The following is a 252,368-nucleotide window of genomic DNA, read 5'->3' as shown; positions in this document are numbered from 1 at the left end:
TGGAGAATATAGCAACAAAAGTTCAAACCTGTCCCTCTAAATCCGTCCTCCAAAGCAAAACGGTAATTTAACACCCAACCCACCTAAAGGCAGGGATGAACCCACATATTATGACAGATTTTAGGTAATCAGATAGTTAGTTTCAGAGGACGAGGAACGGAACAGAGGAAGTGAAACCACACAGATACAGTTACTTCATCAGATCATCAGACCACCACCTCCAGTTCTGTCAGTCAACTCTTTTCATATTGAAGTGTTACTGACCATATCTTCTCACTGTGTTCCAGAGACTTAACATACTGCCTGCTACAACTAGACCAGTGTCTTTCTATCATTGTTATTAATAACATTAATACATTTGACCAGCTTGTTTATAGAGGAATACACAGCTGTGGGTCATCCACATATAAATCATATGACATTACTGTATGTTTCATTATAATGCTGCCAATAGAGCTGTTGTAGTAGAGGTAGTGTAACCAAGTGCATTTACTCATGTATTATACTAACATGTTATATTTGACTTAAGTTTTTATGTACTTGTACTACATTCACCTGACATTTATTGTTAGTTATTAGCAGTGTTGGAGACTTAAACTACATGTAGTTGAACTACATAGCTTAACTACAATTTGCTGTAACTTGCTGCTAGTTAAACTACATTCCTATTTTGTGCTGCGTCAAATATTTCAACTACTTTTTGGGTCATTTTTTGTAGTTTAACTACTGAATTTACAAACTGCAATTTTGGCCAATAACATGAAATATTTTTTATAATAATATGAATTTTATTTTACCATTCTTGTGTTCCAGAACTCTCTTTGAAAAAAGGCATGAATCATGTCATGACATGCCAACATTGTTGTTCAAGACACACCGATCTACAATATGTTTTCCTTTTTGTGTTCTTTATGACATTTTTTGTTGACTGATTTACTAGTGGGTATTGGGTTAGGATTTTCATTTCCTCCAACATGTTTATAGATTACCCAACATGTCTATGGTGAACCTACAGTATGTTGACCAAAAATGTTTAGTTTCATATACACCACATGTTGATTTATTTAACACTGATTAAAATGAGTATAATGAGTATAAGTAGTTGCTAAAGCTACTTTTTTTTAGCTGTAGTTCTACAAACTACATTTCTCCAGGAGTAGAAATGTAGTTTTACAAACTACTGCCAGGCTGAACTACACATAGTTTTACAAGCTACGCTTACGAAGTAGCTTCCCCAACACTGGTTATTAGTATCTACTAGTTAGATTCATGATTATTTGCAAAACATATGATTAGCTTATAACATATTGTACATTGTTATATGCATAAAACCCAACTGTGTAAGAAGTCATTAAAATAAGCTTTTTACATTATGCTATCTGAGTACATACTCCACCACTGCTTGCTACACAGAAGCATGTATGAATTGAAATGAAATCACACATGTATTTTCATTTATTATCCTTATCATAAATCTTCATCCTACCTTATCTTATACCTTATCTTACAGTCGGTTGGAATTTCCCTCAATATACCATTGGTCTTCCTGTTTTCGTTGTTTCTTTGTAGTTATGATTGCATACTCTTATTTCTTCTTGAGCTCAAAGTCACTTGTGGCATGTAAATAAAGCTAACTGAATGACATTGTGTAAAAGATTTGTTTTATTTACATTATTTGGAATGTGCTCATGAGGCCTGCCCATTTGATATTGCAGTCTGTCTGAGGACCTGAAAGGATGGGTTTAAAATTCAGTCAGAAGCCCAAATTAACACGGAAACCTGTTTTCTTGCTGTAATGATTCCTCCTGTTCATACTGACCATTAGAAGATCCCTTCATAATGTACTTCTGTGTAAACATGGACTTAAAAGTAGATGTGAAGCTAATATGAAGCTTCAGCGTCTGAATGAGTCAAATCTTCATCTTCTATATTTCAATGTTAGTGTTTTTAGTGTCAAAGTCTTTTTGTTACTATACTTCCACCACAGCTCAACAGAAAACACTAAGCGGGAATCTGATGCTAAAAAGACTGTAAATGTGTCAGATATCACTTTATATGACATTAGAGGATTTTAACATATCAGTACATTGTAGATATACTTCTATAATGTTTGTACAGTTAATATGCACAAAATATTAAGGTTCTTGAAATTCAGTTCATATATAAGTTTACAATAATTGATTTAATTCATGATTGTAACCATTTCATGTCTCACACCACAGTTGTACAGGATTTTGTAACGTGTGAACAAGCAAAAAGCAGGAGAGGCTCTGCTTCTCCCTATTACTGCTAGGTTTCATATCCTGCAGGCGTTTCCACAACCACAGCATATGTGCTTAGGAAAATAATCATTCTGAATTTAGAGAACAGAAATTTGATAGATGAAATAGGGCTGTGCAATGACAGGATGTACTTGGGCTGTTTTTATGTATAGTATTTTTTGATTATCTTTTTTTTTCATTTTTATTTATTTCTATTTATTTTTTTTACTTTTATTTTTTATTTTTTATTATGAATGAATGATGCACTGACTGCTGAGCACTTTCAAATTTCATAGTACTTGTGACAATGACAATAAAGATCTATTCTATTCTTTGAATGTGTTTGCTGAGTCACTCAGTGAGTTGCAGGACCACAGGTAAGTTCCATGGTTCCTTCTTCTTCTTCATTACTTTCCTTTTTGTAAATTTTCCTAATGTAAATAACATTTCCCACATCAACACATCATAATCTGATCTCATGCTGGAATGAGGCCAGATCATTGCCATAGCAAAGAAGTCAATTTCAAAACTGTGAAAACTTGCCTTAAAGACTGTGTAAAGTGAATTCAGACATTTCCTTCTAAACACATTAAATAGGTCATAAATGTATTTCTAAAAAAGGTTTAAAAAGCATTTCAACCATTTAGATTTGAATTGTGGAGCTAGGTTTCACAAACTGTGTTTCAAGATTTCTGTGTTCAGGATTTAGTGGGTGGATCTGAAAATCACCACCGCGTTAACCTGCCCCTGCTGCTGTAGAGGTTGTTCTGGCAGTATTTTGTATCAAGAAGCACAAAGTCGTTTGTTTTCTTTCTCTAGTTTATTCAGTCGCCTGCAGACAGACTCCATGCTGTCTCCAACTGAGATGGCACGAGTGAGCCCAGAGCAGAGGAAATAGTCAGATTATATACAATACATTATCTTGTGAAAGGATGACCTTGTTCTACCATCAGAACACTGTAAGCACAATAGTCACGTCATAATGTGTGTACAAATAGGATAATGGTTAGTCAGTAGATTATAACATACATGATGTTCACTTAATCAGCATTTCATGTAACATAAGTGGTGTCATGGTCAGCAGATTATGACACCTAATCATATGACATAGTTACTCATTTGTATCAGAGAAGATGAATAATAAGAATTCCCATTACATTCCCCCATTTGAGCGTATTACGCTCACAAATTAACATTAATCATTGAAATTCAAAACTGATGATCAAAAAAAATATATAAACATATATTCCCAGGAAGTGCTCTTGATCAAGAAGCATTTCACAGTTAAATAAACAGTTCCTTGTTGTTGGGTGGGGTTTGTTGTCATGACAGATAGGTGAAGTCTCCTGTGTCATGTTCCAGAATCTAGCCGTTGATGCTGCACGTTGTAAATACATTCAGCACACTACTACTACTACAGTCTACGGTTAGCCAGTTAGCTGAGTTAGCAGCTGAGGTAGCCGCCGAGCTAGCAGTCGAGTTAGCCGCCGAGCTAACACTGAGTTAAAGCAGAGACATTATAATAAGAGGAGACATATCACTCCCATTGAAATGCATAGGGAAACTACGTAACGCCAAGATGGCCGGTGTTTGCACATGTCCCGCCTCTTCTGGTGCCGTTGCTCCAATCATTTTGCTGGTCCAACGCGGTCACGTTTTTGCGACACTTGGAAGTCATTTTCAACAGCGACATTTTAAAACACATGATCAGCAGTTTATACTACTTTGTGTACATATATTTTGTAATGCTTTATCCAAAATTGTGGCATGATCTGGGAAAGTTGACTGTGAGCAAACTCCTGTCTCTGCTGTGAGCGTAAGATGACGTCTTGCTGTCAGTGCCTGCTGTAAATGAAGACTGTCGTGAAGTATTGCGCATGCGCAGTTCAAGATGCCTGTAAGGAAAAAGGCTTCTAAAACGTTAATTTGATACCAAACCATCAAACCCTTTCAGCGATTATAGTTTGATTTTCATCGTGATTTCAAAACATATGTTTTTTATGTCCCTTAGACCTCGGAAAATGGAGATACAGCTCTCTCCCTATTCATTTAGATAGCCGGTTGGTCTTCCTATGGCCAAATAGCTGCCCGGAGGCGTGGCCAATTTTGCCGCCGAGTGAGATGACTTGCCTTAGAAGGACTTTGGTTAAAGCTCTCAGAAGTAGTCTCCATGTTTCTGGTAGAGGTGGTGACTTTGATTGACAGGTGACACTTGGTAGGGGGCGGGGTTTCAGCGAACTCGGCGGCCACGCCCACAGTGTTTGATAGCAGAGAAAAAGGCTGAATTTTACACAACTTTGAAGCCTAATTTCATATATTTGGCGATTTTTTTAATCATTCAAATTTCGCAGGGTGGTTAACAACACACTTTTCTGTGGTATGTCAAACTCAGAACACATATTTATTCTTACTTTACACAGACTTTAATGAATCTCAAAAATCACCTAATTTACCAAATAGCGTCATACAAAATGTTGCATATGGAATGGCAGTAACAGCTTGGCTATAGCAATAAACAGGGAAACAACATACTGTAGGCTAATGTAAGAATACATTTCTGTAAGACTCTGTACTCATGATGTTACTTCATTCAAAATCATGTTCAGGGGAGAATGTTCATCCACTGCTTGCTAATGTTGAATATTTTGGTGCCTTGCTTGGAGGCAGAGAGACAACAAATATCAATAATGTTTCCATATTGTATTTGTATAGTGATGCCATCAAATGAGTATGAGAAAAAGAAAAATTACAAGTATGGGTACAAAGTTAAGAGAAAGTACAACAAAAGTCTTGTAATCATAAACTACATACAATTAAATGTAGAAGAGAATACACAATATTGCCTGTGCAAATGTTCATAGCAGAAACATCATATTTCTGGATGAATAATTACTGTATATTCTGCTACTAACATGCATGGTTCTAAGAAAAAAAAAACAATGGTGTGTATGTGAAGGTGGGGTAGATCAGGAGACTAAACACGTCACTGCAGGACATTTCCGGGGCAGGGTGTGTCAAAGGCTGGGAGGATATATATGCAACATCAAACCTGGAGACTTTAACTTGAAGACAGTTTAAGTTTACTTGTAGAAAATCCAATGGATGATCATTTCCCACAGATGAAATACTTTTTTATCATCCACATAGCTTGCCTGCATTTCCAATTTGCAGACTCAGGTATGACACGTGAGCATGGCCAGACCAGCATCCCTCAAATTTCTCCTCTGACTGCAGGCACTGGGAGACAGATGTCCACCGTGCATGAGGACAGACAGGAGGATTCCTTTGATGCTGGAGCAACACAGGAAAGAGATATGGCTCCATTGCATGGAGGTTTTAAAGGGTTCCACAGAGGAAAAAGCATCAAAAGAGGGCGTGTGATGCATTTTGGCCAGTTTAACTCGGACACGGTGAGTGCTGATGATCACTGATCACTTTGAAAAACACATTTTAATATACAGTGAAGCACCAGGGGGAGTAATAACAATAAAAGCTCTGTTCATCCACATTACAAACACTAGACCTGTGATCAGAGTGCAAGCATTTGACATGATTTAGATTGTATTGGCAGCAATTTTGATAACTGATCAAATTTTTTAAAGCAAAAATGCTAAAAATGTGAATATTTGCCATCATATATTTGGGTTTTTGGGTGCTGGTCATTTGATATATTAACTTGGGCTAAATACATTGAAAAATCTATCAATTATTAATGAAAATAAGTGAGACACCTGGAGGATGAAACTGTGGTTTACTGGCCAGCTCTATGTGTGAATATGTGTAACTGTGAATGAATCAGCTTGTTCCAGTGAAAAATTAGATTTATATAACACTTTATGTTGTTTATTGCTGCATCATTTCATCACATGTTGTGAATCACTCTGTACACATTCCCCCACAATTCAATGTGACATTGAATTTGTACATTTGGAAACATTGTCATCCCTTCTGAAATTGAAATGAATGTTGATTGAGTTTGAACAAAGTTAGGCAGCAGAGCATCAATCTGCACTCACTGACTAACCTACTGTCCTACTTCCTGCTGAGTAACAACAGTTATTGCTGTACATTGTCAATCAGTAGCATTTATAACTTAACACTAAATTCCAAGCTTTCATATGAAGTTATTGTTCCCATTTCTAAGACAGTTTCATATGCCAATAAAACTTTATTAATGTGTTTTTTTTTTATCAGCATGGCTGTAGTGGAATCCAGAGCAGGAGCTGCAGCTCTCCTCTACACTGCTCTGGATGTTTAGGACTGTACACGTGCAACCAGACCCTGAGAAAGTGCCAGATGAAGGGCCTGTCACATCAAACAGGTATGTGTCTCTGTGGCCCATCACTGTCTTTGCATGTGTCACATTTACGGTGATGTAGTTGTAAATGAAATGAATCATCTTAATTAAAGTTATAATGTCATTTAAACTAAATTTGGAGTGCTACATAGCAAAAATATTTGACACAAACCTGAACTGATGAAATGTAGTTAAACCAAAATCCTAATTTAATCCTAAACTGAATAATAATTTTGATGGTATTTGACCCAAATAGAGAATGTATATGGTGTAAGACCATCAATTTGTATTTGCTGTGATGTAGATACAAAAACCTAGGTTTTCAGTATGTAAAAATGGTAATAATGACTATAACAGCATATGCACTACACAAACAGTATATTCGAAAGAACAAAAACAGTTTCTGAAATGTTTATGGTTTAAAGATAGTAAATCCTATAACCAAGCCTCTATAACCACTACAATAGAAAGTGAAGTGAAACGGGGACATGTTGGATTGGATTGTTCTATAAGATTTTTTTCTGTTGTCATTGCAGATAAATTCCATCAGAGCCTGCAGGATTTCTAATGAGCACCCAGCCCTCCTGCCTGCTCCACACATCCACCTTCATTTATAGTATTAATTACCACACCATGCTTATTTTTTATCAGTACATAGACAATTTCATGTGACTTTGATTTAGATAATACCTTCATTTGGATCACCTGCAGTACATTATGGGGCTATACGGTGCATAATTCTGCTTTAATCATTATTTTTATTCATTGTATATTTAACAACTTTCATTGTGCTTAATGACCGATTTTAGAATTATTTCTTCACATCACATCTGATGAATTCTCATGAAAGTGAATTTCCATGGAGTAATATATCTTTATTTCATCTGACAAATAAAAAGGTGAATAAATCAATTAAGGATTGTCGTGCAATTCCGTTATTTGTACTGTTTCGTCATATGCTTCTCTGTGTCAAAACCTCTTTCAATTATTGTCTTCACTTGTCCACATCCATCCAAAACCTGAGATGGAGAGATGATAAAATGATTATACTATCTGTTATCTGCTATATTACCTACTGCATATTTTTCTACAACAAAGAATGTATTTTCAGTTTTTCACTACAACTCCTCACAATATTCACCCCTTTAAATGTATTACACATGTCTTAGTTGTAATCCTCAATCAAAACATCCCTTGTCACAATCTAAGCAGAAAGTCATGTAAGGTCATGTGAAGCCAAAGAAAACCCAGAAATGAAACCCTTAAGAGAAAAAAGAGGAACAGAGGTTTATTGGTTGATGTATTGTACTTCAGTACACAGAGGATAAAAGTGTGAATGCAGAGCACACAGCTCAGACCTGAGCTCCAGACTCTCACTGTTGAATTTGTATACTTTGGAAGCCATGTTCACTGAAAGGTAAAGTCTGACTATTTTCGTTTTGGTATTTTTTGGTACACTGATTCTATAATGTTTGGTACATATTCAAAATGTTAATCAATGTATAGCTACCAAAGCAGTTAACTTTAACTCATTTATTTCATTTATTTTGGCATTTCAGCACAATTGCAGCCTTGCTGATTTGGTCTATTGCCGTCATCTCCATACTGACACCTGACTGCATGGCTGTGAAGGTATATGATGAGGGATTTGAGCTGTGTGTCTCATCGAGGCATAGAATGAAAGACCTTTCCCATCAAAATCTAACAGATGTGCCCTTCAATCTTCCAAACAACACGGAGTATTTAGATATTTCTTACAACTCCATCCAAAGACTGAACAAAGCTTCATTTTCCAGACTGATTCAGCTCTGTTTCCTGAAGATAACTCACTGTGGCCTGCAGGAAATTTCTCCCCACATATTTAATAACACACCGGCACTCAAAGTTCTCAATATATCTCACAATGAACTGTCTATCATCCCTGACATTTCATTGAAAAAACTGAAAATCTTTGATTTGGCCAACAACCTCTACAAGAGCTATCAATTACCAGTGTCATTTCAGAACCTACAAAATCTGGATGTCCTTTCATTAGGAAGTAGAACTGCTCTGTCAGTCAACTTTAATGACTTTGACCCCCTGAGGAACATTTCTTTGCAACATCTGTCTTTAGGAGCAGGGATTCACTGGCAAAAATACGATTCTGGTGCACTTGGAAAAATTGAGTCTCTCCAGAAATTGTCCCTCTTTGCATCTTTTTGTGGATGTTTCAGTATGTTCGAGAACCTCCTTGGGGACTTGAATGTAACAGGAACAACAGCGCTGAGATTCATCAGCATATTTCCCGATGACTGCAATGTAAAGGAGGACCCTTTTAAGAACCTGAGAACAATGCCATATATAAAGAATCTCACCATAGAGAACACATGGATAAACAGCTCATTTATGGAGAAATTTCTAAAAAATGTGTGGCTTTCATCCCTTCATGACCTCTCATTTGTCAATATCACTTATAATGAAGATACACCTGAAGGGTTTCAGTTTCGCACCATTAATCATACAATCAATCTTCACTCAATTACTTTTGATTCCGTGAAACATTTTCAATACAGGTACCCCACAATTAACATGAGCGTTGAGGCTATCTCAGATCTCACCTACCTAAAGTTCTCTGGGACCGGAATGAACATTTTACCTTGTCAACTCATATCAGCCTTGCCATCACTGGAGACCCTGGATCTGTCAGATAACCTCTTGACGGATTCGGGTTTCTGGTGGTACACATGTTCGTATACCTCCGTCTTCCCCAAACTGAAGCGGCTGTCTTTAAGTAAGAACCGCTTCCAGAGATTATCTTTTATCTCAGAAAAGACACATCAGATGAAGACGCTGGAGTCTCTCGACCTCAGCTTCAACTCCATCTCCTTGGACGGGTCCTGCTCTTGGCCTGCTCAGCTGATCGAGCTCAGCCTGGGGAATAACAACCTGGGCAACAGTGTTTTTAAATACCTGTCGTCAAATTTTGAGAGGATAGACTTGTCAAAGACAGGAATAACAGCCATAACGCAAGAAGATCTGTCTCGGTTTCCCAGGCTGACACACCTTCAACTCAGCTCCAATGGCATTAAGGTTATCCCTGAGTTTCTCAACCTGGCTCTGAACAGTCTCTATGTAGACCAGAACGCTATCACATCTTTGTCCAGGGAGGTTTTGGAAGGACTTCCTAGGCTTCGTACCCTCAAGGCGGGAAACAATCCATTTGTCTGCTCATGCGACTCATACTGGTTCCTCACTGCTCTCAACAAGTCTTTGCTCCAGGACTGGCCCTTGGATTATACATGCAGTACCCCGCCATCAGTTGCAGGTGTGCCACTGTCAGAGTACAAAACCAGTGAGCTCTCATGTGAGATGTGGCTCCAAGTTGCAGTTGTTTTGCCTGTGCTAATAGCCATTTCTGCAGCCATAGGTCTGCTTTTCTATAAATATGACGGAGTGTGGTACACAAAGATGTTATGGGTGTGGATTAGGATGAAGAAGAGAGGTAAGAAACGGTCCAACCTGTTGCAGAATGTATCGTTTTCTTATCATGCATTCATCTCCTACAGTCACCAGGACTCTGGCTGGGTGGACAGCCAGCTGGTGTCCTCTTTGGAAGGAGCTGGGTTTTCACTCTGTGTTCATGAGCGTGACTTTGTTCCTGGTGACTGGATCATAGACAACATTATCAACTGCGTGGAGTCTAGCTACAAGACGCTGTTTGTCCTCTCCAATAATTTTGTCCAGAGTGAATGGTGTAACTATGAGCTCTTCTTTGCTCAGCATAGAGCCATCAGTGTCCAGCAGGACTCTTTAGTTTTCATCTTATTAGAACCCATTCCAACTGACAGTCTGCCCAAGAAATTCTTAAGACTTAGAACTTTGCTGAGGCAACAGACGTACCTTGAGTGGCCGAAGGATGAACGAAAGCAACAGGTTTTCTGGGCAAGTCTTAAATCAATGCTGCACATGGCTGACAAGTCTATAGTTCTGAAGGATGTGGCTGTGGCAATTTCAGATACAGCACCTCTAGTTACACAGTTTTAGTGATCCATGATAATGCAATATTATCGTCCACAAATGAGGAGCTTACTCTGCATGATCTTACTTGGTTATCTATAATTACTGTACATTTTATATTATGTATATATTACTGTATATATTATATTTTGAGGAGATATAAATGCTCAGTTCAACTTCAGTGAATGATAATACAGCAGCATCTTGCCATAGAGCTTGAGCTGAAAACATCAGTTCACTGTAAACTCAATCATTCTCTAAAGGCTCAAGCTCTGCAAAATAAAACTACAATTTTCCAACAATATAAATATACAGATTCAGTAAAACAAAATATGATTTTCTTTTGAGAGAAATATATAATCTGATCTGCTTAATTACCTTGTGTTTGTGCCCTATGATTGGAACCTGATTGTAATTAAAGCAAATGTCTCCATCTGGTGTTTGAAATGATGCTTTACACCAAGCACCACGATATATGAATTAGAAAGAAACCGTGTGGTGTATTTGTTTTGTTTTTTAATATGAAATACATTAAAGTTTAAATTCATGATAAATTTACCTTTTAAAAATAATTATCTATCCTTATTTTCTATTCCAAAATAAACAAATAACCTCCATACATTGTTTCATATATTTGCTCTAATTCTTATACTGAATTACATGTGGATTAGGGTCGCGTCACTAATATGAAAACAAATATGTACACACATTTAACATCATGTAGAAATAAATGAATGTGTATAAATCTTGTGTTTTTCCAAAATCTTACATACATTGTAGACATACATTGTTGTAACCAGCATGTTTCTCCCCTCCATGACTGTTTCATTGTAAATGTATTCAAATATTTGTTTTTCGGTTTTAATGTGTTAAATCATTTCATTCATCTTTTTTAAAGATGTGCTGCTTTTGCTTCTCTAATTCTGTTGTGGATTTGAATGATTTACAAGTTGTTTGTGTTATTCAGTATTCTTCGTGTGGATTTAACCAAGATGATTAAAAATTAATTCATGCATTTTTCCAAGATAAGCAGTGGGTAATAATTGTAGACCTGGGTTCATTATTTCATATGATTATATGAATTAATGATATGAATATCAATATATAGAAAATCCTGCATCTGAATTTTCTAGGTTATTTGTATGGAGAAGTTCATCCTTGTGTATAATGTACGTGTATATGACATTAAATAAATTGCATTGTTGCCAGCTCTGCCATTGTCTATGGTATTAATATTAATACTGTGTAAGCTTATGGTATTGATCTGAAGTTGTTAATAATACTTTTGCTATTATTAATAAATATTACTTCAAAGTCCCCCTCCATTCAGGAATGTGTTTTATTTATTGTTACTTCACATGTATGTTTGAGCTTCACTCTTCAGAATGATATATGTGCAGATATTGATGTGGAATAGAAAACAGTTTTTAGATGCATCTGCTAAAAATGGAAAGTTTCTCTATGCTGATTAAAAATCTGATTTGGAGTGGTGAGCCAAAGCAGGAAGTGTGACCTCACAAGTAGCATGGAAGCCAATGCTGGTCTAATTTTCAGCTTATACAAGAGTGATGTGGAAACTTGAAGCCTCCAGTGCTGAGAATGGACCTTACAGTGAGAGACATCTTGTGTTCAGCAGTTAAACTTTTCAAATGAATTATTGTTTACATATTCATAGATTCAGTTTTTTTAATGAAGGAGAAGAAGTAGATGTAGCCTAATTGTAAAGATTTTAACAATAATATATATATTTACACGCGCGCGCGCGCGCACACACACACACACACACACGCACATTAACAGTAACATTCTCAAATATTATGGGGATATATTGCGTGAGCATTTTTCTTTGAAAGACTATGGATTGAATATATATATATATAGATTAAATATATATATAAATTGAATATATATTCAATATATATATTCAATCCATACATAAATATCGTGTATATAAATATAATGGTTTGCAGCTACTTCGCCGGTAGAAACTACATTACCCATAATTCCATACGTGCAACACCAAGAGGATTTGCGCCGACTCACTGAGTTGTACAGTTGCCCCTGTTCTCTCCTCCTTTCAATGTAAGATGGTGGTTTGTGGTGTAAGTAGGTAGCCACTAGCCAGCATATAAGCTGACTGAAAAGGCCGACAGTCTCTACAAGACAACTGCTACACACGGCAGCTCTCTGTGACGGAGTTACTGTCCCAAACAGGCAGACATCCTGGAGAGGAATCCCCAATAACACATAGGCAGGGTGAGTATCCTGACCATCCCAATACACCAACGCCGCAAAAAGGCTACCCACTAAACCATTTTCAAACGTAGACATAGGTGACAAAGTTCAGCCAAAGCCTTAATACAGCTGTCTAACGGCTGTGCAGCTGTCAGAGGCTGTGCTCGGAGGAGGAGAGCCGAAGCAGCTTCACTCACGTTGGGTTGGTGTTTGAGTTATGTTCGGGTGTACCGGCGGAGGGCAGGCCGCGTAAACTCCTCTTCCTGACAGCCTTTAGCGAGGCACACAACTTATAAACAACACACTTGTGTGAGTGGGAGCGGCGCTGTGTTTAGACAACTTTGGCGGGTTGTTTTTCAACACTCTGAGCCTTGTTTTTCATGTCACAGCCGAGCACAGAAAAAGCCTATCTACCACAGCCAACGTCATACAAGACAGACAACAGCATTCCGGGCTGGTAGCCAAGCCGGTTAGCATAGCTGGTTACCTTAGCTGGTTAGCCTAGCATAGTCCGTCAGCAGCCCCCCGGGCACCCCGCAGAAGTGTCACTTCACCCGGCTTATGAATAACAACAAAGCTGCTGGTTCTAAACCTCAAACCCGTTCTACTTGTAATTTCACACCTTTGTATAACAGTGTGCTAATTGAATGTTACGTGCGCTACTTTATGTATTAGCTAATAGCTCATATCAGTTACTAAACATTCACTTACACATTTTGCACTTATTTGGAAAATGTAGTCGTTTTAAGGCTCAGAGCTAATAGTTAGTCCTGTGCATGTAACTAAGGAAGGAAAGCAGACTGTGACTGGTAGTCTGTGGTAGGAATCAGTGATAGTTGGTAATGCTTTGCTTCCAGGAAGGTTGACACAGAAGTTAGTTAATTGCTGGGATAAGGTGTAAAACAAATGCCACTGCTCCTTAATGACTGGGTTTTGATTGAGTTGTCAGAATGTGCTTGTCAGTATTCTCACCTTGACTGTGTTGTTTTCTGACTTTTCTCATTGGATTCATCCTAAACATAGTGGCATCACAGTGTTGCTGCTTTGGCTTTACACAGCCTACTTTGTCCACCATGTATCATCATAATTAAACGTTTTAATGATGCTGATTTTAGATATTTGGGTTGTTACTTGTGGGACATAATGTGCATGTGTTGTCAGACGGCTGTAGCGGTGGCAGAATCAGGCCCTGTTGTTTTTTACACACCACACTTTGCCCTGAGGTGATTAAAACCTGCGTGCTGAAGAGGAGGAGGAGGAGGAGGAGGAGGAGGAGGAGCAGCTTGTAGAGAAGTGTTTTGACTTTGACAGAACTGTGTCTGCCTTCAAACCCATCTGTCAGAGAGCAACTGTGCCCAGAGGCAAAGCTTCTCTATCACATGCTAATACAGTATGTTGGTACGAGATGTCTCGTACTCCTTTTGAAAGATGAGTTTTGCAGATTGGAGAAGACGTAGTTTAGAAGTTGTTATGGTGTTGGATGTGGAATATAAATGTTGATGTTGCTTGTTCATTGCCTCAAAACACTGGTCCAGGTCAAAATGTCTCCAGATAAATACCATGTTGGTATAAAATCAGCTGTGGGGTATGCAGGTGAAATCTTCTACATTTAAAGCTGCATTATAAAATCTATTTTGTAAACAATGGATCAAATGACAGCGTGTAATGTGAAAGGTCAGTGTTTTGATTTTTTAGGCCACAAACTCTGCTCTCACCTACCAGGTTTCCAGCAACAGCAGGCAGTTGTTTACAGAGAAAACACTCTGATAAACCTGCTGTACACTACCTGCCCAGAACCAGACAGCACACAGACACAGTTAGAGACCAGCTGGTAAACACAGTGGAGCATTTAGCAGCTAAAAAAGCAGAGATTTTTCTTAGGGATCAGTGGAGACCAAAACCAAGTCAGTACTGGACTAGGAGGTGATTTAGCTGTGTATTCTGTCACCTGTCTTGTGTCACAACACATCCTATATATTGACAGCCTTGTTTCCCATTAGTCCTGCAAAATAATCATCTACGGCCCAGAAGCATCTTACCCATAGATGAAAATTATAAAAAAAGACGTAAAACTGTTGACACTCTGAACTTCAAACAAGATCAATTACAACTCTTTCTCTTATAATATTTTAATCTATGAAGGTTTTATATTTTTAAAACGTTCTCAGAGGCTCAAAGAGTGATTTATTATGTTGATGACATGTTCCCATTGTAAAGTCTATGGGCTGAGCGGGACATGTGGTAAATACACTGCTGTTAAATGGGCCATAAACCTGGATGCTAGAAAACTTTTTTGGCTTGACACCAGGTGAGATGTTTTAATTCATTGAATGATCACCATGTTTGGATCCAGTATCCAGTTCCTGCTGTTCATCCTTATTGAGACTGAAGCTGCTGCTCTGCTACTGTAACATGCAGGCTGTGTGCATACTGTGGAATTGAGTAAAAATATTCCGATATCGATATATTGGCTGATAATCTTACATATACTGTACAGAATATGTATGTTTAACAGTAAACTATGTCAGTGCACTGACATAGTAAACTTCACTGGGAATTTAATAATTATAAATAACTACAAATAAAAAACAACCAAAACACATCTGTGTTTATAAATTAACTTATGTAAATGTAAGTATATAACTCGAATTAGGAAAAAGGAGGGAACACACAGAAAATGCTGGAGTCGATCTCAGCTGCCATTGAGCGAGTGGCAGGGTACACTGTGGACAGGTCACCAGTGGTCACAGGGCTAACATATAGAGACACACAACCATTCACACTCACATTCATCAGGCAATTTAGAGTTTCTAATTAACCTAAGCTTCATGTTTTGGTCTGTATGAAGATACCAGACCTGGAGAAAACCCACACAAGCACCAGGAGAACATGCAAACTCCACACAGGGCCCTAGCACCCTACAGAAAGTTTTTCTGTTTTATTTAGTGTTTTTTAAGCCTACATAAACTTCGGCCGGGCTCTAGGGGTATCAATCTTCAATACTTTTTGGCATGTTTGGTTCTAAATGAAATGTGTCCAGAACAGGACAGCTGGTACTACATGTTAACATTTTTTTATTGAGCTCTTATATACAGTTGGTTTTGTTAATAGTTGATAGAAGTGTTTATAACATGGTGATAGTGATCTAGTGTTATAGAGTGGTTTGATTGGACTGGGGACCGTACATTAATACACAGTTTTTAATCAATATTTGTGATGATCACATACAGTTTAATGAATGTAGGTTTTTCACACACTTCAACTAAAATGGTCATCTTAAAACTAGGAAGTAATGTTTGTCATGTTGTGGTCACAGAAGACTGCAGTGTCATATGTATGTATTAGAGAAGTTGATTCAGGAAGAGTGGCGCACTTTGAAGCTAATTTGACAAAGTGGCCAAACTGTACTGTAATAACATCATGTTATGCAGTCGGGCCCAAAAAGACTTTTTTTCCACTGACTCATTGTGAATTAGATGTCTGTAAATCAGTGGATAAATTTTTTTTGAGCATCACAACCTGCAAAGTGACTCATCTTACTATCAGAATGTGATGCACTGGGTCTGATCAGGTTTCAAAAGTCAAAAGTTGAAGGTTTTTATCCCCATTCAAGTTAGCTGAAGGGCTGAACCAGAAGTTAGCCATCTCAGCTGGAGGAAGTCTTTAGTGAGCATGCTCCATAGAGCGTGTGCAGTATGTTTTCAGGAAGTCTTTTTTGGCTTCATGCGTCACTGAGCAACTTTCATACAGTATATGAATGGGGCCCTGCCTCCCAGGCTGTATCCACTTATCTTTCCACTTTGTTCTGGACTCAAAAATATGTATTACATCTATACTGACAATACTTTTTTAGAAGCAGTCTGTCTGTTTACTGTATAGGTTTGAAGCCGTGCGTGTCGACAGCGGCCAGGTTGTGTTTGTGTAAATTTTTCCTTCCTGTTTCCTCCAGCATAATCATGCCTTGCTGTCCGATAAGGCCCTCTTCTAAGGAACTAGGCCTTCATGTTCCTTTATGAGTGTACAGACGGTGCAGGTTAGTTGATCATTAATGGAAAAAGCCATAATGTGATAATAGGCCAGTCTGAGTGAGTGTTTCTACTTCCTTGTATGTGTGTTGTTTCTTCTTGTGTAGTGTTTGAGTTTGTGGTGATCAGTGAGGGATTTCAGCTGATTATCTGCCAACACAACCTGGGTGGGGAAGCTGTGTCAGTGTTCTCTGAAGTAACAACACTGTAAATACAGACATTTCAGACTCTGCCCTCATCTTATAAGTCACCACAATGCATAATTGAATGTTTTCTCAGTGAACATGTACAGTATGGGGATAGGACGCAGTGAGGTGGGCTCATCCTCTCCTAGCTGAAGCTCTGCTGTCACACAAAAGAGGAAAATCATGTACTGTCATCTTGTGTCGATGACATCATTTTATTGATGACATTAGGTCACCGATTTGTTAATAACCTGGCTCAGGCTCTATGGATGAAAATGAGCTCATTAGCTAACTGTGGTACATTACATTCATGTGGAAACTATCTCTGCTAAATAGATAATTCAATAAATAATGTGTTTGCTCAACCGAGGAGCATGCAGGAAAGCAGAGGAAAACACAAGTCAAATTTCTAACCTTGAAAAATCAGTGTCATAAAAATCTGTATCAAAATCCTTCACTTCTTCCACCACCAACGTCAATGTTTCTTCAGACAAACTTTAATTTAGGTCTTATTTTAATTACCAGAAAATGGTGAAATGTGGATTGCTGTTTCCCAAAGCCCAAGATGATGCCCTGCAATGTCTTGTTTTGTTCCAACCAACAGCCCACAACACAAACATATTGACTATCTGATTATAACTGAAAGCCACAGGCCTGATGTGAAATTATAATTCCTGCCTTTGTCTCTTACAGTTGCTCTGCCTTTTCTGTTTGCTTTGACTAAACTGAGTGTGTTCATCAAGTCTGATACCTGATACCTAATACATTTATGAGAGGGAGAGTTTGTCTGATAACTTTGATTGTCTGTGCTTCCATCATTGTTGAGCTGTGAGTCAGAGTAGTGTCTGTCCTGTTTGAGCAGGTTCATCTGTGAGGATGATGATGTATTGCTGAGTAAAAGGTTTCTGGATTAACAGGTGGATGTGAAAGATGTGGAGGGAAATGAGTTATAGTGCACCACAGAGTCCATTAGGGAGAGTGATCAGACATACTGCAAGAGGTGGTAACCATCTGCCTGTTTTTAGCTATAGTGTGCTAAGGTTTCATATCATAACACTTCTAATAATGTCTTTTTATTTTTTATGATGTTAGCATAGTGTTAGCAGAGGCAGTCTACATGTATTAGGAGAAACAGCTCTGACACGATGAAGGCCAGCACCTTATATTATAAATCCACCTCTGCTGGTGGAAATGTCCTACAGGGATGAGAATTTCAGATCAAAATGAGCTCACAGCAGTGCAAACTATCTGCAGGGTTCACATTAGGAGCTCAAGCTGTTTGTTTTTAATAGTAAATAGCTATGAAAACAACCATGTGGAGATTTAACTGCTTTCCTACATTCAGATCTTTATCAGAATGCACACACACAATGTCTACTTGGCTGAGAGTTCAGGCAGGCTGTGGCACTACAGACAAAAACAAGGTCTTCCTTTACAAGTTGTCACTGAAGCTGTCAGCAGGTGTGATTGCTGTCAGGTGACTGGAGTCACACTGCTCATGGATTAGGCCTCATGGCTTTTAGCTCCATCTTGAAAATAGTTCACCAGTTGCCCCAGCAGCTCTGAGTCCAGTCTCCTGCCTTCTTTTTGCTTGATCACAAAGCAGTGGTGTGTATTAAGGTACGAGGTGGTGGTGGGACATTAGTTCTGTGTTGAATGACTCAGTGTGGATCTCATGAGCCAAGCAGTAATAATGCTGGCCTCACTGAAAACACTGTTACTAATTTAACACAGAGTGCCAGTCAGTGCCTTCGCCTGCAGAGCGGCTCCCTGCGCTGAGCTGCAGGAGGAATCGCTGATGACCATACATGTCCAGCAGGGAGGAGAGGACAGGCAGCAGGAGCACCGCTGCTCCCCATCTGCACTTCCCCTTAAAAGAGAGAAGCCCCCAACTGTCTCCACCCCTCCACAATCAGGACAGGCCACCTATTTTTAGCCGTTTCACCACTTGCTCTCCACCTCGCTGCCTGGGATAGACCCACATGGAAATCCTGTGTACTTCTTCAAGTGGGTAGCGGTACAAGCAAACTGTATGTGTCACCCAGCCAGAATTTCACATTAAAGTTAGAGCTGTAGTAGGAAAGCTGACTGTTGTTGATGAGCTAACTCACAAACAAGATGCAGCATCTGCTACATCAGCATGTTTCAGATGGGGGGTTGTAAGCTTGGATTTGGACTCACCACTCACCAGCATCTCTCATAAATATTGTCAGTTGAAGTAGTTCATTTTATTAAGACTGGCCTCATATGGTGACAGCTGCTTGTGCTAAACAGGAGAAACCAAATATGTATTTCTGGAAGATATCAATAATGGGTGTTAATTAATGAATAATTAAAGTTGTGTGACGTTTTTTTTAAAACATAAGTGGATTTGAAGAGAGCGGTTAAGCCTACATAAATGAAAGTAATAACTCAGGTCATACACAGAGCCAGACAGAATGATAGTCTATTGCTCGAGGTCTCCTATTATGTAGGGGTTCTGGTTGGTTGGTTGCTCAGATTCAAATAGTGTTGTGTGTTCAGAGGAGGTCACAAGTGGGAGCCAATCAGCTGATAGCACCTGGAAAGAACAAGTGAGGGTGGGTTAGGGTTAGAGAGGGAAAACAAAAACAAAGCCCTCTGCCAGGCACATAGCATTCATAGAGGACTGTGACAACAGACTAGCTGGAGCTGTGCTGGGTTATCACTATTCATTGTTGTCTCTCATTGTCATTTGAACCAGTCTGCAGCTTTAAAGTCAAGTCTATAAACACAACTCCAGTAGATAGGTATTGTATGTCTGTGAAGGTTCCATGGTTGCATGCTGTTTTGATGAGAGTCTTTGAAGAACGTGTAAAGTGAATTCAGACATTTTCTTCTAAACACATTAAATAGGTCATAAATGTAGCACATAAACTGTACATAAGAAGAGTTAGCAGCAGAAAGCTCTCAGACGTAGCGTCCTTGTTTCTGGTAGAGGTGGTGACTTTGATTGACAGGTGACACTTGGTAGGGGGCGGAGTTTCAGCAGACTCGGCGGACACTCCCACAGCGTTTGGTAGCAGAGAAAGAGGCTGAGTTTTACACAACTTTGAAGCCTAATTTCATATATTTGGCGATCTTTTTAATCATTCAAATTTGGCAGGGTAGTTGACAACACACTTTTCTGTGGTATGTCAAACTCCGAACTCATATTTATTCTTACTTACAGACCACCAAATACGCTGAAACCCCGCCCCCTACCAAGTGTCACCTGTCAATCAAAGTCACCACCTCTACCAGAAACATGGACGCTGAGAGCTTTCTGCTGCTAGCTCAGTTGCTAACTCGGTGGCTAACTCGCTTAACTGTAGACTGTAGTAGTAGTAGTGTGTGCTGAATGTATTTATACCTCTACAGCAGCAGTGGCGGGTTTTTCAGACCCGCCCACTAAATCCTGAATACAGAAATTTTGTCTTCTTACCGCAGATTGTATTTTGGCACTTTCCTTCAATTTAAGGAACTATATTATATAGTAATTAGTTATTTAGTAAACACTTTAGTAGTTTTATTCTCTGAACTACAGTCACCTGCAACTTCATTAGGAACACATGTGCAATATAATTCAATCCAATACAACAGCTCTGCTATAAATTCTGCTTTGTTTGGAGTTTATATATTTTCAGTTTTTGTTGACATTGTCAAAAAAATGATAATTCTACTTTGATTATTACTGAGTGGTGGTGTGACTCCTCATGTATGTTAATGGAGTGGACACAGTATTAGGAACACCTTTCAGTATAATTCACCCTAATACACCACAATCACTCAATAATGAACATAAAGCAGAATTGTCACCTTCTTGTCAAAAAATGTATAAACTTCATAAATGTAGAATTTATAGCAGAGCTGCTGTATTGGATTAAATTAGATTGGAAGCCAGTGAGTCTATCTTATGTAGTTAATTTATTATCTGAACTATATTTTATAGTAGCCTAATTACAAGTTATATAGGTAGTATTATAGTTAAGTAGTTATATTCAGCTTCAGTAGCATCACGTTTTTGTTGAATCTGCCTCACTCTCTCTCTTCAGGTCTGTTGAATGAGAAACATCTGAATGACTTAAAGTTGACGTTTTGTAACATCAGCTGATAAAACGCGCAGCACCGCAACATTTTACACATAGCGCCGTTAATATCACCTGTTTAGTTGGAGCCGTTCATTTACTCTGAGCCGGTTAGCCTGAATCTTGTTACTATAGTAACGTCACAGTTACCTGTCTGGGGATTAACGTTGTTAATGTTGACATCACATGGCGCTGTTTTCATTAGTTTTTGTCTGAGCAGGTTCTGCCTCAGATGATGTAGATTTATGTTTTAACCAGCGGTCTGTGTTTGTTTCCTTAAACTTAATATCACTGTTAGCTTCTCTGTGTTATGCTAGCGGGAGGTGCAGACATAGATATATCTATGAGGTGCAGAGAGCTACAGGTGTGTTCAGGGTTGAAGTCAGACAGTCGGACACAGCGGTTCCGGCCAGTAGTCCTGCAGTAAGCACCGCTACAGACGTTGGTTGAACATTAATATTCATCGCTGTAAATGTGTGCGGGAATTTCCTGCATTGTAAGTGTTGGATTTGCGGGAATCAATTAAATTGTGTGCAATACCCGCAATCCTGCGCTGAAATTCAGGCCCTGATATGTCTTGGAATCACCCTGTTTCTTCCCAATTTCTTCCCAACCAGCTGTGTCTGTCTGCAGATGTTTTTACAACAGTTTAATTGGTCATCTCCTCTGTCCTTCTGTGACACTGCGACATAATGTCAGCTTCATTAGCTCTCATGGTGGTGAGCCTACTCACACTGGATCCACAGTTCATTGGCTGGAAAGCAGACCTGTCAGCATCTGTACTAGTCATCATTCAACCTGAGCACAGTGAATCATTTTTTCGATGAGTTTTGTCAACCTACCTACGCTGTACCAGCAATTGTTGGTTCACTCATTTGCATCCCAGCATGCAAAGCACACCTGGCTATGGGAGAAATTTAGGCCAGACTACAGATCAGATTGCCACCACAAACAAGCAGCTGCAGAGTTACTGTGTCCAGATCTACCTAAAGGAGTTCATTCAATGCAGTTTTGAAAATAGCTGGAGTCAATGACCAAGAAGTTTCCCTCAAATTAACAAGGAGTAAACTAATGCACATGCAGATAATGAACAGACGTAGTCAAATCTATACACAGTCATCATACACACATTGTTACAATCAGCAGGATTCATATGAAAGGTCTTTTTTACTTCAGATGTTGCCTCATGATCATCAGATGCAGACTTTTCTTTTGCATGAAAGTAATCCAGGTGATTGTTGTATGTACAGTGTGAACAGGAACTGCTAGTAGTCAAAGCAGTTTGACTTCACAAGAAGATGTGCAAGAATGTCAACAAAGCAGAAAACAGATGTAGGTGTTCATCAAGGTTAATTCCCAATAATTTATATAATAGTTGCATGAACAGGATACAGCTGTTCCTTTGACCTCATGATCAGGTGTTGAAGCCTGCAGCACATGTAAATGGACCAAATGGGCTTTCTAATTTTTTTATCATCAACTTTTCAGACTGGAACCTCCAATATACAACAGTACCCAGTACCACTTTAATTACAGTACAACGTCCTGCTCCATTTTCATCATTTAACTCCACTCATACCATTAACAGACATTACATTACACATTATGTAGCATAATTGCTATGAAAGCATAAACACAGCTTCTACTCAGACTCCTGTCTTTTTAATTATGTTTTATTAGATTCAGTTTAAAGCTGTTTATTTTGTTTGCAAGTGTTTGATTCTAGCCCAAGTTGTTTTCCAGATAGTTGCAAAAAGTAAACTTGATTATTACAGGGCCCCCTTGAGATCAATAAATGTCATTTTATATGCCTAAGTAGTAGGTGGAATTTGCAACCCACCTGCCACATTAGGTTTTTTTTGTGGAGAAAAATAAGAAAGAATAATGAGAACAAAAACATTCCGGCTTCAGCTTTACTGAAAAAGTATGTATCCTGATGTGTCCTGTCCATGAACTTAACTCCACACCCACAGGCCAAAATGTCAACAATGCACTAGAGCAAGTCTGAGGCTATGGGTCTCCCCTCAGACAAAGCTAAGAAAAAGACCCACCTTAGCTTAATGACTTTGTTTGGCTTGATTCCTGCATAACTATGAGATCATGATTATATTATTTGATCCTATAGACAACAGCTGTGCCAAGATAGCCTGATATTGCTGTTTCACATAACTTTAGATTACACCAAATACATAAAGAAGTCTGTCTGAAAGCATTTATTAGGCTTTGACTCTGTTAAAGAAGGAAAAACAGTAAGATTCCATACAGTAATATTTTTTCCCCTCCATTCACCAAGCCTCTTGAAACAGTTTGCAGCCCCCTGAGGAGGCCCGCCTCTCACTTTGAAAACCTCTGTTACATTTCTCTTCATGATGTAGCTAAAGTTGTGGTTGACCTTTGTTGCAGTGTGTGCAGCTCCTCCTGTCCCTGTCCTGTGACAGCAGTGAAGTCCAGCAGTGTGGAATCGTAGGATGTCCCGGAGCCCCGAGGTGAAGGACGACTCGATGGAGTGCCCGCTGTGTATGGAACCACTGGAGATCGATGACGTCAACTTTTTCCCCTGCACCTGTGGATACCAGATCTGCCGCTTCTGCTGGCATCGAATCAGGACAGATGAGAACGGTCTCTGTCCCGCCTGCAGAAAGGTAGGCCTCAGTTTTTCTGAAGCCTGGTCAGGCTGGCAGAGTGAGCATCATGACTGGAATTCATTCTATTATTCTTTCCTGAATAATGCTCAATCCTCATTTACTCGTTTTTCAGAGCATCACAAAATCCACCAATCCACCAAAATGTTGTTTTACTGCATATTTTTGTTCGACCAACAGCCAAAAAACCCAACAGTATTGAGTATACAGTGATATGAAACAAACCTTTTTATTGTTTAACATACTTAACCCTTACATACTGTTCATACTCTACACCCTTGCAGTATGTTCCAGTCTAAGAATCTCCTCATAAAAAGTGTCAATAGCAAATGTTGAAGCACAGATGTATTTAGAAAGCATCAATAGTTGATCTGACTGATCAATAAATGTGATTAAACCTTGATTCATGTTTCAGAGAGCAGAGAGAGTGTATTTTTTTCATTTATGGAGAAAAAACAGCTCCTATCACACAATATCATGTCCTATTTGACCTAAGACATGAAAATATAACATAGCAATAATGATGTAAATGTATTTAATGTAAAGGTAAAATGATCAGAACTTTATGGAAGTGTGGGGTTTATTGTAGAACCATTAGAGCCATCAGTCTTCACTGCTACATCATAAAAAGAATGATTAAAACTATTAACTATTCATTTCACTAAAACACAATTTGATGTGTCTTATCTGATACGTTTAGAATATGTCTGAGTTTGTGATTGTGCTTTTGTGTGTGTGTGTGTGTGTGTGTGTGTGTGTGTTGCAGCCCTATCCAGAAGACCCTGCCGTGTACAAGCCGCTGTCACAGGAGGAACTGCAGAAGATCAAGAACGAGAAGAAGCAGAAACAGAACGAGAAGAAGCAGAAGATCACAGAGAACCGCAAACATCTGGCCAGCGTCCGAGTGGTGCAGAGGAACCTGGTGTTTGTAGTGGGGCTGTCCCAAAGGCTGGCTGACCCTGAGGTGACACACACACACACACACACACACGCACACACACACACACACACACAGAGACACTATGTTTTTGATATCTGGTGTGATTTTTGGTATGTCATGTACTAGAATAAATGCTACATGAATGGAACAGGATGTGTTCAGTCTGCCAGTATCTCCCACACTAAGTGTCTGATGGCGTCTGTGATGATATCATGTGCCATAAATATCTTTGAACATATTAATCATCTTTCAAAGCAGTGCCCCCTCACTTTTCCACTTTTGCTTTATTTCATAAAAATCTAAACATCATCATTTCACTGTCAAGCCACTAAAATCCAGACGATATAGCTCTGAGTTTGTAACCAAAATGTTAACAGGTTAATCTGAGTCATCCCCACTTAAAACCGTGTCCTTACAACAATTAATCTTTAGAGCTGCAGGAAGTGACTACAGCTTTGTTTTGCCCTGAGTTTTCCCTGGCAGGCGGCATACACACTGTGCTGTACTCTCAGTGACAGTTTTTGGAGCTGTGTTGTGCCTGTGAGGAGGCCTGCAGATGCTGTGCAGGGCAGGAAAAAGTCTCTCTTCATGCATTTTTGGGTCAAGAAATTAAAGTAATTTAAAAATGATTATTTACAGAGAATTCTCATTAAAAACGCTTGAACATCAGTTAAAGATAATACAGTAAAAGGCAGCAGTTTTTGTTGTACAGATGGAAGTATAGAATAATTTATTTGAAATAATAGATTCAGTGTTTTTTCAATATATATGTCATTCATCATATATTTATAATTTATATGAATTATAATTATTATGGGAAGCATTATTTTCTTCATCAGTGAATGGAGTATGCTCAGCATTGTCATGGAGATGCCAATCTTACAGTACTCCACCATTATACTAATTATAATAATGATAATAATAATTATAATGATGATTAACTTTATTTATATAGCACCTTTCATACATAAAAGTGCTTTATGTTTAAAGCAATAAAACGAGCAAACAAGTACAGCAAGTGTAAAAAAAAAAAAAAAAGAAAAAGTAAAATAAAACTAAAAACATTTGAAACATATAAGAAGAGATGAAAGTAAAAAATACATTTTAAAGGGGCCACTGAATAAACAACAGGTGTAAAATACCAGATAATGGATTTTTGGAAGAGGTGGATGCAGCAGAGAATCTTGATGGGGTTTATTACATTGCAAAAATCAGTATTTTTGATGTAAACTTTCAGATTCTCACAGAGGAGGAAGTGAACACAACATTCCCACCTTTTTTCACACTGTGATACCAGATAAGATGAGAGCCAAGAGAAAACTGTCTGTTTCTCTGCATGGCTTTTTGTGTTTTTGGAGGAAGAGGGTGGGTGGCTGAGCAGGCAGGACAGCTTCAGTCACACAAAGGCCACAAAGAAATGTTCCCCCTCCACTGTCAGCTCACTGCCAACACTGAGCAAAATGTTCAAACCCAGTGTCCTGCACTGACACCAACACACACACACTTCCTCTGGATTCTAACTGTTGTTTTGCATTCAGTAGATGATTTTTGTTTTTGAAGGAATCATGTATAAGTACCTTGTTGTCTTCTTAACTGTACTGTTTGCACATTTCCAACAGAAAAGCTTTTCCTAGAAGCCCTGTTTGTCTCATATCACTGTGTGAGGTTTAGCAACAGGGAAGCAAATAAACTGCTGCAGTAAATCAGAGAGGTGTTGATTACAGCTAAGGGCATGTTTATATCAGTGTAGGATGGATGGTAGGCAAAGTAAAGATTTTAGTTGTATGAATACATGGTTGGTCATGCAAAGATTAAATCACTGACAAAATAACAGCATATATATTAAAATTGGTTTTAATTACACTGAATGATAGTGTGTGATTTGGCCGATGAGTCATTATTTGCTTTGTTTTCAAGCACTTCTGTATTATTAGTGCCAAGCTGGATATCTGAGCTTTCAAAAACTACTCGTTAGTTGTAATTACCACTTAGATGTTGATCATGAATGCTGTTAATAGGTTTCTGAAAGTACACATCAAATATTAAACCGGATCCCTGAAGTAATAATAGTAATAATAAAGACAATTATGCCGTTGACCTCTGTCTCTTCTGTGTCTCGCAGGTTTTAAAGAGGCCAGAATATTTTGGGAAGTTTGGGAAGATTCACAAAGTAGTGATCAACAACAGCACATCATATGCTGGTTCACAGGTGAGACCCTCCACTGCTAACAGCAGCTCAGGAGTCACACTGGATATTCTTACATGTGATGTAATGGTGATATTACATACAGCCACAGAGATGGATAGATCTGCTGTTAAACTGAAGCTTAGGTCCATTGTCTTTGTTTTTTCCAGGGGCCTAGTGCCAGTGCCTATGTCACATATATTCGCTCTGAAGATGCTCTCAGAGCGATCCAGTGTGTCAACAATGTAGTGGTAGATGGCAGAACACTGAAGGTATGTTGAAGCACTACATTTAGTGTCTGCAGATAAAATCCACAGAAGGTTCACTAGCTTCAGTCTGAATACTGAGGTCATTTTCTTTTGTTTTACAGGCTTCTTTAGGAACAACAAAATACTGCAGTTACTTTTTAAAGAGCATGCAATGCCCCAAACCAGACTGCATGTATCTACACGAGCTCGGGGATGAAGCTGCTAGTTTTACAAAAGAGGAGATGCAGGTAAGATGAGGCAGCACTACTGAATTAGAAGATACTATTAGCTTGATTGATGTAATTAATGTCAAAAATCACAGATATCATCCATGGGACAGGGACAGTGCACACAAGTCAACACCACTGTAAATATGTTCATGTTAGCCAACATCTGTATAATATATAAATATATGTATACATATTTATACATATGAAAATCTATTGACATACAAGAAAAAAATCCAAATGACTTCTGCTTTTCTGAGCTTTGCTGGAAAACTCAACATATACAGTACTACTGCATTACTATCATAATAAACCTTTCTGTTGGTGTGTGCATGCATGTAAATGAAAACCATACTTCAATCAGTTTGTCCCTCTCTCACTTTCATTTTCAGGCAGGAAAGCATCAAGAGTATGAACAGAAACTGCTACAAGATCTTTACAAAATGAACCCGGCATACCTAGCTGTGTCAGGAGACAAACCAAAGGGCAAAGCCAATTCTTTACAGAGGTATTGTAACTGTGCCTGTGTGTTTGTGTGTGTGTGTGCGTGCTGTGTTACAATAACGCCCTTCCTCATTTCACTGCAGTGGTAGATGCAGACAAGAGACATATGCTAGGTACACTTGAATAAATGAGTGAAGAAACTTAATGGAAATGCTTCCATACAGAACATACAGGCTTGTTTTTGAAGTTTTCTGTTGTACTGTTTTTAAACAAAAAAAAAGAGTTGAATAGATTTTCACCTGTCATGTAATCCTGCATTGAAAAGTTGTGGTATTGTATCTTTTTCCAGCAAGAAGATACTGTTCACTGAAGTAAATAAAGGAAAAGTTCACTATTTTTAACAATTAGGTCATTAGGCTAGTAGGAGTATGTGTGTGTAACGTCACCTAAGTCTGCTGTTAAACTTATGGTTTAAAGGAAGGAATGGTTTGAAATATGCACTGGAATTGACAAGTAGCTAACAGATGCCTTTTTGAATAGGGAAAGTTGAATGACATGTAGTCTATTTTTCGCTCAGACCACAAGTGATAGGTATGTCCAAGGGACGCCTTGAACTGAAGGCATATATTTTCTCTTCATTCTTCTGAATACCGTCGGAAAGGAAACTTTTTGTGTGCGTGAAGCTTTTATAGACCTTTGTATGCACATTATCCGCTAATCAGACACACTTAAATGACCAATGAAAAAGCCCTTTTTTGGTTCCCCCCAATGTCAGAAACGTTCCTACGCCTCTGTTCATATGAACAGTAAAGAGGTTTTCCTCTCTGTAATCATTCCTTCTGTTCATACTGAATATTAGTATAATATCCATCACTTTACATTGTGCTTTCAATGTAAAGTGATGGATGCCAAATCCACAGTGTGTCCACACAGTCATTTAAAAGTAGATGTGAAGCTTATGTGAGACATTCACATTGTAAGTGTATTATGATGGGATCTTCTAATCGTCAGTGTGAATAGGAAGAATGATTAGAGCAAGAAACTTTTTTTTCAGTATTAATTTGGGCTTCTGACTGTCTTTTATGTTTTTTGACAGACTTGAAAAATTGGGAACCTTGCCTTTAAGGTTCTCAGAACAACTCTGAGTATTCCAATAACAAGCTAACGATTATCTATTGATTATCCAAAGCAGCCTCTGAAAGGAACAAAACATTTACATTCATTTACACTGTGACATTTCAGCTAATTGTTTTTCTTTCTTGGTTCTCTCTCTGTGTGCTCTCCCAGATCCAACAGCTCCAGTAAAGATGGCTGGCTGTCGTCAAGTCAGATGACCAATGGTCTGTCATCAGACCACAGGAAGAGTCCACCCCTAGACGGGTCTGACTCTGAACACTTGACCCCTGAGGGGCCCGAACCTGACCTTAGCCTTGGCCCTGTACGGACCCTCTCCCCATTCTCTTCAAACTGTGACCTTGCTAGGTAAACCACAATAGTTTTTAATTTTTACACCTCCACACATATTAGATCACAGCCATTTCAGTGCTTCTCTCCTGATCCAAAGGCTGCTTTAACTTCATGTGCACTGATGTTCATCCAGGTTTACAAGTCTGATCAATCCAAATGACATCTGTCATGTTCACAAATAAAAGTTCCTACCTAGACCTGCACCATTATACACATTACAGTTTTAGGGAGAGTAGTTGCTGCTACCTGCACATGTGTAGGACATGTGACTGGAACGATTCACAGACTGCATAAAGTCAGTCTTACAATAAGATCTGCACAAAACTTACAGGGACAGAACAGAGACTTCATGCATATAAACACTTTCACATCATTATTATTAGATCATTTATAATAAAAGTAAACATTGACTTTAGACTATACTATATATACTGTACAACTCTGTCATGGCATTGAAGCTTTATTATATGATTATTTAATTATTATAGCTGTCTTATTCACATTTTGTAAAACTAGCCTTAATGCTACCAGCTTGAAGCATCTTTGTAAAAAAAGGAAACCAAATTTTCATTTTTTCCCTCTCATTGTCTTGTGAAATGTTTTTACGTCTGATGTGTAACACTTAAAATCGAGCGTGTGAAGAACTAACGTGATGATTGTGCATTGATGTTCACACTGGATGGGACACTCCTCAAGTCTTCTGGTAGATAACTCTAATTACAGTTTTTTGTTTGTTTGTTTTTTTTACAGCCCCAGCGACAAACTGCCAGACATCATCAGTATAGGTGACGGTGAAACCTCTCAACTGGTAAGAAATGTAATGTGAATGTGTCCTAATACAAGGTTGCTGTATATTCTAATTTTGATGCATCTTCTCCAAGAAACAGACACATATCTGCATCATAAATGTTTTGATCCTACATATGTGTAGTTCTAATGAGACTAGAATCTCCATGAGACCAGCTGACAAAATTCAGGATCAATGTGTGAGCTATCCTGTGTTGTTTGTGTCCTGTAGCTCCCAGGCAGTGACTCTCCATCACCCCCTCCTGGCCTCAGTAAGCCAAACCTGGTGGTTCCCATCAGTGTCACTTGTCACACAGCTCGCTCTCTTTTTGAGGGAGTTGCCACAGAGTCCCAGTCACTGTTCTCAGACAACAGTAACTTCAGGCATCCTAACCCCCTCCCCAGTGGACTGAGCGGCTTCCCCACATCCTCACACAGCAACGCCGACTGGCCCACAGCACCAGAACCACAGAGCCTCTTCACCTCAGGTGGGCCTGACAGATGAAAAACTAGAACCACAGATTATAAAATGTTTCTTTATATTTGCCACATTGACCAGTTTTAATGGTGGAAAAGTATTGAAACTACCATAATGTGTAGAATTCAGTTCACTATTATGAACAGTATATTCCAAATGCTCATATATTTGCTGTTGTTCATCCTTCATTCAGTGCCTGAAATGAGCCAGAGGCAGGTTTGTGAGATGAGCTAATGAGTGAGCCAGGATGAGTGGTTCTAATTCACACGACTGCTCACAAGCCCAATAAACTCCAGCTCCAGGAAAGAGTTTCTGTATTTTATTGGCAAATACTTGTCTGTTTGTTAATGGAACAAAATGAGACTACTGTGGCTTTTTGCCTTTGGAATGATTTCCTGCTTAGATTACAGCAGCTCATATACAGAATAGACAACCAGGGTTGAACTGAAGAAGCTTGGCAAAGATTTTGTAATGAGTAGTTTAATTTCTTTTTCCTTCTGGTTCAATTTCACTGTCTTCTGTGAAAGCTTTGTATATACATCTTCTATGTATTCATAGTGCAGGTGACAATACAAAACACAATCTGGTCATACATTTCCAACTGTGATCACATTCATACTGTGTGTGAATATGGTCAATGTATACTGGTCAGTTACTATGTCAGTCTTCATATCAGAAGATGCACAACAATTATCACACGTAAATTTCTATTAGATTGTTTTTGAACATGTGAACATGTGACAATGTGATGTGCAGTGTATAAATGTAGAACACAGACCAGACAAGACATTTATAGTTCATGTAATTTAAAAAATAAATAAAAACAATCGGAGAATTATTCTACAGATGTTAAATAATCATAATCATAGTGAGAGACTTGAAACAATGTGTGTTTACCTGATTTTCAGAATGGAAATGCATCTATTATATAGCTGTATGAACAGCATCCAGCCAGTTTACAGTGAAGGACTAATATTAGTAAAAAAATATTTTCAGTATTGATTAATCTGTTGATTATTTCCTCTATAAATTAATCAGTTGTTTTGTCTATAAAATGTCAGAAAATTTAGAAAAATGTTGAAAAGCTCAAGGTGATGTGCTCAAATCAATTGTCCACAACTGAAAGATATTCAGTTTACTGTCATACAGGATTAAAGAATCCAGAAAATAGTCACGTTTGAGAAATTGGCATCAGATAATTTTAGTATTTCCTCTTAAAACATGGCTAAAAATGATTATATCATTATCAAAATAGTTGGCGATTAATTTAATAGTTGTCAACTAATAAACCACATTCAGAACAAGGTCATCCCAATGAACTGAAATACAATTTTCAATTCAAATGATAAACTCAAATAACACATCAAAACAAAATACGATAATAACCAATTAGTTTTGGACTGATTTCATTTTTAAATTAGTATTTTATTTGTTAATAATTATTTTGTGTGTGTGTGTGTGTGTGTGTCTGTGTGTCTGTGTGTGTGCGCGTGTGCGTGTGTGTGTGTGTGTGCAGATACCATCCCAGTGTCGTCGTCCACAGACTGGCAGGCAGCATTTGGCTTCGGCTCGTCCAAACAGCAGCAGGACGATGACCTGGGCTTCGACCCCTTCGACATCACCCGTAAAGCTCTGGCTGATCTCATCGAGAAGGAGCTCTCTGTGGATGACAGCTTCACCTCGCCTCTGTCCCCTGGCTCCTTCCCCCACAGGGCCCGTGGACCCCTGTTAAACTCCTTACCTAATAAAGGCTTTGGCCCCCCAGGAGGGCTCCCACTCCCCAACCACCCCCCACCCAACAGCGGCCTCTCTCATCACTACTCCCATCTTCAGCACCCTCAACGTGGAGGCTACAGCTCCTTCAACTTTCCCTCTCAACCTCCATCATCTTGTTCATCCTCCTGCTCTTCCACCTCCACTTCCTACCCCTCAGCATCTCGTCAGCCCTGGATGGGTTCCGGCTCCGCATCCTCACACAGTAACTTTGTGAATTTGAACCACACAGTTAGTCCAGCAGTCTCCTCACACAGCAGCTTCTTGGACTTGACGGTACTGCCAGGACCTCACAATACTGGGCTAGGAGGAATCCCCATCACAGGTAAGATTTCTTGTTAAGCAGAAGATCGGAGATTCAAACACCAGCTCTTCCAGGGGCAAGATACTGAGTCCTTTTTGTTCCCGATGTCTGCTGTGTCTGTGAATGAGGTTGGCAACTTGCATGGCAGCCTGCCATCAGCGTATAAATGTGTGTGAATGGGTGAATGTGACATGTAGTGTAAAAGCACTGGAGTGGTCAGAGGACTAGAAAGGCACTATAGTATAGTACTATAAGTACAGACCATTTAACTGGTAATATGGATTATAGGTGAGCATAAATATATGTAAGAATATATAATGTAATGTATTGAAACAAGTTTTCGCTCCATAATTATTCCTCTTCATACCAATCAGAATACACTTATAGTGTAAGTCCACAGTCTTTCTTCTATTTAAAGTAGATGTGAAGCTAATATGAAGCTTCAGCGTCTGAATGAGTCAAATCTTCATCTTCTATATTTCAATGTTACAGTGTTTTTAGTGTCAAAGTCTTTTTGTTACTATACTTCCACCACAGCTCAACAGAAAACACTAAGCGGGAATCTGATGCTAAAAAGACTGTTAATGTGTCAGATATCACTTTATATGACTAACTCACACTGCTGAAGCTCAATACAAACTACACATCTACTTTAAATGACTGTGTAGACACACTGTGGATACAGTCCTCCATCACTTTTATTGAAAGCACATTTGAAGAGCATCTTTTAATATTCAGTATGAACAGGAGGAATGATTACAGAGAGGACAACTTCTCTACTGTTCATATATGGACACCTGACTGTTACCAAGAAACAATTTCAGAAACTTTAAAATATTTATTGTATTGTGGGACCACCAGACTGCTTTTAAAGTAGGGAGACTCATATGTTCAGCCACGTAGAATATTAATAGTATTAATAATATAACTGGGTGATATCTTGATACATCTGGTATACTGGTATTAATTTCCCATACAATATGGATTTTTTATATACCGTCATATAGCTGAAATAATTTCTGTAACCCTTCAATAGGCAGAAAAATACATAATTGCCATGTTGAACTCTCCAGTCAGGGTAGTGTGTGTATGGCTGTGTAGAGAATATTGAGAGGGGTCCTCTATTAACCATGCAGCGGTTTCTCTGAGGTAACTCTTACTGGACATTGACTTTCCTGACGGTCCTGTCGTCTGTCTGCTTCCATTCTTCATTTTTCCTCTTTCAGCTGTTTTATCTCCTTACTGTTCACTCCAGCAGTTGGCCATTCAAAGTGAAATGACACATGGTCGTCCTCATAATAGTCTATAGGATAATCCATCATTGTACTTTTTTTTTTTTTAGTTTGCTTACAGTCAAGGCAGTGGAAGCCTTATACATGTACACAAAGCAGCATGCACTGAATATGTGGATGATTAGCCAGCAAACTGCCCTGTGTGTAGATTCCATGCAGTTAGTCTTTATCCTGCGACAGGCGGCTAGTTCCTGTGTTAACTTTCATTCAGATAGATAGATAGATAGATAGATAGATAGATAGACAGATAGATAGATAGATAGATAGACTCAGAAATACATTTTTGTAGAGACTCATGCAAACTCTGTGTACTCCTGACAGTAGAATAAATCACTATAAACTCATATAAAGGCCCGGTCATGCAAAAATAAAATAATTTAAAAAATAGTGTGATACTGTGATGCTGTGAAACTGTGCAAATCTTAACAAATATTGGTTGTAATTAATCATATTACCACACCTAGCCCAGCAATGTACACCAGTGTATAACTCCACTGCATGATCAGACATTATAACATGTTACTACCCTGAAACTAGAAAGTGTAGTCAGTGCCACAAACCTCTGTGGAGTGATGACTAAACAGCACTGACTGTGTACATCAGCTCAGCTCACACACAGAATGTAGTGTATTGTGCTCTTTGTGGCCATGCAGTATTCAGCTCTCCACACTGATTGTTTCTGTGGAGCAGGTAAAGATCTGGGAGCTTCCAGAAACAACTAATACATGACATAATGTTACTGCATTGCATTGTGGGTAAACATATGCTCATATACTGACCACTTGGTGGCAGCACACCATTTACTAAAGTGTTATGGCTGTAACACAGGAGGCATAATAGAGTCGTAATGAGAAAGCAGCCAGTGTGTTTCTGAGCATCTTTTCACACCACTGACAGTCTCATGTACTACTGCTTCATGTTTAAGTTCAGCTCTGACATATACTCTGTCTGCTGTCTGCCAGCTCTTACTCCTGGCACCTGATTTTCGAGTTTAGTTTCATTCTTGATATTTTGATAAAAGATACATTCATTTTTAGTCACATGTGATTATTATTGATTATTATTGACTATTTAATGTCAGTGTCCATTTACTTGCTTCAGTCTTCAACAACATCTCATAGCAGCAATTCCAACCACCAATGAAGACTGAAATGTGGTTGAAAGCTCTGTAAAAAAAAAGCTAGTACTGTATCTGAACCTTGAGTCAAGTTTTGGCAGCAAACGCTGGATCTGAGAGAGAGAGAGAAATATTAGAGTCTTGAATTGTTTGATGAAATTTGAGATGTGGGTGGTGATTCTGATGTGTGTGGATGGAAACAAGTGTGTTATCAGTACAAAGTGTAGATTGAGCTTCAACTTCGTTCACCTCTTTCCATCCAGCTGTAGAATGGCAGTCTCTGTAGGACACACCTACACATAGTGTCACTACAATATGTCCCACAGGGGATGAAGAGGAGGAAGATAAGAGACTATGCAGCTATTTATAAAGACTGCAAATGAAGTGCACACATTGTCATTTCAGTGCTTGTTTTTTCATGTGGGAATTGAAAAAGGGTGCAATAATTTCCAGTAGTTTCTGTGATATGAAGTATGCTTAAAGCTATGTGAAGTTGTATTGATTCTATAATAGCACAATTTCCCTAAGTGCCACTTTATTACCTGTTTTGTTTTCTTTTGAAAAACACAACTCTTTAAACAGCAATCCAACTTTTTCAGAAAGCCCACCATAAAGTTGAATATTTTTGCCAGCATCTACCCTCTGAATCACAACCCCCCTTTGTGTGAGTACCTCATATATGTATGTCTATACATGTATAATATACTAGTTTGATACTTTTCTGTCTGCCTCAGCAGAGATATATGCTAATTTAATTTAGCACAGTCTTTATTCTAGCCCCCTCTCACCTCTAGCAGTTCATCAGGAGAAGGGCAGACAGGCAGCCATGTCTTGCCTGAGATACGGAAACGGATAAATGAGCAAAAAATGTTGGATTTTGTCGGATTAACATAATGACTCAGCAGTCCCTGTCTGGCTTTGCTGTGGTGTATTTTTGACGAGTTTGGGATAAATTATATTCTCAACATGGCTAAAAGTTTGTGAGCAAATCATGTTGACACCTGAACAGTGCGGCCACATGTGATAGCTGAACATGTGATCCTCAAACCACATGCATTCATGTGCTGCTGTAGCCGCCTCATTCTTTCCAGCAGATGTTGGAACCTGGCTGGAGGGATTTGCTCCCATTCAGCCACAAGAGCATCAATGAGGTCTAACACTGATGTTGATGATAAGCTCTGGCTTTTCACCAAACATTGGCATTTCAGTCCATCCCTAAGGTGTTTAACGGGGTTGAAGTCAGGGCTCTCTGCAGGCCAGTTTAGTTCTTCCACATTAAACTGGGAAAAGCATTCCTGTGTGGAGCAGACTGTGAAGGAGGCATTGTCAACACCAGCGTATTATAACATACTGTATGATGGAGCATTCAACAGTTCCCTTGATTGGAATTAAAGAGCTCTGTATGCAAACTGTCTGCAGCCATGACTGTGTACATTCTCACACTCACACTCTTCTTGTTTCAATATGGACAAACCTGTAGTAAACACACAGGAAGGTTAACTCTTTTAGTTGACAAAAGCAGGCTTCATGATGCACATTATATCTTTGTTAAAACTTTCACAGCAGCTACTTGCTTCTCGTTTTTAAAACTGGCTGGCTCTCTGGTAGCTGGGTTGCTTTTGGGTAACATAGACCAACAATGATGATGATGATGATGATGATGATGATGAAGAGAAACTGCATATTTTGGGAGACATGTGCTTTGTTTGTGTGATAGCCACAGGTACACACAGGAGAGTGTGAAGAGCAGAAGAAGAACATCATCTGACCTTAAAGGGCTCAGTCTAAACCATGAAAAACAGTTAGAGTGTGGATAGTGTGTCTATATACTTTTGGCTACGTATTGTATCATATTGTAGCCTCTATTCTCTGGTTGAAATTTGGAGCTGCAATGATCTGATTAGTTGTTCATCTTCAATGAAGCTAACAATGTGGAATCATGAGATAATGGTTATGTCATGGAAGCAGTTGGCATTGGCAGGCAACATTGCTTTGATAGAAGTCATAAAAGACATCAGCTAATTCAGTGGTAAATAATTCCACCCACTGAAGGGAGTGGCTTTGGATAACTTGGTTCAAATTGATTTTGAAGGCAGCTTTCCGTCTCATGAATTAAACATGGCGGCACTTGTTTATCTGGGGATGCAAATGGCAACATAGGTGATGATGTTAATGGCAGCCATGCTTCCCTGCCTGGCAGCCTGATTAAAATGAAAAAAGGGGCACAGAGAGGGTGAAGCACAGATCACAGGGGAATACTGAGGGAGGATTGTTTCTTCTTAATCAGTCATGTTTTTTGGGGGGGTGTTAATGCTTGACAGTGATTAATTCAAAGCTTAATATAATTAATGTATCTTTCTCAGACTTGGCTATGGTAACAACATCTCAACATTACACATGTAATAAATAATACTTCATAGCATTCCCGTTGTTTTTTTCCCACCACTGGGCCAGCTTTTAGGAAGCTAGATGTGGGGATTAATTAATGAATAAGTCGACCAACAATCATCCTGTCAATTATTATTTATTATTCATAGAGCCATGGTAACTGGAAAGACAGTCTTCCTCGTGAGGCCTGCTGTCTGCAGTGTCTCATTAGACGGAGCTCTAAATGGTTATAGCTCACAGCACAGCCACACTGCTTTTGGGCTGCAAGAGAAAACTAGCAGCTAAATAATTAGCCCACTTCTGCAGCTTCTCCATTGTGACAACTTAAACCAGCACTTTGACAGACCTGGCTGCAATTCTGACCACAGCTACAGAGTAAAAGTCTGTGATAATAGATTGTGTCAGCACATACAATATATTCAAATGAGTGTTTAGTTATGTAAAAGCACTAATGCATGCAATACTTTTCCACGGCTGATGTGACATGTAGTAAGTAGCAACACTAAATGTCAACAGACAGTTGGAGTTTTTTCCTCACAGTTAGGAAACCAGTTCTGGGCTGCACTTTGTATACTGTTAACATAGCAACAGTCAAATTGTCAGATATTTTATAGTGGCTCCTATGACTTCCTATTGAACATCAGATTTTTGTACGTCTGCTATATTTAGACAACACTTAACAGAGAAATGTAGTTTTTTGGGAAATTAAAAAAAAAAAAAAAAAACATCTCTAATGGTAAAACATCACAAGTGTTAGTATTGATAGTGTATTGGTGTTGTTATTAACAATTTGAAACAATACAAACACAAGTAGCTTGAGTCCTTTGGTAACCCTCATTAGTTAAAGCTGTCTCACAGGTCACATGTTATCCTATGACAGAGTGACACCCACAGGCCTCTGTTCTTACCCCCAGCCCTGAGCTTTTACATCTTTAGCATTTAAAGTAAAACTACAAATCCTGCTCTCCAGTAAAGAACAACAACCTATAATTTTTGTCTTCGTTAGGATAGTATTATAAATGTCCATGATGAGCCTTTGGTCTTTGGTTACCAGCTCTTTGACAAGTTAACAGATCCCGAAACTGGGTTTTCTGGGCTGATACGATCTGATATGATCGGTGTCTTGGTCGTGGACTATTTTTTTTCTAAGAGTTTCATCTCTCCCTGTCTCCATGCAGAAAACAGCAGTAGTGTAGAGAATCTAAATGTGAAAGAGTGGCAGGATGGCCTCAGAGCACTCTTACCCAACATCAACATCAACTTTGGAGGACTGCCCAACTCCTCATCTTCCTCATCGTCATCCTCTTCCTCATCCAGCATCAACCACACAGGGGCACCGGGGGGTTCTGGGAGTGTTTCTCACAGCCTGTGTTGGGAAGGCAGAGCCAGCTGGATGGACCCTGCCATCATCACAGGTAGGAGCTAGCACATGTTCAGGGACAGTTATCTAGACATACAACAACATTGAGCCTTTAAAAAAGCTAGTAGCTGATGAGAGTCATTTAACAGAGGTAGAGCAGGTACCGTACTTCAAACACCTTGCCAACAATTCAAAAACTCAAAATCAAAGTTTACATAACTCTACCTAACTTCAGTCAGTTATGCAGTGCTGAGGAACTTGAACTTCATAACTTGTCCTGTGTGAGCAGGATTGTCCATCAAACCACAAACCCAACCTACATTAAAGTCCGTGTAAAGTAAGAATATGTGTTCTGAGTTTGACATACCACATAAAAGTGTGTTGTTAACCACCCTGCCAAATTTGAATGATTAAAAAAATCGCCAAATATATGAAATTAGGCTAACACTGTGGGAGTGCCCGCCGAGTCCGCTGAAACCCCGCCCCCTACCAAGTGTCACCTGTCAATCAAAGTCACCACCTCTACCAGAAACATGGATGCTGAGAGCTTTCTGCTGCTAACTCGGCTGCTAGCTCGGCAGCTAACTCAGCTGCTAGCTCGGTGGCTAACTCTGCTGACTGTAGACTGTAGTAGTAGTAGTGTGTGGCTGTGACTACCACTGCATCTTCTTAGGGGAATGCTGGTGGCAGCAAGGTTAAAGGGGACCTATTGCGCTAATTTCCACCTCTTTATTTTTATTCTGGGACTCCATTAGAGTAGCTAGCCTCTTTGGGCTCGGCACCTGAGAGAATAAACTTGAATGCATATAAATGCTTTGTGCCTTCTTGGGACTTGCCCACTGTTCAGAGGAGGCACTTTCAGGGTTGCCTCTCAAGATTGAATAACTTTATTGTACCCAGAGGGTGCCACAGTAGTACAACACATCAACAAACAGAATGTATAAAATCATGTATGCAAGTCAAACACTTCAAATGCAAGAAGTTCATGTAAAGGTACTAGGATGACCCTGTCCTCTAAATTTACTAGAGTAATAGCAGAGGGTGTAAACAGTGTTTGTATCTGTTGGTTCTGATTAGTGGTATTCTGAAAAGGGAGCTTACTCAAAGGCACTCTCTCACAAAACTATCCTGTTGTTATCACTGACTTCACCCAAACTGGTTACTTAATTACATACATTGTCTGTGCCTTCATCTTACTTGCAGACTGCCCTTCGTTTATAAGCCTGCTTTTGTGCCAAGGCTATTGAGTCTTATAGCTGCACAGTGCTGGAGCTGCTTGCCTTTCACCCCCAACTTTTACAGAGAGCCAGTTTAATTCACTCTGTCCCATAAAAGCCATATACATGTATTTGAATAGGACTCAAGGATGTATCCCCTCTCACAGATTGAAGGCTCTCACCAGGGGTCACACTGTGTGGTGGAGACTATGAGAGGCTTCTTATGAGAGTCATGGACCACAGCCCCTAGAAAGCGTGGGTGCTCATTCCACCAGTGGTTTGGGCTATCTCATGAGCCTTGTTCATGGCCGTTTCTGTGAGTGTGCTGCTGTTAGTGAAGCATCCCCATGCACATTTATTCAGTTTTAGTGTCTGGATGTGACTTGTGTTTTTTTGTAAAGATTTATTTTTGGGCATCTTTTCGCCTTTATTTGACAGTAGATGGCACAGGAAACAGGGAGACAGAGAGAGATGACTTGCAGCAGAAGTCCCTTGCCGGAATCAAACAAGGTACACTGCCATTATGTAGCATGCATGGTATCCACTTGACTACCAAAGTGCTCCAGTATGGGTTCATTTTAATGGTGTTCTAGCCCATGGGGAGGGCTTGTGTTGTTGACCTTCCTGGGCCAAGGTGTTATGGGCTTCAGGGTATGCAGTTCAGGTGTGGGCTATGTCTGACATAGTGAGATAGCAAGCAAAGTTTTAACGAGATCTGAGTGATGTCTCACAGTGATGCCCTTCTTGTATGTGAAAGAAATACACTTGCTGTGCATGGGGCTATGGGTGGTTATAAAATGGGAAATGGCTGGTCTGTCCATCTCAGATGTCTCTTGGCAGATGTACTAGCAGAGGAACTGGGATTGCCCTGGTATCCCGTTTACACTGGATAATAGTCAATAAATAATTATAAATAAAAGATTTAAAAAAAAAAAAAGAAGAGCATGTAGCTTCCTTATAGACTTAGAGATCATTGCTCTCTCTGAGATTGATGAAATAAAGATGATAATGGAGCACTTGGCATGGGTCCATTTGTCATGTGACCACTGCCTCGCACATTGCAACTGTTCCTCAACATACACTGCATCACTTCACTTGACCTGAGATGCACCATGCTTGTTGACAAGTCTGCCAGCTCTGCCTCCCTAATTATCATATTGACATGTGACTATGTGAGCAGAAATTGAGATCACAAGAACAATTAATAACAGGTGTTAAAAAAAGGCCTGTGATCAGATGTCATTATCAATATAATGTATCCTGATACCCAGCATAGGTAAAAGTAGGGGCTGAGATATTGTTGAGACATATACAGTACCAGTAAAATGTTTTGACACACTTTCTCATTCAAATGAGAGGGAAGGTGTGTCCAAACTTTTGACTAGTACAGTATATGTGTGCATTTTAGTACTCACTGTTTTTTACTGTCACACTTGTGTTGCTCGTCAGTATATAAAGTTATAATGGGGAACTGACTGAACACTTCCACAGACCTTCATTAGGTTTCTTTATGAAACTGGTGTTAGCTGATATGAACCATTATCTTCTTTACCTGGCATGATGGTTCTCATATCTCTACCCAGCACTATGTCCCCAGTCATTTTTGTCTTATGCAGAAGCTCATTCTGTTTTAGTCTACTCTCAATTCACAGTGGGAAACACACAGAAGTGGTAGGTGGTTGGATGTCTGAATGGAGCCTGGACATGTGTCAGACCACTGACATGGTGTATGACTCCTGTAGGACATGAGTTAAACCTGCTTCTCACCCATTTATATATTTATATCAGTCTGCTGTTGCTATTCCCATGACATCACTGCTCAGAGACCAGGCTGCAAATGTAGTTCCATAAAATACCCACTAAATCACAAACTCGCATAGAGCTACACAGGACTACATTTGTAAAAGAAAAAAAAAGTCTAAGTGATGTTAAGTAAAACTCCTGCCTAATAGAAGCATAATAGTAGTTCACCAAAGCTCAATAGTATCTGCTTCACATTTAATCCTTTTGAGGATTATCATGAATCATTTAGTGCATACAGTTGGTGACCTTGTTTTCATATGTGAGTGATGACATTAGCTTATTTCTCCTATGTGTACAGCTGTTTTGTTTTGGTTGAGCAGCATATTTGTCTCAACATTGAATGAGTATACTCCACCTGTGCAGCATGGACGTAATGTTCTGTAGCAGCATCGTCCACTATTCCCACTATTCCCTGCTGTCCACACCCCCTCTGTCCCAAGGCACAGCACTTCCCACTGGGAAGAAGTGATGCTTAACTCTCGCCTTCAGGCCATGCAGGCTCAAGCTGACAATCTCATCCCACTCTTGGTGTGTGTGTGTGTGTGTGTGTGTGTGTGTGTGTGTGTGTGTGTGTGTGTGTGTGTGTGTGTGTGTGTGTGTGTGTGTGTGTGTGTGTGTGTGTGTGTGTGTGTGTGTGTGTGTGTGTGTGTGTGTGTGTGTGTGTGTAATGATGATGGTGATAATCTAAATCCTTTCTGGTTTTTGGTGAGGATTTCTGGCCCATCTTGTGTTCCACTTTTCAGTGATCCTCAATTTTAAATGATGATGGATGTTCCAAACCAGAGATTTGAGAAGCATAACATGTAAGATTTTGATCAAATATCTGTCAGTTGAAGATTCTCGTACCGATGTTATTGTTTTGGTTTGGCAGAAAAATGCCCCTCATCATAATGAGCTGATGAGATGATTGATTTACATATTAGAGAATCATATCACAGTGGCAAATACAGTCATCATGTTGGGAGACACAGCCTGATGTTGCTTTAGAACATGTATTGAGTTCTCTCTTCAGTCAGTCTTCATGAGAGAAGCTGTTTCTCCTGAAACCTCTGAGCAAAGTAACACAGCTGTAAAATGTGCTCTCGTCATGTCATCATAAGGATGTGATGTTGGGACATGATGAGATGTTAAAAGCACGGTACACTTCCTGTTCAGCAGCTAACATCAGGCACACACAGTTAGAGCTGCTGAACATAGTGGAGCTTTCAACAGATAAAGAGACAAATGTTTGTTAACACATTTAAATCAACTAATGAAGGTTTGAATTAATTTCATATTAAACTGTTTCAAATTGAAGAAAAGTTAATTGATTGTGTATGCATTAAAAAATATGAAAGTTCTGTTCACAAATTTTAGTTTTTAAATGACAAAATCTTATCAAAGTATGATAATGTACTGGTGTGTTTTGCATCTGGTTCTGTTGGTTCTTTGGTTCCATTGCATCTTTTTTTTTTTTTTTGGTTGCTAAAAGTGTCCCAAACTAAATTTCAGTCTGTCTCTTTTCAATCTTTATTTGTATAGTGCCAAATCACAACAAAGGTATCTCAAGGCACTTTACACATAGAGCAGGTTCTAAACCGAACTGTTCAAACTCTCCAAACTCTTCTTTTAAATGTAAACGGTTTTGTTTTGCTATGTTTTATTAGCTATTGCTAAAACTAATCTTTACTCATATCAATTCGTAATTTCAGCAACATTTCTCAACATGACTTGAAGGCAATGTTTCACCTTGAAGAGTTTTTTATCCAGCTCACAGTTTGACAGTTTGGGGCTTATAACTTCAATCTGACAAACAGCCCCAGATAAGGTTTAAGATAGTTTTGAACTGAATAAAAAAAAACATTACATTGAGCAGAAAGGCAAGTAGTGTATTTAGGTAGAACAATGTATTTTATTAGTATATTTGAATGAAAAAAGCTTTATGTGTGTCCATGTGCTCTGTAGGAATCCCAGCCTCCAGTGGGAACAGTCTGGACTTTCTTCAGGATGACAACCCTCCACATTGGCTCAAGTCCTTACAGTCGCTCACAGAGATGGACACCCCCGCCTCACACAGTGGCCCCTACGGTAGCCAGCAGCCCCCCCACAGACCCAGCTGGGCCCACTACCCGGCCCCCACCAGCCAGTTCCACTCCCCACCACCAGGCTTCCAGACGGCCTTCAGACCCCCAACACAGACCCAGACAGATCTGTTACAAAGCGCCGCCATCAACCGCCACTAGGGACTGTCAACACACACACACACACACATACACACACATACACACACATACACACACATACACACACATCTGCACCCACATACAAACACAGACACACACACACACACACACACACACTGCAAACCACACCAAAGCAGAAATACAAAACTATTAACAACTAATAAGATAATATACTGTTTAAATTTCATCCTCCCAGATATTCTGAGCGCTTGTGTTTCTTGTCCTGGTTTTTGATTGTTTGTTGGAGTTGGTCTAAGCAAGCTACCCCAGCCACACACCTCCTAACAGATTGTGACAGCGTCATGATCACCCGGCAGAGACTCTGATTACACAAGAATCATGAGCAGTTTCCAAGTTTGAGGACGTTTGAGTTTGAAGATATTAGAGAATCGTATCATCAGGGCAAATCCAGTCATCATGTTGTGAGACTGAGAGATGCAGAACAATCATGTCGCCTTATGTTTCAGAACATGATTGAACTATTGAGTCATCTCTTTAGTCAGTCTTAATAAGAGAAGCTGTGTGCTCTGAAGCTCTTGAGCAGAGTCATGTAGAGAGAATCAGACCCTCTGTTGTCTGATAGTGTGGCTCTAAAAACATTTGCATTCTCAATCCCTGAAGTTAGAATTGAGTCTTCAAGATGGCAAAACAGTCAGAGACTCATCAGCTGAGTTGTGAATAATGATGACACCCAGAAGCACAAATCCAGTACAACAGATTCATGCTGCTGCAGTAGTTTTACTTACTGTAATCATGACAGTGCAGCTCATGGAGCACAATATCTTGAAATGAGCTTTGTGTATCTCAAAGCTTTGGCTTGTAGGATGTTTGGGTATGCTTTAGGCCTCAGTGGTAGATCACACCAGAAGATGGCATGCAGAAATTAATTAATTAATTCTTACATGCTTGTGGAATGAATCCAAAGAAAGGGTATTTGTACCAGACTGTCTAGACTGTGTGTTTATACTCCAGCAAAGTAGTTTCAATAAAGTAGTAACTGAATCAGGAAATAAAGTATAATTAAAGTCTCTTTTGCACTTTCCTGTTGCAGCATATCTGAAGTACTGTGATTACGGGAAGTACTGTCCAGTAACATGAAAAGAAACATTGGGAAACAGCATTTAGACTTTTACATGAAACCCTCTGTGCAAATCACAGGAAAGGCTCAAGAGTTTCTGCACCACTGAAAACATTCTGCAGTAGAAGTGGATTAAAAGTGAAATTAAGTTAAACTCTTATAATAATACAATATCATTAAGGAAGCACTTCTACCACGACTATTTCTGTGACTAGTTCATTTCTATCAGTCACAAATGAGAGTGAGCCTCTAGTCTTCATATTTCACAAGCTCAAAGGAATTATGTAGAGGAATGAAAAACAAAGCTCAGTGTTTTTCACCATGACTACAGATATGCACAACTTGTTTTCAGACAAGAGCAGTTATCCAATCAGCAGCTGGAGAAACAGCAGACAGTTGTGTTAGTTGTTCTACTGTCTGCAAACATGGATGTGTTTACATTTGTTGATGTGTATGTTCCATACAATGGTACATTTTGTGGCCACACAAACTGTGTTTCATGGCACTATGCAGACAGTATAGAACTAGTGTTGAAGGAGCCTGATGCTTGTCATGCTGCTAGAAAAGAGTGTGGGTCTTGTGAAATCAAGACAGGATGTCTTGTATCTTGCCAAACCTCTGTATCAGAGGGTCCAAGGTAGACAGACAGCCACAATATGTCTCAGTATGTCAGCTCAGGGTAGGTTTAGCACAGTCAGTGCCACTGTGTGGCGCTAATTGTCAGCTGATGTCAGAGACCTCGCCCATGCTCTCAGATTAGCTGACAGCTTTAAGCCTCAGCTCTCAGTGATGCTGCTGTGTTTGTTCAGACAGGAAAGCTTTCAGTCTTCATTTATTCAATTGTTCCCCTGTCACTTCTTAGACATTTAAATCAACATAAAGAGTCATATTTCATTTTTTTCCTAAATATTATAAAAATGTAACTCTCTTGAATGAAACAGTTCCATAAAGTTCTGAAGTAGGATTAGTTACATTTATTGTCTTCTTTTTATTTCAGGAGGTCAGTCGCTTCTCTAGGCTGTGTGTGTGTGTGTGTGTGTGTGTGTGTGTGTGTGTGTGTGTGTGTGTGTGTGTGTATGTGTGTGTGTGTGTGTGTGTGTGTGTGTGTGTGTGTGCTGGGATAGCAGAGCTACAGAACAACTCAAATAATCAATAACTTGAGGTGTACGTCATCAACACCTTCAGTCTCCTCCAGCATTTAAACGCTCCTAAGTTATATGTTCTTTCATCAGGTCCTGACAACTTTCATCATCCAACAGTATTCTTGAGGATTAAAACACTGATGCAGTCTAACACATTTCCACAGTGCTAAAACATGTCTTAAATGAAGAGCAGGTCTGGAACATAAAATAATGAATAAAAGAGGAAATATGATATGTGTTGAGTTTGATCTTTATTTCTCCTTCTTCTCTGCTGTCTAACAAAGCGTACTATTTATTGTATTCTGTGCTTAATCCATGAAGACAGCTGAACTACTTATACAGATCCAGTTTTGACCAGTTGACCCCTTCAGTCTAAAGAAGTTGTCGTCATCCATCTAGGAACTGGTTTTTTGAGTTCATTTAGTCTCATGTTGGCTGTCAGAAGCAACTAGTGAGAGGCTCCACTCAGGCCTCTGCCTTAGACACCAGCCACATTCTGAAAGGACAAACCTCAAATGCTTTCAGTGTGAGCCAATTAACTTTATCTTGCTGAGGAGGCAGCGGCTCGCAGATAATGTCAAGAGCGAGTGAAGCGCTCAAACTGTGCCTGGCAAAGTGACACTGACACACTTTCAACAGCAAAAATGGAAATGATTCCTCTTTGCTGACAAGATCCAGCAGTGTTCATAGATGATGTTTGAACCTAAACAGGCAGACTGGATTAACATGCCTGTTCTGTTTGAAGCTCTTGATTCAAGGTATTGCATAGGGAAGCACCATGTGTTATCATGTAGAAACACTCTTGGATAATTGGTGGTTTGCTTCTGTGAAGGACATTCTTGCTGAAGAATGATTTAATTCCCATCCTCACTATATTATCACTGGCATTGGCCCATGACATGAAATTACAGTTTCTGGAAAGATTATGGTTTATTAAAACATGGGTCTTATTTTCATAGGTTTGTCCTTCATTTCTATCAGGAGTAACATCATATTCTAAGTTGAAAATTTAGATTGAGAATACAGAACCTCACTGAAAACCAGTCTGACAGGTCAACAAACCAATCAATCATTTCATCTAAACCACTTTATTTTGAAGGTCAATCTGAAAGTGAAAATGACCGATAATCAGCTTTTTTTCCACTTACAGTAAGAACAGTAGGTCAAAGTTGTTTTTCTGTTAAGGTGGAGTTTTATACCTTTATTAGATATTCAGTTGAGAGCTAGAGAGGTGACAGGAAATGAGCAGAAAGAGATGAGGTATGACAATAACGCAGATCCACCGTCTGATGAGATCCTGGGAAGTCGAAGCAAGTCTGGATCATGCTCACCTTTGTTTTTCTTCAAAGTAAGTTTGCCTAGCTTGTTTCTTCACTTGTCGGACCTCCCTGATCTCAGCATTTACTATGGTGTCTATAATGTAAGTATAACTGATGGGCATGATGGCTAAAACTACTGTATGAAAATAATATGTGGTTCTTGTTGGAAAAGATTAATTCTTTTAGTGATGCAGATTTTTCTTATTATCAACATATCTCATGTGCAGACACAAGCCAACATTGATCCTCTAACAAATATCGTGTGTATCAAAGTCTGATATACAGTACCAGTCACAAGTTTGGACACACTTTCTCATTGATGTGAATGGGAAAGTGTGTCCAAACTTTTGACTGGTACTGTATGTTATTCATTGGTGACACAGAGCTCCATTGTTGGCCCAAAATTATTAAAAACGTAAATGAGTCACACTGATGCACTGGGTGACATGTTCCTTCATTACCATGAACACACACACACATATACACTCTAATCAACTGTGATTCAATCCCCCACACACACCCTCCTGCTGCCAGAAATATTCTCTATAACACCAAATGTGGATTAATGCGCTACTGAAAATAGTCCCCACCAAATACACTATTTCCTCCTGTTTGAATAATGTTTGCTCAAATCTACAGCACCCAGCTATTTCCCCCAGCCAGCATGTCCATGTAGCCCCCATATGGGTTAAATGTGGGCTACGTGGGTACAGAGTGGGCATGGGCTTGAACTGGGCAAATTTTGCAGGTCCCATATGGTTTCAGTAACATGGACCCCACATGTGAAGCCCACATGGGCTGATTGTATGAACCCCATAAGGGATGCAAGTGGGCTAAGTGGCCATGGGCATAAACAGGGTCAATTGCATGGGCCCCATTTAAGGTCCTCTGATCCCACTAAGGGTGCTTTCACACCAATAGTTATATTATTTGGTCGGCACCAGGCAGTAAAATAGTTACTATGTAGCATACAGGCTGTGGTGTGGTCCGCGTTCACACCTGCAAACCAATCAAGATTGGTCCGATTGACGTTCGCTCATCTTCCGGTAGGTCGGTATTTGGTGCGGAGTCAAGCGGATTGAGACCACCTCTTTTTGGAGGTCTTGGTCTGCTTGACTCTGCATTTAGTGTGCACCCGAGTGCAATTGATGCTTTCTCACCAACGAAAACGAACCGAACTAAGAGCTTTTGGTCCGAATGGACTGTTTAGTGCGCACCAACTGCTGTTGGTGTGAAAGCACCCTTAGACCCCATATGGGCAAACATATGGGGCCTACATGGGTCTCACTCAGTTGGCCCCACCTGAAACCCAGTCAGAACCCATTTGGGGCCCATATTTGCAGACCAATTTAACCCTTATGGGACCCATATGGACATTCTGGCTTGGGGCAATATGTATGTATGTGTGAGGTGAGGGTTCCCTCAGGAGGACAGAGTGAGTTTGGGGCTGAGAGCCACACACAGGGTCAGGGCAGAGATGAACTGACACAGTGTTAGTTTGGGTCTGCACATGGGATTTGTTGACAAGTTCCAAATTAAGGTCACTTAAGCTTTGATGTGACAGTGAGGTGCATACTTCACCCTGCTGAACGGTATACAATCACACTATTAGCACTGGCCAGGAAATAATTCAAGAAAGGTGAAGACACCTCAGCAACATCCATGCTGAGGAAGGCCAGGAAGATATGAACACTCTCAAAACAGCAATCAATTGAACATTTGAGTTTGGAATGTTTAATCAGATATTGAGGAATGTAGAGGCTAAATCTGCAGACATATTTAGAGATAGTAAGTAGCTAACACTGCAGTGTTTTTTACAGTTAGCAGACACTATGTTGGCTGACAGTAGACGGCTAATCCAAAGTTTAAAAATAACTCTGATCTCTTTACATCAGATGAGTCACCTGTGAAGATGATATGCATATAAATGTATGAATTTACAGCTCATATACACTGACAGAAGTCATCTGTATTTGTAAGTGTTTGGATGGAGGACTTGTTTGAACACCACACAGTGACATGACTGATTTCCTTCATGGATAAAGTGACCAACAGAACAGCTTTATTCTCCTGTTCTCTCTCAAACGTCACACATTCCATTCACCAACATGCATGACAACCAACAGCATTAGTAAACACACCTATGAGATTTATTTTGTTGTGATTTTACATTCCACAGTTGAACATTTCCATTTTTTTCCTCGTATTTTATGTTTACTCAACAGACATATTACTGATGTTAAAGGTTGATAAATCATTGTCCTTTTTAACATCGGTCCAGAATGGAAGTTGCAGTATCTCTGTTGTAAAAACCCTTTGAGCTCCAGTCCGAGTCCCTTCCACAGTTCACTCAAACGATGAGGCTTCCTGTCAGCTCGGGCGGTGCAGCTGGGTTGATGAGATGTTATGTAGCTGGGAGTGAGTCACTGTTCATTCTGCTAAATTGAGCTATTTCTGGACTGTCCATATTCTGACATACTGTACGTCTGCCTCCATGCCTGTGTGCTTTCCTGCTAACTCAGCCTTTTTTTTTGCTCTGACTTTGAATTTTTCTGCATATGTGACATGAAAATATTTAAATATAACTGTCAACAAGGTCATATTGCAGATGTATTCAAATATCAATTTATAAGTGCTTTGACCTCTGGCAATGTTTGACTTGAATATGGAAGTTTAGAGTTGCACCTGACGTGCTTTGACAAAGTATCAAGTTTTTAGTCTTGTAAAGCTTCAGTTCTGGTTCAGGTTAAGATATTGTTCTTTTCAAATATATTTTTTTATTCTTTCTTTCCCTGTCTGACTGTGACAGTCTTCTGTGTACATGCATATCATGTGTGAAAAGTCAAAGTCAAAGCAGTGCATTAACATAGCATAGAGTTTCTCACAACTTAGGTCTTATTATTGTAGTTTCATCATCATTTTATGATTAAATCGTACTCTTCAAGTTAATTGCTGAAATCTGGAAACATGGATTGTAAGTTTGATGAATATTAATTTTGGGTAGGTGCCAGCCTCAGTTTGATCTCCATATTGTGCAGGTCAGACAAAAATTATATCAAATATTTTTTTACCTGAACCTCTGTCACCCTCCAAAGCTTCATGTCTCAGATCAGGTTTAGGCCACAAATCAGTCAGTTTAGTCTGGTATTAAAGGGGTTCAGGTCTCAGTTTCAGGCCCATGCAGAACTCTATGCCAGACTATGTGAAGGAGGCAGATTGTAGTTTTCCCTTCCTGTATGCCTTATGTGCTGGATTCCTCCTTACAGTATATTGTCACTGTGTGTGTGTATATGTGTGTGTCTGTGTGTGCTGTTCCCTGTTGAGGAGGGTTTAAGCAGCACAGCTCTTGAAGTCCAGTAGAGTTAAAGTAATTTCATGCTCAATTGCATTATCAGCTTGTGTCCAAGGGAACGTCTCTTATTGAAAAAATATTCCCTGACTGCAAAGAAAAACTTGGGCCTCATTTAACTTGAATAGTTCAAACAAATCATGGCTCGTATGGACGGCAATAAGAGATATGTAATACAGATGTAAAATTAAATTGTGTTGAAATTAATGAACACAATGATGGTTGGGTTCAGACAGCAGCCATTGTTGCTGATATTTTTCTTTTTTGGTCCATTATGTTACAAACGAATTCTTTTATTTTATTGAGATCCTTTGTGTTGCTCAGCTTTACTTCTCAGACCGATGAGAGATAATGGTTTTTATCTTAGCTTTGGCCTATTAAACAGTTAATTAATGATGATGACTTCATTATGCCAGGATAACAAATGGTGGGCATTAATATACAATTATGTGTTGGACTACCTACACAGTTTATGATTATGTCTGCTCTGGTCTCTAGAGGTCTCTTCCAAGGCTCATAGAACTGACTCTGTGATGAATCAGATTTTGAATGGATCATGATTTACTCGAGATAAGCTCACCTGAAAATGGATGTCTCTAGATAACATAATGCCATTGTTCTAAATTCAAATTATGGTTCAGCTGAGTAAAGAAAGCTAAGTGGTATTGAGTGTGTGTACTAAATGAATACGTGATTATGATTTTAACCCTAAAGTTTCTGTTTCGGCCGTGCAGAAGACAGGACTGTCACTGTAAACTCAATCAGAAGACAAAACCATATTAGTTTTTATCTATAAAATGGACTTAGATTTAGAGAATCCAGCTTGTCTAGCCTGTCTCTCAAATGTTTGTGCCCTATTTCCATAAAACTGATTCTACAGTGAACCACCTGCACAGAGAGAGTCAGTATGTGATGTACAGTAACTGCATCCAGGGCACCAGAATGTGTTGCATGAGATCAGCTAATAGATGTGTGCTTCAGTTATTAAAGGTTCATACTAATTGTTTTTTCACAACTTAGGTCTTATTTTTGTAGTTTCATCATCATGTAATGATTAAATCATCCTCATCAAGTTAACTGCTGAAATCTGGAAACACCAAGATGTTTATCAGAGTACTCCAGGTAGCATATGCAGGTTTTAAAAAATTGGGATAAAGACTCATCCAGGTTTCTGAAACCAGGATATGAAGATAAAAATAGGTCTAAGTTGTAATGAACTAGATCAATGTGATCCTTGGGAAATTGAATTTATGCTCTAATGTGCATAGCAGTATTCAAGCTTGTGTGTATTTTGATTTCTGACTCATGACTGGTGGCTGTGGTCTTGAGGAATCTTGCAGATGCAGAACACTTCAATCTAGATGTATGTAGACTATAAAGTGATGCCTTTTTAACCTTGTACTTTGATACTGTAGTGTTTACACTCTGCTCAGAGAGAGGAGGGTAACAGAAATCATTGTCAGGCCTCGGCTGTTGGTGAAAGACAAATAAAAGCTGTTTGCTCAGAGAAACAGAGGAGCTTCATAGATTCTCCAGGAAGAGAAGCTGGAGTGAGCCTTCATCAGATGCAGTTACTTTAACCTTCCAAGTACAAGGTTGAACATGCTGCCCATTTTGTGAAACTGCTCTTCATTATCAACTACATCTGGTGGCAATTCCTAGAAAAGATGACAAGGCAGAAGTCATTTGGGTTAAACTGGATACTGCATCTCTCCATCATGTCTTTCTGCTCATCAAAGCTCCTGCCTTCACACATCTAAAAGGCAGAGCTCCACCTCGTCATTATGATAATTTTTACACCTTTTTTTCTATAGAGACTGCAACCCCTCCCCACACACACATACACGCATCACACACACACACACACACACACACATTTACCTCTATGACTAGAATGGAAAAAAATCAAACAAACACGACATTTGCTCTGAATGTACGCTCGGTTGACAGTTCGTTCACAACATGAAGGGCGTTTCTTCAGTAAAAAGGAAAACACACTTTGAATAAAAGAGGAATGCATGTATAAAATGCTAGACATGGGATCATCATATGGAATGGAATGCACCTACACAAAAATGAAAATGGTTTGACATGACAGTTCCTGGTTGTCACTTCTCTGGAATATTCTGTACAGTATAATGTACAACAGTGGAGGTCCAGGATCTTCTTGCAGCAGTGTGTCCTAAGTAACTGGAGAGACCTCAGAAGTCAACATGATTCCAGCCTAACAAGTCAAATGGTTTCATGTCTGGTCCAGTCCCTGGTGAATTATCCCACAGGGGATCCAAGAGGTCCATGAGAAACTTCCACAAGATCTTGTCTTGATCCTAACAGTCAAACCTTTTACCCTTTGATACTGCTGCTTCACTTACAGTCATAGTTCATAGAAGCAGTTTCCAGGCTGAAGACCATTGTACATCACTTATAGAGGTTTAGAGCCACTCTTCTGCTTCGACTGCTCACTATCCCAAATGTAGTCTATAATTGTCTCCACTTATTTGCTTTGCCATCTGTCTTCGTCATGTCCAGTTCAGTGTCTGCTTCACAACAACAAAACAAGCACAACTTCATATTTTTGATAATATTTCTTTAGTTCTTCAGTTTTTTTCTGTTATTTTCAATATAGCAGATCATCAAGACACCCATTTTTAAACACACACAAATAAAAAAAAAAGAATCTGTAACCAGGAGAAAGTGGAGATGAGTATCGGATGAACACATGGAGCAGTTATTCTGTTTGTTGGTTGTTGTTTAGTTGGCTGTAAGTTGGTCTTCTCACAGCTACCACCTTTAGCAGACGGTGCCATTCTCCTGTCGGGACTTGGGGCAGGTGGATCGGGGTATCGGTTGGACAGAGGGAGCCAGGGTGCAGAAGAAGCCAGCAATAAGGGTGAGGCCGAGACCACCCCAGGCGCAGAACATGGACCAGCCGTAGCCGTGGCCGATGTCGTCAGGCAGGCTGTACAGGTGACGTGGGTAACGAGAAAGCTCAAAATTGATGCCAGCAACGCAGGTACAGAGGGAAATGATGCAGAAGGTTCCTGTAATGAAGAACACATGATGTTAAAGGAGAAAGAACCTCAGTCAACACCTCACAGTGAAAGAAAAAACATACCCTGCATGTGTGATAACCCTGACATCTACTGGTGGAAAAGAGGTACTGAACTGAACAGCTGTTACCAACATTGGTACAGGTGAGATTTTACCAAACCCTGACTTCTACAAATAATGTTTGAATGCTAATCATGTGCAATTCTTACCTGGGTTATGTTTACTTTAGTACAGTAATAATATAGTAAAGGATGACATTACTGTATCACAAAGTATTCATAAAGAGTTGTGGTTGGATGGCTGGACTGTGACACTGGTGACATGAATTGGTTGAGGCTACTTAAAAGACTATTTTGAGCAGGTCAATGTGTCCCTTCACAAGTTTCAAGTCTGCACTGCTTTAATCCATATTTAAGAGACCATCATGTTTCTCCAACCTTAATGAACGCATTTGTAGCGTCACCTGATTGAATGTCTATTTCACTCAATGTCAAATCCTAATGATCTACAGTATTAGATGCAACTTTTAGAAGTGAATGCTCTGCCTTTGTTGCCCTCAGTAGTTGAGGTTCATGCTCAGTCACTTGTCTCTCATCTTAAAAGAGCTTTCCAAACTGTACAATACATCACATCACAGCTGGGTGTGGTCACAACTACACTACACCACACCTGTATACTAACTTGTGATGATAGGTGTGGTCAGAAGTGCAACAAATTCATTTTTTCAGCCCATAGAGGTCAGTGCAACAACGCTTTTCCTCCAGAGAGGATTTCATCTCCACACAGGTTGTGAAAGAGATGCTTTCAAAATGTAGTGAGTTAGATTATTAGTCAATAAATATGTGACATCATAGCCACACACAATATAAAACATAATACTCTGTGACTTCCATCCAACTTCAGCCTGCCAGAAGTGCTATGGCAACACAATTTGAAGCTTGCTGATTCCTTACAGCAATGCTCTGTAGGACTCATAGCTGTTTTATTTAACAAGGCTGCAGTTTTCTAATCATTTCCCAGTTGTTTCCTGGAAAGAATGACATGCAAGCATACAGTTAAACATATAGGGGACAATAACATTTCCAGTACTTAATGAATAATGAAAAAATATTTGCTTTGTTTAATATGTAGCAGTTCTTTCAAATACCTTCTTTCCCTATACTTGGTTGCCAATTACATTTATATGACTTTTTTCAGGAAACTTCCAGGAGATTATAAATGTGTAATTCATGATTAAATAAAGAGGTTACTGGCTTTTCTCCCACAGTTATTATGATGCAGTCTTCTTTGACTTTTTTCCCATTGTCTTGCTGTTCGTGTGGATGATTCATCCAGGAGAGTTTCATATCCATTCAAGTCTTTAAAATGATCTGGCAGTCACTGCATGACATTAATAGGGCTTTAATTTTAGAGCTCTGGCTACCTGATATAACTCTCACCCACTTTATCATTCTACTGTGTCTACCTTGCACTGTGTTGTTGGAGGAGGAACGTATCTGTGTCTCTGAGATGATGTTGCAAGCTCTTTAATTCACCACCAAAACATTATGTGCACATCATTATTATTATTATTATTATTATTATTATTATTATTATTATTGTTATTATTATTATTATTATTATTATTATTATTATTATTATTATTATTATTATGCTGAATTGGCTTAAATTACTGTTAAGTGGAATGAGCTAAAACCATGAAACTTGACACAGGACTGGCCTCCCAAGAAATAAACGGACATACAGTATAAGTGTGATGTAATTAAGGCCCAAATGATTAATTGTGGAAAGGCCACGCCCCTCACACTGTAAGTCCAATAGACTTGAAATTTCACACACAAGCTCAGCTGAATGTGCTCTACAGTAAAGTCACTTAAATGTCTGTCATGATGGATTGTTTTTGCTAATTTGCATAATTTGAAAAACAGTAATGTGACATTTGCGTTTTAGATTTTCCTTTGGTACACATCATTGGGTATTTGTCTTTTAAATGAGCAACATTAGTGGAAAAAATGTCCAGAAACAGGCATAAATGATGGTATATAACTTCAGTCCTTGATATAGGTCTGTCAAAGCATTTTGAGTCTGACCCATAGGGGGCGCCAAAAATGCCACAAACATGTATCTGCAAACCTAGTGGACATCATTTCACAAATCTTGGTGTGCATGCTTTGAGGGGATGTATTAAGCAAAACCTGATGTGCCATGTTGATCGGTGTAATTGGGTGTGTCCTATCAAATATTTGCTCATAACTCAAGATGCCTCTGGGCAATCCTGCACTATCTCCTGAACATACACACCAAGTTTTAACATCTGATGAAGGGGGGATGAATAGTGGATGAATGGAACTTTAAGTGCACAATTATTGAATGCTGTAGGCTTCGTGATGATGATGCGTATGATTAGTCACACTCCTGTAAACAGAATTAAACTTGCTGAAATGACTTTGCTCACCTTTGTGAAGCCTGGGACCCGATCACTGTTGCTCAGATTGAATTTTGGCTGATTGAGCTTCTTCCTTTCATTGAGTGTAAAAGATATGAACCCACCAATTGCAGCTTGTGGCTATATTTCTAAATATAGTTTGCTATATATTTTGAATCATTTGTCCCCTCTTATTCATCTAAATTAATCTTTTACTATGGACTGTGTTCACTAGAAACAGCTCCAGATGCATGCTCTAAATGTGCCCTCGTTTTGGGCATTGTATGACCCTGCAGGGTGCTTTGCTGTGATTTGGCAGCTGCAGTCTGACCCAGCCCATTTCTTGTGCCTTTATTACCAAGCAGCATAATTGACTTTTTAATTGCCTGTTCATTATACAACTGTAGGGCACAGCACTAATCCAAGGCCCATCATAATTGAGTGTGCAGTTGCCTTCTGCCAAGCCAGAGCCATGCAGAACATCAGTGTGTGTGTGTGTGTGTGTGTGTGTGTGTGTGTGTGTGTGTGTGTGTGTGTGTGTGTGTGTGTGTGTGTGTGTGTGTGTATGTGTGTGTATGTGGCTGGATATGCATGCTCATATACAGTACATCCATCAGTCTGAATCAGCACTATAATCACTAATGACAACACAAAAACCCAGATTGCTGCTCAGTGTTTTCTATCTGTTGACTGATAGTGATCATAATAGTTGGAAGTATTTAAGATGAATTCACATTTGGATAATGTTTTAGCTATAAAATGACTGTTTTGTTATTTTGAGGCATAGTTAAAAGAATAGTTCCACGTTTGGGAAACTATACAGTTATATTCCCTTTTTGTCTGACACTATGGTAAATGGACTTTACATAGAGCTTTCCTGACCACTGGAAGCACTTTACAACATTTTTATTGCAGTGGTGGGAAGCGCCTCCATGTTTGCTTTGAGCTGTTTATTGTGAGACAATAGTGTGCATTATAACCCTGCATTCTGACTGTCAAGACTTAGTTTTAACATTTAACTCCCTCATGAAACCAATTTTAATATTTCTATTTGTGTATTGATTAAAGACATGTGATATATTGTGTCTTTGAACTCTGTACAGAGACAAGCTAGCTGTCTGCCTCTGGTTCTATAGTCTTTATGCTGAGCTTGGCTAATCACTCCTGAAGCTCTGTACTGAACACACAGACATGAGACAGATAAAACTCTTGGCACTATTTATTTCAAATCAATTCACATAAAACTATTTAAATGTCTTCTAACATGCCATGGTGATGTAATAAGAGTTCTTTTAACTGATATGTATATACTGTATACAGAAGTAAGATGCTTGAAGGGTTGATTTATGGAAGCACATTACCACCATCAATCCAAAGCTACTGGATGACTGATAAAAATTGTAATTCTACAAGATAGAAACTTATTTAACTTACTTTAAAAAGTACAGCATAGGATGACTGATAAGATGATGATATAAAAATCAACTCTGTGTGTGTGTGTGTGTGTGTGTGTGTGTGTGTGTGTGTGTGAGCCTCACCTCCCATGAGGAAGAGAAGGCCGGCCACATACTGCATGAGGCCTCGGTCCCAGCAGCAGCCGAGCACACCGATGATCCAACCAAACAGGATGATGGCCACCGCCATGCCCATGAAACCAGCCGTCATTCGCCGCAAGTCTGAGGAAACAGCAGCAGAGAGGTTACACATAAACAGGACAACAAGTACACCACCTGATATATATATATATATATATATATATATATATATATATATATATTCAGTGTGTTCAGCAAAGGTCATTTTACACATTTCTGCAGCCTGTATCCAACTTACACTAAACCATGCTCTTACAAGTGAGGAAAAGTATGTTCTGATGAGAATTAAAGTGTAAAGTGAATTCAGACATTTTCTTCTAAACACATTAAATAGGTCATAAATGTATTTCTAAAAAATGTGTAAAAAGCATTTCAACCATTTAGATTTGAATTGTGGAGCTAGGCTTCACAAACTGTGTTTCAACATTTCTGTGTTCAGGATTTAGTGGGCGGGTCTGAAAATCATAAACCCGCCCCTGCTGCTGTAGAGGTATAAATACATTCAGCACACACAACTACTACTACAGTCTACTGTTAGCCAGTTAGCCACCGAGCTAGCGGCAGAAAGCTCTCAGACGTAGCATCCATGTTTCTGGTAGAGGTGGTGACTTTGATTGACAGGTGACACTTGGTAGGGGGCGGGGTTTTAGCGAACTCAGCAGGCACTCCCACAGCGTTTGCTAACAGAGAAAGAGGCTGAGTTTTACACAACTTTGAAGCCTAATTTCATATTTTTGGCGATTTTTTTAATCATTCAAATTTGGCAGGGTGGTTAACTACACACTTTTCTGTGGTATGTCAAACTCAGAACACATATTTATTCTTACTTTACACAGACTTTAATGACAATCAGTCAATGATTAAGTCTGAAAAGTTGTTTAAATGGACTGGAGACACTGGAGACGTTAACATTCGTTCAGTGCTGAACTGATTCTGCTCTGACTTGGGAGAGCTTTTTCTTGGCCACTTGGGGGCAGCACAAAAAGCTGAAAACAAACATCTTCCATATTAAGATAATATTTAAATAGAGATATTTGAAAAAATTGGTAGAGGGCTCTATTCTTACCGCACTGAATTATTTATCAGCTGTTGTAAGTTAGTCCATGTTACATCTTTCTCTCAGCACTCTCAATTTCACTTGTCTCCCTGTGTTCCATGTAGTTGGTGACAATGCTCTGAGGGTTTATCACTATGAGCGACACTTTACACATTACACATAGACATCTGATGAATTATTCATGCAAAAAACATTAATCACAGTAGCTGTAAAAAGCTTTAACTGCTCTGCATCTCATTTCATTAGTCTGCTGGAATACATTCTGATACAGAATCACTTTGTTTTTTCATCTGAGAGATGTATTCATGAACATCACCTGCAAGCTCTAATCCCACTACTCAGTATGACCTGTCTTTGATTTACTGTTGCTCTTCACAACATTGCATTAGGAGTCTAATTGTTACACAAGGATTATCACACACACACACACACACACACACACACACACACACACAGAGAGAGAGGTTCTTACATTCAAAACAACACTTTCTGCTTAGCTGCAAACTGCAAAGCACATAACTGATGCTACTTCAGCTACAATACTTTATGTGTGTATATCTCTATTGAGTCTGGTGGTATTATTCAAAATGTGAACATAAATTAAACAGAAACATCCAGAATAGCACTGAGTGGATTCCAGAATACAATCTTTTTGTGATTAGTTGAATTGACCATCTGTTTTAGTTTAGTTAGGATCTCATCAGGATGAAAGACACAGCTGGATAACAGGTAGAAGTCTGAGGTAATCTTATATGCATTTTAAAGAAAAGTCTTATTCTACTGTGCCTCAAGCTGCTAGTTTAAAAACTCAATTTCCTGTCTTATACTTTTGGCATATACAGTTTTGGAAGGAAAACTACACACTAATGGAGGGCAGTGTACTTAGTGTATCCTTTGTGTTAAATATTAACTCCAACAGCAGTTTCATAAATGTGGTCCATTTCGCAGAGACGTCACTGTGAGGGCAAACAGAGAAGAGAGAGAATAAGGCCAGGCTCTGCCACAAGGACAGCAGTGTGCTCTGCAGGAGGGTAATGACAGTGACAGCGGCTGGCTGCAGACACACGCAGAAATATGAGGAGGAGGAGGAGGAGGAGGAAGAGGAAGAGGAGGAGGAAGTGCTCCAAGCAAACCTCCAACCCCAAGTAGATTAGAATGTCATGGGTGAGCTGCTCTGCCGGGGGGGGTGGGGGGTGGGGGGGGTGGGGGGGTGGGAGGCCAGAGGCGGGAATAGGGCTTGGGTGGAGGACACCATGTGGTGGGGCGAGAAAGGTCAAAACATTTGGCCTGAGAGCATAAATGATGACAGAGCTTGACATTAAGGCTTGTCTGCTTTTCTCAGACAAGTGAATATATTGTAGGGCAAGACGAAGAGAAATGTACTTCCCCCACTGGACAAATTAAAGTAATAAACGGACAAAAGCTACTGTGTGTTCATATTCTGTGCCATTCTTTCCTCGGTTATTTAGCTCGTTTTCTGTGGTATTAGTTCAACCCAGGACTCCTGCTTGTTGTTTTTCCTGCTTCCAGCTGAGATTTGAGGTTGTTATTTTCCTTATTTGTTGTCAGTTTCCCTCCTGACAGTTAGCCTGTCAGAGTCTGAGTTTGTTACAGTGTGTTTGGCTCATTTGGGGAACTTGGTGTCGTCGTTTCTTTACTTGGAGCAGTGGCAGCTGGGCTTTAACTGACGGAATAATCAATACAGTCCTGTGTGTAGGAGTGTATGTGGCCTCACTGACCCACACTGTGCTGTTTACAGATTGATTGATCAACTTTCAGCATCATTCAATAATCTGTTATATAATATAATACTATAATAATACTAATACTAATATCTGACTATTACAGCAGTGCCTCAGAGTAGAGGCAGCCTACTTCTACAACAAACACCACCTTCACTAACTTTTATTTTCTAAAATGTTATTCACTTTCATGAAGCCTCCAGATAAAAAAGAGCGGGTTATTTTTTAGGCTTAACGATCTCAAGATTATCTGTGTAAAGGTCTGAGTGGCTTCTCGTCTCCACTAAACAATTTCTTGCACTGACCACTTGTTTATTTTTTCAGGGTTTCTGCTGATTCTTTCAACGTCTTTAATTCAACTCATTAAAGTCAATTGTCTGAGACTTGCCTCAAATTCACAATGTCTTTAATTCAACGTGGACATTTTGTCTTGCCTGTCGTTACTCTGGGGTTGTCACAATTAGTCCAAATCCTCTGCTGCTAAATCAGAAGTTTAGATGAACCGTAAACCTGAAGCTGACCTGCTGCAGGGCGTGATTTCACACATTTATGATGGCTATCCAGTTTAAAGCTCCTTTATGTAGACTTATGTGCATTGCCTAGTGTTATATAAATATTGCATACAGCCGCTAAATTTCATGATTCATGATTTGTATTGTTTATATTTTGACACAGTTTGGATCCTTTTAGTAGTTAGTTCATCTGAATTATAAGATAAAGTAACAAAGATGAGTGCAGCAGAGTTATCTGCTGTCTGTGACACAGTGTGAGAGCACCAGCTGCCACATGTAACCAGAACTTTTCATTTTACAAACATATTACATAATAGAAGCTATTCTCTGTTAATAAAATAATAAATGTAAACAGTAAAGTAAGCTACTGTAGAGACTGAGCCTCCTGCATGTGTCACACTAATATTCTTTGTTTATGACAAATGCAGATTCTCATATTAGTGCAGGAGGAAGGAGCTCATGTGGAACTCCCTGTCAGGAGGCCTGTCAATCACATACTGTAACCATAGTGACCTGTGACCTACACAGTGAAGCACGAGAAGGAACTTGATGGAAGCTGTCTGACAGCCAGTGACACTGTAGGAATCATGATTCACACTCACTGTTTCCTCACATATCATATGGCTGTTCTTTATTTTCAGCTTGCTTCTATCATCTCTCATGTTCTTTGCATTACAAATATCATAGTTTTACATTTCCACCTTAAATTCTGCACTTTTCTTCATTTCCTCAGCTGCTGATCAACACACACTTTTAAATGAAATTGAGGTCCTAAAGGAGTTATATACTTGACTAATCTAATTTATTTATTCAACCTTGACTGTGTCCAATGAGAGTTAAGAATAAGATAGATGTGTATTTACTTCATATGTTTGAAGAAAAGGCTAAAGGCTAAGTGACAGTGATGTAGGTCAGGGTGTGTGGTTGCTCTTGATATTCTCCACTCACTCTGCACCCTGACAGTCCTTCTGTCAGGTCAGATCAGCATTCAGCATGTTCTCTGTGAAAAGCTGATCCTGCAGGTCAACCATGGGACTCCAGGGATCACATGCATAAAACTCTGTAGATTCATGACTAAAACTGTGTGTGCACGTAAAGCCAGAAATATGGATATACATTCTTCTCATCAGATTTAGGAATGGTTGTGTTTTATAAATCTGAGAACTCATTGCCACTCCCACAATTATCCATAAATGGATGAAGAGTCACTGTTAACCAACTGTTTTCATATCAACATGCTGCCTGCTTCACCAGTCTGTACACCTGTCAGTGAAACTAAAAGTAAACAAGTGCTGATTCAATAAACAGCTGTCATTACATGTGGCCATGCAGCACTTTTTAAGTGATCACATGGACCGTAAACCATCGTCAGCTGCGATATCTGTGAAATGTAATCAATAAAGTGACTTTACAAGCTGTGACACAACTAAGGACAAAATAAAAATAACATTAATCACATAAAAATGATTCATCAACATTGATCTCAGTGTAAACACGACAAATCAGTGCATTTGGCAGCTGGTACAACAGAAAGGTAACTGTATTTTGAAACAGTTACAGAAAAAAAGACGTGTTCAGATTGCCGTTACATTTGGCTTGCTAAACAAATTGCCAACCAGCTGTGACGGTGGGTAAGAAACTTACGCCTGCTCAGGGAGACTGTGCTCTCCCATCAGCAGCCCTGAAGCTTTGGAATAGTCTCCTAATAAGCTTGAGGTGCTTGGATACTGTGGACTTGTTTATAAAGCAGCTAGAAAGCCATCTGTTCAGACAGGAATCTGGTTAGCATGTATTATTTTATGTTTGTAGCTCTGGTGTCTTTGTTTTATTTAATTGATTTGATCTAATTGTATTAGATTTGATTTATCTGACTGTGAAGCACTTTGTGACTGATGTCTGTGAAATGTGCTGAATAAATCAACTGTGCTTGCTTGCAGCCATTTCTCTCTGTCACCATGAAAGCTGCAGTGTGCAGTCAGCATGCAGTGTAGGGGACTTCTGCAACCCTTCAACCCTTCAACCCTCTATCTTCATCCCTTCATCCCTTCATCCCTCCACCACTAACCCTTCTACCCATGTAGCCATAAATCTTTGAACTCATATTTGAGTTGGTGTGGTCATGGTTAGTGAATAGATGTTAGAGTAACAGCACGAGAACTTGTAATCAGCACTCCCTTCAATTTGTCTTTGGACCTGAATTCATACTGACTGATTGTTCTGTTGTCTTACAGAATTAAGTAAAAGTCATCTTTCTTTTGTTTTGTCTTTATTTAAGTATTTGGTACTGAAATAATCTATAGTTGATGGAAAGTAATCAAGTTATGCTACTTCAATATTGTAATACTTGGATTAGGTTACAGATTACATTGGCGTATAGATAGATATAGATATATACTTTATTGTCCCCGAAGGGAAATTTGTCTTGGGCTCTAAGTGCTGAGACCACTGCCGCCATAGTTAAGAACAAAGAAAGAAAATAAAAGTAAAGTTGCACATTTGCACAACAATAATACATGACTGAATTGCACATTTGCACACAATATGCATGGTGTTTGTGTGTATGCATTGTTTGTGCATCTGGCCTCAGGAGTTTAAGCACTGAAGATGACAAACATAGAGCTAAATCCTTCTTGGCTTACTCTAGAAGAAGTGCCTCCTGGGTAACAATGTTCTTCTCCTATAAAATACACGTACCATCCTATCCAGCCTGCAGTCCAGACCAACAAGTCTACTTCCTACAACCTGAGGACTATCTCCAGACCCTCACCCATGCGTGTGTTTCATCTCATCTGGATTACTGTACTGGAATCCTAACTGGGCTGCGTAATAAATCCCTGGACAGACTCCTGAATGTCCAGAACTCTGCTGTCAGGGTTGACTGCAGGATCTCCACTGGCTCCTTGTCAACTTTCATGTGATATTTTAAGTTCTCCTCGTCACCTGCAAATGTTTTCATAACTTAACCTAAACACCTAACACCTAAATACCTCTGTGATCTTCTCCACACCAACACCCCCTCTCACACTCTCCACTCCTCACACCAGGCTGTGCTCCCTGGGCTTCATAGCCTTCAGTGTATCACATGACATGACAACACAGGTGCCTTAACCTTCAAAGTAATAGTAGTCATTTTAACACAAACCATTTTAACCTAAACCTAACCAGACTTTAACCACAGTGTTGTCACATAATGTTTTTCAGTGATTTGTAATTATTTGTAATAGTTTTGGACATCACCAGAAAAATAATGTCATCCTGTTATTAGATCATATAACTGCACCCCCACATCGCCCTCAAACACAATCATAAAAAATCACAGATTACAAAGCAGTAGTGGGATTGATCTCAGTCTGCAAACTGCCTTACATGGTACTCCAATAATAATCCACCTCTGAACATAAAAAAACGATGACAGAATTCACAAGACACTTCGAGGACCACTCAAGAGAGGAGATGGAGGGTTTCCAGCTTTAAGGTTTGGAGAAACAACATTTAGACCTCACATGGACAATCAACTCCACTGCTCTGATCAAGAAGTCTTTCAAACACTGCTCTTGACAGTGTCTTGACATCCTGTGCCAACTGTTAAGTAGCAGACAGGAAAGCTCTCAACAGTCCTCAACACATTACAGAAAATAATCGGACTCAATGGAAGATGTACTCAGATCCCGCTGCCTCCACAGGGTCAACAGCATAAGACGTAAGACGTTACACACCTGTTTCTTTCTCTGCTTTCATCTGGAAGGTGCTACAGGACCTTAAAGACCAGCACCAGGCTCAAATACAGTTGTTGTTTTTATCCCCAGGAGCATCAATAAACTAACCCCCCCCCCCCCCCCCTTTTAAGAAAAAGATTTTGTCTCCTTTGTTGCCACTTGCCTGCATGTACAGGTATGTGTATGAATGGAGGAATGTGTGAACCTTTTTTTCCAGGAGCTGCACAGACTATAGGCAATGACAATAAACATATTGTCTTCTATTCTAAAAAGCTTTATGTGGCGTTCTGAAGTCCATGGACCCACTGTGTATTTAGTCATTAAATTTAGAGAACTTGGTAAAACTACACTGTGGCTAAAAGACCAGTATGAATGAAAAAATGACACAAATGCAAAATGCAAAGAAGACGTTTTTGTTTTGTTTTTACATAGGCCGATTTTGTTCTATATGTACAGACATGGCAATAATGCTGATCTTTTCATCTGATTGTGGATAAGATAACATACTGTATATTGTGCCTGTTGTGTGTTGTCTCAAGTTTTGTAATCACTCTGCTGAATTTGATGCAGGCATGCTGTAGCATGAAATGTGATATACATGCTAAACTCTGCTGTGGGTAGCTGCAGGTATACAATGAGGAGATGGAAAGGAAGGATTTTAGCACCACATATTTCCAGGGACTGATGTCAGCACTTATCTGACACACAGACTCACAGATACACTCATAGAGGAAAGACTATATGACAGACACTCTGACTGGGCTGACAGTCAGTGACTGGGAGGCAATCCAGCAAAGGACTTTAACTGAATCTACCTTTTCTGGTCAGAATGAGTGGATACATATGCTAAGTGGCAGCCATATTTAAACAAATGATAACAATATTGGCATGGACTAAATTAATGAGATATTTATTTTTTTGAGACACCTGACAATATGAAGCAAGTCATGCCATTAGAAAAAAATACATGTAAGTATCTAGAATAGCTTGCATATAATCCACATACAAAGTAAAGTAGACTATGCTGGTATAGTCAGGAGTAAAGCAGATCTGAGGTTCTTTACTTTGGAAAAAACAGTTTAATATTACACACCAACTACAGCAGGAGCAGCTTCTAATTCCCTCTTTAATTGCACGTTCCAAGTTTTTCAGAGATAATTCTGTTGATTGTTTAACTCATAATCAACATCACCTACTTTCACTTGGTGACTAAAATAAACCTGTGAGTCAGAGTTAATACAAGCACTTTTTTTCTTATTGTGCAAACTCATTCAGATTTCTTTTTTTTTGGGAACCCTTTATTTGTACGTAATTTTACAATTATCATATAAAACAATCATATTTCCTGTTTTACAAATAACCATAGAAAAAACAATCCCAACAAAAAACAAAAAAAACAAATACAGACCAAACCCAAAATCACTCATTCAGATTTCTAATCTGTTATACAGAGAAAACAATCTCATGTGCTATCTGACCAAGTCACATCTACTGGCAGCTTCTAAATGAACTAGATTCCTTTCTGGCCTCTCCTCTTAGCTGTCCTTAATGGGTTTAATTCACTCTTCAATCTCAAACCACAATGCAGCTCAGAGGCCTGGTCTCCCACTGCAAGAACCCAATTTTGCAATCATTGTGCTCTATTAGGGTATGATAACACCAAGCATGTTTGGAGAAGTTAAACATATGATTCATTGGGAGACGGGCAGACAACTTAGATATTATCACCAGTTACTTTATTTAACAAGAGTAATTAGAACCTTTCCTGATGCTCTGCACCATTTTTTAACCAGAGCTCTGTCTTCTGCATAGATGTTGAGAAACATAGGCCTGTAAATTGGGCTACAGAATTTGCAATTTTAGCAGATATGGACTTGTGTTTTAATAGTGGAGATAGGAGTTGGAGGATGGAAGAAGTGCCTGTTGGCAGAGCTGGTGACTCGGACTTCCGACTCGTACTCGAGTCGCACTTAAGTCGCACTACACATTGACTTCAGACTCGACTCGGACTCGACCTCAAAAGACTTCAGACTTGACTCGGACTCGAGGCTGGAGACTCGCAAATTACCATTATTTTCATGTTATCATTTATATTCTCATTATTTATTATCTGTCATTCGTCTTCTCTGTTTGCATTTGGGAAGTGATCTCTGGCTGTGACTGAGGATGACAATAAACACCAACATCAAGCACGCGCCGTGTGTGTATGCGCGTATTTCGAGCAGAGCCCGTCTACTACTGTATACTGTATTAGAAACTCTCTGATTTCAAGACAATGGCGAGTGAAAGAAGCCCAACAGGAGTCCCTTGGATCGTTACATTTGGCTACAATGCCTTCACGCACTCAGCCAACAAACGGACAGCAGTGTGCAAAGTGTGCAACAAGAAGATTCAAGATTTTGGTTCAACCACTTCAAACTTCATCCGGCATCTGAAAACGCACCCAGACCGGTCAGTCACTTGCTAATGTGAAAGACGTTAAAATTAGCAATTAGCTCTCAAACGAATATTAACGCTACATTCTTGCTGCTGGCCATATGATGTGACAGGCTGAGTTAACATTTCATAACGGTGTGCCAGAAGATTATTCTGTGACATTGTCTTAAGTTAAGTTACAGTACAGTCACCCAGTGGAGCACCTACACATTTAATGCTTTATAAGAGTCATACCCAAGCAGCCTATTCTAGATATCAAGAAGGATATTTGTCACATATCGAGAGAGAGAGAGAGAGAGAGAGAGAGAGAGAGAGAGAGAGAGAGAGACAGAGGGAAGGAGGGAGGGAGAGAGAGAGAGAGAGAGAGAGAGAGAGGAGTCATACGGTAATAACCATAACGGTTATTTATGTTATTGTATTTTACAGCATTGTTAAAAAAAAACTCTTGTTAAAGAAAAATACAGTTATGAAATAGAAACAATCCTTTGTATTTTTTCCACATCACATTGCTGTAGATTCTAGTGAAACAATCATCAATACTGTCTTATAGAGAGGATTTTACAGAGCTTATAGAATTTGAATTTGATTTAGTGTTTGCGAGAGACTTGAAACTTGACTTGGACTCTTAACCAGAGACTTGAGACTTGACTTGGACTTGACCCTCAAAGACTTGAGACTTGACTTGGACTCTCACTCAAAGACTTGAGACTTGACTTGGACTTGCAAAAAATGACTTGTGAACACCTCTGCCTGTTGGACATTTCAATGACAGATACACAACCTGTCTTCACAGATGTGGCAAAAGAGTGTGAGAGCGAAAACATTTGGCAGAATGATAATTCCTCCAATTTCATCGAGAGGAGTTGTGCAAACCCACAAACAGAAGTACAGGTGATCCATCATACACATGCAAAGTAGTTTCAGATAGTTTCATGTACATCTGTGTACCACTTTGGCCTGACTTGACTGACTTACAGTAGTATAGTGCTTGAGACACTTTGGTGGTGCATTGGGAAAGTACTTGCCCACTACAGAGACCTAGCTCCAATGTCCAGCAGCAGTGCTTCTGGCTTGGCACACCATTAAATATATTTGGCAGCTTCTTGGTGGGAAGACAGTGAATGATTATGTCCTGGATGCAGCAGTAACAGCACTTACTAGTTGTTCTGTCTACACTATCTGATTGTATCAAATACATAAAAAAACAACAACAAAAAAACAATACAAGAATGTAGCACTAATGACGTCAGTGTATCTTTTTGTGACTTTGGGTATAAACCTGTGCTATGCCTTCTGAGTCTAATAAAACATCTGACTTGTTGCATCTACGTACAGTTTAACTCCTGTTTATGGGTGACTGAGCATTGTCAGGTTTGACGTGGATTCCTCATTGAGAGATCAGTTGAGATACATTTTGATGCATGTCTCAGTAGCTGTCAGACTGTCTGTCTTGGTCTGTGGATCCTAGAGTCTTCCTTGCAGCCGTCAGAATTCAGACAGGGCACACACGCCTGTGAGTTGGCTTGAGCTGGGAGCTGTCAGATGTCATCCATGCCCTTGCATTAGACTACATTTCACCTCTTCTGGAAGTTCGAAAAGTATGAGTGATGGATATAGCCTACCCAAGGTTATACTGTGTGTTATTTTAGTATTCTCTGTAGAGAGGATTCAGTGAGAGTCACAGAGCAGTCAGTATCAGTATATCATGCCTTCTGCTGTCCTTCTCATGTCAATCATTTTTCATGTTAGTTTTGCATTAAATGTGGCTGAAACTATGTCTTGTTATTTTGTTATTTTTCATGTTGATAAAAAGATATTAATTATTTAGCCTGTTTTATTGAAGGCTGCATCCTGCTTTAGCATGGCACACACAGCCTAGCGTTCCTAGAAATACTTGTTGGATGATTCCACACCTCACAAGGTATGGAATCTTAAAGTTTAGTATCTTAAAGTGCAATGCCACCAACAGCTGCTACATAATGGCTCCAACTCACTCCCATTCACAAAGACTCAACTTCTCTCTAGAAAGTCTAAGTCAATCATCAATCAGGTGCGCTGGTGGTCATTTGGGAAATTATTATCAGTTGATACAATTTGAAGTCTGCTGTGTGAGTGTTGGTCGATAGCTGTGATCAACAGTTGGTTCACCTGCTGCTCTCCCTGGCTCCAGACTACTGTCACAGTATTACACTTAGTTTAATGTTTGGCCCGAGGTGGAACACTCCTTATTCGGAAGGTCCTGGTTCTAAACAGAAAAGATGGCAACGACAATAAGCTGAAACTCTGGGCTTCAAATTGGTGCCAATGCAAACCAAAGGGTGACATCACACCTTACTACGTTCATTGCATATACATACTACAGTATGTTCCAGTGTCAGTGTACAGTACAGTATGAATGAATGAAGCAGCAGAGATGAGACTGTTGAACGCATCACATCTGACTGTCATACAGGTTGACATTTTGTCTGCTCACACCCCTGCAGCTAACACTCACATTTATATTAACTACAATCTTAGCCAAACCTTAACCATACAGTATTTATCATGTGCGGTATAGAACACTATAGAATACAACACATCTTAAATTTTGAATGTAATGCCAATGTCATATTGGCTTAAATCAGATATTACTCACCCTATAACTTTTATTTGCAGTAGTAAAAAATGAAACCGCACTGAACTGTGAACTGGTCAAAGCAAATTTGGAGAAATGCTCATACGCATGGCTTTCCTCTAGTTGTATGATTGTCATTTCAATAACTTTGACTGTTGGTTAAACAAAACAAGATATTTTAAGACATCATCTGTCATACACACCTTATGGTCATTTCTCATTATTTTATTGCACTTTTAAGACTAAAAAGACTTTAATTCAGAACAAAAATACTGAAGCCTACCAAACTGTGAGTAGATTGTATTGTTATGCCGTGAGTTGAGTTCAGGTATGTTTTCAGTTAGAGACTCAGTCAGTACTGAATGTACAAAATGGCATCTCTAAAGCTAGCACAAAAGCTGGCGGGTTCACTGAGAGGAAAACAAGCCTTAGTGAAAAGCTACTTTCAGATCGTCCTTCAGTGTGAAAAACTTAATTTGCTCCTTCACGCCTTAGGAATGTTGTTTACCAGACAGTTAGGTAGGTACAACTCGATTGCTCTGTTGTCAAGTGGTGGTTTGTTCTTAAGGCTGACTTTAAAATAACATAACACGTATTTATGCACAGATGCTTTGAGCTAACCTCACTATCCTCTGCATCAACTGGATAGTACTGTATGTGAGATGAGCTGCTATTTCTTAGGCTCACATTCAATCTATACATTCTATATACTATAAACATGTACAGTACATCTGGGGAGGTTTTTTTTTTTTTACAATTATGATTAAAAAGATTAAGAGTCTACATCCAGCAATGCTAGCAGCTCTGTGGGGTTTAACTGAGGCTCTTAGCTTAATGCCAACACTGACATGCTAACAATGATAACATGTTAACATTTGCTAATTAGTACCAAATACAAAGTACGCTTGAGATTCACGGGAATGTCAAATTGCAGGTAGTGTATGTGGTTACAAATAGTAATACATCTAGCTATATTAGTATAGCTAGATGTAGTATGGAGCAGTGGTGGGTTAAAGGTTTGAGATGAGAGCTAGTGACCAGATAGTTGCTACATCACAGGTGCCATTGAGTCAATCACTTCAATCACATCCAGGTGTGAATGTGCAAACCTGTGTATGCAATGAAAAAACAGCAATCCTCTCTGCAAAACTCACCTAAATACAAAGGTTAAAACCTCAACTTTAGTTACATAGTAGCATTTAAATACTTTTAACTTATTTACTCAAAGTGTCAAATACACCTGTACACATTTTACAGTGTACATGTACAGTGGACAATGTAAGCAACACAAGGACAACCTTTGCAACCAAAACCATGGAACCAGAGCAAACAGAGCGTTCAGGGCAGGTTGAAGCCCTGACCTTTGACCTGCAGGGAAAATAATAAACATCTGGTGGCTCTGTTATGTTGTGGGAGGACATTTTGCTGGTACACTTTGGGTCCGCTTGTCCCTTTGTAGGGAAGAGTCACTTCAAATCAATACAAAGTTGTTATGAGTAATCATCTTTATCTTATGATGAAACATTTCTATCCTGATGGGAGTGGTCTCTACCAAAATGACAAAGCCCCCATCTGTAGGGCATGGGGGGGGGGGGGGGGGGGGGGGTCACTAAATGCTTTCATGAGTATGAAAATGTGAATCATATGCTATACCCTTCACAGTCACAACATCTCAACCCAACTGAACACCTAAAGGAGATGCTAGACAGCACTGTCTACCACCATCAACAAAACACCAAATGAGGAAATATCTTTAAGAAGAATGCCATTCATCCCTCCAGTACAGTACAGACACTAAGGCACATTGAAGCTGTTCTGGTGGCACATTGTGGCCCAACACATTACTAAGACTTAATGTTTTTTACTTTAATCTGTTTGTATGTTAACCTCAGTTTTTGGAACTTTGATTATGTTTAACATAGATAACTGACAAAAGCAAGCAAGCTTTAATCAATTAGTGACCAACGATTAAAATGATATTAAAATAAATTTATATTATTAAATATTATAATATATTATAATATTTTAAAATTTGATCAATTACTTTGAGTCTTTTTAGTCCTCTATGACACTAAACTCAACTGGGTAATGGATGAAACAAATCAAGACATCTTATATAGCATCTTGGGTTTTGGGAAACAGTGAAGATTTTTCACAATTTTCTGCAATTTTATGGCCCAAACAACTAATCAGTTATTGCAAAACAATGAAAATGATCATTACTTGCAGCCCTTGTTTTGCCTATAAATACAGTATGGGGTTGATTTACTGAGATCCAAAATAAAGGGTCCTAAATTGTGTGCACAGTGCATTAGATTGAAAACCAGTGGAACAGGTGAAGACAGCAGTATTTAAATGAGGGTTTGTGTCTTAATGGAAAGTTTGGACGAGCAGAAAGCTGCAAGAACAAAATGAAATATATAATATAATATATTGAGTTAAAACAAAAACAAATATAACCAAAAAAGCGACATATGGGAGAGCATTAGTGACAAAGTCAATGTTGTATATATATAAATATTCCAATCCAAAAATATTAACACGGGTGGAAAACATCGATCCTGTGTGTATTCTGTGATTGTGCCTCCTTCTCCTCTCTACAGTAACAGCAGTCATCTCTTTTAGTGAAACCAGCTGCCATTCTTTTACTCTTGCATTAAAATTATAAGCTGTTGCCATTTTGTGCATCAATAAGAAAAAGTGGAACTAGACAGAAATGACTGAAATAATAAAATAAAAAAATAAAAAGGACAATAAACCTAACTGTACAAATGGAAAAAAGAATGATTAACTACTGTCTTCAAAGATGCACGCAAAGCTCACACTGAATTCTCCTGATTGCTGATGGTGAGCTATGAATAGCTGTGGATAATAACTGTGTTCATTTGTTTACTGTATCAGCATATGACAGGCTGCTGTCTGTCTGCCTTTCTCTACTGCTTAATAGGTTCCATTGTTCAGCTCTGTGCTGCAATTCCCTTTTAATTATGTCTTCTGCTCCAGGACCAATGGCCCAATGAAACGTTATTTCATAAAAGGGAAATGGCTTTTGGTGCCTGTGTGAAAATTGTATTTCCTCAGTCAGATAGATAGAAAGGAAAATGTCCTGTCTGCTACAGCTCAAACATTGTCTCTTATTCAGCAGAAGCTGTCTTGGATCGTCCTCCACACTGACAGGAAACACAGCAGAGGAGCACAGTTTTGTAACTATGAACTGTATTGTAGCCAGGCCTGGACTGGGACAAAAATTCAGCCCTGGACTTTTTGGTCCAGACCGGCCCACTACTATCCACACGCAGATACTGTGCCAACTCACGTTGATGTACATTTAAACACACAAGCCCTTAATAACAGTAGTATACTGAACAATATCCCTTATATTCTGGAGACTTGAATAGGCTTGAATTAGTTTTAACTGTATAATGTGAAACTGTTGAACGAGCAATAAACCATAAACACTGACTGAAAAAAATATGTAAAGCATCATAGGCTACATATGTGTTATGTTGTTAGATCAATGTCCTTCATGAACAAATTGGACTGTGGGCACGAAGAAAGGTGAATGTTGACATTTAAAACACTTAAACTCTGGTGACCTGATTTGGGGGAAGTCATTATAGGTAGAAATGATCAAAAATTGTGAAAATAGCAGATCTATATGCTCACACCACATCACATTGCAACATGTGAGTTGGAAACTTGCAGATTTGCAATTATGTGGCATCCTTTGATGAAAATAGTGGTTAATAAAAGAAACTAATCAATGAATCAGGATAGTATATGAATATGATTGTTTTCCAATAATTTATATAACTAGATTTAGGCCTACTTGTAACACACCACACTATGCAGAGTTTGCTATTTATTATGTCAAGTAAAGGTCAAAGACAGTTAAGTAACCGTTCTGAACATTTAATGAGTGTTAATACACACCATGCTGGCAGGATCACACCTGCTGAAGACTGTATCACCTCTGTAGCCTATCATAGGGCCATTGGGCCAGGTATTCTTTAGACAGACAAGCCAATGGGCCTCTGCTGTGTCTGCAGGCTGCAGCAGAGCTCTGTGGGCCGGTGCATGTCTCTGCTCTGGGCCGGGAGAGTTACAAGGTGCAGCAAAAACTAAATGAGCAAATAAAAAATAAAAAACGGGCAGCCATCGGCCCATTATTGATCGGCCCACCGGGAAAAATCCCGGTACTCCCAATGGCCAATCCACCCCTGATTGTAATTGATCTTCAGTCAGTGACTTGGGTCAATTTTCTTTTTGGCTTACTCACATCTACTACTACTACTTTAATTAGTGATGAGTGAATTCCTACATTGCCCAGACTGTGATGTTCAACATATCAGATATTAACTTGGTGGTTGACAGGAATTACTTTTTACTTTGCTCTAGAAAAGATATGCTACACCTTAAAGGACAAGCTGTATGTATGTGTATTATACATATGAATAGGTATGTGTATGCTAAGATGATATCATTTTATACCTAATGCTAACTCTTTGTTTTTACCTACATGTGCATTATTGTTTTGTTTGTGAAATTAATAAAATATTGCATGGAGTCTGTCTGCAGACGACTGAATAAACTAGAGAAAGAAAACAAACCACTTTGTGCTTCTCGATACAAAATACTGCCAGAACAATATTCAATAAATAAACGTTTTTTAAAAAGATATTAACTTGGTGATAGAAATGATGGACAAAACTACTAAAACAAATGGTACCCTGACAGACTGGTGAATTCTGGCATTGTTGAATCAGAAGGCTTCAAATGGACTTTGTGGGCCAAGCCTCAAGTGCAAAACTAATCACAATGGTGCCAAGGATCCACTTTCACACATGTGGGTGTATTTATTGGGATCAGAGAGTGACTAAGCTTTATGATGTGAGGTGTTGGAAGGAAAAACATTTCAGTGAGATTTGCTGAGTTTTTGCTTTTATAAGCATGTGGCCCTGTCACACAGGCTGCCTGAAGCCACAGCTCATTGGGGAGGAGGACTAGAGCTTAATTTCATTACCCCATGTCAACTGCCACTGAGGAGAAAACAATAGAGTGGGAAAATCAAATTATGCAAGATAGCAGGGTGGAGAGAGATGGTGGGTGTGATGGGGATGAGTTGGCAGCAGCGTGAGCAGAGTTGATGTCCTTAAACATATGTGCAATTTGCTGAGAAATCCCTCACAACATGCCCTGTGGCTTCTGTGGAAGCCTTGTGCCTTCCTATGGGGTGGGGGCCATATGGGTGATTTCATGGTGTGTCAGTCAGCAGCAGTATGAGCACCCCTGCAGGTTGAGTCAGAGGCCCTAGGGAGTCAGCTGAGCGCATACAGAAGGAGGCGTCCAAGAACCAGGGACAGGGTATTATCACTGACAGCCGTCTCCTGGAGAACATCGGACACATCGGTCCCTGCGGTGCTGCCAGTCGGGGTTGGATGCTGAAACGATGGGAGACGAGATGACACCCTTGGTCTCCAGGTCCAAACCGAGACCCAGGGTGGGGCCATCAGCTGTCAATCACCTCTCCCTGGGAGGCCTGTACTGAGCATAGATTTTGACAGGATGACTGGTATATGGGAGTGTTACTACAATAGCATAGCATGCTCTTATCAGCTGTCCATCATTGTCCCCACCACAAGGAGAGATGAGATTCTAATACACCTTTAATATAACACATTAACATGAAAGCAGGGTTATATTAAAGGCCTGACACAATGTTCATTACACCTCACAATCTAAAAGTGTTAACAAGATGAAGACGTTTTTAAAGTTCAATAATAATGTGAAATCATCCAGCCACTGCATTGAGTGCATATTGTGTGGTCATTAAAATCCAGGAGGTTTATCCTCTTGTGCTTAGCAAATTTCATTTACTTTTTTAAATACTCGTTGACATTGTGGCACCTAATTCATTCATTAGAGAAGTATAAATGCCATCTTAGGTAGGAAGTGGCAATAACATGGTGATGGTAGGATCAGACCAAAATTCGCTCTACATTCATTTCAGTGAGATAAAGGGCGAGCCATGTTTGATCTTGTTTTGTTTGTGCAGAGTTCATCTTGATTAATTTGTACCTGATTTTCTTTGTCACAGAAGGAGGACTGTGGATTTAGTCCTCCATCACTTCCATTGTAAGTGCATTATGAAAGGATCTTCTAATGGTCAGTATGAACAGGAGGAATCATTACAGGAAGAAAAACTGTAAATTGGTCAATGCACAATATTTCAGACTTCGTCCCCTGACCAATAATTGTCCAGATATCGGGAGCAAATATTAGCATGGGCAGATTGATCCACATCGTCGCCCTAACTCTCCACTGAATATGATGAATCTGCCTCGAATCAGAAGAGGATCTTTATCACAGTCATTTAGCTCTCCTAAGCTATTCTACCAGCTGTAATAGGTGACAGAAAGTCTATGAGCAGGGTAATGATTTCTATTAATCAAGGTCATGAACCCCAGTGGAGGGATAAAAATCAGCAGCATCTGCAAAATGAATTCACATCTCAATGAATTTAATCATCAAACAGGGAAAGAAACCTTTTGGCAAATAAAATAAGGAAATTGTGCAATATGTTTCCTCAGGAAAGTGTTTCCTCCCCTGCCAAGCAGCATGACATATTTCTCTACTAATATACAATATGATGTCGTTTCTAAAAGGCTCTGAAGCTCAGAGAGGCCTGTATGCTGCAGATGGAGCAGAAGCTCTGACAGCCAATCACTGTACAAACATCATTAAAGCATTGGTTTTGTATGGCACTGTCTTAATGGCTGTTGTGCCTCCCTCTGATGGGACACTCCACTGGCACTGATAAAACACTACTTGTGTGACTCAGCATTCTTTTTTGAAAGAGAATTTCTTAAATCTTTCCAGGACAGACGCCAAGTTGTTGAGCAGGCAGCACTCCAGTCTGGACCCTGAAAGCTGCTTGAATGATTCAAAGACATAATAAGGAGTAGAAGTGAGGGGAGGCAGTGGACTTAGTGAAAGGTAGAGCTGGAGGAGAGAGAGACACTCAAACTCTTTTTGCCATTAAAATCTGCAGTTCTAGATGCTCTGAGCATGGAAATAAGAGTGTCACTCAGTTAGAAGAGACATGCAGAGCTGAGACTGCCCTCTAAGATGGCCCCACAGTACGATGGACTGCCCTCTAAGATGCCCCCACTGTACGATGGACTACCCTCTAAGATGCCCCCACAGCACCATGGACTTCCCTCAAAGATGCCCCCACAGCAACATGGACTACCCTCTAAGATGCCCACACAGTACCATGGACTACCCTCTAAGATGCCCCCACAGCACCATGGACTTCCCTCTAAGATGCCCACACAGTACCATGGACTACCCTCTAAGATGCCCACACAGCACCACGGACTTCCCTCAAAGATGCCCCCACAGCAACATGGACTACCCTCTAAGATGCCCCCACAGTACCATGGACTTCCCTCTAAGATACCCCCACAGTACCATGGACTTCCCTCTAAGATGCCCCCACAGTACCATGGACTACCCTCTAAGATGCCCCCACAGCACCATGGACTTCCCTCAAAGATGCCCCCACAGCAACATGGACTACCCTCTAAGATGCCCACACAGTACCATGGACTACCCTCTAAGATGCCCCCACAGCACCATGGACTTCCCTCTAAGATGCCCACACAGTACCATGGACTACCCTCTAAGATGCCCACACAGCACCACGGACTTCCCTCAAAGATGCCCCCACAGCAACATGGACTACCCTCTAAGATGCCCCCACAGTACCATGGACTTCCCTCTAAGATACCCCCACAGTACCATGGACTTCCCTCTAAGATGCCCCCACAGTACCATGGACTGCCCTCTAAGATACCCCCACAGTACCATGGACTGCCCTCTAAGATACCCCCACAGTACCATGGACTTCCCTCTAAGATGCCCCCACAGTACCATGGACTGCCCTCTAAGATACCCCCACAGTACCATGGACTGCCCTCTAAGATACCCCCACAGTACCATGGACTGCCCTCTAAGATACCCCCACAGTACCATGGACTGCCCTCTAAGATGCCCCCACAGTACCATGGACCCTCTAAGATGCCCCCACAGTATAATAAAGTGTCCTCCAAGGTGCCCCCACAGTATAACAAATGACCCTCTAAGGTACCCCCACAGTAAAAAATAAGGTGCCTTCACTAGCCATTGTTAATTAGAGGGATGCCCATTAAAACTTAAACCTGTGGCTAGTCATGTTTAAAAGTTGGCATTAATCTATCCTGAACCTGAAGGCCTGAAGTGCCTCCACTTGCACTGCTCATCATGTCACTGAAGGACATCTGGAATACTCAGTGATTTTATCTTAATAGGCGGCTGGCTGGAACTAAGAGGAGTGAGGAGAAAGGAGAAACAGCGGCCGGATGGGCAGAGCAGTGGAAGATGGTGGAAGTAATTACTTCCTCAATTGTGAGAGTTAGATTAAGGAGACAGAGGGCAAAGAAAGACTCTCTCCCTCTCAGCTACGGGGGAGATGAACTGTATTATTTCAATTTAGGATGTGTATACATTGTGCATATTGCTGAGCAAATGTTTGCTTAGTCAAATTACTACAAACTCATTTCTAATTACTCTTTGCATACACAATACAGAGAGGGAGGGAGAAATGGAGGGGTCAGAGCTCCCTTTTGCCCTGGGGTCTACTTGCATGTTAATCCATGTTAATATATTCATATTCTAACTCAAAATGAGTTCAGTTTACAAAGACAGTGCAGATTTCTTATAGTGGCAACTGTATGGTCACTTAATTCCAGTCTGTCATCAGTATTTGTAGTTCTGGATGATTTCAACTGCTCCTCCTTATGTGCATATGATGCTGACTCTTACTACTGCTGAGTTTTCTCCAGGATTTACTGTCTGGAGGCTTTAAGCTCGAAGTCTGACTGCAACCACTTAAATTTCAAAAAAGGGAAGTTGTCTCTTTCCAAAAGCCGAGAAGCAGAGCAGATAAGAACCAGAGTAAAAATGTAGGAGGAGAAGGCAGACGGAGAGAGTTGATATGAGTGGGATGGACATGAACAAACAGACAGAGAAAAAGACTCTGCTTCTGATGGAGACTCCCACCCATTCGCCACTTCTCATTTGAAGTCAATTCAACAGACGGAGAATTGACTCTCCTCTTTTAACAGTAATCATGCAGTGCCATACAGAAACAACTTGTGATATGGTTTGGTAGCAGAGAGTATATAAGCATCTGCTGCTGCCCATGCTGTTTGTTTACACTGTGTGATAGAGCTGTATGGCAGGTAAGTGAGAGGTGGAGCTGTGGGTAGCAGCAGGGTGACAGACATGCCATGTGTTGACTGCCCACCATTTCTCACAGTGCTGAAACTTTCATCAGGTGATCTGCAGCCCTGTGTGACTGGATGGATGACAACAATCTGTGTGTTTGGCACCTGCTGCTCTGTTCTGCAGGTTCCACAGTGTGACAGCTGTGGTGAGAAACATACAGTAGGTGTGTTGAAAAAAGTGCAGATAGGGGGAACTCCAGTAGTCCACTAGTTAAGACTGTAGACAATGATGGATGTAGCAAGGTGTGATTTCATCAATTGGTTTGCATTGGGACTTTTTGGAAGCCCAGACTTGCAGATTATGGTTGGTGCCATCTTTTACATTTGGAGCCAGGACCTTCCATGTAAGGAATATGTGGTGTTGCCTTTCATGTTCTGGAAACACGGCCCAGTTTACTGGGAACAATGAGCACTGCACACTTGGGCAAACATCAGCTACCTTAGCTAAACTGTGCTGACAGGGTAGGTACCATAATCAAGTAACATTCAACTTAAAATATTGCAGCAATAGAGCAGAAAATGACCCAGCAATCAATCACAGCTGTCAATCAACACCCACAGAGCAGACATCAACGCTACTATAAGTCTTCAAATCTTATTAATGGAGCAATAATTCCAAATGACCACCAGCACACTTATTAAAGAGCCTGAATGTAGAGATTAACAAAAGGTAAAGTGAGATTCCCTTAACCTCACCTAGGTAACAGAGCTGCATATGTGGAGGAGGTGGAAGGGATGGTAACCCCTTTTTTTGTTCAAAGATGGCGTGGATGGGAATTCCCTGTAATCATTTAGGTCATGTGATGACACCTTAAAAGGACCAGTGTAGGATTTAGAAGCATCTAGCAGTGAGGTTGCAGATTTGCAACCTGCAATTTCTGCCAACTCTGCTCCCTTAGATACTATTAAATTCTACACACTGCACCTTCAACAATCTTAAAAACAAATGAGCATCTGCTAATGAAGCCCAAGACATGTGGCTGAAAGCTCCAGAAAAACCAAGTAAGAGGAATTATTTTATCAAACTGCTTCCTACAAATGTAGTTAATTATTTACTTATGTGTGGTCACATAGTCAATATTCTTAATCAATCAATCAGTCTTTATTTATATAGCTCCAAATCACAACAAAAGTTATCTCAAGGCACTTTCCACATAGAGCAGGTCTAGACTGTACTCTTTAAGTTTAATTAAAATAAAGTTGTGTTTAATTAATAAGCAAAACCAAACTGATGAAAAACAGCCTTGGGGAAGGGAGGATTATTTGGTGCTAATGCTTCGTGTTCTATTCTTGATGGGAACATAGAGGTCACAGGCTAAACATAATGCACAAAAGTCCAATCAGGGTCCAACCACAAATGTTTTACTCCAGGGCCCTGATATTGTTAAGATACTGATGTAGTTAAGACTGGTGAATTACTGCTGCATACACAGGAGGCATGTCAGAGAGGGTTATGTGGGTATCAGTGTCATAGGTGTCACATGAATAAATACATGAAGATCAATGTGAAGTGGGGTTTGGGTGGAAATGTTGACTTCTCCTGGAGGGATCAAAACTAAAAACTCTATATGTAAATAAATAAATCAAACACAAAGGGCCTGATTGACTAAAGGTGTGCGTGTGTAAAAACGTCCAAACTTGACATCACCTGCAAAAAATATGCAAGTTGAACTACTAACACAGCGCACTGAGGTTTGTGTCTTTCAAATGTGTACGAAAATACACACTGTCAATGAATATGTAATATGAGGCGTTTTAACCCCAGTGTGTAAAATACAGTGTCTATTTATCACACACATTGTGATTTAACAAACTCAGAGGTAATTTTTCTGACAGTAAGTGTGTGTATAAATAAAACCTTTGAAGGACAGGTATTAACCTGCTGCACACTGCACACAGATGAGTACACAGTTATTCTTATTAGATCACCTGCAAAACAAACAATAAATAAACACTCATTCTATTGCACTGTGCATGCAGTTTAGTATGCACTATTTGGGATCTTAGCAAATCAGGCCCATACTGAGTTGAACTGAGGTAAGAAGGGAAGCCTTGATGTCTAACAACACTTTCTTTCTTCTTTTTTTCTGAGCATTCAGCAGCGTGTCCTTTCTCAGCAGCACATGCCTCAGTATCTGAGGAGGACTGTGTTTCTATTCTCACAAGCCAGAGAGAGAGACAGAGAGAGACAGAGAAAGAGAGAGAGAAGAGAGATGACCTTGGTTTCTCAGACTGTAGAGCGGCCTTGCTGCCTGCATGCACTGAGGAGATAAGCAGAAGTGCTGAGGAGCCAACGTGACAAACCCTGATGCCACATAGTGCTAAAGCTGGACACACAGTCTCTCCAGCACTGATAGGCTGTACATATACAGGAACACTGTGGGACTGGCTTATGTGATGCTTCCATTCAACATCTGTACACATACACACCACCCCCTCTTATCTGCCCCATATACTGACTCATTTTTCAACCAACTTTAATTACAGTTGCATGCTGGTGAATAATGGAGCCTAAAAAGAGATGGTGACAGCAAATGTACTGAAACTATTGTAGGCCTTCCTGGGAGTGTTATATTGACATGACCCTTACTGAAATATGCAGGTAAGCAAATGCAGTTTCCAGGAAGCAATGTAAAGCTTAATGTGGACATATTCCATACAATCAGGAAACTTTCCTCCACCACATTTGGATACGCTTGTGTACGGCTTGTGCTCATATGTCATGGTAATCATTTACATCCATCCAGAGGTAATCTGATTACAATGTGAAATGGAAGGATTTATGAAACCATGGTCTTTGGTACATGTGTTCTCAGAGGCCTAAAACAGACTGTTCAAATGTGTAATCCTTGTTTGCTATCCTGCTGCTGAAGGTGAGTAAACAATATCTATAGCAACCATATCATGCAGATACTGTAATAGGATTTGGACATCCTTTGGGGTGTGTGTGTTTGTACAAAAAACATTGGAAAGGCAAGTCAAAGCCTCACCCTGGAGCGTTGCCTACAAATGTAAAGAAATCCATTGTGACTGAACAAGGTCTTAAATGGAAAACTGCTCTATAGGTCCTCACCATATATGAGCACTTGTCTTCTTAGCTTAATGCCACACAGTCCCAAACCTCAGCTAACATGTTGTTCTGCAAAAGCTGTTTTCCCCATACATACGGATTTATACAGATTTATACTCTGTACACTGTTTGGGAAAAGCTCTGTTTTCAGGTGAGAAAAAATGTTTAGTCTGCATGGAGCACTGAAACTGAAATAAAGAGATGCAAAAATTCAACAGTCTCAGCATGAGTGTGCTCTGAAAGTAAGTGCACCTGCGATGTTGCTGATAATCAATCACATCTTCGTTCTCTCTTTGATAGCCTGTTTGATTGTCTGACTGCTCCAAATTAAATGAGAAAATGTTGTTTCTCATTGTCTTTAATAATGTTTCTGATCTGACAACCCGTTTCACATGACAGCATTGTTTGTCACTGCTTTGCTTGTCTGACTTTTGTTTAGTGATGAAGTGACTTTGGCTCAGGAGGTTGAATGGTCGTCCATTACTCAGATTCAAGATTCAAGATTCATAATGTTTAATGTCATATACATAGTAAAAACACAGAGGTTCAGACAATGCAATGAAATTCTTACTTTGCTGCTGCTCTCCTTACAACAGTAACACACAACAATAATGTAGAGGACTGGCGGTTCGATTCCCAGCTCCTCCAGTCCACATGTCCATGTGTCTTTGGGCAAGACATTTAACACCAAATTGTCCCAGCACCAATGATGTGTGAATGTGTATGAATGGTTAGTTCCTCCTGATGAGCAGGTTGGCACTCTGTGTGGTAGCTCCTGTCATCAGTATATGAATGTGTGTGAATGTGACATGTAATGTAATAGACTAGAAAAGTGCTGTATAAGTACAGTTTATTTACCATGATGTCATTGTAGGGACTGCGACTTATGATTATTTGATTTATCCTGGATAGTTTTCTCAATTAGTCTATTAGTTGTTTGGTCCATAAAATATCAATCAGTGTTTCCCAAAGGCACAAGATGCAACTTCAAATGGCTTGGTTTGTCCAAACAGTCCAAAAGCCAGATGTTCAGTTTATTGTCATATAAGACTCAAGAAACCAGAAAATATTCACATTTTGAGATGCTGGAATCAGAAAAGTTGTTTTTTTCTTAGAAAATTATTAATCAAAAATAGTTGGTGATTTGCTATCAAAATAGTTGCTGATTAATTAAATACCTGGCAACTAATCAGCTAATTGTTGCAGGTCCAGTTGCAATGTTATTGGTAAAAGGAATAAATAGAATAAAAAGGAATTATTCTTAAAAAAAAGTGTTTCATGTGTTTTTCTGTTTTCCCTGCAAGGATTTAATCCCTCTGCTGCTGTGAAAGAGTCTACTCAATAAAAGAGTGTATTTACCGGGTAAATGCATTCTCACCAGCACATACTGTACTGTAACATATGATGGAGGGAGAGAGAGAACAGCTCTTTAGGTGACTAACTTTGAGTTAATTACAGTAAACTATGGGAACAGCAGTGCACTGTGAAATCGTATGTGGCAGTTGGTCAAAGTAAGCTAAGCTTTCTCTCTCCTTTTTCTTCTTTTTTTTAGTCAGGGTAAATGACTTGAAGATTTCTGAGCTGGTGGATACAGAAGCTCTGTGATGTAACTAACCGGATTAACGGTTAGCTAGGACTTCATGGGAGGAAAATGCAGTGTGGACTCATCCTCTGCCGCAGTGGCAACACATAGAGCATTAAATGTATAGAAGATACATTTACACACACACACCGGAATTATACACACACACCTTTACTGTCTATGAAAAACTGAGGATTAAGAAAGACTGGATAATGTATTAGCTTGTATAACTATTATGGCGCTTTTCCACTATACAGTTCTAGCACTACTCGACTCGGCACTACTTGACACGGTTCCAGGAACGACTTTTTCCATTACAAAAAGGTACCTACTCAACGTGGGCGGGGTCGTCATAGCACGGCTCCGCGATACTGCTGTGACTTTGTTTTATACGCGACTCAAACACGTAAACAACGGGGGACATGAAAGCAATGGTGTACTTGCTGCTGTATGTGGCTTTATGTCACACACAAAGCAAGAAAATTGAGCCGTATGGCTGTAACGCTGTTGTTGGTATTTAAAAATGGTTTGATTCTTGTGTGGGACGGCTCAAGACTCTTCCATTGACAACTCTTCTGACCGATCAGTGGTCGGCAGTCTGTTGACGTCACATTTAGTATCGGCTCGGCTCGCTTGGTACCTCAGCAGAGCAGGTACTAAAAAAGTACCAGGTACCAGGTACTATCTCTAGTGGAAACGCAAAAAGAAAAGCGCAATTATTGTGACCACATGATCAACAAACAAATGTTCATGCAACCTAATGATGGTGCAGCTGACCATTGTTTGAGGCAAAGGACACCAGAATGACTAAAACCATTTCTGCCCAATGGACAATGACATCTTCATCCTAACTATCCAAACATCTTACCAGTTACCATTCATTTATATGACTGTTTCTGATCTGCCACTGCTTGTTAGGTTTAGGTGTGACACCTCTGTATGTTGTATGTTTGTGCCCATTTACTTCAACCTCTTCCTTACAAGGTATTGAGGCTCTGTAGAACATCATACTGTTGTTAAAAAGCTCTTGACAGATGAGTCACAACTCACTTGGACATTAGAGATCCTTGTTAGTGGGATGCTACCATATTCCGTATTTTCTCTGAGGTTTTAGTAAAATGGGAATCATTCAATTGACATTGAAGTCATTTCAGTCTGAACGCAGCCTTAAAATCATATTATCTTAACATAAAAATTTAAATAATGTTAAATGATTATATTGATCTCTTATTGAATTCCCTCACAATATACATGACTAGTGCCAACGATTATTTCCTTTTCCTCAAACAAATGTTGGTGTATTATCTTAAGAAGCTGTCTGCATTAGAGTGCCCTACTTTGGAAAAATCATTAAAACTTACCAAGGCATTTAATGACAATTTTATGGTTTTTGTGAGTTACTGCTTGCAGACTGCAGACTCCTGTCCTACAGACTGTAATACACCCATGCAGATACTACAAGCATAAAAGATAGGGCCAGATGATTTGAGCGATTGCAATGTTTAGCCTATCATGAATATGCAGCTTTGTGCAGTACAGTCAGTCTGGTGGTGGTGGTGGTGGTGGTGGAGGTGGTGTGGGCGGGTGGTGGTTGTCTGTCCTGTGTAGTAGACAGGGAGGAGGGTTTTCTCTGTGAGGAGATTTGGTGAGGTGTAGCGTGGCACTGCTTTGAAGTCTGTGAATTGCTGTTTTAGACAACCATGAGATAGGACTTTCAGTTTCCAATTACTCATGGCTCTGTGCAAAAGATGAGGAAACTAACTTCACTCAGCTGGCAAGATATGTCAGACCCATGCTGAAAATGAGAAGCTGCCGGCCAAGTTTCTCTGCATGTTATATAACATGTTTTATGTCATATTTTACATGTTGTACTTCCATTTACTATGTGAGCGTGCTGTTTCTGTGGCATTTCTACCATGACAAGAATAAAATCCAGAGCTGTTCCTTCCATTATTCAAAGCTAGGCAACTGTCCCGGCCTCCAGCTGCCAGAGGGCCCACTGAAAAGGAATATCATGTAATAGATGCTTTTTGCATTCATTTTTAGACTTATTGACAAGACTTTTGTTACATGAAAACGTATTGGCTGGAAAAAACTAAAAGGCACATTTGAACCCTCTCATTCAGGCTCAGACACTGCGTAGGGCTTTTCAGCTCATGATAAGTCAAGGTTGACATGCTTAACTTAACCCATGAAAATAAATAAACCAGGTACAATTACATAGAACAAAGCTGCCTGCACACTACTGATTAGTGCTGCTGTATGCTCTGTTCACACACAGTATCTGTTAGCTTCTGAATCTCTTTGCCAGTTTACTTTTGATATTTAGCCAGGCTACTACTGAAGTTAGATTACAGTTTTAATCACACTGAGCTGTACACATGGTGATTTGCACAGCCTTTTCATCAACGTGACTCACAGGCATCTATATTGTTGAAGGGATTATTCCTTCCTTGTATGATGCATCACAGATAGACTGCCACAGCACTTAAAGTCAAGATTCTCTGTTGTACAAGAGAAAGGAAAGCATAAAGAAAAGACTGTTACACACTGTTCAAATGAATTACACATTGAAAAATACTGTGGATTCTCCACTGTACTGTTTCTGTAAAAGATAGAGTGAGACGATCTGGAGCTGGACACTACAGTGCAGTAAAATGAACCTCACTTGGCAGGAGCAGAGCTGTTGATACACTGTACTCATACTGTGGTTGGAGAGAAAGCAACATGAGCTGGCTCTGCTCTCAACCTCCTATACTACTGCTAATCCTGGAAGACACCTCCACTGTTATAGATTGTTGTTTATGAACCATTTAATAGCTAGGGAAATAAATGGGGACATATGCACATCATCCAGTCCACATGTCAATGTGTCCTTGAGCAAGATACTTAACCCCAAATTGCTCCCGATGGCTGCACCAACAGTGTATGAATGAGTGATTGAATGTTAGTTTCCTCCTGATAAGCAGGTTGGCACCCTGCATGGTAGCTCCTGCCATCAATAGACGAATGTGACAGGTAGTGTAAAAGCTCTATGAGTGGTCAAAAGACCAGAGAAAAACGCTATATAAGTACAGATCATTTACCATTACCACATCCATATCTTTATTCTCTATTCTATTCTCTTTACTCAAGATAGCCACTTCTCATATAAACCCAAACATGTTGGAAACTGAATCGGATCTGGAATATGAGAGTGGACAATGTGGACAACACATGGAAAAACCTTGGCAACAATCTCAGCAACAAAGATTACAGAATGGATACTGTTTACAGACATGTGACAAGCTCATCTCAGTGTTCAGAGCAGACTGAAACCTGTGCTTTGTGTTATGGCACCTACACACTTAGGTTTCAGCAGCTTTATGTTTATTGCAAGCCACACTGTGCCACATGGATAATAAGCTCGGGTACTACATCTAATTTGATGTATGTTGACTGTACTATGATCACACCAACTAAATTGTGGGCTATGGTGCAAGTCAATATACACTGGTAAACAATGAAGCTAAAATGTCCTTCTTGGGGAGGTCATGATAACAGATGGAGGGCACATCACACAAATGAGGCTTCTGCTGCCACAACTTGATAAGCCCAAACATTGTGCTTGTCTTACAGTGCGACATAGGACTACTGTATTAGGACCATATATCACCACATTTCTTTCACATTGGACATCTTTGTCTGGGGCAGCCCAAAAGCACACAGTGTATACCCTGAGTGTTTTAACATACTCTCACCTCACCTTTGACCATGTTTAATATCTGCCATCATAACAGTTAGGGCTGGGCGATATGGACCAAAAGTCATATCTCAATATTTTTAGCTGAATGGCGATATACAATATATATATCGATATTTTAATTATAAGGGTTTCCTTTTCAACGTATATATAAGGTATATATATAAGGAATAAAGTAGTAGTATTCCTGTACTGAACAGTGAGGAGCAATAAAGTAGTAGTATTCCTGTACTGAACAGAGAGGAGGAATAAAGTAGTAGTATTCCTGTACTGAACAGTGAGGAGGAATAAAGTAGTAGTATTCCTGTACTGAACAGAGAGGAGGAATAAAGTAGTAGTATTCCTGTACTGAACAGAGAGGAGGAATAAAGTAGTAGTATTCCTGTACTGAGCAGACTCTCTGAGAGCAGAGGAGAGCAATGCGATGAGAAGTGAAAGCAAATTATAGCAGAAGCTAACGTTAGCTACTCCTATGCTCTGTCTCAGAGGGGCGGAGCTGAACCAACAGACAGAGAGGAGGAGAGTTGTCACAACTCAACTCAGTAATTTAACGATGTAATCAGCACAAAAGACGACATATCAAAAATATTACTGTAAAGAGTGTGAATAAACTATATCGATATATATATACGATAAGGTCTTGTCTTATATCACGTTCAATATATTTTAAAAGATTGGTATATCGCCCAGCCCTAACAACAGTATATACATAGCATAAAATCACCAAAAGCATCATTTGTTCATTTTGAGATTGACTGAGATAAACATTTACACTGTGCTGTTGCTACCCATTCACTACAAAGAATATAGACAATGGACAGTTCTACAAAAGCCCGATTACGCTCAGAGCCAACTTTTTTAAAATCATGCATTTATACAATTTCTGAAAATGGTTAAAGAAACATGCTTATGTTTAGATGAGAAGAATGATGCCACTCTCAAGATCCACTTGTATAACCTTCATTCAGTTTTTCCGTGTTGTTACTTTGTGGTATGTCCTCAAGGAAGCTGATTTATAAAGTTAATATTTTCACTTACTTTCTGTGCTTTTTTTCCTCAGTACCAAATTAGGCAATCCCTGTGCCTGCATCACAGACTCATGGTGTAACACAATGCAGATGAAAAACAGCTACACACACATTAAAGTGTGTAAATCCTAAATTGTGTTCTGATTCAGAGCCCAGTTCACTCTCCAAACACACATCTGGCTCTCAGACCTGCTGTCTGCCTGCCATGACCCCCAGCACAGCGATAAGGTCTACACTCAACCCTGTGTCCAGCCTAAAAATAACACAAAGCTGCTGACTGCAGAGCCCGTCAATATGAGTCTGCAAAGGAAAGCTCCTTTTCAGCTCAAAGTTAACCAAATTCCTGCCAAAATCTGCAGTCTGTTTGTGTATGTGTGAGTATGTGTGTGTGTGTATGTGTGTGTCTAAAGTGAAGACAATTGGTGGTTATGTCCCAGTGAATCACTCTCAATACATTCCAAATGACTTCCCTCTCATTTCATTAAGTCCAGTCCAAATAGAAATGCTATGTTCTGAAACTAATCTGCTCTGCCTCTTCATTTGCTAGTCAGTGTACAGAAATGCTTCTATGTACAGTACATTAAAGTCAATGTACATTTGAACATTATGAACAATGGATAAATGTGTAAATGCAATATATTGTACACTGTGTGCATACATGTTTAAATCCTATATAATACAACAAAGAGTTAAAGTCTGTGTAAAGTAAGAATAAATGTGTCCTGAGTTTGACATAGCACAGAAAAGAGTGTTGTTAACCACCCTGCCAAATTTGAATGATAAAAAAAATCACCAAATATATGAATTTAGGCTTCAAAGTTGTGTAAAAATCAACCTCTTTCTCTGCTCCCAAACACTGTGCGAGTACGCGGAGTCCGCTGAAACCCCGCTCCCTACCAAGTGTCACCTGTCAGTCAAAGTCACCACCTCTAACCGAAACATGGACGCTATGTCTGAGAGCTTTCTGCTGCTAACTCCGCTGCTAGCTCGGCGGCTAACTCGGCTGCTAGCTTGGCGGCTAACTCAGCGGTTAGCTCGGCGGCTGGCTAACTGTAGACTGTAGTAGTAGTAGTGTGTGCTGAATGTATTTATACCTCTACAGCAGCAAGGGCAGGTTTATGCTAATCACTAAATCCTGAACACAGAAATGTTGAAACACAGTTTGTGAAGCCTAGCTCCACAATTCAAATCTAAATGGTTGAAATGCTTTTTACACCTTTTTTAGAAATACATTTATGACCTATTTAATGTGTTTAGAAGAAAATGTCTGAATTCACTTTACACTGTCTTTAAAGGTTTGCTCCCAATTGTCTCGTAATTCTTTTCATTACAGCTTTGTGTTATCAAATGCGAAAGATAATGACACCCAAATTAAAAGGCTAATAAAAAATATAGAATATAGATGTATTATCATGACATAAATGACTTCAGTTAAATCAAACAGTCAGTAACAGTGCTGTTCATTTCCCCTCCTCCCACTGAGCTTTGGTGAGCAGGCAAGGTTATCACAGAGTAAGACTGACTTTTACAGATGAATCGTCTAACCCCAAAGCTCTGCCAGATTGATTCACGGGCTACAATGACTCACGCACTTGACTGCATGTGCCGAAGATGTGGCACAATTCTTCCGCCATCCATTTTGAATGGAAGTGGGGAGAAGGGGATGCAAGTGCTATTTTCAGCAGCTGAGGCAAAAGCTCACATGCAAAAAAGGATTATCTACATGGACAAATATAGAGCAGCAAAGAGTGGATTAACACAACCATTATATTCTAAATGCACCACCTAAGATACCACAAGAATTCTCTATGAAATTACTTTTTTATTTCAATTCAAACTCAGCCTTTTTAATCAACTCAGTTTAAATTACTATTTCAGTTGTCCTCATATACCATTCTTGTTCATTACCAAGGATTTTTCCCCAAGTCATTTTTATTTAACTGATACTATCAACTTGAAATGAATATTTGAAAATCACACCTCATTAATTTTATTTTACAGTTAGCATATAAAAGAATCCATAGTGTCTGTGTGACAGAGGAGATGAACAATAACAGGAAGGTCATGGATGTCACAACCTGCTCTTCATATCTCTCTGCACTGCCATCTGAGTCTGCTTCCAGTCTCTGCTCACATCCCCCAGGCCAGGTAATTTCATCCTTTTTTCCAAGACCTGCCATCCTCAAATGGTCCACCAGATGCCCTCCAACTTCCCCTCCTCACCCCATCCACACACCTGTTCCCACTTCTCATCAGTCTTACAGCTACCTGGCTCACTCCTCAATTCATTCCTTCATCAGAGATACTATACCAGTACATTTTCCTTTGCTCTTTGCTTCCTTGGGCTCTCACATTGTAGCCAACCTGACCCTGATCCTGACCCTGATTCTGTCTGATCCTGTTCTTCTACCTCTGCCAGCAGTTTTGGCATTTGGACTGAGTTTGATGTGCCTGTTATGCACCGTTTGACTTGTAAGTCTGTTTTTTCCCCCCCTGAGTTTTGGGCATTAAGACTCACTTCATTTAAACCTGTCAGTCAAGTCTGCATTTGGGTCCTCCACCTGTTTAATGCATTCTCATTTGTGACGATGCATTATTGATTATTGCAAAATCTTGTCAACTTAATCACTGAAATAAATAATGTGATACTTAAAAAATTTAAGTGCTCATGGTGGTTTATTCAACAGCCAAACATAAAATATGAGTTGTGCTTAAGGTTTTTTTTTTTAAAAATCTGAAATATCTTTTGCAATGAAATAAACCTGTGGCTATAATATTAGTAATCCTCAAACAAACGTCTTGACTTCAACACTGCCTGCTGAAAGGTAAATGATATTCTATTAAATTGGCTCTCTCAATATGTTTTGCAGAAAGCGTATTTGCTGTCAAAATAACCTTGAATTGTATTTCAAGTTAATATTATTATTGAAAAAAGGTTGTAATCTTAAGACTGCAAAATGAGCATTGCAATAACAAGATCATCCAGACATCTGAAGGTTAATGTTAGTTAATACCATGTGGAAATGGGCTCTACATTGGGTTGTCCTAAGAATTTCAATGTTTTGACAGACAGTGACATTTTTATGATGTACTGAATTGCTTTTTCACAATCAAAACATAAGTATGCCTGAGATGTTACTTTAGTTCTCTCACTCTCATGGTTTCCTGTTTCCCTCACATTAATCCAACAGAGCTGTTAGGCAGACCACTATTATCCCCCACTGGAGCGCTAAATGAACTTAGAAAGCTAAGACTGCAGAAGAGCAAGTTCCATAATCCACAGCTGTCTTAAAGGATGTGGTTGCTTGTGGCAACCAGGGCACTTTCCCTTCTGTGATAGGTTGGATGTCAGCCTACTGTCCTCATCACATCATCTACTTTCAGAGAGGGACAGCTCTCTGCCAGAGGTGGAAGCAGCTGTAGGCTGTTTCCATATGACACATTTGTCAGCATAAGAATCCTGCTTGCCACTTAAATCCTTCCTCTCCTGCACTGATCACAGTCATGTGTTGATCTGAGGATAATCATGTTTTCTTAAGGCCTAGACTGTCCAAATTTGAATTCGTTCACATTTCCATTGAATATTAATGAGCCACAACTCAGCATCCAGCATTTCAACTGGGCTTCAATCTCTCACTTCCTCATCATCATCATAAGAAAATTGACCTCCAACACAAATAAAATCAGCAGTTTATGACCAAAGAGTACAGTCTAGACCTGCACTATGTGAAAAGTGCTTTGATAACTTTTGTTGTGAGTTGGCGCAATAAATATAAAGTGTGGCCATTGGTCACTGTATAAAAAACTGCAGTTAGAAGAAGTGATTGTCACTTCTGATAGAATTATATGAAAATGAGTGTTTCTGTAGATTATAAACACTACTCACACATAAACATAAAAGCTTTACTTATTTTATCTAAGAAAACAAACCCTTAAACTGTGTACATACTGCTAAACACATAAATAAAAGCTTGGTGTCTGACTTCCCTCTTCAGGAGATCATTCCCCAAAATGTTTTCATGTCAAATGATAGATAACTACATGGTGTTGTTCTATAGTTGCTTGGGTTGAGTAGGAATCTATTTTGGAAGAAGCTATTTGTCTTACAGTCTTTAGAATCCATGGGAATATGTTGACACATGTCTGCATTAAATGGACGGCACTTTGCTTTTACACTACATGTCACACTCACCTATTGACACACACATTTATATGCTGATGGCAGTCTGCCATGTAGGGTGCTCATCAGGAGGAACTAATCATTCACACACACACTCACACACTGCTGGCACAACCATTGGGAGCAATTTGGGTCCAGCGTCTTGGCTCAAGGGCACTTTGACATTCAGACTGGAGGAACTGGGAATGGAACCGATTAGTGGATGACCAGCTCAACCACATGAGCCACACCTCATGAGTCCAAATGTGTCAATGGCGTTAATGCCCATTTTAAAATGACTCACATTTTAAAGGCTCAGCTATATGTGTTTAGTGTCTTTGTACAGGAGAGTGTACAGCTGGGAGGCTGTCACAGTGCATTTCATCCACATTCCCCTGATGTTCATCCTCAACTTCATCTCATCAGTAAACATGAGCGCAGCACAGCTCAGTGACTCAGGAAGGCACCACAGACACCTGAGGGGCTGCATGATAGTGGCCACAGTGAACTAACGTAGCAGAGTACACACCTCGCTGTGAACTATGGAGTGTGACGGGAGTCATGCAGCTCTATCCCCTGCTGACAAGTTTATGAAATGAATGTCAATTCTGGAATATTAAACTTTAATAATGCACCTTTAAATCGTCATCAAGTTAACCAGAGAAGTTAACTGAGAATGAATTACTATAATGGCTAACTACATACAGTGGAAATTGAGAAACAAAACGTATATTTTGCTAGCTTTAATAAGACTTGTTTATTTTGGTCTGACTCCAAAAACATAGAGGATAATCTCCAAATTCAAAACAGCAGGTACAGAACAATTAGAGGTTGGTGGTTTAAGGGCTAGAGTAGCAAAATGTATGCAGAGTATGTGCATTATATGGAAACTCAATGCAATTCAACATACCAAAATAGAATACACCCCAAAACCAATCATCCATAGCAGTTAGGTCTTCATTAAGAACAGCTCTGACAGTTAGTGAACTCTGTTATCTTATGCAACAATGGCTTCCACAAATAAGGTTATTTGCAACAAAAAGTCATTTTTGAAGTAAATGTTATGCTTCCCAGATTTTGTTTCCTATTAACATTATTGTTAATTAATGTATTGTCTTATTAATGTAATGTCACAAAATGTTGGTAGTGACATTTAACTGATAAAGTATTGTATTTGTTTTTAACTAAAATGTCCAATCTGGCTATATAATATCCAGTCAAAGTAACTACAGCCTTATCAATCTTCTGGTTGTGTTAAAGCATGCATAGCTCTTGGGTAAGGTTAGGGAATGATCATGGTCTTGGTTTAATACAGAAAAAAAAGTCTTCATTGCCTCGAATCACGAGACACGTTTATTAATATGTATCCAAAAGCACAATTTTTCACTAACCTGAAACAGGCTTTTGTTGTCTAAACCTGAAAATCAGGATGTTAACCAAAGTCCTGTATTACACCCACTATTCACCCCAACCACCTCCTTGCATAATAGGTGTTACGAGAGGTTTGGTGACATAATGACAACTTGCAAGGGCTAGCAAGCAAATTATTGAGCTGGCAAGCTAGGTGCCATTTCATGTTTACCATGTCCATGTATGTATGCATACAGCTGCTGATTTTTACATGGACATTCCAATGATCCTATGTTTATTGTAGTTGGCAGAAAACAAGAAAAAATCAGCTTGATGACAATAGGACCAAGGATTGGGAACACAATGCTAACATACAATACACAAAACAAGTGTTCACATGAGCAATGGTCACGGTTGTAGTGTTTACAGTACACATGGTCACAAAGTGTGGGCTGTAGACTCCCTTGCAGACGTCCATGTGGACATGAGCACATGACAAAATGTATGTCATTGGAACCAACACAGGCCCTCGTGGTCATATAGACCAACACAAAAACCATGAGTTGGCCTTAAATGCTAACATATTAGCCAGCTGTGAACATGCTACTGCTAGTCAATCACAATAACTCTTCCATATGACTTGCTTGGTATCTTGATCGCTATCTGGACAATATATTTATTCACGAGACGTACCATTATCTCCTGTCTAACAAGCATCCACATGGTGTTTGTTTGTGGAACAGTTTATATTGTGACAGAGCACTGTTAAAACTGGTGAAACACACGTAATAGGCAAATATACTGTAGCTTCCCCTGTTTTGGATTGTCTGGCTCTGTTCCTTCAATGGTTAATGGTATGAATTTGCATGTTCACCAAAGTTGAACTTGACTTGAAGTTTTACCTCCTCACTGCTACCTTACTGACTGTCGATGATGGCATTTGGCAGCATCTCAAGTCCCACAGTCAATTCTGAACGATAACACAAGTTAATTTGAATTTGGGGAACCTATTACTGAGATCAGGGGGACACAGTACACTCAACCTGCAGATGGGACAGAGTATTCTTGCTGACATCACCAGATCAGCCAGGCTGCTCGTCAGCATAACTGTCCATACCTGTTAGATGACAAAATAATCTCAACTCAAAGGTTACTTTGTAAGGAGAGCAATTTAGTCATTTCACTCCTGAATACCTGCATTGTCAATTAAAAATCATGGCTTGGTCTGCATGGAAACTATTTATTAAACAGAGTGTGGAGTGAGCAGCTCTGCAGCAGATGACCAGCCAGGCTTTGAGGATTAGGGCTGAGCTGTCAGTCAGGACCAGCCTCTGCACAGACGGGGGGGGGGGGGGGGGGGGGGGGGGGGGCAGGAGGGGGTACACAAATGTGCAGCAGGGATGTAGTTCTGTTCATGCAAATGACACAGAGATCTTAGAGAAAATCAGAGCTTGTTTATGTGACCCACTCTGACCTTCCAGAGAAAGGTTGTTTGTCTCCTCACTGTACCTGCAAGAAAGAGATTATGGCTTGCATTCACAACACCTGCTGGAACACACACACGCACACGCACACATGCGCGCGCACACACACACACACACATACTTTTGTAGACAAACTGAGAGGTATTTGTAATTATTTTTTAAATCATCTCTTATATTGTAGGTCATTACCATTACCTTTCTAAAACAGCAATTATAGTAAAGTAATAAATAAGACAATACAAGTAATAAAAAAACAAGTAGCAGTACCTAAATGTACAAAGTGTACCAAAAAAAGCCCTGCATTTTAAATTGTATACACATAAAAGCTCAGAAGTATTATAAGCAAAACATACTTAAAGTATCCATAAAGGCATCTTTAATAGTATGGTATCATTACATTATTATATTATTAGTACTGATGTATTAGCATGAAAGCATTTCTTTATCTTGACGGAGGTGGTGAAAATTTAAAAGTAGCTTTTATATTTTATACTGGGTAGTCTAATCCACTATAACAATGCAGCATATTCTACAGACAAACATTTTGTCAGAAGCAACTGATGTTCCCAGAAATGGTTGCCATAACAATGCTAAGACCAGACATGGTGCTGGTCTCGGAAGCCTTCAAGCAGGTCATTCTCTAGGAGGTCACTGTTCCCTGAAAGGGCCTCAATGAGGAGGACAATGAGAGGAAGAGGGCAAAGTACTGATACTTGATGAACCCTGCCTTGATGAAGGCATCTGATTGTTGAAAGAGCAGAAACACCCTCTGACCCCAGGTTAAATCACTAATGATGTGTAGGTACATCACAAGATGATATAAGTCACAAGTTTATAATGTTACCAGACACTAATAATAACAATTTGATCACCAAAATCAAGCACTTTTATTGGACGTACATTGAAGGTGTGCAGTTGCCCTGTCTGATTACATTGCAACACATTTCACAGCTGCCATCTTTAGCACTCTCACTCAATGCTACAATTTTAAAAATTGCTGTCCCCATTAGTCACTTACACACTAAAAGACACAAAGATGGAATAATGAGTTCCAGGTTGGAATATATCAAAGTTTCCCTTTAAACATCAGTAGACATAAAAAACTGAGAACATTTAGAAGTCTTTTCAAAACCACTATTGTACATCAATCTCAAAATTAGAGTATATTTCCAGCCAAGACAGGGTACTTGTTCAGACATCTTCTCAAGACCTGACAGTGATGGATGTCATGTAAGACACACTATTAGATGTCCAGCTAAGACAATTTACTATCAACTTTGAATGTTACACAGTGTCAGGATTTAGGTTTTGAATGTCAGTGGACATTCATGACAGGCTTACCATAAGACATCCAGCCAAGACAATTTTGGATATGTTCAGAATTGCATCAGAAATTAAACATGGCTTAAAAGACCACTTTTGATCACCAATGAACAGTTGTGCCTTATATGACATTTCAGTGGATGCTCAAAGCAGAGTGAAAATTTAGACGTCTGATGAAAGCCACCTCTAAACTAAAATAACCCCTTCACAATGTAATATGTCTCAAAAAGCACTTGTATGATGCACATTATTTGTGATTTGACAAATATCCAACTCTGCAAAATGTCCGCTGGCTAGCATTCTATCTCAGCTCCATGGATTATAGACAGAGGTTGTCCTGCTGGACTGAGACTGAGACATCTCTTCCCTCTGGTCTGAAGCTTCATATGGATGAGCAGTGATGAATCATTAGGCCTGGGGTCACATGCCTGGACACAACTGATTTCCTCTGAACTGGAGTGCCTGAAACACGTACGTGTAATGAGGTAATGAGGTGCATCTAGGACTTCTAGCTATGTGTTTCTGCATGTTTCCACCCTGTTAATTATGCTTAATCGTACTTCCCATCAATCATTCACAACAAGAGGGGCTAAATCCACTGGAATGCCTGCTGCTGCTTCATCCATATCCCTCCAGATCCACTTTATGTTTGTGTGTCAGACATTGAGATAGTGTGTGACATAGTGTGTTTGTGAATATTGCTTGTCATGGCTGTTAGTTCAGTAAATTATAATTGTGCATATTAAGACTTTACTGAAACTTCTGCTCAACACTAACAACAATTGCAGCATCTAACATAGAACCCACTCATTTCACACATGTGCAGTGAGTAACAAAGCACTTAACAAACTCCCTTTTAATACAAAAAAAGGACACAGTTAAAAAACCACAAATATTTCTGTATTATTATTTTTATTTTACCTCTAACAGAAAGCTGCAGCTTTAAGGACTTGTAAGTTTAGAGGATCTAGCATCTCATTTTAGCAGGGGATACTTTGGCACTTGCAGATGACATTGACATTGTTAGCTACACTCTACTCTGAGTTTACCACAGTTTGCACCTAACAATTTGCCCATTGTGTGTAGACAGTCACTCTCTTCTTGATGCTGTCAAGTCCACCACATCAGTCATGCAGAAGAGACTCTAGCTTGAAATCAGCAATGTCAAGGACATTCACTCTGGGACAATCCAGAAAATAATGTGGTCAGCTACCAAGGAGCAGTATGCTGACTGCTTGACAAAGAAAGGAACATCTGCACTTGTTCTGATAATGTGTCCACCTTAAGTGCCTCCATCTAGAAGATTTCCCATTGAGGAATTGTTGAGTTGAGTTGTCTGTGGTGAAACATCAAGATCACCTCTTCTAATTTAATTTTTCTGATAAGTTTGTTTGTACAGTGCACAGTCTGAGCAGCAGCAGGATTTGTACTGGATGCCAAGATGGATATGTCACACATGATGTCTACTCTGCCTTGCCACCCACAATATTTGGCCATTCTTTGACTTTAGCATGTCAGTTTTAATGTCTGTCAAAGGAGTCCCTTGCTGTGTGTCTCTGTTGGAGTCCATGGGATTGGGTTGCAGATTATTTATGTACACACTATGTACACCTGTATCTCATCCTCCCAAGAGCACACCTCCATTCCTGTGTAGCTGAAACTATTGTATTCTTCACATTCAACTTAAAAAGCAGTTTTCAAGTGAGGGATGACTGTTGTCACCTCAGATAAAGTCATCAACATGACAAGCAAGGACTCTCATTACATTGCGAGAGTCATTCAGACAGTAGAACACTGCTAGATTGACTTTTGACACAGTAGCTACCAACTGCTGAATAATGGCTTTCACTCTGTTGTACCAATACAGAGAAGCAACTTCTAGGCCATACACACATTTCTTCATCTTCCACAGAGTTCCTTTGCTCTTCTCCCCAAGCTTCTTGGGGAGGTTGGGTGTAGACATTTCAGGTTAACTCTTTACTAAAAAGGCAGATTTAATGTGTATGTAGTTCAGCTGACATTTCTTTTCACATTTAACAACCAGGACAATTTTAGATACTACAAAGCACATGTAGATGAGTCTTTTGGGAATGTTAATTACTTCAAAGCCTCTTGCATTTAATCTAGCTTTAGGCACAATGCCATCAGGTGTCTTCTTGAATGTGCTCACCCACCTTGTAGAGATGTAATTCTGGCCTTCATCTTTCACCTCTTCAAACACACCATTCCTTTTATAGTTTCTGAGTGTGTGGGCCGGCATGAAGGCATCATCATTTACAATAAACATGTAAGCTTCATAGCAGTCTGGAACCACTGGAAGATCATCTACTTGTTCCAGGTCAATTGACCCTGTTGTGCCAGTCATTTCCTCAGCCTCAGTGTACTGTAAAATGTACCAGCTGTTGTGTGTTTCACTGGCCTTTCCTGCCTGGCTGAGGATTTTTTCAGTGCTTAACCATTTCTGCTGTATGTGTATGCAACTGCTTGTCCAGGTTTCTGCCTATGGCTGTCACGAGTCATGACTGAGTATGACTGTGATGCATCAACTTTACCATGATTACACCCTCCAGGCTGTATTGATGCATGAGGGGTCTCGATGTTATTCTCGGCATTATTCTGTAAATGCTGAGATGTGCTGGCCTCTCCAAATACTCACACCAGTACCGTTTAGAGCTGGAAGCTAATCAGTGAGAACTGAATGCAGATTTGGGTTCAACCTGAACAATAGTTGGCAGGGACTGTAGCCATGCACATTATGCATAGAGTTCTTTGCCATCAGGGCCCAGTCTAGGGCATTCTTCCAGTCACATCAGTTGTGTCTTCTCACTTTCAACAGAGTATCACTGAAAGTTTGAATATGTCATTCCAAAGGCCATTACTTCATTAGTTATAAGCTGCAGTTGTCTTCACTTAAATGTTAAAGTTTTCAGTCATGTCTCTCATTTCTTTGTTGTTGAATTCACCTCCATTGTCACTGAACAGTCTGCAGGAAGGACTATGAAGACCTATCCAGCAGTGAATAAAGTGCTTCACTATCTCCCTGGGATTCCTAGAGGTGACAATGCTCCCTGCACTAAACTGTGTGACGTAGTCCATGTCATGCACATATCACAGTCCCAGCTTCAGCCTTTGTTTTTGTTTGCTGTATCTGATGCATGTCTCAGTTTTTAACAATGTCCTTGAGAACTGTGGTGCATGCATAATTATTATTACCTGAGCAGGCCTGTAGTTTTTGCAGTCTTTCAACTGAGGCATGTTCAAATTGTGTAGTTCCAACAGTACTTTCTGTTTTTCCTTTGTTGTCATGTATTCTGTCACTCTGAGAATATCACCTCACTCTGATCTGGGTTTCCCTCATCTCTTGCATCCACAAAATAATGTCCTGAAGGTGTCAGTTCAAGTTTCACTGGTTGCTTGAATATTATGGTTTTGTCATTTTCAATGTTCAAAACTATACCTGCTCTTTTCAGTGAACTTTTGCTTCAAAGCAATGGGATATCTACTGGGATAAGTTCTCTTACAAGTTGAGGTCTTGTCTGTCCCATAATTGCTTAAATGTTCACTATCTTTGCAGAATGAACAACTCTCCCGTTGCCAAACTTGAGTGGTCCTACACTCTTTATGTCAATAACTCACTCTGTGTGTTAGTCCACTTATGGAACAATCAAGCCATTTTTTTCTCCACATACCATTCTAGCGCAAGCTGTGTCACTCACAGCTGACCCTAATGTCTCCACCATGAACATCTTTGTGTTAGACAGTGATTCTTTTGACACCTGTAAACCCTGGCTCATCCAAAAATTGCAGTCAATTAATATTAAGTTATCTGATGCTTCTTGTTTACCATATGATGATGTTGACATGTCTGATTTTTTGAGTGCAATTGACTGCAAGCAGCCTCTGTGACTCAGTGTACAGCATGTGCATTGCATAGAGGAACAGAAGCCTATTTTCTGCTAGCTAGCTGCTTTTAATGTAGGTTAAGATAGAAATCATGGCAAAACAAAAAGATGTGAGGAAGCAGAAGGAAGAAAATTCAGTTCAAGTTCAGCCATCATTATCACACTTCTGTTGCACCAGTTTCTCCTCAATAAGTGCCAAATAGTATCGACAAGTACATGACTGTTATTTTAGCCTTCTAACCATCAGCAGCAGCAACAAGCTGTACTGTTGAAAGGCAGTTTTCAATTGTAATTCGGAAAAAAAACAGGCTAGGCTTACCTGATTTCCTCTATACCCACCCAAACTGTGATTTTATTCCAATGCTACTTTTTGAACAGCCGTTTGAATTTGCAAACTTGGCCTACTTTCTCACTTGCCAGTAAAATGTATGTAGCAGGCAGTGTCAGCAGCATCTCCACTGGCAATCTCTTCAAAGCTTGGACAACCGGTAAGCGCCAACTGTTTGCCTGTAACATTAAGTCCTGCAATACGTAGTAGATCGATTTTGAAGTTATATTGAAGATATTCTGTTGTGCCAATGTTCAAATTCTACAATGTCGTCTACCTTTGAACTACCATTTTCTGTTGTGATCTGGTCAAACTCTGTGTAAACCTTGTACTATTGATCCTTTTCCTCTGTCAAAAGCAAAAAGAGTCCAATCAATTTTGTCAGAAGTGTAGTCATTCACTCATTATCGTTCAAATCCTCAGTGCATTGCCCCTCGTTCTTCACAACAGCAATTAGGCAACTGCCAAGGCTTACTCCTTTTCCAAGTCGATAACCAGTCTCCAGACTTCAATTTCATTTTTCCAACTTCAGTAACACTTCCTGTTTTCAAATTCTGGCAGAATTTTGTAATCCTCTGCTACCAATGTTGGATCAATAACTACAACGACAATTACCCATGTTTAAAATTTACTGAAAGCACTGCTTGACAGCAATGACAAACGGCAGCATCCATCTTCTCTTGTATGGAACCTGCTCCTTTCACACATGAGCAGCGAGTAACATAGAACTTAACAATGCCAATCAGCAGCCTCTTCACCATGTCTAAAAGTGGAAACAAACTGATCGCTCCACTAATTATTATCACCATAATTGCCTGCTGCTTAGCATAATTCTTGAATGCGACATCAGACAGCAGAAGAACATGCAAGAAACGTCCCTGTCAATAACATAAGATGCTTAGTGAAATGTATGGAGTATAATGAGGCTAGAATGACATTGTGGAGATGCTGGCTAGGAGAGAGTATAACTGTGATGATGTTGTCAAGATAGAATATTTCCAACAGACTTGTGATACAGTTCAGTAACTCTGGTGCCTCATAAATAATTGCATGTGTTGACCTTTCTCTTGTCACGTCTGAATATACAGTAAATTGCCTATACATGCGCAAAAGTGTTCGGCATGCAAGGAGGACCTTACACTGTGCAATGAACCCAACTCAGACTGCTAGACTGATGTCATTGGCTTATTTTAGTTTATACAGTTTAAATTGATGTATTTATTGGGTGGAAGGTAACAAGAAATTACAGTAAAGCAGAAATGTCAAAGATCTGAGACAGGAAGTTTTATGGCTACGGAATGTATTTAAATGTACAAGGTGTTATCGGCCAATTCCCCTTTCCTTTCCCTGTGCTACACTATATTATGGCATACTGTAAATAATAGTGTAAAATGAGCACAGGTTTGGGTCTGTATTCATTAAGCTACTCAAAGTAGGAAATCACAACTAAACAGTTGATATTCTTAAAGTGATGCAGAAATCTCTCAGGAAGTGTTCTGACCTGTTTAATGAAAGCTTGATGAGAATAAACATATTGAAAGAACTGTTGTCCATGCAGTATTGATCAATCTTTGATCACACTTATACAGATATTGCACTAAAACGTATTTGAACACAATGATGTGCCCAGCCTGGTTAAGCTGATGAATCTCAACTTCATTACAAGAAGTCAGTGTAGGAAGTGTAGTTAAATGGAAATTGGACAGTGGAAGAGAAGATGCCACACTGTTTATAATATGTGTCTGCAATATATGCATGATACTGCAACATTAAGGGAATTGTAAAATGATGTGTTTGAATAGGGCTGATTTCACACAGCTGAGTCATATTAAAACTACCTACTATTTTAAAATTTTAAAATCTTTTAAAATGTTACCTTTATTTTGAACCCATGTGAGTAGCTTCGTTAACAGTCTAATAGGCTTTGCGGCTCTGAGTCTCATAAAACAGTGACAATACACTCCTTACTGGGAGTAGTCCTACTTCTTACTGAAAGTAAGAGTAAGATACTTCATTGTTAGTCTTAAGTCCAACTCTGAGTATTTTTAGTTGTAAGTTAACTTTCAGTGTAATTCTTAGGAGTGATTCTTGATAAATACAGCCACTGGATACAGTAATTTTGGGACCTCATAGGCAAGATTTTCATTAGTGGAAAAAAACAAAAACAATAACAATAATAATTATTGTTAATTATTATTAAGAATAATAATTAACGGCATGTTGGTTTATAGATACAATAGGGCTTCGCGCTGGTCAGCACTCGGGCCCTAATAATAATTAAAAGTTCTTTTCTATTGTGTTTTCAGGTTTCAGCTTCACACTCTTAGCCCAACTTTCACCTTTTCTTGCTTAGATTATATTATCAAGCTAATTGAAATTGAAACAATATAATAGCTGACTTACAGCAGTGTGGGTTGGGACTGATTATTTTCCCCTTGTGTGCGTGCTGTATAAGCCCTCATTGTAGATACAGCAGTGTATTAGCAGTACATATTATCACATAGCATTTCAAATTCATCATTATTACTGTCTGCTGATTTCCCATTGAACTGGTTGTATAACACCAGGGTACAACAGCAATGGCAACCACTGTGAATACTATAAGGAAAGGTAATTGGCCATTGACTTAAACCACGGAGATCACAGTAACAAGCTTGATCATCCAGATGAAAATCCACTGATCCACTATTAACAGAGTCTGTGTGGAATAGTTTAGAAGTGTAGAATAGGAAGGTCAGTCACTGACATGAGTATAGGCTTCAAAGATTCATTATAGCTTGGCCTCTCAATACTAACAAGGTCTGAGTCCTCATTGTTCTGCTGGTGGTTGTGATGTTCAATAAAGAGATCACTCATCCCAAACCCACATAACTCTTTTCAACTCACTTAATAAATAAAATCATTTTGGGAAATCTCCTTATTTAACCCAGAGTCCGATGAGAAGATCAATATCAATTTCATCTTTACTTCAAGTATGGCAACACTCTAGATCTGGGAGGTGTTTAACTTGACTTAGCTCAAAGGTTTAAAGAGGAAGAAAGGAAAATTGCTAGCCTCTGTCAAAAGCGCAACAATATGCCTTCCAACAACTCTGAACCTGTTTACACTGTATACACACTGATGATCATTCAATCTGCCTCACATCAAAGTGATTCCCTCAAGCAGGACAGTTGAAGATTTTTTACAGAAGTGTGGAAACTAGCCCCTAGCTGCCATTCTCACACACACACACACACACACACACACACACACACACACACACACACACACACACACACACAGACACACACACACACACACACACACACACACACACACACACACACACACACACACACACACACACACACACACACACACACACACACATACACACACACACACACCACACACCACACACACAGAGGATAAAACAGAGGGTGGAACACACATGCAGAGACATTAATAATTGCATCAAAATATAGAACACATACCATCCAAAAGTGACAACCTTAAATGAAAAAAAATGAAAAAAAACAATGCAAAAATGATGTTACACTCTGTTTTTCTCTACTAAACATCCATTTACCCAGAAGATGAAAGACATGGTGTGGGATGGTTGGGGGAGGTGAATGAGTTTGGGGTCTGTGTTTGATAAAGGGAACTCAAAGGGACTGTAGGAGGATGTCAGGGTCTTTAATTAGCACTTCAGTCCTTGTAAAGATTCCTCCAATGTGACATGTAAGGTGTGGTGAAAGCTGATGAGCTGATCTTCACCCACACAGTATTTCTGTGAGGATATTATTGTTAATGGTAAACAGCCTAACACCTACCATGTCCTCCACAATGCTGCAATGGCATAGCAACAGTAAAAATGTCAGCACTCAGTGTTTCTAGGCCCAAAGCAATCTCTACCTCTTCTGTATGAAATCTGTCAATACTAGTGTATTCAAAACCTTTATTATCAATGCCAGGATTGGCAAATTTAACTGTTAATCTATTTATAGATTTTTTTGTAGATTGCCTGGGAGAAGCTTCCCAGCCAGCATGTCCATGTGGGCCCCACATAGGTTAAATGCAGGCTACCTGGGTACTGAATTGGCATGGGTTTGAACTGGGCAAATTTTGCAGGTCCCACATGGTTTCAGTAACATGGGCCCACATGTGAAGCCCATGTGGACTGAATGTATGAGCCCCATAAGAGATGTAAGTGGACTAAGTGGGCATGGGCATAAACACGGCAAACTGTATGGGCCCCATATTGTTTCAGAAACATGGGACCAACATGTGAAGCCCATGTGGGCTGGCTAAATGGACTCCATCTAAGGTCCATTCTGATCCCACTTAGACCCCATATGGGCAAACATATGGGCAAACATATGGGCCTACATTGGTGTCACCCAGTTGGGCCCCATCTGAAACCCAGCAGAACCCACTTGATGCCCATATGGGCAAACACAGGTGGGGCCACCATGGATATCTAGCTGGACAAACCCACTTGGGACCCATATTTGTAGCCCGAATTTAATCCTTATTGGGCCCACATGGACATGCTGGCTGGACTGGAGTGCAAAGCTATACAATGTGTGGAATTGTCAATTCCACAAATTGCTGTTTTAAGTTAGCATCTGAATATTTTTGGTTCTGTGATCAACTATATTTTCCCTTTTTTTTCCTATCTACTATATGTGTATGGGTTGGTTTGGGTGATGGGCTTGAATTGAAGTGAGTTGAATTATAATAATTGAAGTGGGACATTTCAAATATCCATCCTGTACAACATTAAAAAGGCACCAGTTGTCATTTTTATGGTGTGTTTGGTAGGTGAGTGACATTGGAAGGCAGACGGACAATGTAGAAAGTGTAGCTGACACTGATTTTCATTCAGGTTTATGTTGAGTTCAGGGTACTGGTTGATAGTTGGTGGAACAGCGTTCAGTACATTGAACTAAATTTTTTCATTTTTAGTTTTCCCCTGCACTGTTTGGCTATGTGGCTTTGTTTTCCCATTTCTGCCAGACACTGAAAAATCTTCTGGTCCACCTGGTTGGTAGTTAATACAGATGCAGTTGTAAAATTTTGGTAAGAAATAACACCTCATCCATAGGTCTATTTTAATATTCAGCAGCAGCTATGTGCACAGGCTACAAACTAAATTGATCTAAGAGCCTCCAACACTGATTTGGTCTGGCCCTGGTCCATGATTGATGTGCAGCACCAAGCTTGATCTTGCAAGAAATTAGTAATATCCATACAATAATAATTGCCATCTTTCTTTGTCATGACAAAAAGAGTGGAGTGTCTGGACCTAACTAAGGAGATTTTTATCATATAAATTACTCTATAATGTTATAATCATTTAAAGGAGTATTCCAGCAGTCCAGTTTGCATTTCCATAAAATTGGGAGACTTACAAGAGACAGATTTTACAGATTTGTCAAAATCAAACCAGATGATACATTGATACTTTTAGTACCTAATATGTCTCAAACTCAAATAACATTGGGTGCTGCATTTCCCATAATGCAACTCAGTGGGTCATATTACTCAAACACCTTACAACTGAACTTTATTTGTCTATCAATTTATATTCCTCAGATCTAAACTGAGATCACCCTGATGACCTCACTAAGACATCATCAGGGTTATCTTCTCATTGACAAAGCTCCTTTCCTTGGCTTTTACCTCATGCATTTTTATTTCTAATAAGGCAAAAGAAATTCATTAAACAATTCTACCCAAAATCTATCTAGTAAACTATCCAGATATGTGTATATGTTACTATAACAACAGAAAAAATGAGTCGCCGTATTATGTAGTTAACGTTTTTATTTTGAACTATAAACAGATTTTTCTGTGGACATCAATTCAATTGTCAAATCGCTTTCCTTGATAAACATGAGATAAAAGATAGATATATATAGATATAAGATTACAAAAAATATATTTGATGAACTCCCTTGAAACTAGAACTTAACCCTTTTCTTTACTGTAAATTGTTGTATAAGTTATGATAATGCATATGGTATGTTTTCTTTCTCCGTTTTATTTTCATCCCTTGTCTATTTGTTTATTTATTTATAAACATCTATGTGCATATGTGTTTTATATATATATTACTAGATTACTAGTTTATATTTGTACATGTATGAACACAAAAAAGTGCTTCCACAGGCTAGAAAGTACAAATCAGGATGAGTAACAGTTGACTGTTTTAGCCTTTTAACATGTATATTCCAGAGCAGTATTCATCTTAATCTTGAAAGGAAAAGCTGGTGGATTTTTAATATTAAAATTGAGTGATTGTGCTTTGTAGTGTTGGTGAAGTAAGAAAAAAAGTACTTGTGTAGTACTTAACTGTATAATTGAATATGTTGCCACATTCAGTCAGTCACCACCATTACGTAAATGCACTGCCCCCTTTCAAATGATTGTGAGGGCTGTGCACAGTTTTGGTCTAAAATGCAGCGTAAGACACAGAAAGGCCAACCACCACATCACAGTCTGCTTGTTTGGGGCATGTGAAAGATGACGTTGATGTGGTAGAAGGGTGAAGGTTCTAGGAAAACAGTGACCCTACAAAGCTTTTAAATAGCAGTGAATCGATGCTTCTTAATGAGTTAAGTCCCTGTCATCTTCATGCAGGCCTGCTTGTTGCATAATTTACCAACCGCAGCAGCCACATCAGCGTGATAAGATTGAGTAGGAATGGCTGCCTGGTGAACAATTAGCCTGAGCCACAACCTTTAGCTGGTACCTTGGATTATACGCTGTCACTCATTGACAGCTTTTCCCAGCTCACAATTTATGCTTCCTTTTGAAGTAACAAAATCCCTAAGCTGCAGTATGAGAAAACCTCCTTCCATCCTGTCCTCTCTAAAAGCCAGCATCAAAAATGTATGCACCCTCGCTGCTGTCTGCATCTGTGACAGACAATGGGGGTGGGAGAAGGGATATTGCGTACTCTGCTGTTGCTTTGATGTTCAGCAATAATAGAAAAGGGGTTTTCGTTCCCGACTGCACGGGTGCCGCTGCGAGTTGCTGCGGCTTTTTTGACTGACAGAAACAAATGAGTATCGTGTTCATCTCTGAGTCTTTGAAGCGGTGTCAATGTCACCCTACGGTTTCCTCAAATCTATATAATGGGAGTGGGAGAAATTGTCAGGCCTGCCCAAGCTCAATTTCACACACTACATGAAAGTCAAGACTAGGTTGTCATTCTTACTTAATCCATACAAGGCCCAAGGCAGTGTGGGTGGATTTGGTCCAGGACATCAGTGAAGTTGAACAGCAAACTATTAAAAACTCTGTCTTCTGACCAAACAGCCTAAAAGGACTGAGTTGAAGTGGGGTTACTCATCCTTAAAAGCTGTGTCTGGTCTTCCACTTCCAGGAGCTGGTTGCACAGAGAAATGTTAGACTGACCTACACAGTAAGGCCAGCGTTTATAATGTGCCAGATGTTGAAAAGGTCATCTTTTCAAGACACGGACATAATCTTCCTCATCCCAAGTGTTACTACGTCAGTATGATAGACTCTACAGGATCTGTACCTATGATACAAGTTACACTGAAGTTGCAACTGCTACAATTGTTTATTATTTATTGATCATTGACAAGACAATGCATATTTTCTACATGTCTAGGTCTATATTTATATTCTGGGGCTCTACTGAATATGTTTGCATATATTACAGTTGAAAATCCTTATTTATTCTTATTTCCTTATTTTCATCTTCATCTCCTCGGGTTCAGCCTCTGTCTGAAATAGGCCGTTCTAGCTCCTCAAGCCCACTTTGTTCCATGCTATTTACTGTAACAAGATTTCGCTTTTTTTCTCACTCTACTCAAAATAGAAACTGATCAAACACGCCTGTACATATGAGCTGGATTATGTTGTGGAATGTTAGAGTGGACAACACAAACGACACATGGAAAAAAAGGGAAAAACCTTAGTAACAATCTTAGCAACCAAGGCTACAGTACGGAAGGTCATAATCATAGATAATAGATGTCATTTGTCATTCAGATTATACACTATACAGTGCACATCCACATCAGAGAGCATTTCTACGTAAATTAACCCAAAGTTTTCTCTTGATATCAGCCTCTCTCTCCTTAAAATAAACGGAAAATGCTTTTGACACATCATCCTAATGGGTAGTACCATGCATGAACTTTAAACAACAACCAACATATCTCTCCTTCTTTGCAATATGTGGTAACATCATTTACATCCATCCTCTCGTTTGCTTGTGCCTTATGTTTTCAGCCACTTGGTAAAGCATCTCTTTACAGTTCTGGCAGAAACAGGCATTTCTTTGATCCTGTTGGTTGATAGTCTGTTTGGGTAAACCATCAGATATGAAATATGAACTGCTGAGGAAAGCCTTCTTTATACAGTATACGCTCCATCTGAGAATGGCATCCCATGTTTAGCAGAATACTGTGACTTTATAGCTGCCCTCTATAACTTGGTACTTATCCGCAGTGCTTTTGCCCTCCTGATTGATACAGCTTCATCAGCCATATCTTTATCTTATCTTTATCTTATCACAAGTTTTTCTTGTGCCTTGTTTCAAAATGACATTTTGAAGTATGACACACAACATTTTGGCAGCAGGGAGTGTACACAGCTCTGTCATTTACTGAAATAAACTGAAATTAGTTTGTCCGAGACAGCTGAAAGAGGCAAATATTACAACATTTTTTCTTGTAACCTATGGCATGTGTGACATAGGTTGACGAGCCCTGATCTAGGTGCTTGTGTTCTTCTTCTGCCATGTTTATTTGTCAGTTACCAAACAGCTTCAGGAGCATTGTCACCAACCTCTGGACTGCAGTAGAGATGTGTAGCTCTGGAAAACCAAGAGATTCTTAATCAGATGTGTCATGTGGTGACAGAGACACATAGGCCTACTGTGTGGCTAAGTATAACAAGAGAATATAAAATCAGATAGTAGTATCAGTATTCTTTCATTTCCGGTTTAAAACTGTGTTATTGTCTGCTGCTCTCTTCTCAGTTAACTTTATATTATTATATTATTATTATGTTATATTCTTCATTTATGTGGATTATTATCCATTGTGCATTTAAGCATATGCTAGTTCTGTTTAAAGCACCCCTTGTTTTCTCTTTCCTTAAGTGACCTCTCGCTAATTTAACATCTGCTTGCTAGTTTAGACCTTTAGTTAGCTTCAAAGCTAGTTGAATTTAGAGCCTGGTTCTGTCTGAAGTTTCTTCCTGTTAAAAGGGAGTTTTTTCTTGTCACTGACACCAAGTTGCTTGCTCATGTGGGAATGTTGGGTCTCTTTAAATGAAATTAAAGAGTACAGTTAAGACCTGCTCTATGTGTAAAGTGCTTTGAGATGACTTTTGTTGTGATTTGGTGCTATATAAATAAAGATTGATTAATTGATTAACTGATTGACTTGAAATGACAAGTGGGCTTCAGTCTTTTCCATATTCCTAACTCTGTCTGTGGTACAGAACCCCAAGTCTATTGGTATAAATTAAGAATACTATTTTTTCCCCCCAAAAAAGTACTACATGCTCAAATTTGCATTCTTAAACTTGGCGTGTTGAATCTGGAGGATGGGATGAAGCAGTACACTGAATTTGCAACTGGGACAGAAGATTTCGTGCCAACATTAGCGGCTCAGCTGTGCTCAGAGATTTACATTTGGCACACCTGTTATTTGACAAAATAATCTCAACAGAGTAACTTTTCCTGAGCTTTCAACCCGCAGTGACAGTGAGAAAAAAAACATGAGGCTTAACTTTACCTTCAGACAAACCAATGTGGCAGTAAAAAAACATTCCATCTCAACTGTGTTTCTCCAAAAGCGACTGTATCTTCTGTTTAAAACTCTACACAGAGATTAATGCCAGTGGTAAATTATTATATGGCTGTTGAGATCACACTCTTGTCCGCAGTATGATCACGGATGTGGCCAACTTTCCCCACTAGCAGGCCCTAACATCTCTGAAAACTTTGCACTAAATTTTCTTCAACCACATAAAAAAACACTAAATGGTGAAGAAAAACACTGTTACAATTAAGGCTGAAAATAATAGTTATGAATCTGGCTCCTGCCATCACTGCTCGTTGATGTCAAATATGCTGGAATATGCCACTAAGTTCACACACATGTCAGCTCCCTGAACATCTAGGATCAAATGGAAGGAAAAAGAAAACTACAGGGTATTTGCACCGTTCTTTCATGACATAACTGCAATTATTGGACTGCAAGATTAATTCTGCTCTTGCTTTATTCATCACTGAATCTTTCTCTATAATGTAACTCGCAACATGTTTCTCAAGTTCTTTGAGTTTTAAGCGTGGAGTGGTTGTATTATAGAGTGTTAGCTTTATCCAGCTGATAACACAGTCTGTCTGAGGATCCATGGTCAGTCAATCTGCAGTTAGACCCTGGACTCATTAGGCTCACGATCCCTGAAGACCCCCCCAGTTCAAGGCCTACGTGTAATGTCTTATTAGTGGGTCACTCAGAGCTGTGATTTAATTTGTCACTTCTTGGCCTGTTATTGATTTAGTAGTGAGTGCAGATGCTCATTGGAGAGGCCTGGGTTTATTCATCCTTTTGCTATTTCTATTTTTCGTTTTCATACCCATGTTTAGATTGACAGGCCATCGGTTAGAGGAGTGGAGTTATCTCACACTGAGATTGTGTGTGGATAGGCTCGGTAATAAGGACATTAAACATGTCTGACTAGAGGAGGGTGACCTTCCTGCCATAAATATGAGCTATGTGTTTTCATGAGATAACCAAGATAGTGAAGATGAAACACATCCTTTCTATTCCTATATAGAATATGCATATGAACCTATGAACATTTTCACAGCATTTACATTACCAGCAGCAGCTCTCTTATTTAGCCCAATAAATGTGATGTCTTTTGTCCTTGTCTGGAACTAAAAGGCCTATTCATGGGGGACTATTTAGTATCTATGATCTTCTGGTGGGAACTGTACATTTTACTAGAGATGCTGAATGTAATGCCCTAAACTGTCACATCTACCAAATACAGACCGGGTAAAAACCGTGCGCTTTTGACTGCAGAAAGAATGCCTTAATACCAGCCATGTAACAATCAAGCAACCAATCAATCAATCTTTATTTATATAGTGCCAAATCACAACAAAAGTCATCTCAAGGCACTTTAATTTTAAAGAGACCCAACATTCCCAGCCACAGTGATTTTTGTTGTGACATGTCTGTTTCACAGTAGTATGAAAAACATACTAGGGAAAGTATGCATTCCAATCATGGCCATAAAGAAAAAGTATATCAAATATTTAGTTGCAATAAATAATTAGCTTGTAAACAGGACATGCTGCTATATAAAGTCCTATAACCAAAACACTGAGCCTAACACCTGGTTAGGTGTTAAATAGTAATGATGTGTGGGACATATTGTATGTAGGGTTATATGGAGTTGTGTAGAGAGTGTTCTAACCTCTCATGTCCCAGCCTGGTACGGTCTCTAAGATAATAGTCTTAGCCAATAAAATAGTTAGTTCACCTCAAACCTCTTTGAACCAGCTGTTCACTGAGAGGACGAGGAAGAAAGTGAGGAACATTGTCGCTGACAGCTCTCATCTATATACGCACACATGCAGGAACTGATATACACTTATATTTTATACTTTACATATTTGTATGTATTTATGTATTTTAAGATTCTATGGATCTTATGTAATTTATGTCTATGGTATGTCTGTTATTAGTGAGCAATAAAGTTGTATTCTATTCTAGTCTATTCTATATCCTTTTAATTTTCATATAGGGTAAAGATCCCCTCTAGACATGTAGTAAGATATAAAGAATGCTCTGCTTGGAATATAAATATGTGTTTAATACAGTTTTTCCACAACAAGAAAAATCCGATTACCTCATTCATTTTTTTAAATATAGCATCTCCTCCTTCTTCCTCAATGAGAAATTGAGATTGTGAATATGCAAATGTTATCTGGACACAAGTTGTCTCCTTCTTCATTGTAAAGTTTATTCTCAGTGTATGTGCACGGGAGCCTTTAAGTTTCCATTCCAACACTTGTGTACTGTAGGTTGCATACTGGAGCACATTAGCTTCCCATCATGCTTGTGGGCCCTTCCCTTGAACTCAGATGTTTAATGAGTACAGAGAAACTTTCCTCTTTCAGCTGATGCATGTGAAAACAAACTCTGGACATATAACATTCTGCACAGTGGAGCTCAAACATACAAGTGATGCTATAATAAGTGGAGAGGGACTTTAAACTTTGACTAAATATCTCTATATGATACCAAAGTGTGATGCAAACTGATCACATTCAACCAACTATCCTGCCAATCACAGAATAAGAAAACATACTGTTCTGCAAAATGAATGTTGAAAGTAATGACTGTGGCTACAAATAATAGACAGAATAAAGTACACACAACAGTGTTTTTCTGTCTCAGATATTAATGGTCTATGTTATCTTATGCCACCATCAGATCAAAGGTGTTTATCAGTGAAATATTGAAACATCTACTAAATACATATATGAATATCTGGTTGACCATTCTTCTTATGATCATTAAACTTAGTCATGTGTCAGTGATCAATAGAGCTGGTTCAATATGGGGTTGTAACCAGTGTCTGATTTGCCCTCCTATTCCCCTAAGTCTCAGTTCATGACTGCAAATAACTGAAGCGGGCTTAAACATAGTGTATGTCTCATAAACTTTCCATTCTCAGTTATATGTGACTTTATAAACAAGTTACTATTAAAAACACTTATATATTCTTTTTATAATAATTAGTTCAGGTTATGATGCTCTAAGAAGAAGCATAGTGTGCTTAAGTCTCAGGCATGTTATAGTAATCAAACACCATATATAACAATCCTTGCAGCATGTTGTACATGTTTTTCCAGTATTATGGTCTTCTTTTGTTGAATCTTCTATTTTGATCCAAATTCAAACACAGCTCCTCTGCAGAACACCACACTTCATTCATCAAACATTTTAGGGTTATCATGCCTCCTTCAGAGTGGTCTGTGTCTGTGGTTTGTCTCCCTGGAGAGCAGAGGTGAGAGGTGTTTTGAAGGACGACCACTGAAGGTAGTCATTTCATTAAATTACAAAAACACAATTAGATGATTTAGGGTGAAAAAAAAAAAAAAAGGTCCAAATTGAGATATGAATTCATACGTAATACCACCACCTGGGGTTGAGCGTAGCTCAGCGGGTAGAGCACCCGCCCCATGTATTGAAGCTACAGTCCTCGTTGCAGGTGACCCCGGTTCGAGTCCCGAGCCGAGCGGTCTTATCCTGCATGTCGTTCCCCTCTCTCTGCCTCCTGTTTCCTGTCTATCTCCACTGTCCTGTACATTAAAGGCAAAAAAGCCTGAAAAAATATACTAAAAAAAAAAAAAAAATACCATCACCTGCCCTGGATATGCTTTAGAATAGCCTCCAAATAGAAACCTTTTCCTACTATGCTTTGTAGGACAGAGCTGCATGTTGGTAAAAAGACAGAAGAAAACAGACAGCAGAGCAGTCCTCTGCGATTTGGAGCAGAGAGAAGCTTTTCCCAAGCCTGTCACCTGACAGCCAACGACTAGTCAAACTGAGACAGTGACAGTTTGAGGTCAGAGTTTGTTTCCACTCGGCTCAGTGGCCAGGCGACTGGAGATCTACAACATGCCCAGAGGAACAGCTCATGACTGGCAGATATCCTAAAAGTAGATAGACTCCCACTAGATTCCACTGACAGCACTCGTACCCATACTGATATAATCTATCAGGCAAACTGCATTGTGTAGACGAAGCCCTCCAGCTGCTGGCACAGAAATCACTGGACAAATAAAACTATGAGTGTGACTCAAACTGGATGTTCATTACCTCCACATATGAGAGCATTGGTCAGACGTAAACAACATTAGCAGTAGAGTGGTTTGATCTATGGAGGTACTGGAGGAAACGCTATGGTGTCATTAAAATCATGAGGGAGCATGAATGTACAATCTGACAAATAGATTATTTGACAGTTTATTTTAACCTAGTTTGGAGGAAAAAGGAAAGATCACTGAGTATCCAGAGTGGAAAGAATAGATTAATTTTAATGACTGTGGTTCTGACAGAAAGGTCAAAGGGTGAAGCAAAAAAAAACTTGATCTCCAAAAACTCTGATGGAAGGGATAGATCAACACTTTTGGAAATAAGCCTATTTGCTTTCATTCTGAGAGTGAGATTAGTAGATTAAGATCAGTCTCCTCTCTGTGTATTAAGTACAGAGCTGGAGTCAGGACTTAGTTAGCCTAGCTTAGCATAAGAGGGAAAACTGCTATTCTGGCTCAATGTCCACAGCTAAAAAACACACAGCACAGCACCTGTAATGCTTACTTATTAACACAATATATCTTGTTTGCTTTAATAGAAATGTAACAGTTTTAGCACTACAATAAATATTTCTTGACAAACAGGATGTTCTTCTGTTTAACATCACAGGTGAACACAGGTTTTAGTTTTTGTATCTGTGCCTAGATGGAAAATAGTTTCACTCTATACTGCAACTATACTGTATGCATTTTAAATAAAAGAGATACAACATTTTAATCAGTGCAGTTTAGAGGTGTTGATCGATTTTTATGTATTTATGCTAAGCTAGGTTAATCATGTCCTGACTCCAGCTCTGTACTAAACTCACAGACATTAAATGAATATCCAGCTTCCCATCTCACCCTTAGAAACAAAGCTAATAAGAATGAAGCAACATTTTCCAAAATGTAGAGCTGTTCCTTAAAGATATCCTGTCATTGACCAAAGTGCTGACAGAATTAAATTTGACCTGATGAAGAGGCTATAAAGGGGTAAGGGTAAGAGGGGGTCATTAAAATAACTGCAGTGAAGTGTTCTGCTGTGGTGGATGACTTTCCACAGCAAAGGTCAAGGTTGTCTAGTCAGCACTTTTCTCTGGAATAAAGTGTTGGACAGACAGACTGATCAACTAACACCACATCATGTCTTAGTTCCACTGTTCCACATAACAACACCATCAAAGATTATTGATCATTGCTGGGCAGAATGGTTTAGTGGTTCATTTAATGGTGATATACTGGAAATGTTGCTGGTTTGAGTCTCGTAACAAGAACACACACACTCTTACACTCTTACAACACACTGAACCTGCTTAAGAAGAGCAAATCAGAAAAGCAGATTTCTATCTAAAAAAAACAACAAACCAATCAGAGGAAATCTAAGTGAAGATAGTAAAGGTTTAATCAGAATAAAACTTTCTTGAATATCACTACAATAACAATAAAACAGAAGACTGGATAAAGATGTGCTGTGTTTCTATGGATCTCTTTTTTCTTTAAAACATGTTTATGACAGTAATGTAATAGAAATGTTTTAATGTCTTCTTTTCAGAGAAGCTAATGAAATCTATTCTGCCTAAAGCATTTCCACATGGAATTAAATTATTTCCAGATAGTAGCAGACTTACGGAGGGAGTGCCACTCATCCTGCCTTATTGTCTTGGTGATGTTGTAGGAGAGGTTTTTGGGTATTGTAGCCGAGGAGTAATGATACTTGATGTAGGAGCACCTTGCAATGGAACCTGCAGTGGAAAGAAGAAAAGATTTAGAAGAAAAAAAAATACAGGAACAATATTGACTCATGGGTCATTACATAAGATCCACGCTGATGACACACCGAGTAGGACTGAATGGGACGTCAAGATAACATTGTTCCACAGTCAGCCATGTCTGCAGTTATTAATGAAATACCCAGACACAGGCAAATCACTCTTCTCTCCTAAAACAATAGCAATCTGCTGTTGTATGAGATCCTATTGTATTAACATTGAAGGAACACTTTCAACATACATTTTTATGACCTACAACTGTAATACAATAGCTGTCAGAGAAATGATGTGTTCTTCAAAAGCTATTAACTAATCAGTCAAGGGAGTCGTTTAGTGTATAATTATAAATGTCCCCTGGCCTGGTGATGTGTGTGTGGGATTTTTAGATGACATGTTTCACTGACAATGTAGACCTGAGTCAATCTGACAGTCAGAAATGTCTGAATTACTGGAGCTGAGCTGAGCTGTAGAACTACTGAACCACTGTGGAAGATGTTTAATATATTTAAAGAAAGGCTTAGGGTTGGGGTTAGGGTTAGGGTTAGGGGCAGCATTAGTTGACACAATACCTCATACCCCCATGTGATAATGACTATTCTCTTACAGAAGGAAAGACAGAAGTAGTGTGACATTGTTGTGGCATAAAAAAAAGAAAACTAGAAAATTGTATTCAAGTATCTAAAATTGTATTTCTAATTTGTCAGATCAATGTATGTTAGCCTTGGAGTCAACTTACTGTTTGTGGAATGTTGGATAGAAAAACGGGAAATGATCAGAAAATAGAAAAACAGAGGTTTGTATTTCTATTGGTGTGTTGGGCTGCCTGACGTCACGTCTACATTCAAATATTACATCCAGTCATGGTCATGCACAGATCCCTAGGCCCAAACTGCTGCAGCTGTTAATAACTTAAATATGTTGTTGGCCATACTGTTGACTATATTGTGTGGAAGCATGTTGAAATGTTTAAGACGGTTATTATCTCAGATCTACTAACGATCTTCCCAAAATCAGCCTCAGGAGGAACTTTTACTGAAATGGCCATCCAATAATATTTAAATAGAAACTGAAGATATCAGCCTGATGGTAGCACTAGATAAAGGAATCACCAAAGTCAGTAGGATTTAGTATTGAAAGTGACATAGATCCATCACTTCAGCTCTAGTGGCAGGTTTTCCTTAGTCCCTGAAATAACACAAACTAATAAACTCTTTTTTTTTTAAACCACTCCTCTTGCTCAGGGCATCCTTTGAGCCAAGTCAACCATCTGATGATAGTAATATCTTTTTTTTTTAAAGGCTCCCTCATCTTCATCTTTAGTGCTATAGTTCTCATTTAACTGACTTGTGTCTGGTGTGTGTGCATGGGACAGAAGCAGCCCTGTGCCACTGTGATTTCAGTGTGAAAATGGCGACTGTAATTGTGTATGTTCATACCGAGACTGTCATTTTCTGGCTGGTGGAGGAAGAGCTGCTTCTTTTTGACACCATTACTGCGTGTCCGCTCTAATAATCTCTGGCAAGGTGCGTGGCTTACTGAAATTACATTATTGGAGTCCTGGGAGATTTCAACTGCACAAACAGAGACAACCAGGATAACACTGCCCCACCGCCACCGCGCCCTCGCCCCCACCCCCACCCCCCCTGACCTGTCCTGTAGCCATGCACACACACCCTGGCATACACATGTTGAGACTACAACTGCTGACAATGGTGATTACCCATTCATGACTATCTCTTTATCTGCAGCACCTCATCACTCACACAGCCAGACAACATGTTTCTGATGAAACCAGATGATGGTGGATGAGCTGGTACTCCAAACAGAAAAATTACTACTACTACTATTACTACTACTACAAATAATAATACATACATACATACATATATGTATGTACAGCACATGCATATTAACAGATGGGAGCTTACATATTAGTTTCCATAATCCTAGATAATTGCACTTTAAGCATATGATGTCTGTGAACATGCTGTATTATTTTTAGCCCTGTTGAGCAGCAGGTTGGTCAGTAGGACAGTGTGTCCGTCCGTCTGTCAACCACTGTGGTCACATCAGGTGGAGCTGCACAGATTTCATCATACCATTGAGTAGATGAGATGGAGAAAAACTGAACTACTTAAATACATTCATGTAGTTTAATAATCAATCAATCTTGTCTGCATATACAAACTTTGTAATTAAAACAAAAAGGCAGTGAGCAAAAGGCCATAAATACTAACATTTAGTTAAATGTCAAGCTTTTATTTTAAGTACGTTAACATGAGCATCAATTACAAGGTATGGTCAGCAGTGTGTGTGTGTGTGTGTGTGTGTGTGTGTGTGTGTGTGTGTGTGCGTGTGTGTGTGTGTGTGCGTGTGTGTGTGCGTGTGTGTGTGTGCGTGTGTGTGTGTGTGTGTGCGTGTGTGTGTGTGTGTGTGTGTGTGTGTGTGTGTTTGCGCGCATGCAAATCTGTCTGGGTGTAAGGTAGCAGTAAAATGGAGTTTCATTGATTTAAGCATTCTCTCCATAAGCAAGCAGAATGGATTTAATAATGAGGCACTGACACATGGCTATGAAAACAGCACTGAGTGGATAGACTGATGTAGTCATTATCAACATGGGAAAAGTGGCCAATCATTTAAAAAAAGGGATGGGACTTGTTCCTCCCTCATATAATGGCAGCGACGCCCATGTAATCAATACAATCCCGTGTGTCTGTGTTTGATACAATCATCTATTCTAATCTAACTCTCTAACCTGTTACTAAACACAGGTGTGTACTTGTCCTTTATTCTCATTATTTGACTTTTGGAGGATTTGTGTAGTGTAAACATGTTTCATACAGTGTTTCACACAGTGTCTGCTGCTACTGTGTGCTAATAGTCACCACATACAGTGTGGCAATCTTAAAATAAGTCACAAACGTGTCATAAACGACAACAACTAACTGGATAGGCGTTGCCAAGCAACCCTTTTTACCCAGAAAAACGATCAGGGTCCTTTTACAGTCTTACAGCATACATGATGAAGGCTGGAGAGGGAGGACAAAAAGACCTGTCCAATATCCTTTTAGAGTGCATTTCCTAAAATGTATTCATGCCTCAGGTTATCCAGGCTTCCAATTTAAATATTTATAAAGAGATAAGGCGGCACACAATCCTCTAAAAAAAAACCTAAAGTGTTTCAAACGCAGCGTTCAGCAGCCTAGTCTCGATCATTTTCAAATATTTACCTGTGAAGGAGCAATTATGTATTCACTCCAAAACAAAGTCATTTTGTCTGGGTCACTGAAGATGTGAACTAACATGAGTCAACAGCTTTTTTCAGCGATGAACAGCCGTTCCTCCAGCAGCAGCCGCGTGACTCAGCCTGAGCCTGGCAAACACATGGTAACATGTTGAGAGTGAGGGAAACAGCACACAAGAACCATGAAGCCTGTTTCTCTACAACCACACTCCACCTATTCTTACATATGAAACATGTTTAAAAGCTTGATGGTTGTAAAGCTGTGTCTTCATGTTTGTTTGACTCTGAAGAAGCTGGTGAGTAAAATATTATCATAGCAAATAACCAATTACCAAAACTAACAGATAAGCCCTAGTGTTACTTTTAAATAAGCCATATTTCTATGAAACAATAGATTTTTTTGGCCACTTGAGGAAAGTGAAACAGCTTAGAAACAGTTCCCTATCAGCAGATACAGAGCAACACTCATATAGAGATGTCTTGTTTGACCTTATGAGTGCAAGTCCAATATCATTTCCAATGTATGTTCAGCTCTGTTTGCTTTAATACGTTTGGGGACACAGTGACATCACCAAAAAATAAATAAATAAAAAGGAAGAGAAATGGAGAATGCTATTTACATACATTTATATTAACCTCCAAGATTCTCAAATAACACATTATGTAAGTGATCTTTTAGCTTTCCTAACTGGTCTTCATCTCTGAGAATCTCATTTGATAGAAAACTGTTTGTGTATCTTTGACCACAAAGCACAAAATAAGACACAAATTAAGTTCAAATGAACTAAGCATGTAAAGGCTTTAGGATGGAAAAAATCTCTAAATCAATTCTTGTTGTATTTTGCTGCCTTAACCCTCACATACTGGTTTAAGTGTTCCTTTATAATTATAATAATTATAATTACTACAACAAGTGAACCACAAATATATTTTGTGTTCATGTTATCTAGAATGGGAACATAACAGCCATAATTATGCAACATTTGAATGGTGACCTTTAAAAATGTTTAATAATGTATACCAGCTGCACATATTATATTTTAGGTCACTATAGGAAAAGTCATATCATTTCAGGCTTAAATAATGTAATTAATGTGTTTTTTTAATTCCTTTCAAATGTCAAAATGGATCTAATTTGACAAGAACAGCATGTATGTAAGGGTTAACTTACATAGATGTTCAACTGTAGTCTTTTTTAGAATGTTGTATTGTCTCTAGTAACTGAAAGCATAAATCTAAGGATTTGTTTTTTGGTCATTGTTGACAGCTGGACTAATCAGTAGATGGAGATTTTAAATCAAACCAAAGCTCCTACAGACAGAGGGAGACAAACATAGATCCTGTTCTCCACGAGCTTAAAAACTATTTGTTTATCTGCTTGATGTCCAACTTTATTCACCAGCTGTTAACTTGTCTGTGTGCTGTGTTTGATGCTAGAAAGTTAGGGTACATCCAAAGAAAGAGAAAAAATGCTGCAACATCTTTCCCATTACACATCATACATAGTCCTGATCACTCAATGACTGTACACAAAGCCTTCACTGGTAAACTGTTGCCGTCACACCAGTGTACACAATGTGTTAGTATGTAATATAAAATCATTTGGAGATAATATACTTTGGCTAAATCATTCTATTTATTGAGTTCATTCTATCCTCTGATGAGCATTAACACAGGTGTGTACAGTCTTCATGAATGAGGAGGACAATGAGGAGTAATCTGATGCCAGGCTTCTGTGATACATTCAATATCCTTCTGCATCAATCACCATCTGCTCTCCTCTGCCTGAAGCTGCTGCACTTTCACCGTTTGATTTCCCGACTAGTGAGTGCTACATTAACCTCTCCTCTGCTCGTCTCCGTGGACGATGACACTCGAGGAAGCCTAATCCCAAACCTCTGGCTTTTTTTTTTTTGCACCAGAAGACACATTACATTACACAACATTACACCCCTTCACCGAGAAACACTCCTTCCAGCACTGCGATGGGGGAATATTGCTCCCGCTCTCCCAAATGGATTTCTAACTCAGTCATTTTAGCCAAATTGCCCTTCAGCCTTCTGCAAATATCTCCGAGCCAGACACCATTTCCTCTGTTACTGATCGTGACCGGAAATGATTGCACTGAAGGAGTGGATCAGTGTGTGTGTGTGTGTGTGTGTGTGTGTGTGTGTGTGTGTTTGTGTGTTTGTGTATATGTGTTTATGTGTGTTTGTACCTGCCCATGGAAGTGTATCTACTATATACTGCCTGGGAATATGTGCAACAGTGCTCACCACCTTCAGAATGACCAAAAGAGAAGAAGCCAATCTAATCTTATCTGTGAGCAGTGGTGCTTGACCTCTGGTTACAGGTTAATTGTAAATGTGTCTTAAGCTCTCAGTGTTGATGAAGATGAGAGATTGTGATGTGAACAGTGTCCTCCATTTAGCTGAAGGACCACCATGAATTAAACTAATGCTGCATATAAGAATTACACACAACACTTTTAGAGAGTATACATCCAGAATCAGATGAGACAATTGATATTATTTGACATTTTTCATCTATGTTCAGTCAAGACAGAGATTGTGGATGTGGTTAGCCTTTTTAATTCCACTGAGTAGAAGCCCAAAGACTAGCCCAAAACCAAATGAAAAATATACTTTTAAACAACAACTTTAAAAGGGTCCACATAAGACTATTTGTGTTGAGTGCAGGAGGTAGGACATCCTTTAGTATGGTGTAAAGTAAGGGGTGGAAGTCAGGGTGGTGGATGGAGGTTCGAGAGACAGCACTCTGTCAACATCCAACAATGTTTTCTTGCTACTTTTAATCAAGTGCCATACTTTACTTTACTATACCTTCACCATGGTTTATTACATTAACTATACCTTCACTATAGTTTTTATAATAACTATACCTTCACTATAGTTTATTATAATAACTATACCTTCACCATAGTTTATTATATTAACTATACCTTCACTATAGTTTATTATAATAACTATACCTTCACCATAGTTTATTATATTAACTATACCTTCACCATAGTTTATTATCTTAACTATACCTTCACTATAGTTTATTATCTTAACTATACCTTCACCATAGTTTATTATATTAACTATACCTTCACCATAGTTTATTATATTAACTATACCTTCACCATAGTTTATTATATTAACTATACCTTCACCATAGTTTATTATATTAACTATACCTTCACTATAGTTTATTATATTAACTATACCTTCACCATAGTTTATTATATTAACTATACCTTCACTATAGTTTACTATATTAACTATACCTTCACTATAGTTTATTACCTTAACTATACCTTCACTATAGTTTATTACCTTAACTATACCTTCACTATAGTTTATTACCTTAACTATACCTTCACTATAGTTTATTATCTTAACTATACCTTCACCATAGTTTATTATATTAACTATACCTTCACCATAGTTTATTATATTAACCATACCTTCACTATAGTTTATTACCTTAACTATACCTTCACTATAGTTTATTACCTTAACTATACCTTCACTATAGTTTATTACCTTAACTATACCTTCACCATAGTTTATTATATTAACTATACCTTCACTATAGTTTATTATCTGAACTATACCTTCACCATAGTTTATTATCTTAACTATACCTTCACCATAGTTTATTATATTAACTATACCTTCACTATAGTTTATTATATTAACTATACCTTCACTATAGTTTACTATATTAACTATACCTTCACTATAGTTTACTATATTAACTATACCTTCACTATAGTTTATTACCTTAACTATACCTTCACTATAGTTTATAACCTTAACTATACCTTCACTATAGTTTATTACCTTAACTATACCTTCACCATAGTTTATTATCTTAACTATACCTTCACTATAGTTTATTATCTGAACTATACCTTCACCATAGTTTATTATCTTAACTATACCTTCACCATAGTTTATTATATTAACTATACCTTCACTATAGTTTATTACCTTAACTATACCTTCACCATAGTTTATTACCTTAACTATACCTTCACCATAATTTATTATTTTAACTATACCTTCACCATAGTTTATTATATTAACTATACCTTCACTATAGTTTATTATCTTAACTATACCTTCACCATAGTTTATTACCTTAACTATACCTTCACCATAGTTTATCTTAACTATACCTTCACCATAGTTTATTATATTAACTATACCTTCACCATAGTTTATTATATTAACTATACCTTCACTATAGTTTATTATATTAACTATACCTTCACTATAGTTTATTATATTAACTATACCTTCACCATAGTTTATTATATTAACTATACCTTCACCATAGTTTATTATATTAACTATACCTTCACTATAGTTTATTATATTAACTATACCTTCACTATAGTTTATTATATTAACTATACCTTCACTATAGTTTATTACCTTAACTATACCTTCACCATAGTTTATATATTAACTATACCTTCACTATAGTTTATTATCTTAACTATACCTTCACCATAGTTTATTATATTAACTATACCTTCACTATAGTTTATTATATTAACTATACCTTCACTATAGTTTATTATATTAACTATACCTTCACCATAGTTTATTATATTAACTATACCTTCACTATAGTTTATTATATTAACTATACCTTCACTATAGTTTATTATATTAACTATACCTTCACCATAGTTTATTATATTAACTATACCTTCACTATAGTTTATTACCTTAACTATACCTTCACCATAGTTTATTATATTAACTATACCTTCACTATAGTTTATTATATTAACTATACCTTCACTATAGTTTATTATATTAACTATACCTTCACCATAGTTTATTATATTAACTATACCTTCACTATAGTTTATTACCTTAACTATACCTTCACCATAGTTTATCTTAACTATACCTTCACCATAGTTTATCTTAACTATACCTTCACCATAGTTTATTATATTAACTATACCTTCACCATAGTTTATTATATTAACTATACCTTCACTATAGTTTATTACCTTAACTATACCTTCACTATAGTTTATTATATTAACTATACCTTCACCATAGTTTATTATATTAACTATACCTTCACTATAGTTTATTATATTAACTATACCTTCACTATAGTTTACTATATTAACTATACCTTCACTATAGTTTATTACCTTAACTATACCTTCACCATAGTTTATTATATTAACTATACCTTCACTATAGTTTATTACCTTAACTATACCTTCACTATAGTTTATTATCTTAACTATACCTTCACCATAGTTTATTATATTAACTATACCTTCACCATAGTTTATTATATTAACTATACCTTCACTATAGTTTATTACCTTAACTATACCTTCACTATAGTTTATTACCTTAACTATACCTTCACTATAGTTTATTACCTTAACTATACCTTCACCATAGTTTATTATCTTAACTATACCTTCACTATAGTTTATTATCTGAACTATACCTTCACCATAGTTTATTATCTTAACTATACCTTCACCATAGTTTATTATATTAACTATACCTTCACTATAGTTTACTATATTAACTATACCTTCACTATAGTTTATTACCTTAACTATACCTTCACCATAGTTTATTATATTAACTATACCTTCACTATAGTTTATTACCTTAACTATACCTTCAATATAGTTTATTACCTTAACTATACCTTCACTATAGTTTATTATCTTAATTATACCTTCACCATAGTTTATTATATTAACTATACCTTCACTATAGTTTATTACCTTAACTATACCTTCACTATAGTTTATTACCTTAACTATACCTTCACTATAGTTTATTATCTTAACTATACCTTCACTATAGTTTATTATATTAACTATACCTTCACCATAGTTTATTATATTAACTATACCTTCACTATAGTTTATTACCTTAACTATACCTTCACTATAGTTTATTACCTTAACTATACCTTCACTATAGTTTATTACCTTAACTTTACCTTCACCATAGTTTATTATCTTAACTATACCTTCACTATAGTTTATTATCTGAACTATACCTTCACTATAGTTTATTATCTGAACTATACCTTCACCATAGTTTATTATCTTAACTATACCTTCACCATAGTTTATTATATTAACTACACTTTCACTATAGTTTATTACCTTAACTATACCTTCACCATATTTTATTACCTTAACTATACCTTCACCATAGTTTATTATCTTAACTATACCTTCACCATAGTTTATTATATTAACTATACCTTCACCATAGTTTATTACCTTAACTATACCTTCACCATAGTTTATTATCTTAACTATACCTTCACCATAGTTTATTATATTAACTATACCTTCACCATAGTTTATTACCTTAACTATACCTTCACCATAGTTTATTATCTTAACTATACCTTCACCATAGTTTATTATATTAACTATACCTTCACTATAGTTTATTATATTAACTATACCTTCACCATAGTTTATTATCTTAACTATACCTTCACCATAGTTTATTATATTAACTATACCTTCACTATAGTTTATTATATTAACTATACCTTCACCATAGTTTATTATATTAACTATACCTTCACCATAGTTTATTATATTAACTATACCTTCACTATAGTTTATTATATTAACTATACCTTCACCATAGTTTATTACCTTAACTATACCTTCACCATAGTTTATCTTAACTATACCTTCACCATAGTTTATTATATTAACTATACCTTCACCATAGTTTATTATATTAACTATACCTTCACTATAGTTTATTATATTAACTATACCTTCACCATAGTTTATTATATTAACTATACCTTCACTATAGTTTATTATATTAACTATACCTTCACTATAGTTTATTATATTAACTATACCTTCACTATAGTTTATTACCTTAACTATACCTTCACCATAGTTTATATTAACTATACCTTCACTATAGTTTATTATATTAACTATACCTTCACCATAGTGTATTATATTAACTATACCTTCACCATAGTTTATTATATTAACTATACCTTCACTATAGTTTATCTTAACTATACATTCACTGTAGTTTATTATCTTAACTATACCTTCACCATAGTTTATTATATTAACTATACCTTCACTATAGTTTATTACCTTAACTATACCTTCACCATAGTTTATCTTAACTATACCTTCACCATAGTTTATTACCTTAACTATACCTTCACCATAGTTTATTATATTAACTATACCTTCACCATAGTTTATTATATTAACTATACCTTCACTATAGTTTATTACCTTAACTATACCTTCACCATAGTTTATCTTAACTATACCTTCACCATAGTTTATTACCTTAACTATACCTTCACCATAGTTTATTATATTAACTATACCTTCACCATAGTTTATTATATTAACTATACCTTCACTATAGTTTATTACCTTAACTATACCTTCACCATAGTTTATTATCTTAACTATACCTTCACCGTAGTTTATTATATTAACTATACCTTCACCATAGTTTATTATATTAACTATACCTTCACTATAGTTTATTATATTAAGTATACCTTGACTATAGTTTATTATCTTAACTATACCTTCACCATAGTTTATTATATTAACTATACCTTCACTATAGTTTATTACCTTAACTATACCTTCACTATAGGTTATTATATTAACTATACCTTCACTATAGTTTATTTGCCATAACCATGATCATACTCTAATCTGAGACATATATCACCAATAAATAACTAAACTACAAAAATGCATTAAGGACATAAAGGCCTGGATGACCTGCAACTTCCTGTTATTAAACTCAGAAAAAACTGAAGTTATTGTGCTTGGCCCTAAACACCTTAGAAATTCACTATCAAACGATATAATTACTCTGGATGGCATTACTCTGGCCTCCAGCTCCACTGTAAGGAACCTAGGAGTTATCTTTGATCAGGATCTGTCCTTTAATTCCCACATAAAACAAATTTCAAGGACTGCCATCTTTCATCTGCGTAATATTGCAAAAATTAGACATATCCTGTCTCAAAATGATGCTGAAAAACTAGTCCATGCATTTGTTACTTCTAGGCTGGACTACTGTAATTCATTATTATCAGGCTGTCCTAACAAGTCTCTAAAGACTCTCCAGCTGATCCAGAATGCAGCTGCCCGTGTTCTGACAAAAACTAGAAAGAGAGATCATATTACTCCCATCTTGGCTTCACTGCATTGGCTTCCCGTAAAATTCAGAATAGAATTCAAAATCCTCCTCCTCACCTTCAAAGCTCTTAATGGTCATGCTCCATCATATCTTAAAGAACTGGTAGTACCTTATGTACCTACTAGAACACTGCGCTCCCAGCATGCAGGTCTACTTGTGGTTCCTAGTATCTCTAAAAGTAGAACAGGAGGTAGAGCCTTCAGCTATCAGGCTCCTCTCCTGTGCAACCATCTTCCAGATTTGGTCCGGGGGGCAGACACCCTCTCTACATTTAAGAGTAGGCTTAAAACTTTCCTTTTTGATAAAGCTTATAGTTAGGGCTCTTTGAGCTCTTAACTTATGCTGCCATAGGCTTAGACTGCCGGCGGACCCCCATGATGCACTGGGCCTCTCTCTCCTCCTCCCTCTCTCTCTCTCTATCCATCCATCTATATCCATTAACACTCATGTTCTATTAATGCATCAATAAGCTAAACTTCTTCCCCGGAGTTGTCTTTCTGGTTTCTGGTTTCTGGTTCTGCTTTCTGGTCTTACAGGTAATCTGGGCCTGTAGACGTCCGGATGACGGATTCCAGTCCCGGACCATCCAGCTTCATTGTTGATTTTCATTGTGCTTCTCTCCTCTATCCTTCCTTTCTCTCCTCTCAACCCCAACCGGTCGAGGCAGATGGCCGCCCACTTCTGAGTCTGGTTCTGCCTGAGGTTTCTTCATGTTAAAAGGGAGTTTTTTCTCGCCACTGTTGCTCATGTGGGAATGTTGGGTCTCTTTAAAGTTAAAACCTGAAGAGTTGGTTTAGAACCTGCTCTATGTGTAAAGTGCCTTGAGATGACTTTGTTGTGATTTGGCGCTATACAAATAAAGATTGATTGATTGATTGATTGATAAATATCAATATTCTTTCTGGTGATATGGTTAAATACTAAAACTTGGCAGTTCAACTATGAGCTTGAGATGAAGTCCATCTCGATGGTTTAGACTTTCTACATGTTTAATAATGGTAAATGGAGTATCTTAAGTATTTTGCCCAAGGACGACAGGACTGGAGGAGCTTGGAATCACCAATTTTTCAATTGGTGGACGACCGCTCTACCTCCTGAGCCACAGCCGCCCCACAAGGTTCAACATGTAAATTAAACAGTTTGGAGTTTTTAAGGGTATATTTCATTTCTTTCATTGATTTCTTACAAAATAAAAGCATTTTTTCTTTTGGTGAAATGCTTAAAAACACCAAATTACAACTATAGCATAGTTTTTGCATCATGTCCTGCCTTCTGCACCCCTCGCCTACACCAGTATTTCCAGTATGTGAGAACGTGTCTGATGCAGACAATCTCCTGCTGTGACACTGACATGACATTGTCTGGAGTTCATATGTGAAAACGTCTTGATGGATCTCCTCAGTGGACTCTGGGTAAGACAGCAAATAAGAGGATTTCCCAAAAATGTTGTTTTACTTTAAACTTCTTAGGATTAGAGATGTCCCAGCAGCCCAAGAGCATGCTGTGTCTTAAAAGTCAAGTTAAAGGATTAGCCAAGACACAATACATATGGCCACATTACATCAGGTTTGGGATATGAGACAAAATGCACTGTGAAATTTCTAACTGACTGGAATGAGTCAGTGCAGAGACAAAAAAACAAAAAAAATTCAACCCTGCTGCCTTTTATCCATTACAAATGTATTTCCTGCCTATAATGGGAGAATATGTGGATCCAGAGGCGCTTGCCATAGCTGAGGGACATGCAAATCAATCAGTCCTCCTTTCACTCTGGCGAATATGAGCTTCATCCTTTCACAACACAAACAGCAGCCTAATCATACTTTAAAATGCAGAAATACAATGATGAATGGTTTTTGGGAGAGCTTAGTGTACCACTGTTCAGCAGTCATATATCAGATTTCACAGCATCTCATCAGCACATGAACACACCATGAGGACAGAAGCAGACTTTTTTTTAAAAACAATGAATCTAAATATATTCACTGCAATAGGTTACCCAAGCAAGTTTCAGCTCTATGCAAGTGGATGAAATAAATTCCAAACATTTGAATAAAAAGCAGCATTAATTAAATGTGTGTCTTACTGAATACTGTATTCAGATTGGGCAACATCCCCAGTGGAAACCTGAGCCAGCTGCTTTGGTCTGTTTCATTCGTGCCCACAGCAGATAGGTTGGACAGCTCTCTGCCAGATGGGAGGTCCTGCTACAGTTCAAGCCCTGCATGGCCTCATTTTTGCGTGACCCACTTCATCTCTCCCTCCATCCCTCCTCCCGGCTCCCACACCCAGACTCAGGGAATTAGAATGGAAAGCTGGGCAGGGAGTTAGCACAGCCATTCTGATGCTGTGTTTTCCCAGCGGACTGGATGCACAGGGGCAGATGGGGGCTGGAGGCAGTAGGGGGGCCAGAATACATCTATGAGCACCAGCTGTCATTTACCTCTATCAATACCTTCACAATGAAGCCCATCTAATGACTGGATCGTGTGTGTGTGTGTGTGTGTGTGTGTGTGTGTGTGTGTGTGTGTGTGTGTGTGTGTGTGTGTGTGTGTAGTGTGACTCCTCACAGTGGATTTACGTAGCTGTGAATGGGGTAATTACCACCATTTAGAAGATGTCAAATTGATGCACGTCACACACCTAACACTTTGAGAAACCTGATGAGGTGTGATGAATGGGAGGATGAATAATATATCAGCAGCGATGATGAAATACTAAAGTAGTAGTTCACACAAAACTAGGAAAAAAAAAATATATTTTCTCTCTTTCCTCTTGTGCAGTGGTTTTCAACATTTGTGCCTTGTCATCCTTCTAAGGGACACACTGCGCCTCATTCAAGAACATTGTCCTCAGATCGTCTGAGTATGGAAAAATGCGCACCCCCACCCCAGACTTCAAAAAATGGACAAAGACTAGAGATTGTATAGTATCTTTTATTTTCTTCTGTTTTTATTGTTTTCTAGCTTTGAGTTTTTAGTTCTGATATATGTGGGTGTGTACATATCTGTGTAGATGTGCATATGTATAAATGTGTGTGTGTGTATATGTACATATTATTTTTTTTTTTATTTATTTCTTTTCTCCTTTTCTCTCTCTTTCTCTCTTTTGTAATTGATGTGGTATAATGTGTGCATTTGACATGAGCCTGTCATATATAATGAAGAGATTGTAATGATTCTGTCTGTTCAAGTATATCATAATAAATAAAAAACTTTAATTAAAAACAAAGAACATTGCCATTTACAAACTGCACAAAATAAATAATTCATTTCAGCCTTCAGCCAGAATGCCACCTGTTCATGAGCAGTGTGAGATCTGATCATTAACATATACTACACCTCTAATGTCCACAGAGGGCAGCAAACTGTTCTGCTTGTGGGCAACTTTCATTCACAAAAATGTCCCCAAAGAGCAAAAAAGTCCAAGACACATGCATCAGTGTCAGCAGAGTATTTGAGAAGCTAAAACAATACAATCATTAGAAAATATTAAAACAGCTCCAATCAACATCATCATCATCAGAGCAGCTGCACTGTGACAGAAATAAAGAAGGAATGCTTTGATATGAAGTTAGATGCTAAAAATGTATTTCTGAAGCTAAGTGCTCTATGACTAATATGAGAGGTGGTCATGTGACAGTCAGAGATTTTTTTTTTTGTATATTTTTTTGGGGGCTTTTTGCCTTTAATGTACAGGTAAGTAGAGAGAGACAGGAAACTGGAGGCAGAGAGGGGGGAATGACGCACAGAATAGGACCACTTGGTGGAGGATTTGAACCGGGGTCGCCTGCAGTGAGGACTGTAGCCTCAACATATGTGGTGGGTGCTCTACCCACTGGGCTAAACACCACCACGACAGTCAGAGATATTAGAGGAGAATGTTGGAGTGAGCAGTAGGTGAGCTGCAACACAACATGATGCTGGACAGAGAGCTGCAGAGACACAACTAAAATGTATAAGGTGCTGTGCCAAAATAAAAATCATTGAATCTGAGCATTTAGTGTAGTTTATCTAGTTATTTTATTTCAGTTCATATCATAATTAACTCCAAATTTATTCAGATTATGACATTATAATTTAAGGTCAAATGAGTGCTGTCTATGTGAATAAAGGCTTGTGAATTTAGTATGTAAGGAGAAATAAGAGAATTGATTAATCACTCATATAAGCCTTTAAAAAGCTGTTTTAAGTGTGCTTCTTGCATGAGACATATACAGGAAATCAACATGTTAAAATCGCTTTTATTTCCTCAGTCATTAAAGATATCTGTGGGATTTCCCCAGGTTGTCTCATTCATAGTGTCAGTTTGAGATGATCTGAAGGTAGATGAGTCCATCACAGCAGGGTTCTATCAATGTTTAGCCGCTCTAATTCTGCCTCACACAGGGCTGTCAGGCCCATTTCTTCAGTAATAACCAATTAAAGAGGAGAAAACCAAGTGTTTTCTCCTGTGAAGCTCAGTGGGATGTCATCAGACCCACTCTGGATAACAAACCACTTTTCCAGCACCAGTTCTAAGCTTCTGAACACACTTTCACCACAACCAGGCAATGGCTCATACTGTGGTTCTACTTCTATTTGTATTCATTGGTGAATTTACTAATGATAAACAGGAAGAATAGACAGAGATACAAGCAGAGAGGAGATGCCTAACTATTTTTACCTAAGGAATCAGACGTTCCCAGCCAGCATGTCCATGAGGGCCCCATAAGGGTTAAATGTGGGCTGCAAATATGGGTCCCAAGGGGGTTTGTCTACAGTTGCCATGGTGTAGGTTCTGACTGGGTTTCAGGTGGGGCCCAACTGGGTGAGTTACACATGTTTCTGAAACAATATGGGGCCCATACAATGAGCCCTGTTTATGCCCATGCCCACTCAGTACCCATGTAGCCCGCATTTAACCCATGTGGGGCCCACATGGACATGCTGGCTGCATCACTACAGCATTGACTAGTACAGCACAGTCTGGTCAACATCACAATAAAAGCAGTCATGTTTTCTATACTGAGGCTGCAGTAAGCCTGTGTTCCATCTGTAACAATACCAAACAAAGATAAGCAGCAAATCCTCACATAGACAGCCATAGAAGATATTTTGACTGTTATTTCCAAAACTGTAGTGTGTGTGTGTGTGTGTGTGTGTGTGTGTGCGTGTGTGTGTGTGTGTGTGTGTGTGTGTGTGTGTGTGTGTGTGTGTGTGTGTGTGTGTTTGTGGGTCATGTGCACATTAGTTTACAATGAGTTGTTAATCTGCAGAAGCATATTAAAACCTAATCATGGATTATCATCTTCATCAAAGGTTTAGTCTGGAAACAAGGGATGGAGTAGCAGTAAATGGGCCAAGAGCATTCACACCTTCATTTGTGACTGACATACTTACAGTATATCTAATGTAGTTCTAAATAAAGATGCAATAACATTTGGTCTATTTATGCTACATTAAATAATGGCCTTTTACTTTTTTCTCTGTTTGTTGAGGCTTTTAGCAGAGTCACACAACCAGCCGTGCAATATATTGTTATTTTCAGATATACAATCAATTTATCTATAGATGAATATCTATAGATGAATCCAGCAGCTGATTAATGCAGCGGTGTCAGAGTGGAACTGAACACATTTACTCTGACAGTGAAAGCAGACATGATGCTGCAGAGCTTTCACACATTTCTACACATTTTGTCAAATTTTCTAACATGAGTCATGAGTCATTGCTGATCATACATGGAGGTCGATTTTAACACCTTGCACCCACACATCCTGCTTCTGTCCTTCATTTTGAAGGTCTAGGGTCTGCCCCTCCCACCATGACAAATAACAAGCCAGCCATCTGTAACAGGGGGGTCCTAAATCTCTCCCCGAGGCTTTGGTAGGGAGAGTAATGACGGATTGATTGCAGCATTGCAGTACCCCCCCCCCCCCCCCCCCCCACGCCCCCACCCCCCCCCCCCATCCCTCTCTACTCCCCGACTCCTTTTCCTCCCTGACAATGATACAAGCCCACCATGTTCCTCACCTCGCAGAGGAAGACAAGAAGTATTTCCCTGTATGCTATGTTTTGTTTTGGCCCAGCAGGGGGTGAGGGGGGAGTGGGGGGGGGGGGGGGGTTACTGTGATGGAAGACAGTCTGTAAGATGCAGAACTTCGAAAGGACAACGACGATGTCGCTCCGATGCAGAAGTATAAATCAGCCTTAAGTCATCTGTCAGTCTGTCAGGTCCATATCTCCCTCAACAAGCTCATATGTGACACTCTCTCCATTTGTACTGCCTATTGTTCCATGAACTTCACTATTATATCTATGTTTAACTATGATTTTATATTGTTGTGGTAATCCTGATCCATTTTTTCACAACAAATAGCACTCTCTAATAGCCATGACATTTAGTGAGCATGTTTTTTTCCCCAGAGGATGAATCATTCAATTTCAGACACTCCCTCAGCTCACACTGTAAGCATCCTAAGGTTAACTGTCACTTTTATACACAACTCATGAAAAAACAAGCCTCTACAGCTACAGTAGCAGCTCTGTGAGGCTGGAATGCTTTTAGTAAAGGAACTCTAAATGTTAGAGAGATAAATGTGCGTATCTGACAAAATTTGGACTTTTGACAGTTGTGGATTAAATACAAGGAGATCACAAAGTTCACAAAGAACATGGATGTGTGTAACAGATTGACTGGTAATCTATCTCACAGTTGTTCAGACATTTTACTCTAAACTGCAAATATCAGGAACCTGATGATGGCTGCACAGTGGGAGAGCTGAAGTTGGAGGGAGAAATGTGAAGCAGATATAGAGGCTGCTGATTGGCTGCTTATCAACAAGGTCAGAAGTGCCTCTAACGCACACAGCTCATGGAGGCAAACGCTGATCCCTACTAACTATTTCTATTATTTATAACTCAAATCTGCACACACACATGATAAACTTATTTTCAATTTGAGTGGGTCTGATAGGATATTATTATCATTAATATAGAAAAGGAATAACAAACAAATAAAAACTCCTTGTAACTCCAGACAATGAAAATGATCAAATGTTTAAAGTCCATGTAAAGGAAGAATAAATATGTGTTCTGAGTTTGACATACCACAGAAAAGTGTGTTGTTAACCACCCTGCCAAATTTGAATGATTAAAAAAATCACCAAATATATGAAATTAGGCTTCAAAGTTGTGTAAAAATCAGTCTCTTTCTCTGCTACCAAACGCTGTGGGAATGTCCCCCAAGTCCGCTGAAACCCCGCCCCCTACCAAGTGTCACCTGTCAATCAAAGTCACCACCTCTACCAGAAACATAGATGCTAAGTCTGAGAGCTTTCTGCTGCTAACTCAGCAGCTAGCTCGGTGGCTAACTCAGCTAACTGGCTAACAGTAGACTGTAGTAGTAGTAGTAGTGTGTGCTGAATGTATTTATACCTCTACAGCAGCAGGGGCGGGTTTATGATTTTCAGACCCGCCCACTACATCCTGAACACAGAAATGTTGAAACACAGTTTGTGAAGCCTAGTTCCACAATTCAAATCTAAATGGTTGAAATGCTTTTTACACCTTTTTTCGAAATACATTTATGACCTATTTAATGTGTTTAGAAGAAAATGTCTGAATTCACTTTACACAGTCTTTAAGATTTCTTCACTACTGAAGTCATCCAGTGACAGTTGTCTGTACATCTTTGAGTACACAGCAGATACCAACTGCTAAAAGCTGCTTCAGTAAACTTTGAATGGTGCCAGTTTGAAAACATACATAAATGTAAGCTTAAAAATTGAGCTCAAATTGTAATGAAATGCCAGAATATGAACAATGTGTGAGGGTAAAACACACACCTTAAACCAAGTACCCAAACACCAGGGATATATATATACATATATACAGGAATGACACAGTCAGAGTCAGTAGGTTTTTACTTATTGTAGAGGTAATTTGCCAGCAATGGCAGGACCTCAGCAGAATTTCATTTAAATAGACAGAATGTAAAGTGTGACAGTCAGGTGGGACATGTTGCTCCTCCATGTTCCAGCCACAGAAAGCTGGATTCAAACAGAGAAATCCTGCTTAGTTCGGCTTCAAAGTTGAGTCAGCTGAATTTCTTTAGTGTTTGCTTTGTTTTGATTGGTGGTCCTTGAGGAGCTGTGAGGTGCTGACAGATTTTTTTAAAGCCCTTTGTGAAGTTTTGTGAGGCCTGAGAGACTGTTGTCCAATCCTTTATTGTGACTGGCACCTGTGTTACTGTCAGCATGTTCCTCACAGAATCTGCAGCTACTCAGTGCTGCTGTTAACAGTGGCTGTGATTTTAATTTGAGCGTTATATTTATTTGATCTCAATATGAGCTGACAGCAGGAGCTGCTACTTTTATGAAACAAATGACTTGTTAAACACAGAGGGTTTAAATAAACGTGGAGGGGCAGAGATGCTGGTGAGTTTACAGAAGGCAGATCTGCTGTGTAACATATGTTCTGCCTTCATGCTCATATAATTTGATTCCTGTCTCAAAGAATTGTCCATGATTTCTCTGATGATGAGCATGCGTTGATATTTGGCAAAAATGAAAACAACAAAACAAAAACATCAATATTAGGCAGATTAAAAAAAAGGATGACAAGTTAAAGACAATGGTGGAGAAACAGTCACTTTACATTAACCCTGTGTTTACATGATGAAATGTCAGAGCTCGCCCTCAGGTATGACTAACCTTTACGTTTTGGGAAGCATGAAACAGATATACAGATTGTACAAAGCCAACAAAGCACATCCTATTACTGACATCCTGCAAGACCTTTATTGCTTTAGAAAAACAAAAAGTCATATATTAGTAATATCTCTTTGCTTTCGCAAGTACAAGTACTTTAAAAAACATTCTGTTTGTCAGTCTGAATATGAGACATATGACTATAAAAGCCTTATTTTTTATGGAAAATAGCCTTTTAAAGACAGAAAGCAGTTTATCTGGCAGCCCTGTTGGGAGATCACTCCCAGGATAAGATAGTCCTTCAGGCCTTTTCACTCATAAATGTGAAACATGATTTACTTGCACTAAAGAGTAATGTAAGTCTATTTATGGGATTTGACTCTTGAAAACAAGCAGAAATATTTGCTCTGGTAGTATTTTCACTTGTTTTTAGAGCTCATCATCATAGACTGTTCCTGGCTGAATGATAGATGATTCAGTCACTGGTAGTTTCTGCAGACATGCTCAGACATACTTTTCAATGATTTCACTCAAGAGGAATTTATTTAATCTCTGGCAGTGAAACATGTTACAGAAGGAATCAGAAGCTTCCAGAGGTTAAACTGGGCTTACTAAATGTATTTTAAGTCTGCTTTTTATCATTAAGTGAGAACTCACATCAAAAGAGAGATGTGCACTGTGAACGTTGTTCTGTCTGTTCAGTACACAGTGACTATGATCTCCATTCAGCTCCTCTGTCCACAGCAGCAGCTGTCTGTCAGCAGCAGGGACAACAACAGGCTGACTGACAGCTGATATTTACTGAACATAGAAGTTTTCATGTAGGTGTGATGTCTTTTATTTTGATTTTATTTCTGCCTACAGTTAAACCAATGAGCTCATAGCCAGCTGGAGCCTCATTTGAATCAATATAGATACTATTACTAAGTTGAGAACATATAAACAACTTGACCCACTCCACTTGCACAGCATAAGCTATTGTGAGCATGTGAATCTCTAACACTTGAATATAACAGGACTCCACCTATTCAAACATAATATACAGAAAAACATAATACTCCATTATGACACTATATCGTATATTTCCATAGTGATATTATTGGCTGACTTGTTTTAGTTCAACTCTGACATTACAAATTCAGAGATCATATGTGTGTATAAGAAATATGTACTTTTGTAGCATGGGTAAGATTTTTTAAAGTGCATGAGAGTACAGTGCACGAGGCTCACATCCTGTCAGCTGAGTAGAGCTCCAGTTCTAAGCATCATATATATTCCTTATGGTGAATACAGAGCCACATTAATGTTATGTAGGTAAATGTATCATGAACACAATTCAATACCTCAATCAGTAATATATAAGCATGTCTCTGTTTCATTTCTTAGTCATCTATGTCATGGTGTAATAATAATACTAATTACACTTAATATTCAGACTGCTTTGTATGGAATACCATTTGTGACAGATGTCAAATAGTAAAATAACAAATAAATTCCTTGCTGAGTTGTAATATAACAGTTTGGTACAATTACAATGAAAACATCACTCATATAAGTGTGACAAGGAATTTACATACGTGCTACTGAAATCCTGAAAGATATAAACAGTTTTAAATACTACAGTGCCACAGTGCTCACATCTATGTGAGATTCTCTGAACAGTCTCTTTCATGTATGTGATACTGTGTTTGCACAGTGTGAGACAGCTGGAGTCAGGCTCTGAGCAGTGTGCTAGCCTAGGCCAACTTCACAGAGCTGACCCACATGCAGACTGCCTAGGGTTCATTTTACACTCTGCACTTTGTTACTGGTGAGCAGAGAAGCTACCTTCACATGAGCTCTGGCTCAGTTGGTCTACACAGACTTTACAGTAGCAGAGTTAATGTATACAGTGGATCAGTGTGAAGGTCTTCAGGTTAATCTGTCAGCTTGTATGTGATCCTGATTTCTTTGAATTACTGCTTACTCTTAATACAGAGGAAACAAGTGTGGGGTGCAGTCTTAATACTGTAGTGTAGTCATTAAATCAATCAGTGCTTTTGTTGCTATTTGTGAAACACATTGAGTCCTAGTCTAAACTTGTACACAAACTTGACAGAGAAAATATCAAATCTGCAACTTGTGGTGAACCTGCTTTAGGTTGAATCAGTAAACAAGGTATCATTAAACATTTATGTGTTTTATCAAAGCTAAATTACTGGTTTCACTGTAATTAGAACTTCATTTTTGTATATAAATATATCTACTGAGTATTGTAACTGCTAAGTTAGTTAGTTAATAATAACTTTCAATGAACTTTTATTAAAAAAAGAAAAAAAAGCTGAATGGGCAATTCCTTGAACCATTCAGGGGATCAAGCTAACCAGGTTGCAGCTACACTAGCAGAATGTCTGAATGCCAATGTCTAGCAATGTTTACTATGTTCATTCTCTTGCTTTAGCATTTTAGCTAATCAGTACTAAACACAACATACAGCTGAGGCTGATGGAATCTCATTTACTTCTGAAGGTATTTGGTCATAAATGAAATGTCTGATTTATCATCGAGTGCCATCATCAGGTCAGAGGATCACATTTGTTATAATAGTGAGAGGACCATGAATGTCTGAATCTAATTTACTCAAATCAATGAATGCCAAACTCATGTCAATCCACTCAATGGTTGTAGAGATATATCAGTGTGGATGCAGTGGTGGACTGGACCATCCTGAGAACTGCTATCATGGTCAAAAATAACAAAAGGAATCCCTAGAGACTGACATCTTCATTACAGCCAATATTACGGGTCAACAAATGGACATGTTGCTATTCTTTTCCCCAGAAGAGTCACGATAAAAATAATGGTTTGTCCTGAAGGTAACATTATATTCAAGTGTTTTTTCATTCGGCCTCATAGAACTTCTATAAATAGACAAGTTCTGTCTTCTAAGGAGCATGAGTAACTATTCTATAAGTAAGCTAAGTATATTTCAGTAGAGTTGCCTAATTTGATATTTTCTATGTCTACAGGAAAAAAGGTATTTTGATTTGGAATAATCCTCTGAGAAAATACTGAAAACTGTATTAGAATCTTATCTGTGGCTGTCGAGATAACCAAGCAGCCGACACCATTAGGGCTCAGCTAAATACTGCTCATATTGTCACCATCGATTTACTGTAGTTGTTAAAAACTCAGTGGGACATATATTGGGATGAGGATTAATTATTACATAAATATCATACAGAAGATTAACACCACATATGGAAGTCTCACATAGTCCATGCCTACTTGATGGCTGTGCATACATTGTGTGAATCTAGACAGAGGGAAATAGTGGAGTGATGGTGGATAATCTAAACCACACAGAGATGGGAGGGTTATTTCACATATTGATGGAATTGATTTTCAGGCTTGAATGGGCAAGTCCAATTATAGTGCCCTTCGGCATGGGGAGTCGGCATTGCATGAGAAGGGAAAGATGGGAATTGGAAGCAGAAGTGAATTCGTCAGCAAGAAAGGTTTTGGCCCTGTTTCTAAGATAAGGGCCGATCTGTGTCATTGGCTCTGTTTTGATTGGATTCATCCTCTTTTGATGTTTTGCGCTTATTCCCCTCCCTCATATTGTCCCTGCCTTGATTCAAAGTTCCATTTCCAGCAAAATGTGGAATCAGTTGAAAGTATGAAATTTGCATCACATTTGAATAATGATGACAGAATTCCCCCACACACTGCTGCAGGCTAAGCTCTGCCCTCTTCCTCCTTTCTCCCTCTGTCAAGCCTTCCTTGTTTCACTAACTCCTGTCTCCTCTGTGTTACGTCTCTTTTTTTTGTGCCCCTCCTATTTGACTTGTAAAATGAGTGACGGGTCTGAGCCAGCCTTGAGTCTCACCCTGGCACTAATACAGTAAGCTCTGCAATCCCAGCAAGCACCTCTCCAAATGCAGGAGGAGCAAACCCTGAAGGCTGCTGGGGGATTTTGACACAGTATCACAGAGCTGACAGAAGTTTGAACGTTTGAGTGAGCAGATGTGCACATGTTCGTCCTGCAAACATATGTGCACATGAAGCAAAGTGTGTGACCTGAAGTTATCAGATCATAATTACAGGGATAGTGCTCATGTATGGAGACTTTACCACAGTAATGGAGCTAAAATTGGAAACCATCCACACTGATGAGTCCTCTAAGATCATAAACATAACCCTGATGATTATCTGTTTTCACTTGATGTAGTAATATTTTTCTGACTGTGATCATCAGCTGGTTCAATCCATTTTATAATTGTTATTGTTTCACTGTTTAAATATAATTCTGGTGTATTACAACCAAAGAAATGGACGTAACATCCGTGACGTCACCCATTGGTTTGTGGACTGCTGCACGGAAGCCAATAGTTTTGGATCTGGGCAGTGCCATCTTGAAAATGTTCAGGTGCATGCTGGGAAAAAAAACAAAACACGGATTCTACTTATATGGGCATGAGGCGGGGTCATGGGCAGAGCCATGGGCGGAGCAGGGAGGTTGCTATGGTTGCGAGGGCTGGATCTCGAGGACATTAGGCAATCAACCTATCAATCAGGACGTAGCCACGCCCTAATGCATACCCTGCTTTATCGTCACATATAAAATCAGGGAGGTCAAAATGTCCCAAATGAACATCATACTGCATTGAAGAAGGCTTTAAACTAGCGATTGAGACCATAAACACATTTTGAAAACGTTTACTGAGGTTAGAAATCAAGTGAGAAGTTGGTGAATTCTCCATTGACTTGTATAGAGACGGAAGTCCTTTTGACACCAAAACGGTCGCCCCCTGGTGGCCTTTTGATAGAATGCAGTTCTAAGTTACTTCTGTGTTGGCCTCATTTCAGAGGACCGGAACTCCCCACCTGATTACAACCTGACATATTTCTGATTTATATGTCCATTGTGGCTGTATAGGTCAAACTAACTTTACACTCCTAGCTCTGTTATAGAGATTAGGGGAAACATCAGGACAAGCGGCTGAGTCTCCTAAAGCTTTCCAAGTAAACCTGATTCTTCTATGAATCACATCAAAAGTTTGTCTCTGAGTCACAATGAAAGTTAATATAGAAATTAGCTGCCTGGAACAGCCATTATGGTGCATTATCTTTAAGGCATGTTCAGTTGTCTTTCTTCATCTGCCTCCATTCTCTGTTTTCCCTCTTCCTCTACACGTTGGAATAAGTAGAGTTTCCCATCAAAGTGAAATGATGTTCTCATAATAGTCCATGAGATAATCTCTAATTGCACTTAGAAACTCAGTCTCATACATTTAATGGTGAATTGTAAATGGACTGTACTTATATAGTGCTTTTCTAGTCTTTTAGACCACTCAAAGTGCGTTTACACTACATGTCACATTCACCCATTCACACACATTCATATACTAATGACAGGGGCTACCACACACTCATCAGATGGAAACTAACCATTCACACACATTCATTCAACGTTGGCGCAAAAGCAATTTGGGGTTAAGTATTACTGTACTGTAATCAGGTTCATATTTGCTCTAATGCCTCCTCAGCTTGACTCATCCAGCCACAGTAGCCACATTGATGGAGCATATGCCAGATTGAAATAAACATAATCATATTTTAATAATGGGATGTCATATTTCATGACAATCAGCAATGCCCTCGTATTAATGACTTAAAGGCGCGCTCCAGTTGTTTGAGTTGTATCGAGCAAAGCTCCACAAGCACTGGAGCCTACGTATCCCATAATGCAACTCAATAGCATCTGTTCATTAGAACCTTTTTTCTTGGTAAATGCCCACTTGTTTGAAACTCCACACCTCCAGTTTGTAATTCCAGCTTTCTGTTATAAATGTGGAGTATAACATCATCAGGGTTATGTTGTCTAACTTGAGTTTGACAACATCCCCTGGATCAGTTCAGTCAGTAATACTAAGCCTATGAAAGTTGCATATTGGTTATCTCAGTTTGAGCTTAAAGACTGTAAATATATAAAAGGGAGTCATGAGGTCTGAAGTCAATATCATCACTGACAAAAACAACTGTCATAAGAGACACATTTATGACATATTAAACATAAGGACATGATTGTAGTTATGTGTAAAAGAAAGACTGATTGCAGATTGGAGACCCAATATCTGAAGCAACGCATTATGCATGACACGGAAGTCATACGCCCCAACTGTAATCAGCTGACAGCCACTGATCGAATCAGCACACCTTATCAGTCACACACCAATCACAGCCATTCTCACCACTAGGCGTTCCCTTTAAATATGACTCCCATCTACACTGTTCCAGCTTAACCATTGCTCACACTGCTGCTGGCAAAGCTTGCCTCCACCACCCCAGCCTCCACCTTCTGGTTCAGGGTCCCATCATAGCTCTAGGGTCAATCTACAATTCTATACAAGTCTTCTTTCAGCCCACTCCAAGGGGGTCTTGCATTGTGCTACCTGTTTTTAGCTCAGCATGCTGTTGGCTAATCCAGAGAGCATCTTAGAGTGGAGCCTTCAACACCAAGTAAAACTATATCACCATTTGTTGTAATAAATGGTTTAATCTATGACGAGAGTGTTCCTGACTGAACTGAAGATGAGCCAGATATATGGTGGTAAAGTCAGACACATCATTTGTGCCCTTCCAGTGGATCATTATTCACAAATCCATAAAAGGTTGCTTGTCAGAAACTTTAACAGATGTTATTTTAATCTAAAGTTGATCTATGCTATAGTTTTACTGCTAACTAATCATTTGCTAATACAGATGACAGTTGATTTAGTATTCACTAGTGACTGCCAATAGGAAATCAAATGCTCTCACAGTCACAGATGAAGGCTGAATAAGACTGAAACATGACATTGCATCACACTGTCTATAGTCATGTAGGTCTCAGGTCTTTCTACTGGACGATTCAGCACCAGCAGAGTTATGGCAGTGAGTTTAACGTGTGTGTTTGCTCTGTTTATCACATTTCATTTCAGCCAAACATAATGGGTCCATGTTGTCACAGCAGGCCATATTAATGAGAGAGGAGCTGCAGGCAGTCTGAGGCTCCCTGGGGCCACACAGACAGGCAGGAGCTCTGTGAGGGAGAGACGCAGGAAGTAGTGGGTGTGACAGACAGGTGGACCATATTTAATTAGTCACATTACCGTTAGTCATAGGTCTCTGGGGCAAACTAGTTAGAAGAGCTCCTTCCTCTTAAACATACACAAGCTGATCTTAGTACGCCTGTGACGACCTTCTACTGACTACAGTCATCCCCCATCTGCTTAACCCTTAGGAACCATAATATATAAATCAAAATGCCCATGTTGGGGCTCATGCGCAACATAAAAGGTAAACACAGAACAAAAATGTCAAACAAGACAAAAGTTTACTATATAAATTAAAACAATATATACAATAGCAATTGATAGATTTTACATCATATTATTACCAATTCATGCTTTTGTGAGGAAAGCGATTCAACTGGAAGTGCATTCGCGATTTTATTTTGAAACGTATCCCGTGCATTTCCTGTCCTGACAGTGGCGGTGGCTTGAGAGTGGAGCCTGAGGTGGTAGCGGCCTCACAGTGGAGGCCTGCAGCTAGGACCTCTTGACAGCAGCAGGGGTGGGTTTATGATTTTCAGACCCGCCCACTAAATCCTGAACACAGAAATCTTGAAACACAGTTTGTGAAGCCTAGCTCCACAATTCAAATCTAAATGGTTGAAATGCTTTTTACACTTTTTTTAGAAATACATTTATGACCTATTTAATGTGTTTAGAAGAAAATGTCTGAATTCACTTTACACAATCTTTAAAGTCAACTCTTAACTCTATTAGAGCTGCATGCTACACTTTGAATGAGGTGTAATGGTAAGTAGACAGCTTTTGTTCTAATGTGACAGAAATGTATCAACATTTACTCTGCTGCTCGTCTCATTTACAGTTAATAGCAACAAGTTGTGAACATTAATTAGGCTGACACTCAAAACTGTTTGTCTTCTCAGCAAACAACAGGTGATTACAGATCACAATTTTTATAACTTTCTTGCATGAGTTAAAGGCTGAATGTAAAATGATTTGTAATTCTTCTCCTGTCGTCTCCTCTCCAGTCTTTTATCGAGTATTTGCGTTTTTTTATATCATTCTGTAGCTTCAACTTAGTGTTCCATGTATTCAAATCAGTACATTTTGGTCACATTTGTTGTTGCTCTTCTGAATGTTCTAACACACACACACACACACACACACACACACACACACACACACACACACGGACGGAGCGCTCACTCTTGCTGCTGTTCAAAGATTCAAATATAAACTCTATGCTCTCCTCCAGTCAGTAGACGTCTCTGGATCAGAGTAGAAGTGGGTTCTCTCCTCCACAGCTGTCTGTCCCTCCACTCACTCACATTCTGTGTTGTGACATCACTTGTTGCACATCTGGACAATTTAACATACAGTGAGTAAGTAAGGAAGACACTGTCAGCAAACTGTGTGTGTGTGTGTGTGTGTGTGTGCGCGCGCTCTGGCTCACAGGAACACAGGAGGGGTCGTCCTTTAAGCTAGTCTAAGGTTGTTGGACCTGCCAGAGAGAGTGGGACGGTATCACAAATAGTAGGATGTTATTACAAGCAGGAAAACGTGTCAAATGTTATATATCTGTCTTCAGTTGTAAAATAATGAATGTGATATTGTTTTGTCAAATTGTATTGATTTTACATTTGCCCCTAAGAACACATTAATTCAGTTCCTTTCAGTGATCGATCTGTTATATGATGGTTTGCTTTGCTAGAACATCACATTCCTAATGCTATATCACTCATAAAAACAACAATAATGAAGATGGCCTGCTCTGTTTATTTACTTAGAGAGTATTCAATTATGCTCAGGGCTACACAAAGGCTTTGGGTTGCTGTGATGTCTGTACCTTATTCTACACACTCTGCTAACATAAACAACAAGGCATGCCAACAAGGTGGTAATGGTGTTGAACTTCCTTTGTCGCTCTATAATGACATCACCTGTTTCCTCGTTTGCTTCCAGGAGATAAGAGCTGTAATTACTACTACCACTAGTGAGTTTTGTTGCTTTAACTTAAACTAATGATTTTTTTTTTTCAATTTGCTGAAAGAACTGCTGTTGTCATTCTCTATGACGGTCTCATCATCATACTGGTATCCACACATCCATCAATCTTCTGCAATAATAAGGGAAATTGTTCAATAATGACAGCAGCATGTGGAATGACTTGTGTGTGTATTCTGTGTTTCACCTTCTTTTTAGTTTTAGTACTAAATATTTGTTTTGTTAAATAGTTATACTGTCTTTTATGAGCACTTTATTAATGTATGACACCAATAAGAATTGCTTTCAATTTCAGAGTACATTTACAATGACAGTAAAGACTGTTCCATTCTATTCTGTCATCAATGCTTGTGTAGACCTCCTGACCAACTTTTCAAGTTCTAGCTCCAAACACAATCTCCATGCATTTAATTAATAGCACCAACAATAAGCCTGTTACTGTGCTTCCATGTGTACAGGTCCTCTGGAGTGTGAAGGGACGAAGGGAGGGACGAAGGGGGAATTTGTGTTTTTTAATGATATACTTTTTTGCGCCTTTCTAGAGTGTACAGTTTTCATTAATCAACTCACCGTGGCCTCAATTTGTCCCTTTGTTTCCATCAGTGCCGGCTTTTTTTTTTTTTTTTTTTAAAAAAAAGGGCATGAGGCTGCCTGGCATCAGAGTGATGAGCCGAGCCTACAGCGGCAGTCATACATCTCCTGCCATGCTCTGTGATGCCAGCTGCAGCAGTACAGGGGAGGGCTCCTAAAATGGCAGATCACAGCAAACCGCAGAGGGCTGGCTGGCAGTGTGGACTGCTCTACAAAACCACATACTGATCTCATTACCAGATAACTCTAAACCTGTGGTGGACTGTATCACTTTAAATGTGCCTGGAACTCTCCAATACTACTGCAATCAAACTTGAATGCCCAGGGTTAGTGGTAGTCCTGTACTGGTTTGTATTTCAGCAGTGATGATGACAAAACTTTGCATCCATTCAACTCTAACAAGAAGCAACACTAGATTTACTCACTGTTGTTACTCAAAACAGGAAAGCAGGCCATTTGTAAAATGCTTGCTATCTTATTCAACAAAAGTGAGGTACTTGTTTTGTGCCTAAAGGAACCCTGTATGATGAATAGCTAGCACGCATGTCAGAGCCATACATACACTAAATGAATCCATTGTATAATGATTGCTGCATACATCAGCTGCTGTGTACATTCATGTAAAATTCATACAAACTTATTTTTCATACTAAAAAGAAAGAATGATCACCTCATATTATTATATTATATCAGATATATCACATAGCACATCATTATGAACCTGCTAATCTTATAAATGTATAGTCATCTGATTCATGACAGCGTTGCACACATCATGTAAATGGTAAATGGACTGTACTTATATAGCACTTTTCTAGTCTTTATGATCACTTAAAGTGCTTTTACATTACATATCATTCACCCTTTCACACACATTCATACACTGAAGGTACCAACCTGCTCATCAGGAGGAAACTAACCATGTATGAATATACACTGTTGGCATAGGAACTGGAGTAATTTAGGGTTAAGTATCTTGGCCAAGGACACACAGACATGTGGACTGGAGGAGCTGGAAATTGAACCAACGATCTTTCGCCTGGTGAATGACTACTCTACCTCCTGATCCACAGCCTTCCATGTAACTCATACCATCAAATATTCAAAACACATTTGAGAGTGATTTAAAATGTATAGTACACGTAAGAATTTAAAAAAATATTGTACATACAGTACAATTTAATGTATATGCATGTGTGAAGGTACACATACATGCACTCATACAGGGACCCTTCCCTTGACTTAAAATAAAACTGCAATATGTCAGTGCCCATTTATGACAAAATGGGCAAAATACAGAAACTTTCCTTTTGGAATAAAGAGTTGCTAAATAAATAAAGTGTTATTACAGTTAATGAGTGAAGTGGACTCTGTGGCTGCTGGAGGGCTTGAGCATCATTTATTCAGCCCACGCCAGATTCCAAATAATACCCCCAAATAATTATGAATTCAATGATGTTGTAACCTAATATGTAAGAGATTAGATACCCAACTGTATCAGCTTGGGTATGCATTATGTTAAGTATAAGATGGGGGTTTTAGAGTTTGCCCAATACCAGTGTGTAAAAGTCAGGCCTCCCAGTATCTGATGCTTATCTTTTTTAATCTGTCTTTCAATAGTCCTCCAACGCAATATAAAAACGCTATTCTAAATCACTCAAGTACCTCTTTAAGCTCTCTAAAGGCTTGAGCCAGCCATGTTCTCATGCTCCCTCCAGCCTCTCTTCATCTTAAGTAGGCCTTCCTGAATCCTTGTGTAACACTGAAATTGACCACTGGAGATGGAGATGCCACTGGCCAGTTTTTTTGGGGGGGGAGTGGCTTTCCAAAAACCAAACTGCAAGAATTGATTTAATCATATTTTTCTGAGCTTCATGTGCTGGAAAATGAAGTTGCTAGAGGTCTGTTTTCAGCTCATTCCCCGGGGCGCAGCAGAACCAGAAAGAACATTTCCTCTTTAATTCAGTGAGCCAGCACTGCAGCAGCCTGTTTGGGATCAGGCTAGAAATTTGGTGTGAATCTTTGCATTTTCCTCTTCATTGTTGTTGTTGTTGTTGTTGTTGTGCTGCATCTGATTCTTTCCGACCTTTTTTTGCGAACACACAACTGATTAGTCATTTGTTATTCCAGAGTTGCACAGAGCTGCAGGGTAATTATAGTGCAGGCGATATGCAGCGGTGCTCCGCCTCGCCTTGCCTCAGTATGCCCATCTCTTTGTCAGCGGCTCCCTGGAACAGGCATGGATGGGAATATCAAACAGGAAGGAAAGAGGCAGGCACATAAGAGCAGCTGCAGCTCATTGACGTCACACTGAGCGTGCAGCCAGGTGCATGGGTCTCTGTTTCACAAATATGGATCAATAATACAGTCTAGTCTGGTATCAGGCCTGCAGGCAGGTCTCAGTAGGATTTGAACATTTATCTACATCCTGTACTAGATGTGTACACTGTCTGATTTTTGCACCCTCTAACAGAGGAAGGGCAGGCAGATATATATCATATTGCAAGTGTTTCAGTTCTTCTACTGGAGGGATTGTGGAGGTCAATAATGATGCTTTGTGCTGATATTCAGAACTTTAACCCCAAGTATAGTATGAGTAAGAATACAAAATAAATAGAAGAACTCGTGTGGTTAAAATGTCTCAGTGGAAGCAGATCTGACTCAGGGCTTTCCACACACATCCCGGGTAGTATTGATCACTTCCACAGTAAATGCTAAATCAAATGTATTCAAACTGCAGTGCATTCATTAAAACAGATGTGTACCATGGTGAATGGATCATATCAATGTCAATCCACTATATTTATTTAAGCCTGCCTTCTATAAAAACGCCCCTCAGATGTGAATTCACAGTAAAATGTTTGAATTCCACTTCTTGTCTCACTGTTAGAGTTGTTTTCTGATTGCTTCCACTTTGGGTCCAATTTGACCAAATATCCAGACTCACTAGTTTTCAATGGTAACAAACGTATCTAAATATTTTACCTCCTCACAAAGTGTCTCTCTCATCTTTAGTTTGGTAAAATGACAAACGTCACCAGAAGCAGATTCTATGAGTTGTAGCTAGAGGATATGATCTGGTTAATGTGTCAGCACTTGACTGAAGATCATTATTTTACTGAAAGAAACTTCTTTCCCAAACAACACTCTGTGATCATGAGTGGGTAGATTGTTCATCCTCCACACAGAAACTATCTAGCTGACCTCGTCAAGTTACCTTAAGCATTGTGGGTTTTCAGTTTCATTAAAAGACAGTTACACAATATCCAAGTGTGTTTTTAACCCTCACATACTGCTCAGATTCTGACTCATCACACTATGACCTCATATAATCACCAAACTTCTGAACTACAAATCATTCATAAAGACCTCATCAATCACAGATAAACATGATATGAAAGGGTTAAATATCAGGTACAATTGTAATCAAGTAGGAAACATTTGAGAGAATGAAGCTTGTGAAGGTTCAGAAGCAGCGTCAGCACCAATCACTACTGCACTCTAGGCCTCTGAATATTCACCAAATGTATTCTGACACAGCTAGTTTTTGGGACTGATAGTATTGCAGCTGGTCCAAAACTATCTCATAACAATTATGACTCGACCATCATTTTATACAGAGACAGAGAGATGGAAATTCTCATTTCTAATAATGCAAATATAAGAGGAGAGTTAGTCCTGTGTTAATGCTGTTGGCAGCTAAAATTAACAGATTACCAAATAGCATAGCCCTCCCCACAGGTGTTCCCAAGGAAACAATGATGATGATAACATGGCAGGGCCCTTAGTCAGTAGGAGCTATATTTATACTTGTGCTGCATGCAGAGAATTCTTTCTGATGGCTGCCTCAATGCTTGGACCTCATTTGGGCTCTTCATGCCATATTAACACAATCTCATGCCCATTGCCAGGAAGTGGAATTCAATTAGTGCAACAGCATGGCAGAGCTGGGCTGACCAAATAGCACCCTGACCAGCAGTTCAGGTGAGTCGAATTAATGAGGGGAAGTGGGCATTCTAGAAATTGAATCTCGGACCTTCAGACGGCCAATTGAGAAGAAGAACATGGCTGGAAGGCATTAAGACAGAATAAAAGCAAGCAGGTCTAAAACTGTAAATGGTACAAGTGAAGGGAAATCCTTTGCTGCTGCTCAGCTTTTCTGCTCCTAATCAGTCCTGGCCTTCAAGTGGGTTCTGACTGGGTTTCAGGTGGGGCCTAACTAGGTGAGTTACACATGAGGGGTCCATTTTTTCTGAAACAATATGGGGCCCATACAATTAGCCCTGTTTAAGCCAATGCCCACTTAGCCCATTTCCATCCCTTATGGGGTTCATACAGTCAGCCAATGTGGGCTTCACAAGTGGGGTCCATGTTACTGAAACTATATGGGACCTGCAAAATTTGCCCAGTTCAAGCCCATGCACACTCAGTACCCATGTAGCCCACATTTAACCCATGTGGGGGCCACATGGACATGCTGGCTGGGAGGCAGGTATAAAGCTATGTACCTTATATAGCTTTGTGCACCTGTCTTTTTTCTTGATAACTGTCTTAATAAGTAAGACTGAAGATTTCGCTGATTTCTCACAAAATAGACGTAACCTGAACCTGAATCTCAACAGAGCACTCATCTCTTCATTGCTTCCAGATGAATCAGACTCTTTGACTTGTCATGGCAGGAAATGCTCAGGTGGAACTGATAACATTAATTATTGCAATGCATCAATTAATTATGTTATTAATCATACTTGTGTTTGACAATGTCTGCTGTGAAAAAGATCTATTTGAATTTGTTTATTTACACTTTACATTTTCTCACAGTAAGACCAAACTGCTATAACACCTACCTAAACTCTCCAGTGTCCCTCCTGATATTATATCTTGGCCTTGTACATAATGCTAGGTTACTACAATATGTAACCAGTCAACCAGATATGCTTACATTAGCATCTAACACTACAGCAGACAAACACAGAGTTTATATTTTTGGAAAGGTTGCCTTCATGTTCTTTTCCAGATAAGCTCGGCTTATCTATGTGGCTGGGAGGTATGTTTACATGCTTGTCTGACTGCTCAGATTATTGCTGATAGGAATGAAGGCCCAACCTGCAAAATATGACCCAAGTTGTAGCCTACTGTAATGGTAAATGGACTGTACTTATAGCACTTTTCTAGTGTTTTTGACCATTCAAAGTCACATTCACCCATTCACACACTGATGAAGACAGGAGCTACCACACAGGATGCAAATCTGCTCATCAGGAGGGGGACAAACCATTGACACACCATTGCCAGGAGCTATTTGGGGTTAGGTGTCTTGCCCAAGGACACATTGACATGTGGACTGGCGCTTGCAGCGTGTTCGTCAAAGGTGGGGTCAATGATCGAGAATGGTGACCACAGCAGACTTAATGTGATCAACTTTGAGAGAATTCTCTTCATTAGAAAGCCACAAACACAAAAGGATGAAGTCAATTTGTGCATAAATGCAATGTTACGTTTGCTATCAGTCTCAGTCTCCATGTGTCTGTGAAGCTCTCTCCTCATGGTTAGAGCCAAGCAACAGGTTGAGATTACTGATCACTGGTGTTGTAGAGAGGTCACTGTGTGTTCCTATCTGTCTCATGTTGTTGTCACAGCAGTGGGAGATGGGAGCATGGAGAGGAAGCAGCCCTGAGCACTGCAGGGCAGCTAGGTGTTTGTAACAGGACCTATGAGCCGACCTGACACCAAGACACTGACACCGCTTGGCACAAGTCAAATTCCCACCCACTCCCACACTCACACTGCGGTCCACTGCAAAGTACTAACACACGTGTCTGTGTGTTCACTCCTGAGCATGTGTGTCAGCTGCTTCTTCTTCTACAGCGACTAATCTCCTTGAGCAGTCCCTCCTCTCTAGTTAAAGGTGAAATGAGTTCAGCAGTGTTTTTGGAGGCTTATGGGAAATATTTGCTATATTTCCGTGTAAATGTTGGCGCTATTCATCCATGCAGTTTCTCCAAAGCCAAGAATCTGGTGTTAAAATGAAATCCCATCAGGAAAATAGCTGAAAACACTCCAAGTCAGATCCTCCACCAGCTCATTTGACCCCTTGTTGATTTTCTATCAAGAATCCAACAGAAGTGATAGAGAGCTTCTTCTACCTCTGAGGAAACTTTTATTGATTGAACATCTGGATCGTCAGGAGCTAAAATGAATCTTCCCAGTTAACCATATGCATGTGCCTCATGTGGACAATGTTCATGGAATAGAGAGAAAAATAGATAGAGGAGATAAGGAGTCCAACACAGAAAGAGGTTGTAAACTAAGTGTAGAAGGCAGGCCAGTTATCCAGAGGGCAATCTGCTACAGCTCAGTATAGTTTAATCAAATGTGAGAGGATCCTTTAACCCCATCAATATCCATGTTGCAAAATGCACTCAAGTCATCAGTGTCAGGAAAATACTGCACCACAGGCCATTTCTTTTTAAAACAATAATGTCTGTGGTGTGTTCTTTGTCATGTGCAGTGAAGCAACTGTGTGCCTTAAGCTGAGCGAGAGTTCAATTGACTCAAAAGCATCTTATCAGAACCTGATGGGAGCTGCAGTTCTTCATTGTTAACACAATAGTATATCTTTGTTGATAATGTGGTCAGATTTGATCAGTCAGTACAGCAGTATTTAGCTTGTGTGTTATGTTTCTGCTTTTCAGAAAAAAAGACAATACACCGAGCAAAGAAAGAGTGAAACAAGCTTTCTGTTCAGAACCTCTAGCTTTCAAAAGCTCCATCCTCATTGGCTACCTGCCTTGTCACAAATTAAAGTGTATTCAACACTGGGCCACATTACTGTTGAGCAAAAGTCTTGCAGATGAATTTTGTGTAGATTTTCTGGTAGAACTAGGACTGGGCAATTCATTGAAAAATAATGGAAACCGACATTTAGAAACTCTAATTGACTTAATCTTGCTCATGTCAATTAATGGTGGTGTTCACTGATGCCACTTGATCTTCACACTGTTGCCATGACAGTAAAGGTTGCATATCTGTAAGGAATTTGAAAGCTTGTCTCAGTGATCATTTGAACCCAAACAATGATCTTTACATAGTTACTCGTGGGAAAATATTACAAAGTATCATGTGAGGGCAGCAGTGTAAAATACAAAAGAAAAAGAAACTGAAAATACATCATTGTTCATCAAGAGTGGAGATAATCGTTCATTAATCGTAATCGAGGTTAAAAGTTCAATTAATCATGATAGCCCTAGGTAGAAGTGTCTCAGATATGGCTGCTGCCTTAAACCCACACCAAAGAAAACAGAGTTCCAGCATCTCAGTAATCAACATGTTCTCATAACTGATTGAAGTGTTGGCAAACACTACAGAAAATAGTAATAAACTATAGTTATGCTTTAAAGAGCACAGTAGGCCACACTTTATGATCAGCAGTCTGAGGGCACCATGCGGGTTAAATTACTTACAGGACAAACCCACATATAGCTCAATTCTTGTATAATGAACAGAAAACAATGGAACTGCATGTAATCAGTTTTTGAGCTGATGTGTTTCAGTTAAAGGTAAATCCAACGTGATGCTCAAGACAGCACAGCAGCATTCACTGATTTAACAGACATTCCACATCTCTCTCTCTCTCTCTCTCTCTTATAGTCACACACACACTCCCTCTCTAGTTTTCTCCTCCATCCTTCCTGGTGGATTTTGTGTGTGTGTGTGTGTGTGTGTGTGTGTGTGTGTGTGTGTGTGTGTGTGTGTGTGAAGGTCATGGTGGAATAGACTGGTGACATGACCTTCACCACAGCCACACGCGTAAATGAACCTAAGATGAAACCCAGACTGCTTCTCATCAGCTCAGTTTTGGATACAAAAGTCATTTTATTTTGTTATCATGAAGAGAAGGCATCTCCTATTTGCATTTAAATAGGAGGAGGAAAATGAGAAAACAGACAAATAAATTAAAAGATCTTTAAAGTGGTAAAGTCTGTATCAGCTAATATCAGCTCTATATGTGAAACCTGAATGTAATGTAAGTGTAGCTGTCAACACAGAAGAGGTGTTAATGTGTGTTAGTTACAGCTGGTGAGTGTCTAACTCAATCATTAATGTATTAGTCTAATATTCTTTAATAAAGTCTGTGTCATTAATTCTAAACATGTGACGTCATCCAAAATACAATGGTAGTGTTGTCTGTTAGCTAGCTAACCCATGCTAGCTGCGTTAGCCCCATGAACACCTTAGCACTTGAGCTAGTTTAACATTTTAACACTACTTATGTTGTTTATTGTATCTCTAATTCACTCCTCTACTTCCACTCATTTATCACTTCATAAAATAAAATAAAAAAATAAAACCCTTCTGTCTAGAGTTCTTTCTCTCTACCATGGTTCTTTCTCAGTCAATGTTCTCTACCATTTGATTATCTTAGTGTTTAGGATAAAAATGTCTGCCAAATGACTAAATGTAAATGTAAATGTATGTATAGTAGCTCATGTATAGAGTTTTGTCTGTGTGATGAGAATATATACATAGGAATGATGGACTCATATTTATTATGTTCGAGTGGAGAGATGAATGTGAACATTTACATGAAGCTTGAGAAAACCCTGCTGCTTTCCATGAGATGTAATAGGAACTGTTAATCCATCATCTCCATGTACTGAAGTGTATGTTTTCATTTGGTCCTTCTCTCAAATGTCTAAGATGCAAAGTGCTATAAACCAGACCGATGCTCCTGCTGAATACGTTTTCACCACAAATACATTGAAAGATTGATTTTTCTTTTTTTTTCTCCTTCCTCTTCAAATCAGAAGGCTCAGGAAAGTGTCTGTCTTGTACTGTTCCACAACATGAGAGTGTTTCATTTGGTTTTGCTGAACTTGATATGAAACATTTGTCAATCTCACAACACCATACTACATATCACAAGCTCAGTTATTGATACAATACTCTGGAATCAGATTTATTTTTTAATCTTAAAAAGAGAAAAGGGCAGGATGATGACCATCAGGACATGAAGGCTGTTCCAACAAGCCAGTCATGAAGAGGTCACACTCACATTTAATGACTCCAGTAATACAGTATGTGCAGTGTTCAGGGCAGCTTTTCCCCATTATGCACTCACATTAGTTTAATGTAATAATGTACATAATATAATGTACGTAATGATGACGTGATTTGATTTGTCATGGAATTACATAATCAGTTTAGAAACAATAGAAGCTTTTATTTAATAAAAACAAAATGTATTATTCATATCGAAATTAGGTTTTCTGCTTTCATTTTCGGTGTTTTCATTGAGCAGACAGTTTAATCTGCTAACTGGAGCAGATCATTGGATAAAATATTCAAAGATGATACTTCATCCTATGAAATATGATCCAGACGACTTCTGGTATGTTACAGCAGCAAGCAGCAGCAGAAATCAGAGGCTCCCACAGATATGAAAAGTGAAACCATAGACATGGGTGATAGTGCTAACATGCTAACGCTAGCTGAATACGGAGCTATGGAAGCTATTCATGTTAGCATTGCTGAGATACAGGTGGTTCATCTGGATGTGAACGAAAGAATTGGGACACTCAAGAGCGAGATGGAGGACTTCTGAGGAGAAATAAACCAAAAATTAAATGCTATTGTTTCTGATGAGACGGAGCAGAGGGTGTTAATGAGGTGCTCACCTACACTCTTGATCTTCAGAAAAACCATATGGAGTATTTCATATTGTAGTAGATGAACCTGTCTGTTGTTGGTTGGGTGTACGTATTTGTACTGTATGTATTTCCTAAAACAATAAAAACAAAGTTATAATAAAGAAATATGCAGGATCCAGGAAGTCCAATTTGAGTAAAAGATGTGCGAGTTTGAAGATGTTAAAACACTGCACATAGGTTTTTAACACTATGTTTAACAGTTTATCTGTCTCAGTCAAACTAAAATAATCTAGCCAGGATGTTGCAGCAAAAGTTGAGCCAGTTTGAACTTTTACCAGATAACACTCTACTATCCTAACACAGTACTCCTCACTGAAATGCATGTTGGAGCTGCATGTTGGAGCTGCATAATGAACCATTTTCACTCTATCATTAATCACAAAAAGGGTTCAAGTTAGAAATAACTGAATAATGCTAAAAGGGTCATGGTTATTGTGCTTTTATAGAATAGAATAGAATAGATACTTTATTGTCATTGAACTAATAAAACAGTACAACAAAACTTAGTTCAGCAGCATTCCATATAGCGGCATCCTAATTGTCTTAAAATATGTTTATGTTCTTTCTATACTATTATGATAACTATTATGATATATGCCTTCTCTTTTCAGGATATCTATGTTAAATGTGGTTGAGGTGAACATATGTAGAAATGCTCCAGGGCTTCAACCTGTCCTGAATGCTTTATTTGCTGCATTTTTTTTTGCTTGTCATTCAATACCGTTGGTTGTTAAGGTTGTTGCTATGGCTGTTCTATAGGTGTTGTTAGCGTTAGGGTTGTACACAGAGATTTTCAGTTGACATTTAGACTGAGAAAAATAAATGAGATTCCACTACTGTAGTTTATTTCACAGTTTGTTGACGCGGTCTCTCAAGCGGCCGTTAGTCAACTGTGATGACTAACCAGAGTGGGCTCATCACAAGGGGGTTTTATTAAGATGCATAAGATACATAAATCAAGCAAATATATTTGTGTAGAGGACTAGATTATAAATATAGACCTGCAGTATGTGCTGCAGAATATGTCTCCTTTAAATAATCTTTGAGATATGATCCTACTCCAGGATATTTAACAGCTGTGAAAGAGGTGAGTGTAGTGCTGAGAGAGAACCTCCCTTTTAGAGGAAGGGACTATGGGTTAGTGAACGTGACCTCCACATATGATGACCGCTTGTTTGACTTTGCTGAACAATGAAAAGATCTTTAAAGACCGTGTAAAGTGAATTCAGACATTTTCTTCTGAACACATTAAATAGGTCATAAATAGGTCAGGATTTAGTGGGCGGGTCTGAAAATCATAAACCCGCCCTTGCTGCTGTAGAGATATAAATACATTCAGCACACACTACTACTACTACATTCTACAGTTAGCCAGTTAGCTGCCGAGCTAGCCGCTGAGTTAGCAACAGAAAGCTCTCAGACGTAGCGTCTATGTTTCTGGTAGAGGTGGTGACTTTGATTGACAGGTGACACTTGGTAGGGGGCAGGATTTCACTGGACTCAGTGGCCACGCCCACTGCATTAGGGGGCAGAGAAAGAGGCTGAGTTTTACACAACTTTGAAGACTACTTTCATATATTTGGTGATTTTTTTAATCATTCAAATTTGGCAGGGTGATTAACAACACACTTTTCTGTGGTATGTCAAACTAAGAACTAAGAAGAAGATTCTTACTTTACACGGACTTTAAACTATTATAAACTTTTAACACCATCTCAACATCTCTTCCAGAATAATAAGGCAAATCTTTCATATTTCACAGAATGGAAACATGCAGTGTTTACAGGCATTAAGGGAAAAAACCTAATTCAGTAGATTCTATACATGCACATTTAAAATGACCAGATGAGCCATATTTAGTGTAATTGCCTTGATTCCTGATAAAAGTTATTTCCTTTGCTCTGATCACCTTGATGTTTGATATTCTATCTTTAAAAAAAGCAATCTGTGCTTCCTTTATCTCACTCTACACACCTGAGTGCATCCCTCCAAGCCAAAGGCATCAGTAGAGATAAAAAGATTAGAAAAGGCAGAGCAGTCAAGCCGAGGCTGCCAAATTTTCCTCACCACCTTGATGACATAGCTTTCTTAATCTATTCTGACAATAAAGAGCCGGCAGAAGGAGCTGAGTTTACAGAGATAGAGAGACAGGCAGAGAGGGAAACCTGGAAAAGCTGAGGGATAACAAAATACATCTATTCTCAAGATATTTGATTTTATGTTCTGGATATTTTCAAATCTTGAATAAGCGCATCTCGAGATCTGACAAGTCTCAAAGGCATAAAGTAGAGTAACAGTAACCCTGGGTTGAAAATACATTCTAAAAAGGAACTGTAAGTTTACAATAATATTTTAGTTAACGCTCATATACTGTTCATATTCTAAGGTCAACTTTGTCCCAGTCTAACAATCCTCTCATAAAAAGTGTCTGTGAGCCACACATCTGTCTAGAAAACATCAATAGTTGATCTGACTGATCAATAAATGTGATTAAACCTTGATTCATGTTTCAGAGAGCAGAGAGAGTGTATTTTTTTCATTTATGGAGAAAAAACAGCTCCTATCACACAATATCATGTCCTATTTGACCTAAGACATGAAAATGTAACATAGCAATAATGATGTAAATGTATTTAATGTAAAGGTAAAATGATCAGAACTTTATGGAAGTGTGGGGTTTATTGTATAACCATTAGAGCCATCAGTCTTCACTGCTACATCATAAAAACTACTATCTTATTAACACTATTAACTATTCATTTCACTAAAACACATGGCAATAGATACAGAGATCATTTGACCCAGAACAGACTCAATGGACAAACATTTGTAGCATCTATACAACAGTATAACATATCTTAAAGTTTTCATTTTGGTGCCATTTGGGCCATTTTAGGAAAAGTCATCAAATTTCAGAATAAAAGACATTTGTGGTGTTTTTACAGCTCAGTCAGATGTCCAAGTGACCCAAACAGTATGTAAGAGTTAATAATGTTCTCTGCCACTAAAGTGTTTCAAATAAAGTTAAGAACTGTACATCCATCTTTATGATCAATATCAACATAAAGCAGAATAGTTTATTTATTGTTTATTTTTGAAAATACTCAACTTACTTCGCAGTTAATTCCACTGCATCTCAGAGATTTTCATTATAACAGAATGAGTGTACTTGCTGAAAAGATTAGCGCTTCAATAACACATACTGGTTTTAACCTGCCTGTGTGAAGTATCCTCAAGCCCAATTTCCACCGGGTCCGTCAGCGGCGTGTTACAGCTGCGCCACGGTCACCGGAGCTGATAGGTAACACTATAATCAATGAGAGTGTTTCCACCGGGAACGTCTCAGCAGCGTGTCAGCAACGTCCCAGCAGCAGCACTCCGCGCCGCAGCGCTATCAATAGGCAGCATTTCTATTTTTGACGGATCTGTTTCTAACTCGCGACAAGCTCAACAGAGCAGATTGCACCAGACAGGAAGTCAGACAGTGTATCGGCATAATAAAATTTCTGTCTTTCAAAATAAAACAACCCGTGCAGCCTCCCTATTGTATTTCAGCAACAAACAGGAATAAAACAGACAGATAAAGACTCCATCTAGCTACGTAGCTACTGACACATGAGATAAGCACAAAAATCAAAGAAAATTACCAAATCAACCAAAATTGAGCAAGTTAACAAAATCGGGCCGTTTAGTTGTGCTGCTACTACAGTAATTACTGTAGACTAAAGGCACTCGTTCGGATTTGATTGGGCTGCCGTAATTACTGTATTAACAGTGCAACTTCATTTTTAAAAGGCAGCTTTCTCTCCCAGAGCATGCTCCGCCGCGCTGCTGTGACGCTCCCGGTGTGAGTTGACGCCGGGCACAGGACGGAGCTAAACTGTAGCGCAGCTGTTCCGCGCCGCTGACGGACCCAGTGGAAATCCCCAGTCAGTCTGTCCACCTTTGATTAAAAGCTGCATTTTCACTGTGTACTTTTTACTCTTTTTTTTTTTTTTTTTGAGCCAACCAAAAAACTCTCAAACTGAGCTGATACTTCAAGGTGACATGAAAACACTGATTGGTCAGCAGTGTTGGGAAGATTACTTTGGAAATGTAGTTGGTTACAATTACAAGTTACCCTGTTGAAAATGTAATAGTAGTGTAACTATTTCAATTACTTTCTCAAAGTAATGCAACTAATTACATTTTGAATGAATGCTCTCCATTTTCACATTTAAGACCTGATAGTGTTAACCTTTTAGCAGTACTGTTTCTACGTCGACAGCACCTTCACCGCTGGGCCATGGTCTGCCAAATGTGAAGTTGATTGGATGAAAGCTTGCTGAGATATGTGAAGTGTTGGCAAGATGAATCAGTTCAACTAGTTATAAAAGCAGCATCAGGTTTGTTTGTGTACATTTAGTAGTTTTGTTGGTTTTATATCATTTAAATGACATTTGCACCATTTTTTACCAAAAGTAAGACTGAATGCTCCTCAAAATGTCAAATGGTGTAACCACAAAAGCAAAAACATGTAAATGTTTCCTGATCTCCATGATTCTCCAGATGAAATGTAATATTTAGAACAATAGTATTCCATTAGCTTTATTTAATATAAAAGTTATAATGTAAGATCATGCCAAACTAGTTGATATGGTGTTATATTGAGAATGTACTGTTTTTAAACTAGTTGGATTAAAGTTTTTATGGTTACACCACTTAGACATTTTTGCCATAATCCTCTAATATATTCTCTCAAAATGGATTAAACGCAGAAATTGCATGCTGTCCATAAAAAAAGAATGTGTGCAAGCAACCACATGGACACTAAAAACGTAAGTAACCCATAGACACACATACAGATTCCTCTCTTTGTAGCTAGATATAGAAAGTACTGTACCTTCTCTCCATGTTTATATTATCACTGCTAGAGGTTCTCCAGAGAGGAAGCAGGAGGTGCAGCACAGATTGCCATGATAGCATCACAGTTGCATAAGCAACGGATCTCAAACCAAATGTGAATAAAAGAGCTTCACAGCTTATATAGACAGCAATCCCTATTAAACATAATGCAAACATTCAATTATTGCAAAACCCTAGTGTGACATCATCAAAATAAACCACTGTCAGTCACTAATAATAAAGTCAGTCACAGATCAGATGCAGACTGATTCACTATAACATTCATTTAAAACTAAATTATGCATCAAAAGAGGGAATAACACAAATAACTATGAAATATAAACACTCCTGCTCCTCTGCTTCTCTCCATCTCTTCTTCTTATGAACACATATCCAAACCGCTATGTCTTTCCCATTTTCTCCTACTTTGTCCTCCACTGGGAACAAAAGAAATACAATAAAAAAAATAACCAGCCAACATAAAAACACTAAAAAGTGCTCAGTAGTTTTACAGTAAAACACATAAATCTTTAGGTTATTTACATAACCCCGGTTCTCTGAGTAATATGAGTGAGATGTCTCACTATGGGATGCACGCCTCGCTGCAGCCCTCAGAAGCATTTATCTCATTACGCCAATCCTGATTGGCTGGTGAACGTGTCCGTCCGCCACAGGTAGTCCCACCTACCTTAAATAGCTCATGCGGACGGCACCACCCTCATTCAAGATAAGCACCTCTTCTCACTCGCCCAAGCAAGAAGGGTAGTCTGGTGAGACATCTCACTCATATTACTCAGAGAACCGGGGTTATGTAAATAACCTAAAGTTCTCTTTCATAATATTTCGTTCGATGTCTCACTATGGGATATGGTTGCTCCCGTATTGCCAGACAAGCTTATCGAGCGTCCACCAACCCACAGGGAAAAATGTACTCTGTTCCAATCAGGACAGCAAAACCGCGCGTGCCACGCACGGAGCGGAGACGTCCAGCATATAAAAACGGACAAAAGTGAGAGGCGAGGACCAACTCGCTGCAGCACAGATGTCCTGAACAGAAACTCCCCTGAATAAGGCCCAGGATGCGGCCAAGCCCCGAGTCGAGTGTGCCCGCAGACCCGCAGGTGTCTGCAAACCCTGACTCGTATAAGCCAAAGCAATCGCCTCCACGACCCAGTGGGACAGGCGCTGCTTTGTGACAGGTTTCCCCTTATGAGGATTAGCCCAGGAGACAAACAGCTGATCGCTCCTCCTGAAACCCTTAGTCCTGTCCATGTAAGCGCGCACCGCACGGACTGGACATAACGCATGTGACCGCTGCTCTCCAGGTGAGGCAGCAAAGGCCACAAGGTCAATAGGAGAACATGAGCCCACTACCTTAGGCACAAAGGCCGGGTTGGGCTTCAAAATCATCCTCACATCCCCCGGGAAAAGCTGAGTGCATGATGGATGCACCGAAAGCGCATGGATGTCACTAACCCGTTTAGCCGAAGCCAGAGCCAGTAACAACACTGTCTTGAGAGACAGGTGTTTCAAGCCTGCTCCCCCCAGCGGCTCAAAAGGAGGACCCTTGAGCCCCTCCAGAACCAATGCCAGATCCCATGGTGGCACCAGCGGTCTGGACACGGGGAGAAGCCTGCGCGCTCCCTTCATAAAACGGCAAACCAGCGGGTGCTGGCTCGCTGTTTGTTCCCTAAACCCCACGTGACAGGCAGCTATAGCTGCCAAGTACACTTTAACTGTGGAGAAGGCTTTTCGTTTGTCAATCAGGTCCTGTAAGAATGACAATATCACACCCACTGGACACTGAAAAGGAACATGGCCATTTCTGTGACACCAGTCCTCAAACACTCTCCACTTACAGTCATACAGAGACCTAGTGGAAGAGGCTCGAGCACTTTGTATAGTGGAAATCACACGCTGTGGGAGTCCCACAGCTGACAAATTGAACCACTCAGGGGCCAAACCCACAGCGCCAGGCGTTCTGGGTGCGGGTGGAAAACCGTCCCCCCCCCCTGCGATAACAGGTCCCTGCGCAGCGGGAGCTGCCAAGGTTGCGCGCACAGCAACCGATATATCTCCGCCAGCCAATGCATCGCAGGCCAATGCGGAGCTATCAGAATCAGCGCGTGGCCGTGGTCCCTCACTCTGGATAGAGTGGCGGGTATCAGGGCCAAGGGAGGGAACGCGTAAAGAAGCTCGTGCGGCCAGACGTGCGCTAGTGCGTCTATGCCGAGGGGAGCATCCAGGCTGCGCAGAGAGTAAAACAGCGCGCACTGCGCGTTTCCTCTTGACGCGAACAGATCCACCGCGGCCCGACCATAACGGGCCCATATCTGTTCCACAATCTCCGGGTGCAGAGTCCACTCCCCGTATACCGGCGCGCCCCTGGATAACAGGTCCGCGCCCGTGTTCAGAGCTCCCGGGACGTGCGTCGCCCTCAGGGAGAGGAGACGACCGCAGCTCCACAGGATCAGTCTGCGTGCCAGCATGTGCAACTGACGAGAGCGCAACCCCCCTTGGCGGTTGATGTACGCTACCGTCGTGGTATTGTCCGTCCTCACCAGGACATGATGGCCCATGAGAGACGGAAGGAAGTGTTTCAGGGAGAGGAACACCGCTGAAAGTTCCAGAAAATTTATGTGAGACCGCTGGAGGTCCACACTCCAGCGGCCCCTCACTGACCGGCCCTCGTGAATTCCGCCCCACCCTGTCAGGCTGGCGTCCGTAGTGATCACCTTCCTGGACAGGACAGAGCCCATGGGCACCCCGCGGGTCAGAAAAGACGGGGCTCGCCAGTGGCGCAGTGCCCTGACGCACCCCGGCGTAACCAACACTCTCCGTGCGCCATGACGCACGGGATCCAGCCCGCATGAGGCCACCCAGAGCTGGAATTCCCTCATGTGGAGGCGACCGAGACGAACCACGAGAATGGCTGACGCCATCAGTCCGAGTAATCGAAGACACAATCTGAATTGAACAGATTTGCCTGGATGGAAAAGCGCGAGACATGCTCTGAAAGCTCTCACTCGCTCCGCCGAGAGGCGCGCCGTGAAAATCACCGAGTCCAGGGATAATCCCAGAAAGATTATGTCCTGTGTCGGGCACAGCATGCTCTTTTCCGCGTTTATCACAAAACCCAGGTCTAATAGGTGCCGTGTGAGAATACGCGTATGCGCCATGGCCTCCTGCCTCGATTGTGCCAAAAGCAGCCAATCGTCCAGATATGTGGCCAAGCGAATGCCCTGCTGTCTCAGCGGGGCTATCGCCGCTTCCGTGCACCGGACGAACACCCTCGGGCTTAAAGACAGACCGAATGGGAGCACGCGGTACTCGTAGCACGTCCCCTGGAAAGCGAACCTCAGATACTTTCTGTGGGGAGGATATATTGGAATGTGGAAATACGCGTCTTTCAGATCGACAGAAGTGAACCAATCGTTCTGTCGCACCAGGCGCAGCAGGGATGCGTGTGTGAGCATCCTGAACTTGTATTTCCTGAGAAATGTGTTCAGAGCACGTAGATCCAGGATAGGGCGAATACCACTCCCCCCCCGTTTTGGGACCAGAAAGTACCTGGAGTAAAAACCGCTCTGACACTGTGCGGGAGGAACGACACAGATTGCTCCTTTGTTTAACAGTGAGAGGATTTCCTCTTGTAAAACACGAGCTGACTCTCCCTGAGCCTGGGAGTGTATTATGCCGGCGAATCGAGGAGGAACGGCGGCAAACTGCAGCCTGTAACCTCTCGAAATCGTCTTCAACACCCAGGGTGAAGCTGCGAGCGCAGCCCACCTCTCCCACCTGCGGCAGAGAGGTGAGACGCGCTGCAGCTCCTCCACCATGAGAGGTCCCAACCGCGGTGCGGTGGTGCCCTCTCGTGGTGGAAAACTGACATGGCCTCTGGGCAGTGCTGTGCACTTTGGCCCGGGAGGACATTTTATAGTTTTGGCTTTTATGCGCTGCGCCCTCGGCACTCGGCCTGGATGCGACAGCGGGGCACATTTTATTTTCTTTATGAAAACTTGTGTGTGTGTGCGTGCTTGTGGACATGGGAGAGGGGCAACCGCTGAACCCTCTGCCGTCAGATGTCCGTCTCTCCCGGTCTGCTCTGGCACGGTCCGTGGCAGCCGGGAGATGGGGGCGTGGGGGGCCCCGGAGTGCACGCTCGGAAGCCAAACAGGTGGAGCTGGAGAACGGGGAACTTCCAGCTGCATCACCGGTGAAGAGAGGGGCGGTCAGGCCGCTCTCTTCTTCTTCCTGGCCTGGTGGCTGGTAGCTTGCGCGGGCTGTGCCGGCGGAGCTGTAGCTGGGGCCGAGGGCTTCTTGAACCAGCCGGGCCGCCCGGGTACGGGCGGCGGGGCGGGCTGAGGCTTCGGATGTTTCGGTATTTTGAACTGCGAAACCTGGGAGGCAGCCTGCGCGAAGGATTTACGCTGCGCAGGTGGAGAGGGAGCTGGGGGCTTGCGAGGGAGGCAGAGCTTGAGAGCTTCGTCTTCCTTCTTTTTGGCTTCACACCGTTTTTGCATCGATGCTAGGGCGGAACCAAAAATACCCTCCGGGACAATGGGCATGTCCAGGACGTCGTCCTTCTCTCTGTCTGACAGGCTGGCGAGGTTGAGCCACCGCGCTCGCTCCTGCAGAACCATGGTCCCCATCGCTCTTCCCGTGGCCTGGACCGCGCAGCGTTGGACACGGAGACACAGGTCGGTGATGACCGGTATCTCCTCCCACGCAGCTGGGTCCTGAGTTAGCGCAACATCCTCGCACAACTCAGCCTGGTAAGCCGTGAGCAGCGAGAGGACATTGAGCGCTCTGGCCGAGAGCACCGCCGCCTTGTACGCTTTCTCAGTCAGGGCTGACTGAAAACGGTCGGACTTGGACGGCAGGCTGGGGCTCCGGGAGGACACCGCTGACAGCTGGGGGTGAAGGTGAGCTGCAACAAGTGGCTCCATCGGAGGCATGCGGAGCAGACCCAGGCTCTCCATCGCCTCACAGTCGAGGGACGAGGCCCCGGGAACCGGGCTCCGGCTGCTGTAGGGGCGGTCTCTCCATGAGCGCGCCACCTCCTCCAGCAGCTCCGGGAAGACGGGGAGAAGTTGCTTCGTCGCGCTCTTGGCCAAGGGCAATTTCTTCCCCTCGTAGCGAGATCTGGTGGTCTCAGCTACGACAGCGGGCCAGGGGATGCCCAGCCGGGCAGCAGCGCGTTTGCACACGTCTAGCATGTCCGAGCTGGGGGAGGGAGAAGCTGGTGTGCTACTCTCATCTCCATCCCGAGAGTCGACGGAAGCCGCGGGCTTTGCAGCCCGAGCTGGCGTGATGAAGATGTCATCCTCTTCTTCATCCTCTGATATGAGGAGATCCAAGGCGCCATCATCATCTTCCCCATAGTCCAAATCCAGGACGTCTTCCTCCAGCGGGGGAACCGCGGCTAGCTCGAGCTGGGAGCCCCAGCTGTTGCTAGCCTCCGGTGTCGCCACCGCAGCGACCCCCACCTCCTCTCCGCCCTCGACGGCGGCGCCGTCGGAAGAGAGATAGGGGTCATGTCCAGACAGGCTAGCCTGGCGGGCTAGTCGTCTGCGGAGACTCTTGATTGTGAACACCGCACAGTGTTGACACGAGCCGGGGACCTCGATAGCCGCCCGGGCGTGTTCCAGCCCAAGACAGCACGAGCGACTTGGTGTGGATCCATGCTCGATATCTTATTCCCGCAGCGACAGAGTCTGGCTCCGGAGTCTCCGTGCCCTCTGGTGTGAGGGGTTTTAGCCTCCATTCCGTGCGAGCTGGTGTGCAGGCAGGGAGCCGAGGCAGTTAGCTGGTGTGCTAACCGTAAAGAAGCCGAGAATTAGCTGGTGTGCTAATGCCCGGTGCTCGAGTAGCCGTGGTGGGGCGTCGAGAGCAGTGCTGACCAAGCCGTGGAGGGCAGGAAAGCACTGAGTTCGATCTGGTGTGACCGACGAAGCAGAAAAATGTCCTAAGCTAGTAGCGCCCAGCGACAGAAGCTAAATAAGATCCGTCTATGGACAGTTAAGCTAGCTAGCCCTGGACGCGAGATATGCTCCGAGTGAGAAGAGGTGTTTGAATGAGGGTGGTGCCGTCCGCATGAGCTATTTAAGGTAGGTGGGACTACCTGTGGCGGACGGACACGTTCACCAGCCAATCAGGATTGGCGTAATGAGATAAATGCTTCTGAGGGCTGCAGCGAGGCGTGCATCCCATAGTGAGACATCGAACGAAATATTATGAAAGAGAAACACAGTTTTCTGCCCTCTCACTATATCTTCCATTATATTGTTCATTATTAATTATCCACAAGTGTGTTTAAAGTTGCAGACTTCATTTTTAAAGTCAGACTTGATTTTTGGTAAGAAAATCCTAACCCAACCTGGTGTGCATCTGAAGAAATGATTGCACCTACGGAGCCATCGACATACCTGTGAGGTGATTTTTAATTCACCAACTGCTGACAAATAATAGTAGAAGATAGACACAAGCAGAGCAGAGAAAGCACCACACACATCTGGAATGAGCTTTTAAATGCCACTTAGTGTCAAAGAAGTAAATGGATACTTCTTTATAACTGCTGCTTCAGGAGCCAAGACAGTTCAATAAAAGAATAAAGACATTACTGTGACATTCTATCACAGACACAACAGGAACATGAGGAAAGCAGGCCAGGGATGCAAATCACACCATATTCAAACTGTGTGACACAGAAATAGGAGAAAGAAACTGAACAAAACATGCTCAGAGTCATGGCTGCCAACATGAACATGATCCCCTGCCAGCAGTGTTTATATATATATATATATATATATATATATATATATATATATATATATATATATATATAATTACCATACAGGAAACAGATGTGTGAATCTATCAATAATGTGGAAATCAACTAGAATACAGCATCGTTGCAGATATGGCTGACACTTTTCACAATCACATCCAATTTTACTTTAAAAAAAACAAACTACTTTTTCTTAGTTTACATCAGAACTTTATTAATCCCAAAGACAACTGTTATGCCAGAGACTGCTCATAAATGACATAAGAATAAAGACATACATTAAACACATTGAACAATAGAAGCTAGATATAAAGTCTTCTGCTGCACAGATTTACATTTTTCTTTGACCTATTTTTATGTCTCTTTCCCACAAAGTCAGTCCCTATACATGGTACACTTGTTTGTTCTGCTATATTTTCTATGAAAAATGTGAATCATCATAAACAGATGATGTCTGGATGCTCTGTAGCTTAGGGAGCTGTGAGGTGACATAATGCCCTCCATTACCACCTTTTCTGAAAAATTTCAAGCTCCCTGCTCTTTGAAATGTCATCGTAGTAAGTCAAAGACATCTGGACATGAACGTTGCATGAATGGATTTAATATCTGTGAGGATACATTTTGCTTGGATGGCGTCTACTCCATGAGAAGAGGTGGTTGGATGGTGGAACAGTGTCTGTAGCTTACTCCTCCAAAACCTTGCACACCTCAGGACTGAGCAGCCTGCGTCTAGGACCTGGTTCGTCTTTACTTAACTACTGTGCATTTTTCATATGAACACTGTGGATATATAAATCTTCAGTTTCTTCCCCCTCTCTATAGGTCCGTTTCCACTGCAGGAACTTCTGGGTAATTTTACAGGACTGTGACCGTTGGTATGTCTTCATAGTAGGAACCAATCCTGAAGGACAATCTGCTGGAACTTTAACGGGGACAAAACGAGTCCCTGCCTCAGGGTTTGTACTCTGTAAGAAATCTAAAGTTTAAACAACAGAATATTGCTCAACAGCTTTCCCTTTTTTTAAAAATCATACACACTTCAAACCAACTTTATTGGTCTTTTATAATTTGCGCCTTTGTTGCATGCACATCAATTTCTATTTTATTATTATTATTATCATCATCATTATTGTTTTTAACTATTTATTGGCTGAATGAGCTGTTATGACAGTTTTTATCATGGACATTTCAAACTAACTTTACTACGGGCCTCCACTAAATATACAATATCATTTCAGTTTTTAATTATAATGTACTGCTTTTCTTTTGGCTCAGTTCATACTGATTTTTTTGGAGAAGCGGCTCAAATACAAAACATGCCTTATTATTTAAATAACTAAGAAATAGGATGCTAATTTGTAAATTTGTGACCAGCTAGACGCATTAATGTCAGACTGTAGAGAGAAATGCAAAGTAAAGTATGAAGCAGAATAAAACAAATAGTGATATGACAGAAATAGCTGTGTGTGGTCTGCATGTAGCAGAGTGTGGAGTAAAGTAGACAGCATTAGAAAAGAGAGAGAGAGAGAGAGAGAGAGAGAGAGAGAGAGAGAGAGAGAGAGAGAGAGAGAGAGAAGCAGCAGGTTTACTCACACTATCTTACTCTTCACCGCTTTTCTATGCTATTCTAAAACTGTGCTGACTCTGTTTAGGCTTTAGGAAAACTGCAAGATTTCAGTGTTTTAAAGAGATACACTCTGTCTGTGTGTGTTGATTTATAATTGCCTGAATAAACAGAGAACTCTTTGGCAAATGAAGGCAACAAAAGAGCAAAAGCAATTGCGGAATCAAATAATGGAGTGAGGAAGATAAGGGAAACAAAGCAGCGTGTTCTTAGCCGGGGAGGCAGGCAGGCGCTCGCTATCTGCTGTGTGTCAGTCCTCTGTGTGTGTGTGTGTGTGTGTGTGTGTGTGTGTGTGTGTTTGTGTGTTTTTGGTGAGGAGAGGCAGGTTTCTGGAGCTGGACACCTATCTTAGCCTGTCAGCAGAAGGGCCTCAGCCAATTATTCAGAGAGAAATGGATGTCATTCAAATGTCAAAGCCATTCCAGTGTCCTGCTGAGCCTCAGCTACATGCCAGGATCACTAATCAAATGCATCTCAGAGGCTGCATGAATCAGGACCTGCTGCATGCTTTAATGTCCCTGCTCTATGTGAGCACGCCACACTGTGTTTATGTTTCTGCCTACACATACACTGAATATCAATGTGTGCTCTATCATGTATATTTCTGCCTCCTGTGTAGTGGCAGTGGGACTTGGGTTAAGAGTTGAAGGAATATGGAATGGTTGCTCTGTAGATTGAATAAGGCCCAGGTCAGGACCACTGAGCTGGAGCCAGTGCTGGTTCAGAGCTGGTGCTAGAGCCAGTGCTCAGTTGGTGCTAACCGCTAACCCGAGCACCTCTTACAAACCTGTTGCTTTTCCACCGGCAAGGAGCCACGCCATTACGTCACTGTATAACGTAGCCAGGGCGCGCCCTTGAAGCACTTCCATGATTCACCAGTGAGAGGCAGCAACATGCCGCAAGGCATCTAGCCTGCTGGAAACGAAGAAGAAGAAGACGACTCTGATAATGACAAAAAACAGTACTTTTAAATCAACAAATGTTTAACCCTCTGTAAAATGACAGTTAGCCCCGCTAGTCAGCTAATGAACGTTAGCCCCACTAGCCTGCTAATAAACGTTAGCCTCGCTAGCCTGCTAATAAACGTTAGCCACGCTAGTCTGCTATTAAACATTAACCCCCGCTAGCAGGCTAATAAACGTTAACCCCGCTAGCAGGCTAATAAACGTTAGCTCCGCTAGCCGACTAATAAACATTAGCCCCGCCCCCAGCCCGCTGACGTAATCAGTTCTTGCTTTAAACCAGCAAAGAGTTGGTGCTTGCTCTGGCACCGTTCTGAGGCTCGGGGCTGGAGCTTTGGCAGTGGAAAAGCAAAGAACCAGTGCTTTGTCAGGCTCCAAACCAGCACCAGCTCCAGCTCGGTGGAAAAGCGGGCACCTCCTGTGTAGTGGCAGTGGGACTTGGGTTAAGAGTTGAAGGAATATGGAATAGATTGAATAGGGCTCAGGCCAGGACTTAGCGAGGAGGGGGACGCTTGAATAAACATGAAATCCAGAATGTAGCTAAATACATTTACTGAGTATTTGATTGATTTATTGACTATTTCCATGTGATGCTGCTTTATACTTCCACTCCACTACATTTTAGAGGGAACTACTATACTTTATACTCTCTACCACATTTATCTGTCAGCTGTGGTTACTTTTCAGATGAAGATTCAACATATAACATGATGATAAGATTAGAAATGACACTTCAAACCTTTCATCCCTTTTAAGAGTGGTTTGTGTCTCTTTCTCATGTTTCAAATGTCTATGAGCAGTTTGAAGCTCCATCAAAGAGACATTTCCTCTCACATGGTTTGTGGCGCCAATATTTCACAAAAATGTAAAGATTAAAGAACAGTTCTGAAAAATACTCCACATTATGTAGCAGAATTATGCTTTTTCTTCTCTCCTACCAAATATATCATCTCTCACTCATCTGGTGACCCTCACAAAGCTGTTACAGCTAACTCCACTTCAAAATGCTGCTTATGTATTGAGTCAGCATTAATAATATACTTTCTTAAATGTATTTAATATATCGGTCAGCCTGAACACAAGTCATTTTACTTTAATTAAAAATGAAGTTGGTAATACTTAAATACTTATACTTAAGTAGATTTTAAATGTAGGACTTTTATTTGATTTCACTAATTTATAATTTATACTTAACACTTACATTCTTTTCTGGGTCAAATTTGACCCGTTTTGACATTTAACAGCTGTAAAAACGCCCTAAATATCATTCTTTTACTCTGAAATTTGATGACTTTTCCTAAAGTGGCCCAAAATGCACAAAAATGTTGTTTTTTTTTAATGTTATGTCATTTTCACTTTACATAAAATACATTTCCATCATCATTGCTGTTATATTTTCATGTCTGAGGTCAAATAGGACATGATATTGTGTGATAGGAGCTGTGTTTTCTCCATAAATGAAAAAAATACACTCTCTCTGCTCTCTGAAACATGAATCAAGGTTTAATCACATTTATTGATCAGTCACGTCGACTATTGATGTTTTCTAAACAGATGTGTGGCTCACAATTTGGTATAGACACTTTTTATTAGGATTCTTAGATTGGGTCAAATTTGACCGAGAACATAGCCTACTGTATGTATAAGTAAAGGATGTGAGCGCTTCTTCCACCACTGCAAATATGTCATGTACTATCATCAAAATCATTTACATGTGACAAAAATGAATAGAGATTAAAGTGAAAACATTCGAGTTGAACACACCAGCAGTAAAACATCATTCACTTCTTTTCACATTCCCTGTCAGTACAGCAGCATACTGCATGTATCTGCTCTCTTCCATACGATTTTGAATGTGGCACCTGAACTCATCATCCTGCAATCTGCTTGTGTAGTATCTGAAGTCAAATGAGCTCCTCCACCTGCACTCACGTCATCTCAGCCTCTGTTCATCTCCCATCATTCTGCGTGTTGTAATTATGAACTCAGCGCAAATTAGTAGGTAAAAGAAGATGAAAGAGACACGGCGGGAACGGATGGCTTGATGATTATGCGAGGAGACAAACTGTTAAGTAGAATGAGATGAAGCCCTTATGCAGGTTTAAACAGGGCCACAGAGGACCAGGATATTTCTGAATGATGAGAAAAAGAGGCTAAATTGTGACGACAACGTGAGGGAAATTGAAAAAAGTGTCACATGTACTGCAGTTAAGTCATTTTCAATAGCTCACCAGCACTTAAATATAGAACCAGCAAGAACTTGTTGGGAAAATAACAACATTGTGGATCCAACTAACATATTTGAGCTCAGTGTCACTGAGTTTAAACCTCTTAAAACACGCGGTTCCGCCCACGGGACGGGTCGGAGGTTGGGGGGTAGCGACAAGTTCTTCTGAATGTTTTAAACATGTATATTCATGCCGTACATTGTTAGAAAGCTTAGATTGCCCTGATTCATTCAGGACCACTCACAAATTATATAGTTGTTCGCAGCCGTAATAGTATTAGCGATTAGCTCGGCTAGCCACTCAGCTAAAGTAAAATGCTACATACCTTCAAAGTCTTCCCTTTATCCTCAACGATCATCTTATGACACAGGACTGTTTGTACAGCTCACCAAGTATCCATTCTTGTGAAATATGAAATCCGTTTCCTTCTAACCGAAATACTTTCCTCAATATGTCAACATGGATTTAGTCCAACAGTCACGTAACACACACGGAACAAACCGTATACGGTCCCTTTTACGTAATTTCCTGCCCTGCACGTGCATCTGTGGGACACGTGACCGTTTTGTTTACATCCGCACTCTACGTCCGTGAGCTCCTCCTGTTTCATACAACACCACACACCAGCCAATCAGTGCTTAGGATGAGGCAGCAGATGCCTCCAAAGCCAATGAGGACATGTTGTCGCTACCCGATGTGAGTCGCTACCAGGCGGGGAGTTCCTGTCGTCTGAAATGAAGCCAATGCGGAAGTAACTTTCTTATATACAGTCTATGGTCGCTACCAGTACGGTCTATGGTAGTGACACATGTGACCGATGACGACAAGGTGGGTTTGATTGACAGCTGTTCCAGCCAATGGAAATTTTCAGGTCTGGTTGTCCATAAACAACCACAGTAAGCGCAGGCTTTTTTTCATAACTATTTTTTTGGTCTTTTGACTCCAAATTTGGACTGCATGAAGCCAAGACCTGTGGCTGTGGCCTCATTGTGTCTATATCCTGCTGAGAGGTCCCTGAATGTCTGTACACGTCATTGTAAAGGCAAACCTATGGGCGAGTAAACAACCCCATCATTGTAACCTCTGCCACTCTTTGTCAGTAAGTCACAGAATCACACAGACACTTTTACAAGAATCCTGAGAGTTACACTATGTGGGATCTGTGCTGCGCACAACTTGGGCATGTCGTTTAAGCTAAAAATATAAAAATAGGGGCGTGTTTTAAGAACATCTCCATCGTTGATTTATGAGTCTGGATCAAGAATCAACACGTGCACATAAAGCTTCACATACAATGTACAAGGTATTTTGTGTGTTTTAATGTTGCTATGTGGGTCAATGATGACACAAGCCAGTGTCAATTGGTGTAACCAGTATGTTTTCATAAAAATCTGATAATATACAGGAAAATAAATGTGAACTAAAATGTGGAATAAATATAATCCACTTTTGCAATACATAAAATTATGTTACAAAATGAAGTAATTATTTGTAGAAGTCGACTTAAATACACTTTAGGTGGATAAAATATTTAATATTGATCATTCTTTTGTGGTTACACCATTTGACATTTTCAGGAGTCTTACTTTTTATGGTGCAAATGTCATTTCAAATGATATAAAACCAACAAAAATACTAAATGTACATTTTAACAAACCTGATGCTGCTTTTAAAGCTAGTTTTTAACATATTTTTAATTACTCATCTCACAACACTTATTTGTAACTGACCCATGTATGTCTGCTAATGCTTACTGGACTCTACACAGAACAGATGACACCAGCAGAGCAGTTTGCAGAGATCACTATTAAATAAACTGAGAGCTAGTAATAGTTATCAGTTTATTAATAATAATAATCATAATAATAATAATTCTTCATTTAGATATTTGGTGTCATCAGCATCTTCCCTTCTCCTCTCTGACAAACACACCCAGACATCAGCAAAGGTGCAGCTGGCTGCAAACAGAGAATGTGTCACCGTGGGAACGCAATCTCTCTTTCTATGACTGTCGTCATCCAGAGCAGGAAGCTTTGTTGTCTAACCTCCTGACATGCACAGAAACATGACCCCCCCCCCCACACACACACACACACACACACTTCAGCTCAGCTCAGCCTTCAGCTCAATCTGCCTGAATAACATCTGTCAAACAGTCATTGCGCGTTACCATGACAACACAAACCGGGGAATGAGCTGGGTGTTTTTTTATTGTTAGGAAGCAGATGATGTTGCTGCCGCTCTCATTCACTCCCTCCAGTTTTAATCGGTGGTAACAAATTGGCGATCTCTGGCTTGCAGCGAGCGTGAGACGACGCTATGGGCAGAGACAGAGAAGAAAGCCAAGATAACTACCGCCTTTCACTTAACACCAAGCCTGGATGCTCTACTTGTGCAATAATGGTCCCTTTATGGGACATAATTCTTGTATTGTCCAGCAGTCCTGAGCAGTAAAAAGGCCTTTCATGTGAGGGAGGCAGCTGTGGCCACAGAGCTCCCTTCATCTGCTCTGCCTCCTCACAGGCAGCCAGTCATTGGGCAGGCAGAATAAGGATCTGATTGATGCAGGCTCTTCCTACAGGCCCACAGCGCTCTCTTGACTTGATAAGCAGTTGATTAAACGGTCCAGAGGAAGACGAGTCTGGAGAGGAACCGCAGGAGAGAGGAGAGGAGAGGAGAGAGAGAGTTGCCTTCTAAAGAATGGAAATGTCCACTGATGTGAAATCAAACATGATTTTCATCCCAAACGCTTCAGGAAGTCTCTGCAGTGTTTCAGACCTGACTGTCTGTTCTATGAGTGCACTTTGAACTGTGTGGGATTTCCCAATTTCTACTATGAGTCAGTGCTATACTGTTTATTAAGGTGTACACCAGCAGTGTACACAGTGATTTAACACGCCTGTTGTCCTCGAGTCAAGGAAGAAAGGGAGGAAGGAAGGAAGGAAAGGAGGGAGGGAGGAAGGAAGGAAGGGAAGAAGGAAGGAAGGAAAGGGGGGAGGAAGGAAGGAAGGAAGGAAGGAAAGGAGGGAGGAAGAAGGAAGGAAAGTGGGGAGGAAGGGAGGGAGGAAGAAGGAAGGAAAGGGGGAGGAAGGAAGGGAGGAAAGGAAAGAAGGAAGGTAGGAGGGAGGGAGAAAGGAAAAGAGGAAGGAAGGAAAGAAGGAAGGTAATGGGGAGGAAAGAAAGAGACAAGGAGGGAGGGATGAAGGAAGGAAGGAAGGAAGGAAGGAAAGAAGGAAGGAAGGAAGGAAGGAGGAAGGAAGAAAGAAAGGGGGTTGGAGGAATGAAGGAAGGAAGGGAGGAAAGAGAGAAGGAGTAAGGAGAAGGAGGAAGAACAGATGGAGGTTGTGTCTATGCATGCAGAGTGTAATGATCCTTACAATTCTCCCTCCATTCAGCATGAAGCTCAGCGTTGATCAGCCTTCCTCAATGAATGAATGAGCAGGACTGTAATACAGCAGGTAGAACAGTGCTTTAACATCTAACCAGAGTCTTTAAGTCTCATCGAGTCATCACTTCCACACAAACACCTTATGATCTCTGTTTGTACCCTGAAGCCAAACTGAGAAGGAACACTGTTGATGTGCAACACTACATCAATGAAACAGCAAGGAGGCTGGAAAAGAGACAATGCAAGCCCAAAGCACTCACAGCTTCCACTGTGAAGAGGTCAAAGGTCATGAACCAAGAGTCAGTGGACAGCAGAGAGGACATTAACATCTAACACAGAGACACAGGCTACCATCAACTCATGACAGGTCACATGATGACACCTGTGACTGACTTCCAAAATTTCAGATCTCATCCTCTCCCTGCTAACTGTGAGCTGTGAAATAATATGATGAGCTTCCAAATCAGCTGCAATGGGAGCATACCACGTCCAGGTCTGGTCTGGTCTGGATGATGTGACTCTGTGTGTTCTGTATGTTTTTACAGGTGCACTAACCAACAAGTCCTCCAAATTAAATGACAACATGTGTAGCTGCCCTTCACAATGACACACAATGTTCTGACATCACTGTTAGCAGAAACCAGCAGCTCAGCATCAACAAATAATGATGTTTTATGAAGTGACAACACTATGGTTTAGATCTGGTTAGGTTAGGAAAAGATCATAGTACTGTGTTAATGTTAGATGACCATGGTTGTCATGGTGATCCAAACATCTAACCTTTGACTTTATCACTCTGAAATGATGTCACAGGAGTCATAATTATAAAGACTTGAACATTTGATTATGTTTTCATGTCCGTAGTGTTTTGACCACAGGCCACACAGTTAACAACATCTGTGGCATTCATCTTCATCTTCATTAATTAGCACTAGTAATCACACTTCATTGCCATTTAATTTTTACTTCATTTAGCCATGACCATGATCCTTTCATAACCCTAACCTAGCAGTGTATGCACCTGAACATTAACCCTTACTGTACATACTGTCCAGGGTCAAATTTGACCCATTTATGCATTTGAGAGCTGTAATAACATCCTATACACATTTCCTAATGTCAACCACAGTATACAAACATGGAATTACATGCATCATTTTTTTACATTTTTGTGCAGTTGATTTTGTATATGTACAAAAGTCAAAAACACCATAAAATAGTGATTGTGAATGTCTTTTCCCCCACAATGAATAGAACTCTCACAGCTTCATTAAAAATAAATCACACATTTATTAATGACTGATGGTGAATTTATGAATGTGAATTGGCGTAGAGTCTAATTATGAGTCAGAATATGAACAGTATATAAGGGTTAACCATGAACCATGTTTCTTTTCTTTTCTTTTGTAACCTTTTCTTTCACTCTAACCACTGGGTAGCAAGTCATCACTCCCTGCCATCAGCATCACTTTTAGTCCATTTTTAGTGTATCACTCTCACCATGTGTGTTTAGCACAATGACAAGTCCACTGTTGATCCTCTCCTAGTAACAACCATCAGTGAGCTCAACAGCACAGCTATGTTTGAATGACTAAAATAACTGCATCCATTCAGAGTTTGGAACCATGGATGGATTTACAGAAATGTATCCACTGACTGTAAATATATGTTGTGTCTCTTTGGTGTACAGTTCATGCTGTCCACTGAGCACTGGTACGTTTTATGGATTTTATTGTCTTACTGTGTTTATGTTTCAAGTGTTTTTTTATTAGAGCCTGTTGACTACAATTATACATTTACAGTATACACACATGCACTTGTTTTTTTCTTATATAGATTAAAAGAATGGATATAAAATGTGAAATGCAAAATACAAAGAAAGAAAGAAAAATAGTTCAGAATAAAAAACAAATAAATAATAATAAAAATAAATACATGAATAAGTAAATGAATAAATACATAAATAAAAATAAAATTAAATAAATAAATAAAATCAAATAAAAATAAAATCAAATAAATAGGAATAAAGATACACAAATAGCCCCCCCACTCTACCCAGTGTCTTGCTGTGTTTACACTACCTTTATGTTTTCATGGTTTTGTGTTGCAGTGCTGCTTTACTGCAGTAAGAATATCTTCTTGTTGTTGCTGTGGGACAATAAAGATATAAACTGACACTCATAAGCTTAGTTTACATTATGCTCCATTCTAACAAACCTAGCATCAATGTTTTTAGTTTTAAACAAAGAAAGAGCAGACAACCAGCAGCATGTGTGTCATGTATGTGTGTATTATCTGTGGACACATTAGTATCAGACAAGAAGTGCATAGAGTGCATCATTTATTATTCATGTTAGATAAATCATGTTCTTTGTACTCGTGTATTGTGGGTATAGTAAGTAGGTAATGCATGTTGTGTGAGTGTCAGTGTGTACATGCAATAACTGTGGTGGCAGTCCTGAGGTTTCACATGTGCCTGTGTGTGTGTGTGTGTGTGTGTGTGTGTGTGTGTGTGTGTGTGTGTGTGTGTGTGTGTGTCCATGGCTCCACTCAACAGCATGAGGTCATCAAACATTGATGCTGCTGTGTGGCTGTGGAGAAACAAAACACACCATCCTTTTTCTTTTTCTTCCTCTTCATCTCTTTGTCTCTTGACTCTCTCCTTGTACTCTGCCTGTGGTTCTAGGAGTCACAGCAGCTTCATGATGAGCTCACAGTGAAGTAAGAACAGGGATCACATCTGTCTGCTGCACTCATGAAATGCACATTTGTTTCATTTGCTTTGATTGGACTTTCTATCATAAAATAAGTATGATACACTGTGCACTGTGTTTGTTTTGGAAAAAGACAAAGATGCAATAAAATACTGATAAATTTAGTTTGTCATGAAAGTGATGCTAGAGGAAAGACTCACTCAATGAAAAAGGGTTTATCTCCATGGAAGCATCAATGTGTTTATCATGGCAATCTGCATAGTCCAACATTCACCCCAAAATAAATAAATGCTTTGTCTTAGTTTTGGTAGTAAATATATTACATATCTGCGGTCTTAATACAAAGCCTTAAATGTAAAAATAAAAATGGAGGCAGACAAAAAAATATATGTGTTGAATGAAAACTGATGAAGTCAGTAAAGTTTTTTACATGATGATAATTACTGGCTGACAAATTTCAATCTCGTCCTCTTTTCAGATTAGAATCTGTAATGTGTTTTTGTTGATTTTCTGGAGTGTTCAAAGTTTGGATGGTAATTAGAGCCTTACCGATATAACATTTAACCAATATTATTGGCTGATATTGGCCAATCACAGACATATCTGTATCAGTGTTGATGTCATCCGATATGAGTTGTGTGTTGTAGTTTTGAAAGACTCAGAGTGTATGGAAGTCAGCATCACTAAACTGAAATGTGCTATACAAATCAAGTTTTATTATTATTATTATTATTATTATTGTTAACTGTGTACATATTTTACATTCATATAGTAATCCATAGCACCAGTTTGCTGACTGATTGTTAATTTTTCTCTTTGCGTTATTAATATAAGAAACAAAAACAGCATGACAATGAATCTTCCAAGCAGACCAAAGCAAAGTCTGTTATTTAGTTGATAACTTGTATTAATAATAAGACTACAGTTTCTATGAGGCTGTATGAATGTTCAAACATACTCACAACAGGGATTAGATGTGTACACTGTACTGCTACACATATGTCCAGAGAACATGATTTATCTAACATTAATAATAAATGATGCTCTCTAGACATGCACACGATACACACATGCATCCTCCAACAACTGCACATTCACAGAAATAAGGTCATTAGCTCAGCACAGGCTTGTGTTAGCTGAGGCTATGAAACACATAGCAGCAGACTGAATAGGCATTTTTCTCTCATCTTACAGTATGTATTAAAAAGACTTGACAACAACAACTAACATACATAACAGAACATCCTGAAGTGAGAAGCTGCCTGAAGCTTACAGTGACTTTTCTTTTGATCAATTTCACCACATCAGTCTATCAGAATGTCATCAGTTACTAAACCATGTATGTGACAGTGCCTATGGTCACATACAAACACACACACTGTTAGTCTGTTAGAATGGGAGCTGCTTCTAAAACCTGAGTAGCATTATGATTTGAAATATTTTGAGTGAAAACTGATAACCAAGCATGGCATTACTCTGTCTAGAGAAACCTCATGCATTTCAAAATATTTCAAACTGAGCTATCCAGACATATACAGTACAGTTGGGTGGCACTCTTGTGGAACTAGTGTCTGGATTGTAATGTGTGAGTATTTCATTAATGCGGGGGTGTAGAAGGATGGAGCAGCAGCTAACAGTCATCAGTCTGGGCGGCTGTGCTGCAGACTGCAGGGGCACTAATGAGCAAGGAGTGCTGCCACACCAGCCTGAATAATTTAACTGTTTCCAGGAAGATGAGAGAACACCAATGTTTACTGGCCACAACTAACCATCTCACACACAAATAACCTCACGTTAATACTCCCAACTTACAGTGAAGAGCACATTCAACTGACTGAAAGTGACAAGGAAACAGTGTCTTCATGTGCACACGCCACACAATGTTTATCTTTAACTTATTTATTACAAATCTTGTGTACATTATATTGTTGTTCATGCTTTCCAATGCATGATATGGTGTTCATTTAAAGTGGAAGTAACCCATTTCTGTGCAGATTCTTTTAATTAAGCTATTGTTAAAAAGGAAATACAAAATATAGATTGGAAAATTGAGACTGAAACATTTTTTAATTTCTAATTTTTTGGGAAATGGTCAGCACCTATAAACTCACTAGTTTGCCATCTGCCTATTCAAATCCTAAAAGCTGTATGATTTGCAGGCTGACGGACGGACGGACGGTCAGTTCACTGATTCTAACACATCTCTGTGACAGACATAACTCATCACAGTGATTATCTTCATCCTGTTCCCACCTGGTATTAAAATGTGATCAACTGTGTAATCAAATCTCTGCCAGCTGTAAATAACATCTGTATAGTTTGGCCACATTATCAAAAAAAAAAACCAACCAATCATTTGAAAAGGTAGCTAAACTCTGCCTTTTGGAGTTAGAAAAAAAGAGGCAGGATCATTTCAGGAGGCTCTCAAGGGACCTGATAAGGTGCAAGGCCAGGATCATATGACTGGAGAGGGAAGCCAAGCTAGCAGCAGTGCATGCAAGCTTGTCCACTGGCTCTGATCACCTTTGTAAGTAATGCTAGCTCAGTCAGCAAGGCTGCAGAAAAGTAACCAACCAATACCTCCAGCTGTCTCTTTCACATGACCTGCACCTCTCATGTTGTAGCGATCCCTGGAGAGGATCAAACCTCTGATGCACCATTTATGCTGACAAGTCTGCCAGCTCCACCTTTGTAATTGATAGCAGATGTGGATGCAAAGGTCTGTGATCTGTTATTATCCAGATAGCACATACAGATCACAGGTTTACAGGCGTTAACAGGATGGGCTCCTTGTCTGTTTTCAACATTGTATTAAAATTTACTTTGACAACAATAATGTACATTTGACCAAATTAAAAGCTGATTTGATCATTGTGATGGATTAGCTGAGGTGTGCCTAAAAGTTGATTTTCATAACACACCCAGCCAGCATGTCCATGTGGGCCCCAGATGGGTTAAATGTGGGCTATGTGGGTACTGAGTAGGCATGGGCTAGAGTTGATTGTGCGGGTCCCATATTGTTTCAGAAACATGGGCCCATGTGAACATGTGAAGCCCATGTGGGCTGGCTAAATGGGCCCCATTTAAGGTTCATTCTGATCCCACTTAGATCTGTGGGAAAACATATGGAACCTACATGGGTCCCACCCCGTTGAGCCCACCTGAAACCCAGTCAGAACCCACTTGAAGCCCATATGGGCAAAAACAGGTGGGGCCCCCATGGGAAATGCAGACAGTCCCACTTGGGACCCATATTTGCAGCACAAATGTAACCCTTATGGGGCCCACATGGACATGCTGGCTGAAATATACAGTTAACAAAAAAATCAATACTGCTTTCACTTCCTGTTACCTCAGAGAAATGATATAATGTATTTAGAGTCATGTTGGTGTCCACCTGATGAAAGCTCTGGTTTTGATTTCCATCAAGGCCTGACGAAAATATAGCTGCTTAATGTTGTACTGTGTTCACCAGCTAGTATCTAACTTTGGACTGCTGATGGTTGAAATGAGGTGGATGAACCAAAACAGTAAAGTTGCAACAGTTAAAAACAACAGCTACAAGAGGCTAAATATACTTGTAGAATACAGAGGAAACTGCCTAATTGGTGATAATTCTCTTTGGGTTTGTCAATATTAGCAACCGCTTTTATGTTAAACATAATCATTTGACCTATTGCTAATGGAAATATGGTGATTGGTACATTTAAACACAATGGTATGCTTTGGGGAATGATCAGCACTAATATAAAGAGTTGATGATTAGAAAACATTACCATGGTCTTAAAAGGACCAGTGTGTCAGATTTAGTGGCATTTACAGTGAGACTGCAAATTGGAACCAACTGAATACCCCTCCGTGCCCCTCCTCTTCCAACTATGTAGGAGAATCTACATTGGCCGTGATAGTCCTAAAAAATAAATACTAAAGGCCCTTGCTATAGCCAGTGTTTGCTTTGTCCATTCTGGGCTACTGTAGTTGGCTCCATGTATAAGGCCCTGCTCCCTTATATGTGGAGTGAATATTTCCACTAAACTCTACACACTGGACCTTTAAATATCTATAGTGTAGATAAATTTTATGAAAAATTAGCTGACAAGTTGTATTATTTAACCTTCTAAGGTAAATGATCTGCTACTTTCTCATAATAATCTCCAACAGGCCCAGCCCGCCTTCCATCTCTTACATGAGTGTATTAGATGAGCAGCTTTGCCAGCGGGCTCGTTGGCAGGGAACCTATAAAGCACCTTTAGCCTCCCGTAGTGTCTAATTTAGCCCTCCCCATGACACAGGGTCCTTGGGGAGGGAGGTAATGTAATCCAGGGCCTCTGTCTGCTTGGACGGGACTATGAATGTCTTGATCAAGACCTGAAAGGCCTTTTCCCTCACAGAGTGACAACAGATGGCGCAAGATGAGGCCTCGCCCCCACCCCCACTCCTCTCTATGTAATCCTCTCCTCTATAACATACTTGTCTCCACAGTCATCCTTGGCTTCCCCCTCCATTTTTCTCCCCTTTCTTCTCATCCTCTACTCTGTCCCAAAACCACTTTGTCGCCTGGTGTCTCTCTGTTGCTTCTTTATCTCTCTCTCTCTCTCTCTCTCTCTCTCTCTCCAGGAGGTTTTCCTCATGATAGACAGAATGAGAGAGACGGAGCTGCTCCTACAGCAGGCGGTCACATATCGTGCCCAGTCACGGCATCAGAAACCAAGCTAACATATGCCAACTGTTAGATAACATGAGCTGTATGCTGAATGAACACCAAAAACTAGGTGGTGGATAGCAGTGACCTATTTAGAGAAGAGGATGACCGCACAAAAACTCTCATGTGTCTTATAAACTGAGTCTGTGCATTTCTGTATTATGTTTCTTTAGACTGCTCCTCATAGCAGAACCTCCATTATATTATATGTTCTCATATGGTATGCTTAGATAATGTATCTCTCTATGTATTAATAATACCACTTTCTCATAAGCCATCTTTTACAAAGAGTTTATAAGCTGTAACATTTGATAAGAACTACTTTTGGGTTGCCAGGTTGTTGAAAATGCTCCTCTAGAATGATCGTCTTAAAAATCTAAAAAGTACAGATCTGTATGAAGATTAAAGTTGTAATGTATTTTTTCAATTTATTTTCTGATATGAAATGTTTGTGGTGAATACACCTATGGATTACTGGGCCTAGAAACAGTGACAAGGGGCAAAACTACTTTATAAAGTTAATGTTGCTCAGATTTCTTGTACAAAGTGTAAGAGTTCAGTTGATATTTGATCCTGATCTTAACATCCATAAATATCTGCCAATAAAAAGTCTCATCTTATATGTATCGTCCTAATATTAGTGTATTATTACTTTACATAATAGAGCTGCACATGCATAGACTACAGTAACCCTTAAACCAAAATACTTAATGTTGGTTAAAATGAGAAAACAATTTATGTTTGACAGTAGAATCATAATATACCCTGCTCCACAGGTTTATTTTGTATTGTGCCCTATAATTTATAATATGTGTGGAGTGAAGGGTCAGTGTGGCAGGAAGCTCATGATCATCTCAGAGTGAGCAAAACACTGAAGTTGAGTTGAAATTTCATCAACAACAGAGTTAACCTGTCATATAACACTAAAAAGTGTGATAAGCTGCTGCTGCCTCTTATACGCCTCATCTCATCATTTGTCCACAGATGGACTCAAATGTACTTTCTAACTTTTACCGATGTTGCCATTTTATAATGCCAATTTCTTAATGACAGCAAATAAAAAAGCATGAAAGACCAAATCAAACAATTTTTTAAAATAGTTCACAAATATATAGCACACTTTTTAAAAATGTCTCAGTTATTTCCAGAAAACGTTACTTAAACAGGAGGAAATTGTACATTTGTTGGGGACTATTTTCAGCAGCGGATGAATACACATTTGGTGCTGTACATTTTTGATAGTATTTTCTGGCAGCAGGATGGTGCGTGTGTGTCGAAATAAACCAAAGTCTGTGTGTGTGTGTGTGTGTGTGTGTGTGTGTGTGTGTGTGTGTGTGTGTGTGTGTGTGTGTGTGTGTTAATGGTGTAGAAGGTTGTTTTTAACAGGTTCTGGACACTATCAGAGCTTTATGGAACAGAGGAATAACCAGCAAACTCCTGAAAATGTTTTAGTGTTTTGTGTTGACCCATTAACACTGCTTCTCTCCCTCACTCCTGCTTCCATAAATCTACATAATGATGCAGCTTGCGGTTACGGAAGATGTCTCAGAGACGAGGAGATGAATGGATGTTGCTGATCCAGCCAAACATTAACAGCTGAAGCATCACATGCCAGAAAGATGGATGAGCGTGAAGAGATTAGAGTTTCTGAATTGTTAAATATGAAGTTAAATATGAAAGTGAGTCACAAATGATCTGTGTTTAGAGATATGAGTGAAGTGTTTCTGGATTATGATTCATTCCTGATATGTAACAACAATTATAGTGTTTATTTATATAAAAACAGGGCAATCGTATTCAAATGGACAGGAAATTACTCACTGGGGTCTGTTGGTACTTCTGTTTGAGGTTTTGAGTATGCAGCTAATAATTGCATGAATCTATCCAGTCATTTCACAAGCATCATGTGTCATAAGACTATAAGCCTACATGGGAGAATATGGAATCATTATGAAACAGCAGCACGTGGCAGCAGCTTGTGGATGTCGATAATAAAATCATCATTCAGTATGTATGCTTGTGATTTGACTTCTGGGATTAAAATGGAATAAAAGTGAAACAGCATGTGGAGGGAAGGCTTTATGGTGCTTTGTTCTGACCCCTGGCCTCCCAAAATCTCTGGAAAAAAATGAGAATTATATTCCTCCTACAATTCAGCATTCAGCAGACAGGGCACAGACTGCTGCCTAAGATTATTTGTCAGGGAAAGCTACTGTACATTTAAGGAGTAATGGTCTATTAAATATTGTTCAACAATAAACATATGATCATCAAAAGCCCCCCAATGAGAGTCCAACTCTTCAAATGTTTAATTATGCAGATTATTTATGAAGTAGCAATAGCACCAGTAGAAGTAGAAATGGCAGTAGCAGCATAAAATGTAAAGTAGTAGCGTAGCAGTAGAAGCAGCAGTAGCATTATCAATGGTAGCAGAAGCAGTAGCAGCAGCAGCAATAGCCTAGTTAAAGCAGTTGAATTATAGTAGCAATAGAATCTGAGGTAATAGTATTAACAGCAGCAATAGAAGTAAAAGTGCTAGCATATGAAGTAGCTGTAGCACTAGCATCAGTAGTAGCAGTAGGCAAGCAGTAAAGTAGCCAAAGTAATGGCAGAAGCAGCAACTGTGTCAGTAGAATTAGTTAGCAAGAGTAGTATAGCCAATAGTAACAGGCTATAGTAGCAGCAGCAGTAGCACTAGTGGTTGCAGTAGTAGTAGTACTGGCAGTAGTGGCAGCAGTAGCAATAGTAATAGAGTTAGTAGCAGTTACAGTAGCAGTAGAGTTAGTAGCAGTTACAGTAGTAATAGAGTTAGTAGCAGTTACCGTAGCAGTAGAGTTAGTAGCAGTTACAGTAGCAGTAGAGTTAGTAGCAGTTACAGTAGCAGTAGAGTTAGTAGCAGTTACAGTAGCAGTAGCACAAACATCAGTAATAGATGTAGGCTAGTAGTAAGGCAGCAGAAGTGTCAGAACACAGTTGCTGAAGTAGTAGCAGTACAGGTAATAGTAGTAGCAGACACAATAATGGTAGCAATCTCAGTAGCTCTGGTGGTACAAGTAAAGTAAAACCAATAGCACTAGCAGTATAGGTAATAGCAGGAGCAGTAGTTGTAGCACTAGTAGCAGTGGAGGTACAGGTAATAGCAGCAGTAGTAGCGGTAAAGGTAATAGCAGGAGCAGTAGTTGTAGCACTAGTAGCAGTAGCAGTAGAGGTACAGATAATAGCAGCAGTAGTAGCAGTAGCAACAGTAGCCTAGCAGTAGAAGGGCAGGTAGCAAGAATCATCTATTAGTAGCAGTAGCAGTAGCAGTAGTATTGGCAGTAGTAAAAGGAATAGCAGTACAAGTTACTTACAGGTACTAGCAGTAGTAGTACAGCAGTCTAGCAGTAGCAATAGCAGTAGAAGGACAGGTAGCAGTAGAAGCCTAGTAGTCTATCCATAGCAGGGCTCTAGAGTGCGACCAATTTGGTCGCACATGCGACCTATTTTTTCAGAAGTGCGACTAAAAAAAATCGGAGGTCGCACCGGTGCGACCAGCCTTTCGAGAAAAAAAACATGCAACTCTGAAAGTCTGCTTGGGTGTCTCGCCACTTGGCTAGAAGACTGAATAGTAGGGGTGAGACGAGATCTCGTGCAAGACGGCCCACGCGAGACGAAAACGCGACGATATTTCTAGTTGAAATGAATATTGTCTCGCAAAGCTATAATTAAGGGGCGCACCAAAAAAAACAAAAAAAAGACGATCGGCTTTTTATCGCTCATTCGCTCGTCATGTCTTCTTTTTATAAAGTCACATGTGGATCATTAAGCTTGTTGCAGTTTCTACCTGCTGAGAAGATCTCAGTCGCAGTATGAGATGAGGAGAGGAGCAGCAGTAGATTGACCTCAGGTCTCTACACTGAGAGCCTGAGGTAGGATGAGCGGAGGAATCTAGCGCCTGTATGGAAGGTAAAATGAGTCACACTACCAAATTAAAACAAAATTTATATTTTGTTCTACTTGTGTATTTATGTGATACAGGATTTGTGCAATTTACTTTTATTTCTGTGTATTTTATTTATTTTATTTTGTTATAATTTGTGATAATTAGATTTATTTAATTTATATTTATATATTATAATTGTTTCTACTCTTTATAATTTACTTTTTAGTATTTGTGATTGTATCTAACTTCTGGATTTATAGTTGTTATTTCCATAAATACCAAAATGATCCATCTATAAAATATCTATATGGAGAAATCTTTTACAGTGCTGCATGCTGCATATGATCATTATATATTAAGAAAGTAGAAAGTAGAACTGAAGTGATTCATTATAAGATGATTAGTTAAAACATTTCAATTCAATTTCCATTTTGTGAATTTCAAATAAAAGAACAGTCGTTTATTTCCTCATTGAAGTTTTCTTAAAAATACAGTTAAAGTCTTGTCTTGATCTCGTAAACCCAATATCGTGTCTCGTCTTGTGAGCTGAGTGTATCGTCACACCCCTACACACTACTACACACTATACACACCCCTACACACTACTACACACTATACACACCCCTATGGAAAAACAAATACAATAGTAAAGCAACGTTTTGGTTTTGGCTAGTAAAAAATCTGGTTGGCTAGTAACTTTTTTGATCTACTAGCCACTTGGCTAGTAGATGGGCACATCGAGGTGGAGCATGCCCATGCCCAAGGTAAACATGTCATTTTGACTGTGTCAATAATATGCCCATTTTATCTAATCATTGAAATTAAAAAATAAATACAATTAAATTCTAAATGTAAAAGTAGACTATATTGATTCAGAAGAGTAAATTTAAAGCTATCTTTTTATTTTTAAAAGTTAAGTTATGTTTCAAAACAAAGAACTATGTTGGAACATATTGTTAGCCAATTATTTACCAATGAACATAGACAGGAAGCTATTTAAAATAATAATAATAATAATAATAATAATAATAACAACAACAACAACAACAACAACAACAACAAAAAAATGTAAAACCTTGTAAACTGCGATGGAATGTGTTCGGAAATTTGAGTGCACCTAACTTTTGTTCTGGTGCACCCAAGAAAAAAAGTTGGGCGCACCAGTGCAACCAGTGCAACCAGTGCAAAAAGTTAGTCTAGAGCCCTGCATAGCATTGGTAAGTAGTGGTGGTATTGGTAGTAGAAATAGCAGTAGCAGTACAGGTAATAGCAGTAATAGTGCGAGGTGTTAGGGTTAGCAGTAGTATCAGTATATCACCATGGTGCAGCTGAATGTGAGCTAAGTTCTGTTAATGGATCACAGTGATCACAACATGTGGAGTAAACACACATAAATAATGTTCATCTCCGTGGCTTTGTTCTTATTGACCTGTCAATGTGAAGTTATTGTCAGATGCATCATGATGACAAACAACACTGTATTTTTCCATCCATGCTGATGGAGCTCAGAGCTGGGATAGATCAGTACCTCTATGGAGGCATTCATCTGATCACTGAGCAAACTGACTGTGGGCTGCCCATTCCTGCAGATGGTGGGCCATCAAGGCCATTGAGGCATCCTCAAAGGAAGGCACAGCTGCAGCACACACACACGCATTCAGAGTACACACACACACTCTACTCTTTCAGCTTGGACTGAGTCCATTGTAACTTCCATCAGAAACCTCAACCTCTGACTTTGTAACACACTACCTGCCTGCATAGCCTATGTATTTGAGTTTTAATGATGGAGGCTTTATGATTGTTTTGGCTTTGGTCTCAAACATGTCATCATCCTTGCAAACATGAATCATTGTTGGGTTGGAATGGGTTTAAACAGCATGAATTCACAGGCATTTACAAGCACTGAACAAATTAAACTGCCATGTTTCACAATGTGATTGATGTATGACCCTCATAGCAGGACTCAGCTTAACAAATTCTCATCATGATTCATATTGAACAACACTTCTCATAACTCCATCCCATACCCACCGCAAGCATATTACTGATTAATCTACTGCGCATTTTTTGATTAACTGTTTAATCACTGATTCCCAACCTGGAAGTCAGGCCCCCCATGTCACAAGATAATTAAAGGGGTGATAAATAGAAATGAGTTTCTATTTTTAAGACTTTTCTCAAATTGTTACTTTTTTCTTTTTGAAAATTCAATACTTCCATCTCCTCAGCTCTGTGAAGGTGTAGCAGCCAATAACTCACTTCCACACTATGTCCTGAGATGAGAGGTCACAATAGGTATTACCTCTGAGTAAGGTGAGGAATCACTGGATTAAATGTTTATTCTAAAAAATATAAAAGAAGAATTATAAGTCTTTTATTATCAAAATGATTTTGTTTGACCATCAGCCAAAACAAAAATTGCCAAAGGTATTCATTCAAAAATTATATCAAAAACTAAAAGGCAACAAATCTTCACATTGTGAACATGTAACCTGCTTGAAAAAAGGAAAACCATTATTGGAAAAGCTGGATTACCAACTTGGCAAAGTGGCAAGTTGCTCCAGAGCCTCAAGCGATCCAGCTGTACTGTTTTTGGGTTTGGGTGTTGTATATGCTCTAGTCTACCAGGTAAAAGACAAAGTGGGTTGTGCTTTATTTCCAAATGCTGAGGCCTTATCAAATATTTATATAAAAATCCAGTTTTAAGATTGTGCTACTGTTAATTAGAGTGCATTAACCCATATTAATTCATGTTTGGTCAAATTACCACACAGCAAATACACACCATAACATATACCATAGATACTGTATCATGTATTGTTCCAGCATTGTAATACTGTACATGTACATCCTCCTCTTTTATAAAAACAAGCCTATTTGCAGTATGCACCTTGTGAACTCTGAAGATATTAGGCCATAGAACTCTACCTCCACCTCTCCCTGCTTCATGCTGAATGGATGAGCTGGCAAGCCCATCCAACCTGAAATGATTATGTCATTATTTGCAGATGCAGGGGTCAGGAGAGCATCGTTTAATGTACAATCAGACCTGAGAACAGACACGCACTGCTGCTCGGCGTCACAATTAACATGCACCCCTCTTCTGCATAATAGCATGACAACAAGCAGTCTGCAGCCACAGGCACGCACACACACACACACACACACACACACACACACACACACACACACACACACACTGCATGCCTTTGGACAAACATGCTTCCATAATAGCAAGAAAACAGCTCGATGCCCTTGTTCGCCCTTTGGTCAGATGAGCAATCACCACAGTGCAGTTAATTGATTTTCCTATGAGAAATGTCACAGCGTATCACCGCCGTGTTGATGTCACACTGCTGTTTCTACACGCAGCTCTGTGTCTTGTTTATTTCCTTCTTACCTTTCCGGATGAGATCTTCAATTTCTTGATCGAAGCCCAGCCGATGGCATTTCCTCCAGAGCCCCATGTTGGTTGAGTTATACTGCCTGTTGCACTCGTCCGCGGCGCTCATGGCGAACAGCTGCCGCCGGTTCCGGGCCAGCAGCAGCTTCTCCTCCCAGCGGGGCAGGCTGCTCCTGCTGGCCCGCAGCGGCAGGCTGTTGTTGGGGATGTAGATGAAGCCCGGGTCCTTGCGACGGCTGGTAAAGCTTCGGCACCGCTCTCGGTACCTCCTGGCGTCAGTCTCGTACCAGTGGTCGGAACACATCGCCACGGCCAGCATGCCCAGGGCGCAGAGAGAAAGAGAGAGACCGGCGTAGAGCAGTAACTTCCCGGCAGCCATGCTCGCTTCTGTCACAGCCGCATCAGCACCTCGACAGACGGACAGCTCCTCTGCGGCTTCCCCGCGACTTCAACTCACATCACCTCTGGAGAGCAGCGTGGGGACCATGAGGCTATCCAGGTGGCGATTAAGTGAGAAGTGAAGCCAAAGCTTTCAGGTAACACAGCTCACCAGTGAAATAAAAGTGATAATCCTTGTATTCCGGTGTTTTTTGGGCTACCCAGTGCCCACGTCTTCCCTGCGTGTGCGGCGCTGCAGCAGCTCGGTGGAGACAGAGGACGCTTATCTCATCTCAGCCCCGAATCCAGCATCCATCTGTCTGAGCAGGGCGACACCAACATGCACAAAACACATCAGCACATCATCCAGGTCTATATTTTACACACAGCTAATCCTGTCTACCCTGACTGCATAACCCACCCACTACAAATCAACGATGGACAAAGACACTAGAGAGAGAACGGTGCGCCTGTATTTAGCAGAACCCCCTTTGTACACATAATCAGAGACATTAGGAGACTCAAATGATGTGTCCAGCTTCATATAACAGTGTGTATGTACCTGATGTATCCACACAGAGCTCAGACCGCAGTCCATCAGCAGCAGCAGCAGCAGCAGAGAGTGGAGGGATCAGCCAGCACAGTCAGCATCCCCAGCACGTCTGATGGGATGACGGCAGCTGCTACAGAGCAGGCCTGTCCACCGACCAATCAACACCAGTCTGTCTGGAGGGGCACAGTGTTAGCTTACAGGCTACATGATATTTGATTGAACAATCAAAACTATGTTACTACTGCTACTACAATGTATCAATGTATCATCAACAGTAAATTACAGTCCTGCATCTAGAATATTGAAAGAATTATTGCTAAATATTATGACCCAGAAGGACTGAGGCTGGATTATTAATTTGGTAAAAGTGGCCCCTTTCCCAGGTCCCAGACCCTCAGGGGTCTGAGGGCTCCAGGTTCATCATCTCACTACTGGTTTGTGATGATTTAATGAACTGAAAACTGATCAAACTGGCTAAACCAAAACCTGCATCACTGCCTCATCTTATGGCTCTATCTAATAGAGAGTTGTATACTCATAGCCTATAGCCTACTATATTTTATGAAATAAAGTTATGATATTAATAGAATTAATAGAATTTTTTTATTTTTTTTTTATTTTTTTTTTACAGTTGAGAGCTATAACAACACCATATACACATTTGTTTTAGACAGACTTTTCCTAATGTGGCACACAGTACAATAATGGATATAAAATGCATCTTTTTTTGTGCAGCTAATGTACATTTATGCAAAAGTACAAGTTTGACCTGTGTTTATTTAAAGAATTCAAAAATCAGCATTCAAACATGTTTTAGTCGTCATATTCTGGACCATAAAATAGTGAAATAAATGTAAATGTCTCTTTTTCATAAGATTAATCAAACATGTATTAATGACTGAGGGGGAATTTATGAATGTGAATGACACACACACACACACACACACACACACACACACACACACACACACACACACACAGTCCATATCCTAAACTTTTAAACCCAAACATGTCACACTCTTCACTGATTTTAATGCAATTCAAACACATTTTTTAGTAAATGTACATAGAGTGAATGTTATTAAAAGGTGTATTAATAACTTTCAAATAAACTAACATTTCAGATTGAGCAGGTGTGTCTCTGTGTTTGTATCTCTGAGCTGCTTGTTCACATGATCATTAAAGGTATCAAACACACCTCTGCCTGCTGCTTCCACACTGCTGTCTGACTCATCTATTAAATGTATCATGTTGTCAGGAAAATGAAGATTTGATTCTCTGTTCACTTTTGAATGTTTGGAGGAGGATAAAGTCATTCAGTCACAAGACAAGGTCTGAAGGAAGTAGTCACAAGTCATTGATGTCAAAGTCAAGAACAAGCTGTAAATCTTTTTGGATTTTCATCTTAACTTTTCATTTTTGTCACTAGAGTCCAAGTCATGGGACACACTGTTTAACTTTACTTCAGAAGTCAAATTACAGTCACAAACATCTACTGAACTAAGAGGAGGTGTAGAACTGCTGATACGAGTATTATTTTCTCAGATGTACTTTCAGCAAGTCTCACAACAAAGATACTGATGGAACTTTGTTGTTTGTTCACTTTGCTCCTTAGCTGTCAGGAGCAGGGCTTCATTTATTCAGCATTCTTTGACTTTAAAGATATAGATTGTGAAGCCGTACTAAGCGTGATGTTTTATATGCACAATGCATCAAATGACTGTACGGTGACAGATTTAACACAGATAATTATCATCAAAGCCATAGTTTCCTGAGCTCTACAGAAGTATTTAGTGTGTTTCAGCACACAGTGTTATTGTTTAGCTTCAGTGTCAGCGTTCACATCTACCTGGCTGCTGGTTTCAGTGAAAAAGCTCAGCACACTACCTGCCCAGCATCAAACAGCAGACACAGTTAGCCGATTGCTGGTAAACACAGTGAAACAACTTCATAAGGTGATAATGTTTGTTCCGCTGTGCCACTGTGGCCAAAAATAACTTAATGAATGCAGATTTAATGACCTCATGACCTCACCTCTCTCAGGACAAAGGATTATCCCCACTACTGAGGAAATTAAATCCAATTATCAATATGTTGTAAACTCATTATTTTTATATTGAGGTGCACAGCATTACAGCCACAGACTTGTGCTTGTTTTCTTTTATTAATGTGTTTAGAAGCTCAGATTTGTCAGTTATTCTTTAAAAAGCTGGTCTTCTACATGAATTGGCTTGTACAATATTAGTAGCTGTGAATTGAATTAAACAACATACTCTGCTGTGAGGTGACCCTATGGCACAAACAGAGCAGACCTCTGACCTTTTCATAGCAGTGCCTCTGATTCATGTTGTGTGTACACTGTGTTTCTGTCAGGCAGCTTTACTCTGTTCAGATGGTGAAGCTTTAAAAATGTCCAGTAGAATATGACTGCAGATCGCTGTTTCTACGCATATGACGCCCTCTTGTGGTAATAAATTGTAAAGACACGATAGAGAAAACTAACAAGAGCTTCTATGTAGATTGAAGAGAAAACTAAAATGAAACAAGCAATAAATCAAAGGGCCAATCAGAATAAAAATGCAATAGAAAACAGGAAATTGACCATTTTATTGCATTAAATAAACATAAACAGTTGATCACATACCCGCACACCACCACCACTGGTTTGTCAGACTGCACTTTAAGCATTTCAGTCCTATCTTCTCAGTAGGACTGAGTATATCTCGCTGGGAGGATGCAGAAAAACAAATAAAAATAATAATTGCAATAACTGAACAAAAGCTGACTGAAAAGCGGAACTGTGTACATAAAACCCGCTATGGGAAGCATCCGCGGAACACTTAAAGTGACGGACTTCCTGTTAGCACTAAATTGCGTAAAAAGTTTATGAGTAAGAGCAGACTGAAGCTAGCTGGTGTGAGTGTTTTCGGGCTAATCGATACGTTTATGTGATATTGATAAGACATGCAGTTTATTGGAAATTAAATACTAATTTCCATAACACCGGAAGTGAAAGGCACTAACCAATGAGCTGAGAGGAGAAGGTGTCATGCGCAGTAGAGCGTGTGATGCAGTGTGGTGGGTGAAGGTGAACGTGAGAAATATTACATAGATTCATATTCTATATATATAAATATATATATATGTATATGTGTTAGTTGAATAGAGCTGTGTGTTAGTGCTGTGTGACACTACTGTGAGCCTCGTACACACTCAGGTAAGAACAAAGCTATTGTGTGTTTCTGTTAGCATGTTAGCATGCCGCTTTATTCAATATATAGAGGCGTTTATGAATATAATCGTATGAAGAGATTTTACTGAATAATCTCCTTCAGACATGTTTTTCCTACTGTAGGAAGACAAACAACATATTTTGAGTGGAGTGGGACTTTAAGTTAGAGTGTAAATATACTCCATTACAAGTTAATGTCAATAAATAAGAGAGGTATTATTATTCACTTTGATGTACTTATAGTATAGCAGTACACGTTTGTCAGTTATTACTAGTTCATAACTATTGGACCAGGTGTCTTCAGTCCTATGGGACAGTGAAATGAATATCTTTGACATTTTATAATATCAAATTAGACTTTTGAAACAATTATTGACATGTTACATACCAAACAACTAATCAGTTAATTAATAATGAAATGTATTGTTAGTTGAAGCCCTACTGCTGTTTTCCCTTCAGTCAATGTCTCTTGATGTTGGCAAATATACAACATACATAACTGTAGATTTATATTGTTCAGCTTTGTTTACAGTTTTATTAACATGCTGAAGCACACATGCTGTTTAGATCCATTCTCTCTGGCTGTATATGATGGAAACTGGACTTCTCATCACATTGCTCTCCTCTGCTGTCAGAGAGTCTGTTCAGTACAGGAATACTACTACTTTATTCCTCCTCTCTGCTCAGTACAGGAATACTACTACTTTATTCCTCCTCTCTGTTCAGTACAGGAATACTACTACTTTATTCCTCCTCTCTGTTCAGTACAGGAATACTACTACTTTATTCCTCCTCTCTGTTCAGTACAGGAATACTACTACTTTATTCCTCCTCTCTGTTCAGTACAGGAATACTACTACTTTATTCCTCCTCTCTGTTCAGTACAGGAATACTACTACTTTATTCCTCCTCTCTGTTCAGTACAGGAATACTACTACTTTATTCCTCCTCTCTGTTCAGTACAGGAATACTACTACTTTATTCCTCCTCACTGTTCAGTACAGGAATACTACTACTTTATTCCTCCTCTCTGTTCAGTACAGGAATACTACTACTTTATTCCTCCTCACTGTTCAGTACAGGAATACTACTACTTTATTCCTCCTCTCTGTTCAGTACAGGAATACTACTACTTTATTCCTCCTCTCTGTTCAGTACAGGAATACTACTACTTTATTCCTCCTCACTGTTCAGTACAGGAATACTACTACTTTAGTATTAAAGGTCCAGACACTGAATGGAGGACAGAGATGCTCCGTCAGTAAGTAGCTACAGGATGCTGTTATTAGCAGCTGTGGTCGAGCGAGGTAGAGAGTGACTGAAGAGAGAGAGCGCTGACAGTAAGAAAGCTAAGCACCTCACTATGCAGCTCAGCCTCAAACCTCTGAATGTGAAACACCTGCTGCTGTTTAAAACACAGCAGCATTATTCTGTTTGGTTCTAGTCTTAATGAGAGTATTAAATAAATCAACTCTGATCCTGATCCTCCATCTGGAAGTCTTTTTTTGATCAGCAGACAGTTAGTTTAGTTATTAGAAGAAACACAATGTAGAAAAAGATATTTTTTATAAGTAATGAACTAGTTGAACTTAGATCATCACTTCTGCTTTCTTTATTTCACAGCTGAAATATGAACATTAGTTAGTTTCAAACATTTATTAACTGGTAAAATGTCTTTCCTGTGCATTGTGGGTGTGTCATCATCATTCATACCAGTAGTTAAATTACTAAAGCACAAATATTTTTTATAGATATAACCTGTTAATGTTGCTCTCAGAGTGCAGCAGATCTGTAATATCAAATTAGAATACTGTTGTTTTATAGGATCCTTGCAATTTACTTTTATTTTATGTATGTTATAAATCATAATAATTACAATAACTATCATAATATATATATGAGATAGAGTGAGTGTTGCCATGAGTGCCATGAGTTGGACATCTCTGTGTTAAAGGATAGATTCAAGTCTGTCTGAACACAACTGTCACATGCTTCTACAAACAATGTGTTGAAAGCATTTTTGGTCAGTGTAATAATTCCTCCTGATCATTGGGACTTAAAAGAACCCAGACTTTAAAAAAATGTTGAAGGTGTCCTTTAATGTTTAAAATGAGCTGTTAGTGTTGAGCAGCAGTGACATTAAAAGAGGTGAACGCTGTGCTGCTCCTGGTTCTGGTTCTGTGTCACATCTTCAGCCAATTAAACAGGATGTGACAGATGATGATGATGATGATGATGATGATGATGATGCTTGCTAATGAAGTGTCTGTGTTAATCATGACCTGCTGCTGCTTTGTGACTCTCTCACAGCACACACTCTGCACTCTATAGAACAATCTGTTGCTCATGTTTGACTGGCATGTGTTGCTTCTTGGTGGCATGCTGCTGCTGTTAGACTGGCACATGGCACATAGAAATGGCATGACGCTGGTGTGCACATACCAGTCCTCACCTGTAAATACTAACATGACAGATTTTTCATCATGTGATAATAGTTTAATAAGTGGAATATCTACCAACTGTGTAATCTACGGTTTACAATGTCATGTTCTTTTTATTCACATGTGCTTTGATAGTCAGACATGGGTACTATGTAGTGATGTCATCAGTGACTGTGCCTATAAGGAGACATTGTGATCTATGAGCTATCCATCAGCACTTTCCATACATGTTAATGTAACACAAAGTGATTTATATAGTTCAAAAAGAGTAGACTCAATAAAAACAGGAAGTGAAGAGTTCATGAATCTTTAGTGAGGAAACAGCAGAGGAAGGATCAACATGTTAACATTAAGAATACTCAAATCAAATAACAGATAAATAAAATATAATAAATAAAGTCAGAATAAAAGCAGAAATGTGAGGAGGGATATTAAAGGAGAGAAAATAAAATAAAAGAAATCAGAAGAAATGTATAAAGCTGTCATACACAGCAGCTGCTGCTGAAAAGTGATGACACAGCATGTTGGTTTTATGTGGCATCAAGCAGCAGAACAGTATCTGATACAGTATCACACACTGCTGCTATTTATGACTTGAACAAACCAATCACAGCTCAGATACTGTGTATATATGAGGTAGTGGGTGGGAAGCACTTCCTGTTTTATCGGTCAGGCTCTACTATCTAGCCATGGTCGGCCATGGTCAGCTGATATTATTGGCCGATATTGACCTATCACAGAAAAATTGTTACCTGCATATATGTTGTCTGATATGTACTTTCATTTTTTTTAAATCATATAGGCTGCATTTAATGTATATTTAATATACATGTTTTTTTTTGTTATAGTTATTTATAATGATTCATTCCCAGTGTACATTTTATACAATACAGTTTATCATCAAATGGTAAATATCATGCCTTCATTACATAAGTGTTTTCAAGTGTCATTGCCAAAAAACATATGTTCATGTTTACATTCTTTATATATAAAATGATCAAGTGATATATTATCCATATCGCAATTTTTGACTCCTTAGTATCGTCCCCAAAAATCCAGTATGAGTCAGCCTTAATAGACAATATGGGGAGATTGTACTGAGTTATTATTTTGAATGATTATAGATATTTTTGTAGTGCTTTTTGAACAGTTGGTGTTTACTCATACAAGTCACATTTCATTATTTATCAGTAAATATCCCTAAAAATCACATCTTTACTTTAGCCTTCAACTCACTTCACACTGCTGCACTTCTTTTAAAATGTTGTATTTTACTTGATTTTATGTCTTCTATTATTCTAAGTTCTTACTATTTCTATTTTCCACCTTAAATGAATTAGGGGTAGGGTTGCAAAGGGGTGGAAAGTTTCCGGTAAATTTCCATGGGAAGTTAAGCTGGGGAATTTTGGAAATATTCCAAATTGGAAACTTTCCATGGGAATTATGGGAATTATGGGAATTTATGGGAATTAAATGGGAATTTATGGGAATTTATGGCAACTGAGGGTAATTTAGTGGAAAGGTATCATCATTTGATAAAAATGGATAAAAAAGTCCACCCCTTCATTAAAAAACATTATTTTAAGTTGACGATAAAAAAAGGTGCACAATGTCGCTTGATGTCCCTGAGCTGTTGAAGTTATATTAAATTATACAATAATTTATAATTTAATCTTAAAAAACAACTAAATGTTATTATTCTTAATGGTTTCACACACAACTCTGAAAAAATACAACAATGTGTCTGTGAAGCTACACATCCCCGACAGGGACACATCCCTGAGGGGGGTGTGTCCAATGTATCCTGGTGGAGATACAACTCATAATATACAAGATGTTTTTAAAACTATTTGTTATTGTTATTTACTTAGGTGCAAATGATATAACTAGTAACATCAAAGTTCCACTCCTGTCTGTTGAAGTGATATTTACTGTATAAATTGTGGTTTATTTGGTTTTGACCACCATAAGGCTAAATATAGCACTTACACATAAAAATATCCCTAAATATATTATCATATAATGTCATCAAAACCACAGGCTCAAAAGTCTGGCTTCAAGTTGTTGTGTGCTCTGGGCTCAAAAGTGTGGTCCAGAATTGTAGAAATCATCTGTGCATGTGATGGAGGAATGCACAGTGCATGTAGCGGGCGTGGTCTCAGATAGCATAGATATTCAACTGTACTGCATGATATCTGGTTGTTTTAGTCAGGATTATGCTAAAATATTATTTTACACAACTATATTTAAGTTCCCTAATAAGAACATACCTTCAGTTTAGTAAATTCCCAGTTAATTCCCGTTAATTCCCATGGAAAGTTTCCAAGTTTGAAAATTCCTGGAATTTTGCAACCCTAATTAGGGGTTTTTCTCCTTTTTTTAAACATGCTTTTATTAAGCCCTTTTAATGTGAAACACTTTGAGCTGCATTTCTTGTGTATATATAAAAGGTGTTATTATTATTATCATTATTATTATTATTATTATATCAGAAAGTGATGTTAAAATGATGTTGCTTTAAGTGAATTTGTACAGTAGTTCTGATGGTTGCAGCAGTGATGGAGGAAACAAACAGCTAGAGCTGGAAACATTTGATAGAAAACAGCGCCATCTGCAGGACAATCTATGTTCTGTCTGACATCAGCACTGTGAGGGGGACAAACCTCTGGCCTCTCTGTCATGTCAATGGGGACAGTTTGGTTTTGGTGCACTAGGGGTACAACAGGGGTTCCAACAACTCCAACAGGGGGCTCAACTACTGCTGCTGCATCATCTGACAAGGTGCAGCATCAGCTGATCACATATATGTAAGCAGACATGACTCCATATTTCTACTGTTCATAAGTTTCCAGAGGTGTAAACATCTGTCTGTGTAGAGTTAAACCTTTGAACACATGCATGTGTGGCTCCAGCTGGATCATATTTCATCACCTCACCTGGACCCAACCCAGTTTTAGAGCCGATGTAGATATTAGGAAATACAAATATTCTGTTATCAATATACTGGCTGATAATGGCATACATAGAGAATATATACACATAACCACATTTGACAATGTGGTTATCAAACATGACATCACTGCACTGAAACAGTAAACTTCACTGGGAATTTAATCATTATAAATAACTCTAAATAATAAAACACAACAACAAAAAATGATGTATATATTAAAATTGAATCAAGAAAAAAGATTAAATATACATAAAATGCTGCTTATTTAACTTTAAAAAATACCAGTGCATATTGGACATATTGCAGATACCGATATATCAATGATATATCAGTGATATATCGGTGATATAGACGAATATCGGCCGATAATATCAGCTCACCAATATATGAGTTGTGCTCTAACCTGGATATTAAAGAACATGCCTACATTAATGTTTTCACACAATCACTGCTTAATCTGACACCATGATCAGTTAGTCTAAGAAGTCTATATTGTAAAAAGTGTTTGTTTTTAACAGTTGAAAGAGTCTCCAACTAGATCCAGTTTAAATGAGTTAACCTCAGTGACTGTATGATGATGATGATGATGATGATGATCATAGTCACAGTCTTCAGAGTGGATCACCTGACCTTCCACACACACATGGTCGTGTCACATGGTATTCATGCTCTTCCTGTCCCCCTCTCTGCTCTGCAGTCATGGCCGGTCTCTCCAGCTACGCCCTGCGCATGGCCAGGCTCAGCGCGCAGATTTTCGGGGAGGTGGTGCGACCAACAGACTCCAAGTCCATGAAGGTGGTCCGGCTGTTCCAGGAGCCCCCCATGGCCCAGAAGAAGGAGGTGTATGACTGGTACCCACAACACAAGATCTACTACGCCATGACCCAGAAGCTGAGGTTCATGGGTCTGTTAAGGTACTCCACATACTCTGTATAGTTCAGAGTAATAATTCATTCATTCACTAATCACAACTAAATAGAAACCTGCAGTTGGGTTTCCACTGAGACATCATCACATCTGGATTCTCTGTCTAAACTCTCTGTGAACATTGCTTCTTACTTCACAAACAGCACAGTTCAGAGAAGAGGAGATCTGAGTTGATAAAGATGTTGATGCACTCGTCTCATCTTCAGTTCTGACTGTGCACTCTAACCTAAATGCATACCAAGCAGCAGCAGCAGCAGCAAGTGTTTATCAGGGTTAACCACCATGTTGCTCATACTTCCACTGACACAGCTGGCATGTGAAAGTGTTTTTTGGGTCAGTGTGCATCACCTGAAGGACCTGGAAGCTGTAGTTACACTGTTTGGCCACTGTGTCAAACTGTCATCATTCATGATTGATATTCCCTTAAAAATACAGTTTTTATGAACATCAAAGAGAAGACAGTAAAGCAGGTAGCTCTGTATGAGAACTAATATAACACAAAGTACAGGCATCTATAAGGTGATTAAACATGATTTGAAGTATTAACAGTCTGATATATATATTTGACATATCCACTCACTGAGCACTTTATTAGAAACAGCTGTGAAATCTAATGTAACCCAGTACAACAGTTCTGTCATGAGTCAGAAAGTTGATATTCTACTTCATGATTATTATTATTATTGAGGTCATAGTGGGGGCTGAAACCCCAGTATGGGACGGGCCCTAATGTTAACATAGAATTATGGCACAGCTATTGGGTTACATGAGGTCACACAGGTGTTCCAGATGTTTAGTGTTTGGTGAGTGTACATGACAGTAGTTTTTGGTGTGTGTGTTTTAAACAAATCTACACACTCTAGATTAAAGTTGGCAGAATACAAATCTAAATCATGAATGTAGGAGCATATAAAATCATGGCTTTTATATTGAAATGTTGAGATCACATGCTGTGTGAATGTTCATTATAGTTACAGGACAACATGTAAACACATTGAAACAGGAGCAGATCAGATAAATATGTTATTCCAACTAAAGCCCTGTTACTAATGCACATCTGTTTGACATCCATACAGCTGTTTGTGCTGCATCTCTGATTTTAACCTTTTACTGTTGAAGTGAATCTTAGTGGCACACTCTCTATTCATTTCATAATTTAATATTATTAGTGAGAATGTTTCTGCTTGCTTTATAAAATATGACATGCTCAAGTATTGACTGACAAGATATTAAGTTGGGTTTAATTCCTATTGTTGATATCTATTTATTTCTGCATGCAGCTGCCAAAAAAACAAAACATAACATGAAACGTAAAATATAGATCATTATTGTGCTGGTAAAGTGTTTTTTTCTTCTGATCTGAGGTTCTCTTCAGTCACTCACTTAGTTTTTCTTGTACATAGAGACACAGAGATAATCCAGTTCATACAGTTAATGCTGATGATCAGTCTAACATTCAGTTCAGACTCATGCTACTTTTAAATATGTAAAATTTACTTTTACTTATTGTACAATTTCCCTTAATATTTTACAAAACAAATCTAAAAACGTATATAAAATCTGAACAGAAAATACAGCCACACAAATATAGAACCTGGACATATTGACAGCTTTGACATGTTACCAGCATTAGTGTGTTCAGGAAGCATGATAAAAGGTTAAATGTGTCCTCCTCTTTGTTCTCAGAGACGAGCACCAGGACTTCAAGGAGGAGATGCTTCGTCTGAGGAAGCTGAGAGGAAAAGGGAAACCAAAGAAAGGAGAGGGGAAGAGAGCCACCAAGAAGAAATGAGCTCCATCTGTACACAGGACTTTATGTGTGTTTTATTTTTGGTGTGGAGGTGGACAGTACTGATCTGTGGACGCTTACTCTTCATCTAATGACTGAACCATCATCAGTAACTAATACAGCAGACCTGAAGGAGCTGTGAACACTGGAGACAAGATTCCTCTCAACATTTTCTATGTGACAAATAAAATATTAGGTTAACATTACAAAGTAAACATTGTTCTCTGTGTCTGTCTACTTAGATTTTTCCCACTTTGTTTATTGATTTTTAAACAGTCTCAGCATTGATAATGAAATGTAATGGAAAGGAAGAGTTATAGTTCACATACTTACACATTGTATGTATAGACACACACACACACACACACTCATATAAAACAATTGGCTCACATAAATATACACACATAAATTCACATTTACGTTTGCGCCTATTCATAGTGTATCATCATTTAGAACCAAAATACTCCTAATTAACCATAGAAGTACTATATATATATAGATAGATAGAATAAAAACACATATTTACATCCATACCTACACTTACATACACACATTTACACACATGTACACATACATTCAAATATAGTTTTTATAGAAAGTTTTTGCAGCAGCCAGTTAATAAGCTGATTATTAGAGTACACAGCAGAAAGCAGCCTGCAGCTTTATTTTTTATATTTCTTCCAGGCATGAAGAGTTTTATAAAGTAATAAAATGATTTGAGTTGGGTGTAGACTGAACATAGCAGGGGGCTTTAAGAGAGACCATGTGAGAATTAGAGTTGCAAAGATTAGTTGATTCATCAATTAGTTACCAATAATTCAATTCATTGACAACTATTCAAATAGTTGAGACATTGTTTTAAGTCATGCTTTAAGAAAAAATATCCAGATGTGACAATTGTGTCAAATGTGAATATTTTCTGCTTTCTTTAATCCTCTGTGACAGTAAAGTGAATAGATTTGGGTTGTGGACTATTACTAAGACATTTGAGAACATTACCATTTGGCTTTTTGACCATTTTCAACATTTTATAGAGCAAACATCTGGATAATGAAAACAATCATCAGTTGCAGCCTTAGTGATAAAGTTCCACATGAAACTGATTTAAACTTTAAACTAATCAGATTGAAGTTGAGTTCAGAGCCGTACGTGTTCCTCTGTGAGGGAAAGATAAACAGGCTGTGTGTCTGCTGTTCACACCACACACATTAACCATGAGATGGCTTAAGGTTTCATATGAAGTAAAGCTGTCTGATAAATAAAGTCATTCTGTGATACTATCAGTCCTGATGGCAGGTGTGTGTCACACTCTAACAGGAAACTACACTGATGCTGCTACAGTATGATGTGTGATGTAGATGTTTTGTAAAGATCCTCTTCAGACAGGTTTTAAACATAAAAAACACTCTCAAAGCTTCAGTTTCCAAAAAAAAAGCCCAGTTACCTCATTAAACATGATTAAAGTCTACTTCTTCTCCCTCTTTGAAGAACACAAGCATGTCTTATTCTAAAAGTTGAACTTGTGGGTCCAACATGTCTCTACTTCCCATGTCCATTCTCAGGGTTTGTGCACTGGACCACGATTGGCTCCAGACTAGTTGTGATGTCACAAATCCTGCTGTGTGTGCAGGTGTTAAACAGATTCAAGATGAACAAAGAGAAACTTTCCTCCTTGTAAAAATGTACGAGCAGCATTCTGCATCCAGCTGAAGGAATGATAAGAGAAACATATGTGCCTATTTTTTACATAAAAGAGCTTTTAGGGGTTCAATTTCAACAAATCCAAACTGGGCAAATCAGACCCCCAAAAGCCCCACTCCCGAATTATTAGAAGTACTTCTCTCAACATTTGTTAGAAAATGTCGATGAAGGAATATAGGTACTGTATTATCACTTTGATTGTCTCTGTTAAAGAGAAACAAGTTGCAGTAAATGATGAGCATCAGCTCCACTGACATGGTCCACATCTGCACACAGCTGGCTGTCTGTGAATTGATTTCTATTAAAATATCGTTAAACCTCAGTAATGTTTCTTTATCAATCAAGTTATATGTTGTTCTATAGATTAGTTAGTGGCAGGTTTTAAGAGTGAGATCACGGGGAAAACAGCCAATGATGGTAGATGAAGTTAATGATCCAGTGAGCACAGATGTGGCGCTGGAAGACAGTTCCATGAGGACTATGTATAATGATCATTGTCTATAAATCCCATCAGAAATAAGGTGAGTATACAGAGATCAGCTGTGTTGTGTGGTTGGGCCCAGTTATAACTGAGCAATGAATACTGATGAAGGACTGCTTCCATTTGAATGCTATTTTTATTTATTTATTTAATGTGTCATACCTGTATGTTGAGCTAAATTGTTGCGAGAAAGATGATTTAAACCTATAATTAACCAGGATATATTAATTATGGTAATAATATATGATACTTTTTTTTGTATGAATATGTGATAGCCTAATAAAACATTAGAATATAATAGAAGTGATAATAATGCTATATTAGTGTCAGGTTAGCAGTTGACAGTGTGGAGGTCGGAGCCGCCTCTCTGTCTCCCCCTGCTGTCTGCAGCACCATCCTGCGTTTCCCTCCATTATTTTCCACTCAGCTTCTCGCAGTTTAAAATGGCGGCGTTGAGCAGCGAGTCCCCACCGCCCGTCTTTAACGGAGACACCTCGGAGCGGGAGCCGGGCAGGGAGCGGGGCCTGGAGGAGCTGGGCGCCGGGCTGGACTCCTCCTGCTCGGCGGGGATCTCTGGAGGTCCGCAGGATGAGGAGGTAGGCGCTACGGCGGCGGGGTAGCGGGTCCAAGCGGGGCAGGGGACACGGGCGACGAGAGGAGGTAATTGGATGTAAATGTTCAGGAAACACCGGCTGGAACATGGATCGTTGGGGGGATGCAGTGCAGGGGGAGGGGGCAGGGGGGCGGAGGTGGGGAGCGATGCACTAAATGTAAACGGTTAATTTGACGAGCCTCGGCCTCAACACGTTCATGCGACAGACTGATGCGAGCAGGAGGGAAGCGTTCATCCGGAGGAGCCTCGCTTTATTTCAGGCCTGCTTTATTCCATTCGCTCCTGGCTCCGTTTTCCAGGCTCACTGCAGCTGCAGCCTGGTGCGCCAACACAGCACACACACAGCACACACACAGCACACACACACACACACACACACTCACTCTCACACACACCGCTGTTGACACAACAAAGACACGCAATTACACCGCGTCCTTTATGCGTTCTAACGCTCAGAGTTTCATTCTCAGCCCACTGAGGATCCTCACCTACATCCATGCCTCAGAGGGGTGATGATGATGATGGTGGTGGTGATGATGATGATGATGATGGAGGTGGAGGTGGAGGCTAACTCAAGTGTCGTGCTTGTGTTTTTTTAGGTGTAATTTAGCTACATAGGCTGCTTTATGTTTTATGTTTATGTTACAGGTTTTACAATCACCCCCCCCCCCACACACACACACACACACATACACATATGAGGAACCATCAGCCAGGCTGTGTCCTCATCATGTAAAGCACAGTGAGCATGTAGACTAGCCTGTGTGTGTGTGTGTGTGTGTGTGTGTGCGTGCAGGTCAGGCCTCTGCTGGACCATGACAGCACAATATATGTATACTACATATCTGATATTGTTCCTCTACATTAAAGCAGAGGTGTGTGTGTGTGTGTGTGTGTGTGTGTGTGTGTGTGTGTGTGTGTGTGTGTGTGTCAGTCATAGAGTGACCCGTCCCTGTCACACTCCTGTGGCCCTGGCCCCATTTTGCGGTCCCTAAATTCTCATCAGTTAAGAGCTTTCATATGAAAATGTCAGTTGGACTACGGCATAGTTTTCTGCTCTATTTTCAGGAGCATGAAAGCTCCATGGGGAACATATAGAAATGCTGATGCACTTCAAACACATTTAAAGGGCCACTCCAGTCTTTTTTTAAAGCATTGCACTTCGATCAAGTCAGGGAGATTAAAAAAAAAAAGGCTGGTCCAAATTTATGAAGCAGATATCAGATAACTTTTAGTCAAGCTCCAAAACACTAGATCCTACATTTCCCATAATGCAACACTTCCTGCTTGATAATGCACTCTATATGACAGTATTTTCTCCTCCAGACACAGGCTGGACAGTAAACTCACACTCATGTAACATTGGTGGGTTTACCCTTTTTAAGTTTTTGTTATTGATTTTTCTCTGTGGCAGTGAACGTGTCTGCTTATCAGGCCGTCCCATTAAACTGCTGTTACTGCTCACCTGAGGTCAGTTTTCAGAGAGGTCCACTCTCATCCTCTCTGTTTAAACATGAAGTCAGTAGTACAGGGTTGGGATTGGAACCTCGGTCCATTTGGAGCTCTGTGTGAAATGTGCCACAGGTGGAGAATGTATTTGTAGTGGTGAGTGGTGCAGTGTGTGACTTAGTGACCAATATGCACGCAGACACTCATGCAGTTTGATTTTCAGTGGCTACAATTTACAGATGACCCCTAAATGCCTCACATGCAGATTATCGATTGATGCTACAATTTACAGATGTCCCTCACAGGCAGGTTAACATTAAGCCTGATTTAGACACTAGCTGTAGTCTCCACTTCAGACACATTTGATCCATCAGGGCAGGTGTTCATGTACCTGAGCGAGCCGCCCAATCAGGACACTGCATTCATCTGACCTTTACTGATCTCAAACATCCAGACTATAACATATCTGCTAATAGCAAACATCCAGACTATAACATATCTGCTAATAGCAAACATCCAGACTATAACATATCTGCTAATAGCAAACACTAATGTGACAGGTTCTCATATATGAAGTTAGCGTATGAGGCTGCAGTGACTGGATCAGTGACTGGATCAGTGTTGTTCATAGTAGGAAAAGTGAGTTTTCTGATGATGTGTGGATTGTTCCGGTCGTTTTAGGCTTGTTAAGGCCCATTTATGTGGATACAGATGGAGCCTTCTGTCCGTGCTCTGCGTTCATTTCGTCTGTATTTCTGCACGTTTCCATAAAGCTTACGGATACAGACCAAATGGAGCAGTACCACCAGAAACCATGGGGGCAGTGTTGCTGTCACTACTCGATATGTAGCTCTAGTGAGACACGAAGAAGAAGAAATAACAATAGCGGACCTTTTTGAGGAAAGGTTGTGTGAGTTGGTTAGAAACTTTAAACATATAGTTTTTGTCTTTTATGCAAGAGGAACATTATCAATATCTCCTCCACAGTCACAGTTTGTTTTTGAGTTTGTTGTTGTCATAAACTTTTGACTCTGTGCTGCCCCCTGGTGGATGTATTGGTTAACATCCATGCCAACGTAAAGGATGCATGGAAGCATGTGAGCAGTTACGGTAACATCATTTGAAAAGGACGGATACATTTTCGTATGTACGTTGAGCATAAATGGGCCTTTAGTCAGGTTTGTGATCAGGTGTTTTGTCATTTAAAGGGCCAGTCTGTCAATGTATTGCCTCAGTGTGGAAGATCAGGGGTGTGACAGGAGACACACTTTAAAATGTTTGTCATGAAGTGTCAAACCACAGCTGAGATAGTCCTGATGACATCACTGTCTGTCATCATTGTTATTTTTTCAGATATTGTATCAATATCTGCAGAACGACAGACACTAGAACTCATACTGTAGAACTCATGCTTTAGAACTCATACTGTAGAACTCATGCTTTAGAACTCATGCTGTAGAACTCATACTGTAGAACTCATGCTTTAGAACTCCATACTGTAGAACTCATACTGTAGAACTCATGCTTTAGAACTCACACTGTAGAACTCATGCTGTAGAACTCACACTGTAGAACTCACACTGTAGAACTCAAGAACAAAGGGTTAAAAACTCCCCAAAAGTAGGCATTAATATTTTTCTGTGTCTTTCTGTGTCACATTGGCCTCCCACATTATCGAACTCTACTCAGGCAGTTTTCCATCTTCCATCATAACAAGGACTCGACTGATACTGAATTTTTGGGGCCGACATCGATACCGATATTAAGGAGTAAAACAATTCTTCACCCAATAATTTTATATATAAAGAATGTAAACATAAAAATATATTTGCAATGCTCCCTTAAAAACACAAAGATGTGTAATGAAGGCATGATATTTTACCATTTGACAAACTTTTATGTATAAAATGACATCACTGCATTGAAACAGTACACTACACTGGGAATTTAATCATTATAAATAACTATAACTAAATAACAAAGTACATATATTAAACTTAAATTAAGAAAAAGGATCAAATATACAATTAATGCTGCCTATATAACTTAAAAAAATATCGAATACATTAGGGCTGGGCGATTATGGCAAAAATCAAAATCACGATTAATTGAACTTTTAACCTCGATTACCATTAATGAACGATTATCTCCACCCTTGATGAACAATTATGTATTTTCACAGTGTCTTTTGTTTTGTATTTTGCCCTCACACGATATTTTGGCACATGAGGATCTTTAGGGAGTGAAAATAAAGATGTTTTAAGGTGTGATGCTGTGGTTAATGTCTAGTTTACTTGATTAGAACTATGTAAAGATCATGGTTTGGGTTCAAATGATCACTGGAGACAAGTTTTAAATTCCTTAAAGATATGCAACGTTCGCTGTCATGGCAACAGTGAACACCACCATTAATTGACATGAGCAAGATTAAGTCGATTAGAGTTTCTAAATGTCGGTTTCGATTATTTTTCGATTAATTGCCCAGGCCTAGAATATATATATATATATATATATATATATATATATATATATATATATATATATATATATATATATATATATATATATATATATATATATATATATATGCTGATACCGATATATCAGTGATAGGTCAATATCGACTGATAATATTGGCTGACTAAATATGTCTTTAATAGACAAAATGAGACTTTCAGGATCAAGTCCAGAATCAGTCAAAGCATGTGTGATTCAACATGTGAGTGACTCTTACAGCACTGAACTGTGACTCAAGTCATTTCATCAGCTCTTCCTCAGATCTTCTTTGTGCTTTCAGCTCATGTTTAATGACACATCAGTATGTTGCCATGTTTCTGCACACTTTCTACAGAGTGCATGTACTTTACTTTGCTGCTCAGTATTGTTGTTCCCCATTATTAAAGCAGACACTGTGGCATATAGACTCAGAGCATGTTTCAGTCAGATATTACATCACAGTGAACACCATGTCCATGCTTACAGTAAAAAGTCAGGATTTATTGAGTTGTTGAAGCTGATGTAGAAAATCAGCGGTGAATTTTGGAATAGTTTTGGATAAAGAACATGTTGTTAGTTGTATTGGAGCATCAGTAAACAGCTGCTCTGTCATGCTCCTCCTCGTTGTTTAGCATGTGTTAGCCCATAAACACACTGTAAATACTCACCGAGCATGTTCCACAGCATGACTTTTAAACTCAGCCATTGGCTTCAGTTCATTTGACTGTATGAAAATCCAACCTGCTGCTGATAATCCATCACACAGAACATCTGGAGCCCTTTTCCACTGAATAATTCCAGGAAGTTTCAGTCCCAGGAAGTAAACTGTGATCAAGTCTGCACAGTCAGCAGATACGATCATTATTGATTCATCTGCAGATTAGATTCATGATTGAAACAATGAAATGTTTTGTCTTTAATGTGTCAGAAAATAGTGAAAAGTATTCTGACATCATCACGTGTGATTTGGTCTGAGCAGATATTTAGTTCACTGTCATAGAAGCTCAACCTGACCCAAACAATAAATCAATCAAAATACTTGCTGATTAATTTTCTGTTGATTGACTAAGTGATTGATTCATCTGTGATCCACAGGAACTACTGCTGGAACAAAGTTATACAGCAGATCACATTCTACTGAATATAAACCTGTTGAGATGAAGCACATATGATTAAGAGTCAGTAACAAATACCAAAAAAAAAAACGGTGTATAAGTCGCACCATAAATGTGATGTTTTTTTTTCATTGAAAAGTGAGGTGCATCTTCTACACCAATGTGTCCTATTCACCAGTAAAATACAGAGAGAGGTTGGATCTGGATATGATTTATAGGAATGTAAAAGGCTCCACACTAAGAACAATAACTAGAACTGTAAAGATAATGATGTTAGTGTCCACACTCATGAACTATAACGTCCTATAAACAGCTGTGAAAAGCATGCACATGCTCCAGCTGTGTCTGCAGCTAATGAAAATAGATTGTTGATGACCAGTTACTTCTCTATGTTGTACGGAAAAATAAGAAATAAAACCAGACGGGTTCACCGGCGGGTGCTGATTCAGACCACTGAGTGCGCTTTCACACCAACAGCAGTTGGTGCGCACTAAACAGTCCATTCGGACCAAAAGCTCTTAGTTCGGTTTGTTTTCGTTGGTGAGAAAGCATCAATCGCGCTTGGGTTTACACTAAGGGTGCTTTCACACCAATAGTTATATTATTTGGTCGGCACCAGGCAGTAAAATAGTTACTATGTAGCATACAGGCTGTGGTGTGGTCCGCGTTCACACCTGCAAACCAATCAAGATTGGTCCGATTGACGTTCGCTCATCTTCCGGTAGGTCGGTATTTGGTGCGGAGTCAAGCGGACTGAGACCACCACTAAACAGTCCATTCGGACCAAAAGCTCTTAGTTCGGTTAGTTTTCCTTGGTGTGAAAGCATCAATCGTACTCGGGTGTGCACTAAATCAAGCGGACCGAGACCTCCAAAAAGAGGTGGTCTCGGTCCGCTTGACTCTGCACCAAATACCGACCTACCGGAAGATGAGGGAACGTCAAGCGGACCAATCTTGATTGGTTTGCAGGTGTGAACGCGGACCACACCACAGCCTGTATGCTACACAGTAACTATTTTCCTGCGCTGTGAGACACACAGTATGAACACAGGTCTGAAGAATAAAAGATTCACTAACTTAGTTGTTTTTCCACTGGATGGAACAGAGGATGATGCTTTGTTTGACTCTGGGACTGACAGAGTCTGAGGACAGTGAGCTTTGGTGAGACTTACTGAGACTTGGGTACAATAACAGATCTGATGAAGAGTCTTTGGGACTCAGTGAGCACACAGCTACACACTGTATCACATATGTAAAGTTACTGTGGTCTTTAAAAGGTTTAATTAAAACTAATCCTAACCCAAACCAGGTCTGACTAACCCTGGAGAGTGGGTGCTACACTCCTGTAATGTGAAGTGTGGTAATATTGAGGTAAAAAGCAGATGAAGGTCATGTCCATGTATCATACACACGATGATGTAGATAATTACATTATTGTACAGTTAGTCAAGAATGTAATTATTGTGACAGACCTACTGTGACTGATGAAGCAGCTGATGTAGGAACAGTTTAGTGTGTGTGTGTGTGTGTGTGTGTGTGTGTGTGTGGGTGTGTGTGTGTGTGTGTGTGTGTGTGTCAGGTGTGCTGTGGTCCTGTGTGGAGCAGCAGCTTCTGCCACTTTCCTCCTTTTTTTAGCTTTGTCGTGTCTTTTGTGGTGACTGATGTTTCTGACTCATTCTGTTATAGATTTTGTTCCTCTGAAGTGTTTTCCTGTCATGCTACTTCCATCTCACACACACACACACACACACACACACACCTGACACACATGATTTGTTTTTGCTTTTGCTTTTGTTTGTTCATGTAAATATGACCTAATCATGTGAAAATCCGCCTCGTGTTGCTCTCATTGTGATCATTTCTATCTACTATTCACTCAACTGTTGTAGAGCTGCAACGATTAGTTGATTGATTAATTAGTTTATCAACAGACAATTCCAGATTTTATTACTGTAAATGAAATATTTGAGAATTTGGACAGTTGGTTGGACAACATTATACATGTAATGACATCATTTCTTGCTCTGACCAAATGATTAATCAATGAATTGAGGAAAAAACCAGCAGATGAATCAATATGAAACATTGTTGCAGGGTGATGTGGCCAGCTGTTGTATTTACTGGACAGAATCACCACTTAATACTTCAAATAGTGGCAGTGAAATAAGATTATATTAAATGATATTAGTCATAATAAATCCTTGTTAATGTAAACGTCCTCCATGTTTATCAGTTATACCTTTTTTTTAAAATGAAATATAATGAACACAGTCTTGTTCTTCTCTAAATCTTACAAATTTATCACAAGTTTTCCTGCTGATGATAAGAGCTCATTCTTCCTCTATAAACCCATTTTAATTTCATTCATTATTTTAAATATTCAAATTATATTATAATTTTTAATCCTCAGATTGAATCTGTTATTAATATTTATGATGTACTTATACACAGGCTTATGTGTTGTCAACGTGGTTATTTTATGTTCTGTCCACTAGAGGGCATTTCAACATTACCAAGAAACATGCTAAAGCTGTTCAGCTAGCTGCTCAGTAATAACTAAGCTTAAACACAAATGATTCATGTTGTTAACTTTAATGAACATTTGAATCTCAACACATTCCTCTCCTCATTGTTTCCTGTTTCAATGAACTGAGCAAAAGCAGCGCTGCATAAATTGAAGATAGTTTACTGCATTATAATGACAACATTTACAACTTCATTAGTGACATTTGGTTTAATAGCTTCACTCGTACGTCAGCATTTCAAATATTCAATATAGATTATTTTTCAGAAGTGATCAGGAGTGGATCCCTGTAGATTTCTGTTGAGACGTTATGTTAGCGCTCTGAATGACATGACAAAAGCATTTCATTGTCACATGCAGGGAGGTTGAGACAAGCTAACGTTAGCCAACACATTTATATACAATGACACATAGGAATAGTCATTTCAGCATTCAATTATTATTATTATTATTATTATTATTATTATTGTTGTTGTTTTTTACAATTTGAATTATTTTTGAATACCAAAATTGGTTCTAAAACATATAGCACTGTGTAGTAAATAGGGAGGGATTTGAGACACAGCTGTTCTTCAGGCTCAACCTACTCTGACTCAAGTGACCTCACTAGAGAAACAAACAGTAGAACTCAACAGACTTTGGTGTGTTAAATTGGTGAAGTTCCCCTTTTAAAAAAAAGAGAAAGATATGAGCAGTGAGAATCTACCAAAGCTTCCTGCTGAGACTCTTGATCTCTGTGGTCTTGACTGATGTGGCGAACGTTGACGGACTGGAGCTGTGGCTGACTCTGGATTTTTTCGTAGTCAGACTTTCAAACTGATAGTTGAGTTCAGAAAGAGGAGCTAACAGTGTGATCACAGTGGACAGTAGAGGAGGAGACACACACACACACACACACACTGAAACACGTCAGGAAACATTGATGATTAGCATGAAAATTCAGTTTACAGTGATATTTTGACCATATGATAATTACAGCATGAGATCAGTATCATGTGACACCAGCTGATCTTTACCTTCAATATAAACAGCTTTATTATTTCTGGAGACTGTCTTCTTCCTCACTTTGTTTTACTGTTTGTGTCGGTTATCTGATAATGAACAGGTCACAGTTGAATAATCAATCAATCAATCAATCAATCAATCAAACTTTATTTATATAGCAGTTTTCAGGCTAGTGTAGTTCAAAGTGCTTCACAGTTGATTGACAAGATCATAATAAGACAGAAAAAGTGTAGAACATAAAGAAAAGGGATTAATAAAAATCTAAAATTACAAAATAGGAGGGAAAAAAAGAATAAGAGAAAGTTTAGAAGAAAAATCAAGTTTATTAACATTGCAATAAAAATGAGGTTAAAATAGATTAAAAAGACAAAAGAAAAGTCCAATGAAATAAAGTGATAAAGGTTAACAAAAGCTTCACTAAAACAAGGTTAAAAAAAGAATAAAAAGACAACAGGAACAGACGTAAAATTGATGAGATAAAAACGTAATAAGATTGTGTAACATTTAAAGCACACTGTTTAAAGCCACAGCCAATGTTAGGGTTAGGGGTCAGCTGGCAGTGAACATGCTAACAGATTAGCTCGTAGCTTGGTCACATTAACACTGTGACCTGCTGTGAGGGAACACAGCTGGTAGAAATGAGTTGAGCTATATATGATACAGAGCATGCTAATCATTAATTTCACCTCATCTGACACAGTGAACATTTAATGATACCATTGACAGGTTTCTCCGTACCTGATACACCACTGCTCTTTATACAGCTCGGTCACATGCTGCAACATCTGTACATGTTACTCTACAAAGTCATCTCAGACATCTTCTCTACATTTCTACAGAGCACTCACACCTCAGGTCACGCATTCAGCTTCATGTCAAAGTTCCTTCTGTCTGAACCCAAACTGGAAATATCAAGTGTCTCTTACTACGATCCTCTAACTGAGTCTTGAAATACTCAAACTGATTTTAACTGACCGATAAAAGCCGTACTGATTGCTAGCTGCAGCTGTTTCACCTCAACAATCTGATCTGTATTTAACACTGTGATCTCAAGTTACTCTGTTACATGTGTTGCTGCTAACTAGGGTTGTAAAGGGGCAGAAAATTTCCCGAAACTTTCCAGGGAAATATTCCAAGTTGGAAACATTCCATGGGAATAAGAGCGTTAACTGAAAATTTTGGGTAATTTATACAAACTGCAAACATCTCAACATGAATATAAACACTTAGTTTTGTCATAAGCAGACATAGATGCATACTAATATCTTTTTTTTTTTTTAAACATTTTGACAGATTTATTTGTGATTATAACCTTAATAAATTATTTCGTTGAACAACAAAAACATGAATGTTGAGTAAAATAAACATATTATAGCTAGCACCATGTTAAGCTACCCTATGGTCAATAAAACGGTGTTAGCTAGCTTACATTTAGCATATGCATACCCTGCTTTATCATCAAATATAAAATCAGGGAGGTCAAAATGTCCCAAATGAACATCAGACTGCATTGAAGAAGGCTTTAAACTAGCGATTGAGACCATAAACACATTTTGAAAACGTTTACTGAGGTTAGAAATCAAGTGAGAAGTTGGTGAATTCTCCATTGACTTGTATAGAGACGGTCGCCCCCTGGTGGCCTTTTGATAGAATGCAGTTCTAAGTTACTTCTGCGTTGGCCTCATTTCAGAGGACCAGAATTCCCCGCCTGGTAAAAACACATTTTGATAGAATATTTACAAGTTAAACTTTGGTAACATAACATAGATCAAATATATTTACCCCACTAATATCATCTAAACGTGGGGGGGGGGGGGGGGGAGACGCGTGAGTGACAGAGAGACGCAGGGAGAGCGGGGAAAGAAAATGCAGCTTAACGAATACGATGCATATTTTTTAATTAGCGTTAAAAAAAAAATTAATAACGAAACGCAATATGTGGCGGCCGGTGTTGAATCTGTGGCGCACCGCCACGAATTAGTCTATGTGTGGGAAACACTGCTGTCAATAAAGGTTAAAAAAAAGTTTTAAAAAGCACTGAGTGTAAAGTGCGACAGCAGCCTGATTTGATTGGCGGGTTGTGATGAGTGGAACATTAACAGTGTGTCTCCTCACAGATCTGGAACATCAAACAGATGATCAAGTTGACACAAGAACACTTAGAGGCTCTGCTGGACAAGTTTGGAGGAGAACACAATCCTCCCTCCATATATCTGGAGGTAAGAGAGGTGGAGTTTTAATAATTGTAGCTGCAGTAGAACACAACATGTGAGTGTGTGTTGATGTGTGTGTGTGTGTGTGTGTGTGTGGTCCTGCAGGCCTATGAAGAGTACACCAGTAAGCTGGATGCCCTGCAGCAGAGGGAGCAGCAGCTGCTGGAGGCCATGGGTAACGGTACAGACTTTTCCTGCTCCCCATCTCCCATGCCGCCTCTCCTGGAGGTCAAGATGGGAGGATGCGGGGTCGGAGGAGGGGCTCAGGCCTTCCCCTCTGCCCCCAACACCTTGGCTGTCCTGCAGACTCCCACCGACGCCAGCCGAGCCAACCCTCGCTCCCCCCAGAAGCCCATCGTCAGGGTCTTCCTGCCCAACAAACAGAGGACAGTGGTATGTGTGACTCTCTCATCGTATCCCTGGAGCATTGTGGTGATCATCACATGACCGCTACATACAGCCCTGTTCTGTATGGTGTCAACAGGATTATTCAAAGCTTAGAAGAAACCAAAATGTGATGTATTCTTTTATTTGAAGACGATAAATTCAGAACAGGTTCTTGTGCCAGTAATTCCTTCTTGGTTCTTGACTGTTGTGAGAAGCAGATATGAGAGATATAGAATTGACTGGTCACTACAACTCTGCTTTAAAATCTTTTAAAGTCTGTGTAAAGTAAGAATAAATATGAGTTCGGAGTTTGACATACCACAGAAAAGTGTGTTGTTAACCACCCTGCCAAATTTGAATGATTAAAAAAATCGCCAAATATATGAAATTAGGCTTCAAAGTTGTGTAAAAAGCAACCTCTTTCTCTGCTACTAAACGCTGTGGGAGTGTCCGCCGAGTTAGTTGAAACCCCGCCCCCTACCAAGTGTCACCTGTCAATCAAAGTCACCACCTCTACCAGAAACATGGACGCTAGGTCTGAGAGCTTTCTGCTGCTAACTCAGCTGCTAGCTCGACGGCTAACTCTGTGCTAGCTCGGCGGCTAACTCAGCTACTAGCTTGGCGGCTAGCTCGGTGGCTAACAGTAGACTGTAGTAGTAGTAGTAGTAGTAGTGTGTGCTGAATGTATTTATACCTCTACAGCAGCAGGGGCGGGTTTATGATTTTCAGACACGCCCACTAAATCCTGAACACAGAAATGTTGAAACACAGTTTGTGAAGCCTAGCTCCACAATTCAAATCTAAATGGTTGAAATGCTTTATACACATTTTTTAGAAATACATTTATGACCTATTTAATGTGTTTAGAAGAAAATGTCTGAATTCACTTTACACAGTCTTTAAAACATTTCCTCTTAACCTGAATCTTAGAACAGAGTTATAGTTGTGCAGAAGAGTGTGTCAATGGTCATCGCTTCTAACACAGTATCTTAAAAAACATTGAATTAATTTCCCCCACAAAAGGACTTTTTAAATGAATTTTATTTACAGATGTCTTTTAAATATTGAATGTTTCCTGCTGTGGACAGTAACATTCATCAGATTAGTGTTATGTGTGTTTGTGAGGCGAGTAGATGAGAAGTTATACATCTACAGTGAGACTGCTGTCAGAGAGGATGTTGTTGCAGGAAGCTGTTTAATCAGCCATCATCAGACCTGCAGCAAAACACTGTCACTACTGCAGCTTCTCTTCATCCAGTCAAGATTTCAGCACAAAGCTTCAATCAACATAAATAAGATATTTTCCACTGGTGAAGTCATCCATCAGTTTCAGCCACTGATCTGAGTCCAGATCATTGTAGTCAATTAATTACATCAGTTCAGTTCAGTTCAGAGCTTTATTGTCCCTCAAGAGGAAATGTCTTTGCAGTGACAGTAGAAAAAAGCAACTAACACAATAATAATGATGATAATAAATAAACAGTGACATAGAACATCATCACAGCATACAGCACAACTGAACTTGATAAGAAACAATCATGATCACAGTTAAAGTAGAAATATCAAGAGTATAAAATAGTCATAGTCATTTACTAAATCATTGCAAGTCATTGATAGGTGTGATTGTTATTATGTATATTGATACAAACAGCATCACAGTAGCTGCAGCCCACAAACACACCTGAAGTCAAAGTAAAAAAAGAGCTTGCACAGTTCTTGCTTTACTCCGTAGGGCACACAGTCATTCACTCACACACACACACAGTCATTCACACACACACACACACAGTCATTCACACACACACACACACACACACACACACACACACACAAACACAAACACAGACAGAATTCTTTGTTGCTATGCAACACAGTGGCTGTTGATGCTGTCGTCTGTAGAGTGAGATGCAGCCATCAGTTTAGTTTAGTTTATTTTGCACAAGTTAAAATGTACACACAAAAATGACATAATATAGAGAGCAGGAAGAGGCAGAAAACCCAAACTGGCTTATTTAAATCTAAAAATGTTCAAAATGACACAATATAACTAAAAATGATATGACCACATAAAAGTGAGAACAAACCAAATGATTAATATATGTATAATAAATTTAAAAAAAAAGAAATGAGTGTCATACATGTTGATGTTCTCTACATCAGCTCCTGTGCTTCCTCATTCAGTGTTTCATAGAAATGATAAACAGCTTTCAGAGTTCACTGAGAACTCGTGGTCATAACTGTGAAAGAGATGAACAGCAGACAAATAGAAGGTAGAAGTTCATCTGTGAAGTCACATGACACTGTGTGTGTGTTCATCCTCACACTGGATGATGCATTTAATCAGTGATTTTTAAAAACAGAAAGTTTCAAATGAAGTCAGTGGAAGTGTCATAAGCTCATGTTCAGCTGACACCTTGTACTATAGCTCACTATATGTCTCTATAACCAGCACATACGATGATTTACTTCACTTATTTACATGTGTATTTGAGTGATGGAAATATATTAAACTAAACTAAAATTTCATTAAGGTTGAAACATCTACAGCTGCAAATATTCATTATTTAATAAACTTGACACTATTTTGATAATCAATGAATCATTTGGAGTCATTTTAAAATGTTCAAATTTTCTGATTCCAGCTTCTCAAATGTGAATATTTTCTTAAGAGGTCTCTGAGACAGTAAACTTTCTCTCTGGCTTGTGGACCTTTTTAAAGAGATCATCTTTGGCTTAGGGAGACACTGATGGACATGTTTCACCACACAACTAGTCACTGAGTTCAGAAAACAATCACCATATTAACAGAGAATGAAAAGAATGGCTAGTTGCTGAAACCACTCCAGAGAGTTTTCTTCATGTGCTTCAGATTGAAGAAAAGTCACCCATCTTCACCATGAAGAATGGCTCCAAGGAACAATCTCAGTTTCATGTTTCAACATTAACTAGCTGTGGTTGTGTCAGCTGGTTTCCTCTCTGTCTGCTGCCTGTCAGCTGGCTCAATGTCTCTGTGCTGCGTTCAGGTCCCGGCTCGCTGTGGGATGACTGTGAGAGACTCGCTGAAGAAAGCTCTGATGATGCGAGGACTGATTCCAGAGTGCTGCGCAGTCTACAGAGTACAGGACGGGTAAGTCTTAACGGATCAGTTCACTATTTTCTCAAGTGTGTTTCTCAGTTTTCCAAATGAACAATAAAGCAGTTTTTTCTTGCTGTAATGATTCCTCCTGTTCATACTGACCATCAGAAGATCTTGCAATGGAAGTGATGGAGGATTAAATCCACAGTCCTCCTTCTGTGTAAACATGGACTTAAAAGTAGATGTGAAGCTAATATGAAGCTTCAGCGTCTGAATGAGTCAAATCTTCATCTTCTATATTTCAATGTTACAGTGTTTTTAGTGTCAAAGTCTTTTTGTTACTATACTTCCACCACAGCTCAACAGAAAACACTAAGCGGGAATCTGATGCTAAAAAGACTGTTAATGTGTCAGATATCACTTTATATGACTAACTCACACTGCTGAAGCTCAATACAAACTACACATCTACTTTAAATGACTGTGTAGACACACTGTGGATACAGTCCTATTCTTCCTGTTCTTACTGACTATTAAAACATGCATGTCTGTGTATTTTGAAGGCATCTTTAAATAGTCAGTATGAACAGGAGGAACACCTCTTTACTCTTCATATGGTCACCTGACTGCTGCTTTAAGACAGATTTGAAGAATTGTGAACATTTCCTTTTAAGTGACATCTTTAACTAACATGAAGTGAAGCACCTGCAGGATTCAGCAGTGAAGCTCAGACTGCAGAAGCCTCATAGAAGCTTCACATCTACATTTAAATGACTCAGTGGACACACTCCTCCATCACTTTACATTGAAAGCACATTTGAAGGAGATCTTTTAATATTCGGTATGAACAGGAGGAATGATTATAGAGAGGACAACCTCTTTCATAGTTCATATCGTTACCTGACTGTTTTTTTTTTAAATTGCTCTCCTTCAGTCAAAAGTCCTTTTTGCTTCTTCTTCTCTTACTGTGACTCTGCATGTACCAACAAGTGTTATTTGTGACATCACAGTTTGCAGTCAATCAGCGTTCATTATGCAACTGACACAAGTGTGATGAAACTTGCAGCCTCCAGTGCACACACACTGACAACACACTTTACATCTCATGCCCAGCAGGAAGACATTAAAATGGAAAGTATTACTATTACTAATACTAAGTATTACTATCAATCTATATTCATAGATTGATAGTCATTTGACTGAGGCAATGGGAGGAGAAGGTGTCATATTATTGATTTTAATGACGTAATTTAACTTTGTTTTATAGGGGAAAAAATGAGTGGACACGCATTATTATTCAATGTAAAGATTGTTGTGTGTATGCCTTAAAACATGTGGATCTTTTAATGTCTTGAGCATCAGCTGATTGAAATATGTCTGCAGCATCAAATAGAAAAGTCTCAAGTAGTCAGAGCTGCCTTCTTTATTTTATACCTTATGTTCTATTTGTATGACTGCTTTACATTAAGACAGAATTAAAGTCATTTGAGTTTGGCTTATTTAGTTAATTTTACAATACAGTATGAGCTATCAAAGTATCAGTTTGGTATTCTCACATGTACATACAACTTCTTTTCAGCACTTTACTAGTTTGCACTCAGGTTAGATGCAAAACTGCATTTTATTGTGTTTGTGCTTGTAGTAAGTTTAGTCTAATCTAATATATATACAAAAAATAAAACTCACATCATATTTGTCACCAGCACTGGAAATGAATAATCAGCACACTGGTACAGTATGTTATATTACAGTTTATTTTTATTTAAAGCTGCTTGTATATTTTTGTAGTACACACAACTGAATCTGATTTGATGTTTGTGTGAAAAGCATTCAGTACACAGTAATAAAATGATCAGTCCATCGTGAATTACATCCAACATATTGTCTCACTTCCCTCTCATGGTGTGTGTACATTGGTCAATAATGTGACGCAACCCACTGTCAACTGGTGTAAGCACTATTTCTTCATCAAAATCTGATTATATACAGAAAAATAAATGTGAATAAATATAATCCAATTTTGCAACGTAATGCTGTGTTTTTTTAAAACAAATTTTACATACATACTTATTTAGAAACAAATGTTTGTTTTTAGGATATGTCCTGCTCAATATTAACAAAATTGATTTTTTTAAATGAAGTCATTATTAGTATAAGTCCACTTAAATACTCTGTAGGTGATACAATATTTAATATTTATCATTCTTTTGTGGTTACACCATTTGACATTTTCAGGAGCATTCAGTCTTACTTTTGGTAAAAAATGGTGCAAATGTCATTTAAATGATATAAAACCAACAAAACTACTAAATGTACATTTGAACAAACCTGATGCTGCTTTTAAAACTAGTTTTAACATATTCTTGAATTGCTCAACTTGCCGATCCTTATTTATCACTGAGCTGACTGTAGATAGTTTTGGGTCTATGTGTCTAGATCTCCCAATTGAATTAAATTCAAATAATCTTTATTTTCATGACAGATCAGAAATGTATATTACCAAAGCAGTACAGAAGAAATGAATATATAATATATCTCCTCCCCAGTACAGTGGTGGTGATTAAAGTGTACATGTTGTGTACATGTTGTGTTGTGTATGTGTTGTGTATGTGTTGTGTATGTGTTGTGTATGTGTTGTGGTGCTCACAGTCACACTGTTGAAGAATGACAGTTAGAAATGTTCTCTGTGGAAACGGTGTGTGTGTTAGTGTGTAGAATCCACTAGGGGTGCAGCGGTACAGGTAACCCACGGTACGGTCCGTACCTCGGTTTTTGGGAGACGCCTGCATGTATTCAACGTCGAAACCGAAATTAACCCACACCGGAGATTTGAATGAAGCCGATGCTTCTTCAAACTTTTCTCTGTCAACTCCTCAGCTAGTGCTGGCCATGCCTCTTTGTTTTCTTTTTTCCACTTCTGTGTGTGAGCTGCACCTTGAACCTGCTCCAGTTACTGTGTGAGAGGGGTTGAGTGGGTGGAGGCACAACAGTGATTGGACATTAACTCGCGGGGAGGGCCTTTCACCTGCCTGGACAGGCGCGCGCACACACACACACACACACACACACACACACACACACACACACACACACACACACACACACACACACACACACACACACACACACACACACACACACACACACACACACACACACACACAGTGGTCTGTAAAGCATCAATGCAAAATGAATTGCGAAACCGAAAACCCGCGGTCCATAAGGTCGTGTTGTTCCGTGCAGAGCGGACCGAACGGTTCAATATTTTACTGAGTACCGTTGCATCCCTAGAATCCACAGAACACACTTTAAACACACTTTAGTTTTAGAGGTTGATTTATGGTTGTTGAATGAATGTTCACTTCTAGCCTCATTTTGATGAAGTTTGTTAGTAAGACTTGAAAAGTCTTACCACATAAGTGACAGGAGGTATGATACATAAGTCACATAAGTAAGCCATTATACTGTACAACACCACAGCTCCCAGTACCTCCCACTCCCACTCATCTATGTTTATTGTATATAGTATAAGTATAAGTATGGAAATTGTTTTTATTCTTTATTAAATTTTTTTAATAACTTTTAAAGAATACTGTTGCGTCAATCAATGTTTGAATGTCCCCTGGGGGCCCCTAAAGTGACCTTACCCTACCCTGATCTAGAAACATGTCAAATACCATACATGTGGAATTATTATGATGTAATCTCAATCTTGATGTATTTTTCAATGTCTAAGGTCTGTTTGTTGCCAGTACGAGTTCATCTCCATCTAGTATGAACATATGATCAGTAGTACTGTATGTCATGGTGGCTCATTGTCAGGCCACAGGAAGTGATGCTGCTGCTGTGTGAGCTCTGCTGCTTCCTCATTTGCAGAGAAGGAGCTCATTGGGTTATTTTAAAGGCAGCTTGAGATAACAGGACGAGGTTTTTTTTTCTTAAGGATATGATCAGACTGTATCTCAGACATGATGACATGGGCCAGCTCCAGATGTGGTCTGCTCCACAGGAATAATGATGACAGGTCACATGTTAGGCTCTGTTTCCACCTGGCATTAACATGTGTGTCAGCTGATCAGAGACATACATTGCAGCTCATGCCACTTCAGCTAGAAGATCAAAGTTACTCCATCTGTCAGACAAGCAGCACATTTAAGAGCTAATAAAAAATGATTCAAGAACTAATCTACATTTAGGAGCTATTCTAACCATTCACATTACTCTCCACTTCCTGTCTCAGAGAGAAGAAGCCCATTGGCTGGGACACAGACATCTCCTGGCTGACAGGAGAGGAGTTACATGTTGAAGTGTTGGAGAACGTGCCACTCACCACACACAACTTTGTAAGTACTGTTAGACCACGGTGACAGACAGGGTCCAGAAAAATGTCTTCAAATATCTGAAATTGTAGGAGTTAAGGCATTCAATTATTATTTATTTTCTGGTTATTTTACAAAACCAAGTAAAAAATAATCAGCTGTTGGAACTATAATGAAACTAATCATTAGCTACAGTCTTATATAAATGACTTCAAAATTAGCTCCATTTAACCCACTACAACAGTAAAATCCTGCTTTTGCATTATTTTATGTCTCATAATATATTATGAATGAGTACAACAGTCACATGTGGTGATGCATACTATTACTGCACTGACATTAGTATTTTTACATGAGTAAAGGATCTAAATACTACTGTGTGTGTGTGTGTGTGTGTGTGTGTGTGTGTGTGTGTGTGTGTGTGTGTGTGTGTGTGTGTGTGTGTGTGTGTGTGTGTGTGTGTGTGTGTGTGTGTGTGTGTGTGTGTGTGTGTGTGTGTGTGTGTGTGTGTGTGTGTGTGTGAAGCAGGACATTCTATTCACTGTCTATCTGTGTAGATTATGTTCCCTAAATGTGACAGAGGACAAAAAACAATCACAATCTTACAAATCCTGCAACTTGTTTCCAGTGATAGATAATAAAGATATGATACACGTATGATGTTTTCTATCCTTGTGTGTGTTTTACAGGTGAGGAAGACCTTCTTCACACTGGCCTTCTGTGACTTCTGCAGAAAGCTGCTGTTCCAGGGTTTCCGCTGTCAGACCTGTGGATACAAGTTCCACCAGCGCTGCAGCACTGAGGTTCCCCTCATGTGTGTCAACTACGACCAACTAGAGTAAGACACACACACACACACACACACATACAGACCCTTTCCAAAAAATTAGAATATCATGGAAAAGTAGTTTAATTTCCATAATTCCATTCAAAAAGTTAAACTTTCATAGATTATAGATTCAGGGCCCACAATTTAAACGATTTCAAGTATTTATTTGTTTATTTTTACATAATTTGGGCTTCCAGCTCATAAAACCCACGAAAACAGGAATTCAAAAAATTAGAATACTGTGAAGAAATCACTATTAACTTCTCAGTTTTAGCAGAAAAAAAAAAGAAATTAGGATCACATCAAATCAATCAAAATATGGTACTTTCAAAACAATATGTCAGTCTTCAATACTTGGTTGGGAATCATTTTGCCTTAATCACTGCCTCGATGCGACGTGACATTGAGGCAATCAGCCTGTGGCATTGGGAGTTATGGAAGCCCAGATTTCCTTGATGCTTGCTGTCAGCTCTTCTTTGTTGTTGGGTCTGGTGCCCCTCATTTACCTCTTGAGAATACCCCGTAGATTCTCAATGGGGTTTAGGTCCGGCGAGTTGGCTGGCCAGTCAAGCACTGTGATAGCATGGGCATCAAACCAGGTTTTGGTGCTTCTGGCGGTATGGGCAGGGGCCAGGTCCTGCTGGAAGATGAAATCTGCATCTCTATACAGATCCTCAGCAGAAGGAATCATGAAGTCCTCTAAAACATTCTGGTAGACTGTTGCAGTGACCTTGGATTTAAGAAAGCAGAGTTTACCAACACCTGCACCGGACATTGCACCCCAAATCATGACTGACTGTTGATATTTCACACTGGACCTCAGGCAGCTTGGGTTCTGTTCCTCACCCGTCTTCCTCCAAACCCTTGGACCTTGATTCCCGAATGAAAGGCACACTTTACTTTCATCGGAAAAGAGGACCTTGGACCACTGGCCAACAGTCTAGTCCTTCTTCTCCTTGGCCCGGTTGAGACGCTTCCTACGTTGCCTTAGGTTCAGAAGTGGCTTGACCCGAGGAACCCAGCAGTTGTAGCCCATCTCCCGGATGCGTCTGAATGTGGTGGTTTTTGAAGCTGTGACTCCCGCCTCATTCCACTCTTTCTGGATCTCTGTCAGATTCTTGAATCTTCTCTGTTTGATAATCCGCTGAAGCCCACAGTCATCTCTTTTGCTGGTGCATCTTCTCCTGCCACATTTTGCCCTTCCACTAGACTTTCCATTGATATGCTTGGACACAGCACTCTGTGAACAGCTAGCCTCCTCAGCTATGAACTTTTGTGGCTTACCCATCCTATGGAGGGTATCAATGATGGTCTTCTGGCCAGTTGTCATGTCTGCAGTCTTCCCCATATTGAACCAAACTGAGACAATTGAACCACACTGAAGCAATTTAATTTAAAAAATAAAATTTGGGCTGATTTCTTCACAGTATTCTAATTTTTTGAATTCCTGTTTTCGTGGGTTTTATGAGATGGAAGCCCAAATTAGGTAAAAATAAACAAATAAATACTTGAAATCATTTACATTGTGGGCCCTGAATCTATAATCTATGAAAGTTTAACTTTTTGAATGGAATTATGGAAATGAAACAACTTTTCCATGATATTCTAATTTTTTGGAAAGGGTCTGTATATGAAAGACCAGGACTGAAGCTTCTGTAGCACTGTGCTGCAGTGATGTCATGTGTTATGAATATAGACTTGAATCTTTCTGTGTAAAAATATAAATGCATTATAACATACTTTATAATAAAAACAGATAATACAAGTCAATAATAATCAATAAACAAAACGAGATTATAAACCAGATAAAATCATTTAATATTTACAACAAATACCATGAGTTAACAAAAAGTGATGGAACAGAGGATACTGGTACAGGACATATGTAGCAATGGAGATGAATGACATGTAGATGCTTTGGTCCAGATCCTATTCAGAGACGTTTTATATTAAGTATCTGCTGATACCCATGACGATCTCATACTTTTCATGTGTGGAGGATCTTTATATTTTTCTAGATATCACAGATGCAACAAACTTACAATGAGATCAAATAGAACAAATATTTGTCCCAGAAAAGCTCAGTTTACTTTGTCTCATGACTTAAACTAGTGTCTCTTTATTCAGTTATTTATGCTCCAGTCAAACATGATGAAGAATGAATGAATGAATAAACCTGATGATTTGTGCTCTGCAGCTTGTTGCTAGTGTCCAAGTTTTTCGAGCATCATCCGTTCACCCAGGAGGAGGTCTCCTCAGAGGGAACCACCCCCGTGTCTGAGGTCTGCCCCTCACTCCCCCCATCTGACTCCACTGGGTGAGTCTTAAAATCAATGTTGCAGGGTTTTCATTCCAACAACAAGTCCTAAAATTTCTGTTTACAATCTTATCCACTGACAGATTTCCTGTCTCCAGGTCTATATGCCACACTACTGTGTCCCCGTCCAAGTCCATACCCATCCCACCCAGCTTCCGGCCCAACGAGGAGGACCACCGCAACCAGTTTGGCCAGCGGGACCGTTCGTCCTCCGCTCCCAATGTCCATATCAACACCATCGAGCCTGTCAACATCGATGTGAGTGTGACTCTGATACATGTGTGGACCACGACTGATAAACCAGAGAGAAGCAATGTTCATGTTGCTGAAAACCTGAAAAGTCTTGAGCCTTGGCTTCGGCTTGCCATCACAGAATGTGCTTTGAGAGACACTTGTGTGTCATTCCATCATTATACAATAATTTATAATTTAATATTAAAAAAGCAACTAAATGTTATTATTCTTAATGGTTTCACACACAACTCTGAAAAAATACAACAATGTGTCTGTGAAGCTACACATCCCCGACAGGGACACATCCCTGAGGGGGATGTGTCCAATGTATCCTGGTGGAGATACAACTCATAATATACAAGATGTTTTTAAAACTATTTGTTATTGTTATTTACTTAGGTGCAAATGATATAACTAGTAACATCAAAGTTCCACTCCTGTCTGTTGAAGTGATATTTACTGTATAAATTGTGGTTTATTTGGTTTTGACCACCATAAGGCTAAATATAGCACTTACACATAAAAATATCCCTAAATATATTACCATATAATGTCATCAAAACCACAGGCTCAAAAGTCTGGCTTCAAGTTGTTGTGTGCTCTGGGCTCAAAAGTGTGGTCCAGAATTGTAGAAATCATCTGTGCATGTGATGGAGGAATGCACAGTGCATGTAGCGGGCGTGGTCTCAGATAGCATAGATATTCAACTGTACTGCATGATATCTGGTTGTTTTAGTCAGGATTATGCTAAAATATTATTTTACACAACTATATTTAAGTTCCCTAATAAGAACATACCTTCAGTTTAGTAAATTCCCAGTTAATTCCCGTTAATTCCCATGGAAAGTTTCCAAGTTTGAAAATTCCCGGAATTTTGCAACCCTAGTTAGGATACATATGTCGTATTCAAATGAATTACAACAAATAATGTTAGTTTAAAATCATTTTTTGAAAACATGGTAGCCCTGCTTGTGTGACAGTACATCTTAGCAGACATATTTTGATTGAACTGTCCTCCAGAGCTCTTTTTTGTTATTTTTATGAATGAAATAGAATCCTGATGCCTCAGGATAAGTGGAAAATGTTTTTAACTCATGTGGAAACTTCTTATTTCTACCACTTGTCATATTTTTCCATGTGCTGCCACTAAAATGACTTGATGTTAGTACTTGTACTTGATCTGAAATTTTGGGTGCAACTCTAGCTGCTACGTTTACTGTGACAATAGTTCTAAGAGTGCAGCTACAGTAAATTGTACATTAAACTTCGATCATCTTATTAATTTCCTCCCTTCTTTTTAGGATCTGATTCGAGATCAGGGCTTACCGAGGTCAGATGGAGGTAAGGATCACAGTAGGAGACTTCATGCTCATTCTGTGGCTTTTTTTCCCACCATCCCGCGTCTGCGTGCTCTTGGTCTTTTGTGTGTGTGAAGTTCAGACCCGAGAAATTGAGTCAGTTGTTTTTAGTCCTGCACCCCACCAGTCAGTTTGTGGAAGAACAGCAGACCTTTTTCATTCTTACACTTAGTTGTTCAGCCAGTCCAAACAGGAAGAGGAATACATGCAGCTAATACATGTTCCAACCTCATATTATAAGTTTAGTGAAAATAAAATCACCTGCAAGTTTGACAGTAAATCATTATGGTCCTAATGATGTGAAAATGATTAATGTGAAGTAATTGGTGTAATTAATTCATTTCTATGCAGAGCACAGCAACCTATACATAGCCATATTACATTTCTGTGTTGGAGCTAAACAACTAGCTAAGCTAAGCTAGCTACTGGCTAGGTAGGTGTATTTAATTATACATATCCTCAATTTAGTTACCGATGAAGTAAACATTGATTAATAAAATGTTTCATTTTCATCAACATTTAATGAAATATGAGAAAAATCAACCATTTTATCCATTTGTTATTTGGTTAGCGCTACACGAAACTGTTTATACATATCTGTTGTGTATGGTTAAACACCAGACATTGTGTTTTTTTAACCTTTTGGACAGAGCCATGCTAACTGTTTCCCCCTGCTCCCAGTCTTTATGCTAAGCTAGGCTAACCAGGTCCAGACTCCAGCTCTGTTTATGCTAAAGACACAGTTGTGATATTATTATGTATTCTCTCATAATCAGAGTAAAAACACATTTATTTCCTGAATAGTTGGAGACTAAAATCTATTAGAAATATCTTTTTAAAATGTGAAATTTGGCTGCGCGACCCTAAAAACACAGCTAAGCTAACATGCTAACAGTGTAGTGTAGTGAGAGGACAGCAGTTAGCTAGTCAGTTAGCAGGATAGTAGGTTGGTTAGTTAGTTAGTAGTCAGAGGGGCAGGGTGAGTGGCAGTGATGGTCTGTCTGTCTCTCTTTACCCTGCAGCCCCCCCGACCCACCCCGCCCGCTGCTTGAGGAAGCACCGAACACGGACCTCAAGCCCCCTCCTATACTCCTACCCCAATGACATAGTGTTTGATTTTGAGCCCGAGCCTGTTTTCCGAGGTAGTTAGGCCTCTGTGTGTTCCTGTGTACCTCACCCACCCACACCTCCTCACCCCCCCCCCCCACTCACCACACACCACCCCCAGCCCTGTGTCACATCCACTGTGTGCCCCCTCCCCTCTTTCTCTATCTCTCTTGTTACCCTCTTTATGTCCTCACATGCTCTCTCTGTCACACACCTGACAGCTCACAGGTTGCTCACAGATCTCACCTCTACTCTGATCAGACACATGTCACTGCATGAATGGTGCTTTGATTGCTGAAAATGTCCTTTAATCAGTTTTATAAATTAATGTAAGACCTATTTTAAGATGTATTCCATAATAGTGTAAATGTAATATAGTAATAATAATGTAAGTGACAGCAGATGTCCTGATTCCAGGCATTAGCCTCATTAATAATGTACTGAAATATCTACCAAAATATGGTTTGGATGGTGTTCAGTTTACATGGAAAGACAACATAATCAACAGAATTTAAAGATCCCTTCAAGACATGTTAAAGATAGTAATGTGTTTCTGATGTGGTTTTTCCACCAAAAAAAAGTGTGATTACCATTATCTAATCCTTAAAATGACATGTACTCCTCCCTCCATTTAATATTGTTTCTTTTAAAAGTTGAGACACATGCTGTCTCCTTGTTCTTGACTTTTTTTCCACATCACACTTGTAAGTTGAATATTGGACCAAGATTTCAGCAGATGAATGTGAAAACAAACTGTGCACACATACATCCAACTGTAGGAACAAGAAGAAAAACGTATTGTTAAGTAGATCAGGATTTAAATATTTCACTAGGTTGTAAATATTAGTATTTGGGTGCATCAAGATAAATATTTGGTGGCATTGCAGAAGAAGAGGACTTAACAAAATCATTTATAATTTATGGTTAGTAATTATTGCAATGTTGGGGTTTTTTTGGATATTTTACATGGAGATAAACACATGATGCATCTATCTTTGTACTGGAAGCAACCTTTCAGGGGGTGTTTAGATTGTAGGTTAATAAAAAGCCTCATTGGAGAAGTTAAAACCAGCTTCCTGTTCTAGTCAACATCATTAAATCCTCTGTGATCCTGTCAGAAGAAGTAATCACAGCAATGGATTATTAAACCATTAACTGCCATCCAACCCAACACCCCCTCACCTCTCCACTGCATGTGACCAAACACACACACACACACACACAGTAGATACAGCCTCTTTAGTTCCTGTCCACTCCCAAACCTCTTCTTTTTTCTTTGCTCCTCTGCTTTCTCTCACCTTCTTTTTTTTTTATGATCCGTGTTTCTTATTCATCTCACCTCTCTTCTCTCACCGTTTCTTCCTCTCTTCGTCCCTGGCCCCCCCCCCCCCCTCCCACTCCTCCTCCTCCAGGCTCCACCACAGGGCTGTCGGCCACGCCTCCCGCCTCTTTACCTGGCTCTCTGACCAATGTCAAGGTTCCACAGAAGTCGCCATGCCAACAGAGAGAGCGCAAGTCGTCGTCCTCGTCCGAGGATCGCAATAAGATGGTGAGAGCCTGACTGTGTGTGTGTGTGCTCGTGCTCGTGCTCGTGCTCGTGCTCGTGCTCGTGCTCGTGCTCGTGCTCGTGCTCGTGCTCGTGCTCACTGTGTGTCTCTGTGCAACAGAAAACCCTGGGGAGAAGGGACTCTAGTGATGACTGGGAAATCCCTGAGGGTCAGATCACTCTGGGTCAGAGGATAGGCTCTGGATCCTTTGGAACAGTCTTCAAGGGGAAATGGCATGGTAAGTAACAGTCTTCTATAGTTTCTCATCTTCCTTTGTATCTACTAACACATGCTCTTCATCAATTACATGATTTATTATAGAGTTCTGCTGCTAATGTCCAGGGATTCCTACATAAAAGGTTTTTACCACATATCATCATATCATTTTCTCCCTTCATGTAAAATAAAAAAAACTATTGAGAGGGATTTTTTTTTTCTCCGAATTAGTTTTTTTTTCTTTCTTTCTTCCCCCTGGAACTGTGAGCATAACAGCATCTTATTATTGACTGATGAGGTTTAATATGGGACTGAGCCCATCATTCACAGCATTTCCTGGCCTCTTAAACTGTACCGACTCATGAGTACTGCATCAGTATAGCATTGCACTCCTATAACATTGTTGGATGATGCAACCTGGATGGTGACAGCTCGATTGGAGATTTAGCAGCGTTATGCTAGTGGTGGCTAATGTAGCATGATGGCGCTGCTAGCCTCCAGCAGAGATGAGGAGCTATAGAAAGAGGTCTGGTAACCTCAGCTCAGTCTACCCCCCCCCCCCCCTCCCCCCAATCATCTCTCTGCTGAGCAGCCATGTGCCTCAAAGCACTTGGGGTCTCTTTCATACCATCATCCATCAGACTGTACAGTACCTCCCACTCCCACTAATAAGACTGAGACTGTCCTCACTGTTTAACCCCAGAAACATTGCACACTTGTAGTAGAAGGAATTTATGTGTATTGTAGTTTTAAATAATTAGTGATTGTTTATTATATATTGTATTTCATTTTATAAATGTTTTTATCATGTCACCATGTCAAGTTTGATATCCTGCTAGGGGTCAATAAAGTTTACCTTACCTTCATCTAAAGACCCAATCCATGCTGACTCAAGACATCATATGAGGGAAATTATATTTCACACAGACACAAAAGGCTATAACTATGCTTTTTTCTTCTCAGATTGATCTTTTTATTGATTTTCTATAAACACACAAAGAATCTCTTGTAAGAGAATAGTACAGAACAGTGTACAGACAGACAAACAAAACAACAAACAACAAAGAGCTACAAGCAGCGAGGAACCTCACATAGGTCTGTTGACACACAATGAATGGGTAAAATATCATTTCCTGTGTGCAGTACATGGCTCTGGAGATGACTTATTGGAAATTGTGTATACATTTGATGAATTATGTTATAGTAAGTTTTCACTTCCTGTTGCCTGTAGGTAATACTACACAGGTGAAATATCAATGCAGCAATACATTTACCAGAGGTAATTATCACTTCATGTGTCCACTATGTGGCACTAGAGAACACCCACTAATGATACATCATATTGATGTATAGCATGTGTACACCACACCATGTACATTTCATGTAAATAGGATGTTTGTTACATAAGGAGACATTTTGAAACTTTGGGCAGATTGGACAATATAAAGAGGAGTTACAACAACTTCCTGTTTCATGTTTTGCACAACATGGACTGTCACCCAGTTGACTTTAGAGTTGTATTCTGATGTCTGTCAGGCTGTTAAACTCTCCTGGAGGAGTTTAACAGTAAATTAAAAATGACTGACTTCTGTTAGACTTAAGGTATGGCTCCAAAAGTCTGGAGATGATACATCTGCATACTACATTTTGTACATGTACATCAGATTTAAATGGTGGGGTCTTTGACTGGGGTTGAGCCATTTTGCCACACCCAAACACTTCACACTGCGAAGTTTGATGAGTTTTTGAGCATCTCTAACACTTCAAAAGGTCTGAAAGTCATGTGGTGGTATATTTACTGGCTTGAACATGGCTGCAAAGTTTTATGAGTTTTTGTTCAGGTTCTAGGGTTGAGGTGGACCTGTGAAGACCTCTACTCCCCCAAAACGACTTAGCAAAAGACATGAAGCTTGTAGTGGTAGTTTGTTGTGAGATGCTGGTGGTGTAGATCCATGTGTGTAGAAGCAGTATGTATCACACTGACATGTCCTCTCTGTCCTCTCTGTCCTCTCAGGTGATGTGGCAGTGAAGATGTTGAACGTCACTGCTCCTACACCACAACAGCTTCAGGCCTTCAAGAATGAAGTGGGAGTCCTCAGGTAACTCTGTCACCTACTGTTTTAACAGTAGGTTTATGACCTGACAGGAGGTATAATGGCTCTTTAGAGTTGTACAAAATAATAATAATAATAAATAATAATAATAAATACTTTATTTTTGGATTGAACATCGATATTTAAACATCACTGTAAACATGCCGGATTATAGCAAAGCTGCTAATTTGCATCCGTAGTCCCTACTAAATAAATAAAAAATAAATAAATAAATACATTTTAAAAAAAGAATACAAATAGAAGAGACAGCAAATAAATAGATAAAATACAAATAGAAGAGACAACACACACAGCACAATACAATACACAATCAAAAGGATACCAGATCCAGACAGGATATAACAATGTAATAAAAAGTAATGTTCAGTTAGTCTCAAGTCCAGTTAGTGATCACACTTTAGATTAGATTGGAGCCAAACTTGTCTTTGTGTGTTTCCTCCCAGGAAAACGCGTCATGTGAACATCCTGCTGTTCATGGGCTACACCACCAAGCCTCAGCTGGCCATTGTAACCCAGTGGTGTGAAGGCTCCAGCCTGTACCACCACCTGCACATCATCGAGACTAAGTTTGAAATGATCAAGCTCATCGATATCGCCCGGCAGACCGCCCAGGGCATGGAGTGAGTCTCCCTCCACCACCCCCCACCCCCCACCCTAACCCATTACACAGACAGTCTCTGGTCACCACTCCTGCTGTCAGTCCACTAACTGTCATTGTCTTCTCTCCCTCAGTTACCTGCACGCCAAATCAATCATCCACAGAGATCTGAAGAGCAACAGTATCCTCACAATGTTCATTCTTCAGTCACCTCACACACTGTCAAAGTGCTCGTCAGATCCACTGCTTACTTTAACACACACAGTGGCAGCTATAAAAAATGATACTAGTTTATTTTACAACCCCAATTCCAGTGAAGTTGGGATGTTGTGTAAAACATAAATAAAAACAGAATACAATGATTTGCAAATCCTGATCTGATGATGATGTTGATTTATAACCTCTGTCCTCAGAAAACACAACGCCATAGTTAAGAGTTTAGAAGTGGATTGGGGAGTATTTCCTTGACTTCCACCCCTCCAGATATTTTCCTCCACGAGGATCTGACAGTGAAGATCGGTGACTTTGGTCTGGCCACAGTGAAGTCTCGCTGGAGTGGCTCCCACCAGTTTGAGCAGCTGTCTGGTTCTATACTGTGGATGGTGAGTGTTTGATATAAGTGTAAAGCTTGTATTATCTGTGTGTGTGTGTGTGTGTGTCATGTGACAGTCAGTGTAACCTATCATCTCTCAGGCTCCAGAGGTGATCCGGCTGCAGGACAAGAATCCCTACAGCTTCCAGTCAGACGTCTACGCCTTCGGCATTGTTCTGTATGAGCTCATGTCAGGAGCTCTGCCCTACTCCAACATTAACAACAGAGACCAGGTGAGATGTTTGAACAAGTCCTAACACAGCTGGCTGTAATGCATTTCTACAGTCTGTCTTACTGTGTTCAGAGTTAGGAACTATACCTAACATTAAACACACATGGTTACCTATTACCCAGCATGTCCACGTGGGCCCATATGGGTTAAATTTGGGCTGCAAATATGGATCCCAAGTGGGTTTATCAGCAGTTTCCATGGTGGCTCCACCTTTGTTTGCCCATATGGGCTTCAAGTCGGTTCTGACTGGGTTTCAGGTGGGGCCCAACTGGGTCAGATCCATGTAGGCCCCATATGTTTGCCCATATGGCGTCATACAGTTAGCCCATGTTATTGAACAAAAACTGAATATACACGCACATCTAAACTTAATTTAACAGGTGCTGGGTGAAAATAACGGCAGCTGTAATAAAAAGGAAGACACCCTCACACTGTATGTGCTCCCGTGTGCCCATGATATTGAAACCATGTTGGACCCCCCAAATGTGCCCAGTTCAAGCCCATGACCACTCAGTACCCACGTAATCCGCATTTAACCCATGTGGAGCCCACATGGACATGCTGGCTGGGTCAGGGAACAATCCTATAGGTTTATATTAAAACATTTTTTATGTCCACAGTCCAACTACTAAAGAATCAGATGTTTTCTGAAACAGTAGTCAGCTTTGGTTGTGATGATTTAACCAGCAGATCCAAACTGTAGAGGAGCTCAGACTGAGTCACTAACTGTGTGTATGTGAAACATGAATGGGATATTTACTTCAGGAACCAGGGGCGCCCAAAATAGTTCCTCCCACTCTGCAGCTGTATAACCTACAAACATTGATTTCAGTTTTCTCTTTAGAACTTTGAGCATTTGTCAGGACCCATTGTGTTATATATTGTGTTATATTTGTATTCCACTCAGGAAGTAGGAAATAGTTAGCTTTGTTTGATCACATTAGCAGTATATCTCACTAGTTTAATACAGCACCTGCACACACAGGCTGTTTGTTCTATGTTATAGAAAGGAAGAGGTAAACTTACAACTACAGGTAGTCCTGTAACTTCAGCCTTGTACAGGTTACTCTGAGATTCCAGTCATGGAATGTTAGTAACCGAGTCTAGTATGAATAAAGTATGTAGTGCTCAAGTCCCAGACTGGACTTAACAATAACTTGTTACTTTATCTGCTTTCTGGTTTCCAGCATTAGTGTGCCTGAACTGTAGTGAAATTAAAATCTATTGTTAGTACCCGCCCATTAAGATACTGGACCAATCAAATCACACTAGTGTCATCATCAGTCAAAAGTGAACATACAAGCGTGGTGGAGAACACTGATGTAAGGTTCACTGACTGCAGGAAAAAACAGTCAGTGAACAGTTGGACAGTTTTTAGTCCTTATTTAGCATTCTGGAATAGATGTACTCTGTGAATATAAGTGGTGTTTGATTTCAATTATTATATAACACAAACAATAAGCACACAGTGATAGTAACCTACACAGGCTCAATAAACAAGATCAGTTGAAGGGAAACAGCAGGGAGCTATAGCTGTAAGTTACTGGTGGACTTTAAATCTAAAACATGGGCTTGTTTTCCTCTAATTCCTCCAGTTTAATTGTATATAATTATTAGGATTATTATCTATCTATATATTATTATTATTATTATTATTATTATTGTTTGTTATTATTCCAGTGGATTTTGAATCCAGCCCACAGCATATTTCTTAATGTTAAGCTGCTGACTGATATAACAATGACTGGCATCTACTCTCCCCTGCAGATCATATTCATGGTGGGTCGAGGTTATTTGTCTCCTGACCTCAGCAAGGTGCGCAGCAACTGTCCGAAGGCCATGAAGAGACTGATGGCTGACTGCCTGAAGAAGAAGAGAGAGGAGCGACCCCTCTTCCCTCAGGTGACACAAAGAAACACAGCACACTTATATGCAATGTTGTTTTGCAGACAAACAAATATGATTGATTGATTGATTGATTGATTGGGATTTGTATTATGGTGAATGAATATGCCCAGCCCACATAGGCTTACAAGACACCACAAATTCAGACATGCCAGGGTTAAAGTACAGTGTACACCTTTTCTTCATAATCAGATCAACATTATTCAGCATAAATAATCAATAGAGATATGAAAAGCAGAAAAATAAAATAAGATAAAACAATAATCAGACAAAGTATTAACTGAACAGTCCATCTTACGTTCTTTTAAAGTCTTTAGCCACAAATGCACCTTAAATACATCACAATCAAGTAGACTTTCTATGTTTTGCTAATCAGAACTCCAAAATATTTCAGGACTCAGTCGAACCATTTGTTGAAACATTAACTCTCTTAAATCATCATAATGTGGACTGTACTAAAGAATGTGGATGTCATTTTCCACTTCACCAAGATCACGTAGCTCATCAAATAATTCCTCTTTTTAACAGTAAACTTATATTTCATCATATTTATATTTATTAAGACATCTGTTTCCTGATCTGCTCCTGTTTTTAATTTGCTGTTGATGCAAACTCAGCATTTCTTCATTTTGACCTGTTGTCTCCGTCTAGTCACTATAATGCACACAGTGTACAGTAATGTTACAACAAACATTGCTACTGTTTGCTATGTTTGCATATTGCACTTTATTAATAGATAGATAATCAATGTTTTATTTATGTCTTAAATAGTTTTTAATTGTATTAAAGTCTGTGTAAAGTAAGAATAAATATGTGTTCTGAGTTTGACATACCACAGAAAAGTGTGTTGTTAACCACCCTGCCAAATTTGAATGATTAAAAATGAAATTAGGCTTCAAAGTTGTGTAAAACTCAGCCTCTTTCTCTGCTACCAAACGCTGTGGGAGTGCCCGTCAAGTTCGCTGAAACCCCGCCCTCTACCAAGTGTCACCTGTCAATCAAAGTCACCACCTCTACCAGAAACATGGACGCTACGTCTGAGAGCTTTCTGCTGCTAACTCGGCTGCTATCTCGGTGGTTAAGTCAGGGGCTAACTTGGCGGCTAGCTCAGTGGCTAGCTCGGTGGCTAGCTCGGCAGCTAACAAGGCTAACTCAGCTACCTGGCTAATGGTAGACTATAATAGTAATAGTATTTATACCTCTACAGCAGCAGGGGCGGGTTTATGATTTTCAGACCCGCCCACTAAATCCTGAACATAGAAATCTTGAAACACAGTTTGTGAAGCCTAGCTCCACAATTCAAATCTAAATGGTTGAAATGCTTTTTACACCTTTTTTAGAAATACATTTATGACCTATTTAATGTGTTTAGAAGAAAATGTCTGAATTCACTTTACACGGTCTTTAAATGTCCTTATAGCTCAGGTAGTGCTTTCTAAATTCTGTCCTATTGTTGTCTGACTCTCAATAGAATGACAATGAATGACAAGAAGTAAAACAACAGAAAGGTAGAAAACAACACTTTGGCTTTTTGTTACTACTGTGACAGTGTAGTAGTGCTGCAGTAGAAACTATTACTGAGGCAGGTTAAGAACAGTGAGGAAGTTGATACATCTATGAGCATCCTTCAGCCTAAACCATGCCAGTGGAAGTCACACTCTAAAATTATTGCTGTTTTGTTTTTGTTTTTTGGGGGTTTTTTTCAATCAGTGTTAAGCTGATGTCAGTGAAACACTTCCTGCACAGACATTTCACATTAAAGGTGTAATCCCTCCATTTCCTAAAAGGCTTTCAGTGTAGAAATCCACAGAAAGCAACTAGGCCACCAGGAAGTGACAGCTCCTGCTAATCTACTGAGCTGTCAGTACAGAAGTGAACCACATTAACATCTCGTGGACATAGGCTGTAATTGGTTAGTGTGCCAGCTCCCAGTTTATTTACCTGCACACATCCTCTTCTTCAGGATTCAGCTCTTCTCATAGAAGATGGATAAGGTTGCAGCTCCACCCACCTTGCTGCCCTCTTTTTGATTGATTGTATTTTGCTGCGACTGGTGATAATTCTGATTGTGATTGATGACTCTGTGTTTTTCCCAGATCTTGGCATCCATTGAGTTGCTGGCTCGTTCGTTACCCAAAATCCACCGCAGCGCCTCAGAGCCTTCGTTAAACCGAGCCGGCTTTCAGACAGAGGACTTCAGCTTGTATGCCTGCGCCTCACCCAAAACCCCCATCCAGGCTGGCGGCTATGGTGAGCTCAACCACACACACACACACACACACACACACACACACACACACACACACACACGCACGTGTCTTCACAGTGTTTGTGAGGTTATCTCTTTGATTCCATATATCAAAGAAGGAAGCATGAATGCAGACATGTCTACTGAGGAGAGAAGAACTGTCAAAATAAAAGACAAACATACCTACCATGTTTAAACAAGACACATCTGTAGAAACGTAGACTGATATATTGGTTTATAGATTAATTGATTGATTGATGAATTGATTATCTGTTTTACACTTAATATACTGATTGAGCAAGTACTACACACATACAGAAACACAGCCATGCAATCATAGACAGTAGCCCAGCTATAAATACTAGCTTTATCATACAGTTAGTGGTGGTGAATTCACGTTCATAAATTCCCCATACATGGTTGAATGGTGATTTTTTTTTTCTTTGTCTTTTTTAAATAAACACAGGTTTGACTTGTACATTGCATATATAGAAATGTGTACCAGCTGCACACAAAAAAGAAGCATGTTATTTCCATTTCTGTATACTGTGGGTCACATTAAGAAAAGTCCCGCTATAAGAAATGTGTATATGGTGTTTTACAGCTCTGACATGTAAACATTCAAATTTCTGTCAAATTTGACCCTGAGTAGTATGTAATGTTTAAAAGGTATATATGTATGTTTATGTTAGTTTCTCTTAAAAAAAAAAATAAAAGAAATTCATGAAGTAATGTCAGTATTTTCTACTTTGCTGTTCTTTCAGTTGATGTTAAGTTACTGTCAAAGAAACTCAGTGTTTTCTGTAGATGTGTTGCTGTACTGACAGCAGCTCATCAACAATTGAATAAACAGCAAAGCAGAGATGATTGGAATTGGTTAATGGACTGCATTTATATGACACTATTCTAGTCCACTGACCACTCAAAGCACTTTCACACACACACACACACACACACACACACACACACACATTCATACACTGATAACAGAGAGGCTGTCATGCAAGCCGCCAACCTGCTCATCAGGAGCCATATAGAGCTTTTTATCCAAAGTGCTGTACAGTGTTTCTAATACTCACTCACCCATTCGCACACACGCACACGCACACGCACACACACACACACACACACACACACACACACACACACACACACACACCAGTAACACAGCCATTAGGAGCAGTTTAGGGTTAAAACCACCGACCTTCTGATTGGTGGATGACTCGCTCTAGTTCCTGAGCTACAGCCAATTAATGAAAGAGTAGAAAGAATATATTCTTAAAATACACATTCTAAATGTAAAATGAAGCTTTCTGTTTTACATACAGCACTATTTTACAATTGTACAACAGTTATGATATATTGTATATCATAACTATATCCTAACAATCACACATCTCAGTAATGAAGGGATGTAGACTTTTGTCAGTGTTATGATTCCATATTGGTGGATATGAGGATTGCTGTACCATGAAAATACATTGCATTTCTACTTCAGTCTTGTTTTGCCTCAGCTGAAAATACATTTTCATTTTGTGCCTTCATTTGAATTGGTTGAGTTAAACTGTGATGAACAGATATGAACAAGCTAAGCCTGATACTTGAAATGATTCATCCTGCTGCAGCAGTGCTGACATACTAATTTCCTGCTTATCTCTTTTATTTTTCAGGGGAGTTTTCAGCATTTAAGTAAGTGCTGACGGTCCCACCAGTCCATCCCTCGTCACTTCTCAAAAAGTCTTGTGTCCCTGCGGTGGATTCATTCATTTCTAAAAAAAACTGAAAAAAATAGTCTCAAAGAATGTGCTGTTTTCTTCCTCTGTCAACCTGAAGAAGGCGGCCTCACTGGAGTCCTTCCAGCAGGCAAACAGCCACAATGACAGACAAAACAGAATTAGGAAAACATCTTTTTTAAAAAGACAGCAAAAAAGAAACTTGAATAACACAAAAAGGAAAGAAAAAAAAAATAAACAAAAAAAAAAAGATACGAAGATATCCATACCAAAACGGTTTTGAGGAGGAGATGGATCTCCACAAATCGACCCGCCTGTCAGAGGAGGAAGACGAAGGTAAAAGAAAGAGGAAGATGAGAAGTCGAGGTTTTTTGGGAGATACTCGTCCCGTCCTTTCCTGCGCTGGGTGAGGAGGGAGGCTGGTTGGTCAGCCTGGACTGTACTCGGGCCGACGGCAGGACGGGGGGCCATGTGGGAGGAGGAGCGGCCTCGTCTGGTTGGTTGAGATGGAAGGCCAGGTGTTAGCCCCCCCCCCCCCCCGAGATGAGCCGGACGTCACTCAGCAGGAACTAACCCCCTGAAGGAAGACGACTTGAAAGATAGATCTATTTTTTATTTACTTTCATTAATTTCACAAGTTCCAGATTTTAGCAGGCAGTTTCTAGGAATGCTGAGCTTTTTTTTTTGTTCTTTTCTTTCTTTGGAAGACATGGTAGCTATTTTAGAAGAAAGCTTTCCTCCCTGCCATGCAGCACAGGCCTTTGCTTTCTTATTTTTTTTCTTTTTGGGCTGACCAAATTCTACAAAATACTGTGTTTTGCCTTCTCGTTTGCCTCTAACAAATTTAGAAATGAGTGATAAAACTGCTCTTGTATCTTCTGGGAGTTTTTGCTCTACCTTTTCAAAGGACTTTAAACCTTCATGTGAAAATAGAAGACATGTCCAAGTCCAACAACAGGAGCTGTTCTTTTGGGAAGAAAAACAAATGAAATGCATGTGAATTAGTGAGCTTTAGAGGTGTTGGTAGGTGTGGAAGGTCTCATGCCTCTGAGATGCAGCAGAAGCAGTTGTTTCCATAGATCTCCAGTAGAAAAAGTCCTGGAGTCTGAGCACAGGAGCTGCTTCTTATGGTAGGAAACATGCAGCTTTGTTTGGAGGCTACACCATAGTGGTTTCTTTTTTTCTTTTTAGTGTTTGGAGAAGCTGGTGTAAACGGAGCTGCTCAGGCTTCACACTGAGCTCCAGTGGAAGTGTACAGTAGTTACACAGCATCACTGCAATTCATTGTTTTCTTCTTTTGCTTCTCACATTTTTCCAAAAAAACAAAACAAAAAAAACCTAACCTCATTTTTTTGTGACACCAAGTGCATGTTGTCATGTTCCTTTTTTTGTTTTTGTTTTTGACAATGTGGCTTTAATATTGCACTCAACTTAAAATGGGGACCTTTACTTGTTGCAGCTGCTGACTAACGTACAGCAGCAGCGTTACCTGCTGAAAGGACCGGCAATCCTCTGGAGAGTTCTGTTAGTCTGGGAAAAAGTCCGAAAATGTTCTTTCAGTCTCACCTTTTTACTTTCTCTACACATGCACCTGTACTTTCTCATTCCAGCGTGTGTGAAGGGTTGTAGGTGTTATTACAGGTTCATTTGATTTTGTTATCGTCGTCATTTGCCTTTTTCTGTACAGGCAGGCCTGCAGATATTTACTTACCGTATTTATGTGAATTTAGTTTTTCTTTGTTTTTGTTTTCTAGATTTATTTTAAGAACCTCTTTATTTGAAGCTATCAGTCTTTCTTTTGACGCTTGTTTAGTCTTTGTGACTCTTGTACTTGCACTTTGTAGAGATGGATTGAAGCAAATGAGCAACTTGCCTTTTCTTTTTCTTTTGAAAATGGAAGAATGCATTGTGACAAATAGAGCTGATGACCTAAAATTTCCGATTTCCAATGCACAAGTCATCAGCTGGGGCTGACCTGTGAAGATTGTGGCAGGAAAGGCTCAGTTGTCAGCTATGGACCCTCCAGCAGCCGCGTCTGTTACCGTAGCTACAGTGATGAGAGCTAAGTGAATGAGACTGCTGGCTAGATAGATGGATATTGTGGAGGTGGAGCACACAGTTGAAGCATCGTTCACATTTACATCTTTCACTTATACTGTCACATAACCCTCAGGCATCTCCTCACATTCTGTCACCAACCTTTACTAAACAGTTCAGTCTGTCAGGAAACACACCTGCTCTTCTACCCAGAGTCACATGAGGAGATAAACATCAGTCACATATTTGTGTCAAGGACTAAAAATAGGGTTGTAACATGTTTAGCCTAGCTTAGCACAAAGAGTGGAAGCAGAGGGAAACTGCTCGTTCTGAACAAGGACAGTGTTACTTATTACAGGTCCTGGATTACCGTCATACATTTCTGTCACTGAGCAGCTCATAGAATGAATGAAGGTATCTTCTATTCCAGCTATTAGTCAGTGAGTGATTCTTACATTTCACCCACCTGCTGTTAGCTAAGGAGTGGCAAAGAAAATATCCTACCATAACCATAACAGTGAGTTTGTATTTTAAACATTCTATTTTATGAGCTGCTCCGTGACTGAACTCTCTAAGTAATGGGAGATGGTGTGATCTCTTGTGATCCTGCTCCATCAAGGGAAAAAGAAGCATCTCTGGACTGTATGCACAAAGATGACATTGATATTAATCTCACATTTCTCAGGGTAAGATATTTCTAATTCATTACAGGATATATGATCAATTATAACCAAACCAATATCTGTGTGAAGCATGAGATTTACTGGTGGAAGCAAAGTACTTAATGTCCATCTGCTACTGGTCTGGTCCCAGGTGATGTCATTCTGGAGAGGATATGTTCATTTATTTGAACTTTTGAAGGACAGTTCTACATTCATATCCATGATAACAACATTATGTAGTTAATACCTGGAATTTGGGATGGCAGTAATGCTGTTTCTATTTGAACTAGTGTTCCATTGCTGGGGAAAAATGTAATTATTCTGATGTGAAATAACCTGTGAACTTATAACGTTGACAGTGTATAGGTGCAGTAGGCCATTCATTGTCCTCCAGTTCAGACAATGTACTGTCCATCTGGCCATTGCATGTCCTGCTGCTCTAATCACTAACTAAGCTAGTGTTCTCCTTGCTGACACAACATGGAGAAAGCTAGCAAGCTAATAATCATTAAGCCACATAGAAACACAAGTAGTTCAACTTATTTGGAAGAAAAAACTAAGGTTAATGATAGGTAACATCACCAACTGTCAGTTTTTAACATGCATTTATAGAAAAACTGCTAGTTAGCAGCTAACCCCACACAGTGGAAAAAGTTAGCAGCTAGCTGGTGAACATAGTGGAGCATGTAGATATTGTTTTCTCAGGAATTGGTGGAGACCAAACCAGAGCTAAAAGTAGAGTGAATGTGAGATGATTCATCTGGATACAAAAAACAAATGGCCTGAAACAAATGCTAATGTTGCTATGTGTTCATTGGATACTTAAATACGTAATTAGCTTGTTCATTACTCACATGTGACTCCCCACACTTTGCAGGTTATGGTTAGACTGATTCACAGAGACACTGTAGTGCTTTTATTAAATCTAACATATCCAGTCATGTGACATCTCTCTGTCCACAACTTCACTAAATGTGAGGAAACCTGAGTTGACATGTTATTCACCTTTTTTAAAAAGATGCTAACCACCTCAGAGATCTGTCTGCATGGTGAAGGATGCTTTGAGTCACGTGATGGTTGAGATAATTGCCAATAATTTATTTGTCATGAAATTGTACATTTGTGAAGTTAATGAAGAAATTCTGTCACCAGTAGAAAATACCAGGCTGAAAATGTACAGACAGGTGCAGGTCTGAATGCTTGACCCCTATAGAGAGGGGGACATTTTGCTGGCATGGTTTGGGTCCACTTGTCCCCTTAGAGGGATGGACCTGGTTCAGTAACAAGGATCATTGAAGCTGTTCTGATGACTCTAGGTGACCTAACACCAAACTAACACGCTTCATGTTGGTTTATTCCTTTAATTTGTCACCCGTCTATATGCACCTACAGGTGAGGACTGGGGCTATGTGGGAAGTTGTGGTTTCTGGTTGTAATAATTGAATTCACAAACAGAATGAGAGAATTCCGAAATATTTTAGACTTAAAGATGTTGTCAGTTGTTGTTTTTTTAAGTCAGACTTTACACCAAGAATCCTTTCATGAAGTCAGACTCAGTTCATTCTCAGAATTGTCTTTAAATCTCAGAATTCTGAATTTAAAGTTAGAATAGTGTTGTTGTTGTTGTTGTTGTTGTGGTGATATTATTGGGTCAGAGAAATGGAATGTGAGGAGAGTGAGAAGGGACGTGACAGACAGGCACCCAGAATCTTGAAGTTCAGAATTGTATTTTATTTTTATTTACTCTTAAGACAAAAGTCAGAAAGTTGAGCATCACACTAATTCACACTAATGGCACGTTGAGTTTCCAATCCACTGAACCTGCATGTCTTTGGATAATAAGAGAATATGGAAGCTCCATACAGAAAGGGAACACTAAGTCTGACTTTACTCTCACCATAATTCTGAATTCTTAGACTAAAGGCTCAGTCCACACAAATGACACAAAAATATTAGCTCATTTCCCTCCAGTGGTGTCTGTTCTAGCTGATCCTTTTTGTTTTACGTGTCTAGATTTGAAGTCTTTGACATTTCTCAAGACCAATACAGTAAAGAGGTGAATGAAATTTAGTCTGTGCTGCTCAGTGCATTGAATTTATTATTGACAGACTTCACAGTGAACAGTTACAATAGAACTGCATTCTACTAAGGAAATCTTCTTTCTTCTTTTTGATTATCTATATTAAGTCTGGAGAGTAAGGAAGGTTTAAGCAGTCTAAATCCTATACACTAAAACGTCAACAAACAAGGACATTTTTTCAGATAATGAAGCAAGCATCCAGACCTTAACCTGGTTCTTCTGTAATGAATCCAGACAAATATATCAAATCCAAGACAGTACAAGAAAGGACATATTTGATATTAAACAAAATATTTGAGGAAATGTGTTTATAGATTATATTGTACATATCATATAGCAGCACAAACTAAATTCCTGTTACACTACTTGGTATGAGACTGGAGGCAGAAATCTCAGAAATGTGTCAAAATCCAGACAAAACTAAAACTATCTGCATTATAGATCCCACTTTGTTTGGAAGCTGCAGGTGACAGCAAAGTTGTCTTAAGGTTCCCCTTACTTGCTTGTTTTGACACTTTTGGAAAACCTTGGAAACTTCTGTTGTCAAAGAGAATGAAAGAGATTATCAGAATGACAGATCCATTAGAAGCGAGCTGATGAAAACCATGTGATGTGGTCGAAAGCTCCAGAACAGTTGAGACTTTTTTAGTTGTTGTTAGCTGCTGTGTCAGCATCATGTCCTCAGTCCTCCTCCACATGTCATGCCTGTGTTAGCAGATAGAGGCAGTCAGCAGCTGTATTGGCTGTTCTGGGATCAGCTGTTGCACATGACGGGAACCTGAGGAAGTAAACAGTAATGTCTTTCAGAGAGCTGTATTTATTTTCCTTGACATGTTTATTTTCTATGAGAATATTATCACACATGTATATCTCCTGAAACATCATTGAGACCCTGACCTCCATCACACAGGGTCTCCTCTTCTCCACCCACCTCTGATCTCACCACACCTCCTCCGCTCTTCCTCCCAAACTTTGTCTTCAGTTTTCTATACTTTTCATTGTCCTCCTCCTTCTTCTACTTCTTCTTCTTCTTCTGGAACATTCCCTCCCTCTCCTCCTTGCCTGCACCTTAAAACCCAACACTTCCTTTCAACTGAGAACTATCATGAAAAACTTTATGGAGATTTGTTTTTTTTTTGTTGTTTGTTTGTTTGTTTGTTTTTTCACCTGTAAATAGTTGTACAAAGGAAATACTGTCAGTTTGCTAGGAGGCATGGAGACTACAAATGTAACAAATTATAAAATGTTCAAAATAAAGAGACAAAGATTAAAAGACATTTTGATAGGCAGACCTCTGAGAAAAACGGTTGAGTGTAAAAATATTTAAGGCTGTATCATAAGGAGAAAGAGCTTAATGTATTTGTTGTGAATATGAAAAACTGATATATTAAAGAAGTGCATGAAAACTGTAGCTTGGTTTGTGTGCTATTTGTTCTAATAACATGCTTCTCTTCCACATGGTGGCAGCATCACCACTACAAATATCTGCTGTTTTAATACACTGTTAGCACACACACTGAAACAACACAGTCCAATTAGAGATGAAGATCTATGATGTCATGTTAACATAGTTCCAAAACCACCCTTAACATTCTTAGTGTGTGTTCAATGTGGACTTTATATGTACCTCAAAGTGATCTATGATGAATAATCTGCTTTTTTGTAATGTTCATGTCATGGCCCTCATTTTTTTAATACCATTAGATAAACTAGCTGAGTCAAATTTAAATAACAGCAACACTATACTGCATTTTCCCATCGTTCCTCAATCTCCTGTCTGATGGAGGACTGTATCCACAGTGTGTCTACACAGTCATTTAAAGTAGATGTGTAGTTTGTATTGAGCTTCAGCAGTGTGAGTTAGTCATATAAAGTGATATCTGACACATTAACAGTCTTTTTAGCATCAGATTCCCTCTTAGTGTTTTCTGTTGAGCTGTGGTGGAAGTATAGTAACAAAAAGACTTTGACACTAAAAACACTGTAACATTGAAATATAGAAGATGAAGATTTGACTCATTTGGACGCTGAAGCTTCATATCATTAGGTTCACATCTGAGTGAAAACAAAGTGAGGAAATCATCCTTTGTCATAAATCTGACTAAATTTATTTAAATAAAATTAATTATTTAAAAATAAATTTAATTTTTGTTTTTTGGACATCTGACAATTTTGACAACCTGAGATTCGGCTGCTTAAGATCATTTCTACCACTTCCATTGTAAATGCATTATGAAGGGATCTTCTAATGGTCAGTATGAACAGGAGGAATCATTACAGCAAGAAAAACACATTAAGGGCCCCATCTTGCACTCGGTGCACAGTGGATGTCGGACACAACGCATGTGTCTTTGTTAGTTTCAGACCAATTTTCTCACCCTGCGTCCACATTGTCAGACTTGTACCAGTCTGTTTTCTGTGGGAGTGTTGGTCTCAACATGAGGTGAGGTCTGGTTCATTGGTGGCGCGTTGCTATTTTAAGGCAGAGGAAAGTAATTGTGCTACTGACAAAAAAAACCCAAACCCCTCTGAAGTCACTGGAGCATATTTCACTGTTATTTTAAGGACACGTGTTGTGTCTGCCATCCACTGTGCACCGAGCGCAAGATGGGGCCCTAAATGTTCCTTTGGGCTCCTGGCTGTTGTTTTAAGGCAAAAATGGTGAACGTATACTAAAAAGGTGAAGTCTATTTTAACTATACTTAAGTCTTAAAAATAGTTAAAATAGACTGTATGCTCTCTGTTATTTTAATGAAAAACTTAAATGTGTCTACAGGTGGGCAAATAATTCAAAATATATTAAAAATATATCTGCCTCAGAACTTTGTATGAGAATACGTATTTCCTGTTCAGGTGGGACATTATGGAGAAGCTTAAGGGAACAACTAAATTAATCTTTGTTATACTGTGTGTGTGTGTGTGTGTGTGTGTGTGTGTGTATAGAGAGAAAGACAGATGGATAGATAGATCGATCCTTGTCTCTGTTTAAAGATGAAAAATAGAATATTGGGCTATGGACATTGGCTCTTGACCAAAGGACTGAATGGATGGACAAATTTCAAGTGGACAGCTGACACCCACAGCTTCACCAGTAACAGGACAACAACTTTGATCTTGTAGGAAAAAGTTTCATTTTCTTACACTCGATCACAGAACCTGAGAACATCAACATTTGTTTTTGTTTGTGAAGTTTCTGCTCCAGAGGTTTCCAACTTCATGTCTGAAGGCAGTTCTCTACTGATGCTGCAGGAGTCACCAAGGAGCTGCAATTCATCTTTCCATTATTGAAATGCACACAAACACACACACACACACACACACCACTGCACAGACAGCCTCACATATCAGATGACTTGAAACTAGGCTTATGACTGAAAATGTGAGCCAGGAGAAATTAATTTCATGTCAACTCAAATTCATTCATCTGTGTTAAATACTTGTCTTACACTGGTTATTACTTACAAAAGTGTGTAAGTGAGTTCTGCGGTTTTGCTGTAAGAGATCACATCACACACACACACACACACACACACACACACACACACACACACACACGAGAAACCAGTTCGACTCTGTAATAATTGTGCTTTAGCAGATAAGGCTGCTGTTGATAAAACCAACACACACAGGATATCACACTGTGTTTTGTGTGTGTTTGTGTGTGTGTGTGTGTGTGTGTGTGTGTGGATAGATGAAAGTGTAACATGTTTGGCTGAATAAGTGCAGAGCATCACACCATGACCTGACTCTGTCTCTGTTTTACAGCAGTCTGTCTACACCTCTGAAATATGATAATGCACACCGTTAAACATATTTACAGCCCTTCATAAAATCACAGACGCTGCCTGTCTCTCATATCATATTTGCCATTTATCACTGCCACGGTAACAATATGGATACCTTTATTTATATGGCAGTATGTAATAGCTATAAGATACTAATCCTCCCACACACGGTGCAGCAGTGTGAAACATCTATCAGGGAAATGTGGGAGGGGGAAGCTGAATGAATCACCCTCACTCATCTACAGTGGAGGTGCCCTTGTAGAAAGTAGTGAAGCCCCAGCTGCTCCAGTAGAGCTAGAGGCTCACAATACAAGGCCAGGTCTGACTCTCACTGTGTAGGACAGTATGCATGTGAAGCAGGACAATAAAGGTTCAAACGATACCATGCTGAAGTTGAAATGTTAAAGGGAAATGATCTTCTTGTTGTTAAAAGTGTCAGATGTTGTAGTTTCACTGTAAAAAGAAAAACACTTTCAGTATCTGAATTCAAGTAAAATCTGATTCAGTGTTGTTTCTCCACTTTCTTTTCATCCAGACAACATTAGACCACAGACTGTATGCACATAAGAATCTAATGTTAGCAGTAAGAGTCCACCTAAATAGAGCAAAAAAGTTCACAGCTCAGTTTCCTGTTAAAGGACAAGTTAACAATTTTCATGTCTGTCTTAAAGTCCGTGTAAAGTCACCACCTCTACCTGAAACATGGACGCTAAGTCTGAGAGCTTTCTGCTGCTAGCTCGGTGGCTAGCTCAGCTGGTAGCTCAGCAGCTAACTCAGCTAACTGGCTAACGGTAGACTATAATAGTAATAGTATTTATACCTCTACAGCAGCAGGGGCGGGTTTATGATTTTCAGACCCGCCCACTAAATCCTGAACACAGAAATCTTGAAACACCGTTTGTGAAGCCTAGCTCCACAATTCAAATCTAAATGATTGAAATGCTTTTTACACCTTTTCTAGAAATACATGTATGACCTATTTAATGTGTTTAGAAGAAAATGTCTGCGTTCACTTAAAACAACAGCCAGGAGTCCAAATAAACACTAAACCTGTTTTTCTTGCTGTGATGATTCCTCCTGTTCATACTGACCATCAGAAGATCCCATAATGCTCTTACAATGGAAGTGATGGAGGACTAAATCCACAGTCCTTCTGTGGAAACATGGATTTAAAAGTAGATGTGAAGCTAATATGAAGCTTCAGCGTCCAAATGAGTCAAATCTTCATCTTCTATATTTCAATGTTACAGTGTTTTTAGTGTCAAAGTCTTTTTGTTACTATACTTCCACCACAGCTCAACAGAAAACACTAAGAGGGAATCTGATGCTAAAAAGACTGTAAATGTGTCAGATATCACTTTATATGACTAACTCAGACTAGAATAGAAGCTGATCATCTACTTTTAAAACCATGTTTACACAGATGGAAGACTGTGGATTTAGTCCTCCATCACTAAGAGCATTATGAAGGGATCTTCTAACGGTCAGTATGAACAGGAGGAATTATTACAGCATTAAACAGCTTAAATATTCATCTGGGCTCCTGACTGTTGATTAAGACAGATGTGAACAATTGTCATCCTGTCAAGCCCTCAGCTCAGATCAATTTTTACTAGGGACTAGGTCATTCTGGGCTGGGAAAGTCCTGTTACTTTGCACCATTTCTTCTTAAATTCTGTGTTTGTTGTTTGTTTTTTATGTATGTATTAATGTAGAACAGATTCCTGCTGAGACATCTTGCTGGGACTGTCCTCTACTTCTGAGTCATGCCGTGCCTTCCTCCTGTCTCTCCTGCAAACAGCTTCTTTCTGCTTTTTTTTCTTCATTTCCTGCAGCCAACTCCACACCTCCTCTGACCACCTCTCTCTCTCTCTCTCTCTCTCTCTCTCTCTCTCTCTCACTCTCTCTCTCTTGTTTCTCCACCTTCTCTTTATGCACCAGCATCTCTCTCCGTCCTTCATCAGATATTCCATCCACAGTGTGTGCTTTGCTGCTTGGGCCCTCAGGCGTTGCCTCTCCTGAGTGATTTATTGTC

At 39.4% G+C, this 252,368-nt stretch overlaps 5 protein-coding genes and 1 long non-coding RNA gene across 7 annotated transcripts; 5 read left to right on the top strand and 1 right to left on the bottom strand.

Annotated features, from left to right (window-relative positions):
* The first annotated feature begins 5,440 nt into the window (after window positions 1-5,440).
* On the top strand, window positions 5,441-10,667 carry LOC128353497 (toll-like receptor 1). The gene is made up of 3 exons (XM_053314196.1): window positions 5,441-5,671; window positions 6,467-6,582; window positions 8,118-10,667. Exons 1-3 carry the CDS (start codon window positions 5,441-5,443, stop codon window positions 10,579-10,581), a joined length of 2,811 nt encoding a protein of 936 aa, XP_053170171.1. The 3' UTR covers window positions 10,582-10,667.
* A 1,974-nt stretch (window positions 10,668-12,641) lies between these two features.
* cnot4b (CCR4-NOT transcription complex, subunit 4b) lies at window positions 12,642-44,683 on the top strand. The gene is made up of 13 exons (XM_053314090.1): window positions 12,642-12,810; window positions 23,488-23,726; window positions 24,493-24,690; window positions 26,789-26,875; window positions 27,022-27,123; window positions 27,222-27,347; window positions 27,719-27,834; window positions 29,058-29,252; window positions 29,988-30,045; window positions 30,256-30,511; window positions 32,018-32,599; window positions 38,554-38,790; window positions 43,700-44,683. Exons 2-13 carry the CDS (start codon window positions 23,553-23,555, stop codon window positions 43,975-43,977), a joined length of 2,409 nt encoding a protein of 802 aa, XP_053170065.1. The 5' UTR covers window positions 12,642-12,810; window positions 23,488-23,552; the 3' UTR covers window positions 43,978-44,683.
* A 762-nt stretch (window positions 44,684-45,445) lies between these two features.
* On the top strand, window positions 45,446-46,429 carry LOC128353402 (uncharacterized). The gene is made up of 2 exons (XR_008320867.1): window positions 45,446-46,095; window positions 46,180-46,429. It is a non-coding gene; the product is annotated as an uncharacterized LOC128353402 (long non-coding RNA).
* A 7,185-nt stretch (window positions 46,430-53,614) lies between these two features.
* tmem178bb (transmembrane protein 178Bb) lies at window positions 53,615-191,466 on the bottom strand. The gene is made up of 4 exons (XM_053314086.1): window positions 191,085-191,466; window positions 116,788-116,901; window positions 57,880-58,017; window positions 53,615-53,906 (listed from the first exon to the last, which is right to left on the bottom strand). Exons 1-4 carry the CDS (start codon window positions 191,464-191,466, stop codon window positions 53,656-53,658), a joined length of 885 nt encoding a protein of 294 aa, XP_053170061.1. The 3' UTR covers window positions 53,615-53,655.
* A 3,619-nt stretch (window positions 191,467-195,085) lies between these two features.
* On the top strand, window positions 195,086-203,589 carry mrps33 (mitochondrial ribosomal protein S33). The gene is made up of 3 exons (XM_053314088.1): window positions 195,086-195,235; window positions 201,342-201,558; window positions 203,258-203,589. The coding sequence occupies exons 2-3, from the start codon at window positions 201,344-201,346 to the stop codon at window positions 203,361-203,363; spliced, it is 321 nt and encodes a 106-aa protein (XP_053170063.1). The 5' UTR covers window positions 195,086-195,235; window positions 201,342-201,343; the 3' UTR covers window positions 203,364-203,589.
* A 2,391-nt stretch (window positions 203,590-205,980) lies between these two features.
* braf (B-Raf proto-oncogene, serine/threonine kinase) lies at window positions 205,981-241,985 on the top strand. 2 transcript variants are annotated; one of them, XM_053314082.1, is made up of 20 exons: window positions 205,981-206,138; window positions 216,862-216,963; window positions 217,063-217,350; window positions 220,368-220,471; window positions 224,661-224,763; window positions 225,429-225,577; window positions 227,766-227,885; window positions 227,984-228,143; window positions 229,421-229,460; window positions 230,500-230,619; window positions 231,997-232,133; window positions 232,252-232,369; window positions 234,362-234,446; window positions 234,905-235,081; window positions 235,194-235,240; window positions 235,543-235,661; window positions 235,753-235,884; window positions 237,651-237,785; window positions 239,885-240,038; window positions 241,707-241,985. In XM_053314082.1, the coding sequence occupies exons 1-20, from the start codon at window positions 205,986-205,988 to the stop codon at window positions 241,727-241,729; spliced, it is 2,466 nt and encodes an 821-aa protein (XP_053170057.1). In that variant the 5' UTR covers window positions 205,981-205,985; the 3' UTR covers window positions 241,730-241,985. The 2 variants fall into 2 exon arrangements, with proteins under 2 accessions (XP_053170057.1, XP_053170058.1); XM_053314083.1 differs by lacking the exon at window positions 230,500-230,619.
* The last annotated feature ends 10,383 nt before the right edge of the window (window positions 241,986-252,368 follow it).

Source organism: Scomber japonicus, chromosome 23 (assembly GCF_027409825.1).
Source record: "Scomber japonicus isolate fScoJap1 chromosome 23, fScoJap1.pri, whole genome shotgun sequence".
NCBI classification, from domain to species: Eukaryota; Metazoa; Chordata; class Actinopteri; order Scombriformes; family Scombridae; genus Scomber; species Scomber japonicus.
The sequence above is the reverse complement of the archived record's forward strand: the minus strand, read 5'-3'. Positions and strand labels throughout refer to the sequence as shown.

What these genes read in the sequence shown, in the direction of transcription:
- LOC128353497 (XM_053314196.1), top strand. Translation starts at nt 5,441, where the DNA reads ATGACACGTGAGCATGGCCAGACCAGCATCCCTCAAATTTCTCCTCTG. An exon ending in GCCAGTTTAACTCGGACACG is followed by an intron (nt 5,672 to 6,466) that starts GTGAGTGCTGAT and finishes GCATGGCTGTAG; the next exon opens with TGGAATCCAGAGCAGGAGCT. An exon ending in GGGCCTGTCACATCAAACAG is followed by an intron (nt 6,583 to 8,117) that starts GTATGTGTCTCT and finishes TTGGCATTTCAG; the next exon opens with CACAATTGCAGCCTTGCTGA.
- cnot4b (XM_053314090.1), top strand. Translation starts at nt 23,553, where the DNA reads ATGTCCCGGAGCCCCGAGGTGAAGGACGACTCGATGGAGTGCCCGCTG. An exon ending in TCAAACTGTGACCTTGCTAG is followed by an intron (nt 29,253 to 29,987) that starts GTAAACCACAAT and finishes TTTTTTTTACAG; the next exon opens with CCCCAGCGACAAACTGCCAG. An exon ending in ACAGAGCCTCTTCACCTCAG is followed by an intron (nt 30,512 to 32,017) that starts GTGGGCCTGACA and finishes GTGTGTGTGCAG; the next exon opens with ATACCATCCCAGTGTCGTCG.
- tmem178bb (XM_053314086.1), bottom strand. Translation starts at nt 191,466, where the DNA reads ATGGCTGCCGGGAAGTTACTGCTCTACGCCGGTCTCTCTCTTTCTCTC. An exon ending in TGAAGATCTCATCCGGAAAG is followed by an intron (nt 116,902 to 191,084) that starts GTAAGAAGGAAA and finishes TTTCCACTGCAG; the next exon opens with GTTCCATTGCAAGGTGCTCC. An exon ending in GGATGAGTGGCACTCCCTCC is followed by an intron (nt 58,018 to 116,787) that starts GTAAGTCTGCTA and finishes CTGTTTCCTCAG; the next exon opens with ACTTGCGGCGAATGACGGCT.
- mrps33 (XM_053314088.1), top strand. Translation starts at nt 201,344, where the DNA reads ATGGCCGGTCTCTCCAGCTACGCCCTGCGCATGGCCAGGCTCAGCGCG. An exon ending in AGGTTCATGGGTCTGTTAAG is followed by an intron (nt 201,559 to 203,257) that starts GTACTCCACATA and finishes CTTTGTTCTCAG; the next exon opens with AGACGAGCACCAGGACTTCA.
- braf (XM_053314082.1), top strand. Translation starts at nt 205,986, where the DNA reads ATGGCGGCGTTGAGCAGCGAGTCCCCACCGCCCGTCTTTAACGGAGAC. An exon ending in CCGAGGATCGCAATAAGATG is followed by an intron (nt 232,134 to 232,251) that starts GTGAGAGCCTGA and finishes TCTGTGCAACAG; the next exon opens with AAAACCCTGGGGAGAAGGGA. An exon ending in ACATTAACAACAGAGACCAG is followed by an intron (nt 235,885 to 237,650) that starts GTGAGATGTTTG and finishes TCTCCCCTGCAG; the next exon opens with ATCATATTCATGGTGGGTCG.